Genomic DNA, 288,358 nt, shown 5'->3' with positions numbered 1-288,358 from the left:
CCATACCTGAGTCTTTGTTTTTCTCCTTCTCTCTAGCCGCCTCCTGCACTCATTAATGTAGTGACCAAGTTTCTTGCAATAGTTGCATTTTCTCTTTTTATTTGGCTTGTCGCCTTCCTTGTCTCACGATGACTCTGATTTTGGCTTGTAACTACCCTGAGAGAAAGGGATTTATCCTTGCCTCTTTATTGACTGGCAATAAAAGTCTGATCTCCTGCACGCATGACAGATCTGTTTTGCATGGATTGCTCTTCTTGCTGCAAGAGCACAGAAACCAACTCCTCAAACTTCAAGACATTTATATTGCCTTTCATCTCATGAGTCTAATGGTAGAAGCAAAACGAGTCCGGTAACGCATTCAAGACAGTAGCACCAATGAACTGCCAAGATATACTTCATCAACACTGGCCAACTTCTCCTTAAATTCCTTGAATTTTGTAAGGAAACTGTCCATGGAGTCTCCCCCATCCATATGCTCTAACTCTAATTGCTTGTGTAGATAAGTAGCATGTGCTTCATAACGTACCTGGTACAATGACGCAAGTGCATCCCAAGCATGTTTAGCAGTCCTACATGTCTGAATGTGAGGACTAGTACTCCTCTTGATTGACAAAACAAGCAACGCATGTGCCTGCACGTCTCTTCCATCCCACTTTGTTTGTTCCTACGTTGGAGGTATGCTATGTTGTGGTAATACACCATGTGAAACTAAGTCGGTGTCTGCAGATTTGCCTTCTGCATCATGTTCATCATATAGGACCATGAAGGATAGTTGGTCTTGTCAAGCTTATCCTCTGTGAAATAATATCCGAAATACATCACTGTCTGCCATTTTTAATAATACACAAGAAAGTAATCACGCAACCTACAAAGTGTTGAGTGCTCCTTTAATGCAACCAAGGTGGGTAAGTAAGTAATTACACAACCTACAAAGTGTTGAGTGCTCCTTTTGACACAACCAAGGTGGCTGCTAAAATAAGGTGCTGACAATGGAGACCTGCAAGGTGTATGAAAGAAATGTATAGTATAGTGAGGAGAAATTTTGCTTGTAAGATGTAAAGATTGATGTTACTAAAGTGTAGCCCATAGACAAGATCCAGTGTGGTGAGTGTCTGTTGGCTTGCTCGTGTATCTACACAACCGTCTATAGTAGCTCTAACAAAACTACTCCAGAATCTGATGAAGTACAGTGTAAATCCAATCCTCAAAGATGTCTGCAGAAAACCAAAAACCGTGTGAACGGCCCCCAAAACACAAAGTACTACACACCTTACAATCCTCTTTCTTCTCCCAGAAGAAGGGCTCCTCAATCCGATTCAAGAAGATAGGCAACTCAGGGTGAAGGAAAAGCAGCAGCACAGGGGCGAGGAGCGTATGCTTTGATACCAAATGTTGGCAATAGGATTGTAGGAATGCACACACACAGTGGAGAAGCTTAAGGGAGCACACAATGAGCTGATATAGGAGTGTATGCTTTGATACCAAATGTTGGCAATAGGGTTGTAGAAATGCACACACACAGTGGAGAAGCTCAAGGGAGCACACAATGAGATGATATATAGATAATGAATGTGTGCTATATAAAGATAATAAGTATACCCCAAGATGGGTGTATACTAGCACGAGGAAAATACCTCCTATAGAGATAAAAAGTGCCCCAACTGGTCCTAGTGTGTTCACACACATCACTACCAAATATGGCTACACCAAGCATCCACATGCACCAAGCCTCGTCATCAATAGGCCATCCACATATGTATCTTAATGATGGGGGGGGACATGGTGCTAGTCCACATGTCCCAACTGGTCCTAGTATGTTCACACACATCACTACCAAATATGGCTACACCAAGCATCCACATGCACCAAGCCTCGTCATCGATAGGCCATCCACGTATATCTCTTAATGATGGGTGGGACATGGTGCTAGTCCACATGTTACGACCCATTTCCTGGATCCCCTTCAAATGTGTAGGAACCTCCTTGATCTTCGAAGAAGACAAGATCGTTCTAGTTTTCACTTGCCTCTTCGTCAGCTATCTTCACCATCACACAAAATTAACTCACCACCACTAAAGACAACGCCAGTAATAACACAGTCTATTCTCTCACACCACCTTAAGATTGGGAATCTTACCTTGCCGTGCCAAACAATTCTCCACCATTGGTCATTTCCTATAAAAGGAAGGTGGCCTTGGCACATGATTCCACAAAGTAAACCATGGGCCCTCTTTCTTTACATGGGTCCAAACACCTCACAACCCTCAAGATAAGGCCTCGCATGAAGCGGCCTTACCCTGAGCTTAATGCCAAATAGGGAAATCATAAACTGCATGTAAATACTTGCTTAAGACTAAAACTACTAGCCATGGACCTTTTTAAAGCTTTATTCGACCTAGTGTGAAAGCTAGTCATTTGTATATAAGTCATTTTTGACATTAAGCAGTACACATTCATTCCCTTGCAATAGAACTAGTGGGGCCATGGACCTTTCCTAAATTTTGTCTAAACTAGAATGAAATCTAGTCATTTGTATATAAGTCATTTTTGGCATTAAGTAATACATCTAAGCTCTCGCTCTTCTCTACTCTCTTGCTTACTTGTGTTTTATCAGATTCTTGCATAGCTTGGTGGTTACTTGCACGAATATGATTGAGTATAGGCTTCTCCCTCTCATGAGTTTCTTCTCTCCCACCTAACGAGCGACAAGCAAATGATATTCTCTTCTTGCCTCTATCTAGGCAAAGAGAGCCCTACCTTCACTTCCATAGGCATGGAGTCTCTTCTATGTGATAACAAGGAGAGGATAAAAACAATAGGCTAGCACACCTGTAAGGGAAGTTGCATTTATAGCTCTATGTCAAAGTACCAACAAACGACACTTGTTTTGGCAAAGGCTAAGGTAAGCTCTTGTCTTGAACACACACACGTATACAAGCTTGTGATAATCCCCAGTCAAGCAAACATGCAGGACATCAAAGCATCTCCATACCATCTCCAAAAGGAGCTCACAACATAGAGATGTCGGTCACAAATCCTTGTGCACTAAAGCCAACAAACACATGATACGTAATACATGACACATGGTTTACTATACATTCAGTGTGGTACACTGAATTAAAATTTACCATCAAATGGATTACAAACAGACATATGTAACTATTATTAAGGTTACTAATAACTAGGTTTTAAAAGAAAGAAATAAAGCATGCTTTACACACACACACACACACATGCACACAAAAATAGAGAGAGAGAGAGAGAGAGAGAGAGAGAGAGAGAGAGAGAGAGAGAGAGAGAGAGAGAGATCATGACTACTAGCAAGAAAGCATATTTATTAACTCAAGAAGTATCAACACTTGTGAATGCGGCCATTTTACTCATTCACCCTCATTGGGCAATAAATAATATTGACACGAAGCTTACTTCAAAGGCCAATTTTACAAGGTTGTTATTGTGTTCATGATTAGTAACTATTCAAAATTATATGCCAAAAAAACATAACACATACCATTGGATGTACACATACATTTGATATTCACATACATGGCATATTACATATAAATCAAATGACATTTGACAGAACAATTAGGTAGAAGGTTTATAAAAGAAAGCATGGTTTCATTCTCTTTATTGTTTGTGTGTGTGTGTGTGTGTGTGTGTGTGTGTGAGAGAGAGAGAGAGAGAGAGTGCTATTAGCAAGAAAGCATAGCTTCTAACTCAAGAAGTGTAAACATTTGTGATTGATACCATTGGAGATGGACTTATCATAGCCTACTAGTGCAAACTTTCTTCTTTAAGTTTAAGCCTGCTAACAAAAAACTTGTAACTCTCTCTCCCTCTCTCTTGCATACGTGTATGCACGCGATCATGCACACGAGCGCTTGTGCACACACGCACACACCCGCCTTCTTCACCTTGTCACCATCATCTTTTTCTTCTTATGGATCTTCTTCTTGTGCTTTCTCATTCTCTTATTCTCTGTCTTATTATTATTATCATTATTGTTTCTTGAATATGGAACCTTACCTCATCAAAATCTCTTCTTACTTATTTCAAAAATCCAAATCCATGAGAATTTTCTATGGATGTTTCAAAAACAAGGCTATTGATCATATCAACTTTGGCCTTAACGCTAGCATTTTTGGGAGAAAAAGGAGCCGTTAAGGAGCCCTTACTTGCCATTGGGGCCTAACAACACATTAATAATTCAAATAACCCAACCCTAACTGCATGTAATAAAAGCCATGGTGCCACTTATCTTTCTTACAACACATTAATAATTCAAATAACTCTAACTACATGTAAGAAAAGCCATGGTGCCACTTATCTTTCTTAGGATCATCCAAAATTGGCATATTTATGTGCACATTTGTGACAGCAATTGTGACAATCTTAAGGGCATAAACTCACCACATGATGGTGGATTAAAATTGCCATGTGACAATATTAAGAGCATAAACTCGCCAACATGATGGTGGATTGAAGTCCTAACTAGCTCTGAGTTCTCAGTATTTTAGCCTGTATACAGTACTCAGGCGACAGCTTCAAAATTTCCATGTGAGGAGATGGTGGATTATAATTGAGATGGTGGATTAATGTTGCCATGTGGTAGGTTGTGCTCTTATCGAGGCCAATGATGTTGAACACAACGGCTCTAAGCCATAGGAGAATGAGTTAATTATGGATAGGAAAGATTGCCAAGGGAATTAAAAGAAAGCGAAAACAAAAAAAAGGATGGGACAAAGCAAAACCTTAGTTTAATCAAAGTATGTGTTCTGGGAGGTTACTTATTAGGAGCAAGGCGGGCAAAATGACAAAGTTGAACCCTAGTGGGGGGCCACACGCAACAAAAATGTGATCAACGGCTCCATTGCAAAGTACGACGCCATTTCCCAAGTGGCAACCTGCAACGTCTAACACGTGGCAACCGCATTGTGAAATTCTCGGAAGCTCGGGAAAATAGAGGAGTAAATAAATTGGGGACATTAGGGAGCCGTTGGAAAGGAAGATCTGGGCCGCATCTGTTGGCAATCGGACGGCTTAGATCGCCTTACTGTTAAGGATGGTGTTATGTATCCGTTGACAGGGCCAACAGTTCAATAAGGGGGCCTTTTTCTTCTCTACATCTTAGAGCTCCGTAGTATGTCCGCAGCAGCGCAAGAGCCAGCACGCAAGCAGGCACGAACAGGGCGGCCATAGAACCTCGCTTAGCTTGCGACTTCTATATCTCTGCGCAATTGGGTGCCCGGAAATCCAATCCGTTTCATCGCCCACATCGATTTTGTATCATGGAGCCATGCGAGGCGCAACTTAGGTTTCCTGCAGGCCTTCCTCTTTCTTCTTCATCTCGAAGGTCGGCTGCTTCTGCGAAGTCGCCTGCGCAAGAAGCCTGATCTTACCCAATTTTCAACCTCCCTCTTAATGCTCTTGCAGCGCAATTCGGCCAGGTCCGGCAGCAATTACAGCAGTACTAGAAGCTGCACACACAAGACGGATCCATATAAGAATATTGTCGCCCACCACCAACGATCCTTCAACATGTATGAGACCAGGGTAAGCTGCTTTGTAATCCACGCCAGTTCTTCTTCCAGCCTTTGAAAGAAAACAGCTTAAATTCAATTCTAACATCCTCACATAATTTTCGCCCCATTCGTGTTGCTGTGTGCAGCGTCAAACTGCTGCTGCCCAAGACGAGAACATGCGATCGGACGCGAAGATGCTTCTCCCCAAAGGTGTAGATTTCTCTTGGCTGCAAAACGCACAACTCAGATCACCCTATTTGTGCGATATCTCTCAGAGCTCAGAGTGTGGGCTCTGCAAGACCCACAACCCAGAATATATATATATATATATATCTCTCTCTCTCTCTCTCTCTCAGGGTGTTTTTGATCCATTCTTCATGTTTGTTTTCAAATTTCATCTCTCTTTCGGTGCGCTAATTTGCCAATTTACCTTCATTCTGCGTTGCCGCTGCAGGGGGCACCGCCTTGGCCCACAACAACCACCACAACGTGAAGGGCCATCTCATTCAAATGAGTAACCGCAGGGCTCTCGGAGAGATCGGAAACCTGGTCGGGGCCCTCTCAGCTCGATGCATTGTCAGCAAGGATGGCTTGCAATTGCAAGAGTAATATGCCCTCTGCCTGAACTTGCTTGATCGGCAGTTGTTGTTTGAATTCAATTTGAATTCTCCTGTCCGAATTACATCGACATGGCAAAGCCGTCTCCCTCACATGTTTTTCTGTGTCTTCGTTTTCCTTTCTTTGCAGCAGAAACCCAGCCATGGTTGTTGCTGCTGAACACATCTCGAGGGCGGACCGGCCGATCACAAGGTCTGTATTCTCTCGCAATTTGCCTCTTCTTGCATGCATCGCCCACACAACGCTGTAGTTGATCTGACGATCGAGTTAACCACACTGCTAAATGTCGTTCCGCAGGAAATTTGGGGCTGATTTGGGCAACAATCTGCAGCTACCGGCACCGCATGTAGCGGTGAGTAGAACTCTGGAACTCAATTGAAGCTTTGATTCAGGTTTGTTACCGCCCAAATTCTGGAGCCAATTGATATTTTGATTTTCTGCTCGTCTTGTGTGCTTGTCATCAGCCCTTGCTTTGCCCTGCGCAAGAGCTTGGATCGGAGTCCCTGGTACCGATGTCATGGCGCACAAAGCAGCGGCGGACGATGGGACACCCATCTGCAGCAGGCCGCAAGCTCTCTGCTGCAACGGCCGCCCATCCAATGGAGGAAAGCAAAGCCTTGCCACCCATTTATGCCCATCAGCGCTTGACAAGGGTTCCAGCAAACCGTGGGTTACTCGCCGTGAAGAAGAAGCAAACCCTCACCGCAACTCTTACGGCACGAAGCGAGGTCCGTTTCAGCTCAAATAGAAAAGATTTTTAGTAAGGTGTCGATTGACGTGGGGTTTAACAAAGTGAGGAGTGCAGCAGAGTCGAGAGAGAGTACAGCAGATTGACGTGGGGCTTAACAAAGTGAGGAGTGCAGCAGATTGTGGATCTATTAGGATACGGACATTTCAAGTATGGGCTGGACTTGATGGAAAATAGAGGATAGCCGGGATGTCCAGTTTAATCCCGGGTCCTGAGTTTTAGCAGGGTTGACATTTAAGAGATCGGCATTTAGTGCTGTAGGAAGTCTAAGAAAAATATTGGGCTTGAAGAGGATTTATGAGATTCATGCTGCAGGAAATTGAGTGTCCAGTTTTATTGGAATTTTTTCAATAATTCAGATTAATTTGGGTTTAGATGTACGCAATAATCCAGATTAATGTTGGGTTTAGAGGAAAGGCAGGGTTATCGGGGTTATCTACTCTTGATATGCACCTGAGCATTGCTTGATTTTGGGTCAATCTGACAGGCAGCATGCGGAGGATTCGAAGTGGAGATGGAGGAGGCCGAGGAGCCCTTGCCCAACATAGATGAGGATGACGTTGGCAACCAGTTAGCTGTGGTGGACTATGTGGAAGACATATACTCCTTCTACAGAAAGACAGAGGTGAGGCGTGTCCCCATGATGTCCCAAGTAGTGGATTTGACTGTTAACAAGTACGTTGCAGGTTTCAGTATGAATGGGAATGTATATAGCATGTACTCACTCTGTGCCTTTCTTCCGCTTTCTGCAGATACAGAGTTGTGTGTCCCCAGATTACATGGGCCGCCAGTCCGACATCAATGAGAAGATGCGGGCAATTTTGATTGATTGGTTGATTGAAGTATGTGTTTTCCTAGCACCTCATTGCTGACAATCAATGTACTGTAATTAGGTCAGGATAAGAAGACCATTAAGGATGTGGGAATTTAAGGAACTGAAATGAGGTGAGAACATGGGTGATGTTTGCTTGCAGGTGCATCTGAAGTTCAAGCTGATGCCAGAAACCCTCTTCTTGACCATCAATCTGATCGACAGATACCTGGCCTGCCAGGGTGTAATGAGGAAGAACCTGCAGCTGGTGGGTGTGACTGCCATGCTTTTGGCATCCAAGTATGAAGAAATTTGGGCTCCGGAGGTGCAAGACTTTGTATTCATTTCTGACAAGGCTTACACGAGGGAGCAGGTTCTTGACATGGTAGGCAAAACCCATTTTGAATACCCATGGCATGTTTTGGGGTTCTGGGGTGTAGCTGGTTCCGACATGTTTTGGGGCTTTCTTGGTGCAGGAGAAACAGATGCTCAACAAGCTCAAGTTCAACCTCACAGTACCCACCCCCTATGTCTTCTTGGTGCGCTTCCTCAAGGCAGCAAGCTCAGATACTCAAGTGAGTATAGCAGCCACACACAAGCCACACACAGAGACATGCAATTTGATGTAAATTTTTTTGTGTTAGTGACAATATCTTCATATAACAATGGGCTGACCTACACACACAGGCATGCACAATTCAATGTTAATTGTATGTCACACACAGGCATGTACAATTCGATGTTAGAAGTATGTGCCTGTGTGTATGGCATGTCGATACCATAATGGGGCGTCCACACATACAATTTGATGTTACTTGGCAATGTGGCTGTGTTTTGATTAGTCGTTGTGGGGGGGGGATGCATTGCAGCTGGAGATGCTGGCATTCTTCTTGACAGAGCTCTGCCTGACAGAATATAGCATGATGAAATACTGCCCTTCTCTTCTGGCTGCTGCTGCTGTCTACACTGCCCAGCAGACGCTCAAGCGGACCCCTTGCTGGAGCACCACTCTGCAGCGCCACTCCGGCTACACAGAAATGCATCTCAGGCAAAACATACACACATCATGAGAGATCACTTTGATTAGGTTAGTGCAAATTTGTGGGTATCATTTCTAATCAAATTTGTAACCCTGCAGGGATTGTGCTACTAAAATGGTGAGCTTCCACCAAACAGCAAGTGATGGGGGCCTCACTGTGGTGCACAAGAAGTATGCCAGCCCTAAGTTCAACTCGGTGGCCATTCTGGAGCCAGCCGTAATGCCTATGTAGTTGGAGAGAACCCCTACCCCTCTCTCTTTGGGAGGATATGGGGATGAAAAGCACCCCTACTACCCTAACTAACCCTTCCCTTCTCTCTCTTTGGGAGGGGGAGTAGAGTGAGTGATCAATCACATTCTTTTTTTTAACATGGATTTTTTGTTTTCATCATCACACGACTTGGAGGTTAAACCTCAAGTTTAAATTTATGAAGCCAATGATGCTCTACAGTTCCTGTATAAATTGGCATTTCAGGCGAAGTAATAAAGTTCAATCATTTACAGTACAGCTCCTTGTTTTGATAATATTTATAATAATGTTGTATGTAGATGGTGTATTTTATGGTCTTTACCAATCTGTCGCTCAATTGTATGTACATCCGCGGGCCTCTTTATCTTATTAACTCAATTAGTGGAAGTTAGGGTAAAGCATTTGTAATGCATTTTGTAGTAATACACATGGCATCTTGGGGCATCTTGGAAAGTAGCCTAGGTATGGGTACACTTAATAAAAGATGGTACATTGAAGCATTTTGTAGTAATACACATGGCATCTTGGAAAGTAGCCTAGGTATGAGAGGTACATTGAAGTACATTGAAGTAATACACATGGCATCTTGGAAAGTAGCCTAGGTATGAGAGGTGCATTGAAGTACATTGAAGTAATACACATGGCATCTTGGAAAGTAGCCTAGGTATGAGAAGTACATTGAAGTACATTGAAGCATTTTGGCACCAACAATCATTTTATCATTAAAGTGGATGCATTATTCTAAGTGCTAGTCAAAAATACTATTAAAAATTATTTACTAAATAACTGTTTCTTACAGTTACTCCCGGAGGGTTGGTCGCACATGAATAATAGCGTTCGGACTCAAGTGCCTCCCGGAACATTCCACAAACTGGGGGGAGTTACCTAGTTCATGACAAGGGTCAAAGGTGGCAATTTAGGGTAATAAATGAAAATGTGCTCTTAATTTAATGCCAAGGAGAAAAATGTTCATTATAGCAGTATGGAATGTACTAGTACTTTTTCATTAGTCCATTTAAAAAAAAAAGAGTATGGGAGTAAGTGGGGAGTGAATTCAGCATGGGAATGGAAGGGAAGCAAATGAAGCTAGGAAATGCATTTTATAGTAGTAAGGATGTGAGTACTAAAATGCAAAAAGATTGCATGAAAGGGGACTCATTTTAGTACTAGTAGCATGTTGGATGAGGGAGTAGATGCACAATGATATTGATAAGAAATGAGTGGAGTAGATGCACAAGATACTTGAATTCAGCATAGAGTGCCAAAGCAAAAGACCAAACGCTGAAAGCTGTCTGCTAAATTCAAAAAGCTAAACGCTAAAAACCAACTAGCTAAATGTGGAAAGCTGACTGTTGAATGCGAAAAGCTGAAGGCTGAAAGGGGACTCAAGAATGCAAAAAGATGAAGGCTAAAAGGGGACTGGTGAATACGAAAAGATGAAGGTTGAAAGGGGACAGGCGAATGCAAAAAGATGAAGGCTGAAAGTTGAATGTTTGAATGATGAAGTTGAATGCTAAATGTTTGAATGTTGAAGCTGAATGCTAAATGCTGAATGCAGAAAGCCAAATGCTGAATGGCTAACTGGGCAAAGGCGACGGACACAAAAGTCCTATGAAAAAAGCTGAAAGCCAAAGGCCAAACGACTGACTGGGCAAAATCAATGGACACAGCTGAATGGCTGACGAGAAAAAACTAACGTACGCAAAAGTCCAATGCCAAAAGTTAAAAGCTGATACGCAAACAACAATAACAACAGCAAAACTAACAGAGATCGAGGGGCATGGAAGTCTAATGCTGAAAGCTTCTTACTTGAGCTGAGTGTAGTGTGAGGGCATGCCCATAATGTATGGTACCATAAATGAATGACAACAATGTACAGAAGGAGGCAGAAACCCTAAAACTGTGTAAATTGTGAGAGCATGCCTAGGATGTATGGCAGCGAAAATTTATAATAATCTATGAGAAAGTGCAAGAGCGTACCCAGGATGTATGACAACGAAAATTAATAATACCAGCAATGTACACCTTGCTTCACCTCTTCAGAGAATAATGGCGTGGAGCTATTGGCTCTGAAACCAAGCTCTAAAACTAGGCTCTGATATACGAATATTGGTGGATAAGGGAGTAAATGCTTTGCACACAAATACAGACACATGTGCACAATCACGCACGAGCTTAGAGACTAAGAGAGACTAAGTACTCAATTGTAATGATAAGAAATGAGTGGAGTACAAGTTACCTGTAGTCCTAGGGCTAACATGCCCAACACACTCTAATGCCCAACACACTAGAGTGTGTTCAAACAGGGGAAAAACCCCTACCAACACAAGGTAAAAAGTGCCCGTGTATAAGACTGTTCACACTAGGACTTCCCGAAGACTAGAGGCTAACATAGCATGGTTGGTGAGATTATGGTTGATATGCTACCACATGGTTGGTGAGATTATGGTTGATATGCTACCAATGGTTTACAAGAAACTACAAGCTGTGTGATAGTCTATGTGAAAGACACATTAGTTTACTATATACTCATAGCGCCAGAGAGTTATAGTGCCAGCTTATATAGTCAGACTCACACTATGGATGGTAGGAGAGTACTTTCCCACATAGTATATACTCTTATTTTTATGTTATGGTTGTAGAGAAGTAAGAAGATAGAAGAAAATTCACCCATCCATATTTCTATTGTGGTGTCTCTCTAAGGACTCCAGCAAATTGTATATAGGTAACTGCTAGAGTCAAGGACAACATCAACAGTCATAGCAAGAGGAGGCATTATCAATCTTGGGGAGCCCTCTTTGGTGAAGAGAGAGCTACACTCTATTTGGATCATTTTGGGCCCCGTTTTGGGCCTACAAGGTTTTCACTGACACTCTATGGAAGTGTCGATAGAGTGATTGTTTTGACCATGGTAGTGTTTCTATGCTTGTTATGTACACAAACAATTGGGCATTCTAGTTAATATGAAGTGCCTACAAATATTTTGAGATCTACATAAGTATGGCACATGTATGGGACTGCATGATAGTATAACAAGTTTATAGTAGTGCAAGTGCTTGTGTATGTATTTATCGAACAGATTACTAGAGATTGCAAGACTGTTGTGAGTGCAAAATTTATTGCTAGTGTCATTTAGGTAGCGGAATATTGTTTTTGTTTTATTACAAGTGAAAGTTAATGTGGGTAACTATTGCTAACAATCTATCCAACGTTGTGAGTGAGAAGTTGGACAAGAACAACTTTCAAGCATGGAAGTTCAGGATGAAAATTTCCCTCAAGGAAAAAGGATATTGGGAGTTCATTACAATTGATAGGGAAGGGCTGGAGCTTTCGAAAGAAAATCTCACTACACAATAGGTACATGCTTTTAAAAGCATGATACTAAAGAGGGCCACCAAAGTCATGTATTGGCTCTCTATTAGTGTGTCAAACTCTATGATTGATAACATATAGGATGTAGCGACACCTAAAGATGTATGGGATACCTTGGTTAAGCTTTATAACACAAGCATCAAGGCTAGAACGATGCAATTAAATCAAGAGCTACATAATGTGGTGACAAAGGGAAAGTTATGTATCAATGATTATTCATTAAAGATTAAAGGGCTTGCTAATGCCCTGGGCCCTATTAGAGCACTAGTTGATGATGATGACTGTGTCTATCGAATGGAATAGACTTGGAAAAGATTATGTCCAATTTTGGACTTCCAAACTTATGGAAATTTCCCTAGAATCAAAAAGGGATAGTATTGATTAAAAAGATTCATGCATCCATTCATAGCTCATAAGGTTACCAAGGATAAAGAAATACACAATTGAAAAGTTAAAATCTAAGCACAAATTTGAGCTCATAAGCCAAGGCAACTTAAGGGTAATTAAATACATAACTCATAAGAAGAAATTTCTTCCATGATGGCACAACTCTCATGCTTTATGATCAAAGACACCTATGGAAGTTTACATTATATAGATTCACTTAATATATAGAATGTTCATGATAAAGTGAATCTACTCTTGCCCATCTCTATTTTGTTCCTATTGATAAGTTCAATAATATCTAGATGTCTTAGAAAAGGAGTTCTACCACACCTCAGATGTTGGTTGAAGCCAATATTCTCAAATAATTTGACAATGTGTCAAACCATACTCGAGTTACTTGCTTTAATCCATATAAAGCTTTCTTTAACTTGCACACATGTGTTGGATGATGTAGATCTTCATACCCTTAAGGTTGTTCCATGTAAACCCCTTCCTTCAAGTAGCCATTGAGAAAGGCATTTTTCACATCCATTTGATGAAATATCCATCCTTGATTTGCTCCTAAAGCAATGATGGTTCTCACCGTTGCCATCTTTGAAACGGGTGAGAAAGTTTATTCATAGCCTACTCCATAAGTTTGTGCATATACTTTGTAAGAAGTCTTGCCTTGAAACTATTTACTCTTCCATACAAGTTTTATTTGATCATAGCCACTTTCCACTTATGGCATTGTATAGCACCTCAAACCTTTTTGGTTCTTCTAACTCTGTCATCTTTGTCATATAATCATAATATTGAGTATGTGGGATTTTTTACGCTTTCCATGCATATGTAGGAGAACAAATTTACAAAGGAAGAACTCATAGAGATCTTGTAGACCACGGCATATTTTTCTATGATATGCAGTACTTTGAACCAAACACGTCTTTTGGATGGGGTCGTTTGACTCCATTACCCCTCCCATTATTTGGAAGCAAAGATTGGCCATTGCAAACTTCACAAACTAGTGAAAGTTATAGGATCAGGTTGTATCACGACATACAAAAGTCTCTTAAGGCATATGTTACAACAAAGAATGTCAAGCTTACTATTTTTATGCCTATCGAAGTGTTTGTTGACTTTTTCTTTGATGAAGAAATAAGAAATACTTCAACAATGTTTATTTGCAAGTCAAGTAAGGCACTGGAATTTTTGGACAATGGTTGGGACAGGAGAAAGACAGAAGGCATTATTTCTATTTTGGAGAAAAAGTCAATAGTTTGCAAGTACATTATTGGCTCTCAAAACTTCATTTGTAACTTTTCAGTACGCTAGATATCATTATGTTAATGGCAACCTTGTCCCATTAGATCAAGATTTGGAGTCAGATCCCGAGAATACGCCTCTAGTAATGGAGATATATTTGGAAGGGAAATTGCGTACAATGCTGAACACACTATCTAAAACATCTCTTTCTCAAATTAGAGAAGACCTTACATACAAGGAGACTGAACAATTTCCAAAAGATTATACATTTACAATGGATACTAAAAAGGTAAACCATTTATATTTACATTCACCATTTAGTATGCTGTGTAGAACATTATGTAAGATAACACTAACAAAACCCTTTTTTTACAAGTGCCAAGCCAAAAAGAGAAAATGACTTTCTACAAAGAATCTGTCTCTCATACTATTCACTTGATTAGTTGCTGAATGATGACAATCAAAACATTGTAACTCCAAAAGCAATTTAATATATGAAAGATTTTTTCTTACAAAACAATGTCAGGTCTCTTACAAAATTAATGTTAATGTTACAAATGTAAATAAAATTCTAGTGATGCTGATGTCGATCAGAAGACTCTAGGGCACAGAAGCAATGCCGTGATTGATCACTCGACTGTGCTTGGGACTGAGGCCGCCTTCGATTTTGGTCCTCTTGCAGTCTTTCCATTTCTTCCCACAATCTTTCTTCTCTTCCCCTCTCCGCCTGCATCTCGACCTGCCTCCTGGATTCCACCCATTCATCCACCTCAACTTGCAGCCTGTCTCATAATCATTGAGGGCAGCCATATGTGCTTCGAATTGTCTTTGCCACTCCTCGTCGCGCTGATGTACTCTCTCTGTAGCTTCCCTTGCAAATCCGTCTGCCCTCCTAATCTCTTCTTTTGCACGATCATCAACAGCCAAAATAATTCTTTGTATAGCTTTGGTCCTGAACTGTTTTACATGCAAGGGAGCATATTTGTTCTAAATTATTTCCTATACACAGAGAAAAGCTTTGTTAGGGGCATTATAGCTACGTTAGATTATGCAAGTCTACGTTACAAACATCACTTACATCAGGAATATCAAAAAATTTCTTTATTAAAAGGTAGGCGTTTAGGGTCGTCCTCCATCCACAGCTGACATCTCTGGGCTGGATTGGCACCCTTATCCTACGATATGTCATGTTTTGTACAAGGTTCAGCTCCATTAAGAGATGTTCCAATGCATCTACAAATTTTTGAGCACATCTAAGAGGTCGAAAAAACAAGCATTAGCTTATCCTGCTTAAATAATTCTACATGCTTGTGGAAGAGGAAAATGTCAATAGGGACTTACTCTCTAACGCAACCATGATATTGTTGAACGGAGTTTACAAAATAACACTTGTTTTTCTCAATGTCATACAAAAGCAAACTCCAGTGTCGGCTGAAAAACAACAAAGAGGACATAGGTGTTATTAAAGAAAGCACATATAGATTAACAAATATTTGATGTAAATTTAAAACTTAACATGAGACACTCTTCATGGTAAGCCGTGAAAATAAGTCATGCCAAATCGAGGTTCACTGGTTCAAACCAGGACATGAGACTCAAAAATGATGAGCTATCATTTGGTAATGCCGAGAAATGAGAGGATCCACAGTATATGTACAGTTTTGGACCTCTTCTGGTAGTAGTAATATACAATACCTAAAGGCAACAATGAAAAGAACAAAGAATTAGTCCTCTGGTACTTACAACTCAGTCATGCATCATACTATATACATCATGCATTATATATATTATACATACCATAGTAAAATATTGACAATGTTATCTATGATTTCCATTGCGTCATTCATCAAAACATGTAAATCGTATCCATCCAGATGCCTTACAATTCTTTGGCCCCAAAGTGAAAATGCCGCTCTAACCGACGCAGCAGCCTCCAAAACTCTCAATTCTCTGATATTCTCTACTTCAATTAGACTTAATTCCCTCTCTATCCTGTTTGCATCTTCTTCTTCTACAACAAATTCAACTTTAGCGGAGGGTTGTGGCTGTGCTACAGTAGCCTCCGGTTGGGTTGTGCCTCCGGTTCTAGTTGTGTGTGAGATTCTGCTTAAGGGGCATCATCACTGTCTGGTGTGTTCTAGTCTTAACCTACTCTATGAACGGGTGTCCCTGTCATGAGGAGCACGGGAGCTCTCAGATGGCCTTGTACGAGGATGGAGGGGGGGAACTGTAAGGATATGCCGCATTTCGCGAGGATCGCTTATAGAAACAGGAACAAGTATCTGGTCGTATTTGTACTGCAATCGACAAAGGGTATGAAAATCCCTCAGCATTATTGTCAGCCTTGGGCATAAGTGGCGAGAAAGTAAGCATCTTCAAAAAACTCGATGATCCAGACCTCAGTGATTTCTTGAAGACATAATAATGCATATGTTTAGTACCGCATGCCAATACTCCATTGCTCACAAATTTTATGCCCTGTGAGCTTGATACCTCCTTGTTCTACCTTATGCCTGTAGTGACTTGGTAGGTCTTTCAAGCCTCCGAGCAGTTGCCTTGGTACAAGCCATCTAAACAAATAAACAAAGCGTGATGAGAAACGCATTTAAAAAAGTCAGTACCAAGCGATATAACACAAATAGGATTCCAAAGTACATTGGATCGCTTGGTACTGACCCCATGACCAACATTATCACAGTGGGGTTGGTACCAAGCGATATAAAGCAGACAGGATTCCGGAGGCCTTTGAATCACTTGGTATTGACCCCACGAAAAACATTATGACAATGGGGTCGCCACACCAAGCGATATAAAACAAACAGGAGTCCAGAGGGCTTCGAATCGCTACTCCAGAGGGCTTCCAATCGCTTGGTACTGAGGGCTTCCAATCGCTTGGTACTGACCCCACGAAAAACATTATGACAACGGGGTCAGAACCAAGCGATATGAAACAAACAAGAGTCCCGAGGGCTTAGAATCGCTTGTTTTACTGACCCCATGACCAACGTTCTTCACAGTGGGGTCAGTACCAACAAGCGATATAAAGTAGAGAGGATTTCGGAGGCCTTTTAATCTCTTGGTACTGACCCCATGAAAAACATTGACAATGGGGTCGCCACCAAGCGATATAAAACAAACAGGACTCCAAAGGGCTTCAAATCGCTTGTTGGTACTACTGACCCCACAAAAAACATTATGATAGTTGGTGGGTTGGAACAAGAGTCCAGAGGGCTTGGAATCGCTTGTTACTGACCCCATGACCAACGTTATTCACAGTGGGGTCGGTACCAAGCGATATAAAGCAGACAGAATTTTGTAGGCCTTTGGATCGCTTGGTATTGACCCCATGATGAAAAACATTATGACAATGGGGTTGCTACCAAGAAATATGAAACAAACAGGAGTCCAGAGGGCTTAGAATCGCTTGGACTGACCCCATGAATGCAAAGATATCACAGTGGGTTCCGTACCAACCGATATGCAGAGACAAAAACCCACAAATCAAAACCAAGCGATATGCACAGTGATATGCGATATCCATCGACACTATTATCAACATTCACAAAACAGACAGCAAAATGTTAATAGAGGGTCTGAAAGAAATCTGAAATACCTACAATGGATGTAGATGCTGATGGCATTTGGGGGGCGTTGAGGAGGCTGATGTAGTTGGAGAATTGGAGGATGATGGATGTAGCAGCGATGGCATTTGGCTCTTGCTATTTTGTTAGAGACTCAGAGGTGAAAAAAATAAACACATGCAAGAAAGGAGAGGAGTGAGCACATAGTACATACCATATTGATGTGTCATTAATACGTCCGACCTTTTAAATGTCTGCGCATGAGTGGTATGAGTCGATAATGTCCCAAATCTCCTCGTGTGGTATGAGTCGATGACGTCCCAAATCTCCCTTGGGAGTAGTGTTCGGGGAAAATATTTTTGACAAACATACCCAAATTCCCATTGGACTCTTCTCAAACGAGCAAATCAAGCAATTTGGGACATACATTTTTAGAACTTTACACTATTTCATAAAAAAATTTTGCAAGCTAAAATCCTTCTAGGTTTAAGTCTAATAGGAAATCCTCAAAGCTAACCGGCTCTGTGATAAGCTAGGACACCCATTTGCGTTGAGTTACCTACGTTGCCATCCCTCTGCATCACCAACGCCATCACCCCTTCATCTTGGAAACTGTTTTCTGTAGGTATGCCCATATCTCTCCCTCCGTCCCTCCCTCCCTCTCTCTCTCTCTCTCTCTCTCTCTCTCTCTCTCTCTCTCTCAATAACACTCAAAAGGAATAAACACACACACACACACGATGAGGTGGGGGGACAACTGGTTTGAGCCCCCCTCCACTAAAGCAAAACGTTCATATTTTTTCTGTAAATATGAAGGCCAAGTAAGTTTATAGGCTTTCATGTTTAGGTTAGGGCAGGCCATCAATTTTTAGGCCTGGAAGATAGACTATTTCAGCTTACAAAATACAACTAAAATACAAAATATATCGCTTGTATGTTTTTTATTCAATATATAAAGGCTTCATCTCAAAAAAAAACTTATTAACTCCTTTAAGTCTCTTTAAGTTTAGGGGTCAGTACCAAGTGATGATGGGCTCGTGAATTTCGCATGAGCGCTTGGTACTGACCCCTCTTTTTTTGGTGCTAGTACCAAGCGATAGGGGGCTTGCATATGTATATCCAAATCTCCTTATCGCCAGGTACTAACCCCATGTATAATAAGCGTGCATGTTCTAATTGATTGAAATGTTTTTTTTAGGCATGTCTAAAAAGAGTTGGACATTGTCTACGAATCGGATGACGAGGCTAGGGAGTCTTGTACAGAAAAGTTGTTTATGTTCTTGTACAATGCACAAGCCCACGAGCGTTTACATGAGTTGTCTTCAATGTTCAACAAGGAACTTTCTCTTGAGAACGTCATTAATTCTTGTAGGATTGTTCTCTTGGTGATTGTGAGCAGGAGTATGAAGACACTGTTTCTACCAATATCGTTATGTCCGATGGTGAACGATATGTTCATCCATCTGATTTTCCAACAAACAAAGTTATGAAGAGGAGGCTTAGCCATTGTCTTGAAAAGATTCCTAGCTACAGCAATAGAGTAGAGGAGAAATGCGCAATACACTCAAAGAAGTGTCACCTGCTCCAATTTAGTTATGGTTTTCTTTGTTTTCTGCATCTTCTTACTGAGGATAATGGGGTTGAGGAAGAGGTGGCTATAGACCCAGCAGAGGAGAGAGCAAAGGCGAAAAGGAAACCTTTGAGGCCAATGCATCCCTTATCCCCTTCGATGCAGCACCTATTTCATTGGAAGATAGTCAATCTAATGAGAATGAACAGGGGGAGTTGTCACTACCTTCCTTGCCCAGCTTTACTATGGCAGCCCAAGCTGATTATGTATTATTATCAGATATTATGCAACATTTCAATATTTGTGAAGACTATTGCTTGGCTGCCTTAGCAAATTTTAGTGAAGCAAACATGAGCTGGATAGAGGAAGGAGTTGACAATTATCTACTAGAGCTGATTCTGCAGTCCAGGACTCCGAGTACCTGTCTGGCAAGGAGATATTAAAGAAGATGTTTGATGAAGCTAGGACATATGAAACCCAATTATCTTCCGAGGAGGAGGTTTGCCGACCGTCTTGGTTTGGCAGATATGGGTAAATTTTTGGCACCTATGCATGAAGACAATAAGTCCACTATCCCTTTGTGGACAAGATCCATGCTTGAGGGTGATGAAAATCAACAGGTTATAGAGTCGAAGATTTTTCAAACTATAAGAATTTGATTTACATGGACTTTGTCGATTGTGTCAATTAAACATATAACATTGGTACCAGGTTTTTGTATATGATGATGATTTCCTGGAGAGAGCACGAGGCTCAAGATCATCCGGAGCTTCCACTTCAAAGTCAATAGTCATCGAAAGGATGTTTTAATTGCTCAATATGTAAGACATTTGAATCATCAAAAGGTACGTGCAATTTACGACACTTGCTTAAAATTGACAACAACAGCAGCAAGCAATGACATGAGTCATGACGATGATTATAATTTTAATATGCGGATCATTATATTTCACAGGGAGTTCTCAAAAGACAATGCAAAATTTTCTTTATTTGCATTCAAAGTACTATCCAGGTTTTGTGGTGGACATGAAGTGCCTTTAAATGCTCAGAAGGTGGTGCTTGTCGAGAAACAATTTGCACTGTGGGTGTTTGGTTAGGAGTATGGTTGCTAAGCACTAAGATGCCCCTACTACCTGTCATATACAACGCATGCTATTGTAGGGGGAATTACAGACCCCCATACACATTGCATCCATATGGAAAAAGATATCTAATAAGGACAAGAAAAAGCCGATCGCAGCTGTTGCCTCCAACGGTGCGAATGCCAAAAATAGATCTCCCTGCAGATGAAAAGGAAGACGAAGAAGGAAGACCACTGAAGAAGATCAAGCCCACCTCATCTAGACCACCTTCTCCCAACTCTGACTCTTGAGCAACGCCACAACTGGTGGCGCTCTCTCGCAGTTGACTGATTCCAAGCGCATTGTCACTTTTCTTTATTAATCAATTGTATTGCACGTGTCAATGATGAGGACTTGAATGTGTCTTTTTGTTTTGCTTTGTGAATCAATTTCATGTAAGTCTATTGATGTAACTCTAAAAGACTATTAGCTCGATTCTTGCCTCCACCATGTCTAGTGTGTTTAACGTAACCTGTTCTTGCCATGTAATGTGACTTCTCCATGCCTTGAGTTCACCATATTGACCATATGTCTTTGTGAAATATGGTGTATGATTATATAGTATATGCTGCAATCAATGACAAAACAAAAAAAAAGTCAGATGTATGTATTATAGTTGGTCTCACAATATTGAGATTGCAGCAATTTTCAAAGTTCTTACCAACAAGTAATGAGTTACATGTTGATCACTCCATCCTGCCAATGAATGCCTTCCTCCAAGTCTCTAATATGTTTTCATATAATTTTATCTCACTATTGCTCCAGCTCTTTTTCTCCATGAATGCAAAGATATTGTCAAGTGAAATCCACACATCTGCCTTCCGATTTTGGATTGAACCTTCATTTCCAATGTCCTTCCGATTTTGGATTGAACCTTCATTTCCAATGTCCTTGACTGCATTACGTAGATATTTCCATTGATTAAACATCTTTTGCTTGTTTTTATCTCGACAGTCTTTGAGGCAGTATGACAAAAATCTTTTAGCTTTCACACCACCTATTGATGGTTTTTTGGGTACTTTGTTGCCCCCTTGTGACCACTTGTCGTCCTCCTCAATTTTGACATGTCTCCCATGCAAGCCAATGTCTGATAGCACTTTTTCTATTGTTCTGATTGATTTTAAAGATTCTTTTTTAGGCTTTAACATCCATGCAAAGCATATGTACAAATACACCATCTTCTCTACAATTCTACTTAGTGCATGCAATGTGCATATGTGCACTCTGGATAGAGGAATATCAAGCACTGCTTTGAAATCTTTATCTTTTAAATACCTATCAGAGCTTTGTTCCATAGTACACGATCTAAAGTCTTGACACTTGACATGCAATATAGGCATGGACTCTTTGCATTTGCACCTTTGCTTATGTTATACATGCATTTTAGAGTCTTCAAATCACCTGCCATGTGCCATTCCACTTTATAGTCACCGACCCAGGCACATGAAGGGCCCTTCCATTTCTTTGCTCACTAATCAGTGATGGAATTGTAGTTTGATGTAATGCCCAATGCAAAATTTCAAAGTCTTCTTTATCCACCTGTGTCATTAGGAAGAAGCTCATGTTTAATACAAGTTTTGTGTTTAAATTATTTCAACGTAATACACAGTCATATTCAATGATAAAGAAGATACCTCAAAAGATCCAAGTGGCAATATGTTATTCTCCGATTGAACACTGAAATATCTTGCATCATCTTTTGTAATTGATGTGTCTAAGGCCTTGTTCATTAGAGTGATAGTAATCCTCTCCATTTTTCTGTTCTTTAAAATCTCACATTCATCCAGTTTCAAAACAAATTTTAGAACTCCTTCACATTCTTCTTGACTAATCTCAAAGAACTGAACTCCATACCTTTGCAAAGCTTCAAGATCAAAGAAAATATTATTGTGCTGGTTAAAGAGTACTTCTCTGCCTTTAGAAAATGAATGTTGCTTCAATATGTACTGGTGAACCAAGCTTCTTAAACACCTCTGAGTTCACATGTTGGCGTGCAGACTTTATTTACATTGATTTTGGAAGTAACGAACCTTTATGCTTCTTACTTTGACATTTCTCTGCTAGTGCCTTAAATAGTATACTATATGCTTTCTGAGAGATGCCAGTCTCATCCAGCATTGCTTGCACCTGAGTTGCATCGAGTTGGTTATTGTTCATAAAAGAAGACACATGCTTCTCATTGATTTTTTGAAACTTCTTTTGATACAGCATCTCTTCCACTATTCTTTTTGGTACCAAATGACTGTAATGCACTCCAGCTTCGGAATGTACCTTGGACTCTGGATAAAGTAAAGATCTAAAAATAGAATAACGTCAAATCTAATTACTTATGTCTAGTTTCCAACAAAGAACCTAATCTAAATAGAGAAATATATATGAAACAAGTGTTAACATTACCTTACAGCATGTACTCGCTTCTTCATCCCTCCACTTCCAACTTTCGTTTTCTCTATGTTGCAAAGTTGCCTTATTCTTTTACGTTGCCCTAGTGCTATGTCCTTTATCCTTAAAGCATCAATCTTTTTCTCCAAGTATTGAATTGTTTCTTTGTTTACCATAAGCTTCTCTGCATACAACCCATTTAGTTTTTTTATTTTAGTTCTCTATCTGTAGAAAATCCCTCTGCTATTCTGCAACCATCGCTTTTGTTTCCAAGTGTTGGGCATAACCTAGCAAACCTTGTCTATCATCACCTGTGAAATGTAGTAGGTTTGTAATATTATAAAATGGAGGTGGTGCATTTGTAAATGGATCCTTGGGATACATTGACCCATCGGTCCACAAGTCCAAATGATGCTCTCCATTATTCCTCCTTTGCTCTTTTTGCTCATAACATAAAAAAATCTCTTATTTCGTTTCTTCAAAGGCTGGCACTCAGATTGTATGTCCACATGAAGATGATGGTAAGTATCATATGTTCTTTTACATGTACCATTTCTACTACTGTTACTGAGAATTTGAGTGTCTCCATGTGTTGTTGAAGGTGGATTAATTGGAATCCCCAAATTTGGATTAATGTTCTCATTTGCAAAGCTAGTATTTTCTATCATCATAAAACATACTAAAGAATTGAAACAAGAATTAACTCGATTAGTAAGGACGTTTTTTTTTTGTTTCAGTAAGAAAACCCCCACGCTCGAGATGATGATTAAAGCTTTTCTCGAATCTATTAAATGCATAACTACCTCAAATCTGTGAAATCGAGGCTCTTACAAGTTTTATGTGCATCCAACAAAGAATGCCGCCCTCATGAGATGAAACCTCATTGAAAGAATATGTATATTTTAATATATTTAAACTTACTATTATAATAGTAAAAAAAATGAGCCGAATTGCAAATTTGGATATGTTTTAAACCTTTTTTATTTTCTCTCTCTAAGCTGAGTTGGCACTTCTTATAGGGCCCAAAATTGAGTCCACATTTCTCCTAATGTTGTGCCCATATGCTTCGCACACTTCACAGCTTTGGCACCACTCAGAGTTCTTCGCTAAGTCGAGGCCAGTAATACCCAGTGCTGAGGATTTTGTAAGTTGTGCTAGCTAATACAAAGTGACCTGAACATTCATAACATAATTCCATGATATTATTTTAGATTCTTCTAGGTCCTCCACCCTCCTAAGAGCCGTACATTCCCTTGCCTATAGAGGATGTCACCTTGAATTATGTAGGGACAAGATTTCCTTACAAGCCTTTGCTTTTTTTGAGCCTCAACCCATGGGAAAAGCTTCCTTGATCCAAGTAATACTGAACGTCTCGGAGGACTGGCCATCATGTGTCCAATCCTCTAATCCACAAATCAATGCATTATACTCAACCACATTATTTGATCTAGCATTAGGAAATTCCTTTACCCTGGCCCATACCTCATTTCCATGTGCATCAAACAAAACCATCCCCTATCTCGACATTGCTTAGAGGGTCTAATGGCTCCATCAAAATGAAGGATGGAAGAAATTTATGGTGTCTTCAAATTTTCACATATTTCTTCCTTTATCTCTCTTTCCTCTTCCTCATTTCTTGTGAGAAGATTTAAGAGTAGCTCTAGTTGTTTTTCTATGACAAAAGTAAAAGAGAATTCTTAAATTTCAAAAATCCATTTTAATTAGGTTCACATAGTAAAAATTTCAAAGAAGGTTGGGAGAGGTGAGAAAGAAGAATAGGGGAGGCAACAAATATGACTTGAATTTTGTCATTGGAAACACAAGTGAAAAACCTCCTTTCTCTAAAAAATTCAAAGAAGCGTGGGAGGTGAGAAAGAAGAATAGGTGAGGTAGCAAGTATGACCTGAATTTCTTCATCGGAAACATAAGTGGCAAACCTTATTTCTCTATCTCGCTATACTTCTCCTTTGCATCATTGAGTTATCAGCTTGCATAGTAAGCTGGTTGCATTCATCCTTACTCTCCCTTTTCGTAGGAGTATTGTAGCCACTAAATGTTTTGACACACTTGGATTTACCATCCTCCCACGTTGGAGGCTTCATTATTGGACTTTGACTCATGCATTATTTAAGCAATATAAAAGAATGAAGTTGCTCTAAATCCCATTAAAAATACATATCCTTTCTTTTCAAAAGATTAAAAGGATATACCATTTCAAAAAACATTTCGATAAAGTGTTAATAATACTTTGTCTTTCCCAATACACCTCACATTGGTGGGTGGTGGGAGGATCAAAAAAGCTTTCACCTTCTCAAGGTCTATCTTAATTCCTTCTTTTGAGATAACGTGTCTTAAGAGAACTATTAATATACACTCAATGCCCGCCTCTCAACATGTATCTCACTTTGATGTATAATGCATATTTGTTAGGCCCCCCATTATGAGGAGTAGCCATGGTGCATATGTCTTTAGTGGGAATCCCGACGTAGATGCCGATGGGGTCATTATTGTGACCATTGATGATGGTTAGGAGATGGTCAGGGGCACGAGCGTTAGCTAGGGTCCGGGGCATTGCCTTGGTTGGCAGGGGTTCGGGCAGGAGCCCCTAAGGCGACGGCATGAGGAATATTCCCTAGAATATTCCCTCGGATACTAGGTCCATCATTAGTGGTCGGTGGTCTCGTTGGTGGTCGGTGGGCCACGTTCTTGATACACGGGCGGTGACCATGCCTATGTAGTGTAACCACCCTTGTTGTATACGCATCTACCACACCGGCTACGGTACTATATATGGGCATGGTTGCCATGAGCTAAGGTATCCAATGCTTGTGAGTATCCACCCCCTTCTACACCTCATGCATACTCCATCCAGAGTCTATCTAGATCACCATCTAAGCTCTACTTGAGAGCGCATGGGTGGACAGCACCATCACTTTTACCTCATTGGTATAATCAGAATTTTAAATTCTCTCCATTGTATATCTATTGCATTTTCTATTGTGCTTTTTCTTGCTTTCTCTTTCCGCTGTGCCATATTCTTATATGGTATCAGAGCTTAGGTGCTCTTAGCAGGAATAGTACATAAAGTTTAGTCTTTCTTTGCATAGAATCCTAAGAGTGATGGCTTCCACCTTTGTTGCTGCTGTTGCACCAATCTTGTGCATTCGTCCACCTGCCTTCACAGAAAGCAAGCTTGATGGGACGAGCTATACTCTTTAGAAATTCAAAATTAATGCCATTCTAGACTCTTATGAGCTCCTAGAAATTGTTCTGGGAATGGATGCAGAACCAGTAGTGGGAAGTCCCGACCCCAACAACCCTTCGGGATGCTCCACTATCCAAAATCCATGAATCATCAACTGGAGCCTGAGCAGATGAACATACCTCTTCAATGGCAACCCAAAGTTCAAGCTCATTCTCGACATTGTTGACTGACTCCTTTCCCTTGAAGACTTCAAGGTGCCGTTCTTCTCATCAGCTTGCTTCTTTCTACAGTCTTTGACAGCATGACCCTTCTTGTCACAGTAATAACAACTCTCTTGAAACTTCTTCTTCTTTGGCTTCTTCTTCTTCTCATCAGAAGATGTCATGCCTTTGCCTTTAGCATTGGCTGAAAATGCAGCATCACTACCATTGTGGGTCTTCAGCCACATCTCCTCCTCAACTAGCATAGCACTAACTTGAGTGTTTACTATTTAGTGATGTAGCCGAGCTGTCATACGTCTGTGGAAGAATTCGGATGCACCTCCGGGCCAACTCCTCACTAGTGTGTGTAATCCCTACTACAGCAGCCATTTGATCTCGTAGATTTTTGATCCGCGAGATAAATGCTTCAACAGCTTCTCCTTCAGCAAACTTTTCAACAGCAAGCTAATTCTTCAAGTTCAAAATCCTTGTCTGATTACGAGTCTCATACTGATTTCTCAGTATGATCCAAACCTTGGTAGTATACTGAATCAGAGTGAGAACAAATCACTTACATTGGTGACGATGGCACAAAGTGCATTAGCATTGCGCCTTTGCTCGAAGAAGTGTAGCATCTGGCGGAAGCATGTTTGTACGAGTAAGAAGGGCTAGTATAGTTCCTAGAAGCCTCTATAGGAACCCATCAGTGTTGTTGTTGGGAATAATGCTAAATGTCCAGCCGAAGGGTTTGGAACCATATCTTTTATGGCAGCTACTACAGGTGAAGAGAAGAAGCTATCAAATGTGCTCTATGTATCCCCCAGATAAAGAGAAACTGTGATGACAGATCGTGGGCTTGAAGTACACTTCAAGAAAACTGAAGCAATAATTCTAGATGCTGCAAGGTAATCGGTAGCAAAGGAGTAAGGCGCAACAATCTCTACGAGTTGAGTGCCCTTACAGTGTTTGCACAGATAAGAGCACAAGCAAGATTTGGCACGAGCGATTTGGTCACATTGGATTTGCCGTGCTAAAGGAGATGTAGAAAAAGGGTATGATAGCTAATTTTCCTACATTTTCAAAATTACAGGAACCATGTGAAGCTTGTATGATGGGCAAGCAACACCGCAAAGCATTTCCCCAGGAAAGCAATAATCGAGCAAAGACTCCTCTAAAGCTGGTACATGCTGATCTTTGTGGTAAAATATCTACTACTACATTAGGGGGATCTTCTTACTTTATGCTGTTAGTCGACGATTACAGTAGGAAGGTGTGGGTCTCTTTCCTTTGGGATAAGGTTAAAGCTTTTGGCAAGTTCAATCAGTGGCATAAGCTTGTGGAAAATGAGACAGGAAAGAAGGTGAAGAAGTTTCGTACAAATCGAGGAGAAGAATTCCTTTCAAAACTCTCTCAGTTTGGCCATCGATCTCTGGATGATAAGCTGTGCTAAAGCAAAGTTGAGTTCCCAGGGCTTGAAATAAGGACTCTGCCAGAACTCTGAAGTGAAGTCAGAATCCCGGACAGTTGCTTTCTTAACCAAGAGGACTGTTATGTGAGTAAAATTTCTTGAGAATTTAATTATATTTATTTAATAAAAATTATAGTTAGAGATGAGATATATGAATATCTCAAAACAATTAGAGAAATATAAAGAAAATAAATTTATGATAAAAATAGCATATTTATGATAAAGATCCCCAAAAAGTAGGTCGGTTTTTGCATACAATTGAATTTAGCAAAACGGCTCGCTAAGGTTTAGACCATGCCTATTCCCATAACTTTAAGTACCAACTCGACTATATTTTGGTGAAAAACCAGAGAGATACAGTGGTTGCAAGTTGCAGGCTTGTACTTGTATACAGGGAGCCAAAGCAAGCTGAGACATGCAAACGTCTATAGGGAGTATTAGTTCTCTTATTGTTTTCCTTATATGGTTTAATTATTTCATGAGAGAGAGAGAGAGAGAGAGAGAGAGAGAGAGAGAGAGAGAGATTAAACATGGTTTGTAAGAATTGTAGGTTCCTTGGATGAAGCTCTCTTTTCTTTCTATCTTCTCTTTTTTCCTCTAATGAGAAGATATATGATTGTATCAAATTACTTCATATCTTAATAAATCATTGAAATACTCATATGTGGGACCACCGGTCTTACATATGAGGGGGGCAGATTGGACCCAATGCTTTTGTCTTGTATTCATAAATATTTTTCCATTAAAGTTTTTTGTTTAATTCTTCTTCTAAGGTTGATGTATTAACTTGTAGTTAACTTATTTAAAGTAATTTATAAAATTTGTTGAAATCTTATACTTAGAGAAAAGGTCCTGTGATAGTGGTATCAAAGCTACAGGCCAAGTACAAGATCTTTTCACATGCTTAGGGAAAGAAAATCAAAGATGTGGGTTATGGACTAACCTATTAATAATTGGAATATAGAGGTTTTGCTATTTTGTAGAACATCATTACAATCGAATCTATGTAAGGTAAGTACATATATTTAGACTTGTTGATTTGAGCCATTTCAAACCTAAGGATTGCTTTCCTCAAATTTGAGAGATTCTTACTATGAATATCTTATAAAGGTAATTATACAAGCCTCATTGAAATTATGCCTTACATTTTGTACAAGTTTATTTTGTTCGGCTTAATTTGACCTATCTTTCTTTTATGTCTTGAACTTTGTTATTTTTCATTCATAAAAGTGAGTTATTATTGAATAGTTAAATTCAAGTTTTCATTTTATTAATCAAGATTGTTAGAATTGTTGCTAGTCATTCATATTTATATTTGTATTTAAACTTTCAATGTATTGAAAAGTCATTTCTATCTATTGTTTATTTATAATCTCACATCCTCTTAGATAACTTTTCAACACTCATTATCTTGTATCCATAATCAATTTATCTTTCATTGTTATGATATTAAGTTTCTCATGAATTATCTTCAAGAACTTTATATTCCCTATCCAAAGAAGGTATAACGATTCACATCTCTTGGAGTGTTAAATTGTTTTGACATATAATTTCAATCACACCACAACAATGGAGGTATGTGTTGACTTTATTTAACCAACCATTCACATCATTTATTTTTTTATTTTTTTAATAATAAAATAATCATTATCTTCTAAAACAGTTATACTCTATTTGTCAATTCTTAAATGGATACCTGAATGGTTTTGTCCCACCTATCCCAACCTCACCCAATCTTACTTTCAAACACGGGCCAGTTGATATGATGCAACTGAGTATGGTTGCTATCCCGGGCAGGAGGGATGTCACGATTTTTTCGTGCATCCTTTTGTGGTTAATTGGGAACGCCTAATTACCACTCTGTTCAAAGCATGGCACTTGGTTGATTCCAAATATTCCATGTGTAGGACATATGAAATTAGAGATGGCTGGAGCTAAGTGTTAGATTTAATGCTTATGTGCTGTCGTGTAACTTTAGCATGTGTTGCTAATGTGAATATGTTTGAATGGACAACCTTGTGTAGGTAGGTGAGATTGACGAGCTTTGTGCTTGTAAGGTAGAAATGGTGGGGACGTGATGGTGGTGATATAGTGTGAGTAATTACCGAGAAGGGTTTTCTGACAGTTGGTTTCTCGAGAAAGAGGCACTGATCTGATGTGTTTGATCAACCTTTGGGGTCATTGGGGATGCCCATGGCTTAGAGAAAACTGGACTTGAGTACGGGTTAGTACTCATAATTGCTGTCAGTGTTAGTAGTTATAAGTTGCTGACATTATGTGATGGTGGACAACTAGTATAGTTGGAGAGAGTGTGAGCATGTGTTGCTCATTAGCCAAGGTGAATATGGTATGAATATAAGACAATGGATCAAGATGGTTGATATCTTAACAACAATACGAGCTTTTGGTATCAACTATTATTATTTTTTGAAGAAAAAAAGAAATATATTTAACAACATGCATACTTTGTTGTTGATGGTTTTGGTAGGACTTGCCAAACACACTTTATTGGTAATGTATGATCTAATGTACCATGTGCACAACCATGCTGGTTTGTTGGACTTTTCTTTTGTCAAATTTCTAGACCAAGTTTTGCAAGCTACGCAACTGAGGACATTTGCTTTCTTAACCAGGAGGACTGTTATGTGAGTAAAATTTCTTGAGAATTTAATTATATTTATTTAATAAAAATTATAGTTAGAGATGAGAGTATATGAATATCTCTAAACAATTAGAGAAATATAAAGAAAATAAATTTATGATAAAAATAGCATATAAAGATTCCCAAAAAGTAGGTCGATTTTTACATACGATTGAATTTAGCGAAATGGCTTGCTAAGTTGTAGCGTAGACCTATTCCCATAATTTTAAGTACCAACTCGACTATATCCTAGCGAAAAACCAGAGAGATACAATGGCTCTATAAGGTGCAGGCATGTACTTGTATACAGGGAGCCAAGACAAGCTAAGACAGGTAAATGTCTACAGGGAGTATTAGTTCTCTTGTTTTTTTCCTTATATGGTTTAATTATTTCATGAGTGAGAGAGAAAGAGAGAGAGATTAAACATGGTTTGTAAGAATTACAGGTTCCTTGGATGAAGCTCTCTTTTCTTTCTATCTTCTCTTTTCTCCTCCAATGAGAAGATGTATGATTTTATCAAATTAGTTCTATCTTAATAAATCATTAAAATACTCATGTGTGAGACCACGAGTCTTACATATGGGGGGGCATATTGGACCCAATGCTTTTGTCTTGTGTTCATAAATATTTTTTCGTTTAAGTTTTTCATTTAATTCTTCTTCTAAGATTGATGTATTAACTTTTGTAGTTAACTTATTTAAAGTAATTTATAAAATTTATTAAAATCTTATACTTGGAGAAAAGGTCATGTGATAACCTAATAGTGATCCAAGTGTGCGCAGGTCTACTCAGGTTAGATAACCCATTGATAGGTTAATATATGATGGATATACAACCCATCACTATGTTTACATGGTTCATGGTCAGATAAGATCAAGGAGTGTCTTATATGGCTTAAAGAAGGCACACCCAGACCATGGTCAAACAAGATCAAGAAGCATTATATTTCAAATATTTAATGCAAATTTTTTAGTTTATGTGAAATAGACAGATAGAGGGGTCATGTTGTTAGTCATTTGTGTGGATAACTTGATTATCACCAACGATAGTGATGCTAACATGATGTCAGGATGCTTTTGAAGCAAAAGTTGAGATGAAAAATTTGGGTCCTATAGTATTATCTTGTTATAAAGATGGTGAGATCACTTGATGGCATTTTGCTATTATTATAGAGGTAGTATGGCATGGACATATTGTCCAAGTATGGTATGATAGGCTGTAAGCCATCATAGCAAAACAATAAGCTTTCCACAAATACACGTGAGCTTTTGGAGAACCTCACTATGTGCAAGTGTGCACAGTGGTTAGCTTAAATTACATGACTATTACTAGGCCAGATTTGAGCTATGATGTTAGACTTGTGAGTCAATTTATGTAGGCCCCTAGTGATGGTTATCTAGCCTTTCATTGAAATGCACCTCACAAGCTTATCAACAAGACAAACCTACGCTACTGAATGCAAGTACAGACATGGCTACATCTTAACAAGATTGAATACGAGCAAAAGAATAAGATGCAATCGTAAAATTTCATTAAAATCAAGGCTAGTTATATAGCCTATGGATACAGGTTGATGACATCATTGATTAGATGAAGAAGCTCTAAAAATCGACTCCCTAAACGGTGCTCCTAGAATATTTCCATGAATATCTTCTAAACCTGCCTTGAGGCTTCTAGCTTAGAATGCCTTGTGTGCTAAGGCAATATAGGTGGGGATTTTACAAATGATGGGTATAAGGGCATGGTTAAAGAAGCCTTAGTATGCCGAGTTGTCCACTATCACATGTTTGGGCATTATTTCCAATACCCTCCCATGAACCAAACATGGGTAAGACAAAAAAAAGGCTAAGATGACCTAGACTTAAATGCCCTCCCACAATCAAAGGTAGCTACAAAGTTTGAGATACAATGGTTATGATGACCAAGGTGAGGACCACAAACAAAAGTGGTTGTCTCACAAAGAAAGATGTTCATATGAAAGATGGGAACATCAAAGCAAAACTTTGGTTTACAATGCCATAGAAAAAGTACCTCAACTTAAACAAATAAAAAGATGTGAGAGTAGAATGGGCCAAGTCCATGACCATCAAAATGCATAATCATAATTATCAAAGCAAAGGTTGGCCTCATGGGTGGCCTTTGATGGAGAATCTCCTTCTTTCTTCTCTTCGGCAAGATAGGCTTTTTGAGCCTTCTTCTTTGCATAACAAAACTCCTCAAGATGTCCTAGTTTGCCACAAAAAGTGCACTTGAAGGTCTTCTTGGTTTTAGGAGTGGCTTTCAAGGATAAGGCTTGCCCTTTGACAAAATAAGCACCATCAACATGGTACTCACTCTTCTTTAGAATCCTCTTTTCTTCTTCCAAGAGAGAAGCTTTAATGTCAATCAGGGATGGAGTTAGAAGATTTAAAACAGTTTGTTACAAGGGTTAAATATTCATCAAGACATGACACACTCTTAAATCAACACAGCAATTTTATCATCATCTTCTATTTCCTTCTTGTTTCCTATGAGTTGTGTTAAGAGGTTTTTAAAATCGTTTATGTGGGCAGGCATAGTAGTTGTGGGATTCTTTTGAAGCGCAAAGAATTTCACTAGGAGACTAATCTTGAAGTGTTTACATAAAGCACCAAACAGTTTGTCTAGAGTTCCCATGCATCTTGAGCTGTATCACAAGTGTAAATGTGATGTACAAAAGTGTCATCCAAGTGTTCCCCTATAACTCCTAGTGCTTTATCATTCTTTAAATCCCATTGTGCACTACTCTCTCTAGTAGTTAGTCTTTCCTCTTTCCCTTGAACAATGTTCCACAAGCCCTTTTTTCATGAGATTAAACTTCACCTTGGTTTGCCAAGTGTGAAAGTTCTCTCCTCTAAACTTTTCTCTCACCTCACTATAGGAGCCATATCAAGGTCTTACCGCTTGCAAGAGCAAGGGCAGTGTCTAATGCTTCACAAGCTTGATTTAGTCGATGAAAGAAAAAGAAATTAATAACCCATGTCTTCTTCTATATTCCTTGTCCCATATAGATGAAGATTTGATGCAAGATAAGGACCTAGTCCTATTTTAATGGTTTCTCTATTGTACCAAGGTTTCTTTGGATTCATCAATTTTCTAGGAGCCTTATTAATGCTTCTTCTAACAGTGGGTAGCTTCTCTCTCCTAGAGGTTACTTCATGTGAAGGTCTGGAGGGTTGGTTGACCGAAGAGGATGATGAGCATTCACATTCGGAAGATGGAATATTGATGATTTCAACCACACTCTTACTAGTGGACATGGTGTTGATGTAAGAGGCTTTGTGAACAAGACATTCAATAAAGTAACACACAACTTTCAATGCCCCTAGTGTGAGCAAGCTCTTACAAAGGTACCATATTTTCCCTTTAGTGCATGTGAGTAGCCCTTTATGCAAGGTGTTGTGCTCTTTCAATAGTCCCTATAAGAACAAGGATCTATCAAGGAAAATAGTCCTTTTAAATTGCACCATGTGAACAAACACTAGATATGAGCTCTCTCCAAGCATGTGAATAGCCTTTTAAATATATATAAAACTATATATATATATATATATATGTATGTATGTATATATGTAAGGTTACTATAATAAAAAGGAAGGCCACATGCACTGTCTGTTAAAGGCAAATCGATGACGGTTTGAGGCGGTGGATTAGGATGTCGGTGTAGGTGGCAGGTGATGATGTTGATTGCGGCTGTTGCTGCTGGGCGACAGGTTCTGCCAGACGGGAGGCAGAGAGCGGCGGCGGTTCAACTTGCAACAGTTCTGACGGTGGCTGGGAGGCGATGGATGGTAGCTGATGGATTGTTTCTACTAGACGAACTGTGAATAGCAACGGAATTCCACACGTAGCTGCCCCTGCTCTGATACCATTGATGGTTATCTAGCCTTTCATTGAAATGCACCTCAAAAGCTTAGCAACAAGACAAACCTACGCTACTGAATGCGAGTAGCAGACATGTCTACATCTTAACAAGATTGAATATGCAAAAGAACAAGATGCAATCGTAAAATTTCATTAGAATCAAGGCTAGTTATATAGCCTTTGGATATAGGTTGATGACATCATTGATTAGATGAAGAAGCTCTAAACCGACTCCCCAAACGATGCTCCTAGAATATTTTCATGAATATCTCCTAAACGTGCCTTGAGGCTTACTAGCTTAGAATGCCTTGTGTGCTAAGGCAATATAGGTGGGGATTTTACAAATGATGGGTATAAGGGCATGGTTAAAGAAGCCTTAGTATGCCGAGTTATCCACTATCACATGTTTGGGCATTATTTCTAACACCTAGGAGGCCACACTTGGATGTGACTAGATGGCTTCTCAGATTTATAAAGTCCACTATTGATTATGAACTTTTATATGGGGCTGGAAAAGACATACAACTGCATGGGCATACAAATGTTGATTAGGCTAGTAGTGTCAGATAGGAAATCTACCAGTGGCTTTATATTTTCTTTTGAGAGTGCTGATGTGAGTTGGAGTAGCAAGAAATAGGTGACAATTATCGAGTACAGAGGCAAAGTATATGGGGATTGCTATGGCAACTTATGAGGTAGCTTGGTTTTAGAAGTTACTTGGTGATATGGGGGGTGAGTGAGCCCATGGATAGGACCATTATCATTTATTGTGCAACATGATTAGCATACCATTGGCTAGTAACCCAGTCTATCATCTTAGGAGAAAGCACATTCAGGTGCATTATCATTTTGTGAGGGATAAATTCCCAACAAGTGATGTGGAGTTTAAATATGTCAGCATAAAGGATCAAGTGGCTCATAAAGGCATTGTGGGTACATAGAAGCTCTACAAGTTTAGGAGCTTACTTGGAGTACAGTGTGTGGAGTAAAGCTTGAGGGGGAGTGTTGAGATATCGAGCTCAGCTAGTGTTACAAACATTGATGACCCACTTGGGTGATAGCTTTTACACTTATACCACTGGCATAGTTGGTGAGATTATGAGCGATATACTACCAATGGCTTACAAGCTATGTGATATATATTTTGGTGTACTAGAGTTATGGTATAGTTATAGTGCCAGCTCATATAGTTGGGTTCACACTATGGACCACCGACCTTGTATGATATAGTAGACGAGTTCTTTCCCTTATGGTATGTATTCTTATAGGAGAGTGGTTTCCCTTATAGTATGATATAGTAGGAGAGTACTTTCCCTTTTAGTATGCATTCTTATCTCTTTATTTTATGGTTGTAGAGAAGAGGATAGAATAGAACATTCATCATTTTTGTGTGTGGTTGTCTACTCTTGTATGCGTGTGTTTTCTTACAACTCACTCACCCTCTCGCCCACCTTCTTATCATCCCTAAGCAAGAGATGCGCTTGTTTTCCTCCTATCTTTTACACCTCTCATGTTGGCCTCCTACTAATATTCATTTTCACTTCACCCTTTGATCCCACCTATCCATCCAACCATGTGTGATGCATGGCCAACCCTTCCAAAAGCTACTAATGTCACCACCTTCATGTGGACTTCCATGTATAAATCTTCCTACAACCTAAGGTTACATTTACACCATCATCCCCCGTTTTCAAGGAAGTAGTACATATACCTCCTCAATAATAAGGCCAAAAAAAAAATCATCTTGAAGGCACATGATGCTAGTTGAACAGACACTCGCCACTATTATGCACAAATATGAACAATCCAAAACGATACCAAAAAAAAGTATCATAACTATCATGGTTTGATGTTTTGAGCATACACATATAAATCCTTCAAGGCATTACCAAAAACAATTGGCACATCCCTCCCACATATAAGCCCAAATGAGACCCCATCTAATCCACCATGAGTTACATTCCTTCATGTGCATCCTTGACTCTCTACACTTTTTAATAGACAAAGAGCTAATCACCGAAATCTATCTTTAAGAAACCACACATATGCCTTTAAATTCACACCATACTGCCCAATGAAGACTCTACCCTAGCACTAGGAGGATAACTAGCCCCAAGTTCATGTACACATATGTCCTTTACCATGATCCTTGAGCTATGTACATCATGATGTCCCTATGAAACCCCTAATTTGAAGCAAAAATGTGCTTGCATAAAAATGTGCTTGCATAAAATACTTTCATAGTACCTTTGGAAGGAGAAATAAAAGGCATACTCAAGATAATACCATAGTATATAATGATGTGGTGAGAGATGATATGGATGCATTATTTGATGTGAAAGATAGGTTACAAGCTTCCCTTTATATTGCTAAATTTGCAAGCAACCTAAGAATAGAGAGAATGGATTCTCTCTTTAGGTAAGGAATATTTCCTCATAGATTCTCTTTTTTATTGTCTTACCTCTCTTAGACGTGGTTTTACCAATTAGCTCTTTATACTTGTACATAGATTCTATCTTTTATTATCATACCCCTTAGACATGGTTTTGCCAATTAGCTCTTTATACTTGCACAACATGTTGCTTCAATATTTTCTCATTAACAAATAACTGTATGCTAGAATCTTAACAAGAGGATATTGGCCTATTTCTAAAGGTGTGGAGTAAACTTCTATCCATGCATGTCTAATTGGTTGCATGTTCTATTGAGGCACACACTTAAAAATTTTGTCTTGTTTACAATATGGTGCATTTGTCATAGGCAAAAGATAAAGTTCCTTTCAATATTTTGAGACATTATCCTCGAGCAAGTTAATTGTGGAGCTCATGATGTGGCATTCTGCCTATTGCTTCATAAATGGGACATTACATATGTTCATCAAGTCAATTGTGGAGCTCATGATGTCGCATACCACCTATTTCTTCATAGATGAGACCAGGGCTCGGGAAAACCTACAAAGTGAACCAGCAAAATATCCCCCTTGACCAAAGATGAACCGGCTTTGCCAAATTTGGACAAGCTTGATCCTTTTCAAACTGAATTGAACCGGAAATTTTCCTTTTCGACAAATTTATCGCTATTTCATTCAAAAATAGAATCTTGTTCTTTCTCATATTCAAACAAGCTAAGCTTTTAGCCTTTCACTCTTTCCTACTATTCGAATACATTCTTAATCTTTTGTATGAACTATGGAGATCTCAGCTTGTTTGATACTATTATCATGCTTTCAATTGATCAAATCCATGAATCAAGACTGGTTATTGAGCATTGAATCTGATCAAATTTTGCATAAATAAAAAGACGACATACATGGTAAATTGTTGCAAGCTTTGAGTAGGTTGACAAAGTTTGCATTTGTCATCGAGCACGATGTAGCTGCACATAAATGATATCATCATTACACATATTCAAAACATTATAGTCTCACTCAAAGCTCAAAACACCAAAACCTCAACCATACCTTCAATGTGCCATGAAATATGACAACACACATGGTCATTGTAGACAAAAAAGCATCATCCATGATCTGTAAAACATCCTTCTCACATCACGATCTATGCTCAAAATGATAAAAATATACATATTACTGAACACGTGAGGACATACAAGGAGAGAGTTGGGGAATTGAACCCCATCACCATTTTGAATGGCTACACCAAGCCCTCTTGGGGGAGTGGATAAAGTGAATGCACTTCATCCACTCCCATAACAAGTTAGTAGGTGAATATGAAAAAAAAAGCGATCAAAAGAAATGATTAAGCTTCAAAAAGCGTACCTTCATCATTGGATGATTAGGCTACAAATACCTTGCACCGTGTAAAGATGTCTATGAGCCTTTGCTCCCCATAAAACCATACTCTCCTCCAACTCTGAGTCACATAGCTTGGAGGGTCCTTCAATATTGATCTTCATAATAGCATCCAAGGTCCGTAACTCCATGCTATTACGCAACTTGGTCTTTATAAGTGTGCGTGTGCTAAAACCTCTTTCACAAATAGCATTACTTGAACATTGAACTAAAGCAATTTGACACATAGTTAAAACATTAGGATAAGAGTCTCGCCACATTGGATTACATGCTATTGCAGCTGTAACATCAGGAAGACTGTAGCGTGCCCAACTAATTGAAGCTTGCTGTTTAAAAGACCGAAACTCACTAATAAAATCATCTTCATCAATGATAGAAGAAAAATTCATTACCTCCAGAGACTTTTCCTTACCATAGAATGAGGCTATTTCTTGAGCCTCAAACTTACCATAGTCCTTGAGCATCTTCTCTAGAAGAGGATGTTGTGCAGGCACTAGTACTCGTAATCTGCTTAATATTGTATTGTCTGCAAAACGTGCTTCAAGGTTAGCAATAATTTCTTTCGCAAAAGATACCTGAAAGGCAAGGGCTGATGCTAGATCTTCTCCAAGTATGTCCCTATCTATCTTGATGTCAAAAAACATGCTGCCATGAAGAGCTCCTCGCAATGTAAACAAGTGACCCTTCTCAGGTCCATGATCCGGTAAAAATGCAAAACCATCAATGTCACAAGTAAGAGCATTACAATCAACATCAGGAGGATCAATATAATATTGCCGAATTAAATTGATCTCCTTTTGGATAACATCATGGATTGTAGTCACATCTACAAACTCTTTTTGAAATATCTTACTCACAATAGCCATACCTTTTAAAATATCCGCTAAAAAATGAAGACAATAGATAATTTCAAACCTGGAAATTTCTGCAAATATACTCGGAGCATTTTCCTTGGTTTCCACAAGAATAGCATCAAGAGAAGAACACACCTTGCTCATAGCCGACGATCGGCTCAACCACCTAACATCAAATGTGTGTTCCATCTTCAAGATAGGACAAGCAAGCTCCTCTTGTATGATCCTTAGCTCTTCCAATCTTTTGCCACTTGCATTGAAATAATGGGCAATGGAATTCACCAATTTTTCTATTTTCTTGGAAATCTCCAAATTCTTCGCTACAGAAGACACAGCCAAAGCTGTCCTATGAGCAACACAATGAATGGATGTCAAGTATGGATTAACATGTCTTTTAAAAAGTGTGGCGACACCATTCTCCTTTCCTGTCATTGTACTACAGCCATCAGACCCAAAAGCAATTAGCTTCGTTAGATCAAACTTACTTCTTTTTAGCTCTGAAAGAATGGTGTTAAAAATGGTCTTTGCACTCCCATCACTCACACGAATAATACCATAAAAAGAATAGGCAGGAATACAATCATCAATAAGATAAGACAAATAAATAATCAAGTGTCCATGCTTGGAAATATCAGTTGATTCATCTACAAGAACACCAAAAAACGGACTTCGAAACACTTTCTTCAATGTGGTGTTCATCAAACACTTACCAATACAAAATACCATCTCTGCGCAAGCCTTGTCATCATTGTACAAGGATGTTGAGAATGGCACACGACAATCCTGTAAAAGACTAATCATATCTGGAAAACCAACAAAAGCATATCTCTTTTTTGCCATATGATAGGCAACTTTAAAGAGAGTTGTCAATGCCTCATCTTTAAAATTTTCAACCTTTTTCATGCTAGTTTGGATAGTTTCCTTCCCTTCAAGTAGAACAGCTTCCATAGAATGTGCATGACAAAGTGTTCTACAATGTGCTTTTAAATTACTAAACTTAAAATTAATGGAACCATCCTTTGAATATGCACTATGGTGATGGGGATACTTTAAACAAAACTTACAGTACATCTTAGCTTTCTCCTCGTCGTAGACAAGCCAGTCAAATGTTTGAAGCCAACTCTCTTGGAAAGCTGCTCTTGCTTCTATTCTCCTTTGAAGCTCTAATCTCTCTGGCAAAGACAAACTAGACAACACCTCATCAGTAGTACTTGCTTTAGATGAATTAGTATTCTGACTTTGTACATCACCTTTCTTTCTTTTGCCATTAACCTTTGAAGCCATCCGACCAGCCCACTGGAGAAGCGTACCTTGCCTTTTTTTGTTATCTTTGATACCTTGTCTTTTACCGGTTTCAACATTGTTGGGCTCCATTGACACAAAGCCACTATAACAAACAAATCAGCTTATGTGTTTAAACTTCCCATGCTATAAACTCAATCGCAAAAAACTATCAATGAGGTGGCTGCGGGTGTGCCACAGTGCACACAGAAACTATGTAGCCCCAAGGGCCAAAAGTGCATGTGAGAGTAGGTAGGCTTGCAGCGGCCAGCCACCCTCCACTTCATGAATCATTGCTGCCAGCCTGCCAAAGCCGCCATCCTTTCTCAGTTCAGACTCGTGGGGCACATCACCAGGTGACCTATGCGTAAGTCTTAAGAGCTGAAGAGCTGCTGTGTGGACAAACCGACAAGCCTCAAGGCAAGGCGCTAGGAACACTGAACTTGCATGTGCCATGGAGGAGGAAGGGGTTTGGCTAACCCTTTAGCAGAAAGACTACAGCGTTGTTTCAACATCCAATCCATCGCTTGGACCAGGCTGGGAGCGCTTGAGTCTTAGAGCGCTCCAGCAAATTTAGCTCGGCTGGCAATCACAACTTAGATTGTATACATAATGTCCTACGTATCGTCGTATCCACCATCACAGCTGTTAAAGCAGGAAACTCGCTTCCATGGACCATAATACAGGATCAAGGAAAGTGATTTTACCTTGAAGGCTTGAAAGTTGAAACTTGATAGGCTCTGTTCAGTCACAGTGTCGAGTCTGTTCGCAGCCGCCACGCTTCTTCTGTGCAACGAGAAGAAAGTTAGAAGATCCCAGCTTTTCAGCAGCAAACAACAAGCAGAGCCTCCCGCTGCATTGAAACTTGAAGGTGGAAACCGTCGAGACTCGAAAGTTGAAACTTGAAAGGTCGCCTGCAGGCTGCAGGGCAACGAGTGCACATGCCACAGAGTCCAGACTCCAGACAGCGTATGTAGGGACTCGGGAGTCGGGAGAGGAGTACTCAGGACTCAGGAGCAGGTATTCAGGAATCAGTAAGGAGGCTGGCGTAAACAATGAACATGCAGGCCGCACTGCGCGCAGAGTTAACCGTTCGGGAGTCGGGAGCGCTCAAGCGGCAAGCCTCAGCTGGGAATCGGGATGGAGATAAGGCTGTGCATGGGTGCCTGCCATGTGGGATGGAGGCCAGGCTGGCGGCGATCTAGGTAAGATATGAGACTTGAGTGATTATAGTAGATACGCTTACTATAATCACTCTAGAGTCTATATACTATATAGTATAGTTACTAGTATATACTATATAGCATATAGCATATACTATAATATATATAGTATATAGCATATACTATATATATTATATAGTATATATTGTATTTTTAAAACCTACTCTAATTATATGAGTAGTGCTTTTTTCCTTCTCCCACGCGTGCGAACCGGCCTAAAGCCTTTCGAGGCAAAAAATCAACAATCGGCATAAGCCTCCTCGTCCGGAATTGAACCAGCCCATGTCGATGGCGAGCAGGTTTTGGATAAAGCGAACCTACCTTTTCCCGAGCCCTGGATGAGACATTAAGGATCTCAATAAGGAGGCACATTAAGAGATATGGCCATATTTAAAAAGGAATCTAATCACTTATTATTACAACTAGGCTTCCTGCTACCATACATGGAGTGATCCATGTATGATTATGCTCTATATTATGGTCCACATAAATTCTTGTACTAGTATACTACAACATCCCCATGATGGTTAAACAACAAAGAAGGGATGCCTTCTTTATTAGTTATAACAATAAGAAGGTACACCTTCTTGTTTTAGTTCATACCCTAGGCAAGAACAAGGGAAAGAACATGGATGCACACATGGCTCCTTTGATAGAAGAGCTTGAGTGGCATTTGCGCTTATGATATCATAAAGCCAATCACCTATAGTGCTTTGATTGTTAAAAAGAATCTTTATGTAGATAATGCATTATTATATTGGATACTAAAATTACTCTTGTACATATTGTTTAATCCATTTTAAGTGCAAGGATAATCCTCACAAAGGGGGAGTTTTTTCCCGAGTGAGTTTTTTTGAGCTAAGGGAAAAGTTGAGCAAAACATGCCAAATAACCTCCAAATAGAATAAAATAGCTACACTTTCCAAACATACACACACCAACACAAAATTACATTCTAGTTAAAATTAATAACATTTAATCCAACAAGTGACACCACCATCACTCAGGGATAAACAAGAAAACATCAAATAAAATAAGGGAACTTGAAAGATGGACCTAATTCAAGGCTCATAACAAAAAGGATGACCATTTGACAAGCCATCAAATAAGCGACATAAAAAACACCAGTGTATTATGTTGGCACATTGCATCATCTTCTACCACTTCCAAGATCTTTAGCTGACATTTTAAATACATGTGGTTGATGTTGCTCACTCAACTTCCTCGGGAAAAGCACACTATGGATAAATGGATATTTGCATCTCGATTCGAGATCTAGAACCACTTCAAGACCCTTTGATATAATGCTTATGGCTATTTTAACATACTCCAAACATCTTTCCATCCTCCTTTTATTTGACAATGGAGTGACATACTTAAGCAGCTCTGCAAATTCATCTTCACCAATCTCTAAACTACCAGGTTTCATATCCCCGATCAGCATATATCTAAAATGACAGCTTAAGCTAGAGATTTCTCCAATTGTTTTGCCATTGTAAAGGGATTTTCATTACAATAGGAGACAACACCTTCTTCTAAATTTTCTATTTAATACTCCTACATGGCCCCTTCTCATAAGTATGATTATGATTACCAAGATGTATAGCACATCTTGCATTATGGTCATGATGTATAGCACATTTGAGCACAGTGCTTACAAGAAATATTTCGAAATCTGGACCAATCATCCTATAGGACAACTCCGTTTCAATCTTCCTTTCCACTATGTTTCACTCTGCTAATGTAGCCACTATAGAATAGACGATGAAGACAACATCAAAACATGCAATAGAACACAAAAAAGAGCTAGTAAATTACTCTAATGATGACACGAAAGAGTATTTAATATGCCAAGTCAGAGTTTGGTAGTTGTTGGCAGCTTCCCTAATGCATTGTGGCAATTTGTAGCAAAGAAATTTGAAAAATCAAGAGCATGGAATCGACCAGCAAATCTTGCATAACCCTAACCCCAACCCTTACTTGCTCACCTATTCGATGTGGCCATGTGATAATAGATGCAAACATTATGGTATGATAGATCATAAGTGGTGGCATGATGCCTAATTACATAATGCATCATAGAAGCTTACATGAATCCTAAGTCACAAACAACAACAATTCATTCCTCATCAAAGAAACCATAGAAAGAAGTAGTGCTAGTTTGAACCATATCTCATTTGGAGGTAGAAGAAAGTAGCATATACTTGATCTCTTCATTGATGGTGGCCTCACATGTGGTAGAGAAGATCTAGTGAGCCATAGACTAAGAAGAACTCTAGGATTTGAAGACGATGTGAGTTAAGGTTCTAACACCAGAATGAAGATCGCATGCAAGGAGGGGAGAGAGATGTGTAGAAGGACTGGATATATTATATATTTACAAGAGTTTCTTGAGAGGGCAACTCCTCTTATCCCATCTTCACAAGTGATCTCTACCCTATCTTCACAAGTGATATCTAAAGGTTTAAGGACTACGATGAATGGTGCTTAGCCTATGAACACATGTACGACATCCAATGAGACCAAATGTTAGCAAGGCTCAAAACTCTGTGTGTGTGTGTGTGTGTGTGTGAGAGAGAGAGAGAGAGAGAGAGAGAGAGAGAGAGAGAGAGAGAGAGAGAGAGAGAGAGAGAGAGAGAGAGAGAGAGAGAGAGAGAGAGAGAGAGAGAGAGGGGGGGGGAGGGTAACTTCTTTGTTTGTAGAGAAGGGGATGGCCAAGGTTAAGGGGGCTAAGAATTTGATGATGTTGTGAACAACCGTGTAGTTAGACATGAAGAGGGTTAGGGACCAACAGGTGTTGGTCTTAAGAACATTTAGTCCACCATGCATTTTGGGTGAACAGACTCTTTCATATCTTAGAAGTCTCAACTCTTTTTTACGATTCTTTGTCTTTCACACTCCTTTCATAATACTTCCATTGTTTGTGACATAAAACCATCAATTTGTGTTTTTGACCATATGAAAAGTGGCAAGAAAAAATGAATGTATGCCATAAGACTGGATTGAACAATTTGAAGCCGCACATGAAGAGAGGCCAAGTAGATAATTGCCAATAATTTAGTTTTGCTGGCACTTTTTGAATGACCCATTTAGTGGCATACACATTCCATCCTAATGGATATCCCAAGTGTGAACAATGTTAGTGGGTGGAAGAATCTGTTTTGGTCATAATATGCTGTGCCAATCCGCTTCCTTCAAGGGCAACAGTTTTGATTTCCTGAAGGCTATGAATAGCCTTGCAGCCTCCTCACCAAAAAGCTTATGCGTTTGCATAAGTACACTGACATCATTTTGTGTATTTTTAGGGAAGAAGAATAAGTCATCAACATATGCCCGAGTTACCAAAACATGACCTTATAGCAGTGCAACCCATGTAATTATCCATTGTTAGTGAGTTTATCCATATAAATTAACAAAGGATGAGTTTGCAATTACATATAACAATGCACTCAAAGGGCAGGTTGCCTAATTGATTTTCCTAATAACCAGGGAGAGGACAAACCTTTGTGTAGTATACACTGCACCATGCTGTCTTAATATAGTCAATAAATGACATTACACATTTTTTCTCCAAACATAGTTTTGTCATCACTACAACAATGTAATCCCACAAAAAATTGTATCAAAAGGCTTTGCTACATCTATTTGCACTGTGATAAGACATCATGCTCTGTAGATTTGGCATATTCTATTCCCACATATGCATTACATATATTATTTGCAATTTGTCATCTAGGGACAAAGCCATCTATTTGCACTGTGATAAGACATCATGCTCTGTAGATTTGGCATATTCTATTCCCACATATGCATTACATATATTATCTGCAATTTGTCATCTAGGGACAAAGCCATACTGAGTTGGATGTAGGCTCCTATTCAAGATCATTTTGATCCTAGCAATGATCATTTTAGTGATTAATTTCTAGATCACAGGCATCAATGCAATAGGGTGCCAATCAAAGTATTTGGACACATTTGTTTTTTTTGGCACCTGTTTGACAAACCCCTCTTGGCCAAGAGGATCATCATAAGCAAGAGTGACCCACTAATTCAGGACAACAGTGGCCCACTTTTTCATGAGGTAGTGTCACTAGTGTGTACTATATATAACGGTGGGCTATGTCCATGTTATGGGCGGGCCAAAAACACTGAATGGGAACGTGGGCAGCAATTCTTCAGACTTTGCCATGACTAACCTATAAACAAGAAGCTTTTCCTTCGCGCAGTGGTAAATCGATCCTGCGGAATGGGAACGAGGCAACTGTTCCGCAAGCTGGTGCAAGCGGGAAGCCGTACCCGCAGGCCATACCCAAACGCCTTCTATGCCATCAATCGATCGCATATCCCTCGCTCCCTCGCACCCTGGACAAATGGCTCACGTGACGACCAGAAGCACAGCCGCTATGGCTATGGTGAACAAACTTCCTACATCCATAGCCGAGCCCTCATGGATGAAGACGAAGAGCGCATACATGGCTTGCCTTTGAATCTACACCAGGTCTCCACAGAATACACTCCTGCAAGTATGCCAAAATGGCTGTCTAGGTTAAGGAATTCACCAGACAACAGCTCGTATGTTTGGATCAGGAGAGATGGTGTGCAAAGGTTCTACTTCGGCCATAGCTATGCCCCTGTACACGGCGTTTCCATGGTCAGGTTTTCTAGCACTGCCACCGGGAAGCACTTGGAAGACGAGCTAGGGAACTTGAATGTTGGGAACACTCAAGTGGTGGCGGGCAGTGCTGAGGCTTTCAGTGTTGCAAATGCAGACACGGTAGGGAACTTGGTGACTCCACAAGCACAAGCCATCAGCGAGGTTAGCGCGGTGATAGGAGATTGTTCATATCCAACAGCCTTCTTGCAGCTGCTCATTGAAAGTGTGCATGTGCATGCTGGGCTTCCATGGTATGATAGATGTATATAAAAAAGATGATGTGATGATGCTGAGTCAGAATGTATGATGCAAAGCGAAATATGTGTTTTCAATGATATGTACTTTATGGTTCTAAGGTCACATGTATCTTTCCATGATGATGTATATGTGCTTTTTGATGCTGAAATAACTTGTTTGTGTATAATGGTTGTTGACATGGCATAGCATGCTGACTGAAACCTTAAAATGTTTGGCTGGGCAACATTGACCATGTCTTAGGTGGGCTGCGATTGCGGTCACGACAGTAGGTATTCGAATTATGTGCCTTCCTGTGATTGTTTACCAGTTAAGATCGGCAGCAAAGCTTTCGGTATGTATCTAAGCTGCTCTTGTTCTTTTCGGAAAATGTTGGTTTGAATTTCTTTTGACGGTTTCTAAAATCAAACTCTATAGTGTAGTTTAAAGCCTGTTCTCTTGATGTTGGTTTGGGTCTGTACTATACATGGTTATATTGCATTGCACAGCGTGTGTGTGTGTGTGTTGGGGGGGGTGCGCATGCATGTGTATGGGCTGTATTTTCTTCCAAATAGCTTTTCTGTAGGCTTTTATCGCATGCACATTACGAGCAGGTTTCTTTGTCACATTGACTTGTGCTGTGTGGGCTTTATGCAGCTGATGAGACCAGAAATGGAGAAGATCAATGCAGAAATTAAGGATAGTGTATGAGCCAGCCTAATCTCATGGTTTTTTAAACCCCGGCTGACTTGCATGCTTTGCGTCTAGGTTTTGTGTAAATGGGTGTTGTTGACCCGGGATTGTGGGCACATGTGCAGGGTTATGATCCGAGGGTTTCTGCTGACGCTCGCTCGCGAATTATGGCGCTTTTTGCAAAGTTGGTATACTTGCTCAAAGCAAAGACTTTTATCAACCTTCATGTCTTGACACAATTAATTAATGCTCATGCAAGGCCTCAATCCACAATATCGTGATTATATTTAATAACGGCAGTAATCAGACTACTCCTCCACATGATTCACAGCCAGTCTCCTCCTTGCTTGGCAAATGCTGAATTCAGCTGTGGCAGTGTTGCAGAACCAGCCAAAAACAGAGGGGGAGAGGTCAAAAAAACTCTCTTGAGCTTTGGTATACCAGCATGCTTTTGTATATTTACGGGGGGGGGGGGGGGGGGGGGCATGGATTCTAGTTTAGTCCTTTGACTCTTGGCTGCTTTTCTCTCCTTAGTAGAGCAGCAATGGCAGTGCACAAGGAGGTTGTGGCTAGCCTACAATCACGCAAACATGCAATTTATATGGGGAGGCCAGAACTGATCTACTCCCCTTCTGCCTCTATGTGTGCGATATCCCACTATAGGTTATTGGTCTCAAAGACAACTTGTCTTCAGTGTGGAGTGATTGCTTCTTGCATAGGATGCAACTAAGTAGGATCATTGTGCCCCCCCCCCCCCCCAAAAAAAAAAAAACCTGCCCTATGGGGTGGTCGGTTAGCTTGTGTCACACAAGCCTTTTTTGCAATGCTTTGATGAGGACTCCCAGGTAGACTTTGGATGCTGTGCCAATGCAAGCAGTAGCACACACACAAAAACAGTGCCAAATACTGAGGAATTGGTTGGCAAGGAAGAGTCATCACTTGCTTTAGCGAGAATCGACTGTGATTGGCTGTGGAGTGTGTGCACCAGCATGCTTCACAGTTGACAGTCTCTTAATTTAACTTGTCCACAATCTTGTCACTTTTGACATGTGTAAGAGGCCTCCCGAGCCAGTCCAACCAAGATCTCCTAAACACAATACAATACAAGATTAGAGAAAACCAAATAGAAAGAGTGCATGCAAGCTCACCACCCAACCGTAGGATCAGTGCTTTGATCCACCCCCGAGCTAGGGGCTAAGGTTCCACTCCACATGGCACAGATACATGCCAATTGGCACGGGCATGCACGTGATAGGAAATTCATTATTTGGGATACATCATTAGCTCATCCGGTATTAGCCTCGACCCTAAAACGGTATAGGCCATACTCAGTTGGGATATTCCCAAGACAGCTTGGGAAATCCACTCATTTGTGAGTCTTTGTTAGGCCTACGACACACATATGGACAAGTTTTCTAACCTTGCCACACCTCTCACCGACTTGCTCAAGGGTGTGAAGCATAGTCACCAGAAATGAGAAACGGGAACAAAAACGTTCGAGGAATGGAAACGGGGAAACGAGTTTTTAGGGGTGGAAACAACCGTTTCTTGTGACAATATCAACTGGGAAACGAGAAACGGCCATGGAAACAGATGGGATCCTGAAACGGAGAAACGTGTTTCTAGGGATTGAAACGGCTGTTTCCTGTGACTATGGCGCGAAGACTCGTCGCCCGAAAGTGTCCGTTATGGGAAAGGCTTTAGAGACATTGAAGAAAGTTGCCTCTGAGTCACCAGCCTTGAAGTTGGCATCATGGGATGATCCTTTTGAGGTGATGACCGATGCAAGTAACCTAGCCATTAGGCTGTTCTACAGCAAGATGGTAGGCCAGTGGCTTATTATAGTGGCAAGTTGAATGCAGCTGAAAAGAATTATTCGATATATGACAAAGTGCTTCTGGGGTTAATAACAATGCATAAACATTTGAAACATTTCCTTTATAGGAGAGATTTCACAACATGGTTATTCTTATCAAGGACGTATTCAATCATTTTCCCAAACTTTTGGAACAATTGACTCCATTTGGATTGCCTATCACTCCATTGGACAGTGGCATGGTTTGTAACCATTTAAGCGCCTGATGATCTGTCTTAACTGTGAAATCTCTCATGTAAAGAAAATGTTTCCTTGAATTTTTAGCCAGGCTTTGGGATAGTTTTCGGCCTAGAAAGATCACCCTCTTTCTTTGGTTGATGGCACACAGAAGCTTGGCGGTTGGCACTTGGTTGGCAGTAGGAGGTCAGCCAGCAGCTTGCTCGTGGTGTGGCCACCCTCAGGAGTCTTAGCGACATTGTCTTTGGGATTGCCCAAAGGCTCAGCAGATTTGGTAGCGGGTTCTCCACATCTTCACTATGGGCAGGGCCTCGACCCGGATCATTACATGGGGAACTGTCGCTTGGGCCATAGAGGCTAAGGTGGTCAGAGCTTACGAGGAAGATGGGTGAGGGCTAGCCCTTCAGGTCTCTCACCATCGTATTACGGCAATACCAGTCACAGCTCCACCTACAGACCACTGGCGACTGGGAGATTTGCAGTAACATTGCAGCCTAGCACATTTGGCGAGCTAGATGTAGTGAGGTGTCAAATCCCCATAGGATCACCTCATAGAACGCTCCTGATACAAGACTCGAAACCTGCAAACAAACCAAAGAAACGTGAAGGGGGTGCATGCCTGACTCACCTCCCAACCTTGATAGCCGTGGGCAAGCCCACAAGTCTTGGCTGTCCCCACTGAGCCACGAGCTGAGCTAACTAGATAGATGTACCGACCAATCTCTACCTCGTCACGTCCCATACCGCCACGAAGCTATCCTTGCGGGCCTCAAGACTGGTGCCACCCTTGGCTGCCTAAAGCGGTGCACGTCTGTACTAGATCCAGGCTCCTGACCATAGAGCTGTCACAAAGACACGCGAGACTATGGACTAATGACTAACCTTGGCCACCCTTTTATAGGCTCTTGGCCGGTCATCGGGCGTCCACACTTGGGTGCCCGTCCGTTAGTCTATCCCTAACTCAGCTCGCTAATCAGCTTGCCTAGCTCCAAGCTTTCCCAAACCTTGAAGCTAGTCTTGTGTGCGTGTAGCACATGGTAGATACACACTGTGCACATGACATACTTCCCTTTCTCTAAGAGCTCACTCTTGAGCTCACGAAAAAGCCAGGGTAATCCCTTTGAAGGGTAGTCAATGTCTCCCATGTAGCGTCCTCCTCAACACGATCCTTCCACTTGATCTTGTATTCCGTGATAAGTGTATTATGCAATCGTCTTTCACGAAATCCAAGAATCTTTTCAAGTTCGTGTGGAACAAATGTCATGTCCTCGACATCTATAATTTCTTGAGGAGTAATTAACTAGTCTGTTCCACCCAGTACTTCCTTAAGTCTACTGACATGAAATACAGGATGAACTTTCACTTGAGAAGGCGAATCCAATTCATATGCGACTGAACCAATCCGTCGTGTAATATGAAATGGTCCACAAAATCTAGGGGATAATTTCGGAGATCGACTTGTCCGTAAAGTCTCGGAAGTGGCAAATACACCATCGTTCCTTCAGAGAACTCTCTGGGTGAACGATGTCCATTAGAATATAATCTGTCTCTGTCTTGAGCACTTCTAATAGATTCTTTCGCAACTTGTAACATTTCTTGCATATCTTGCAAAAAAATTACGTGCTGCATCTCGCTGAAGTCCTGAAAATCCCACTGTAACAGGTGATCTAGGTTGAAAACCATACATAAGCATGAAAGGACTAAAACCTGTACTCGTATACTTAGTACTATTATATGCAAATTCTAACATAAGAAGATAATCCTCCCATGAACTCTGTCTTTTGGAGACATGCTCGAAGCATATCCTCCAAAATCCGATTAACTCTTTCAGTTTGGCCATCAGATTGAGGATGATCTGAGGAACTCAAATTCAAAGTTGTTTTCAACTTCTCAAAAACAAGCCTCTAAAAGTCACTTGTAAACGAGTCCCTATCATTGACTATGTCTTGCGGTAACCCGTATAGTGTAAACAATTGCTCGATAAACTGCCTTGCGAATTGCGTAGTTGTAATGGTCTTCTGGGTCGATAAAAATCTAGCCATTTTTGTCAAGCGATCCACCACAACCCAAATAGAATCGTGGCCTTGATGTGTTCTTGGCAGTCCAGTAATAAGACCCATGGAAATACTTTTTCATTTATTACTTGGGATTTGCAAAGGATGCAACAGCCTAGTCTGTCCAAAGCGTTCAGCTTTATTTGCTTAACAAAGTTGACACTTGAGCACATAATCTTCTATATACCCTTTCATCTTTGGCCAATAAAAAGTGTGTTTCACCAACGATAATGTGCTGTGTATCCCAGAGCAATCTTCTCGAACTCGTACCTTTTCTTTGACCTCTCTCTCTCTACCTACCAACTTGTTCGTTCTCGAGGTTTGCTTTGATACCACTGTCAAATCCCCATAGGATCACCTCGTAGAACGCTCCTGATACAAGACTTGAAACCTGCAAATAAACCAAACAAACGTGAAGGGGGTGCAGGCCTGACTCACCTCCCAACCTTGACAGCCGTGGGCAAGCCCACAAGTCTTGGCTGTCCCCACCGAGCCGGGAGCTGAGCTAACTAGATAGACGTACCGACCAATCTCTACCTCATGACGTCCCATATCGCCACGAAGCTACCTTTGCGGGCCGGCCTTGTCTGCACTAGATCCAGGCTCCTGATCATAGAACTCTCACAAAGACACGCGAGACTCTATGGAGTAATGACTAACCTTGGCCACCCTTTTATAGGCTCTTGGCCGGTCATAGGGCGTCCACACTTGGGCGCCCGCTCGTCCACACCTGGGTGCCCGCCCGTTAGTCTATCCCTAACTCAGCTCGCCAATCAGCCTGCCTAGCTCTAAGCTTTCCCAAACCTCGAAGCTAGTCTTGTGTGCGTGTAGCACACGGTAGATACACACTCTGCACATGACATGAGGCCATAGAGGGCACCCACACTCCGCCAGCTGAGTCCATTACGAGCATTTGGCTCGACATCGTTCATACCCTCTACGGTCAGTGGGGGAAGTTACAGAGAGGTTCTGACCGCATGTGGAAGCGGCGGGAAGTTGGTACTAGCCCGGTGAAAGATACTTGTGGGTCATCCCCGTGGTGTCCTCGACATCAGAGATCTCGTGCATCGACATCGACATCGACATCGACATCAATATCCTACATCGGCATATCTGTTTGTTTTGTATTCATTGATTGTATTGATCTTGGCCAACGTGCTCATGGATTGTTCTTGAATAAATTCTTGAAAGGGGGCAAGGCATGTTCTCCGCTCAGTGTGGTGTATTGTGCAAGTTTCCTATTTCTCTCTCTCTATATCTTTATCTCTTGGACACGTGGTTGAATCTGGCATTGCACGCCCCACTGGGCTTACACAGGGTTACTTCAGCCTTTGCCTTTTCTAGAGGGATCTTTTCACAACATCAATATGGACTTCGTAGGTCCTCTTCTCGCATCATCTGGATCTAGAAACACACAGTGCATGACTATTGTAGACACATTTAGTAAGTTCTGCATGTTCATTCCATGCAACAGCTGAGGACATAGCTCGCTTGTTCATTCGGTTTTGGTATCCCATTGGTGGTTTGCCACGGACAATCATATTCAACATAGATCCAAAGTACACGTTCAATTTTTGGAGAGCATTGTTTGACAACTTTGGGACTAAGTTGGAGCTGTCCAGTGCATTCCATTCACAGACAGATGACCAAGCAGGGATATATAATCAATTGGCCTTCGATATTTTGTCATGACTAGGAATCCAAATGGGAATACCATCTTCTATTGGTTTAGGCAATCTTGAATAAAACTCACTCATCTAGCATCGGCCGGACGTTGCATGAGGCAGCAATTGGTTGGTGGTTCTCATCTCTTTTGACGAGATAGGTATCACCATCCCTAGAGGCCAACAAGACCACGGAAACATTTTCGGAAATCATTGAGTCAGTGAAGGAGTGCCTTGCCAAAGCTCAGGAAGCTTATACCGGGCAAGCCAATAAATTCAGGAGATGTCAATTTTAAGGAAGGGGATTGGGTATATCTCCGGATCATGAAGCAACGGATGAAGCAAGTGGGCAAGCGTTGTCCCAAGCTTTCATTCCGTAGTTTTGGCCCTTCTCCAGTCATTTAGAAGTTAAGTGATGTCTCTTTGAAGTGAAAGTCGTTGGAAAGTTGGACTATGCACAATGTCTTTCATGTTTCTTGGTTGAAGCCCTATGTAGGTCCATCATTGCAGGATGTATCAGAAGAGCAGCAACCAGATATGATCGACAAGGAAGAAGTCATAGAGCAGATGGAAGCATGGTTCCGATCGAAGAATCAGATAGTTTTTGTAAGCCCAACGGAGTGTGCTGTGATAGACGCAACCACGTGTATGAGAGATAAAGATGGAGAGAGGAGGGGGGGAGAGAGATGGGAATAGGGGTTTCACACAATACACCACGCTGAGCGGGGAAAAAGCCCGCCCTCTCTTCAGGAATTTATTTTAAGAACAATCCACGGGCTTTTCCAAGCCAAGAGCTATACAACAAATGAATACAATATCAAACAAGAGTGCCGATGTAGAGGTCGAGCTGAAGTCGATGTCGAGACACAAGATAACTGATGTCGAGCTCACCACGAGGATGATCCACAAGAGTCTTACACCGGGCTAGTATTAATATCCAATATTTGAATCAAGTCTTTGTTACTTTACTCACAAAAATCTCACAAGAAACTTGAGGATGGGATATTGAGAGAGATGCATAGCTGTCCAAGGTTCTTTCACCAAAAAGAGAGGAGGCGTCGTTTCTTCAATGGGTGGCAATCCTCCAAAAGAAGGTGACTGACGTGTGGTTCAGGTGGTGCTGTTGGGGGCGGCAAGGGGCAACAAACAGGCGTTGGAGGAGGAGTACACACTGGTGAAAAATTGGCAAATAGTTGGCGGAAACGCCGGCGGCGCTTCTTCATAGGGCAGTGTAGAGGTGGCCGCTGAGCACTGCAGGGAGGCGCAGAGGTGGAGATGGGTGCTTAAAGAGGCAGCTGCCGGCGAAGATGAAGAATCTGGGCAGTACTAGAGATAATGATGATGATAATTCTTCACAAGCTCTTTTTCAAGATCGCCACGAGTACTTCTATGCTTCTCCATGAAGGTGCAAGTTTCTTATATACAAGATGGGAGGTCTTGCTTTTGTTTTACCTTGCTTTTGTTTTAACTTCTGGCTTTTGCTTTAACTCTTGGCTTTTGCTTTAAATATTATTAATATTAACCAAAGTTCTTGATTTGTGCTTCTACAACTTTAGGGCCTTGCTTTTTGGCCTTGGAGCTGCGTTTTGAAAAAGCGGTTTTTAGCTTTTTGATCCAGTTCGACGTCCTCTTTCCAATGGTGCCCTTAGCTTTTTGGTCAACAGAGTTTGACTTTTGCTTTTTTTTGCTTTTTGATCAAAGACTGGTGCTTTTTGCAATGCCAACATTAGGAATCCTGTTTCCATGTGTCCATCATCCTGTCCATGTGTCCGGGCATGAGTTCTATCATGTCACATGCACTCTGCACTGGAGTGCATGGTGACAAGATGGCTCGTCATTAGTACAACACTGTACCGCAGTAGAACCCTTTAGGATTTGATATTTGTCGTACACTGTACCGCAGTAGAACCCTTTAGGATTTGATATTTGTCGTACGCCGTGACCCCATTGTAATCCTGAGTCCAGGATATGTCAGGCACGAGCTACGTAGTCATTCCTCAGCCTCAGAGAGTCAGTCCGTCAGTCAAAGTCCCTTAACCCACTCTGAGAAAATCATTCACGCATATAGAAGTCAGTAGAAGACTTAGGGTTTGCATCAGAGCATGTTTGCATTTTGCACAGCATTCAACGGCAGCAGCATTGGACTGACCAGCAACTCCAAGCATATAGATAAGCATCAAGTCATCATTTGCATTCATCATTCAATCTTTATTTTGTGGAATGATCTTATTAGAGATGATTGCCGCCTGCCTTTGGGTGCTTTTGGTTATATGCAATGGCCAGGCTGGAAGAGATGTGCACCAACAGTCGGGCACTGGAAGTCTTCCCATGGATTAGAAAGATGCTTCCACCCAACACCTCATGCGGAATTAGAGACGGATTGAGCAGATTGATGCAACTATCCTCCATGAGTGGCCCACTGGCACATTCCATGATGAGTATTACCCCAGGTGGCTGGTGTTTTTTACAAGACAACTTGTATTAGCCATGTTGGACTAGGACCAGGAGGGAGATTGCATATTCCATACTGTTGTGGCTGGATGGAGATTGATGAGATGTCACATCGAGGACTTCATCCTTGGAGCTGTTCTCCACCCTATGAGAGTTGTGGGTCGCTCAAAAAGGCACTGTTCTATTGACTGAGTCTGTGACTCAAGGTTATGGCTTTATGGTGGATGTCCCATTAAACATCTCCCATGGGTTTCCAGTGAGTGGGAATGGATTGATGTAACCAATCCCTTGAAAAGTTTGCCTTTCTTTAGTTACAGTGTGAGGAATGCCATACTATTACTGTTCGGACATTGATTCAAAAGATTCTTACCCTTAGGCTACATTGGGAAAGCTTTGGGATTACTCCATTCAGAAGAGATTTTGGCACTCCCTGTTAACCAATGGAGAGCTATCTTTGGTGCCCTAGATGCTTGATAGCCTCTAAGAATGTACAACATTGTCTCTGGGGCTGCGGAGTTGCCAAGAGGATATGGAGCTTCATAAGCTCAGCTCTTAGGTATACCGAGGAGAGGTACTATATGCATCACTTGGGGCTCTATTACCTAGCTCACTCAGTCTGAACCATAGGTTCTCTTTGAGGTCGAGGACCATGACTCTGCCATTGTGGTGTACCTGAGGCTAATTGGGGTGTAGATTATCAACCTGGGGGTTAGGTTGGATAATCTGCAGGTTAAAGGACCGAAAAGATCAGTAAAAGCAGTGATTATAACTTATAAGGGCTAAGGCTTATAAGTTAATAAAATGACTTCTAAGTTAATAATCCCATATATATAACTTGTTTTGGAAAGTGAGGGTTATGTGATGAGTGGGTTGTGTATTGTTATAACCTTGTGCTATGATGGTTTGTGCCTAGACCATGGGGGCAATCCAATCCCGATTGTCCATCCTTGATGGAGATGGTCCAGGGCAGGTCCTATTTGGTATGCGATGCCGGGGCTAACTGGTGTGGTCTGTGCCCAAAGGATTTACTATTTAATCATTTTCAAGCATGGCTCATGCACAAACACCATAGTTGTGTGGGGGAATATTATTCATACCCTTATGGCCACTTGGGCTCGTATACAGGAAGTTAGGAACCATCTAGATCAACGCAAGTAAAGCACATCCTCTTTATTGAGTGGGATCATGGGATCTTCTCGTCTTCGACGACTCCCACTGGACTCTCTTGGCATCATTATTTGTTGGACCACTGGTTATTAACATGTGACCATTGACCAAAAGTGAAGGGCCCATTCGAGTGTTGACAAAAAACTATGTACAATGGACCTGAAAGGTTCTCATTTTTACTAGTAAAAAAGGTGTTCTCAATTTCAAAAAATATGTAAAATTTAAGACATTTTATTATTTTAATTATAATTTAGCTCAAAATTGTGTCAATTCCAATGAAATTTTGTATTCGTAAGTATTAAGTTTTGTGAGAATTTTTTCAAAAATAAACATTGGCCCTTTCTTGAATTTTTTGAAGTTTGGAGAGGACTCTCTGATGCAGATTTCTGGCTTCTAGCCGTGATTTTGTATTGATTCTTTCATACTTAATAGAAGTCTCTTTTCTTGCAAAAAAAAAGAGAGGGCAAACACACAATAGAGAAGACCGTAGACCTAAACTATTGTATACATTTTTTAATGCCCAAACGGTGTAAATGAGCAAAGACTTTTTCATATGAAAGAGTGTATATTGATGCAAATCATACATGTAGTACTCACAATCAAAGTATTCAAGACCCCTCAAAAATAAATCGCTGATTCAAAGGAACGCAATTGCAGGTAGGAAATCATTTCATTAAGCCATTGCAACAGGCCAGCCATTAAGTTTCTGCGGAATAATATAATTAAATAGCAATGTGTAGAAGAAGCAAACATGAGAGTTAGTCGAAGAAGTTTCTGCAAGTTTGTGTCGGCTGTGTACAAACACCGAAACTTCATCTAATTTGTGGGCTTTTCCTTAAATTTGAGCTAGGAGTTTTAAGGGGGTTCTGCTATATAAAGAATATTGATTATTTAGCATCTAATGATTTTGTTTTGACTTCTTAGCTTGTCTTGTTTTCTTTTTGGATAATTGAATTTTTGGGCAAAAAGTTTGTTGCTTTTTGATGCTTTAACTTCTCTGTCAGCTGTGTGTTGGTAATTAGTTGTGTTGTGTTGGGTATTTCCAGGCATAAGACAACTCCACTCTCTCCATTTGTTGGTGCAATTTTACAGGCCCCCGTCTTCATGTGTTTCTTTTTTGCGGTAAGGGCTCAACCTGCTCCAACGTTTTGTAGTCCTTGATACTTTATGGCTTTGTCTTACTTGCAATGTATATAATTATGGATGGCATTATACTTCATAACCTGTTTGTGAGCTTTACCTGAACAGATACAAGGAAAGAGACATTGTTAGAGCTAGGCTTTAGTCTATTTTGAGATATTACAGTTAGTCAAAAGTAGGCTGAGAAGGCCTCATGTTATCTTTGTTTTAAGCTGGCCTTGTAAAATTAAGAATAAAAAATGTCATCCTTTATAGGATTGTAAGGGTGGCTTCGCTACTTGGACAGATTGAAGCAATGTGAGCTTGTCAGAGAGAGAGGTAGCTGTTTGAGGCTGCTCGATCTGGTAGTGGGTTTGGAAGATGTTTTATTTATCGTAACTTGCCTTCACATTGGAGTCTACAATCTATATTTGCTCATTGTGATGACGTTGTTCTGATCTCAGACTCTGCAGAGACAGTTGGATGCACTGCATGGGTTTTGTGACGAGAGAGACCTCACGGTCAATCTCGGCAAAACTAAGGTCATGGTCTGCAACACATCATATTGGGTTATATCTACCTTATCTTTCTCCTATAGGGGAGCACAGGTGGAGATAGTTTCATCTTATGTATACCTTGGGGTTGCTTTTACAAGCCCGCTCTTTTCCACGAGACCAGCCGCCGACGCATGTTTAGTGAGATAATATGCATCTCTAGCCCGCATAGAGAGGTACTGTTTCCAGCCCCATTTCCAGGAACCCTGCACCAAATGTTGGCTATTTGATACCTTAGTGCGCCCAGCAGCGATGTATGGACCCTCCTTCTACGGACCGGATCTCAGTGAGGCAGGTGATGATGCTCTCATGTATGATCAGGAGTAAGCCATCTGTGCCACATGAGATCGTGCTGGTGAAGTTTGGAGCCACTCCTTTGGTCATAGATTTCCTCATTTAGACCATTACTAGTATTCATCATGTATACACACTTGACAATGAGCGCCTCCTGAGATTGGCCCTTGAGTCGTCGTTGCAGTTATGTCGGGATGTACATATGAGATGGTGGTACTCTCATGTGGTTGGTTTTTTGATGGTCACGGCCTCCAAATGGACCACCTTCCTCCCCTCCAGGACAGCCTAGACTCTCTGTTTTTTGATCTCTCATGGCAAGAGATCACCTGTCTTCTATGGCTGGACCTGCAAGGGATTGACACAAACCGAACATGGGTGTCCCCACTAGAGCCCACCAGGTATATTTGTCTTATATGGCTGGACCTGCGAGGGATCCACACGAACCGGACATGGGTGTTCCCACTAGAGCTCACCAGGAAACCTCAAAATTATAGAACATTTTTTGACTTTCTGAGAATGAGTTCATCAAGGGCCTAAGGTACAAATGCCGCATGCCATGCGGATAACGATTGCTCAGCTGGGTACAAGATCGAGCATGAGCTGTGAGCGCTCCCTGTGCCATTGCACCTCTCCCCCTCCTGCACCCAGCCCGCCATCGCCCTTTCCTCCCCCCTGCCTGCCATCACCGTCTCCACCCCCTTCCAGCTGTCACCCTGTGCCCCCCCCCCCCCCCCTTTTTTTTCCGCCGCCCGTCCACCTCTCCCTAGTTTTTCTGTTTTTTCATCCTTCCTGCTCCTCACTTCCCCTTCTCGCCTCTCCTCTTCAGTGTTTTCTCAAGGCAGTTTTCAGGTCTCAGGCAGTGTTTCCTTCTGGCAAGTTTCAGCCTCTTCTAGGCTTCAACCCCCAGGAGGACTTCATGGCAGCCGCTCCGTCATCCCCGACTGAGGCCGCTGTCCCTTGCCTCTCCTTTTCAGAAGCGGACCTCCAGCTCCTCGCTTCGACAATCGCATCCTTAGAGGCCTCCACTTTCGTATGCAAGATTGTTGGTAGCCGCCCGGCTCGTGGACACCTCAGGGATCTTTTACAGGCTAGCCTTCTTGATGTGCCTGGAAAGATTATTGATATTCATTCTTTGGGGCGTGGCTACTACCAAGTTGAGTTTGACTCGCGAGTGGCGTTGGATAGTCATGCAACTAAGCCCTGTTGCACTGTGTACGGTCCAAGCTTCTTTGTGAGGTGGCAGCACAACTTCGACCCAACATCTGATCCTCTGGCTGGCGTTTCAGGCTTGATAGGTGGTGCTATCGGGAGAGTGATGGAATCCCCCTCCACCACCGCATCGGTTTTTGCTCAGGCGGCCATGATTACATCCCTTCATATCTGCATACTAGGCTTTCCCTTGACAGTCTGCTTCCCAGGCCGTAGGAAGGAATACCTTCCTCTTCTCCCGGTGATAGGTGGTGCTATTGGGAGAGTGATGGAATTCCCCTCCACCACCGCTTCGGTTTTTGCTCGGGCGGCTAGGATTCCATTTGCATAGTATCTCTGGAGACAGTGTTGCACGCCATATCTCAGTAGGTTTGACAACGGATTCTCCACGTCTTCGCTATGGACAAGGTCGCTTCCCGCACTATCACATGGGGCACTGTCGCTTGGGCCACTGAGGCTATCACCCGCCTGTATTTGTGAGAAATTCCCAATCCAAAACCCTAATCAGCTTACAGGGAATGCTGTATCAAGAATTTTGAAGTTAATAAAACTTGGACATGTTGTCTGACCTAGCATGGCAGACTTCATGATTAGACATGTGTTCTTTTCCAAGGAACCATGAATGGACATGCTTCCATCCCGAAGTGGGGAAGTATGATTGGACATGCTTCATAAGCATGATGGACTATGCACTCTTACCATTATGGGAGAGCGTATAGATGGATACGAGTGTATGGAACGGATGGTACTTACCTTAGGCACATGCACAATAAGCTGTTTGAAGATCTTGCATTGGATGCTGATTTTGAGAATGCTTGAACATTTAGGCATTCATCTTAAAGCATCGAACTTGTCCATAATATTGGTTGTTGATCTAGCGACTTGTATTTTGCAAGAGGTTAAGTAAAAACAGAGGTTGGAATCTGAATCGGAGCGGTCGAAAATCCCTGGGTAATTTTTTTTTAAATTTTTTTTTTGAGGTGACATGGCAACTGGCCTAGGCCATCTTAGCAATTAGATGAACTTTCACATGAGAAGGCAAATCCAATTCATATGCAACTGAACCAATCCTTCGTGTAATACGAAATGGTACATAGTATCTAGGGGATAATTTCGGAGATCGACCTGTCCGTAAAGTCTCGGAATCTTTCGGAACTCGCAAATATACCATCGTTCCTTCAGAGAACTCTCTGGGTGAACGCTGTCTATTAGAATAAAATCTATCTCGGTCTTGAGCACTTCTAATAGATTCTTTTGCAACTTGTAACATTTCTTGCATATCTTGCAAAAAATTACGTGTTGCATCATGCTGAAGTCTTGAGAATCCTACTGTAACAGGTGATCTAGGTTGGAAACATACATAAGCATGAAAGGACTAAAACGTGTACTCGTATGCTTAGTACTGTTATATGCAAATTCTAACATAGGAAGATAATCCTCCCATGAACTCTGTCTTTTGCATACATATACTCGAATCATATCCTCCAAAATCTGATTCACTCTTTTAGTCTGGCCATCAGATTGAGGATGATTTGAGGAACTCAAATTCAAAGTTGTTTCCAACTTCTCAAAAACAAGTTTTCAAAAATCACTCGTAAATTTAGAGTCCCTATCACTGACTATGTCATGCGGTAACCCGTACAGTCTAAACAATTGCTCGATAAAATGCCGTGCTAATTGCGTAGCTGTAATAGTCTTCCGGGTCGGTAAAAATCTAGCCATTTTTGTCAAGCGATCTACCACAACCCAAATAGAATTGTGGCCTTGATGTGTTCTTGGCAATCCAGTAATAAAATCTGTGGAAATACTTTCCCATTTATTACCTGGGATTTGCAAAGGATGCAACAACCCAGCCTGTCTAAAGCACTCAGCTTTATTTGCCTGACAAATTTGACACTTGAGAACATAATCTTCTACATACCCTTTCATCTTTGGCCAATAAAAAGTGTGTTTCACTAACGATAGCGTCCTATGTACCCGAGGGTGTCCAGCAGAAGGGGCGTCGTGACACTCCTTAAGAATCTTGGACCTAATGTTCGGGATCTGTGGTACACAAATTTTGTCATTACGGAATAGTAAACCATTCCGAATCATCCATTGGCCTCCTGCAGCCTGAATGGTGGACTGCTCAGTCATGGAGTCTTGGTCAATCAATGAGCTCATGTCCTGGATCTTCTGCCAAAATGGACCAAAATAACTATCAGTCCTGCAAAGTCCTCTCAATGACTGAAACAAGTCAGTAGAAATCTTGGTGAACGACAAAGTATTCACCTTTCTAATTCGACTAAGCGCATCTGCAACACTATTCATGGACCCTTTTCTATAACGAATCTCAAAATCAAAATCTTGCATTAACTCAGCCCAACGAGTCATCTGATCTAGGGAGAGGATAACGGTTCTGAATTGTCAGCTTGTTCAATCTCTTATAATCTATACACATTCTCCAGGTATTGTCCTTCTTTCTTCTAAGTAACACAGGTGCATCCCAAGGTGATTTACTTGGACGGATCTGGTCCATCCTCAAATAATCTTCGAGTTGTTTAGCCAACTCATCTTCCTCAGCTTAGCTCATCCTGTAATGTGAGATTCCTCTGTCCCCTCCGTGCACCGGACTCCCGGTAGTTGACAGCGGAAGCAGCCCCCTCTTGCGCGGGGCAGGGTTTCTCACTCGGGGCCTCGTCCACGAATGTCCTGGGCACGAGACTGGTCACTCCGAAAACCGAAACCAGGAAAATTTTCCATGTCCGGAAAGCGGGGACGATTCCACCTTTTTGAATTTTCTTAACGAATTTTTTTCTAACGAGATCAATTCTAAACTATCCTTCACCTGAATAAACCAGATAGATGGAAACTATCACTGATATAATTTGAGCATCTGAGTAAATTCAACGCTTTTTTCCTAATCAAGATCAGGCACAGTCGTTGATCCACTCAATTAAGAAATTTATCAGGGAATTAACTAGCTACTTGAATCCTGGCGTAATCCTAAGATTTTTCAGTTTGATTATTAAAACTCCACTGATTCTAGTCTAACCCCATCCGGCCCATGGGTTAGCCACCACCCTGCCACTGGAATCGGTAGATCCAAACAAGTACTCACCCATCCATAATTGAAATGCCTTTCTTAACTTTAGCTTTAGAAAACAGGTACGCACACACTCCTCTTTAAAACTTTAATATAAAAATAATCCATTGACAAAACAGATATGATCATTGATTTTATAATTCAAAATTTCCATTCAATCTCTTATTTCACAAAAACAGTACCAATTTGGACTCTCCGTTGGGACCAGCTGGTCAGCAACGAGATCCAGTAACAGATCACAATAATCATTTCGTCAACATACATATATATATCTTCCTTGACATACGTATGGGTGTCCTAAGCACCGCGAGCCCGTGCATCGCCTGGTTAGAACCCTCCAGGATTCTCCTTAGGTATCCTGGCACTTCACTCAGGGACCGCTTCGTCGGTCCTCGTCCATTGTACCGGAAGTACACCATTTTTCACCATACCCAGGCTAGTCAAGACTTGGGCAAGGTTTTGTCGCGTGAGCTGTCTCCCAAACACTCCCTGCCAGCTGTTGCAACTGAACTTCCCTTAGTTAAACACATATGCCAAATGCTCCCTCCAGCATTCTGGCGTAAGACAGTCCTTTAAGAAAACAGGGTTTTTATGCAAGTTTTCAGTTTTGATTTTGTTTGAATACCATGAATAATCTTAAATCCGTATCCCAATACTTCTAGATCCAGGTCTGAATTCCAGATAGAATTCCTCAAATTCTGTTAACTTATTCTCAGATCAAAATCAAAAGTCTTAACTTAGTTTCTGTTTCGGTGGGTGTTTTGAGTACATTTTTCATGAACTGGGCACATCGTCATTGATTGAATTTGACGAAGGAATTAGGTCTTGGTCAATAGTTTGAATCAGAGTTTGGGTCTGGAACTCTCTCTCTCTCTCTTTCTCTCTATCTAACTCTAACCCTAACTCTTCTCTCTCTCTCTCTCTCTCTCTCTCTCTCTCTCTCTATCTATCTATCTATCTATCTATCTATATATCTACTTAAGTACATCTCTCTCTCACCCTCTCTCTAACTCAAACTCTAACTTCCTCTCTCTCTCTCTCTCTCTCTCTCTCTCTCTCTCTCTCTTTATCTGTAATGCAACCTCTCTATCTATTTTCTCTATAACTCTCTCTATCTCCAATTCACTATCACTAACTCTCTCTCTATCTCTAATCCTCTATCACTAACTCTCTCTCTCTCTAGAATGGCTGTCACACAGCCTGTCATCCCATTGGCCGCATATCACCCAAGATCTCACCAACCATGTCAGTGGTGTAAGTGTGGGGTCTATCTCCCAGGCGGGTCATCAGTGTCCACCGCCTCACTAGACGAGCTCGATATCTCAACACTCTCCCTCGAGCTCAACTCCATCTCATGTACACCAAGTGAAGCCCTGAATCTGCGGAGCTTCTCTGTACCCAATGCTTTGGTGAAGATGTCAGCTTCTTGATCCTCTGTGCTGATTTACTAAAACATGAATTTCGTATGAGGAATAAAATAATCATTTATCTCGATCTCCGACTTCGATAGTTTAATTGAATTTTCTTATTACCATCTTAGTGAATAGGAAACGGAAGAATTTCCTCACATATTATCTACTTTTTTTATTTTTTTAAATTTTTACGAAAATTAACAGAGGATTAAAGAGAACCCTTATTTAATTATAAAGATTCTATATGCATCTAATTATGCATAAAATCTAATTCTGATGAAAGTCACACTTTTATCATCATAAAAATCATTTATGATGAAAATCACTCTTTTAACATGAAAGAATTTCTTTTATGCATACAAAAAAATTATTTATGATAAAAATTACTCTTTTAATATAAAAGAATTTCTTTTTTTGCATATGTTTATGCATACAAATCATTTATGATGAAAATCACTCTTTTAATATAAAAGAATTTCTTTTTTGCATATGTTTATGCATACAAATCATTTATGATGAAAATCACTCTTTTAATATAAAAGAATTTCTTTTATGCATAAAAATCATTTATGATGAAAATCATACTTTTAATATAAAAAAATATCTTTTATGCATAAAATTTATTTATGATAAAAATCACACTTTTAATATAAAAAAATATCTTTTATGCATATGTTTATGCATAAAAATCATTTATAATGAAATCACACTTTTAATATAAAAAAATATCTTTTATGCATATGTTTATGCATAAAAATCATTTATGATGAAAATCACACTTTTAATATAAAAAGATTTCTTTTATATATATGTTTATGCATAAAAATCATTTATGATGAAAATCACACTTTTAATATAAAAAAATATCTTTTATGCATAAAAATCATTTATAATGAAAATCACACTTTTAATATAAAAAAATATCTTTTATGCATATGTTTATGCATAAAAATCATTTATGATGAAAATCACACTTTTAATAAAAAAAATATCTTTTATGTATATGTTTATGCATAAAAATAATTTATGATAAAAATCACACTTTTAATATAAAAAAATATCTTTTATGCATATGTTTATGCATAAAAATCATTTACGATGAAAATCACACTTTTAATATATAAAAAAAAATCTTTTATGCATAAAATCATTTATGATGAAAATCACACTTTTAATATAAAAAAATATCTTTTATGCATATGTTTATGCATAAAAATCATTTATGATAAAAGTAACACTTTTATAATTAAAAAATATTCTTTTATGCATAGAAATCAATAATGATAAAAGTAATACTTTTATAATAAAAAAAATATTCTTCTATGTATATTTTTATGCATAAAAATCAATATGATGAAAGTAACTCTTTTGTAATAAAAAATATATTTTTATGCATTATTTTATGCATAAAAATCCATAATGAAAAAAGCAACACTTTTATAATAAAAAAATTTATCAATAAGTATCTTTCATAGAATTTAATTCTATTGAAAATCATTCTTTTATAAAAATTAATCAATATGCATCTTTCGTCATAACCTTCTTTGTATGGCTGATCATTTTTTAATTTTTAACTCACTAAAATTAATTAGAAGTTCACTAAGAGTATTTAAATCATTCCAGTGTAACATTTTTTTACTTATTTAAGAGAACATTATGAAAAACTTGATTTTATGAAATAATCAATCATCTAGGATAAAGAATGGTTGGATTTACTAAAGAAGAGAGGGGAATGCCTTTTTTTCAATGAGGCATAACATCATTTCATTTTAGGAAAGACAAAAATCATAAAAAAAACCATAAAAGAAATAGAAAAAAGAAGAATTTATAACTTACATGGATAATTTGAGAGCTTTCTTTTGGCTTGATGGTTTGAGGGTTCTACTCTTGTTTGAAACAAGAGTGGCCACCGATCTTTTAGAAGAGGGAAGGACAAAAACTAATGAATTATGAGTAAAATTCACTGTTTTTGGCACTTGGAAGAGGCAGGGTAACAGTACAAAACACTATTAAGTTTCAACAAAGGGGAAGGCTTCTATTTATAAGAAAAAGTGAGCTTCTAACTAAGCCAACTGATTCTAGAATTTTTCAGATCAGTTTGGTCAATTTTTGACTATTTTTGGGTCAGTTTAGTCCACTTTTTGGATCTAGTTGAAATAGAAGAGAGAAGAGATAAAAATATCTCATTATTTGGGAGTTTAAAACTCTCACACATGTGAAATAGGCGTCTCCTTCATGAGGAAAATTCTCCCATACTGAGTACTGAGGTGTCAAAAATGTATCATTTCATCTAAATATCTCTCTTTTTTAACTATTAACCTTGTTCTTAGTCAACTCTTAATCTTATGTGAGTATTTACTTATTTTTGGGAGATTTTTCTTTTATTCTTCTATTTATCTCCTTCCTACATTTGGATGAATCTTATTGGTCCATATAGGGACCTTAATTTAAAATTTCAAAAAAATCTTGACTCCCAGGATAATGCCTCTTGAACAGATTATACTTAACTTCTAATGCACCTTTTGAAAATCTTTTTGAACTTCTGTTTTAGGAGAACTTATTTTAATAAGATGAGATATTTTTCTATTCAAAAATATTTAAAATCTGAATACTCTCTCTCTAGAATATTTTCTCTCTCTAGGCCAAAACTGGTAGAAACAGATTTTTTATATTTCTGAAGAGGGATTTGATCACAGAGAAAGATGCTGGACATCTTGAGAGGCTGGGGAGGAATCTTATATGTAAGGTGGAATACTGACAGGATGAGCACCAGGGATTAAGTCAATACGATGATCTACGGCCTGTTTAGGTGGTAAATCCGATGGCAGTTCCTTAGGAAATACATTTTGAAAGGAATAAAGTATCTTCTGTAATTCTTTGCTTTCAAACACACTTAATTCATTGATATCCATGGAAGGGATGAGAAAGGAAGAAAGTGGAATCAATACATAATGGAAAGCGGTATACAAAGAAGAATCCATTATATTTTCAAAATCAACTGTATTTACAAGAGGTCCCTGAGAGGGATGTATACAATCATCTAAAATACTATATTGGGTGTCCTTATGCTGAAAAGAAAAAATATGACTAGACCAATCTATCTGGACTTGAAGAGTCTTAACCACTCAATCTCTAATAACAAGTCTACATTTTTTAGGTGCATAACATAGCATTCCAGAGTATCTTTGTAGCCCTGAATCTGGATTGGAAGCATCTCCATCTTTCGATCCCATACTTGCCTTCCTGCAGGTAGGCGTACCTCATAGGTATGATTGCTGGGTGTCGTATCAAGACTCAATTTCTGCACAAGTTTGTAGTTAACAAAGTTGTGTGAGCTGCCAAGGTCTAGAAGAATGTGAATTTATGGCCATTCACTTCTCCATAAACTCGGAGAAGATAATGCAAGACAAATACTTTAGAGTTGAACAGACAATCAGAACTTCACTAGGACGAGAAAGTACAGTAACTGACGTACCTGTCAAATCCCCACCAGATCTCCTCGTGAACGCTCCTGATACGAGACTCGAAACCTGCAAACAAACAAACAACATGGGGGTGCAAGCTTGACTCACCTCCCAACCATGACAGCCGCTGCGGGCAAGCCCACAGTCTTGGTTGTTCCCACCGAGCCACGAGTTGAGCTAACTAGGTTGACGTACTGACCAATCTCCACCTCGCGACGTCCCATACCGCCACGAAGCTACCCTCGCGGGCCTCGATATTGTTGCCGGTACAAGATTACATACCCTGTGTAGTATTCTCTTGTCCTACGTGCTCTCTTGCAGATTGTTGCTACCATGTGTTGGTGGAACAATAGAGAGTAGATGGTAGGGAACATGGGTACTTGAGAGGGTAGTGTGGGTTGCAAGTCTACATCGACAACCACTTGTTTGCAATACTGTATTCATATGCATTGGTATAGAAATCTGGTCAGAAACACCCATGACACTATGTACTTGATTCTCCCAAGATTAATATACTTTATTTGAGGGAGGGGTCGGCCGTTCCGGCTCATTGTGTGTCTCTTGTCAATTCAGCAATTTACTTCTTGTATTTGAGCAAGTATCCATCAAATCTTAGTGTATTTAAGTGTATTGATTAGCATTGTGTTCAACCAAGTTTCAATCCCCACCCTCCTGACATTCTCGGTGGACCGATAGTTGGACGAGACCAATTATTTCATGTGGAGGTAATGATGGAGTCTATCTTAGAGTCTTATGATTTGGCTGACTTCATTGTGGTTGGAATTCCATGGCCAAAGTTGAAGGAGGAGGAGCTTTCGCTTTCGACTAGGAAAGAGTGGGAGACTCGGGCACAGTTGTGGTATCGTGTCAATGCCTGTGTGCGTTCTTTCATCTTCCTTAATTGCACACCCCAAGTGATCAATCACATTTAACACATGATGTTGGTCCAAGGGATTTGGCAACACTTGGCTCTTTGTACCACAGGTATCATCCATGAAGAGAATTTCCTTGGAAGTGCAGATGAATCCCACAAAGTCTTCGACGATGCGAGAGCACGTCAATAAACTCCAAGCTCTTCAACAGGAGATTCTTTAGGCTGGGAAGGAGATATCTTCAGAGGATGTTGCCATCACTTTGCTGTCTCATCTTACCTCTAAGTATTCAACTTTCTATTCTTCTTTGATCACTAGTGGGAGGCTCAACACCATCACATGGGAGGAGCATGTGCCGATGGTTTTGGATCAGGAAGAGCGGTTTATGAACCTTCCATAGGACAGAGGTTTTGAGGCCTTGACTGGCCAGCGGTCGAAAGGCTGCAACAACAAAAACAAGGGCAAAGGGAAGTCTTCACAAGCGAAGTCTTTTGAGCAGGAGCCCGACTCGGATCGTGATGTCTTTAAAGTGGAGCAGACCTGTAACCATTGTGGCTAGAAGGGTCACTACTTGAGGAAATGTCCTCAATAGAGCACCAAGAAAGGTGTTGATTCCTCAGTTGCAACCGTGCAGACTCCAGCTTTTGTGCACTTGGAGATTATGGACACCAGAGCTTCATCTTCTTCGAGCAGGGAGGTGGTTGGTCTCACCGCTAGGGATATACTCGGGAGTAGATTCTATTCATAGTGAGGGCAGGTTGGAGATCATTCCCGATGGCAGAGGGGGGAAGCATTCCTCCTAGGTTCTTTATGTCCCATCTCTTGGTTTTTCATCTTTTGTTAGTGCATGAGGTTTGCAAGACTGGCATACAGGTGGAGTTTGATGAGCATTTTGTTGCTCTCCTGGCCAAAGCAATAGGCCAGGTTGTCTAGGAAGGCGGAGTGGAGAATGGGATTTACAAACTCTCAGCACTCTCTTCTTTGACAGGTACTCAGCTAGGTGATTTGTGGTAGTTTCGTCATGGCCGCTTGAATGTGGATACACTGCGGTGGGCTTTTCGGAACCAGATGGTGGATGGCTTGCTAGATGTTGGTAGCAGACAGGGACATTCCAAGTTCTTGTGTTCGTTAGTCGGAGGAGCTTTTACAAGTAAATTATGCATTGATGTCTCAAATAATTTGGGACAAAGAGCCCACTTTAGTTAAGGAAGCTCTTTCCCAGGAGACTTGGAGAAAAGCCATGTAACTGGAACTTGAAGCCATAGAGAAGAATAAACTTGGGAGTTGGTTCAGAGGCCGTCAAAATGGTCAGTCATTGGTATCAAGTGGGTCTACAAGACTAAGTATACGTTTGATGGGTCGGTGGACAAGCACAAGGCCAGACTTGTGGCTAAGGGCTATGCTCAGCGACCTGGCATCGACTATGAGGACACTTTTGCATCGATAGCTAGGATGACCACGATTCAGACAGTTCTTGCCCTTGTCTCTTCTCAGCGGTGGCCGATGTATCAGATGGATGTAAAATTTGCGTTCCTGAATGGTGACTTGCAAGAGGAGGTGTATGTTGAGCAACCTCCAGGCTTTGAGGTTCCGGGATCAAAAGGTATGGTTTATAGGTTGCCAAAGGGTTTGTATGGTCTTAAACAGGCTCCCAGGGCTTGGAATCAGAAGATTGATTCTTTCTTTCTTAGAAAGGGTTTCCAAATAGTAGTTGCAAATCCGAACTTGTATCTCTTTCGAGAACGCAGTATGGTCACCTTGATTATCCTCTATGTGGATGATCTTATTCTATTTGGCGGTCATGTGGAGCACATAGCTGTGACAAAGGCTGCCTTGTCAAAGGAGTTTGAGATGACGGACTTAGGCTTATTCCATTTCTTTTTGGGTTGGAGATTTGGCAGACCCAGAGGGGGTTCTTTGTTTCTTTGCAGCTGTATGTTCATGAGTTGCTAGAGGCCTTTGGGATGGAGAACTGCAAGCCTATTTCATCTCTGATGGACCGGAATACCAAACTTATAGTACATGATCCTTGTGAGCAGGTTGATGCCTCCTTGTATCAGAAGCTTGTTAGTTAATTGATTTGGTTGCCGAACACCAGATTGGACTTGAGTTTTCTTGTGGAGCTTTTGAGCTCATTCATGCAGACACCTTTGAAGACTCATTGGGACGCAAGATTGCGGATCTTGCGGTGTTTGCAGGGTACAAAGGATCTTGGACTCTTCTATGACACTGGAGGGGGAATGAAGGATCGAGTCAGTCTCCGAGGTTGGAGTGACTTTGATTGGGGAGGAGAACTAGACACGAGGAGATCTACATCACACTACGGATTTACCCTTGGCTTAGGAGCTATTTCTTGGAGCAGCAAGAGGCAGCCAGCTTAAGTATGTGTTGTTTTTTCACCATGGGTTATTTAGCCGGTCACTTTGTATTCGACGTGTCGCTCCCGGCCTGTGTTGGGACTTGGATCCCCTAATCCCCTATTCTGCTGGATAAAATTAATCTGTGGTCTTGCATCACCAAAAAACTGGCAGAATGGACAATTGCATCGATAGGTTGGCAAGTCACATGACAACCCAAGAGACGAGCTCATTTACTTGGATATCTTAAGTAAAGTCTTGTTTTATTCTGATGTTTGTACTTCGTTTTCACAAGTGTCATTGCTGTCTGGGTGCGCTACAAATTTTGTGCCTGTGAAGAATTTTCGAATTGAATGTGGAGGGGTGGTCACCTTCTTAGACTCTATGAAATCTGACCAAGTCTATGTTGGTAGTCAAGATTTGATTCTGACCGAGTATAATGGCCCTTACAAAGTGGTCCCCAAATCCTACACGTGTACATATGCAATAGGCACACTTTGATTCAATATTTTACATGCTTAGAGTGTTCCTACTTATATTAGGTATGTTTTCTTTTGCAGGTACGAAATATGGCAGCAAGAGTTGAATCCTTCAAAGATGGAGGTTTTCTTTGGTTCACAGATCTCTCAACAGCGGATAGCACGTACATACTACCTGCAGTGACATGTTTGGGTGTTTTGCTTACCGTAGAGGTTTGTTTTTTCCCATCTTCTTCAAGAAAGATGCTGAGCACTGCACATTGAAGAACTGCAATAATTTTGAAATTTTATTCAAAGTTTTGATCTACCAAATTTAACAAGCAGAGCAATGGTATTGTGCAGTTAAATGCTGCAGAAGGCATGGAAGGGAACCCACTGGCTGATAAGATGAAGAAATTCATGAGAATCTTTGCTGCTGTGTTGTTCCCTCTCTCTATGAGTTTTGAAAAGGTAACATATTTTTTGAGCACATTTCAAGAAGTTGGTAATGCTTGCAGAGACTCATTATTGTTCATGCCTTCCAGGCGCTATTCTGTTATTGGATCACCTCGAATTTTTGGGCGCTTCTCCAGTCCACAAGTATGGTATCCATATATTTTTGCTCTCATTGTGTGGGGAAGGAAAAGAGGGGGGTTGGGGGGGGGGTGTGGAGTGGGAGGATGTGTGTGTGTGGTTAAATGCGAAGCGTTGTATTTTGAATCAAGCTTTTGTGGCCTTGCTGGTGCAGTCTTGAAGAGACGGGCTGTAAAAGAGTATCTACATATACCAGAGACAGCACACTTGTCGGCTAAACAAGAACCAGTTTTAGCAGTTACGCCTGCTGAACCAGTTTATAGACCCACAAGGTCTATCGGAAGAAAGAAAGTAAAAGGCTCTAGAAGGAAATGAGTTATCAAAGCATTTCAAATTTGCAGGCTCTATTTATTTTTAATTGCAGCTCAGAAGCGGGAAAGCCTTTATTGTCCTCTACATCCGTCTTCCTTGTGCATTTGGGTTCATAGGTGAATAAGGAAAGCTGAGGGTTCAGAGGCTTCTAGGATAAAGTTAAGCTAGTTGGTGGATGTTGAATACTTGCTTCAAGTTTTGTAGAAGTTCACAACGGCTGAGGGAATCATAGAAAAGCCAAGAAGGCCATAATTTATATGTAAGCCCAATGCTCTTTGCGTGCATCTTCATGGTATAGATTTTACTTATTCGAGGTGGTGATGTTTGTGATTTCCCCAAATTGAGTATGTTGAGCATGAATATCATTTTGGGGGTTGAATAAAAATGGGTCAGCACACCCACTTTTGTATGTCTATTGGATGCCCCGGTAATAACAAACACCCATTCTGCTCATACTAAGCCTTCATCACCAGTAAAATTTCATTATAGCACTGTTTTTGTGTTAATTCTCACCTTCTACTACTCTCTTGTTCAACCCATTCCCTCATAAGTGTGTGTCCAAGCACTCACCGTCTTTCAATTCCTAGACTGAACTCTCTCATGGTTGATCTAGAGACTACATAGCTAATGGCCTTCTCACTGTGGGATTGTTTTTACTTGAGTTGGAAACTGTTGTTGAGTTTTGAATCTTAGGTTGACGAAGCTTCGATATTGAGAATGGCTATGCATGGACATGATCTTTGATACGCCTACATAAGGAGTAGTTACTTTACTCTCTTGAATGAGGGAAAGAAATCTGCTTTGTTTAGCAATGCAACTTCTCCAAAAGGACACAAATCAAAGCGTAATAAAACAGGTTTGTTCTGTGTTAATTAATAATCTTTTATGTATTTGAGACACTTCAATGTTTTGAGCCTCTTGGATTTTTGAAAGTAACGAGGGCCTGGAAGCTTGCCATTCTTAATTTTAGTGTTGTATGAGCTTGAAAGTCATTAGCTTGCCATTCTTAATTTTAGTGTTGTATGTGCTTGAAAGTCATTATATTTTACGCCTATGCACACATAGATGTCACTTCTATTGGATAGTTCTTCTGTCTCAACTTCATAGTAAACATTGTGTCTAGCCATGAGAGTCCAAACTCTTTCAAAACCAATGAGCAACTTCCCTCTCTCCTTCTCTTTCCTCCTCTTTCTTCCTTGTGTTTACACACATACACAACTTTCCTTGATTGTTAAATCATAACTTGCTTTTTTTTTTTTTGGATATATAAGTTAGTAGCACACTAAGTTTTAACGAGTTTTCTCTTTGTCCTTTATTATTTAGGAAGCTTTTTTTCGTTGGTGGAGCACAACTCTTAAAGCTTGGATTTCAAAAGAAAAGGTTTTATTATAGAATGTTAGTATTCCAATGTTGACTTGGTCTTTTAGGGTTTTACAATTACTGTCATCGTCGATAACATAATCATAAGCTTTTGAAAATAAGGCAGCTTTTACAATCCTTTGTATGGTAACATGAAAAAGATAATACTTTAGTAATGAGTTGTGAGACACAAAAATGCTCATGTCTTGAATTCAAGCAATAAAAGTGTATTAAGCTACACAAATGGGATGAGGGTAAGTACTTTTGGTTCAATATGGTATCAAATTTTCATATGCTATAAACTATACAAATGCGTTGAGGGTGAGTGCTTTTGGTACAAAATGGATTGCATAGGAATTGACCCTAATGTAACTTAAGACAAAGATATGGATTGTGTAGGAATTGTTTCCAATGCAACTTAAGAAAAAAATGTAGAATCAACCAAGGTTTGAGCAGCTGGCAAAGAAAAAACGTCTATCGTGAAGCTACATAGAGCCCTCATTGAGGAGTTTCATAGAAGCAAACCAAAGTAAAAATCAAAACCCCAAATAAAAATAAGCACAGATTATTGGTGAATGTATTTGGTGCTTGGCATCATCTCTCTCCTAGTTGATCAGCACCCTTTTTCTCTTTGTTTGAAGGTTTGTTTTTCTTTGGTTGGACCACACATTTGACTCAAAGATTTCTATGGTCTTCATGTTATGTTTTTGTCTCATAGGTCATTTTGACCTTTCGTAGAAGTTAATATAACTCTCTCTCTCTCTCTCTCTCTCTCTCTCTCTCTCTCTCTCTCTCCAAGAAGAAGAATACATAATTAGCTAAGGTCCATAACATCTATAACATCTCGAGAAGAAGGCAAATAGGTAGTCTATCGTGAAGGTAGAGCGCTCATTGAGGATTCTCAAAAAGAAAAACTCAAGCCAAAACTCAAAAAAATTCCATTACCTTGTGATTAATTGCCTTTGATGTTTCAATTGTAGATTTACCAGTAGATTAGTAGGATGTTTTCATGTACATTTTTCTTTTTTGGACCATAGATTCAGTTCAAGATCGATATGGTTTGTTAGTTATGTATTTGTGTCATAGGTCATTTTGGCTTTCTATAGATGCTAATATGCACAGTCCAAAATTGCCATGGCATGGCTACTGGCTCGAGGCTATGGGCCTGGTTATGAGCGTTCAACTATTGTCTAGCTTGTAGCCAGGTTGAGCTAGGAAATAGCAAGGAGAGTATTTTGATACATAGTCAGTCTTGTAGTCGAGCCAGTAGTCAGGTTAGGCTTACAAAAAAAAAGGGGGGTTCCCCTTGCATGTACTGTAGAAAAACTGCGACTGGTAGTTTCTACGATGCATGTAAAGGAAGCCGCATGTTTTCTTCCTGCAAGTGACAGTAAAGACAATTAGTGTCCAATGACACTTATTTTGGTGATTAGATTCACCATTAGTGTTTAATAACACTCTTAGTGTTTAAAAACACCTTAGAATAACTCCCCTTTGTTGGATTAGAAACTTCATTAGTGTTAAATCAACACTATTAGTGCTCAGAAGCACACTTTGAAAAGCTTTGAAACCTTGAAGGTGATGTTGATGATGGAGCTTGATGAGAATGAGGCTTATGGATACCTCATGTGGTTGGCCACCACTTTAAACTCAAGAGAAGAATCAGCAACAATCATTCACAACATCACTTGGGTGATTAGAGCAAGGAGGGAAGGATTAGAGCAAGAAAAAATCAAACTTGAAGCTTTAATGGAAAGCTTCCATGGAGTTGATAAAGGGCCGCTTGGTTTTTCTGTTGTAGCCGGCACGTCAGACCTCCAATCAAGCTCAAATTTGAACTGTAGACTCTTGACTCAATGGGCTTCACAAGCCCTAAGGCTATGCAGCCTGTAATGGACTGTAGGTGGCGTATTGCTGTACGACCACACCTACAGCCAGAAACTGTCGGGCTGCACCAGTGGTGGTAATGCCGCCGCGAGGAGAGAAGGAATCAGTCGATTGACAGTACGAATGCATGCGCCCAGGTCTCCTCTTCATTTCCCATGTTGAGATCTCCCCAAGATATGGCCTCTACACCCCACAAGTAGACGATAAGGAAAAAATGAAAAAGAATGACCTAATCTACACCACAAGGGGCCTAATCAACCTAGGCTCTAGATACCATGTTGAGAAAACGTGGTGCTCATGCTAGATCAAGTGTGTGGAGGAGAAGAACTCACAAAATACAAGAATAATATCTTGCTTATTAAGTTGTTTCTGAATACAACTAGGCCTTGCTCTATACAAAATGCCTCCTAGCTCCACCTTTAAATAGATGAGCTAGTGGACCTTAAGTCCCTTCACACTCACACCCTTCTCTTCCCCTTCTACATAACCTTAGTCTCTTAATAACACATCTTTTTTAAAAGTTGGCATAAAACTTTGTTGGTTCTCTCGGCTTGTTCATTGGCTCGGGGGTAGTAGGCACATGATTTTCTATGGAAGATTTGGTAGTTGGCGAGAAGGGTGGAGATAAGTTCATCGACAAAGTGAGAACCTCTGTCGCTTGTGATTTCAAGTGGACATCTAAACTTGGTGAAGATATGCTCGTACAAAAATTGGTCCATTGTTTGGGTAGTGCAATATTTTGTGGCTTGAGCCTGCGCCCACTTTGTTGCATAATCTGTGGCCACACTAGAAGGTACTTGCACCTGCTTGGATGGGAAGTGGGTTTAATTGGCCCAACAAAATCAATTCCCCAGCTCTCAAAGGGGGACCATGTGAGAGAAATGTGTAGAGGACGACGGGATTGTTTGGTGGGCTTTGGGCCACACCTTTGGCACGTGTCACATCACATGACAAACTATTTGTAATCCTTGAACATGGTGGGCCACCACAAACCTGATTGAAAAAGATGGATGGCTGTGGTTACACTCGGGTAGTGTCTACCACTGACTAGACCAGCATGAGTATCTTCCACCAAATGTGGCACCTCATGAGAGGACTGACACACCGACGGAGAATCCTGTCATGTCTTGCTTTTGTATAGTTGATCGGCCACAAGTTGGAAGGGCATGCTTTTGACTAGCAGATGCTGCTTGTCTTTGGGGGAGAGGCCAATTGGGTAGGAACCTGTAGACAAAAGCAAGAGCAAATCGCCGTACTAGTCCGGGGGTAGCATCAACTTTGAAAAGGACATTATCGGGTAGGTCATCATCAATACCTGAGGGTGTGGATGGTTCTCCAGAGTCGATTCTAGAAAGATGACCTGCCATGACGTGATGTTTGTCCGACACCAAAGAAGAATTTTGAAGTCAAAATATTGAAAAAGGAGGAGCGACCGCCACACCCTCCCTGCCACTTGCGGTTTGCTTAGAAGGTATTTCAAGGCATGATGGTCGGTGATGACAATGAAATGAACACCCAAAAGATCATGCCTAAATTTTTGATAGGCATAGACAATTGCTAGACCTTCCTGCTCTGTGGTGTTGTAATTTCTTCTGCTTGGTTGAGTAAGCGACTAGAATAGTAGATTGGCATGTGCACTTGATGTTCCTAGCTCGACTGGGCCAATATTGCACAAATAGTAGTTTGGCTGGCATCTGTATTGGACATGGAAGATGATGGACCAATTAGGTGGAATGAGAATGGGAGCCTCAAAATGAGGCATTTTTTGAGATAAGCAAAAGCATTGGATTCTATGGTGGGAGCCTTAGTGATGCGTTTTTTGAGGTAAGCAAAAGCATTGGATTCTATAGTGGACCATTAGAAGTGGAGGGCTTAACTAGATGGGTTAATGGTAGGGCTATGTCAGCATACATTCTTATGAATCTTTTGTGATAACCAGTGTGGCCAACAAATACTTCAGTGGTTTTGGGATTGATGGGAGGGGGAAATATGAGAATGGCTACAATTTTGTCGAGGTCAGGTCCAAGGCCTTGCAGAGATTATGTGACCAAGGAGGGTACCTTGCACTACTAGAAAATGACACTTAAAAGGGTTAAGGTGCAGCTTGGAGGACCTACATTTGGTGAACATTAATGATAGTTGAGATAAGTGTTCAACAAAGGCTTCTATATACAAGTAGATAAGTGAGTACTAGTGAAATTGAAAAAATCATCAATGAAAGCACGAAGGAAAGTGAGGAGAAATTCCCTAAAGATGTTAGTGACAAGGCGTTGAAATGTGGCCGACGCGTTGTACAGGCTAAAGGGCATCTTATTGTAGAAGTATGTGCCCCATTGTGTTACAAAGGCTATTTCTGCCTGGTCATCCGGGTGGATTGCCACTTGGTTGTAGCCACTAAACCATCCATAAAGCTGTAGAGATTGTGCCCAGCCACATCCTCAAGAACCCGGTCCATGAAAGGGAAAGGAAACACATCTTTGATTGTGGCTTTATTCAGAGAACAAAAATCAACACATACATGAATCTTATTTGTTTTCTTTTTGGGTGTGATGACCATTGGGGAGAGCCACTTTGAGTGTTCCATTGGTGATATTATTTTGGCAGATTTCATCTTTTCCAACTCCACTTTGAGCACCTCTGCATATTTTGGATTGAGCTTGTAAGCGCGCCCCCTAACTGGCTTGGTACCTTCTTGGAGGGGAATAGTGTGAACCCTAATGTATCCTTGCACGCCTTGATCTAGTCCCTCCTCCAATTTAAATTCCGTGGAGCCCTACTATTGAGGAAGGTATAACTTATCTCTCCCCCAATCATGCATCACACCTACACCTCTTAAACCAAGGTCTGCCACAATGAGTAAGGAGTAAGCACATTTAACAGTTGGAAGCCTGATAACCACAAAATCAAGTAAGAAGATAGTATCCTGAATTCGTACTATTACTCCTTCCACCAATCCAAGGGGTGTCACTTCACGCTGGTCCGCCATGCGGACCCAGAAGTTGGCCGGATGAGTGATCTGAAGTCCCACTACATGGAGTGTAGATTTAGGCTTCTTTTTCCATTTTGTGGAGAAGTTATCCTAATTGCTCTCTAGCAATATAGCTGATGCCCCTAGTAATTGGTACATGGACACCCTAGCTTGGGTTTCTTGAAGGAGGGTCCACATGGAGAATATTGATGTAGTGGTGCTAGGAAAAAATGGGACTCTTGGCGCAGGTGTATCTACTATTGGGGAAGCCTCTTTGTAACTCTTTGAAGGATTCCAAAAATGTGTGATCCACCAAGTTATGATGAAGAGGAGAAGAGTTTCCCCTTGCTCTTCAAATAATGGTTCTATGCCCCCCCATGGCCTTGGATTGAGCATGGGTGACAACTGCAGTGGTGGTGAGGTGCTGAGGTTGTGTTGAGGAGCGTGGTGAAGGGGTTATACCCAAGGACGAAGATGGGATGTAAAGGGTGTGTGGTGATTCATTTTCTACTGAGATTAGATGGGCAATAGGTGGGGTTGGAAACATGAAGTCAGTGGAGGTTGATGCTCGTTGTTTGGGCGAGGGTATAGTGATTCTTGTTCTCTGGACAGGGTCAGCAAAAGTAGGTGTACGGTCTCGAGCGAGGGAACAACGATTTTGGTAATGTCCATACTCGCCACGCCTATAATAGAGGATTGGAAGATTAACGGGGAGCTCGTGGGACAAGGTGGCCATGGAGGAGTAGCTGGTGTAGGGGCGGCGAAAGCAGTGGGATAGGGATGAGAGGTGGAAGGTATGATGGTGGTGGGGTGGGCTTGTGTGGATAGGAAGGAGTGGCAAGTGCATAGGTTTGTGTGGAAGGAGTAGGATATTGGTGGTACATTGGTGGGGAGGAAGGGGCATAAGTTGTAGTGTGGTGAATAGTGGCTTGGGCAGGTGCAAGTTGTTGTTGTTGTGGTGAAGTTGGCGGACACCTTTGAGATAGTAGCAATCCTTGTCTTCATGGCTGCTTTTGACACAGAAGGTGCAATATCTTCTTTTGGAACATTCTTGTGGAGTATGGCTTGGCATTTGGCAAATGGCACACCATACTCCTTGCTTTGCTTCTTGTTGGCCTTTTAGTGCTTTAATCTCCCTCTTCAGCTGAGCCAAGGTGCCATCCTCTCCCTGTATCTTTTGAAGCTTCAAAACTTCCAGCTCTCTTTTGAGGATAGCCACTGGATCTTCTAGTGAGGTTGTAGCACATGAGGTTGAGCCTTGAAACATTTGCCTTGCATTTTCTAGCCGCCGCGAATCTAGGTCTTAAAACTCCAACAAGGTGGTGACCGGCTTACTCTCTCGGATCTTTTGTTGGGTGGTTCGAGGCAAGGCTTGCAAAACACCCATTGTCGCACCATGAAATAACTAGGGTAGGCTGGCAGGCGGGGCCACACCAACACTGTGGTTCTTGTCATGAGTTTAGATACTGTTTCTCCATGATGTAATTGTAGAGTTCCTAGTTCTTGGAGAATGGGGTCCTCATAGTTGCCCAACCTAAATATTTGGACAAAGGTGTCCCTCAAAGTGGCCCAATCTGTAAAATGATCAGCTAGGAATTGGCTGAACCACTTATTTGCGGAACTTTCAAGTGTGGACGGAAAGAGAGCCACATAGGCATCTTCCCTGTCCAAGCCTCTGCTCTTGCACATAGAGAGGAAATGCCGCACATGGTCATCCACATCTTTTGAAGCAGAGCCTTTGAAGATTGGGAAGTTGACATTGACTCGGCCCAACACTATGGAGAGAGGTTCCGGTTGGGGGTTCCCTTGGTTGTTGCCGAGGCTATTAGTAGCCATGGTTAGAGGTGGAGGAGTTCTAAATGATACAAAATTGACTTTCCTACGACTGTAGCAACGTATAGACAGAGGACTCTTGATTCCACTAGCCGTACTAGCATGAGAATGTGTATTGGGCATGTAGACACTATACTATCATGAACTCAACAAAAACTCAAACACTAGAGTTCCCCAACAGGATCACCAAATTTTTTGCATACCTGTAGCACACCTCTTTGCCTGACACGCCTAGGATAGTGTACACCATAGTGCATACAGGGTCCCCTCCAGGACACTGTGCCCTTAGGAGTTATCATAAGCTAGGAGGGACGTGAGCTATGGGGCGCACGCATAGCTCACTAGAACAGAGAACACACTCACATGAGCAAGAACACAAATGAACAAGAACACAAATGAGAAAGAGCATGTAAATGAGCAAGAACAGTGAGATTTGCGAGAACAACAGAACATGAAAATAGATGAGACTAGTATTGCTAGAATGATCCCCATCACACAATCCTATATCCCTTTGTACAATGCCACTTGGCCTTTGGACTTGTCCAAGGGTGACCATCAAGTGGCCCTGCTATCATTGCCGAGGAGCGTGGTGTTCATTAAGCAAGCATAAGAGACAAGTGGTGCATTTTTGTAGTGTCGGTGTGCAAGTGGTGCAATGGCCCATGTGTCAAGTGGCCCTGCTATCATTGCCGAGGAGCATGGTGTTCATTAAGTAAGCATAAGAGACAAGTGGTGCATTTTTGTAGTGTCGGTGTGCAAGTGGTGCAATGGCCCATGTGTCAATGTAATGGGCTAGACTGGTCCAAGGTAGCTGGCACTTTTGTCCGGTCCAAAAGTGAAGGACCAAGGTGAGCACAGGAGTGGGCAGCTAGGGTGGCTACAGTGAGAAAGAAGTACATTAACAAAAATAATAACGTGAAGCTGTGCTAATGATTGAATGAGATGTATATGCCTGTGTGTCACAACAAGGTAACCATGCGATAATCACTCACCTCAAAAATATGAGGAAATTGGGGCTCTTAAACAATCAAACAAGCTTAAAGACACGTAGATATGGATTACATAGAAATTGACCCCAATGCAACTCAAGAAGAAGAACGTGGAATCAACCAAGGTTTGAGTAGCTCGTAAAGAAAAAACATCTATCGTGAAGGTAGAGCCCTCATTGAGGAGTAAAAACCAAAACCCCAGATAAAACTAAGCACAAATTATTGGTGAATATATTTGGTCCTTGGCATCATATCTCTCCTAGCTGACTAACACACTTTTTCTCTTTGTTTGAAGGTTTGTTTTTCTTTGGCTGTGGACCACACATTTGACTCAAATATTTCTATGGTCTACATGTTATTTTTTTGTCTCATAGGTCATTTTGACCTTTCGTAGAAGTTAATATAACTCTCTCTCTCTCTCTCTCTCTCTCTAAGAAGGAGAATACATAATTAGCCAAGGTCCAGAGCATCTTGAGAAGAAGGTAAATAGGTAGTCTATTGTGAAGGTATAGTGCTCATTGAGGATTTTTAAAAAGAAAAACCCAAGCCAAAACTTAAAAAATCCATTACCATGTGATTTTTAATGGAGGTAATTTCCTTTGATGCTTCAATTGTAGATTTACAAGTAAATTAGTAGGATGTTTTCATGTACGTCTTTTTTAGACCATAGATTTAGATAAAGATCGATATGGTTTGTTAGTTATGTATTTGTCACATAGGTCATTTTGGCCTTCTCTAGACTTTAATATGCATAGGCAAAAAATTGCCATTGCACAGCTATTGGCTCAGGGCTATGGATCCAGTATGAGCGTTCGACTATTATCTAGCTTGTAGCTAGGTTGGTAGAGCTGGGAAATAGCCAGTACAGTAGTCAGTCTTGTAATCGATCCAGTAGTCGGGCTAGGCTTACAACAAAAAAAACAAGGGGTTCCCTTGCATGTAATGTAGAAAAACTGCTACTTGCAGTTTCTATAGTGTATGTAAGGGAAGCCCCATGTTTTCTTGCTTGTGTATGTGCAAGTAAAAGTAAAGACAATCATATTCACATATAAACATTGAGAGATGAAAGAAAATAACTTTTGCACAAGATTGAGACTTAATCATTGAAAAAGTACATCTTGGATTGGGGCAAAAAAGAGTAATATCTTATCATAGGCAAAACAACAAGATAACAAAATGAAATGCTTGGAAATTGGGGCAGCATTGAGGTCCTCATCACGATGGACAGGATGTTCCTTGTTGTTATCATCTTCACCTTCCTTGTTGTTGGCACCAGGAAGTACCTTGTCCTCTCCAGAATCATTCGATAGCTTGATTGAACTACTCTTTGGTGATAAATTAGCCCGCACACAACCCTTGCTAAGCCCATTGTTTGGATGGTAGTGTCAGCATTCCACTTCTACCCTTGCAAGAATTTCTTGTAAAAAAAGAGAAGCCATAAATTGATCATTCATTTAGAATAAACACAAACATGAGAAGAAACAACTAATATCGTGTGAAGGATTCGAGAACTTACAAAATATTCCTTCCCACCTAAACCCCAACGCGTCGAGCCAAACTTCTTCATTTGTGAGTGGCATGCTGATTATTCTTGTTTCCACACCTTTTTCTCTCTTACAATGCACTTTCTCCACTCCTTGCTTGTGCACCCAGAAGGTGGTGGGGGAATAGTCTTGTTTTGTGCCACGATGTCCCTCACCCATTGTCGAATCCGTGATCTCTTATTTTGGAAGAGATTTATTATCTCTGTGTGCCGAGCCATTCCTTAGAGAACCGCTCATTCTGAGCGTTTTGGGGAATCCCTCATTTAGGCACTTGAGGACATAGTTAAAGTCTTGACCTGATTCCTGTTTCCACCTCTTAAAGCAAGACTTATAGGTGGAGTTCATGACATGTTTGAAGTGCTTCATGACTACCATGCTGGACTCATCCATGAAAACTTGATCATCTAAACTCATCACATAGTACAAGTGGCCCTTTGGATCGAGGTGTGTGAAGGGAGGAGAAATGGCCCTCTCACTCCCACTCCCAAAACATCCACCTAGCCCCCACTCCTACCTAAGGAACCTCCACAAGAAATGCCGCTATCCCTAGATTGATATGAAGCAGTCTATGTAGGGGTTTGAGAAGGAGTAGAGCAGGGAGGGGTTAGTAAAGGAGTAGTGCGGGCATGGTTTTGTGAAGGAGTACTATGAGTGTTAGGGATAGCAAAGGAAAGAGTGCTTTGGAGGATTAGTTATGTTAGCGGGTGTTTGGGGTAGTAATGGAGTCACTGGCCCGAAATGAGTAGCAACACTCGGGCCATATTGGTTAGATAATATAGTGGTAGCTTCTTCAAATGCAGCCCTCGCATTGAGAGAAGTGATAAGGGATGGGTTGTCTCGAGAGATGCCACAACTTGAGAGCTTGAGAACTTTCGCCATCCTTACTTACACAACATAGAGCTCGTTATAATTGCAATAGCAACAAATGGAAGACACTCAAAGAGTAGGGTAATAAGCCAAATAGTGAATTTATCTCACCTGTTTTGATTGAAACCATGCAAAGCCATGCAAAGCCATGCAAAAACACATAAGTTGGAAGGAGTACAAGACACACATGCTGGACAACACAAGTTAAAACCATGTGCAAAGCCACACAAAAGCACATCTACATTAACTAATAAGGCAATAAGCTTATGCATGAAGCTTTATGCGTAACCATAAACTTATGCATAATCTTTACACATAAGCATAAGCTTAGTAAACCTTATGCTTATGTGTAAAGCTTATGCATAACCATAACGACTATACATAAGCTTATGGTTATGCATCTAGCTTATGTTGCATAAGCATAAGCGTATGGTTATGCATAGAGACTTTATGGATGCATATATGAAGCTTATGCAAGAAAAATCATAAAAATAAAATTAGAAAAAGCATACCTCTCTTGTTTGAGTGGCATGGTTTTACTTGCTGAAGTGGTGAACTCTTGGTTGGTAGGTTGCTCTACATTAGAAAAAAAGAAACAAAGAACATAAAGTTGAGAAATCCTTATGCTTAAAGTTTAATGCATAAAACTTATGCATAAGTTTAATGCATAAAACTTATGCATAAGTTTAATGCATAATAAGCTTAATGTATTAAGTTTTAACTTTATGCATTATTCTTATGCATAAGTTTATTGCATAATAGTCTTAATGTATGAGTTGAAGCTTATACTTGTGCATAGATCTTATGCATAAGCTTATACATTAAACTTATTATGCATTAAACTTATGCATAAGCTTACAGCATATAGTTGAAGCTTAATGCATAAAGATTATGCATACCTATAAGCTTTATGTGTAAAGCTTATGCATTATGCATAACCATAAGCTTATGGTTATGCGTAAAGCTTCATGCATTAAAGCATAACCATAAGCTTATGTCTAAGGTTTTTACATAAAGCGTATACATAAGGTTATGGTTATGCGTAAATCTTCATGCATAAGATTTACACAATGATAAGCTTATGGTTATGTATATGCATAAAGCATAAGATTTACACATAAATCTTATGAAGCTTATGGCTATGCATAGGCTTTATGCATGAAGCTTATGCATAAAGCTTCATGCATAAGCTTTACACATAAGCTTATGTTTATGCATAAAGCTTCATGCATAAAGACTTTATGCATGCATATATGAACTTTACACATAAGCTTATGTTTATGCATAAAGCTTCATGCATAAAGACTTTATGCATGCATATATGAAGCTTATGCATGAAAATAAAAAGAAAAAACATAAATAAGCATGTTTCTGACCTCTCTTACTTGAATGGTGTGGGTTTTCTTTTGCTAGAGTGGTGAACTCTTGGTTGGTAGGTTGTGCTACATTCAAAAAATAAGAAACAAAAAATATAGTTTAGAAAATCCTAATCTCCATACCAAAGAAAAATCCTGACATAGTATAGAGAACCCTAATCTCCATACAAAAGCAAAATCTTAATTAAGCTAAGAACAACTTCATGTGTTGCCCGCTTGTGGGAGAGAAGAGAGAGGGAAATAGCATCACCTTTTGATTAGAGGATGGAGATAAAGTTGGGGGAGACCAAGGAGGGATATGAGATGAGGGATAAAGAGATGAGGTGAGGGTTAAGATAGAGTTGAAGGGATGGAGGTTAAGGAGGGAGAGAAAACGACCTCTGTTTTGTTTTTCCTAGAATACTACTATCCTAGTACTACTGAGACCACTAGCCGCCATGATAGTAGCTTGGCTAGTAGCACACTATGTCTTTGTTTTGCCATATTAAAAGGCTTGTTTGTTGCCACAGGGTGCTACCACCTTATCATTGTCAGATGATAATGATGGTGATATTTTGTAAGATTGGACTTTTGTCCAAGTCCCATAGAGTGCCTTATTTCCTAGGAAAAATAGTCTTTGAAATATTAAACTTATTTCCAAATCTTTGGTGAATGAAACCATAAAGATTTTAGCCTATGATCAAATATTAACCTAAACACACATGTACGACTTAACTTCTCAAGTTTTGGATATGGGTTTAACTCTTTGAAGATTTTAAGTTATGTCTAGATATCCATTGATACCCCTCCTACAAGGAAATGTGGTGAGTGATTGAGGCAAAAGATACAATGTCCTTGCAAAGAGATGCAAACACATATAATTGTGCACCTTGCAAGAGATACAATGTCCTTTCAAGAGAGGAAAACACATATAATTGTGCACCTTGCAAGAGATGCAAACACACAATTGTGCACCTTGCAAGAGATACAATGTCCTTTCAAGAGAGGAAAACACATATAATTGTGCACCATTAGGGGAAGGTTGAGGTCTATAGGGGCCCTTTAAGAGGCCATGTGATTAAAAGGTTATTAAGGAAAAGAGCCAATCATGTGATGCCATGCATACAAAAATGTTGGGTGATTAAAGGTGGTCAAAAGATTCTCTAGAAGATGCCTTTTTGTACTTTTCATTTCCAAAAAGTTGGGGGGGGGGGAGTTTTTGAAATTTTGGACGTCCATAACTTCTACATATGAGCTCAAAATTTGTCGGAGATTATAGATCCGGAATCTGCTCGTGGAGCTCTTTCCATAGATATATCACATGATATAGTTTTGCTTGCTCGATCTCAAATTCAATTTTGGCGGGAAACTTTGAAATTCAAACTTCTAGCCGTTTGAAGAACAAGAAGGTATCTAAAGTCAAAGAAACTTAACATTTTAAAAAAAAAGTCATTAAAATCATAATATGGCAGCTTAAAGGGCCCCTATAGACCTCGACCTTCCCCTAATGCTTGCAAGAGATGCAAACACACAATTGTGTACCTTCATTAATCACAATTGAACATGTGGATGAATTTAGTGAAGAAAGTCCACCTAGTAAAGGTAACTCTTCGTTTGGCAGTGAGTTTTGAGCAAGTGATCACAAACACAAGGCATACATTTTTTCATGTATGGCTAATCTTATATATTTGACTCATTGTGTATCATTGAAGGATAAAGATAAGAAACAAGTGGCTTGGAGGATGATCAAGTCAATGTCTCATAACTTGATGATAAGTGGTCGATTACGGAGGTAACATAGACTCCACCAAGAGCGGATCTCAATTAATCATCCATTGACACATTCCATGCATACCATGACCAAAGAAATCCCGCATGAGTTTGATGATGACATGACACTGGATGCGTTGTATGGCAATGTAAGAAATGCTCGACAACTGGCTCATGAAGACAATGCAAAAGGGTCAGAAGAAGGTCTACAAAGGGCCCATGAAGGTCTTGGGGGTTGAGATATAAGGCTAGCTCACAATGGAGGACATTATGGAGGCCTGGAGGACAATTTTATGACTGGGGGACTAGAGAAGGCTTTTGGAGGTAGAATCTGTGAGTTTTGAGTGAACTGAGTGTTGTTTTGGTTAGTTGAATGTCAGCTATGGTCATGAGAGGTTAGAAGGTGGAAGGTCAACGGTGTTGGAGGTGAGTGCTGACCTGGGAGGAAATCCAAAGGAGGCAATTGCATCAAATAGGGAGGTTGGGAGGGTGTTGAAGTGTTTGACTGCACAGCAGCAGCAGCAGGTAAGAGGACATGTGTAGGTAAGAGGATAGGTGCAGGTCTGATTGGTTCCCTTGGAGCTGGGATTTCGATGTCTCCCAATTTTGATCCCATTACCGAATACAACATATAACACTTTGATTGGTAGAAGTGAATGCTCAATGAGATGTGACTCAAGCTTATGTTTAACCTTTCTCTCCTTGAAATTGATCTTCACTTATTAACTCAAAACCTAGTTAATATGATGCCCATGAGTGGATATTTTAAGAGAGTGTACTCACACAACACCCCATCCAGCACACCCACACACACTAGGATAGAGTAAAGTTTTACAAGATTTTGAATTGAATAGGCACAACCCCAATGACACAAACTCATCAACACCACACAACCATGATAAAGAGAATCATTCCAAAACATAATCTCACATCACACATGCATAACAAGATAGCCTTTCCTGGGATCAAACAAAGATGATCTCCAATGCCTTTGATTGTACAGCCGAGATGTGTAAGTAGCCTCCCAAACGTGTGAATAGCCCCAAACATCATAAATCACCCAGAAATAATGCCTTCAATGTGAATAGTGCCCATCGACAGCCATTTCCAAGATGGATATGATGGGAAACAAACAATTGGTGCTGAACTTCTACTGCAAGAAATGCTCAGCTATCAAGCAAAGCCCTTGGCAGTCTTCTTTAGTGGATGAAAAACCTTAGCATGAGTATCCAGATTCAAGTTATATAAGGTCTCTTCTTCTCGGCGATCTAGAGGCTCCCCTGGCGACCAACTACTTTAACGACTTCTTCGCTCCTTCGTCACCTTGCCCATTAAATACTGGCCACTAAGGTGATAAACACCTTGGTAAAGGATTAATTTCTCTTTTGTTTTAATACTTTATATATACAAGGTCTAAAAAATCCTATTAGCCCTGAACCACTCCATCCTGCCGTCCTAGGCAACCACTTTCAAAGTTTTCTAATCCCAAATATCATTACCCATGTGCTACTGTGGGGCTCGAAACATATCAAACATGAAGATCTCCTGGCAAGATACATCATCATGACTTGAGCTATGATGTTCCCCCACACACCATGCATAATGCCATATATACAAAATGTAGAGATACATCTCAAAGCACAATCCCCTCTACTCAGATGAAAAACCTTACTGTAGCACCTACCCTAAATCACCTACCCTAAATGTAAACCAACCATCATTGCTTGACATACAAACACCAGAGTTCTAATACATATGTACATGCTTTTTTGTCTTATTTTTCTAGCCTCACAACGTACTTTGTGTGCTTAGTATCTCAGGGCCGACATTGCCATGATCTTTGTGAAAGACCGAACTCTCCGTGAGATTTTTTATTTCCTCATGCATCTTCTCCTTGCATGTGATTGGGACTCCTTTATCACAAATGGGCTCTTCACTACGGCAGTTTTGGTCAAGGAGGGTTACATACTAAACTGGGTGGGTTACCTTTGTGCCAAGATGGTGGACCATTTTGAGGGGATCACTAGCGATGGTCTACGACCACATACTACTGCTCATACTTGACTTTTATTCTTTGATCCGTATTGACCACATCTTCCCCTTATCCAAGCCTTTAACTTGAGCCTACCCTTTTGGTTTAGGGGGGAGAATTCCAACAAGCTAGGTTGTGTCTATGGGGCCCCTCCCATGTTGTGCCTGAGTGAAAGTTGGTATCTCAAGCTAGTTTGAAGAACAAACATGCTTCTTGTGGGGTTGATGTGAGCGAGCCTCCTCCTTCGAATAAGAGTGCATCTTCCTCTTTTGTTGTTCTTGTTGTTGGAGATAGTTCTAGCACCCTTTCCTCTTTCCTAGCTGAGGCCAATCTATGTGATCGGTATCCTACCATACAAGATGGTCTCTTGAATAGTTATCCCCAAGTGCAAGATTTTATACGCCAATGCTATATCACACATGACTAATGCTTATTCAGATACTGCCACCACCACGTGTTTGACATGGAGCTAGGGCATGCCTACTTTGGTCATGTGAATTTTGGTAATTTGTTACACCTTAAAAGGTAAGAGATAGTGTCAAAGTTGCCAAATCTTGAGACCCATGCCAAACATGTATGTGAGGGGTGCATTTTGGGCAAGATACAATGGACATCATTCCTAAAACATGGATAAGTAAGGGTTTCCGAGAAATTATAGCTTATAGATAGTAATGTATAGAGTCCTTCCTATGAGGACACCATTGATTAAGGGATATATCTACTGTGTGACTTCCATTGATGACTACTCCATTCACATCTCACATGTAGATGAATTCATTGAAAGCAAAGTCAGAGGTTTTTACATGATTTACACACTTTGTTTCTAAAGCATGTGAAGTTGGAACCCTTTGTATAGATCAAGGGGACACCATTGATTGGGGGATATCTCTACGATGTGGCTTTCTTGATGATTACTCCAGGCACAACTAACATGTAGATGCATCTGTTGAAAGCAAAGCCAGAGGTTTTTACATGCTTTAGACACTTTGTTTCTATGGTGGCTGAAAATGTATCTACATGTAAAGTTGACACCCTTTATACAGATCAAGGGGGGAGTATATATCAAAGGATTTTCATGTATATATGGCTAAAAGAGGCATAAAACATCATTACACAGTGTCTTACACACCTTAGCAAATTGGTGTGGCTGAGAGGAAGAACAATTCTCTCATGGAGATGGCATGTTATGATTAAATGCCAAGATTTACCTCATGTTTTTTTTTGGTTAGAGAGACAATTATATGTGCCACTTATGAGCTAAATAGATGCCCACTAAGGCCTTATAGACAATTACCCTTTATGAAGCTTAGAATGGTAGAAGGCCCTTTGTGGTTCATTTGCATATTTTTGGTGGTTATCTTTCTTATAATCTTGTGGTTGAGCAATAATGCAATAAGCTAGATAACAAGGTGGTAAAATGCATTTTCATGGGATATAACTCAGAAAGAAAAGGGTGTAGACTCTATAATCTAGCCATAATGCAAATTTTGGTGAGTGGAGATGTTTCTTTGTTGAGAACTTAGTTCATCCTATCTCCTGTTAGGAAAAGGAGTAGCTAATTTTTTTGTCCCTCAATATCTACATGTCATTTTGGCATACTCTTGGATGCCTGTATAGCGTCCCCTTTCTCATCCACTGCATCATCCATAATTGCCTCATCAATAGGCTGATCTTTGGGTTGAAATTTGAGATGTTTTCTTTTAAAGTCGGTATGGGCTAATTCACAGCCCCTTGTTTAGCATCATTTGCTCCACATATGGCTACCCGGCATCGTCCAAAGGTAGGGGTGTATCAAAGATGTCTTGTGGGCATACATTTTGCTGTTTTTTGTTAAAAACAATAGGGTAAATTGAGTTCTCAATAAAGACAACATCTAGGCACCAAATTTTGCTTCGTGGCTAGATGGTATATACCCTTTACTTTCTGAGCTATATCCCATAAAACTACACTTTGCAACCTCATCCAGCTTATTATGTAGTTGCTCCGGCACAAGAGCAAAATGAGGACACCAAAAAACATGTAAATGAACCACATAGGGCTTCTTACCACTCCAAACATCATAAGGGATTGTTATCTACAAGGCGTTGTGGGGTATCTGTTTAGCACAAAAGTGACACACATAACTGCCTCTAACCAAAAAACATAAGGTAAATCCAAGCCTTTAACCATGTAACATGACATTTCCATGAGAGATTTGTTATTCCTCTTAGGCACACCATTTTGTTGAGGCGTGTCAGGCATTGTGTGTTGATTTTTTGTGTCTTTTTTAACCCTATATATATATGAAACACCTTTAACATATATTACCCCCTCCTTGATTTGTACAAAGGGTGCCAACTTTACATGTAGACACATTTGCAGCCATAGAAACAAAGTTTCTAAAGCATGTTAAGACCTCTAACTTTACTTTCAATGGTGGATACACCTAGGTGTGCCTGTAGTAGTCTCATCAATAAAAGACAAAGTAGAGATATCCCCTGATCGATATGTATCACTATGTATAAGCTATAATTTTTGCATAACCGTTACCAATCCATCTTTTAGGAATGATGCTCATTGCATCTTGTCCAAAATGTACCCTTTCATTGGGCCCTTAAGTGTTGGCAACCCTAACACCATCTCTTACCTTTTAAGCCACAATAAATTGCCAAAATTCAAGTGACCAAAGCAGGCATGCCTTAGCTTCACATCACTCACATGTGGTAGTAACTGTGAACAAGCATTATGTGCCAATGTCTCATACATGTCCAACCTATAAATCCCATGGCTTAGAGTACCAGATACCATATTAATGTCTCCAGCATTGGGCTAGTCATGAACTATAGACTTGTTTGTAAAGTTGACCACCACTAGGCCTGCCCCCTCCTCCTATTTGTAACCCCCCTCTTCGCTGTTGACTATCCCCTCCCCGCCCGCTACCTCCCACATCGCTGCACTTTGTTTCCCCCCTTGTGCGCTCCTCCCACATGACCTCTCCCCTTCCACCTTCTCCTCTCAACCACGTGTCTGCTTCCCTGCCTTGCCTTTCGCCCTTTTCCTTTGCTCAACCTGCCTTTTATGTGATGCCCTTTTCCTTTGCTCAACCTGCCTTTTATGTGATGCCCCCATATGGTAAAGACTGACCAATAAGTTCTTTTTAATGCCTAGCACATACAAGACTTCTTAGAGAGAGTGATTATCCTACCATTTAATGCAATTATTATATCCCACCATTTGCATCAGTGATTGTTCTACCATTTGCAGTAGTGAGAATAACCTTACCAACTCCTTTCACTAGATACGAGGAGTTGTTTGCACATTTGACTACTATGCATTCTTGAGGAGAAGACTCAAGGGAGGAAAACAAATCCAGCTAAGAAGTAATGTGCTTTTAACAGCACCATTATTAAAATACCAGACATGTTGATCTACCACTCTCACATATGAATACAACATGGGCAAAAGGTTCATAATTATAATGCATAATGAATGCTCGACTCGTTCTTTTCAGCACTTGGTGCTGATGCATAGCCATGCTTGACTCCTTCTTTTCAGCACTTGGTGCTGATGCATAGCCATGCTTGACTCTTTCTTCTTCTCCTTCTCTAGCCATTTTCTACATTCATTGATATAATGGCCTAGCTTTCAATAGTAGTTGCATTTGTCTTTCTTCTGAGGATTATCACTCCCCCTCTCGATATCAATTTCAGAAGAATGGGTGGATTGCGCCTTTGGCTCATAGCCATCCTAAAAAAAGGCTTTTCCTTTACCTTTTTGACTGGCAACGAATGCTTGATCTCCCACACACATACTAGTTTGGGTTTATTGGGGTTTCTCTTCTTGCAAGAGCACTTCAACTAACTCATCAAACATAAGGGCATTAGGGTTACCCTTTGTCATAAGCCAAAGTGTGGATACAAAACCTTGGTACGAATTTTGTAAACCCTATGAGAACAATAGACACCAATGAACTTTTTGGATAGGCCTCATCAATACATGCAAGCTACTCTCTAGAGATCTTTAATCTTGCGAGAGTAACTCATACATTAAATCTCCCTCATTCATTTGCTCAAAGTCTAACTTCTTACATAAGTAGGCTACTCATGCCTAGTTTACACACCTGGTAAAGCATAGTTAACTTTACACTCTAGGGTATACCTTGTCCACCTAAGATGATAGCTCAATTTGAGATAAAAAAAGGAGAAGCTTCAGGAGAAGATGACAAAGGGGTGAGAGCTAAGAGAACTTGATTTGATACTAATTATTGGAGTAAAGATCAAGATAGCAACACACACATAGAAGCAAGGAAAGATAGATAGAAGCATAAAATTGAAAGTAGATTAATGAGAATGAGTGAAGTAAAAGTGTAGTGACATGATAAGGTCACTTACACACACTCAATCATGAGAGTGTGTATATATGCTTGGTGGAAAAAAGATCTAGAAGTTTTCATCTACTGACTTTGAGGAAGAGACAAAGAGTAGCAATAATTTGCATCAGTTGTGGAGAGTTCTTGTGTGTTGTCCTAATACCATAGTAGCCACCTTGAGAAAAAAGCTTTTCCTTTACCTTTTTGAATGGCAAGGAATGCCTAATCTCCCACATGTATACTAGTTTGGTCATTCCAAGATTGCTATTCTTTTACTACAAGAGCACTATAGCCAACTCATCAAACATAAGGGCATTGGGGTTACCCTCCTTTATCATGAGCCAAATTGTAGGTAAAAAACCCTAGTATGAATCTGGTAAAGCTATGAGAACAGTAGACACCTATGAACTATTTGGATAGGCCTCATCAATACTTATAAGCTACTCCGTGAGATTTTTAATCCTTGTGAGGAACTCATCCATTAAATTTTTGTCATTCATATGCTTGGATTCTAACTACTTGCATAAGTAAGCCACTCGTGTCCCCATTACGCACCTGGTAAAGTGCTCGCGTGCCTCAATGCCAAATACTTATCCTCAGTGGAAAGCATCCCAAATACTTCACTGTCTGTCATTTTAGCATGTAAATAACAAATCTTTGACACAAAATGCAATTATCCCAACTACATATAGGTACTGTCAAAATGCAACTGAGATGGCTCTACCAATAGATCACTGATGAGACAAAGGAAACCCACCAACTACATATAGGTACTGTCAAAATGCAATTGAGATGGCTCTACCAATAGATCACTGATGAGATAAAGGAAACCCACCAAGTGATTGAAAAATGGCAGAGTGTAGAGTGTAAGTGCTATTAGTAGAAATCAATGATAATGTTAAAGATGAGCATTATTGAAGCTTGATGATGAGCTCGAAGATGCGATGTCGATGATGATGATGATCCTATTTGCATACCAAATGTTGCTGCTTTATAGAAAAGTTAAAATCAAACAAAATAGTTCAAATTGACACTCCCCTTGGATGTCTACCAAAACATATGAACGAGCCCTGAGATGTAGCTAAAACGTCCCAAAACGAGAAAAAAATAATATTAACTTAGTTAATGACACACTATAGGGTATACCTTCTCCACCTAAGAAGATAGCTCAATCTGAGACAACCAAAAGAGCAACTCGAGGAGAAGATGACAACGTAGCGAGGGCCAAGAGAACCTACTTTGATACTAATTATTGGAGTGGAGATTAAGATAGCAACACATATATAGATGGAGCAAGTAAGGAGAGATAGAAAAAAGTACAACTCTCAAAGTAGATTTATGAGAATGAGTGAAGTTACATGATAAGGTCACTTACACACACTCATATATGCTCGGAGGAAAAAACCCCCTAAAAGGGGAAAAAAGCCCCAGTCCATTATTAGCTTATGTCCACACATCACTGCCATATAAATGGCTACACATTACATGCCTAACAATGTTTGTGCCATAATTTATGCAGTCTCTACTGATGTATCCTACTGATGTAGGTTCAATATCTAGGTAGAATGTGCCACCTCCACAAGACTATGACTGCCAAGAAAGAAAAGGAGTTGTGGTTTTCGTAGAGGAACGATGCTCTTGGCCACCACCCCTCCTCCTCCAAGAAAAGGAGTTGTGGTTTTCATAGAGGAACGATGCTCTTGGCTACCACCCCTCCTCCTCCAAGAAAAGGACTCACTATCCTTTCCATACTCCATTATGGTGTGAGGGAGTGGGTTGCATGAATATACAGATGGGGTTGACTCACTATCCTTTCCATGCCCCATGATGGTGTGAAAGGGTGGGTTGCATGAATGCACACATGGGGTTTTTTCTCTAGGTTTTCATGGAGGAAACATCTTTTTATGTTGGGAATCTTCTCTTAGTTGAGGTTGAGGATTGTATTGAGCTATGGTCATTTTGTTTATTTTGTGGTTTCTATTTTTCTATTTTTTAAAAGGCGATGGCAAGGCTTACAAGTTGGTTTTGTAATTTTTCTAGTTTTGCGTGGAATATTGATAAAGAGCTCATTAGAGTGGAAGCTATGGAATTCTTCATGTTCTTATTGTTGTTGATGTTAGTGATGAAGTCTGTGAGTTGAAGATGGTGTTGTTGTATCTTTCTTAGTGAGATGATGCGTTGTTTTTTTGACGTATTATCATTTTTATGTATTATTCTAATTGTTGGCGTGTACTCATATTGTTAACGTGTACTCATATTGTTAACAAGCTTATTCTTTAAGAAACATTACACTGTCACTTTTTTATTGTTTATTTTGTATGAGCTTTTTGTGTGCTACTGTATCGAGCTGATGTGTCAAGATCTACTACTATGAGAGGGTATATTCCTTAAAATTATGCTAGTCTTTTAAATAGCTAGAATGGAGTTCTTAGGAACCTCCACTACTAAAAGTATGCCTAGGAACCTCTAAGGATACCTAGCAAGTATCTTGCATAATTTGTCAACTATGCGGGATTTGGGTTTTGCCAATTTTATTTAAGCACACTTGTATTATGGATGCATTAGTTTATGAATACCAAAAGCAAGGAACCTAAACTAATGCAATAATTTCTAATTGGAGATGGAGATAAAAAAGCAATAAGTTTAATAAGGGCTTGAGATTTTACACTTTGAGCTCCCACTGTAGATACTGAGAGCACGAGATATAGTGAACACCTATTACTAGAGCAATTTGATTGAGTAGATGACGTAGAGTTTTGCCTTAAATTTTTGTAAGTTGTGATAGAAGCAGTTTACTTCTATGAGAGACCTTGGCTATGAAATTTAAAGTATTGATGGGCATTAGAGTCAATGATGAGATACAAGGTCATGAAAGGTTGGTTATCAGACTAAAAAATTAAAATATTGATAGATAGTAGAGGTAACTAGATATAAGGTCATTGAGATATTATTGAAGACAAATATAGCTTTCTTCTTGGAGCTAGAGATAAGGTGTAAGCATGCATAAGGTCAATGCATACGTGAGAATGTAGAGTATGAATCCTTATGAAAAATTTAGACTAAAAAAAGAGCCCTCTAACAAGAGCCATATCATCACTTTTCTAGAAAAAAGGAGGCCATGGTGAACTTTATATATCAAGTCACATCAAAACTCCCACATGTGACATACTACTGGAAAGCCCTTAAAAGTAGATTCTAAATCTGCCCTCTTCATTACATGGATGCCACAACAGTTGAAATTTACCTTTTATTGGGAAAGGTATAACTTGAGCACACCAACTCCAAAGTTGTCAAAGGCTTCAGATTTAGAATCTAGTTTTGAAAAGGACTTTCCAGCAATGGTCACATGTGGGGACTTTTCATAAGACACATAGGTGGGGCTTTTGACATAAATACATAAGGTTCACCATAACGGTCACATGTGGAGACTTTCCACAATAGTCACATATGGAAGTTTTGAGGTACGATACATAAAGTTCACCATATAGCCCTCTTTTTTCTAGAAAAGTGATGCCCATGGCTCTTTTTAGAGGACCCTTCTTGAGTCCAAAATTTTCCTAACGTCTAAGGAAGCTTGGGATTCCAAGGTGTTTACATACACAGGCTTGTTGGCATTATCATCTTCAGATTGGGCATATATGTGCATATTTCATGTTGTATTTGGCCAGATTTGTGAGGCCATGATTTCATTTTATTTTAGATATTTTTTTGCTATTTTTGTCTATTTTTTAGACATTATTTTAGTATTTTTGCATAGTCGGCCAGCCCACTGTTGTTTTTATACTGGCCAACCAGATCTTATCCAACCTATAAATAGGTGGCTTGGGTTTGCATCATTAGCACTTCATTATTCAGCCATTGTTGTTGGTTGTATGCACCTACGGGTAGCCCTCGTGCTCTACTTCAGCAGATAACAAGTTTTCTACTTCAGTTCTTTTGCACATGTGCTTCTTTGCTGCAAGATCTATTTGCTATTTTTTCTATTTTACAGCCATTCTTTCATGGTGTCAGAGCCCAGTGTTGCAAAGGGACGTGCGTTTTCTACATCTACTGTTGTAGGCAAAGATCCACCGCATCTACATCTACAAAGGAGCTACGTTTTCTGATGTGGATCTGCGTTTTCTGTTGTGGACTTGCAATTTCCATTGAGGAGTTGCGTTTTCCACTGAGGAGCTGTGTTTTCCTTTGAGGACCTGCATTTTCCACAGAGGTGCTGCGTTTTCAGCCTGAGATCTGCATTTTCAGATCTCAGCCCTGTATTTTGGTGCTACAATAGGGTTTTAACCCAGGGGAGTCATTTCTTACCTCTCCTTTTGGTTTCCCACCCTCCCATCCCTTCTTCTCCTTCCTTTCTCTTGGCTGCACTCAGCTTTTGAGGAGAGTTTGTTGATTTTCTAATTAGCTTTGTTGAAGAGGAGGATTTTGCTATGTTATTAGAGATATGGCTTCTAGTCATAGTCATTCTTCTCACTCGGGGATTCTATTTTCTTCTCCCTACTCCCAAGCCCCAAATTCATAGGCTTCTTCTTCCCAGCTTCCTGTTTCTCTGCCTTATTCCCAGATTCTTGCTTCTTTTCCTTCCATATTCCCCACCACCACCACTTCTCTTGTTTCTCCCCTCCCACAAACCCTCATCCCAACCCCTTCCCATGTGCCATCCTATTCACCCTCTCAAGTGAGTGATTCCATGAAGCTGACTGCTACCAACTACCATACTTTGTCGTTTTATACACAATTGCTTCTTGAAGGAGTAGGTGTGTGGCCCTCTGTCACCACTCCTCACTTGGTGGATCCTGCATTTCGTGGAGTTCTGGATGCACGGCCCCGTCTCATCATCATCCATTGTATGACACCATCTATCCAGGCACAATTTATATCTTCCGTGAGTGATGCCAGTCAGCTGTGGAATGAGATTCAGAGGAGGTTCGGGAGAGTATCTTCCATGAAGATTGCTAAGTTGGAGGTGGATCTTGAGAAGATTACCATCAGTGACTCACATAATATAATTGTTGAGAAGATTGGGGAATTCACAAGGATCAAGAGGTATCTTGAGGAGTATGGGAGCTCAATCAACAACCTGATCCATAAACTGCTTGGTAAGTTGCCATCATCCTTTGACTCTTTCAAAGATCACATCTACTTCCGTGAGCCTCTCCCCCCTTTTGAGGAAGTCGTGAGAGTTATCTCCACGACAAGTGCATGCTTCGTGGAAAAGGCAAGTCAGAGTCTGCTTTTGTTGCCTCTAACAAGGGCAAGGACAAAGGGAAAGGCGGAAAAGGGAACTCCAACAACAACAAGCAGAAAGTCACCCACAAAGTCATCTTCCGATGACGACGATTTTGACAGCAACAAGGGTTCTAGGATGAAGGAATCTTGTGAGTTTTTCGGTCGACTTGGTCATTCTGAGGCCAAATGTTTTGCCAGACAAGCTGCTTCCCGCAAAGCTAAAGCAAAACGTCCTCCTCCGATGGCTCAGACACTTCACCCACGACAGATAGTTCAGATACTTTGCCAACGACAGAGGAGGGTACGAAGTCTCATGCTAAGATGGGTTTTTGTGCTGTGTATGATCCCCCTGTTCTTTCATCTTCACAGGAGCAGGATGAGTCCATCCTGGTGGTCACAGAGGAGACTTCTGATTCAGAAGTCAATGCCCTATCCGCAACAGAGGATTATTTATAGGAGTTTCTGATAGAGACCTTATTAGTTCCTCTAATCCCTTTGGATGAGTATCTCCCTTCCCTTGTGTTGTTTCATGCTGATGCTATTATTGCGGATTTTCTCTCGTCTCTTTTTAGAGGAGGATAGTGGTTCTTCTACTAGGCAGGTGGATGATTTTGCCGAGATATCCTCACATATTCTCGAGCTTCCTACTTTGGCAGTTACTTTTCCTTCCTATGTTTCAGAGGAGGCATCTTCCACTATCTTGGAGCATGTCCCTACTTTGAACCTGGCAACTTCTACTATCACTGATGATCCACTGATGATTAGTTTGTTCCAGTGGTTGTTTCATTTCCTTCTTCTTTTCACAGGAGGAGTCTACTTCGGTCCCGATACTTGTTGCATGTGCAGAGGAGGTACCATCTATGGTTCCATCTCCTGAGGGCTTCTCTCTTCAGATTGATCCTATTGTTTCATCTTCGATATCTTCTCGATCTTCTCGTGGCTTCTACCGAAGACCTTCTTGGTATTCAGATGTACCATATTTTGGCGAGCTTTGTGCCTTTTATGAGGAGGTAGACTCTTTGGAGGTCTTTCTTCAGCGTGCTAGAGTCGGTCCGCCCATCTGGTAGCACTGAAGGGGAGGTGTTGGCATTATCATCTCCAAATTGGGCATATATTTGCATATTTCATGCTGTATCTGGCCAGATTTATGAGGTCATGCATTCATCTTATTTTAGATATTTTTTTTTTGCAATTTTTGTCTATTTTTAAGACATTATTTTAGTATTTTTTGCATAGTCGGCTAGCCCACTGTTTTTATACTGGCCGGCCAGCTCTTGTCCAACCTATAAATAGGTGGCTTGGGTTTGCATCATTAGCACTTCATTATTCAGCCATTGCTGTTGGTTGTATGCACCTATGGGCAGCCTTCGTGCTCTACTTCAGCAGATAACAAGTTTTCTACTTCGGTTCTTTTGCACATGTGCTTCTTTGCAAGATCTATTTGCTGTTTTTTCTATTTTACAGCCATTCTCTCAAGGCTACCTTGCTTACGAGAGGTGCTTGTGATGCCTTCAAGATTTGTACCACATGGGTGGTCATGCTCATTTTTAAACATTTTGATGGTCATCAAAAGCTTGCAAAAAAATTAAATGTAAATGCTCCGAGGAATACAAGAAAAAAACTTTAGCATAAGATTAAACTTTAGCATAAGATTGAAATTTGATATTCAGTTCTTCCTCTTTTTCTTCTTAGGCTTCTGCTTTTGCTTCTGAGGCTTATGTTGGCCTTGTTGACGAGCATGAGATTCAGCTAAGGGGGGACCGGATTCTACCTTTTGGACGTGAACAGAGTCAGAACAGACATTATCATCCTGACTTGATTGATCTGCTGCATCTGAGTACAGCAGAGGAGTGGTGCTTGCGCATGCTTCAGCTAATTCATTCTGCAGCGACGCGAAGCTACATTCGTTTCTGAATCCCTTGCTCAACTGACTAGCGTCACCAACTCGCAGAGATTCTTCCTCGAATAGTTTCCCCTTCAATTTCTGATCGGAATTGGGCGACGGAGCATGGCAGATCTGGCGCTGCGGCTGCCGCTGGCCGCAGGGCGACATCACCGCCGAATTCTCGCCATGGGAGCGCCATCCCCACTCTTGAAACCGCTCTTGAAACGTGAAGCCAGAGAAAAGCAAGTGGTAGTAGAACTTCTCATGGGAAAGGCTTCCCGGCCGGGCGTTAAAGAACGCCGGCGTGGCGTTGTCGGAGGCGCTAACTGGAACGCAGCAGCGACGGGGCACGATGCGGTGTGTGCTCTTCCTCTCCAACCCGATGTCCTCCGCTATCCTGCACACTCCCAAGCTCGCCAAATAAGTCGAGAAGTAATCATCCGTAGAGTCGGCAAAGTAGTACACCATAGTCATGGTCTCCACGTAATGCAGAAGCAGCTTCGTGATATGTTCGCCCGGAGGATTCTCAGAGTACGCCAACATCTCCGCCCTGTTCAAAACTATGTCCCTCGAGCTTCTGCCTGATTTCATCTGCCACTCCATTTTCCACAGATGATCCATCAATTCTGGACACTCGCTCGCCCAATCTAGCGATGCAGTCAGCAGAAGGCTCGGCCATGTCGGCGACGCATCCTCTTCCAGCAAACTCCCAAGCATCTCCACAGTTTCCGCCAGCGTCGGATGGTCGCTGCGATTCGTGTCGTTATGCGCCCAAGCGCAAGCGTCGATACGGTGGAATTTCGTTTCTGCCTGCCGGAGGATTCCAGCAAGCTTCATTGGCTGCAGCTGCGTGAGGCGAACCTCGATGCAGCATCTCTTCGTCTTCCGCAAGAACGTTTGCATCATCTCGCGTACGTGGAAGAAAAGACAGCCGTAGAGGTCCATGTCGGAAGCCGCGTGCCTCTGCGTTCCTGTGGCGATGAGCTGAAGGATGTCCCAGCCGCAGAGGACATCGTTACTGTACCTGGCGATGAACTCTAGGCTCGTGCTGTACCGCAGCCTGTTGGGCGTCGTGAAATGAACGTCGTAAGCTCCGAAGGGCACCGACAGGCCACGGCTCTGGTATTCACTCCAGCAAGCGAGATGTGCAGGCAAGCTGCACATAATCTTCGCCTCGTGGTTCTCTTCTTCCCGTCTCCAGTACTGTTTCCTGGGTTCAAAATCCTTCAGAATGCTAAAATCGTTTGAGGTTGCCGTCAAGAGGCAGGAGGCGTCCGTTCCAAAATCAGCTCGCAGGGATGAGCCCGTTTTCGATGACGGAAATTTCTGCCGGTAGCATGTGTAAATATGCTCGTCTAGTACCTCTCTGCTGCTCAGGATTCGACGAATGGCGAACAGAAGCATGGTGTCTTGCGGGGCTGTGAGAGCGGCGGAGTACCAGAGGGCGATAGCAGCGTCGATTCCTGCAGTGCCATAGTAGCGGAGAAGCTCCAGAATCAAGACATCTCTCGCAGCCAAGATGCTTTTAGCGCTGTTGATGAAAAGGGTAACGCGGCCTCTATAGTCGTCGGGGATCTGGCAAACTGTTTGGAAGACGTTGCGGAGATCGTAAAGCGCAGGGAAGAAGAAGCGCAGATGGTCGGGAAGTGCTGCAGAAGATGAAGGCGAAGAAGAAGAAGAAGAAGCGGGGGTGATGAGATCTTCAAGCAGGCCGTAGACGGGCAAAGCGGGGTTGCTGAGTGCCGGAATGTCCAAGCCTTGGACGTCCGGTTCCGGCAGCAAGCTCAGATCGTCCTGACGGAGCAGTGGCATGGATCTCTTGTTGAGGACGTGCGAGGAGCAGATTTTCCTATGGTAATCCCGATGGGAGTGCAAGCACTGGGGGCTGCAGTATCGCACGATCCCGCATCCGGGGCAGGCTAGGGCAGCCTGGGCGGAGCAGGCGTGCGGCCAGGCCGACGTCCAGGAGGCGCAGAGGGCGTTTTCCAAGGGCAATCCCAGGGGGGCGGAGCCCCTTCTGGACAAAAAGTCCGCCATGACCTCAATCTGGGTTTCCGCATCGGCGGAATGTACGGCGTCCTTAGCGATTTTCTTGAGCTCCTGGTAGAAGCCGTCGATCAAGAGCTCGCCACGGAGCTGCTTGCGCCGGGGCGCCTCCCTGGAAGTGCAGTGCGCCTCGTAGCCCGCCATGTGAGTGCGCCTACCAAGTGTTTGCGTTTGTGAACGCCTCTGCGTGAGCGAAAGAGAACAACGACAACAACAAATGGTGGTGCGGGAGAGAGATTGGGGGGAGAGGAAGAGGCAGAGCTGGTCGATGCAAAAGGGATGAAATCTTGTGGATTAATCATGTTATGATTTGAGAATTACAAAACCCCACACTAGCCTCACCTTTCATCAATCATGTAATCACCCCCCCACAACCCTTCCTTTTATTTCTCATCTCTTATTTCACAAAAATATTGATATCAAGGCAAGATCCTATAGCCTTTCATTCTAACAAGTGAACATCCCACACTCTCTTACGCTTTATTTCTCCTCATTCACTCTAACTATTACTTTTATATTGGTCTAGCTTCTTAAATGCTAAGTCTTTAGAGTCGGTTCTTTATCATACAATTGCTAGATGGACTCATAGATTACGCACAAACATGTGTAATATCCCTAGCAATGATACAACACAAGGGCCTTGCACTCCATTTAGGCTTTGTGGTTAATCCTAGCTCCAATCAAAACTGATGATCCTTGGTTCTTTCCTATGGTTAAACCCTAGCTCTAATCAAAGCTTATGATCATTTGTTCTTTCCTTTGGTTAAACCATGAGCCTTTGGTCTTATATAGACTAAACCTCAACTACAATTACAAACCTCAACCTCTTCAACTACAATTACAAATGTTCTATGCTTAAGGGTATTGAGAAAAGTGGTGCCAAGGGTAGCACTAGGAGATTTCCACAAAATGGATAGTAGACTAGAGGTCCTCCATCACCTTAAGGTTTTGGGGTCTAGATGGCTAAATCAATTTGTAAAAACCTCCACTTAAGTGCTAAGTTACCGTGAGAACACTACTGAGATGGGTAACCTAGACTTGCTCCCTCTCCCCTCCCCCCGCAATTTCCAACATGGTATCATAGCCATGGGTTGAAGTGTAACCTCTGAGCCACGAGAGAAGCCAAGTTGAGCCTCTTAGCTAAGAAAACATGAACAAATTCAACCTCTGAGGCTAAGAAACAGTGGACAAGTTGGCGCCACGAGGGGGTGCTGTGAAAAGTGGTGCCAAGCATAGCAACTATAGGAGATTTCTATAAAATGGATAGACCAAAGGTGTAAGATTCCTCCCCCAACCCCCTTTTTGATGTCTAGTATCTTCCCCCGTAATCAATCCCTCTTCAGAAATATAAAGACCTTGTTTCTAACTGTTTTAACCTAGAGAGAGAAAATATTCTAGAGAGAGAATATTCAGATTATGAATATTTTTGGATAGAAAAATAACTCATCTTATTAAAATAAGTTCCCCTGAAACAGAAATTCAAAAAGAAATTTCCAAGTGCAATTGGAATTAATTGGAAATAGGTATAAAGAACCTTAGTCTAAGGGCCTAGATTTTCAGAAATCTTTAGACTATGGTCCAATTAAGGTTTCTATGGGCCAATAGCATCAATCCATGTGTAGGGAGGAGATAAATCCAAATTGTAAAAGAAGATACCCAAAAATGAGTAAATGCTCACATAAGATGAAGAGTTGAAAATGTACAAGGTTTATTAGTAAATAAACTCATATGTAAGGAAGAGGAGTTCTTTAAAGGAGGTGCATATTTCACATAAGATGAAGAGTTGAAAATGTACAAGGTTTATTAGTAAATAAACACATATGTAAGGAAGGGGAGTTCTTTAAAGGAGGTGCATATTTCACATAAGATGAAGAGTTGAAAATGTACAAGGCTTATTAGTAAAAAAACTATGACACATATGTAAGGAAGAGGAGTTCTTTAAAGGAGGTGCATATTTCACATAAGATGAAGAGTTGAAAATGTACAAGGTTTATTAGTAAAAAACTATGAGCAATACAATTTTGACACATATGTAAGGAAGGGGAATTCTTTAAAGGAGGTGCATATTTCACATGCTTGAATGAGTTTTAAACTCATAAAAATTGAGATATTTCATCTCTCCTCTCTCCTCATTCAAGTCTAGTTCCAAAAAGTTAGCTTAATTGACCTAAAAATGGTCAAAAAGTGACCAAACTGACTTGGAAAATTCTAGAATCAGTTTGTTTGGTTAGGAGCTCAAATTTTCCTATAAATAGAAGCCTCCCCTTGTTGAAAAAAAACATAGTCTCTTATGCCTTGTTACTCTACTCCACCTAAGCCAAAATATATAGTCTCTTATGCCTTGTTACTCTACTCCACCTAAGCCAAAATATATAGTCTCTTATGCCTTGTTACTCTACTCCACCTAAGCCAAAATATATAGTCTCTTATGCCTTGTTACTCTACTCCACCTAAGCCAAAATATATAGTCTCTTATGCCTTGTTACTCTACTCCACCTAAGCCAAAATATATAGTCTCTTATGCTTTGTTACTCTACTCCACCTAAGCCAAATTAGATAGAGTCTTATGCTTTGTTACTCTACTCCACCTAAGCCAAATTAGATAGAGTCTTATGTTTGTTACTCTACTCCACCTAAGCTAAAATATATAGTGTCTTATACATTGTTACTCTACTCTACCTAAGCCAAGAGTTGTGAATTCTTTAATAATTCACTAGTTTTTGATACTTCTCTCTTTCTTCAATCCCCATTGGTGGCTCCATCAACATACTAAACCAATTGATTGGTTGGGGGCCTCTACCGTGAATAAAGAATCAAGCAAATCATAAGGTAAGTATATTGAATTTCGATCTTTTCTATGATTTCTCAATGATTCTCTCTTCTCAACCCCTCTCAAGCTTGAGAAGTTTAATTGGTATGGTTTTTTTTAAATGCTAATGAAGTTAATTGGTGAATAGTAGTGAAGAGTTACATAATTTAATAAATGCTATAGAAGTTAATTTCCACTTATATTTAAATTCTAATGGTTTTTATAATTTCTCTCTCTCACTCAAGAAATGGTCATACTCATGACCCATTCTCAATCCAAATGAAGCTTTCATAAAGCTTTTCCTTAATCCAAGATTAAGCTATGCTTGAGGCCAAATTAATGGCTTTTTGCTATACTTTTAGTTTATGCACATTGATGATTCAATCCATTATGGATTGATGATTCAATCCATTATGGATTGATGACCCAATTAGAGACCATTCTAATTGTTTTCTTAATGATCCAATTAGAGACCATTATGGATTGATGATCCAATTAGAGACCATTATGGATTGATGATCCAATTAGAGACCATTCTAATTATTTCTTTAATAATGAGCTTTATCCCTTAGAAAAAAATTGAGATTTATCAGTCATAGTAGCGGAGCTATGGCAAAATTTTTATAGAAATTACGCATAAAATAAATTCATTCAAAACATAAAAAGAGGACTTCCTACCATATTCTAGGAACTATCATCCTAGATTAATTAAAAGAATTTTATCATGCATGGAGATGTGGATGTTTGCATGTAGATGTAGATGTATAGATGTAGATGTGGATATGGAGGTGGATGGATGCATGTAGATGTAGATGTATAGATGTAGATGTGAATGGATATGTGGATGTATGCATGTAGATGTAGATGTATAGATGTGGATGTGGATGTATACATGTAGATGTAGATGTATAGATACGGATGTGGATGTGGAGGTGGATGTATACATGTAGATGTAGATGTATAGATGTAGATGTGGATGTGGAGGTAGATGGATGCATGTAGATGTAGATGTATAGATGTAGATGGGAATGGAGATATGGATGTATGCATGTAGATGTAGATGTATAGATGTAGATGTGGATGTGGAGGTGGATGGATGCATGTAGATGTAGATGTATAGATGTAGATGTGAATGGAGATGTGGATGTATACATGTAGATGTAGATGTATGGAGGTGAATGTGAATGTGGATGTGGATGTATGCATAGAGATGTAGATGTATGCATGTAGATGTGAATGTACGCATATAGATGTGGATGTATGGATGTGAATATACGATATGCGATGTGAGGGAATCTGAAGTGATGAGATAGAAATGATGTGATGGGATGAGTATACATATAAATGGAATATGGAATAAGTAATGTAGATTGATAAAGGATAATGTGGAAAAATGAAAGTTAAAATAGAAATTGTGTTGTAAACTGTTGTAAAATACTGTTTGTAAATACTGTTTGTAAATGCTGTTTGTAAATGATTGTTTTATGTCAAGAATGCTGGGGGGAGCATTTTGACCGTCTTGTGATTAAAGTCGTGATGGTAAAGTTGCAACTGCTGACGGGGAGTCAATGAAGGACGTCTCGCGTAGCAAGGTCGGCCGAGGTCTTGACCAGCCTCGGTGCGATTAAAATGGTGAGCTTCCGGTACGGTGGATGAGGGGCCAAGGAAGCGGCCTATGCGTGAAGCGCTAGGTTACCTGCGAAGGATCCTAGAGGGTGCTGACCATACGGTGCTCGGGCTCTGGGTTGCCTAGGATACCCACGCGTGCGTCGAGGAAGATATTGGAACAGAGTTGGAGTTGTTTTCTGAATCGGGCATGGATCTGGTTGATTGACCTTGCTGGTCTTCAATGGATGAGTCCATGGCCCCTTATATGGATCTGTTGGTTGATCTTGCTGATCTTCAACGAGAGTCCATCTTGATAAGTGATTATATTGCCAAGTATTAAAGGCTAGGAACTATTGAAACGGCCCCTGAGCGTTCTAGTTGCCAATGATGCCATATATACTCTGATGAAGGAATGATGGAAAATTATTAAAGGCTAGGAACTATCGAAACGGCCCCTGAGCGTTCTAGTTGCCAATGATGCCATATATACTCTGATGAAGGAATGATGGAAAATTAAGAATCAATGGGATAAATTGGAAGATTGTGATCAGTGATACTATGGTTTTATTAAAGGATTGTTTTAAACTGGTTGAATCTGATTGAAAAAGGCAATTTCATATTGGGTGTGTGAGTGGTGTGACTAGTTTTATTTTGCATGAACCTCCGGCTAGGGGGCCTTGGAACTCTTTTCCTTGGTACCCGGGACAAAACCTAACCAAATTTTTAATTGGATCCCATCACTACAGTGGTTGGGCGGTTGGCTAACCCATGGGATTGGATGGGGTTAGGCTGGACTGATGGATCCGTAAACCGAGACTCAAACTTTTGTTTTTACGATAGAAAAAAAAATAAATAAATCCCGGACAGTAACTGTTCTATGGATAGGAATCAACGGCTGTGCCTCTTGAATGGGGAAAAAAGCGTTGATCCCAATGATCCAAGTGCAAGTTTCTTCCTTGAACTGACTAAGTATCTTATAGATGTAATCGGATCATCTCGATCAAAAATGATCTTGACTACGTTAGAGTAAAAAGTTATCCTGGTGGAATCGCCCGTGCTTTCCGGTAAAGGAAGTTTTTCCGGGTTCGATTTTGGAACAACCGACGGATTAGTCTCTTATCCGGATATCCGTGGGCGAGGCCCCGAGTGTGGGACCCCTGTCCCGCGCGAGAAGCGCTACTTCCGCTGCCAGTACCCCGAATCCGTTGCTCGGTGGGAACAGGGATCTTACAGTTGGTATCAGAGCCTTTGGTTAATAAAGATCACCTGAGAAGACAAATATGTCAAAAATTTATCAAGAAACACAAAAAGGTTATAATTGTGTGATATAATTCATACAATTTGATATTCAAACTGAAACTCGTAATTTGGTAATTGGGTCTTCAGATGGAAGTACCGCAATTATATAGAATCCCCGACTTGCTTGAGGCCTAGACATGATAGTATTTACCTTATAATTCCAAGGGCCGTGACTACCCGTATATACCGAGAGTATACTGCAGCTCTTTACTGACAGTATATACGAGTAAATCTAAGACTTGAAATTATAAGCGTTAATGCTATCCAGATGATGATTTTGCATGTGATTGATATGATTTTTAATTCTGTTTGAGAATGGATGAATTGATTTGGATTCTGATTGAAAATGCTGATTGGAAAATGTTGATTTTTAAAAAATTAGTTGAAATATAATGAAACCACAATGAGGGGGAATGGGATGAGTCCCTGTGATGATATTCATAACTAGAATGATGATAATGAATTCAGCAAATCACTATGAGGTTAATGGGTGTGCTGTTAGATTGCTACTGTTAATACTTGACCGGTAGATCAAGTTAAGGGATGTCAAATTGAGAACTTGCTTGACTGAAATTTCCGTGGAGGAATGTTTCGAAGGAAACTTTTCGGTCTAATGGACCATTATCATGTTAAAGATATGAATGATATGATCTGAATGAATTGTTATTTAATAATGAGTTCTATATAAGGGATATTTATCCCAGTGTTCTGTTGGGTTGATCAGAATATAAGGAACCCCAGAATAAATTGGATCTTAAGAAAAAGGGTTGTCCTCTACTTGGCGAGATGAGGACATCTCGCATTTTTTTAAGTGGGGTAGAATGTAAGATTCCTCCCCAGCCTTCGAGGTATACAGGAGTAAGAATCTCCCTTTCTGATCTTATAATTATTCCCTCTCTAAAATAAAAGAAAGTTTCTGTTTAAAAAAGGAAGACCCTTTCCCTAGAATACTTCTCAGGAGTCCCACCTGTTTTAAGGATTTAGAACAATGAGTTTAGAAATGAGAATCGGTGTTTTGGATACCAAGGTTTGGTTTTCATTCGAGTACGGCCCAAAAGAAGTTCTTTATCTCTTGGGAAGTATAAGAAGTTATCCCCCAGATATTGTGACCCTTATATCTGAATTCAATGAAAGTAGGTGACTTAACCTACAAGCTTCTTTTATCTCCTCATCTCAAAATTCTTAATGCCTTCTATAGAAAAATGTGTCAAACTCAAATCATGGAAAGACGGTAAAACTTCAGTGGCAAGTTACCGTTGGCTTCTAGGTTACGCTAGCTCCTTCCTTTATATAAGTCGTAACTTTTACTTGTCGCTCACAGTAATCTTACTCCCATCAATCTCCTTTCTTTCTTAATCTCCTTCATGGCTTGGCAACAGGAATTAGTTTTATCCCTGATGATTTCTCACCTTCAAGACGCAAGAGAGTCTGTGAAGAGAGACTTTATAGAACAGTATGAGCGCTCACTTTTTCCTCACCTAGGAACTTCTGTAGCACAGACCAAATGGCGGACCTATCAAAACATAACTAGGGTAACACCCTGGGGTCAGCAGCACTTTCGTAACAATGTCCGCTTGGCCATGGTTATTGAAGCTTTGGGTTTGGGTCCCCGATACTACTGCGTCATGAGATCAAGGCATCTTGGGTTTTCTGAGCGGGTCTTCTTATTGGCGTGTTTTCTTCCTCATGAGAAGATATGCCTTTATCCCGTTTTTGGCTTGCCTCTCAGAGGTCCTTTTGTTAGATCACCTCATACCACTGAGATAGGTGCGGCAATAACCAGCAGAATCATTCCCATAGATGAGTTACCCTATACTTGTGCAGCTTGTGAGGACTGCTTTTGTGACCATATGATGGACGGGCTTATGGAAGTGTAAAGAGTTCTTCTATCTTTACTGTATAAGTTCCGAGAATGAATAAAGTTTAAATCTTGTTCTTATTTTGAATCTTGCTCTCTTTAAGACTTTTCTTGGTGGTTAATCTTGATTAAAATTTTCCTCTAAGTCTCATATTCGTTCACCTTGCGAAATTATCCCAAGTTGCGAGATGAGGACATCTCGCGTTTTTTAAGTGGGGTAGAATGTAAGATTCCTCCCCCAACCCCCTTTTTGATGTCTAGTATCTTCCCCCGTAATCAATCCCTCTTCAGAAATATAAAGACCTTGTTTCTAACTGTTTTAACCTAGAGAGAGAAAATATTCTAGAGAGAGAATATTCAGATTATGAATATTTTTGGATAGAAAAATAACTCATCTTATTAAAATAAGTTCCCCTGAAACAGAAATTCAAAAAGAAATTTCCAATGTGCAATTGGAATTAATTGGAAATAGGTATAAAGAACCTTAGTCTAAGGGCCTAGATTTTCAGAAATCTTTAGACTATGGTCCAATTAAGGTTTCTATGGGCCAATAGCATCAATCCATGTGTAGGGAGGAGATAAATCCAAATTGTAAAAGAAGATACCCAAAAATGAGTAAATGCTCACATAAGATGAAGAGTTGAAAATGTACAAGGTTTATTAGTAAATAAACTCATATGTAAGGAAGAGGAGTTCTTTAAAGGAGGTGCATATTTCACATAAGATGAAGAGTTGAAAATGTACAAGGTTTATTAGTAAATAAACACATATGTAAGGAAGGGGAGTTCTTTAAAGGAGGTGCATATTTCACATAAGATGAAGAGTTGAAAATGTACAAGGCTTATTAGTAAAAAAACTATGACACATATGTAAGGAAGAGGAGTTCTTTAAAGGAGGTGCATATTTCACATAAGATGAAGAGTTGAAAATGTACAAGGTTTATTAGTAAAAAACTATGAGCAATACAATTTTGACACATATGTAAGGAAGGGGAATTCTTTAAAGGAGGTGCATATTTCACATGCTTGAATGAGTTTTAAACTCATAAAAATTGAGATATTTCATCTCTCCTCTCTCCTCATTCAAGTCTAGTTCCAAAAAGTTAGCTTAATTGACCTAAAAATGGTCAAAAAGTGACCAAACTGACTTGGAAAATTCTAGAATCAGTTTGTTTGGTTAGGAGCTCAAATTTTCCTATAAATAGAAGCCTCCCCTTGTTGAAAAAAAACATAGTCTCTTATGCCTTGTTACTCTACTCCACCTAAGCCAAAATATATAGTCTCTTATGCCTTGTTACTCTACTCCACCTAAGCCAAAATATATAGTCTCTTATGCCTTGTTACTCTACTCCACCTAAGCCAAAATATATAGTCTCTTATGCCTTGTTACTCTACTCCACCTAAGCCAAAATATATAGTCTCTTATGCCTTGTTACTCTACTCCACCTAAGCCAAAATATATAGTCTCTTATGCTTTGTTACTCTACTCCACCTAAGCCAAATTAGATAGAGTCTTATGCTTTGTTACTCTACTCCACCTAAGCCAAATTAGATAGAGTCTTATGTTTGTTACTCTACTCCACCTAAGCTAAAATATATAGTGTCTTATACATTGTTACTCTACTCTACCTAAGCCAAGAGTTGTGAATTCTTTAATAATTCACTAGTTTTTGATACTTCTCTCTTTCTTCAATCCCCATTGGTGGCTCCATCAACATACTAAACCAATTGATTGGTTGGGGGCCTCTACCGTGAATAAAGAATCAAGCAAATCATAAGGTAAGTATATTGAATTTCGATCTTTTCTATGATTTCTCAATGATTCTCTCTTCTCAACCCCTCTCAAGCTTGAGAAGTTTAATTGGTATGGTTTTTTTTAAATGCTAATGAAGTTAATTGGTGAATAGTAGTGAAGAGTTACATAATTTAATAAATGCTATAGAAGTTAATTTCCACTTATATTTAAATTCTAATGGTTTTTATAATTTCTCTCTCTCACTCAAGAAATGGTCATACTCATGACCCATTCTCAATCCAAATGAAGCTTTCATAAAGCTTTTCCTTAATCCAAGATTAAGCTATGCTTGAGGCCAAATTAATGGCTTTTTGCTATACTTTTAGTTTATGCACATTGATGATTCAATCCATTATGGATTGATGATTCAATCCATTATGGATTGATGACCCAATTAGAGACCATTCTAATTGTTTTCTTAATGATCCAATTAGAGACCATTATGGATTGATGATCCAATTAGAGACCATTATGGATTGATGATCCAATTAGAGACCATTCTAATTATTTCTTTAATAATGAGCTTTATCCCTTAGAAAAAAATTGAGATTTATCAGTCATAGTAGCGGAGCTATGGCAAAATTTTTATAGAAATTACGCATAAAATAAATTCATTCAAAACATAAAAAGAGGACTTCCTACCATATTCTAGGAACTATCATCCTAGATTAATTAAAAGAATTTTATCATGCATGGAGATGTGGATGTTTGCATGTAGATGTAGATGTATAGATGTAGATGTGGATATGGAGGTGGATGGATGCATGTAGATGTAGATGTATAGATGTAGATGTGAATGGATATGTGGATGTATGCATGTAGATGTAGATGTATAGATGTGGATGTGGATGTATACATGTAGATGTAGATGTATAGATACGGATGTGGATGTGGAGGTGGATGTATACATGTAGATGTAGATGTATAGATGTAGATGTGGATGTGGAGGTAGATGGATGCATGTAGATGTAGATGTATAGATGTAGATGGGAATGGAGATATGGATGTATGCATGTAGATGTAGATGTATAGATGTAGATGTGGATGTGGAGGTGGATGGATGCATGTAGATGTAGATGTATAGATGTAGATGTGAATGGAGATGTGGATGTATACATGTAGATGTAGATGTATGGAGGTGAATGTGAATGTGGATGTGGATGTATGCATAGAGATGTAGATGTATGCATGTAGATGTGAATGTACGCATATAGATGTGGATGTATGGATGTGAATATACGATATGCGATGTGAGGGAATCTGAAGTGATGAGATAGAAATGATGTGATGGGATGAGTATACATATAAATGGAATATGGAATAAGTAATGTAGATTGATAAAGGATAATGTGGAAAAATGAAAGTTAAAATAGAAATTGTGTTGTAAACTGTTGTAAAATACTGTTTGTAAATACTGTTTGTAAATGCTGTTTGTAAATGATTGTTTTATGTCAAGAATGCTGGGGGGAGCATTTTGACCGTCTTGTGATTAAAGTCGTGATGGTAAAGTTGCAACTGCTGACGGGGAGTCAATGAAGGACGTCTCGCGTAGCAAGGTCGGCCGAGGTCTTGACCAGCCTCGGTGCGATTAAAATGGTGAGCTTCCGGTACGGTGGATGAGGGGCCAAGGAAGCGGCCTATGCGTGAAGCGCTAGGTTACCTGCGAAGGATCCTAGAGGGTGCTGACCATACGGTGCTCGGGCTCTGGGTTGCCTAGGATACCCACGCGTGCGTCGAGGAAGATATTGGAACAGAGTTGGAGTTGTTTTCTGAATCGGGCATGGATCTGGTTGATTGACCTTGCTGGTCTTCAATGGATGAGTCCATGGCCCCTTATATGGATCTGTTGGTTGATCTTGCTGATCTTCAACGAGAGTCCATCTTGATAAGTGATTATATTGCCAAGTATTAAAGGCTAGGAACTATTGAAACGGCCCCTGAGCGTTCTAGTTGCCAATGATGCCATATATACTCTGATGAAGGAATGATGGAAAATTATTAAAGGCTAGGAACTATCGAAACGGCCCCTGAGCGTTCTAGTTGCCAATGATGCCATATATACTCTGATGAAGGAATGATGGAAAATTAAGAATCAATGGGATAAATTGGAAGATTGTGATCAGTGATACTATGGTTTTATTAAAGGATTGTTTTAAACTGGTTGAATCTGATTGAAAAAGGCAATTTCATATTGGGTGTGTGAGTGGTGTGACTAGTTTTATTTTGCATGAACCTCCGGCTAGGGGGCCTTGGAACTCTTTTCCTTGGTACCCGGGACAAAACCTAACCAAATTTTTAATTGGATCCCATCACTACAGTGGTTGGGCGGTTGGCTAACCCATGGGATTGGATGGGGTTAGGCTGGACTGATGGATCCGTAAACCGAGACTCAAACTTTTGTTTTTACGATAGAAAAAAAAATAAATAAATCCCGGACAGTAACTGTTCTATGGATAGGAATCAACGGCTGTGCCTCTTGAATGGGGAAAAAAGCGTTGATCCCAATGATCCAAGTGCAAGTTTCTTCCTTGAACTGACTAAGTATCTTATAGATGTAATCGGATCATCTCGATCAAAAATGATCTTGACTACGTTAGAGTAAAAAGTTATCCTGGTGGAATCGCCCGTGCTTTCCGGTAAAGGAAGTTTTTCCGGGTTCGATTTTGGAACAACCGACGGATTAGTCTCTTATCCGGATATCCGTGGGCGAGGCCCCGAGTGTGGGACCCCTGTCCCGCGCGAGAAGCGCTACTTCCGCTGCCAGTACCCCGAATCCGTTGCTCGGTGGGAACAGGGATCTTACAAAAGGTCCTCCATCACCTTAAGTGTTGGATCGAAAAACCGCCAGATCGGACAACCGCAGCCCCAGACAACCGCTAAGCTGGAAAGTTAGGTGCAATTAACACTATGGTCTAGTCAGTTAATTAAGCCATTATCGATGTAAATCAATCGTGCTCAAAGCACGAGGATATCTTTGTACTACTCTGTTAACTGCGCATTAAGCAGTATAAAGATGTAATCAAAACCTTGTACGCTCCAAGCCTGAGTACATGGTCTGGCACTTTGGTGACCGTATTAGTGGAGAGCACAAGCTGGGAAATGACAAGAACCCCACCACCATCCCCTCTACAGGATGTTCCTGGAAACCCTATGGCTATAGAACAAAACATAGCACATCTCGGAAGCAACCATGGGATGGATCCGCAAGGTGGAGAAAGGCAAGGATATTAGATGGACCACCCTCTTCTTCACCAAATTGCAAAAGAAATCCACCCACCTGCAGAAGAGTAACACCCATACTCAGCCCATCGAAGTGCAAAACCCTCCAGAACCACAGCTAGAGGTACAAAGTGTGCAAAACCTCATCGAGGTGGCCAGTTCGAAGAGAACCATCAGCCTCAACACTAAAATGGGAAATGGAATGCACCCGATCCACGACCATGGTGTCCTAGTTTAAGCGCAAGTTGGTGTTGACCTCCCAAGTCTCCAAAGAAAAGAAGCAGGTTATCCTGATGTAGCTGCCGTTTGTGAAGCCAGCTGATAGACCCCCAACAACCCCAATTTCCTTGGCCCAGTGTGGTGGTCTCCAACCTAGTGGGTCCCTCCATCAAACACCCGCCCATCGACATCCCCACGGCTAGCAGACGGTACACCGAGTACCTGGCCCAGTGCTTCTAGGGAGAAGATCCATTTGGCACTCACCATATTCTGAGACCTAGATGCTCCACCTACAAGACATCGTCAATCGACTCCAACAGGAGAATAACACCCTAAGAGCAGGTGGTGGATGTGTAAAGGGAGGTGACCATCGCCCCAAGGAAGCTAAAAGTCGAGCCGCCCCCCACTTCACTAGCTCCTTGGACTCGCTCAAAGACCAATTCCTCAAGGAAAAAACACAAATCACCTCCTCTAGTACCATTCAGATTGACACCGAAGTCCTGGCCAAGCTCTTTGACACTTTGTAAGATGACCTGAGTTGACTCTAGGACCACCTCATGGATGACCTGAGTTGACTCTAGGACCACCTCATGGATGAGCTCTGCTTGATCCTCACCGACCAATGCAAGCAGCCGGCAATCCAACTAAGGGAGGATGCTGAGTTGGATGACAAAGGGGATGCTCAATTTGGAGCACCGAGCCATACACCCGCCCCATAGTAGGTGGTTATACTAAGAGCCCTGACAGCTCCGACCCAGTCCCCGCCCCACCAAAAGCATCAACCTCCATCATAGCCCATGATTACCTCCTCCTAAAGATGGACCAGATCGAGCAAGAACTCATCCGATATATAAAGAGTAGAATGCCACACTGAAGCCTATCTAGGAACCAAACGAGCCAAACCCGGAGGAGTCGATTGACATGTGAAACCTACAACTGGCAATGGTGCCATACTCCGGGTGAACCACATCAAGGGAAGACTTGGCCATGGCCCTCTTGAAAGACCATGCAGTGGCCCTCTAGAAGAACTACAACGAGCTACAGGAGGACAAGATGGCAACCATGAAGATGGCCTACAAAGACTAGCATCAGCGGGCCACAGACGACAGGGGGAAGATGCAAGCTCACATCGATGAGCTCAAGTCCAAGGTTGTAGGGAAGATGCCCGTAACTCGGTGGAAGAAGCCTAATGAGATGCACAAAGATATCCAGTTGGCATCACCAGCATCGAAGAAACCAAGAATGCGACCCTCCGCGCGTGAACTCGTCTCTGCTTGTGAACGGAGATCATAGAGCTGCAACAAGCAGCAATTTGGAAATAGGGCAACCTCGTGCAAACAATCTGCTAGGGTTGTTACTACATGTAGATCCTAACTGCTAACAATTGTGGTGGCTAACCTACCCGAACCCCAACCCACTAGGCGTGCTAGGTTTTGGACACTAGACCGAACAATCACCAAGCTGGAAAGTCAAAGTTGCAGCCCATTTCAGTGTGCAATTAACACTATGGACCAACCGGTTAATTAGGCCATTATGGATGTAAATCAACCGTGCTCAGAGCACAAGGATATCTTTGTACCACTCTGTGTAGTAGCTGCACATTAAGCAATAATCAAAACTCTGCACACAGACTGCTTTTTATTCATAATCAAACGGGGATCATTCTGTATCATATTTGTATATTCGTCTTGTCTATCATTTCTGTATATCCATCTTTTCTACCATTTTATAATTTCGTCTTTTAATTCTTCTTTATTCATGTTTGCACAATTGAATATACGCACGAGTCAATCGGTCTTGTAAAGCCGTTTCTGTTGCGCAATCTCTTGTAAATCATTACACTATTTTCTGTGTCTTCGTGTGTATGTTTCTGTATCAAACTAGTGTATTGTTGCGCGCATAACCAGAGACACTTAGTAGGTTGATCGGGTAGTAGGTCAATCGACAACATTAAGGCTTTGGGATCTAAATGGCTGGATTAATTTGTAGAAACCTTGAGTTAAGCATGCATTGGTGGGAATACAACTGGGATGGGTGACTGCCTGGGACTTGGTCCTCCACCCAATTTCCAACAAAAGGTACCATTTGTGAGCGTCCATATCCTTAGCTTGCAATAATTATCTAGTTATAGTTTTTAGCATCAATACAATAAAGTTATTTTTAATATATCAGTAATTACAATTAAGTTACGTAAGCAAGTTAACCCCTTACCACTTTGATGTGACTTGACTTTGCTATAATCATATTTAGGTCATATGTAAATAGACCCCTTACCACTTTGATGTGACTTGACTTTGCTATAATCATATTTAGGTCATATGTAAATAGACCCCTTACCACTTTCATTATTACTTCATTTATGACGACAATAAAAGTCTTAGAAAAGATTTACAAGTGTTTTAATCATGCCTAATTTGAATCTTCCTCTAAGGTAAGAGTTTCATGGAAACTTTATCTAGATTTTCTATTCTAACCTTCACATGTGAAATCCAAATACCTTATACTGAACATGAGATAAATCTTTAATCAATAACTCTTCATGATTTATGAGAAAGTATACTTTAAAGATCGTATCATTTAGTTAAATTAGATGGTAAAGTTAACTCATAAGCTAAGCATGATTCTCATTAGTTTTCCAACAAATGGATAACTTGAGGATCCTTGTGCAGAATGAATATTTATTAGTTTTCTTACAATGGTTAACTTGACAATTCATATTTATTAGTTTACCAACAATGGACAACATGAGGATCCTTGCATATATGTTTGCCTTCTTGCATTATTAGCATTGTAATACCTAAATATATAATTATTGGGATGTGTCTCTCTTGATCACTATGTCGTTTAGACATATACTTTGAATTTTAATAGAGATTAAGCAAAGAGTTAGGTATGTCTTTTCGACATATAATTTGAATTTTAATAAAGATTAAGCAAAGAGTTATGTATATGTCTTTTAGACATATACTGTGAATTTTCATAGAGATTAAGCAAAGAGTTATGGTACTTTATTATGTTAAGCTAGCCACCCATGTACCTTAAGATTTAATAGCCTAGTGGTTTGAACTTAGGACTTTCAAAAACACTACAAGGGGGTTTAGCTGCTGGCGAAACTTTAAGATACCTTGATTTTGGATGTCTTGGTGGAGTTTTCTTTTGGGTTGATGTGGAAGGTTTGGGGCCCTCCTTGACTTTGGTTGGTGCTGAGACTGCAGGTTTGAGACTCATGGGCATTGTTGACATGATGATGAGGCTGGAGTCTCTTATGGAGTGGCTATGGATGATGAGGCTTTCAAGCATGTAGTTATCTCATTTGGTGGAGTTTGTCGATGAAGAGGCACTGGGGATTTTATTTTGAGTTCCTTGTTAGAGATAGATGGTTGCGTTGTGGCAACTTTATCAAGAATGTCTGTTGTTGCGAGGTATTGGCATCTAACTTCATTGGTGAGGATGGGGTTGAAGAAGTAGATGCTTTATCAGAGTTGGTCGTTGATGCAGATGGTAGGTCATTTGTGTAGAGAGGCTTCTATGGAAGAGGCTTGTAACCTTTTGCGTTCAGCATCATAGAAATCCATTAAAGTTAGATCCTCTTCCTTGCAATATGGTATCGTTAACTTTTTGTCGTTGATCATCATGATGACTCTATCGCTAGCAAAGCACAGTGGTAGCTGGGTAGCAATAGTCCATTTATGCTCCAAGATCAAATCTACTTCCAACACATACTCAACCACCAAAAACTTGCAAGTAAGGGGGCTAGTTTCAATATACATTGCATGTTCAAAGTACCCCAAACATGGCATGTTCAAGTCTTGTGTAAAGGGAATTCTTTCAGGATGTGCCGCGAGTATTAGTTGACCTAACAAATCCCATAACTTGAGGGTCATGAGATTGTGTTCTTGTGTTGGATAAAGTTGTGCTTGAGCTGTGGTGATTTTATTTGAAATTTCCAATCCAACTATAATTCTAGGGATATTTTCAATAAGATATATTGGAAGTTCCAACTCTTCCAAGGTCTCTTCCTCTCGTAATAGCAATTGTACATTGCCTGTAGGAGTGTTTAAGGTGACTGTTTGCATGGATTCATCAATTGAATACAACGAGTCATGTATCCAAGCTCCACAAGGATGACATCATACTCAAGGGAATCTAGGATAACATGGAATGTAAATTCCACATCTCCACCGATTGTTTGAGTAGCATAGCTAAAAGAACCAGGAACTTTAATGTTTTGTCCATTGGCTCTTTTGGCAAGATCATTGTCTGTAGGGATGGTTTTAGGTTGTCCTAATGACACCCAAGTGTCTATTGTCATGATGTTATGCCTAGCTCGAGGGCTAATCATTGCGCATTTACGCTTAACATCATTGCCTGTAGGAAATCCAACCATATCATAATAGAATCTTCAAGAGGAAACATGGATGTTTCAATTTTTATTTTAGCGTCAGATCTCGTTTTTTGGTTTCATATTCCCATTCAATTTCATCCTCTTTTTGGCTCTCAGCTTTTTCACTTGGTCCTCTGATAATTCTAAATGAGGTATGTTTGGAAACTTGCGAATCGTATGGAGCTCTTTATGTCTTGGTATAACTCATGTTGAGCTCTTAAAAGGTGTAAGTGCTGATGTTATGCTGGTGTCACCATGAGAGAAGAGCATTCCTCCAAATGAGGTTTTGAGAGACTGCTTTAATTTTGTAAGGAAATTATCGAATTTCTCACGTGCTTTCTCAAGCGCATAATTTATGCAATCTGTCTCAAATGTCTCTTCTTAGAGAGTATGTCTTCCTCTTGAAAGGGGAAGCAGTACTCCTCTAGGCTTTGTATTTTGATTGCTTTTTTAGGATTGGCATTATGAGGCTCAATCACAACCGGTGATCCTGTAAGACAGTCAACCAAGCTAAGCATGCTCTCTTGAGTTTCCTTTTTGCATTCCGTGTATGTCATATAATCATAATTTTCCATTTGGGGTGGTTGGGTGGGTTCTAGTTTCTTCATTGGTTTGTGAAGTGCACTGAGTGACGAATCAGAACTTGTTTCATCCTCACTTAGTGACGTACTAGAACTTGTTTCATTTTTTGACTTTCTTTGGATTGTCAGTTTTTCATTATGTTGCGACGAGATCGAATTTTCTTTTGGGTTTTTGTATCCTGTGTTGCACATATGGGTTTTGTGGTTTGTGTGGTGGCTTTTGATGTGGATGGTTCTGCATCATGTGTATCTTTTGTATCCTGTGTTGCACATATGGGTTTTGTGGTTTGTGTGGTGGCTTTTGATGTGGATGCTTCTGCATCATGTGTATCTTTTGGCTCTTTTGTGTTTATGTCCTCCATAGGCTCCTTTTCTCTATTCTTTAATTCAACCTTGGTTTCGATCGTTTGTTTCTCCTTGTTTTTCTTGGGTTTAGAAGGTTTTGTTTTCTGTTTTGGGTTCTTCTTTAAAGAATGTTCTTCTATCCATGTTGAGGTATTATCTTTTGCATTCTTTTGACCGTTTCTCATGCCTTAGCTTGTAAGCGTGTAAACACATTCAAGGGTACCGTGGACAATTGCCCGTTTTGTACACTTTAGATGTTAAGAGTTGTATTTTGTGAGACAAGTTGCATATTGAAGCAACTTGTCTTGGGCAATCTTGGAACATGTGATTAATGCCACATCGTTCACACATGGGTCACAAAGTGTCAGTGACTATGGGTATGGAAGTATTCCAAACTGTGCAGTTTGCCACCTTGTGAGGTCCACGATAATAGAAACACTAAAGTGTTTGATTAATTGCTTCATGAGCAGTTTCTACCCTTTGGACTGTTTCTTTTTGGTGGATGGGCGATGGAGGTTTTGAGTCAATTGTGGATGAAGTGGGACACTTTTTAGTATCATGGTCAAAGGTTTTACAATATATGTAGTATAGAAAAACAGGTGCCTTGTATGCACAATGGGGATTAGGATGTTCATAGTGATTGCACTCAACATAAGGCATTTCGTTCCTCACTTGTAGAGGCATTAAGGATGTTTGGTTTTGAAGGATCTTATCCTCTTTTAGAGATGTCGATTGAAAGCTTTTAAGCAAGGCTACATAGAATTTAGGGAATGACAATTCCGAGATTGGTCTTTCTTTTGCCATTGCTTTACTTGGTTCAAATAAGGAACACCTCGGAGCATGATCATCTTCCAGCATGTTGTCATCTAAACGTATTGCTTCATTAGATGAATGTTTTCGGTAGGACAGTTGGGATTTCCAAAGGCTTCACATCTCTATTTAAAAATTTGAATGAATTGAACAAGGTCTGTTGTTCCGTCGTATTTGCCATAATTTTAAAAATTTGTACGGTCGTATTTTTGTATGAGTCAGTGAGGCCGTATGTGAGTGCTCTTGTTGGGAGAGACTCACTTAGTCCTTGGGCTCCCCCCTTCCTAGACTAGTCAGTATGTCCAAGGTGTGGGTATCTAGAAACGGGTTGGTATCTATAGGATTTGTGGGAATGTTAGGTAAGGGACCAAATCCCGATGGGATCGAAGTGACAGGTAGTGTAAAACCCGATAACACGCTTGTTATAGGCATGGCTAATGGTATTGGGAGGTGCATTTGCGGCATAGATCTCAATGGCTTGAAGATGTCAACCATTGGGTTTAGTCCTTGTGTCATCCCTGGCAATCCCTCTATCATTGCTATGTCTGATTGTGTAATTGCTCCTCAAGCACACGCGTGTTTTTTTTCTTTTTATATTTTCTAACAGCTCGTTAACAGCCTCAAGAGGCCTGGCGTTCTCTTCGTTGGGTCAAACGGGTGTCCGTTTACCCTAATTACCTTATACACGTGAACGACCTCTTAGAGATATTTTTTCAGAAAAAGTGCATGCTAGTAACTTTCTAGATGGAAGAGGAGGTCCTAAAACCTATTTTCTGTCAGTCTCAAGATGAAAAAAATTACACGAATTTTTTTCCTCAATATGTTTTTGAGGGTGTTCCTCCAAAAGGAATTTTGAAAAACTCTATATGAGAGAGTTGTAGTATTTTTGGATTACTACAATTTTATTTCCATGAGTTATCCGTGATTTTATTGTTTAAACTCTCAAAAAGTAGCCCGAATATGGTTTATCGTCGTTTTTGCACTATTTTTAAAAGTTTTTTCGTGGTTTTTGGGTAGTTTTTTGCCTCGATTTTTGGATTGAATTTTGAGGCTGCTAGTCGGAGGCCAAAATGATCGATTTTGACTCGGATGGCTATCCGAAGTTGAAGAGCTCGATGTCAGCTTTTCGATGAGCCTTAGAGTGTCTTCATCGGATATATGGTTTAGGAGATATGGGCCTCCAAATAGGGGTATTTTTTAGAGTCTTTTTTTTTGTGTGCCGACGGACCCCCTTTCACGTCGTGAATTAGCAGGGTGTAGTTTACGACGTGAAGCGGACTTCACGATTTTTTGATTTTTTTTAAAGAGTCTAGTGGGAAATACGAATTTCCTTTTTTGGGGGGGATATTTTTTGAATTTAAAGTTAAGGAGATGGACATTTTCCCAAAAAGGTAAGTGGGAATAAAAAAAGTCAACCTTTTTTATGACACCCCTTACACCCTTCATAAATGACCCCCGTAAAATGGACAATTTGACAACTCATGAGTATCTACTCATTGAATTCTCATTATTCTTATGAGTTATATAAAAAAGTGATTAAGATTTAATCTAAGATTAATCTTTTCACTAATCTTTCTATCTTTTATACTAATTAAGAACTCTAATTAACCACTAATCTTTAATTAATTCACACAATTGAGCACATCATTGGATAGAGCAAGGCAATGCTAATCTATGTGCATAAATAAATATGTAAATTAATCTAAATAAGAGATTAATTAGACTCTTAATTTTGGTCTTCTCTATTAAGGTAAAACTAAGCAAAGAGAGTTAAATTCCTCCAATTAACGAAGAAATTGATGTAACTAGGTATTTTGATGCATCTAGATGCTCTCAAAACATTCAAAAACACTAATTTCAACTACTCAAATGATCAATTTAGACTCCAATCAACACATTTTCTAGATTTTTTTATCTCTTAAATAAGATTAATCACCCTTAATGATAAAAACCAGTTCATTAAGAGAAATTAGTCAAATTCAAGGGTTTTTTGATGGTTTTAAGAAATTTTTTGAAAGATTAAGCTACTCCCAATGCTTGCTAACACTCTAATGCAAACAATTTCAACAAAAAACACACAGTTAAACTAAAATTAATGATCTTAGTTCTATGTTTAACAGTAAAGAGAGCTAACATTCACTAAAACTTACATTCTATTGCATTGTTTGATGTAATGGATGTAAACTAAGCCTAATAAAAACTCTATCCAAGCCCTAAGAACATGAAAAACCATAATAACAATAATAAAAATAATAAATTAAGCAAAAAATATTTTTTTTCCAAAACAAAAAAGAGAGCTATTCTACACCAAATTACACACAAATCACCATCAAATCCACATCTTTTTCATGGGAAACAATTTAAGATAATGGCCAATGGGTAATTCATAGATTAGAGGGAAAATGATGGAAAAAGCTAAGGGATGGCTCCTCGACAGCGACGCCAAAAATGTTATGGCTCACCCTAACCCTCCTTGAAACACATCTAACAAGAGATTACCTGGTGAACTACAACTGTCATGAGGATCTTTCCAATGGCCGAGCTCATAACCCTTGAGGTCTCCAAGCTCTACAAGAAGCAATTCCACAGCGCCTCCGCAAGCGTTGTTACACCGTCGCATTACACTATGGGTACTCGTTCCTCCTGTCACCTCACTTCACTCACACACACTCACTAGCATGCATTAGGGAGAGAGATTAGCAAGACTCAATTGCACAATGGGAGAGTATGTTGTATTATGAGAGATATTCACTTATATACATGGCCATAAGTGTTCACACTCACTTAAATTGTGGCCGACCGGGCACTTTAGGCTCATAAGAGGCCTAATGCTATTATAATGACTACTCTCACAATATATCCATGAAGTACATCACTTAGGACTTCATCCTAACTTGCTACCACACGCTCTTAAATCGGGAATCGCCATAAATACTCCGTCACACCATTATGGGTGCCCGTCTAAGTTGTAGCTTTGGACACTGTTGCTTCATATCTTGAATGTATGACCCTTTGGCGTATCTATCGTGACTCCTTGATGTAAGATAATGGCGGTAGATTTTGTTAATCTTAGAATTGGGTTAACAATCATATATGTATACCATTTGTGAAGAGAACCACCTATATTCAGATTATAGCAAACTACCTATCAAGTTGTAAGCTCATATTTTCTAGTACTGTAAACTACTTCAGAACCACCGCTAAAGTTTTTTACTTCCAACTCTCAAGTATTGTAGAATACTCTTCAAGGAATTAAAATTACTTGTAGATTAAATCCAAACTGAGTCTAGATATACTCCACTTATGAAGACAAAATACCCTCATTGCAAATTACCTATAAAGTAGTAAGAACATATTTTCAAGTAATAAAAACTACTTGAGAACCACCTGTAAAATATTTGTTACCATAGACTACTTTTGAAGTACAAAAAACTACTTTTATATTAAATCTAGAGAAATACTCCACTTATGAATCAAAAATACCCTCATTTCATATTATTGCAAACTACCTGTAAATTAATAAGCACAAATTTGCAATAACTTAAAACTACCTGAGAAGTACTTAAAACTACCTGTAAAGTAGTAAGCTCATATTTTCAAGCACTTAAAACTACTTGAAAAGTACTATAGACTACATTTCAAGTACTGTAAACTACTTGTATATTCAATCCAAAATGAGTTTACAATTATGGCAGAGTGTTTATAGATGTCAAATTAAAAATGAATTTACAATTATGGCAGAGTGTTTATAGATGTCAAATAAAAAATGAGTTTACAAAAACTCAAGATCCAAAAAGTGTTTACAAATATCCAGGGTTTCAATAAGATTGTCATAATACGAGTACATACAAAAATTGGTTCTATTATATAAGTTTTTACACCACATAAGACAAGATGACCCCACCTTTTCTTAATTTGTTGTTAACAACCTATCTGAATCATCTTGCACGAGACCCTCCCAACATTCTGTAAATGGTATGCGATCACAACAGCCTAAAGCCATTTGAGAAGCCATTTTCCAAGCTCATTTACTATGTAATTTTGCTTCCGCTCTTGTAGCAAAATCAAGTATGTGCCTAGCCTACTCACCTTACACTTATAGTAGTTGTCGTCATCAATCAAGAGTGTGTTCCTCTCGTATCTTGGGAACCTTTTCCAAAATTATAAAGGTTCTTGAAGGAAACCGGTTTGCCCGAGTCGAAATTGAAATCTACAGCTTCACATAACTCTTGACCAATCAAGGCACACAGCCACTTCGAAGCATGAGGGAAACAAAGCTCCATCCTTTTTTGAACGTTTTGGAGGAGGGTAGAACTCCAAATATAAACCTTCACAAAGCTTCATGCCATCAACAAAAGAAGGACTCCCCATCCTTGCGCACAAAGGGAATAACCTCCTCTCTAGATTCCTTTACCTGTATGTAATCATTAGTATCCAGATTTGGAGGTTCCTCTTTCTTTAAATGGAATGTCTACAAAAGAACCCCTTGCAAGTTAAGAACCAACGCCACTCGATCTATAGATCCTATGTATCCTATGAACTTTGACAGAGTCTGATACTGTGGCGGCACTCTGTCAATCTCAATCTCCTCAACCCTATGTATTGCCACATGAGCCTTTCGGACCTCTAATAAACAAAATGATTATTAACACATTAACCTAAATTCATCAAAATTTTACACAAGGAGACTCAAAGCATTAAAAAGAGGCATAGATGACAAGGAGTTTCAAAAAAGGATGCATTTCATTAAAATAGGAGAAACCAATACAAACAATGGCAGCAATGCTTATAGATGCACATTAAATACAAGAGGCCAAAAATTGGTAGGTGCTAGTGATATGAACATGTGCATACAACAAGTACTTTACAACTTCTTGCATGCACAGGGCTTATGTAAGTGCGAAGGGGGGTCAATGGGATTGGGTCCAGTACTTTTATTGCTTGGTTGTGGTTGCTTTGACACCATAGGGGATGATTTAATCTCTTCATCACACCATCGACTAGTGCTAGCTTTGTCTTCACTAGAGGGTTGGCTCCTACAAACACGATAGCCAATAACAATAATAATGATATTACAATATGGTTAAAAATTAAAAACAAGGTATCTTCATTTGTATTTTTCTTTCTTGCATTCGTTGCTAGATGCTTATTTTTATGTTTATCTTTGAATTGGCTTAGCATCACATCTGGAGAGGCTTCAATATCAGCATCCTCCTGCTCCCCTTCTTTACCCTCATTGTCAGAATTTTCCACAACCTTCATTGCTGTATACACACCCTTCTAGGCCTTGCTCCATGACTTCAGCTAGTGACTTTTTATGCAGGTCATCAACCATAGGTTTAGATGACACATCTACCATGCCATCCAAATCTAGCCCATCTTGTAGAATTGCATAACTTGTCACTTTCCCCAAGCCCTCATCTACATCTGACCTCTCCAAACTCTCCCCTTTCCCCAACCCCGCACATGTCGACCCCCTTCTAAAATCTCCTCCATCCACAATCCAAGTACATGTGTAAGATTCATACCAAAGGGTAGAATAACATATAAAACATCATCAAAGATAACATACTCAAACATCATGAAAGATTACATACTCGACGACTATCGGAGGCCCCCCAAGAAGCAACGATCGTGCATTTTTGGGGATGGTCTCATTGCAGCCACCAAGACCCACACAAAACATACTCGAGGCAATCACACTTGCAAAGCATAAAGGGTGGTATATGTGTTTGTAGGCTAGTATATATATACCAATTACATTTGCAGCAGCCAATGGATCTCCACACCCAGCACAGTTTCTTGCCACCTTGATTGTGGCCTCTTCATCTTTTGGTGCTTCTTCGTAGGGTGCGGGTACCAAACATAGCTTCTCACCTTGCTTAAACTGCAACACCGTATTCTTTATAAATGCTAAATGCTGCATAGCATCTTCAACTTTTGTCTACAATTGTTCTAGCTCAGCTTGTACAGTCTCACAAAAAGACAGCATAATAAGCTAGAAAGATATAAGGATAATCTAAAAAGATATAAGGACATTCCTAAAAATGATCTTTTTGTGTGCTAAACTACTTTTAGATATTGTTAACAATCTAAAAAGGACTTTTAAAGAAATAAAAACTAGCTACAAGTATTATGTTGGTACTAAACTACTTCTAGGTTTTGTTCACAATCTGAAATCTACTTTTAAAACAATAAAACTACCTAAAAAGTAATTTTTGGGTACTAAAATAATTCTAGGTTTTGTTCACAATTTGAAATCTACTTTTAAAGGAATAAAAACTACTTGAAAAGTATTTTTTTGGGCACTAAACTAATTCCAGGTTCTGTTCACAATTTGAAATCTACTTTTAAAAGAATAAAATCTACATGAAAAGTATTTTTTGGGCAATAAACAATTCTAGGTTTTGTTCACAATCTGAAATCTACTTTTAAAGGAATAAAAACTACCTAAAAAGTATTTTTTGGGTACTAAACTAGTTCTAGGTTCTATTCACAATTTGAAAACTACTTTTAAAGGAATAAAAACTACCTGAAAAGTATTTTTGGGCACTAAAATAATTCTAGGTTCTGTTCACAATCTAAAATCTACTTTTAAAGGAATAAAAACTACCTGAAAAATATTTTTTGGGTACTAAACTACTTCTAGGTTCTGTTCACAATTGGAAATCTACTTTAAAAGAAATTTAAAATACTTTGGAGCTTTGAACATTCTAAAAATATTTTGCGGGTACTAAACTACTTCTGAATATAAAAAGTAGTTTTAAAGGAATATAAACTACCTTAAAGAGCAGAACATTATAGGAGGTTTACTTTTGTGGATACTAAACTATATCTAGGTGCTAGTCAATATCTGAAAACTACTTAGAAGAAATAAAAACTATTTGGAGGAGCTAAACAATCTATAAAGCAAGTACTTCTTATTCAACTAGGGACTTATTCAAGCAAGTACTTCTTATTCAACTAGGGACTTATTTCTTCTACTTAGAAGAAATAAAAACTATTTGGAGGAGCTAAACAATCTATAAAGCAAGTACTTCTTATTCAACTAGGGACTTATTTAACTAGGGAAAAGAACACATACCTCTAACAATGCGATGTCCCACTTCATGTTCAACATTGCCTCATTCACTCTCCTAGCAACTGGAGCTTCCTAGCGCAAGCTTCAATTTGAAGCTCAAGTTTACGCATTTGCTCCATGTTGGTGTGTGGGTCTACCTTCAACTCTTCCAGCCGCTTGTGACCTTCCATGTCTGCTATCAAGACAGTTGCAGCAGATGATGTGTCGTTTTTCTTATTGAAATCTACTATTCTGAAGGCGAGCTCACGTGTCTTTTCGAACAACCTCTCATTGGCCTCGGCAGCCATGGAATCCACCTTCGGAATGTGCACACAACAAGGATTGTGATCAAGTATCCACGAACTAGGTTGAGCTATCTTGTTGTCGCCATGCTCCCATGTTGAATGCTTGGCCTTCTAGTTACTGCCACCTACATCACATTTCATGTCAGCCACACTGCTTGCAGATTCTAAATTTGTGGGCCCATAAGCTTTCCTCCAGTTTTACTGATCTTTTTATGTAGGCCTCCTGGCTGAGCTTTACAAGTTTCCAAGACACTCTCCCCAAATGTTGCCCATGCAATTTGGTGACCTTCGGAATCACTTTTCACTGATTTACACTTTTCGTATGTGAAACACATGGCAAACTTGTGACCAATGTCATTCAAGGGCATAGCTTGGTACACCTTTTAATAAATCAAAGCGACACTCGTCCACAAACTCCGACCGCAACATATGCGAGATAGGGCGTGCACTATTCGCATTGGACTCCTATGTGATCTGTGGTGGTGGCTGGGTAGTCTCTAGGATCAACAATGTTAGATTCATTTGGTGTGTCGAAGGGTGTATCAAGGTGAGTATGGAAGTTTCCTTGGAATGTAAGATCCTATACATTGGGTGGGTATGTGAGTTGTTGTTCAAGGACACCCTTGCTGCCCAGGCTCTTGATGATGAGATTATGGAAAGATAAGACCACCACTCAGGTGATGGAAAAGCTGTAGTGGTTTACTAAAAAATGGTTGTGTACAAAGTCTTGTAGAGGTTTTAGTAAAACTCTAAAAAGCTATAGAGGTTTACTAAATAATGGTTGTCTACAAAGCTGTAGAGGTTTACTAAAAAATGGTTGTCTACAAAGGACTCAAAATTTAGAGCACTCTTGATGTGCGGGTAGATCTAGCAAATAGACCACCATATCAGCTACTTTGAGTCAGTGGTTACGTGCATTACTCCAAATAGTGTGATCACATCAATTAACCTTGATACCTTAACATTCAAGCAAGTTGTGGGAAGTAGTAGTCTCACAAGTAGAAAGGGTCCTATATGAATAAAAACAAAAGCAAGAGCCAAAGAAGAAGAAAAAGAGGACTGAGAAAGGGAAGGAGAAGGAAGAGAAATCTGAAGAATTGGATTTTAGTGAGGACATTTTTAACAATGACTCCGCCCTCCCATGTAGCAGTGTGCTATTTGCAAGAAGTCCAATCCCACAACTGAGAAGTTCTACTACACTAAAAATAGTAGAAAGATAGCAAAGGTAGTAATCGGATAGCACCAACACCGTCAAGTACGGAAGAGGAGGAGGTGGTAGATTTGGTCAAATAGTAGAACAGGGTACTAACCTTTGCTAGTGCTATAATACGCTTGGTCATAGAAGAATTGACTATCTAGCATTGGACGAAATATGGACTCTCGTTTTTTCCCCTTAAGGATTCCCACACCTCCTCTCTCTAGAAAAATGGACTCATGGTGATTTTTTTTTGCAAATCAAATCAAAAGCTGGCGGAGATTGCACGTTTAGAATCTACTCATCGAGACCTTTCTAATGATATATAGCATGATGGAAAATTCTGATCAAGAAGTCCCAAAATTGGTGATGATGTGGCAAAAGTTGGCGGAGATTGCACATTTGGAATCTACTCATTTGAGACCTTTCCAACGATATATAGCATGATGGAAAATTTTGATTATTTAAGGAGTCCCCTATCTTTACCATGTTCACAAGTTCTTGTTGATGCCTTTGCCAAACATTAGGTGAAATATGGACTCTCATTTTTGTTCCGTAAGGATTTCCACACCTCCTCTCTCTAGAAAAATGAGCTCATGGTAAAATTTTTGCAAATTAAATCAAAAGTTGACAGAGATTGCATTATTTTTGAGTTTAAAACTCATTCAAGCATGTGAAGTAGGCGCCTCCTTGAAGAGACTCCCCTTCCTTACACATGTGTCAAAATGGAATCATTATACCCAAAATATCTCATTTTTTTAGTAATACTCATAGTTTTTTTACTAATAAGCCTTGTACATAGTCAACTCTTCATCTTATGTGAGCATTTACTCATTTTTGGATATTTTTCTTTTACAAATTGGATTTATCTCCTCCCCACACATGGATTGATCTTATTGGCCCATAGGAGCGTTAATTGGACCATAATCCAAAAATTTCTGAAAACCTAGACCCTTAGGCCTTGAAGGTCCTTTATACCCTTAGACTAAGGTCTTTTATACCCATTTCCAATTAATTCTAATTGCACATTGGAAAGTTCTTTTTGAATCTCTGTTTCAGGGGAATTCATTTTAGACACTAGGAGGATTTTTATATCCAAAAATATCTCAATTATGGACTACCTCTCTCTAGATATTTTCTCTCTCTAGGTTAAAACAGGATAAAACAAAATCTTTCTTTTATTTCAGAGAGGGGAATAATTATAAGTCAGAAGGGAAGATTCTTACACCTGCACACCTCAAAAAGACTGTGTGAGATACAACATCACTTGAAGTCTTGCCCATAGTTGAAGTGCCAAAATTAGCCCTAAACCCATGCCTTGCTTCTCTTCCATGTGTATACTTTGCCTCATAGATCTCCGCAAAGCATGGACTCTTTGATGGTTTCGGGTCTTTGAGCATCCACATCAACCTTAATGTTATTTTGTAGCTCTTTGATGAACTTCCTCAATTTGTACTTCTCACTCAAGCCTTCCAAATGAAGTGAGAACTTTATGAACTTATGCACATAATTCTTGAAGTTCATGAACTTCAAGAATTTATGCGCATAATTCTTGACATTGTTCGTTTGAGTGAGATCATCCCATTTCTCTGCTAGCCTTGATCTATTAAGGGCTGAAACAAAGATTCTCCTCATCTCATTCTTGAAGTCCACACAAGTAGTGATCAAATAGCCATGAGCACACCACACATGGGCATAGCCTTCTAGATGTAAAGTAACAAACAACACCTTGACCCTCTTATTTAAAAATATGTGAATGTGTTAATATCATTGCTCCTTTTCTCCAACTTTTCATAAAATTTTCATCCATGGGCATATGCTCCTAGCCCTTTTAACCTTGAGTAAATTTTTGGTTGTTACAAGGGTTGTTTGAAGCTTATCTAACATAATATAGTTGCCAATAATCAATGTAAAAGTTGTTTTTGATTTATCTTATTAAATACAATATAGTTTATAATCCCATGTTTAGTTCTCCAATTTGGAACTGATGGCAATTTTAAAATATATATTCACACTTAAGAAAAAGGGGATTAGTGTGAATATATATTTTAAAAAGTGATTGAGACAAGTGATTGATGTTGATCAATGGCTTAATGGGTTCCTTGTTATTTTCTCTTTCTCTTCTCTCCAATCAATAGGATTGGCTTTTCCTTCTCTAATTTTTTGTTTGACTCCTTCCAAGTCCTCAAACTGATTGCTATTCTCTTTGATTTGTGTTCTTAAAAAAAAAAAGAGATGTCACAGTCTTCAAAATTTACCCTTGGTTTTGTAAGAATCTACGTAGCACACCAAACCTCAACCCTATGCATGCTACAAAGATTGATTGATCATAAGTAATAATTGATCCTCAGGTAGGTCCCAAAATTTCAAGAAGAATTCTAATGTCAACCCATCCCACCTAGGAGATTTCTATTTGCCTAAAGCCTTGATTGCATTGTGTATCTCCATCGATGTAAATAGGATTTCTAATTCAAAGGCTTCCTGAACACATCCATTATTTCTTTGACATTCTAAAGTAATTCTCTATACAAGCACATGTCATAGAAGGGATTTCATCAAGAGGTGATGCAAAAACTTGTTGGAAGTGAGTCACACATTCCTACTCTAATTGCACTACATTTTGCATCCACTCTCCATTACCCTTTTTCACTCGTGAGATGCATTGTTTTTGTTTGGTTACATGTAAGCTTTTAAATAAAGCTTTTGAAGAGCAGCCCTTATCCAAAATAGGCTTCTGTCGTCTCTAGACCTGACTTACCATTTTTGTAGCTTTCTATAATTATTCAATTTAAGATGATGCTTGGCATAATAGATCTAATCCTATTCCTAAGGAGATAAGGAACAAACATGGCTAATTTCTTCAAGAGCCTACAGTTGATTTTTCATCTGTAGTAGCTGCTAAATTCTCTCTCTATTCTCACCCATATACCATAATTTGTAATCACCTACAGGATATACCAATCAATATCCATATCTTCATAAATTGTAGCTATCAAAGCAAGGACCACATCTGTAACCATGTCTCTAAAATACGGATGAGTTAAATAATTGTTGTTAAATCATCAGTTATCTCTTGGCTAATAATTGTAAATCATTTAGTGACATGTCAAAGTATAGCTCTTTGTGTAGATATTGTGGAAGCGTTAATAAAAGCAAACTCATAAGTCTCACCATTGAGCATGAATTGTACAATGAGTAACCTGCCTTCCGAATCATTGTAAGCATCGAAAGGTTGCAATTCTTGTTTGACAAGAAAACACACACCAAAGAAAGCAGAACAACTAGCATAATATATACAATATCCATCTCAAAGAAACCAATCCAGCTAGCCATAGCATGTTGATTAGGTTTTTGAAGACATACTATGTCTGGCTTCATTCTATGTACATAGTCCCAAATCAGCCTCCATTTATTCAAATTGCTTGAACTGTGTACATTATATGCCATACATTTAAGAGGTGCCTTCATGATCATTTTATTGAGAGGTGCAAGCCATATCAACATCTGCTTGCATATTTTGCTACATATTTTGTAGAGTTTGCATTCCACCTTGAACTACTACAGCCCAAACCTTTCTTGTATCAAGTTCTCCAGACGAGCAAGCTTTACTCTAAGAGGAAGATGATTTAGTCCACATTCTGGACTGTAATGGTCGGCGTTCGATAGAAATAACCTTTCTCAGGTTGGGGTGTGCCAACCCTCTGAATCTATGACATTCTTATCCTTGTTTGCAACATTTTTAACAATCTGTTCAGTTCTAGTAGACATATGCATTGGTTGCCCTGGTCTTGTTCTTATTTGCATGCCTATGTTAGAAATTGGAAATGTATTTGTTATTTTGGCTGGAGAAGGCTTTGCTTGTCCTAAAGATGTTTCCACAATTAGAGTCAGGGGAAGAGAATTAGATCGAGGTCTCAACGTAAGAGTAGGACAATTAGAAGCCAAGTGTCCAAACTTCTGATAAGTGTAGCATGCTTCTGTAAAAACTCCCCATTTCAGTTCATAATATTTTTTACTCATATAGACATCATTAATCTCCACTATGATGGATGGTGGGGTGGGCTTATGTGTATCCCTCAGAATAAAAAATCTATTTCTGTTGCCTTTTAGATGTGGGGGACAAATGACAACATTCGGGCCAATCTTGGCAATGCATTAGAGAAGTCTATCGGAAGTTAACCACCTCAACCCATAGTGGGCATTGATGTTTTAAGAGGGCTTGATAGTCCTTCATGGGTGTCCATGGGAATACATGTACCATCTGATGGCCATAAAATAGAGGTGATTTTTCTAATAGTTGCTAGTATATTGTTTTTGAGAGGACCACTTTAAAAAGCCATGAGCAGCATAATAACACACAAGTGAAATCATTGTCTTATTAGAAAAAACAATGTACATTCATGGCTCTCCTAGAGTGGGGCAGCTACTATTTAGTTCAGAAGAAATAGTGGGAAAACAATTCTAGTTGTTGGAAGAAGGAAAGCCCTCCGATTTCATAAGAATCTTAGAGAGATTGTAAAAGGGATGTTTAGAAGTAAGCAAAGAGCTAAACATTATTACTAGAGAAAAGCAGCTGATTTCGAGCATGGTAGATGGTCCACAAAGGATGGGAGCACCACCTACAAGTTACAGTGGCAATATGACTTCTCGTGCCAAAAGAGTTCTCACTAGAAATACCCCAACTAGACATCGCCACACAAATAGTCGTTCCTTTAGGGGCAATCTGCTCTTCCAAATTCTTTTCAATGTAGCTATCCACCAAGCAAGAGATTTTGACATATGCTAGAGGCGATTTGCATGATCCTTAATCCATGGAAGTTGTAAGAGCAACCTGTAGTAAGCCTTGGCCGCAGACATGGCCGTAGACAATTGGTAAAAGGGACAAGATCGTAGAAGTTGCCTATCAAAACACCAATCTGGAAATCTCTTTGTCTCCTCAAGCATTGGGACTGGTTGAAACCGTTGTGTATCATTTTTATAATGATTCTCCAGATTGGTTTGTGATGCATTCCCAAATTACATTGCTTGACGGCTTGTGGAAAGGTGAAAACATAACCATGTTCATCCATAATGTCATGCGCATCACAAATCCCTAATGTAGATAGATTGTAAGCCTTTCTTGGATAAGACAAAGCAAGTGATCAACCAAATACCTTGCTCCAATGAATACTCTATAGCAACATTGAGCTGCCCCGATTTGGAGGCCTATCGGACCATTGTAGATGACGTAGTATAGCTTGCCATAAGAGCCGTTGATTATGAAGAGCCTGTAATACAACAAGAGAAATTCCCAAAGGCTAGTTCATCGTAATTGATAATCCAATGCCCATATGCATCTGTACGCATGTTAGTGTGTATAGATGCATGTTAGTGCACATAGCTCCCAACATGCGTGCCCATAGCTTGAGTTGCTCTATAAAATCAAGTAGAAGAGTGGCCTTCCTTGTTAGTATATGATAATGAACAGTAAGGACATTGAGCCCACCATGCATTTTGGGTGAACATATGATCTCTTGCTTAAAAAATGTATCCCTTTTCTATCCGTTTTGGTTTTCCACAGGCATTCCATTGCTTTAGACATGAAATTATCAATTTGTTTGTGCGACCAAGGTAGTAGTGGAAGATAAAACTGCACATATGCCATTATTATAGATTGTACAATCGCACCATGTAGAGACCACATAGATAATTTCCAATATTGAAATTTATAGTATAATTTGGCCATCACCCATTGAGACTCGTCCTTCAAAGACAACTCCTAGCCAATGGGATAACCTAGATGCTTGACTATCTCATTAGGTGGGAGGATTTGACCCAACCACGATATCTGACGCCAATCTTAATTTTTCAAAATAAGCAACTTGAAATTTTCAAAATTCACATGCAATCATGTAGCCAAACCATAGAGGGATAGTGCTTTCATGAGAGACCTTACATTAGCCTTTGTATTCTTAGGAAAAAAGAAAGCGTCATCAGCATATGCTTGAGCCACAAATTCTGTATCATCTACCATGGAAAGACAATGTAGCTGCACATCTCATGTTAGTTTTTCCATGTAAAGAAGCATTGGGTGAGTCACGATGGCATATAGTAGCACACTAAGCAGACAACCTTGCTGTTGATGACTAGATTTCCCAAGACGCGAAGAGGCTAAAAGTTCACCACCCAAAATGCATTTAGTTGTTCCCTCTTGGTAAAGCCAAAAAATGACATTTTTCATTCTTGGCCTAAAACCCATTCTGTCCCATTTTACCTAAGCTATAAAGTCCCAATGCACTATGTCAAAGGCCTTAGCTGTGTGCACGATGAGAGTATCCTACTACATATACTTGGCATATTCAATGCCTATGTATGCATTTGCTATATTATCAATGATTTGTCTTTATAGTATAATTTGGCCATCACCCATTGAGTCTCATCCTTCAAAGACAACTCCTAGCCAATGGGGTAACCTACATGCCTAACTATCTCATTAGGTGTGGGAGGATCTGACCCAACCACGATATCTGATGCCAATCTTAATTTTTCAAAATAAGAAACTTTAATTTTTTAAAATTCACATGCAATCATGTAGCCAAACCATAGAGGGATAGTGCTTTCATGAGAGACCTTATGTTAGCCTCCGTATTCTTAGGAAAAAAGAAAGAGTCATCAACATATGCTTGAGCCACAAATTCTATATCATCTACCATAATGTAGCTGCACATCTCGTGTTAGTTTTTCCATGCAAAGAAGCATTGGGTGAGTCACGATGGCATATAGTAGCACACTAAGCGGACAACCCTGCAGTTGATGACCAGATTTCCCAAGACGCCAAGAGGCTAAAAGTTCACCACCCAAAATGCATTTAGTTGTTCCCTCTTGGTAAAGCAAAAAAATGTCATTTTTCATTCTTGGCCTAAAACCCATTCTGCTCCATTTTACCTAAGCTATAAAGTCCCAATGCACTATGTCAAAGGCCTTAGCTATGTGCACGATGAGAGGATCCTACTGCATATACTTCGCATATTCAATGCCTATGTATGCATTTGCTATATTATCAACGATTTGTCTTCTAGGGACAAATCCATATCGTCCTGGATGTAAATGTGCATGTAGGACACCCTTTATTATATCAACAAGCATCTTGGTGACCAATTTATAAATGATAGACACCAAGCCGATATAGTTTCACTAAGTTATTTTTTGGTTCGTAATTTCAACAAACCTTCTTTCCACGAGGATGGCAATTTTCCAACATTACAACAGTGATTTACCAAAAGTAAAATTGACGATTTCAAAATATTCCAAAACATTTGAAAGAATTCCATAGTCAAGCCATACCAGCCTAGAGACTTCAATTTGCCTAGACCTTTTATAGCATCATCCAATTCTGTGCCTGTGAAGGGCTCATCCATGTTGTTAGCCTCTTGTTGTGTGATGAGACAGGCATAACCTATTGTAAGCAAAGTTCTCACGCATTAAGAGCCTCCTTATAGAGGCAACAAACATGTGGGAAAAGTATTCATGGCAAGCATTTGCAAGCTGAGTTTTTGTACATGTCCAAGTACCATCCGTTCTTTTGACTCTTACAATGAATTGTTTTTGTTTGGAGGTATACAAGCCTTTGAAAAAAGATTTTGATGAGCAGCCTTTATTAAGTAATGGCTTTTGTCTTGTCCTAATTTGCCATTTATTAAGCTTACGTTCATCGTTATGGGAAAGGGAATTTTTAGCTTGTGTTAAGAGTTGTTATTTACCATTATTCAGCTCTCTAAGCTTAGTGTACTCTTGCACTACAAATTTGGGTTGTTCTACTTGTCTTCCATATAACATCTGCCATCATCATGTATCACAACCTACATTCGTTGTACAAAAGTGAACCACGCAGTATCTATATTCTCTTGCATATGCATGACAAGGGGATGTGCAGCTGTGCATACCAAAGCAACAAAATGAGCATGCGACAAATAACTGTTGTTAATCATAAGTAACCTTCTATGAGGTAATAGACAGTCATTGTCAACCATGCCAAAGTACAAGCCAAGCCATACTAGCAAATGATTAGAGAGGCGTAATGTGTGATCAATCCACATTTTAAATGTGTATGCATCATCCTTAGCAGCATTGAGAAGATACCACCTATTTAAGCATGCCCAATAATGAAAAACATGAAAAGTATAACCCTTTGACTGTGGCATGAGTTGTGTCCACAAACCGCAAGCATCTAATGAAGTCATTATCTGAGATTCATATAGCTCTCTTGCAATCATACATTGCACCACAAGCCAATGACCATTTGGATCATTGTAAGCTAGTGTAGGTTGCAACTCATGCTTAACTATTATAAGAGTGCCAGAAAATCCGTAGGTTCCCGCATAGAAATAATGATATCCAGAGAAGACCCTTTGTCTTCTAGCAAAACCATTCTGACTATGTTCTTGTAAACAAACCACATGGGGATGCATAGTATTTACATATGACCAAAAAAGGCATTTATTTACATCATAGAGGCCTTGTATATTGTAAGTAAAACAACTAATTGATATAAACATATTTACAATACTAGTGAAAAGAGAGATTACACCTCAACTTGCATGGTAGTCTGGCTGTCTATGTCACCATGTAAGGAGCGTTTTGCAGCTTGAACATCAACCGTACTTGTATGCAATGAGGCTTCTACATGATGAGTAAACAAAGAATTACCTCACCACCACAACCCACATCTTGCCTACTACTATAATATTGCTTGAAGTGTCGTCAAGGACCATAGTAGTCGATCCAGATATATGAGCTCCCTCTATCCAATTGAGAGAGACTAGTGGCCTCTGTTTAGGAGTTATTGTTTTTTGGGAGTCAGCCATACATTTGAATTAGGTCTGTCCTTATCTTTCACATTTACTGCATGAGGGCTTGTTGCGGCAACTTTTGCTTTCCCTTTATCCAAGCATGCATGATATAAGTGAATTACATTCTTCCCCGTTTGAGTTTAGACTGAAGGGATAGAAGCATCTTGAGGAGGAGCCATGGCCGTAATAGGTGGCCACAATAAAAGCGACGAACATTTTGATTGCATGTGCCCAAACTTTTTACAAATAAAATAGGAACCCACAAAATTTTCCCATTTGAGCTTAAAGAAAACTTCTTGTGTCGGGATTTCTTGCATTTCAACATCCGTTGCTATCTTATCAGGGGTTTGTTTATATGTATCCCATAGGGTATGAAACCTGTTTACACTACTAAAAGATTTGGGAGGGCATATAACCTTACCCAATAATGATTCAACCAAAAAAAGGCAATGTAGGTCTTATATAGATGGGGAGATCCACCACTTCGATACACATAGGGCATTTGTGCTCAATAATCTTTGGTGGGAGACCAAGGATAAACATGCACCATATGCTGCCCAAAGAACAAAGGTGACTTTTCCAACAACATTTGTTTGTACTTTGATTCATTTGAAAATTACCTCATAAAACCTCAGTAAACCCCTTCCATGAAGCATTCCCCAAGCATGGCCTTATTGACCAACATTTGCTACTGCAGTAGAGGCATTTTACGACGGAAGAAAAGAATTATTGTTTCTGTGTTTGTTACAAGATCAAAAAGAACATGCCCCCCAGATTTTCAAAGGAAAATCCGTCCGGCACAGGCTGAATGTCGCGCAAATCCGTCGTCAAGAATGTCAGAGAACTGCTACAGTTTTGGATTGTCACAACGAAAAGGCTGCAAGTCAGATTATAATTGCCGGCGTTTGGGCTCAACAGAATAATCCCTTCTATGATAAGGAGCTGTAGACTGCGCCATGAAGGAAGGAAAAGAAAAAACACAGACACAAATAAGACACACACACACACACACACACACATGGGCGTTGAAGCTCGAATCGAAGACTGAAGGAATAAGGGAAGAGCAGGGGGAACGGAAGGAAAGAAGATCAACCGAGCGAGAGAGCAAAAACGACACTTTGAACGTTGATTACATAGAAGAAAAAAACGGCAGGAGAGAAGGCGGAAGGCAGCAGAAGAGTAAACTAAACGGCAGCAGAAACAGGAGACCGCAGGCAGCGCGCACACAAACACACAGATACGCATGCGAGTGCAAAGGCTTGCAGGGCTGGCGCCCACAGAGGACTGGCGAGGACAGGCACTGCAAAGGAAGCAGCAGGCAGAAGGCGGCGCAATTGGGGCACTAGAGGACGGAGGATGCTGGCGCGCTGCAAAGGAAGAGGAAGCAGGCAGAAGGCGGCGCTGCAGACATCCACCACACGTATACAAACATTATCATGTGTGTACATGCATAGTTACATACATACATAAATGTATAAAGCCTCATTCTCTGCATGCAACTTTTCATGGTCTAAAGATTTGTTTCTAACCTCCTTCCAACCCTCTAAGACCATGCAAGATAGCACAAGAAGGGGGTTTTATTATTTTAGTGAATATATTGGGGTCTTTTAAGTTCAATTTGAGAGAAATTCCATATGTAAGGGGTTTTCTTATGACCTCAATATATTACAAAAATGTATTCTGCAATTTTCATGAGTCATAGAAAAGGTTCTTTCTAATTATGCAATGAAGAGGTGCTTTAGAGGGTTTACATAGTGAACCCCACCATGGGCATCCTTAATGTTGCCTTCCTCTCCCTTCCGCTTCCACTTCCACCTCCACTCTACATTCCAGATGAGGCTAACAAAGTGTCTTGAGACCCTCCTTTTTTATTCGTGTTGCACATGTAATGAATTCCATCTTCTCATGAAAACATTTTTGCTATGTCCAATATGTAATGAATCTTCTCATGAGTAGACATGGGGTGCATTCACAACTATAAATAGTTTGCTAAACACATTTTATGAAGCTTTATTGCTAAAAACATCTGTTCATCTACTCTTTTGCCAAGATAGAGAAGCAACAAACGTGGTGGCCATGGGGTTCATCAACTTACAATTGAATAAATTTTATCAAGAACCAATACTGTCGATTTAGATTCAATTCTTGTTGGTACTATAGCATGCAAGTGAACACATATTGGACATTAGATTCAATTAGAATTACATGTATTATCTCAGTTGTCGTAATTTGAATTGTACATGCATTTTGGTTGTTGTCTTGACCAACAAATTGATGTTTGTATGAATAAATTGTTAACATATTTATAATGCATGCCTGTGTAGACACTTCATAATATATTACTGTGAGAAGTAACCTAGGCCATCAGGATGACCATGCAATGCACCACTTGGAGGCGACCACCACGACCATGACCTCCCTCCCCCTCCCCCTCCCATTTCGCATGAGCCAATTATGCCAGAGACCCAACCATTGAAAGAAAACAAAGAAGACCTCATGTTGTTGATTGTTCCCCCCGGGCTGATCATGTCCAAATACCCACTGCCTAGGTGACAGAGTGTGTCCATTCACCATTTGCCACCTTGAAGAGATGAACCCCCATATCTCGCGAGCCACCGGGCAAGAAATAAACCTGTGCCGACTAGATTCTGGATAAGTTTGGCAAAAGAAACAGTTGCCATTCGAAAGTCTCCGACGCCGAAGGGCAGTGGCCAAAGGCAGGCCCCCAACCATGACTCGCCAAATAAACACTTTGCCCTAAAAAGGAAGTTGGGAATGCCAACCACAGATCCCCCCAGGCTGATCAGGTCCAAATACCCACTACCTGGGTGACACAGCGTGTCGAGTCACCATTTTCCACACTGAAGAGATTAACTCCCATATCTGGTGAGCCACCGGGCAAGAAATAAACTTGTGCTGACTAGATTCTAGACAAGTCTGGCAGAAGAAACAGTTGCCATTCGAAGTCTCCGACGCCGAAGGGCAATGGCGAAAGGCAGGCCCCCAACCATGACTCGCCAAATAAACACTTTGCCCTAAAAAGGAAGCTCAGAATGCGAACCACAGAGAAGGATGTGCTTCTACCAGGAGGCCGTTTTCTTAACACTCCATACTTTATTAGCTTTTTCTGCAAGCCATCTCTTCTGTTGGACCAAAAGATGATATACAACATTAGCGGAACCTTCAACAGCCTGTTCTTGCGACCCAACAGCCAATCATCCCATGCATGAGAAGAATCCATCCTAGGAAGGCGCCCCAGAGACTGCATTTGTAGCTGCAACTGCAACCAAATACACGTGTAACCTTGGGGCACACGAAATCTATGATGAGCACGGCATAATGATAACATTCGCAGAGCTGCTCGGGTAACAAAGTATCAGACATCCTCGCAACACCCAGTCTCAGCATACAATTGAATTGCCGTCTACAATTATTCTTCTCTGGCCAATTAACCACGTGAGAGGTGGCCAAAACCTCTACAAGCAAGCAAGCAAGCAGTTGTCAACTCCATGAGAATCTGAAGGTCTCCAAGAAGTGAAGTGTAACACCTCGTGCGTTTTTCTCTCTCTCTCTCTCTCTCTCTTGTAATGGTTGGTTGATTAGATTATGAAAATGTAATACAAAAAAAAGGTCACATGACCAGCTATACAAACATGTACATAGAGGCCGTTAGATTGCACACACTAAAAGGCCACATGAGGCAGGCCCACCGTACAAAGAGCATGTAGCCATGTGGTGATAACATGTGCATCGATCAAGGATGAAACTTGCCAAAGCAATAGACCACGAACACGCTGGACATGACCTTTCACCCCTGATTGTGAATCAAAGATGAAAGCATTTTGCATGAGCCAATTATGCCAGAGACCCAACCATCGAAAGAAAACAAAGAAGACCTCATGTTGCTGATTTCACCACTGATAGAGCAATTATCTTATGTCGTGCTCGTCGGCCACGCCCACCAGGATCCCGACCACGGCATCCTCACCATCGCCAGATTATCAGAGCCATTATTGCTCGGCATCGGAGGCACCTACCTTGCTTCTACGACCTCTCCATTCTAGACAACCCCATGGCGGAGATACTTGATCTAAGGAGAGGGCAACACTTCAACTGATCAGCATACATGGATCTACGTCTGAGCCAATCTATCAGTGATGATGTTACAAGCCCACTATTTGTAATTTATCGAATTCTGATACCGATGTTCCAGTTTCTCCATCATTAGTTCAGCCTATTCGTGTGGAGACAACCGCTCCCTTGAGAAGAAAAGACAAGTTTTTGCATCGCAATGCATTGAGAGAGGCATGTAGGGTGTATTGTTGTAAAAAAAACTGCTTGAGGACACTTGGATTCAGAAAAATTAAGCAGGAACGTGAAAACTTCTTTGCTTTAAAACGTGCTCAATAGAATACAGCATTACATGGTTTTTTATTAAGGTCTGGAGAGAAGATAAAATATACAGTTTCCGGCACGATTGTGTGTCGAAAGTGTTTTGTTTAAGCAATCAGCGGATGCAAAAGATCTTAAAGCAGTTGCAATGGGTGGAAGAAGATTCACGGTACTCATTTAGTACACGCGACACTCCTCAGCTGTGTTTTCTCAAGAGCTGGATGGAACGATTTGTCACTTACAATGGTGAGCGCATGCCAAATTCAAAATTCACCCATTTGCCTGATAATTTTACAAAGAGAGAAGTTTACAATCTCTACGTGGAAACGTTGAAAGGAAGGAACATGTCATTTCTTTCATTAACTTCATTTCTTAGAGTTTGGAGACAATATTTTCCTGATGTGAAAATTCCCAAGAAAACTAGAATGGGGGTTTGTCAAATTTGTGCAGAGCTCAAAGCCAAAAGAGATGTTGCAAAGACATTTGAAGAAAAAGGTATGTTTGATTTGTGTTTTTTGTACGTTTTAATTTATGAATGAGAATTCCAAGTGGTATAATTTAAACTAGCTTTGAGTTTTCAGGTCCTATTCTACAAGCACTTAAAGCTCATCGAGAACAACAAAGTACAGAGCGTCAAAAGCTAGCAAAGCATCGAAAGAAGTGCCTTGAGCGAAGACGTTGATACCCCATTTTATGCGTGCTCCAAAGAATTTGAAGGAAGAGAATTTCATACAACTACACGTTGTTGGAGCCCTCATCTTTAATGGCATCATGACGTCGAAAGTTTTTATAAACTTTCCAAATTTACACAACGACCCTAACTTGACCATCACCATAATTCAGAAAATGTTGATTAGATTACAAAAATGTAATACAAAACAAAGGTCGCATGACCAGCTATACAAACATGTACATAGACCGCACACACGAACCGTAACACCTCCTGCCTCTCTTATTCCTCTCTCTCTCTCTCTCTCTCTCTCTCTCTCTCTCTCTTTTTCTGTAATGGTTGGTTGATTAGATTACGAAAATGTAACACAAAACCAAGGTCGCTTGACCAGCTATACAAACATGTACATAGACCCCACACACTAAAAGGCCACATGAGGCATGCCCACCATACAAAGAGCATGTAACTAGGGGTCAGCTTGCGCCCTGGTGATAACATGTGCATCGATCAAAGAAGAAACTTGTGACATGTGAGAGCTTAAGACCGTAGTAATCACAACCTTAGTCTGACTTAACTGCACTTAATGATGTTTAAGAGACAAACAGATATGTGTCAATGCAATGCAGCTATATTAGATGAATGAATGCGGTTACAATGAGATCCAAATGGATCTGTACTGCTGAATATGCTGCCTATATGCTGAATATGCGGGATGAACTGCTGTCCACTCTTTCCCTTGTCTCCTGGGAGGAAACGCTGAAGGGAAGCTTTGGGAACAGATGCTGAGTGCTGATGGAATGATGAAACGCAGACCTGTTGGGCTGAACTGACTGCGTTTGCTGATGTTGATGGCTGATGATGATGATATGCTGAAACGCAGGATGATCCAGAGGAGGCTGTGTTTGCTGAAGATGTTGATGCGGTGGCTGTAAATGCTGATGCGTTAGCTGGACTGCTGCTGAATGCTTCTATCTGATATGCGCTGACCTCTATGCTGAGATAAGAGGCTGAAAACGCATGAAGAACCAGATGAGGATGCGTTTCCCTTTATAGGCGGGTACTGATGCTGGTCGGCCAGTATTGCTACAGTCGGCCAGGTGCTGAATGTCCACGACTACATATTTCATACCATAAAATAGTGTAAATACTAGTCGGCTGATGTAAAATGCCCATAAAATGCCTGATAAATGCTGGTAAAATGCCTGAGGATATCTGTGATGCTAATATGATGCCATAATGATGCCATGTCACTGTACACCTGACTGGTGTGCACGTGACATTCCCCGCTGCTAAACTGTTGCTGGGTGGATACTCTTCTGCGATCCTTCTCCTCCAGACCACTGCCCCCTTCTGTCTTCTGCTGGGACTGAGGCCGTCTGCAGGAGTGCAATCCTTTGAGCCAAGACTCTATGTACTGCGGGAACTGAATGGTAGATACCTGAGTCACCCCTGACCTGCCTCTGGAAACCTTTCACCTACCATCTCCGTCGTACCTGAAGCTCTGAACCTCCTGAGGCGATGTTGGAGCAAACTTCCGTCTTCTGTGGAAGAGAAACCCCCTGCTGCTGCCAGTTGAAGTCCAAAACTTATGTCCTTCTTTGATGATGGATGTCATTCTTCCCTGAGAGTTCATGGGCAACATGTATGCAAGACTGCTAAGATGACTGCTAAGATGTCTGCTATGCAAGCCATGTGCAACCCTATATGCTATGCAAGAATGCAGATGGATGGGTTACTGATGCAGACCTAAGGGAAAATCCCTAAGGGTGACTTGCAAAATTTTGAGAACTGGGTTTAACTGTGCGGAAGCGATAAAAATGATGACTAACTGAATGACTGATGAACTGAACATGCTCTAAGGCTGGCTACCCTGTAACGCTCTGATACCAATGTGACATGTGAGAGCTTAAGACCGTAGTAATCACAACCTTAGTTTGACTTAACTGCACTTAATGATGTTTAAGAGACAAACAGATATGTGTCAATGCAATGCAGCTATATTAGATGAATGAATGTGGTTACAATGAGATCCAAATGGATCTGTACTGCTGAATATGCTGCCTATATGCTGAATATGCGGGATGAACTGCTGTCCACTCTTTCCCTTGTCTCCTGGGAGGAAACGCTGAAGGGAAGCTTTGGGAACAGATGCTGAGTGCTGATGGAATGATGAAACGCAGACCTGTTGGGCTGAACTGACTGCGTTTGCTGATGTTGATGGCTGATGATGATGATAATATGCTGAAACGCAGGATGATCCAGAGGAGGCTGCGTGAAGATGTTGATGCGGTGGCTGTAAATGCTGATGCGTTAGCTGGACTGCTGCTGAATGCTTCTATCTGATATGCGCTGACCTCTATGCTGAGATAAGAGGCTGAAAACGCATGAAGAACCAGATGAGGATGCGTTTCCCTTTATAGGCGGGTACTGATGCTGGTCGGCCAGTATTGCTACAGTCGGCCAGATGCTGAATGTCCACGACTACATATTTCATACCATAAAATAGTGTAAATACTAGTCGGCTGATGTAAAATGCTGGTAAAATGCTGGTAAAATGCCTGAGGATATCTATGATGCTAATATGATGCCATAATGATGACATGTCATTGTACACCTGACTGGTGTGCACGTGACAAAACTTGCCAAAGAAAAAGACCACGAACACACTGGACATGACCTTTCACCCCTGATTGTGAATGAAAGATGAAAGCATTTCGCATGAGCCAATTATTCCAGCGACCCAACCATCGAAAGAAAACAAAGAAGACCTCATGTTGCTGATTGTGCTCTGCCAATGTGCCATCTATCTTAGGCATCTGGATCCTGTGGCCTAGCCACGCTGTATATGCAAAGAAGGGGGCATCCAGAGTCTCCTCCTGATCCGTAGGATCATGCCAAGTCCACTCTCCCGAGTCCCACTGCAGCCGTGTGAGAGGTCGGCACTCTCAAATCCACAGTTGCCATAGTCTTTCCCTGGCCACCTTGGCCGGTGCTAGATCTATGTGCGATTCCCGTGCCCGAAAACCAATCACCCTCACCCTCTGCAAGGTGTAGCCTCTGAAATCCTCCAAGGGAAGTTTTGAACTCTCTAGTCTACCCTTGGAACTGATAGAAAAAGTGAGCAGACCACTGTCCTCATTTGCTTCGTGGACCGCCACGAGGATATCGTGTCTGCTGGTACACACTCCTATTCACACTTGGGGGGGGGGGGTGTGTCTGGAATAGGCATCAGCCACTCCTGAGGGATAGCTGAGCCTATCTCGACCCCGGATCCCTCTCTCAAGCCTCTCTCCTGCTCCTCCAAGGGTAACTGCCTGTGTGCAATCCAATCTCCAAGAGACCTGGCTGGTCCCGTGCTCAAGGCTCCCCAAGATACATGCGGTTGGGCCCCTAACATGTGGCCACTAGGTAAACGGATTAGGGGGTTCTAGACCAAAGGCTGCCGAAGCCACTGCTTTGAGGCAACTGGTACTATCGGTTTGAGGGCTGGCCTGAGATGATCCTAAGCCCGAAGTAAACTGGCTGCAAATCTGTCCTCAAAAGCTGGGCTAAAACCACAGGCTTGCATCTCTGTGAAGATCCATCGGGTACTCTACGGCCACGGGCCCCCAAGGCTTCGAGTGTGGGCTGAGATCCGGGCCAATAAGAAATCCTTCCAGGACTCACCACTGGGAAGGAGTCCTCTGACAATCAACTTGCCTAGCAGGGCATGACTCTGAATAGCAGGATCGATGAGGCCAAGTCCCTCTCTGCTACATGGCTGAATGTCACTTGCCATGCCACCTTGGCCCTGGCTGGCCTCCCATCACTTCCAGCCCATAAGAAGTTCCAAATCAATCTCTGTACTTGGCCAATGTATGCCCAGCACGAAGTGATGTACCACATGGTGGCTAGAAGTACCTGGTTCACCACAACCACTCTGCCTGCTAGGGAGAGCCTTGTCGAGCTCCAATATAAAGCTTCTTCGAATACTCAGAAGAAGCAGAGCTAGCTGCTGCTCGGGAGAGATATCAATGCCAACGTGGCAAACCGAGATAGCGAACTGGAGTGCCCCTCGAGATCCACTGAAACGCCTCAACTGGTCTCCAAGTCGGGGCGGATGCTGAACCTACCCAAAAACCACACGACTTATGCTAGTTGATCTGCGCTCGTGATGTGCGGCAGAAAATCTCAATCGCCTCCGCGAATCTTTGGAGATTCTCAACATCTTTTGAAAGGAAGGCTACTGTGTCATCTGCAAACTCTGAATCCAATAACTCCTCCTGCGTACGGAGGGGAAGACGCAATCCTTGGAGCCCGGTATCTTGGGCAGAGAGAAAACTACTCATGGCCTCGGTGACGAAAAGAAAGAGGTAAGGTGCCAATGGACAGCCCTCACGCTGCGGAGCCTGAAAGAAAATCCAATCTCACCCATATGTGCTCTATCTGCTGCATATCTCGGGGTCTTGAATGAGGCTGTCGAGAATCCTCGAGCTCACATGCCTGTCATGCCCCCAGGGGTCCTCTAATGACAAAATAACCGGGGCATGATTAGGAAAGGAAGTACTTGCCAAAATATCAATCATACCCCCTCGGCTGCAAGCCCACTCATCAACATAAAACTTGTCAAGTCTAGAGAGGTTGGGGCCAGTGCTCCTCCTATCCGATCTTGAGAAGCAGAGGCTCCCAAGGCTATGCCCAAACTCTGGAAGATGCCAAGGGTCCCGTCCCCTGACTGCAAGAATCATCTCCTCCCACGCTGAGTCCTCTGCTCCTGAAACTGTGGCTGTGCCACCTCCAAGCCTGTCCTCTCCTGCCTCTATCATGTTAAAGTCACCGCCCAAGCACCAAAAGTAAGCCTGAGGGAGGGCCTGCCGTACTGAGCTCTAGCAGAGGGCTCTACCTGTAGTAGCATTCGGAGCATAGATGTTGAGGAAGCCAATGCTATCCTCCCCAATAGTAATGGTAATCCACTAGTCACGGCCGGCAACAGCTGCTCACTGACAGAAATGCACACCCCTCCTTGCGTCCCTGAGCGGTCGAAGGATGGGGACCAAAAAGTATGACTCCTGCCTAGAAGAATCTTCCCACATCTGCGAGTGCACCCTCTGAGAGATGATGCTCCTGGAGGAAAAGAATGTCTATGGGTCCCCCCACTATGGCCCTCTGAAGCTCGCCTCGTAGGACGCCTTGTCTTTGAACACACTCAGGCCCCCATAAACCCTGAATGTTCCATGAAATGATCTGCATATCAATCTCGGTGTGATGCGGCACTAGTGGAATTGCCCTCCACTCGAAGAGTCTTGTGGGCAAGGGTTTAGATGGGGAATAATCACAATCCATGTGAGGGCGAAGGCGTGCCAGGTGGGCACTAATCGTGTCCTCCATGTGACGCCACTCTGTACAAGCACGTGCATATGCATGCTCCGGACTCCATCGATCACAATATAGGTATCTGCAAGAGGGGGGAAGAAGTACTGCAACAGAGGTATGCATGAACACAAAGAGTAGCACCTCCAGACTGGATACTACCATCTCTTCGTCTTGGCCTCCATGGGCTGAACCTCCAAGCTCCATTCTAGCCAGAGGCCAAAAATGGGTGAAAATGTCGGTGATGCAGAGATCGTGGAGATGGTGGGAGAGCTCGACTGCCTGACCCTGAATGGCAACTGCCACTAACTCAGGATCCCACTCTATCCCTGGGGCTGCATTGAAAGGGAAAAGAGAAGATCATCACGCCATTATTTGGCGTAGAGGGCTTGGAGTGGTGAAAAACCACACATACCCGAACAGGGGCTACTGTCTCCTCAAATATGTCAGTCCCTTCCGTCCATAGACACCGGAAGAAACTGTAGTCCACATACTGTCCCAGGGTCCTGGGGGCCCCACCTAGGGACTCTAGCGAGAGAGCCCTCATCGGGGAGGCAGTGATGATCATCTCTACTGGATCAAAGAATTGGTGAATCAAGCGACGGACTGATCCCGCTGGCTACCTCTGCACCGGGTTAGGGGTTGTTGGGGGTCGACGAGAGTGCTTTGGAGAGGTAGAAAGGGGGGGGGTTGGGGTGGGGGGGGAGAGAGGGCTCAGATGATAAAGGAGGGGCGGAGTGCGCTATAGCGGGTAAAGTCGGTGACGAGACTTGGGGCGGAGGAGGGGGAGGCAGTGGCGAGAGAGAGCGGAGGGGCGGAGAGGCTGGCCGAGGGGATCCATCGGAGAGGAAAGCTGGGGGGAGGGGCCCGACGGAGGCTCGGAGAGGCCGACCGACCTCTCAGAACATGGAGGGTTGAGGAGGGGGGGGGTCTCGATGAGGGATCTGTAGAAAATATGAAAGCTAGAGCAGACTAGAAATGAAACAAGAACAAAAAATGAAAGACAAAGAGTTACCTTGAGATGAGTGTAGACAAGACACAAGATTGATTTGTTATTGATGTGACACCTACAATATATAGGTGAGAAGTACAAGATAGAGTAGACTCACTTATGGGATAAATGTAGAGGTGCCACGTGGCAGACACTGAGATGACCAAGACTAAAAGTACTCCTAGTGAGCACTTATTTCCAACACCCTCCTTAAGTGGACACTAGGAGAAAGACAGAAAGACAAGACTAGAAGATAGACATAAAGACCTATAGACTGAGAGACAAGACATGACAGACAAACATCCTGAGACACCCCTCCTCAAGTGATATCCTCATATGGGTCCACAAGGATAGGGACAAGATGGATCTAAAACAAGACACAGTCAGATTGATAGACAGATAGATAGACAACAGATAGACAGACAGACAAGACTAGATAGACAGAAGACTGACTGTAGACAAACAGATGGACCTTGAAGACATCCCCTCCTCAAGGGCAATCTTTGCCTCTTGGGTAGGGACAAGAGAGAGGTCAAAAAAAAAGCATAATGAGTAAGACATAGAACCCCTTGACCTACATCATCGGTGGTCAAAGTGGTAGACAAAAAAAATGAAGTAATCAGAAAGCCCACTCCTCATCATAGGAATGAACACCAAGATCTGCTGATATAGATGCTGCAGCAACATGGGCTGAGGTAGATGCAGGGGCTGATGTAGAGGTTTTAGAGTAGCAGTCCTTCTCCCGGTGATTATCACGGCCACAAATGGTGCATGGATGAGCCTTGAAGCAGTCCTTCTCCATATGATTAGTTTTTCCACAATGGGTGCAAGGCTTTCTTACCTTAGAACCTCCTTTCTTTGCTAAAAATGCAGTGTCAGTTACCTTTTGTTGTTTTGTTCTTTCCTCTTCTTGGAGAGCATTGATGATACCTTCAAGAGTAGGATTATTGTGATACTTGAAGGTAGTGACAAGAGTAGCATAGGTGTCAGGTAAGCTTTTGAGAAGCACAGCAATAGCATTCGGAGATGGGGGACTTTACTGATGCAAGCTGAACCATAAGACTGCGAAAATAATTGACATGAGAGGCTATAGTAGCTCCCTCCTGCATATATAGATCAAAGAATGAGATCATAAGTGCAATCTTAGAGTTTTTAGAGCGGGGTCCAAAAAGGGTATCCAAAGTGATCCATGCTCGAGAAGCAGACTGTATGTCGGAGATGTGATGAATGTAATCATCTCCAAGACCGAGCAAGATGATAGCATAGGCTTTGTCATTCTTGGCAGTGGGAGCATAAGTGATAACTTGCTCAATGTCGGAATCTTCGGGAGCAGCATGGTGAACAACGTCCCAAAGACTTTCTTTCATAAGATGGCACTTGATTTTGATTTGCCAAGTATGAAAGTTGGACCCATTGAATTTGTCGATAGACATGAGAGAATGAGTAGAAGAGGCCATGTGGGAAGGTCTTACCTCTTGCTAAAATGCAAGGGCAGTGTCTATTCCCTTACAAGATTGCAGAAATGAATGAAAGAAGAGATCCAAACTGTTTTTAGAAGCCGGCTCTCACCCCACTTGTCAAGGCCATAGCATATGACAGCCCATCGAAGTATGAGGAACTAGCAGTTTGCAGATATGAGGATAAAAAAAGGACTGACCAGCAAACTGAAGGAGACAATGCACAGTACCTTGTAGACTCTTCAAGAGGAAGCCATGGCAGAACTGAATGCAGCAAATAGCTCGTTAGGAGGAAAGTCGATCTGCAGCTGCCTTTAGATGATGCGCACCCTTGAGTCGATGAAGAAGGCAGCCAAAGGAGAGCTGCAACAGTCCAGCGGGCAGCAGCAGCTCCAAGAGAGAGAATAGTAGCAGCTCCACGAAGACGAGCTGTATGAGCATGAACGCATACAGGAGTATGTAGCAGCTGCTGAAAACAGGCCGGCGCAGGGTGGTTCAGAATGTGAATAGGCTGGGCAGCACGTGCAGCTATAAGAGGCGACGTTGGACAATCAACGCTACACAACAAGTGTAGCTCAACGCTGGATAACATGTAGAAAATATGAAAGCTAGAGCAGACTAGAAATGAAACAAGAACAAAAAATGAAAGACAAAGAGTTACCTTGAGATGTGTAGACAAGACACAAGATTGATTTGTTATTGATGTGACACCTACAATATATAGGTGAGAAGTACAAGATAGAGTAGACTCACTTATGGGATAAATGTAGAGGTGCCACGTGGCAGACACTGAGATGACCAAGACTAAAAGTACTCCTAGTGAGCACTTATTTCCAACAGGATCGGCCGCTATACTAGTGGGGCCAGAGGGGCCCACTCTGGGACTGGAGAGGGCGCGTCACCAACGGGAAAGTGTTGGGATAAATGCTCTTAATGATTCTTTGACAGAACCGAATCCTCCTCAGATTTGTTAGCCTCACGTGCTTGGCGGCGACGCTCGGCTCTGGTGGTTGTCTGGCGGCCCGGGCGTGGTCCAACTGTCTGCTCTACAAGTTGTCTGTTGGGTCACCCGAAGTCGGGGTGCTTTGCTGCTTGAGGGCCTGGCCTGCCCCTCTCTCTACCCCCTGGTGAGGGTGAACACGAGAACCGAGGGGAGGAACCACCGGAGGCGGTCTCCTGGATTGCCGCTGAAGGCAAGCTCTAGCTATGTGACTCATCTGTCTGCAAATGAAGCATTGGCCTGGGAGGCCACAATACTCCACGCACTGCTGTATGGGGTCCCCTCGGAGGCCAGGAATATAAATACAATGCGGTACTGACTCCGGCGAGGCCCCACAGATATGGAGAGATGGAATCCCAGCTGCCCTCGTGAGGGTTGAGGCAACGGTGGGGGGGGGGGGGGAAGGGACTCCATCACACTCCCGATGGCTCCACCTATCAGCGGGAGAAGAGGAAGGTACTCCTTCCTAAGGCCAGGGAAGCAAATTGTCATTGGGAAGCCTGAAACGCCAGCCAATGGGTCAGATGCAGGATCGAAGCCTTGATGCCACCGAGCAAAGAAGGCCTGCGCCATACGCAGTGCAAGGGGACTCAGCTGCATGACTCGGTCTAATGCTGATGGTGAGTCGAACTCCACTTGGTAGTATCCACACTCCAGAGGGTGAATATCGGTGATCTTTGCAGGTTCGCCAATGAGGCTAGCCTAAAAAAGATCCCTGAGCTGTTATAAAGCCACCACCCACTTGACTATGTTGTTTGTGCTCAACCATACAAAGAACATGCCATTGATTAGACAACAATGTATGCCACAAGACATACTGCTTCTTACGGGAGGAAATCCAGCACACATTCCAATGAAGCAACTTCATAAGGACAAGAAACTAAGTCAATGAGAGCGAGGCTGTGGCCTGCCCTCCCTTTCATTAGCAGCCAACGCTGCACATACATCACCCGTATAGTCACCCAAAACTGCAAAAGCATTATGCAAAACCCCAAAAGATGGTGGACCGGATGAAGAGGGCTGATTCCATTGTTTACCTCTTTCACTCGTATACCTTCTATCCCAAGGGGTGACAACATGGCCTTGTCTATCAAAAGCCAGGGGAGAAGAAGGCTCATTAGCCCTGGTAGATCGAGGGCGCAAATTATATTGCATAGGAAGAGATCCACGTCCCTGGATAGAAGGTTGACGATCCCAAGAATGAGCACCACCTTGACGTGAAGTAGCCTGATGACCATAAGTAATAGGAGGATTATGCAAATTCCGGATTTCCCCTTGGCCGGATGACTAATCCATCTTTTTGCCTTTACGACTAACCACATCTTTCCAAGGAGCCTTCTCCTGAACTATTTGTTTTCCTCTATCCTCAACCTGGTGTACATCAACATGTTGTACATCAGAAGGATTGCCTATGTCCTCCACAACCATGTAAGAAGCCTCCTTGCCCACCTGAGACTCCACCTCGACATGCACCCCTTGATCTTTGTCATTGAGCTTGCACTCTGCCATGAAATGCCCCAATTGACAACATTGAAAATAGTGTCTAACAAAAGCTCCCCAACGGAGCTTGAAATGCATACACCTCATTCTTGGTGACTTAAGGCACAACCATGGAGGACGGGGACCGGCGGTATGCCATAACATACATAATCTATTCCGATTGTTGGACCTAGAACGGGGCGGAACCAAGACTTTTCCCAAAGATTGCATTGCCTCATGCAACATAGGCCAATACATAGTAGGACAATTCTCCACCTCCACCCAAATGGGACATTCTTGCTTAAGAATTTCTTGAAACTCAGCCAAGGGTCTCCGTGGGACAGCATGCACCAATTGGCCCTAAAAAAACAAAGGCACTTTATGAAGCACCAAATGCCAGGCTTCAGGCGTTTTAAACATAATTTCAAAAAACACCCTGGGTCTATCAAAAATTTCATCTACCACATCTGATTACAGAAGGGAAGTCAACCACTGATGGATCATATGCATAGAAAATTGCAGCCCTCTCATGGAAGGCTGCCAGAACCTGCAAAACACGGGGCGTGTCCATTGACACTTCCAAAACATCCTCTTCAGGGATATCCACTGCCTTTGATTCATTATGTTCCACATATTCCTGAAGAAGAGAATTCAAGAAATCCAACAAGAGATCCCAATCCACATGTGTATCATTACAATCATTGTTCGACCCATCACCCAACAAGGGCATTTTTTTTTTCAAGAAAGAGACTATTAAGTATGAAAAAGGCATACAACAATCACAGCTGTAAGCCGGAAAAGAATAGAATCACCCCAATATGTAAGGTGATTTCAACCACTGAGGAGCATCATGATGCCATGGAAGACCTGTGGGATTCGAGGAAAAGAAAATGCCATGGTCCCACTCTTGCATAAATATAACGCGCTTTGCTTGTGTAGAACGAGAGGACCCCTGAATACGAGCCCAAGTAGCCATAAGAGTATGGATGATATCACCCCATATAGTACTAATGCACTGAGAACCAAAAATCTAGACACGCTCAATAGCCTCCGTGCATCTAGCTCTCCAGATCTGCCATGTTGTAATACTGGCAACAATCTCCCAACTGGTGTCAATTCTCTGTCTAGGGGTGTATAATTAGAGTGAGGGACATCCTGCAATAAACCATGCTGGGCAATATCTCTACGAATGAAAATAGCAGAGTCTGTAGCAGTGCCCTCATAAAAGAGCTACGGACCGGACTGGGAGAGCCAAGCAACTGCCCCATGCATGGTGCGGCCACTCAATTTGCCTGTAAGTTGGGCTACAGAACCCCAAATCTGCTATGCAGTGCTGCATCCCCATAAACAATGTTGTATAGTCTTAGAATCGTCCGCACACCTAGGGTAGGTAGGTGCTACATCAACAACCGATCTCCACTGATTGGTGGGGAGACCACCATGTAGAATAACCAAAGGAAATGAGAGATCTGGCTCCTTCTATATGAATGCCAAAGCCTATGCCAATACCTGTGCTGTATCACTGGAGAAATATCATAGCTCTCCCAATGAGGCCTGAGAGTAGGGATCCTATGCATGCCTATGCCAATACCTGTGCTGTATCATTGGAGAAATATCATAGCTCTCCCAATGAGGCCTGAGAGTAGGGATCCTATGCATCTGTCGAGTGAGGAGAAGCTTGGCATTCTGGACGGTGAAACTGAAAAAGTGAAGGCTTTTCATAGGATTGAAGGCATCAATCCACTCCCACTCTCCTGGATCCCACTGAAGATATGTGATAAGACTGCCACCATATAGCCACAAACACCAAGAGCCATGAGTCACTATCTGAGGAGAAGGGTCAATGAACCAATGCTTTCCCGAACGACCAACAATCCTCACTAGACTAAGCCTAGTATCTGGGATGATCTCCTCCATGCTACATCTCCTCAATCTCTCTCTAGGTATGATAGAGTAAATGATGCAATCTGTAGCCTCCTGGCCCGGGAGAGCAATGACCTGTAGAGGTATGCCTATCCTCGAAAAGACTCCCAGCCAACTCGGATGATAGTCTCTATGAAAGGTCCCAAAGAGCCACTCATGCGGAATAGCTGCATCAATCTGATCAATAGGAATGCGAGAGCCCCTAAGATGCTGAATGGATGAAGCTCTCCGATCCTCCGGAAGACTCTTAAAGGTCTTCCAAAAAACAAGAACTGTGTATGCACATCTCTCCCATCCTAAACACTGCATGTAACGAGCTGCACCAAGTGGCCAACCAGCCTCATCCCTAATGAGCTCATTCCACATAATAGGTTGTTGGTCAGCCTCATCCAAAGGCCTAGGAAGCCTTTGTTGCAAAAAAGGTCTCATGCTTCTCCATGCTCTCACAATGGCTGCAATAAGAGGGGAAGATGGTGCCCTGATATCAGCCTCTGTGAACAAAAACCATGTGTTGGGCAGCCAGTCTCTCCTGACCCAGGGTGTACATCCGGAAATCTCAGACAAGAAAAAATCCTTTCAAGGCTTAGTCCCTGGTAGGAAACCTTTGACCAGATGTTTGCAGAGCAATGCCCTGCACTCAGCATCCGGATCGATAATATTCAAGCCCCCCTCTCATCTGGGCTGAATAAGTATGAGCCAAGCTACCCTGGCACAAGTGTCTGAGGTGCCATCCACACCCGACCAAAGAAAATTGCGGATCAATCTCCGCAATTGACCAATGCATGCACGAGAGAAGCACCAACAAGAGGCAATAAACCAAGCCGAGGCAAGCAATACCTGATTAGCCACCAAAGCTCTGGAAGCTAAATCTAATCTCCTAGAGCTCCAATGAAGAAGCTTCTTCCGGATACTCATAAGTACCATAGAAAATTGTTGTGCAGGAGAAATATCAATCCCAACTTGGCATCCCAAATATCTAGTAGTGCATCCTCTATTGATCCAAGTAATTGGCACCCCAAGCAAATCCAAAAACCAACAGATTTGTGCCAATGAGTGCCCCTGGTGCCAAACAAAACTCCTCTAGTGCTACCTGGAGGGAACATAAGTATATATGTAAGGCCTCCAAGAATATGGCTGTGCCATCACCTAACTCAGAGTCAACCAGCTCCTCTTGACTACGAAGAGGCAACCTCAATCCAGAAATACCAGCAGTGGAGCAGAGAAAGATGCTCATGGCCTCTGCAACTATGATATATAATAATGGGGCTAAAGGGAAACCCTGTCGTACTGAGCGAGAAATCTGAAACCGCTCTCCTCTATCACCACAAGCGAGCACACTACTGTGGGCATCACAATACATGCATGAAACTCCCTTGATCCATCTCTGAGAGAAGCCCATATGGCTAAGAGTACCCTCAAGGAAGTCCCAATCCACGCTATCATAGGCCTTCTCAAAATCCAAGAGCATTCCATGGCCTCCCAAAATGAAAAAATGTTATCAAAGATGCTCCTTTCCTGTAAGAATCCATTTTGAGTATCATGAGTGACATCCTGCAAAATCGGCTGCAATCTGATGCTCACTGCCTTAGCAAGAATCTTATATGCAGTCCCAAGTAAGGTGATAGGTCTCCACTGGCCAATCAATGTCTTATCCCCACTCTTAGGGATAAGATAAATAAGCCCCTGAGTGAAAGAAGAAGGCATAGAACCTATGTCCTGCATCTCCTGGAGAGCCGATGTGATCTCAGCCCCAATCTCATCCCAAAAAGTAATGCAAAAAATAGGGGAGAGGCCATCCTCCCCTGGACACTTACCATGAGGTAAGGCATGAAGAGTATGACTGAACTCTTGCATAGAAAAAGGGGCATCCAGAGCGGCACACATCTCCTTAGTGATCAAATGTGGCAATGCTTTCCAAACCTTCCTCTGTGCCCTGTGTCTCAAATCAGAGTGCGGCTCAACACTAAGAAGCTGGTGATAGAAATCAATGGCAATCTGTCTAACCATAAGAGGATCTGAGTGAAGAGTACCATGTGAATCCTGCAACTGCCTGACACTATCTCTAGCATGAGATGGGCCGTGAGTAGCAAAGAAATGTTTGTTGCATCTGCCACCCATCTGTGTCCAAAAGGATTCCTGGGCATGGTAACAGTACTCCGCATGCTGCTCAAGAGAGTGATGAAGTTCTGCCCTAACAATACATAAAGAATTTGCAACCCATTGAGCATGAGGATGTTTCTTGTGCTGTAAGGTAGCCAATCTACGTCTAATAGCCTTTTCTAAATCCAAGGCCTCTTGCCTCTTAGACAGGACACGTGTGATAAAAGTCACTAATATCACAGAGAGCAGAGACTAGGCTTTGAGAGGCCTGTGAGAAATCATGAGATCTCCAAATATCAAGCATACAACGTGATAGCTCTGCATCTGAAAATAAATGATCAGGGATGCGTACATGGGGTGCTGATCCATGACAATTCGGATTTCTAATACATAAAACCACTGGGCAATGATCCGATTTAGAGGTGCCTGTAGCAATAAAAGTATGCCCCCCTCTGTCAAGCACCCAGTCATCCACATAAAATCTATCTAACCGTGCATAAATACATCCTGCATCCCTTCTCCTGTTAGACCATGAATAAAGAAGAGTGGATGGTCTCCTTGAAATGTCATCCTCATGCCAACAATCTGTGCCATGAATGGAGAGTATAAACCTCTCCCAAGACGTTCTTTCAACAAGAAGGCGGGAGCAGCAAAGGGGTAGGCGAGAGTAGCAAAGGCAGAGCGGGAGAAGCTGGGGCAGAGGCGGAAGGGGTAGGCGGGAGCAAGCGACTGGGGCAGAGGTGAAAGCAACTGGGGCACAGAGGCGGAAGGGGCAGGCGGGAGAAGAAGGGACAGAGGCGGGGGCAGGAATAAGCAACGCGAGCTCACTTCCATATTCAAAGATTTGTATTCAACAAGGGCATATTTGTTTCCGAGGTTGCTGCCACAACCATAGCCTCATCTTTATTGTCACCACCAGAACATTTAGGCCTCTTAGAAAGGCTAGCTCACAAAGTTCATCCTCTGTCTCGCCTTTGTCAATGTTAGGACCCAAAGTAGCCACTATCTTGGTAATGAAATCTTCCTTGAGAGTCGACATCTCTCCCACTTTCTCCCATCTCTCGCTCTCTCTCTCTCTCTTTGTGCTGCAAGCCTTAAACAGTAGAATACAGCTGTACAAAACCCTAAAACAGCCGCCCAAAACCCTAAAACAGCAGTTCGAAAACCTAAACCAGCAGCCCAAAACCCCATTCGAAACCAAAAAACAGCAAACCAAAACCCTAAAAAAGCAGTTCAAAACCCTAAAACAGCAGCCCAAAAACCTTAGACAGCAGTTTGAAACCCTAAAACAGCAAAAAACAGCAGTTCAAAACCCTAAAACAGCAGTAAGAGAGCAATTCGAAACCCTAAAACAGCAAAAAACAGCAATTAGAAACCCTAAAACAGCAGCAGACAACCATTTGAAAACCTAAAACAGCAGTAAGAGAGCAATTCAAAACCCTAAAACAGCAGAAAACAACAATTCGAAACCCTAAAACAACAGTAGAAAGCAATTCGAAACCCTAAAACAGCTCTCTCGCTATCACCCCTAGTCCTCTCGGCTACTCTCTCTTCTCTCTCTCTCAACTGTCTCTCTCTCTCTCGTTCTTCTCTCTCTCTCTCTCTCTCTCTCTCTCTCTCTCTCTCTCTCTCTCAGAGACGTTAATATATCATATCATTTCATTTCATTTCTCTCTCTCTCTCTCCCGTGCTCCGGCTCCATGCCCCAAAGAAGTTCTTAGTGAGAGCTCGATCCATTCTATGAGCCATATGCCCCCGACTCTAAGCATCAGGACCGTCCACCACACAGAGACATGTATGGGAGGTTCTTCGCTGATCGACATGACATGCTCTCATCACACAAGCCTGACCCTCTTTCTGCCCTGAGATTGGTAATGGCTGAGGAGGGCTCATAGGACAATCATCTGCAATCTTGATGTATACGCACATTGGTGTTTTTTCCATTTTTTTCATTTCCTTTTTAGTTCTTTCCATGGTACCATTCTATTACTTGTGGTCTCATAGACCCTTGAGGTCTTCCATAGATGTTAATATAACTCTCTCTCTCTCTCTCTCTCTCTCTCTCTCTCTCTCGCTCATAGAGCAGTCATCTTATGTCGTGCTCGTCGGCCATGTCCACCAGGATCCCGACCACGGTATCCTCACCTTCGCCAGATCAGAGCCATTATTGCTCGGCATCGGAGGCGCCTACCTCGCTTCTACGACCTCTCCATTCTAGATAGCCCCATGGCAGAGATACTTGATCTAAGGAGAGGGCAACACTTCAACTGATCAGCATACATGGATCTACCTGATATACATTTTCCAGTATTTTCTACTCAGTATCATCTCGGAGTCTTACAATTCTGTTTTTATAATTGTAAGACAATCAAATCATTGTACTTTTTAGTCTCATTTAGTTGTTCTCTTTGATGAGACACCAACTTCAGATGTACTCTCAGTTTTGGTCTCATAGGCCATTATGGCCTCTTAGAGACGTTAATATATCATTTCATTTCATTTCTCTCTCTTTCTTTCTTTCTCTCTACTTGAGATCAGAGATGCCTGGGATTATTTCTACTTGAGCTCAGGAGACACAGAGAGACCCTCTTGGTAGACAGGAGGCCGAGCCATGATGTACCTAGACAGAGGACCTTGACAGATTTCTTCGGCACCAGCACCGGCAACCCAGCCCACACACCTCCTGATATCTCCTCCATTGGGCCATCAGGGCACCGACCATGCTCCCAGGGAGTCACCACTGATAGAGCAGTTATCTTATGTCGTGCTCGTCAGCCACGCCCACCAGGATCCCGACCACGGCATCCTCACCATCGCCAGATCAGAGCCATTATTGCTTGGCATCGGATGCGCCTACCTCGCTTCTACGACCTCTCCATTCTAGACAGTGTGTGTCACATCCATATAATATAGAAGTACAAAATATTATATGTAGAGTGTCCTTTCACACTTGATATCCAAGGGGCCCCATGGCGGAGATACTTGATCTAAGGAGAGGGCAACACTTCAACTGATCAGCATACATGGATCTACCTGATATACATTTTTCAGTATTTTCTAGTATTTTCTACTCAGTATCATCTCGGAGTCTTGCAGTTCTGTTCTTATAATTGTAGGACAATCAGTTTATTGTACTTTTTCTCTTTGATGAGACACCAACTTCAGATGTACTCTCAGTTTTGGTCTCATAGGCCACTATGGCCTCTTAGAGACGTTAATATATCATTTCATTTCATTTCTCTCTCTCTCTCTCTCTCTCTCTCTCTCTCTCTCTCTCTCATTCGGTCTTTTGGAAGACGTTAATAAAATCTTTCTTTCTTTCTTTCTTTCTCTCATGTTGGCAACTATGCACAGGCCACTAAGAAGAGAATGGCCACAACCAGCCAGGCCCCCCCCCACTCCCTTGAAATCCCGTGTCCACCATAAAGGTGGGGGATATGAGGGGGCCAATCGTATTTTACCCTTATATACTATGATGGACAAATCGAAACACCATATGGGATATCTAGAAGCCATCGCATGCCATGTGGAATCTAAGCCTCCTTTCGACATAATGGTGCAGATGACCGCGACACCACGGGGAGCCCATACTGAGACAGGCGCTCATCACACCCACCATCAGACAGGTGGTGCCCCCCATTCGTTACAGAGAAGACTTAAACCCAGCCACCTTCTCCCAAACAGCTCCCAAGCCCTCATACAGACACAGATGCTGGTACCATCTCAGCACGCCACAAGCGAGCTCCACAACAAGCATACACAGCAGCAGACAACGACCAAACTCTGATACCATGTTGGCAATTACACAGGTGACCAAGAAGAGAATGGCCACAACCGCCGCCCCCCCACTCCCTTGAAATCCCATGTGTCCACCATAAAGGAGGGGGATATGAGGGGGCCAAGGGTATTTTACCCCTATATACTATGATGGACAAATCGAATCGACGCCATATGGGATATCTAGAAGCCATTGCATGCCATGTGGAGAGAGAAGGGAGATTAACTTCAACATCTCACACACACACATACGCGCGCGCACACAGAGACACACACATGGGGATCCTAATTGAAAGATCCCGCATTTAAGTTCCATTTTCAGCTGTTGCTCTCATCCTCAATTCTAAATGCCATCCCTGGACTTCAGTGCCATGCATGAGGAGGAAATCAAGAGGAAGCGAGGAGGCAGAGAGACTGTATCTAGCTTAAAATTCAAGGATAGCTGAACCAGATGTAGTTTCATGATGATTCAATAGCAACACCATGGATACTTAACACTATTTACAACAACTAATGAGCCTGTTTGCTCACGTAGACCATGTGAAACATAACTTTAGATGCTTTTACGATGAACTCATATTGGTTGAGAATTTGTTGGACCCTACAAACAAAGAATCCATTGAGATCATCAAATTTATTAACAGTCAAGATCAAACTCTTTTGTCTAAATCAGATAATTTTCCAGTGTTTTTGGAACTTGCAGATGCACCATCATGGTGTTCATCTTTTGCACTCCTCCTGAACCAAATAATAAAATGTTATAAGCAGATCATGAACCAGATTAAGAACCAGATTAAACACCATCCACTCAAAAGAAACAGATGCTAAACTAACTTTTATTATGAAGGCAGTGTTCTGTTACCTTGGGCTGCTGTGTGCAAAGCTGCTGCCTCCTTCACCATCACTCTCCCAATCTCCTAAACCAATGTTTTCTTCCAACTGCTCAAAGTGATGATCTGGGACAATTGCTGTTGGGCTTGACACTGCAGAGAGCATTAAGTTACACTGTTGTGGTTGCTCATCTGATAAGGATGGCACCCTCTGTGTTGTCAACTGCCCCACCACCTGGAAAGTACGCGTCTCAAGATCATCAAGGCTGTTCCGTGACACAGGATTTTTAGAGATAGCGAGCATATCGGACAGCTGTGAAAGCTCCCTTGATCTTGCAAAAACTTCAGACTGTTCACTGCCTTGCCGTGACACTGATCTTCGACCACTCAAATCACCTTCAAAATCCAAGTCATGACCCCTTCTCTGGGACTGATCTGGACTTGGACTCTGCAAACTCAACAGCATCCGATGTCTCTGAGAAATGACACTTTTAGTGTATGCATGAGCCTAAGTAAATGGTGTTGTGAAGATGAGCCTAAGTAAATGGTGCATACTTGTAAGATCTCCTCGTCCTCAGAGACGGGATCCTCCACATTTGCATCATTGCCCGAGGCGGACTCTGTCTCTTCATCAAAAATAGATTCAAGGATGCTCATGTCACGAGAATGGACAGCTCTCTGCAAAACAATGAGCAACAAATTGAACCTGTCCTCTCATATGGCCACATGAGGAAACATCTCAAAAATAGTTAAGCAATGTAGGGTTGGTCATTAAAAGCTGAAATCTGGCTATAATCCTAAAGATAAATCAGACTTACAGGCTCCATAACAAGACCAGGTCTTCTAGGACAACCATAACTTCATGTGGTTTTTTGGAGAGTAAAGGGCTGTGCTTCTTTGAGGCTAAACCTATTTTAAGTGCAAAGAGGTGTGACAATAAACTAAGAGAATGATAAAGTTGTGATGAGAGAAGCTCTAGGAAATACCTGCTATCAAACTGATTGCCATTACAGGATTTGTAAGGATTTAAAATGCATTGAGGATGCTAATGGGGCTTATGATACAAAGTAAACATAACTGAGATAGCTACCATCACAATGGTGCCGCTGATGCCATATTCAAGTTCCTACGACATTATTATTTTGCAGTCTCAGGTGATGCCATTTAAGTTGCCTACAAGATTGTTTTGCACTATGCTTGCAGTCAAGTCTGTTTAAAGTGTCCTCAGAGTGTTGAGGACTCCCAGACATACTACATTGTGTCATGCATAAAGCTACTTTGTAAAAGAATGCAAGCAAAAAATCTAAGATTTATGTTAAAAACCCAAATTGTAGATCTTGCAGTTATGTACCATTCAACTTGAGACTACAATGCACAAGAATATTCTATTACTTCCAAGAAGCTGTTACATGCCCCTCACTGCACACAATCATTGATCACACTGAGATGGAGAACACACAGGGCGGAATGATGCAATGACTACAAGACTCAATAAACAAGGCGAGATGACAATGACAGAGCGGACTGAGCTGAAAAGATGTAGGATGTCCCAACGGTTCCATTAATGTGTCTTTTAACTCTCTGAAGAGTCACTAACATATCCAAGGATGCGGTCAGTATCTTCTATCTTTGGTAGATGCCAATCCGCATGACAATGTGGTGCCTGCTAATGTGTGCAACTCTGATGTATCTGTTGGTGCGGCATCTGGATCCTACGGCCAAGCCACGCTGTATATGCAAAGAAGGGGGCATCTAGAGTTTCCTCCTGATCTGCAGGATCATGCCATGTCCACTCTCCCGGGTCCCACTACAACCGCGTGAGAGGTCGGCATTCCCAAATCCATAGCCGCCATAGTCTCTCCCTGGCCACCTTGGCCAGTGCTGGATCGATGTGCCATTCCCGTGCCCAAAAACCAATCACCCTCACCCTCTGCAAGGTGCAGACTCTGAGATCCTCCAAGGGGTGCTTTGATCTCTCTAGTCTGCCATGGGATCCGATAGAGAAAGTAAGCAGACCACTAATCTCATCTGCTCCATGGACCGCCTTAAGAATATCGTGTCTGGTAAACACACCTAACCACACTGGAGGGGTCGGGTCTGGAATAGGAGTCAGCCACTCCTGGGGAATAGCCGAGTCTATGTCGATGCTGAGCCTCTCTCTACCCCGGATCCCTGTCATGCCTCTCTCTTGCTCCTCTTGAGGTAACATCCTGTGTGCAATCCAATCTCTGAGAGACCTGGCTGGTCCCATGCTCAAGGCACCCCAGGATATATGCTGTCGGGCCCCTAGGATGTGGCCACTGGGTAAACGGATCAGGGGGTTCCAAACCAAGGGCTACTGAAGCTGCTCCTCTGAGGCAACTAGAACACATTGCCCAAGCATGAAGTCGACTAGCTGTGAATCTGTCCTCAAAGGCTGGGCTAAAACCACGGGCTCACATCTCTGTGAAAATCCATCTAGTACTCTGTGGCCACGGGCCCCCAAGGCGCGGAGTGCGGGCTGAAATCCGAGACAAGAGGAAGTCCTTCCAGGGCTCGCCAATAGCGGGATCGATGAGGCGAAGCCCCCCTCTACTACGTGGCTAAATGATCATTCTCCATGCCACCTTGGTCCTGGCTGGCCGCCCATCACTTCCGGCCCGCAAAAGTTCCGGATCAAATGTTGTACCTGGCCAATACATGCCCAAGAAAAGGCCCAACACGAAGTGATGTACCACATGGTGGCAAGAAGTACCTAGTTTGCCACCACCACTCTGCTTGCTAAGGATAGCCTCGTCGAGCTCCAGTATAAAAGTTTCTTACGAATACTCAGAAGAAGCAGAGCGAGCTGCTGCTCGGGAGAGATGTCAATGCTAACCTGGCAACAGAGGTAGCGAACTGGAGTGCCCCTCCTAGAAAGCCTCAACTGGTTGCCAAGTCGGGGTGGGTGCTAACCCTACCCAAAAACCACACGACTTGTGCCAGTTGATCTGCGCTCCTGATGACGACAAAAAATCTCAATCGCCTCCAGGAATCTTTGGAGATGCCCAACATCTCTTGCAAGGTAGGCTGCTGTGTCATCTGCAAACTCTGAGTCCAACAGCTCCTCCTGTGTGAGAAGGAGAGGGCACAATCCCTAAAGTCCGGTCTCCTAGGCAGAGAGAAAACTACTCATGTCCTCGGTGACAAATAGAAAGAGGTACGGTGCTAGAGGACAACCTTGTCAAACTGAGCGGGAAAGCGAGAATCTGTCGCCTCGGGCTCCCTGAATGAGAACTTGGCTGTGTGATGCTGAATAAAGTCTCGAGACTCCATGAATCCACTCCATGAGGAATCTCGTCCGGCTCATAGTTCCCTCTAGAAAGCTCCAATCCACCCTGTCATAAGCTTTCTCAAAGTCTAGGAGAAGCACAATGAGGTCCTGCTGCCGCATCGTGGCCAAAGCTATCGCCTCCTAAAAGGTAAAGATGTTGTCCAGAATGCTCCGATCCTGAACAAAACTAGTTTGAGTGTCATGGATCAAGTGTGGGAGAGAAGGCTGAAGTCGCCGGCTAATGGCCTTGGCCAAAATCTTATAGGCCGTCCCTAGAAGGGTGATGGGTCTCCACCGTCGGATCTCCAATCTGTCACCACCCTCGGGAATCAGATGAATCAGGCCCTCTATGAGCCGCTCTCGCATGGCACCTGTGAGCATAATCTCATTGAAGGCAGCGTGAAGGCCACCTTCCATGAGGTCCCAATGGTGAAGAAAGAAAGAGACAGGAGGTCCATCCACCCTTAGGCATTTGCCCTGGGTAATGCCCTCACTGCCTCCGCCACCTCCTCTGAAGTGAAAGGGGTCAATAAGAGGAGGGAGGGAACCACCTCTGTTGTGTGCCTCCAGACTCTCTCGCGTGCGTCCATCACTTGGGCGGATAAAGGGGCACCAACAAGAAGAGATCGGAAGAAATCCGTGGCGATGACTCTCACATGTGGGGCGTCAGAAACAATAGCTCCATCCTGGCCACGCAACCTATGACTACCGTCTCTCCTCCTATGGGGGCCTGCTATCTCAAAGAAATCTCTAGTAACTCTGTCCCACTGGCCCAAGGCTAGCCCTAGCATGATATCTATACTCCACCCTCCTCTCCTCAATGGACCGAATCTCTGTGCGGGCGGCAAAAATCTGATTCTCAATCCACGGGCTGTTTGGGAAACTCTCTTGTAGACGTTGTAAAGAGGCTAGGCCCCTCCTTAGGCTCCTCTCCTACTCCCAAAATCCCTCCAATCTACGCCGGGTTGCATCCTGTAAGAAAACACTGATCTCCCCCAAGCCATCATCCAAAGTGCACGCTGTAGAGCCTTAGGAAAAGCCCAGTCCTACCCATATCTGCTCTATCCGGCTTTAGATCTCGGGGTCCTCAATGAGGCTGTTTGGAATCTTGGAGCTCACATGCCTGTCATGCCTCCATGGGTCCTCTAGGGACAAAATAACTGGGGCATGATCTGAGAAAGTAGTGCCTGCCAGAATACCAACCATACCTCTGCGACTGCAAGCCCACTCATCGATGTAAAACCTGTCTAGCCGAGAGAGGTTGGGGCCAGTGCTCTGCCTATCAAATCGAGAGAAACTAAGACTCCCAGGGTTACGCCCGAACTCTGGGAGATGCCAAGGGTCCTATCCCCTAAGAATCAATATCATCTCCTCCCAGGTAGAGTACTCCGCTCCTGAGACTGTGGCCGTACCACCTCCAAGTATGTCCTCTGTTGCCTCTATCATATTGAAGTCACCACCCATGCACCAACAATCAGCCTGAGGAAGGGCCTATCGGACAGTGCTCCAAAATATAGCTCTACCTACAGCAGTATTCGGGGCATAAATGTTGAGGAAGCCAACGCTATCCTCACCCATCATAATGGTAAGCCACTGAGCATGTCCTGGAAGTATGACTCCTGATCCTGTCACCGATGGCAGAAGTTGCTCACTAATAGAGAGACACACTCCTCCCTGCGTCCCTGGGCTGAAGGGCCGAAGGATGGGGACCAAAAAGTATGGCTCCTACCTTGTGAAATCTTCTCGCAGCGGCAGGTGCGCCCCTCAATAAGGTGATGTTCTTGGAGGAAAACAATGTCGATAGGTCCCCCCATGATAGCTCGCTGAAGGGCCAAAGGGCCGAAGGATGGGGACCAAAAAAGTATGGCTCCTACCTTGTGAAATCTTCTCGCAGCGGCAGGTGCGCCCCTCAATAAGGTGATGTTCTTGGAGGAAAACAATGTCGATAGGTCCCCCCATGATAGCTCGCTGAAGCCCTCCTCTAAGGATGCCTCGTCTATGAAAACACTAAGGGCCCCCTAAACCCTGAATGTTCCCTGAGACAATCCTCAAAATATCAAACTCTGTGTGAGGCGGAACTATCGGAACTGCTCTCCCCTTGAAGAGTCTTGGGCACGGGTTTAGACGGGGAATAGTCACAACCTGACCTGGTGCGAAGTTGTGCCAAGTGGGCATGTATCCTGCCCTCCATGTACTGCCACTTTGTCCAAGCGAGAGTATGCATACTCCGTGCTCTATCGATCACACTGAAGATACCTGTATAAGAAGGGGGGAGAGGAACTGCGATAGAGGTATGCATGAACACAAAGAGTAGCACCTCCAGGTTGGAGGTCACCATCTCCCCTTCCTGGTCTTTGTGGGCTGATCCATCATGCTCCATCCTGGCCAGAGGCCATAGATGAGTAAGAACGTCAATGATGTGGAGATCCCGAAGATGATGTGATAGCAGTGGCCACCGACTCTGAATCCCACTCTGTCCCTGGGTTGCACTCAAGGGGTAAGAGAAAATACGCGTGCCATTCTCTAGCGTAGAGGGTTTGGAGTGGTGGAAGACCACGCATATCTGAATAGGGGCCACGACTCCTCAAAACTGTCTGTCCCTTCCGTCGGAAGACACCGAAAGAAACTATAATCCATAGGCTGCCCCAAGCTCCTAGGGGGCCCGCTTGGAGACTCAGGTGGGAGAATCCTCACTGGTGAGGCTGTAATGGTCATCTCCACCGCTTCAAAGAAGCGATGAATCAGGCGACGAACGGAGCTCGTTGGCTGTCTCCTCTCTGGATTAGGGGCTGCGGGGGGGTCAACGGGAATACTTTGGAGAGGCGGGGGGGGGGGGGGGGGGGATGATGGAGGGCACGGAAGAAGAGGAAGGGGCAGATGGAGCGACTACCGGATAGAGTCAGAGGTGAGGGTGGGGACAAGTTGGAGGAGGAGGCGAGGGGGAGCGGGAAGTCAGACAGGCTGGAGAGGGATGCTGCAAAGAGGCATCCATCGGAGAGGAAGGCTGCTGCGGAAGGCTCGACGGAGAGAGGATGGGGTCAACCGGCCCCACTGGGCACTAAGGGCTAGAAGAGGAGTTGTGAGGAATCGGTCGCCACATCCGCGCCCGCGAGGGGGGGGGGGGGGTGCTCTCTGTGTGACTGGGGGGACCCGCCGTTTGTGGGTGGGTGCTGGGATAAGTGCTTGTAACGGTTCTCTGACAGAACCGAATCCTCCTGCATGCTGCTAGCCTGGTGCGCACTGCGACGACGCTCAGCTCTGGTGCTCGGCCGGCGACTAGGGTGGGGGCTGATCGCCCGGCACTCTCCAGCTGATGGGTCATCCATGGTCGGTACTTGATGCTCCACGGTCTGGGAACCTGCTCCTCCCTCGGCCATCTGGTGCGGATCTGAGCGGGAAGGAGGAGGGGGGACCACCAGGGGGGGTCTCCTAGACTGACGCCAAGGGCAAGCTTTGGTCTGATGACCAATCTGCCTGCAAGGCCGGAGTATTCACTCTCTGCATAATGGGGTCACCCCGAAGGCTGGGAATAGCTATCATGTGTGGCACAGAATCCAGTGAGGCAACACAGATGCGTAGAGATGGAATCCCGGCTGCTCGTGCAAGGGCCGAGGCAGCGGTGGGGGGGGATTCCATCTCTCCCGATGGCACCACCAATCACCGGGAGAAGAGGAAGGTATTCCTTCCCGAGGCCTGGAAAGCATATTGCCACAGGAAAGCCTGAAACTCCAGCTAGAGTGTCCGATGCTGGGTTGAAGCCGTGCTGCCATTGTGCAAAGAAGCCCTGAGCCGTACGCAATGCAACGGGGCTCAGCTGCATGACAACATCAGACGCCGCTGGTGAATCGAACTCAACCTGATAGTAGCCATGCCCCAATGGATGAATATCTGCGATCTTTGTAGGCGCAGCTAGTAGGATAGCTTGAAGAAGATCCCTGAGTTGGCCACGCGCGGGGCAGCTACCGACGATTTTGCATACTAGGGTGGAGGCCTCTAGGGATGCGTCAGTCGTATAGCGGGATTCTGCAGGTCCGCTTCTGAAAATGATAGGTAGGTAACGGCGGCCTCGTTCGGGGGAGACAAAGCGGCTGCAATGGAGTCCTCTTGGGGGCGAAGACCAGAAGAGGCCGCAACTTGCCGAAAGTAAAGAACTGCCCACAAGCTGAGGGCTCTGCCAAAAACGACGACGGAGAAAAAAGGGGGAAGGCAACAAGGCAAGAGGCATGAGCGAAGGGGGGGGAGGGGGGGTGGAGGAAAGTGAACGAGAGTAGCAAGAAAAAGAAAAAGGGGAGAGAGGAGGGCGGGGGCTGGCGGGGAGGCGCAAACGGAAAGGCCGCCGGGGGGTGGGGGAGAGCGAAGGTGGAGACAAGGGGAGGAAAAGGCAGGCGAAGAGGGGGAAGGGGGTGAAAATGAGAAGAGGCCCCAAATGGTGCTGGCGGGTAGGGTGGCGAAGGCGGAAACAAGGGGGGCACAGGCGGAGGCAGGGGGCAAGAGGGGGGGAGGGGGCACGGAGGTGGGGGCAGATGGAAGGCGACGAGCAGGGGGAGGAGGCGAAGACAAAACGGGCAGGGGTGCGAGGATTGGGCACGAGTAGGGGGAAGGGGCGAAGGCGACGGCAAGTAGGCAGGTGCGTGGGGAGCTCGCAGCTCACACGACGATCATTTCCACAATTTCTCCAGAATACTTTTTCTCAATCTGCGGATGGCATCTGCTCAAGGGAAAATGCAATTCGTCATTGTTGTTCTGACATTGGGGGTAATGATATTCATGCTCCATGTGTGTGGGAAGCCCTTTACAAGTGCCCTATTGAAGAGATGTATAAGGAAGGGAGCTATGGTGGTAGAGGCATAAGAGAAGTGCTCACCTTGTATCCCTATATAATCTGCGGATCTCCCATGATGTAGCCTCTTGAGAGCTTTCTCTATCATACTTTAAGTGAAAAAAGTAGAGGTGGTGGGTCGAGGATCCTCCATGGTGATGGCCATGTCGTTCTTGAGGGTCTCCACTTGGGCTTGAAGTTGTTGGATCATGGCGTCCTTTCCCTCCATCTCCTTTTCCATTGAGGTGAGCTTTTGGGTCATCTCTTCAATATGTTGAGCTTCGGCTTTGTATTACTTGGCATGGCTTTCTTCTTGTATCACCAATATGTCACGTATGCACCGGAGGCCGGCCTTTGCATGAGCTCCTAGTGCATTGGTCTCCTTCCTAGGTACTAGAAGTAGCTACATTCCTTTTATTGCGTTGTTGAGACCTGCCAAAAGTAACCTAACAGCTTTGGTGTTTGTCAATTTTGCTACTCTGTGGTGATTACTGTATTTCCCCCTTTCTGTGTAAACAAGTCAGCCCATTGGACTGCTCTAGATGGGCCACAATTCGCGATCATTAGAGCGGACGCGGGTAGAGGGCGAACGCAGAAGTGGACTGAGTGGATGACGCGGACAGGCATAATCGGACAGGTAGATGCGAGAGCAGTCAGACGGACGCGGGCAGGAGCGGATAGGTGGGCGCGGACAGGAGTGCTCAGTGGACAGGTGGACGCGGATAGGTGAACGTGGATACGCGGATGCGGAAGCGGACAGGAGCGGACAGGTAGATGTAGAATCGGATAGGCGAACGTGGAATCGAAAGCTCAGTTTGCGACTCTTTTTGCCGAAATTGAAAAAGACACAGACGACCCTCATTGGCAAAGTATTTGGGTCTCATTCCTCCCGTCTCTAGGCCCGTGACTGCGTCCTCGTGGCGTTGCCCTCCGACCTTACTCTACACTTCAAGGATGTCAGATTACTTGGGAGAGGATTCTTCCAAGTCGACTTTGATGATGAGGATTCAGCCTCTTTTGTACTGGAGGGCAGCCGGTTCCGAGAACGATGTTCTTCCAACATTATTCTAGCTACTTCGATACCGTGGGCAGAAGACCGAAACAATGTCCCCATCACTCTCAGATTCCCAAGTCTTCGTCGTGCATATTGGCCTATGCTGGAGGCCATCAGGTCATCGTTTGGACAGGTCCTTCAGGTGCCGCCCTACCCTACCTTACCGACCTACTGAAGAGGCTTAGGTATATAATAGAGGGCTCCCAGAGCAGACACCCCCTCATAGACCAATACAAGCAGCAGCACCCACTGACTTCATCAACCCAGGTGGTCACTGCCTCGGCGAATGTTGTCCCAAGGGTTATGGTGCTCGCTGGTTGTGATGAGACTCTTGATGATTTTGTGTTGCTTCCGGGACCTAACGGTCTTTTGAAGCAACGTATGGAGGTTGCTGCTAAACCTTGCTAGTGCCCAGTTTTTCACCAACAGGGGCACTTTGCCCGGGATTGCCCTAGAGCTAGGGGCCGTAAGAGGCAGCGTAAACACGCCTCCCCCTCGACATAGCCTATGGCCCCAGCCCATCCAGTGGTCCGTCAGGTGTGGTGGGTCATGTCACGCGCCCATCCTCTGCGTGGGGACGCTGGGACCCCTCCCTCAGGTCATGCACAACAGGATGGTGATACTTTGAATCATAGTGGTGAGACCGTTGGATCATCCATGCAAAAGGATGGTGCCTCAGGCCAGGATGACATTGTTGAGTGCTCCCTGCTTGGGCAGGGTAGTTTGCAGGATGTACAGGGCTTGAAAGATTATGCAGATAAACAACAGAATGCACAAAAAGATGTATTAGGTCACGGTGCCTTGCATGGGAATCATGTATCTTGCACTTATGTGGACACTGTGCAGTGTCCCGGACATGGGAATGATAGTGGAATTTGTCCCAAAGATTACCCCCTCCTTCAGCATTATGAGAGGAGGGCTTCAACCCCGGCCCAGCGTTTGCTTCGGTCATAGGTCAAAACACCGTCTTGTCCATGAGGATTGTCTCATGGAATGTGCAAGACGACTTCCCACCCACCGCCAAAATGCCCTCTGAATGTCAATCGAAATGCCGTAAGACTCCCAATGGGGTGGGACACTCTGAATGTGTCCCAAGATAAGATGTCTGGCATTCCACACCGTATAACTGAAAAAAGGCATGCTTGTCAAAGGATTTAAAGCATCCTTCCACTCCCCACTCACCAGGGTCCCAAGGCAAATGTGTGATAGGGCAGCCACCATACAACCAAAGGCTAACACTCTTTGTGATCATCCCTGGGGGAGGGTCAACAAAGACGTGCTTCCCTAACCTGCCAACAACTCTGACTGGACGAATCTGGGGGCCCTCAATAAGGTCCTGCACATCACATCTCTCTAGCTGCCATCCATCCTGTACAGAAAAAAAGACCGATACATCATCCTCCCTAGGCAAGGAGTTACCCATAACCTGAAGAGGAACACCTATCCCAGAGAAAACCCCAAACCAAGAATGATGACGACCTTCCAAAAAAGATCCAGTAATCCAGTGGTTGGGAATGGCTGCATCAATTTGTGCAATCCTTTGGCTAGAACCTCTCAAATGCTGCGTGATATTATCCAATCTTTGCACCTCGGTAAGGCTCTGAAACCTCTTCCAAGCCAGCACTGTGGGGCATAGGGTCTCCCAGCCAGCCTAGAGAATATGCATAGCTGCCCCAAGAGGCCTACCATGCACATCTAAGATCAAATCATTCCACAGAATGGGCTGCTGGTTAGCTTCCTCCGCTGAACGTGGGGGGATGTGTACCAAAAAACTCCTCAGGCAGTCCCAGGCCCATAGGAGGGACCTAACCAGGGGGGACGAAGCGGAGCGGTGAATTGCATTTGAAGAAATAAAGCATGAGCTGGGAGTCCAGTCACCTCCACGAACAGGGACACACTTCGTGATCTGCTGCATGAGAAAGTCCTTCCACGGCTCAGTGCCTAGAAGAAAGCCCCTAACAACAAGCTTACAGAGCAAAGCCTTACATTGCACCTCGGGGTCAATGATATTCAATCCCCCTTCCTGCTTAGGCCTGATAATGGTTTCCCAAGCAACTCTGGCCTTGGTGTATGCATTTCCATCAAGCCCTGACCAAAGAAAGTTCCGAATAAGGCGACGAAGCTGGCCAATGCAGCCCTTATGAAAAATCCAACATGAAGAAATAAACCAAGACGTGGCTAGCAAAACTTGGTTAACCACCAAAGCTCTAGAGGCCAAGTTGAGCTTCCTCCTACTCCAGTGATGAAGTTTTCTTTTAATGCTTAAGAGCACCGGAGCAAACTGTTGTGCAGGAGGGGAGATGTCAACGCCCACCTGACAACCAAGGTATCTGGCATAGCATCCTCTCTCAACCCAAGTAAAACCAACATCTGTACCCCAATCTGCAAGAGGAGAATCACTGATGCAAAAACCAATTGATTTATGCCAATTGATAGTAGCTCTTGTTGCCAAACAAAACGCCTCCAAAGGCTGTGCGGAAAGCACATAAACAAGCATGTGAAGCCTCAAGGAACAATGCCGTATCATCTCCTAACTCAAAGTCCAAAAACTTTTCCTCCGTGCATAAAGGCAGCCTCAGACCCACAACACCAGGGGCAGCCCGAAGAAACCTGCTCATAGTCTCAGCTACAATGAGGTAGAGTAAAGGGGCGAGGGGATATCCCTGCCTCACCGAACGGGAAATCTGAAAACGCTCGCCGTGCCCTCCACAAGCTAAAACAGTGCTATGAGCCTCCTTGTATAGGCAGGACACCCCTCTGATTCAGTTTTGGGAAAACCCCATATGTGCCATAGTGCCCTCCAAAAAATCCCAATCTGTCTCATAAGCTTTTTCAAAATCAAGCAAAAGAATGGTAAGAGGCTGCTGACTAGACTTTGCCCACTCGACAGCTTCCTAGAAAGAAAAGCTGTTATCAAATATACTCCTTTCTTGGAGGAACCCATTCTGTGTATCATGGATAGTCCTTTGGAGAATCGGCTGCAACCTTATACTCAAGGCTTTAGCTAAGATCTTATATGCAGATCCAATGAGAGTGATGGGCCTCCATTGTTTAATGTCAATCATCCCCTAGGCATGAACCACTGGACAGAGCATGTAGTGCGTGAAGGAATTCATCCTTCGAGAAAGGGGCATCCAGGGAAGAACACATAACATCTGTAATGAGCTTGGGCATGCACTCCCAGACTTTCTGCCATGCCACATTACTCGGAGGAGAGGGCACCACTGCAGTCAACAAAGACCGATAAAAATATGAAGCAATACCCCTTACCTTGTCAGGCTCAAGCTGAACCTCACCCCGTGAATCCTGCAAATACCTCACAGAATCCTTGCTATGGGAAGGCCTGTGTGCTGAAAAAAACTCTTTGTTGCGTCTACCACCCATTTGAGTCCAAAAAGCCTCGTTCGCATGAAACGCGAACTCAGCCCTCTTGTCCATGGCCAACTGCAGCTCTGCTCTAACTGTGGTCAAGAGGTCTGTAATCCAAGACGCATGTGGATGCTTTTCATGTTCCCTCTGAAGAGCAGCAATCCTACGCCTAATAGCTCTCTCCTTGTCCAGAGCCTCCTTCTTCTTGGACAAGGCAGTGCTATGATAATGATGGCTGGTCCTCTCAAAAGCCAGCACAATAATATGACGAGGATCAGGACCATTACAAGATCTCCATCTCTCTCTGATCTCAAGGGAGATGTCAGTATCTAGATAAAGAGAGTCAGGGATACGGACACGGGGAGAGGCCGAGCGAGCCCCAAGCTCCCTGAGACACAAAACGACGGGGCAATGATCGGATTTGGTGGTGCTAGGCATAATAGCAATGGTGCCTCCTCTGTCCAGGGACCAATCATCCACATAAAATCTGTCCAGACGTGCAAAGATGATCTCAACCCCGCTCCTGCGGTTATGCCAAGAGAAAGATAAGGAATTTGGCCTTCTCTGGAAGTCATCCTTAGTCCAGCAATCCCTGCCAAAGAAAGAGAGCGTGAACCTCTCCCATGAGGCTCGCTCCAAAGGGTGTAAACCCCCTTCACGTCCACCCTTCTTGTCAGAAGGTTGCTCAACCATATTGAAGTCTCCTCCCACTATCCAATGATCAACCTGGGGAATGACATTTGTAATGGTGTCCCAAAAGGCCACCCTTTCACCTCTCACGTTAGGTGCATAAATATTCAAGATTCCCAATTTCTGACCCTCATGCATGATCAAGATCCACTGCGCTCTAGTAGGGATGATAACACCGTGCCCAATAACATGAGGCATAACAGATGCTGCCACTAAAATGCAAATACCCCCTCTAGTCCCAACAGCCGAGGACCAAAAGGTGTGGCCAGAAAGTATCTTACCAGTTTAGCCACACTAAGATCTATCCAATTTGTGTTCCTCCAACAAAAGTATATCCATAGATCCTCCTGTAATAGCAGGGTGAAGCTGGTCCTTCACAAGGCGTTTCCTACCACGGGTGGGAAGCCCTCCAAGGCCCTAAACATTCCATGAGACGATTCTCATGGAAGAGAAGAGGGTTTGATCCCCCGATCTAAGAAGACGATGGGCAGCCTGAGGATGCCTCTCATAATGTTGGAGGACGGGATAATCCACGGGGCAAAGTCCACTCACATGCCCTTGTCCGGGGCCCTGCATAGTACCTGCATATGTACGAGAAACCTGTGCGCCCTGCGGGGCATCAAGGGCAATGGCATCATGCTGAAAATCTTGCAATACATGATCCCCACTGCGCTGAGCATCCTGCATATCGCCGCCTCCAAGTATAGAGGACTCAATAAAATCATCCTGATCTGATATATCATCTCCCTGCAAAAAAGCATGAGCTGATACATCCCTCTTCCCAGAAACATCATCTATCTGAGGTGCAAGATCCGAGGAGGTCTTCCCATCAATCGCACTCGGGGGTGTGGGGGGGGGGTGAGAGACAGCTCGCCACACCTGGCTGACTATAGGACGGGAAGGATCCAAGGGAGATGAGCCTGAGAAGCACGCTTGCAAGGCCTCCTGCGACCCCGAGCCCGAGGGCAATCTCGAGCAAAGTGACCTTGTTGGTGACAAACCCGTCACTGATCGGGTTTACCTGCAATCTCCATACGTTGCTTCAAAAGACCACTAGGGCCCATGACCCTTGGGAGAGCATCCGCTGAGGTAGTAACCACTTAGGCAGAAGATGTCGGCAAAGTGTGGAGGGGGGGCACTTGAAGAACCAGCCTAAAGGCAGACCCGATGGCCTCTAGCATAGGCCAATATGCACAAGGAAGACTTGGGAATCTGAGAGTAATCGGGAAACGGTTATGGTCTTCCTCAACAAGGTCAAAATAGCTGGAGTAGGGAAGAAAAAAAACCTTCCTTGGGCCCAATGGCAAAGGGGCAGCCCTTCAAAACCTTTGAGGCTGCGTCCTCGGAATCAAAATCCACCTGAAAGAAACCTCTTCCAAGCAACCTGACATCTCGAAAGTGTGGAGCGAGGTCGGAAGGTAGAGCCGCCAGGACCCAATCCCGAGCCTGGAGACGGGAAGGGTGAGATCCAAAGATTCTGCTCCAAGAAATGGCTCTAGACCCAAGTGAAAAAACACAACCAGTGGTGGTCGAACGCCGTGTATAAATGAATCCAAAGATGAGGAGCCAAGGAAGCCTGAGAAACCGGCTTGGTGATCAAATCTGCAACATTCTCTGCGGAAGGACAATACTCCAAACGCAAATCTCCAGCAAGAACCCGTTCACGAACATAGTGATACTGAATCTCAATGTGTTTCGTACGAGCATGAAACATAGGGTTCTTGGCGATGGCGATGGCGATGGCGATGCAACTCTGATTGTCACACCAAAGAAGAGTAGATCCGGTAGGAGGAAAGCCGAGGTCCTCCAATAATCTTCGCAACCATATCGCCTCACATGCAGCATAACAAACTGCACAGTACTCCGCCTCGGTAGAGGAAAGCGCCACAGTAGGCTGCTTTTTACTGCTCCAAGAAATGGCTCCAGACCCAAGTGAAAAAACACAACCAGTGGTCGAACGCCGTGTATAAATGGATGGATGACACCAATCTGATGATAAGTTTGCCTTTCTATAGCTACATTGTGAGGAATGCCAAGGAGCTTGTCTTGGGACAGATTCAGAGAGTCCCTGAAAGAGTGCACAGAGCGGAAACAGAGTGGCACTCGAGTGTGTTGAACAGCGAGTGCAAGAGAGAGAGAGAGAGATATGGAGCAAACTATGCTGAATATACTGAACCAAAACAGTCCCAAGCAAGAGACACTGTTAGTCTCATAAGTGAGGGAGAAAAATATGTACAAGACTGAATGAGAAATGAGAGGCCAGCACCCGCTATTTATAGTGGGGGAGTGCTGGCCGACTGGAGCTCATAAACAGGCCGACTGGAGCTGTTGGACATGGCCGACTTGAAAAATGCCAGAGTGGCTGGGAAAGATCCCAGAAAAATAGTAAAAAAGGGGTGGCCAGCCCACAAGCAAGGACCATACAAAAGGGGACCAAATGGGCACCATAAAAGAGCAGAAACTGGGGATGAAAGTGCTAACACCCCCTCTCAACACCAGATGCTGAACAAACTCCGAAAATCCGAAGATGAGGAGCCAAGGAAGCCTGAGAAACCGGCTTGGTGATCAAATCTGCAGCATTCTCTGTGGAAGGACAATACTCCAAACGCAAATCTCCAGCAAGAACCCGTTCACGAACATAGTGATACTGAATCTCAATGTGTTTCGTACGAGCATGAAACATAGGGTTCTTGGCAATGGCGATGGCGATGCAACTCTGATTGTCACACCAAAGAAGAGTAGATCCGGTAGGAGGAAAGCCGAGGTCCTCCAATAATCTCCGCAACCATATCGCCTCACATGCAGCATAACAAACTGCACAGTACTCCGCCTTAGTAGAGGAAAGCGCCACAGCAGGCTGCTTTTTACTGCTCCAAGAAATGGCTCCAGACCCAAGTGAAAAAACACAACCAATGGTCGAACGCCGTGTATAAATGGATGGATGACACCAATCTGATGATAAGTTTGCCTTTCTATAGCTACATTGTGAGGAATGCCAAGGAGCTTGTCTTGGGACAGATTCAGAGAGTCCCTGAAAGAGTGCACAGAGCGGAAACAGAGTGGCACTAGAGTGTGCTGAACAACGAGTGCAAGAGAGAGAGAGATATGGAGCAAACTATGCTGAATATACTGAACCAAAACAGTCCCAAGCAAGAGACACTGTTAGTCTCATAAGTGAGGGAGAAAAATATGTACAAGACTGAATGAGAAATGAGAGGCCAGCACCCGCTATTTATAGTGGGGGAGTGCTGGCCGACTGGAGCTCATAAACAGGTTGACTGGAGCTGTTGGACATGGCAGACTTGAAAAATGCCAGAATGGCTCGGAAAAATCCCAGAAAAATAGTAAAAAAGGGGTGGCCAGCCCACAAGCAAGGACCATACAAAAGGGGACCAAATGGGCACCATAAAAGAGCAGAAACTGGGGATGAAAGTGCTAACATCCCCTGTCAACACCAGATGCTGAACAAACTCCGAGAATCCGAAGATGAGGAGCCAAGGAAGCCTGAGAAACCGGCTTGGTGATCAAATCTGCAGCATTCTCTGCGGAAGGACAATACTCCAAACGCAAATCTCAAGCAAGAACCCGTTCACGAACATAGTGATACTGAATCTCAATGTGTTTCGTACGAGCATGAAACATAGGGTTCTTGGCGATGGCGATGGTGATGCAACTCTGATTGTCACACCAAAGAAGAGTAGATCCGGTAGGAGGAAAGCCGAGGTCCTCCAATAATCTCCGCAACCATATCGCCTCACATGCAGCATAACAAACTGCATAGTACTCCGCCTCGGTAGAGGAAAGCGCCACAGTAGGCTGCTTTTTACTGCTCCAAGAAATGGCTCCAGACCCAAGTGAAAAAACACAACCAGTGGTCAAACGCCGTGTATCTGGATCTCCAGCCCCTAGACCATCCAACAAGAGTGCGTCCTTGGCCATAAAAGATGCGAAAATCCAGAGTGCCACGCAAGTACTGAAGAACTCTGAGAGCACACCGCCAATGCTGCTGACGGGGTTTGGATGAGAAGGAACTCAATAAACTGACTGCGAAGCATATGTCCAATCAGGAGTAGGTCAACCATACCAAACAACCGACGAGAACCCGATACTGTCCCTGATCAGTCCCACGAGAAGCATCAAGTGAAGAAAGCTTCTCACCAATATCCATAGGAGAAGATACTAGTTTGCACCCAGTCATCTGAAATCTGTCGAGAATCTCTCGAGTGTACTTCTGTTGAGAGAAGAAAATGCCCTTTGAGGTCTGCCAAATCTCAAAGCCAAGAAAATAATGCAAGAGGCCAAGAACCGTCATCTCAAACTCTGTCTCCAAAGCATCCATAACAGAACGGATCCGCACAGAATAAGAACCTGTAGAGATGAGGTCATCAACATAGACCACAATGATAACAATCAACCCCCTCTCAAGGAGGATATAAAGGTTCGAATCTCCATGAGAACGGCGCAGGCCGAGCTTGTGAAAGAACTCATCAATCCGCTGGTACCAAGCTCGCGGAGCCAGCTTTAGACCATATAAAGCCTTCTTCAGCCGGTACACATGATCTTGTTTGCCCGGAACAACAAATCCTAGCGGCTGATCAATATAAACCTCCTGTGTAAGCTCTCCATTCAGGAAAGCCGACTTGACGTCCATTTGGAAAACGGGCCATCTATGATGTCCTGCAAGTGCAAGAACGGTGCGAATGGTAGTCGTCCGGGCTGTCGGAGCGAAGGTCTCATCGAAGTCGACACCAGGGCGCTGAGCATAACCCTTGGCAACCAACCTCGCCTTGTGCTTGTCCAAGCTGCCATCAGCTCGAAACTTTGATTTGAAAATCCAACGCACACCAATCACCAGATGCTGCAGAGGCCGAGGCACCAAAATCCAAGTGCCATTCCGTTCGATAGTATCCAGCTCTGTCTGCATAGCATGACGCCAAGACTCATGTGAAAGAGCCTTGTCTACAGACGTGGGATCAGAAGGACCATTAATAATTGTAGACATAAGAGCATAATTAACAAACATGTTGCCCTCATGAATTTGTTTCCGTGTAACTTTGGAAGAACGCCGAAGAGAACCAGGCGGAGGAGCAGAAGGAAGCTCACGTAACCCAGAGTCACGAACTGTCTGATAATACCAACCACGTACAGATCTGCTCGAACTCGCCGGAGGAGGAGCATGGTCATCATCATCTGATTGAGTATCCTCAACTGGAGGTGTAACAGTAACAGCGGGAGGAGGAGGAGGTGCAGGAAGAAGAAGCTCACCACCCCCCTCTGAAGATGTAGAAGTCTCGTCGAACACCACATCATGGCTCACAACAACTTTACCGGCCTGAGGATCATAAAGACGATATGCCTTGGACACAGTGCTATATCCGAGAAAAGTCATGCGTTGAGACTTTGAGTCCAACTTGGAGCGGTGCTCCTTACGCACATGAACATACGCCATACATCCAAACATAGTTGTTTCTCGTACGCGTACGAACCTATTCGTACGTACGAGTCGTACGGTACGATACCGTGCGAATTCGTACGATATCGTACGGTACGAGTTAGGTTCCCCCCCCCCCCCCCCCCCCCAAATTTTTTTTTCCCTTGAAAAAAAAATTCCAAATGCTAAAAAAAAATAGAAACCCTACTTTACGAAGATCCCAAATGCTCGCAATACTTCGCAACTTTCGTGTCCACTCAGTATTCCATATGGGGTTGTGGAGAGACCTAAAAAATCTGGCGAGGTAGACTGGTAGGATGAGAGAATCTTGCTACATCACTTGGGGATCCCTGGTATAGGTAGGCTAGACAATTAGATTCTCAAGTTATGCACGAGGGAGAACATTTGGACATGGCCATTTTGATCTAGAGAGGAGTCCCTAAACTTATCACCCTAGATGCACTCCTCGTATTTGTGCAAGGACGGTCTCTTAGTCATAAACGCTACACTGGGAGACCTTTGGTATTGCATTACCCATCCAGGTTCTTTTTTGGAGACAATCGGGAGATCCAACCGAGAGAGACACATATCCATGTACTGGTTTCTCAAGCACTGTAGACTCCTCCCCTCCCAACCTTCCCTCACATTCAAGCTTGAAGCTCCATAGCTTGTAAGTGTAAAAAATAAAAACCGTATTTTATCGTACCGTATCCCAAAATTTCATATCGTACCGAATATTCCCGTACGGTATCGTATTTTTGTACCGTGACAACTATGCATCCAAATATCCGGGAATGAACAACGGAGGGCTTCTCACCATGGAAAGCCTCATATGGAGTTTTGTCGGGAAGAGCAACAGTAGGAGACCTATTCTGAATGTAGACAGCAGTGGAAGCCGCCTCAGCCCAGAAACGTCGAGGTGATGAAGAATGCTCAAGCATAGCATGGGCCATCTCCATAATGGTCCTATTCTTCCTCTCGGCAACTCCATTCTGTGATGGAGTATATGCTGTAGAAAGCTGTCTCCGAATGCCATGTGTCTTGCAATATTGTTGAAACTCCTGGGATGTGAACTCACCCCCTCCATCGGTCCTGAGAGCCTTGACTGAGTGACCGGTCTCTTTTTTCACCTTGGCTTTCCAATCACAGAAGTGATGAAAAGTCTCATCCTTGGTCTTCAGAAAGAAAACCCAAGTATATCTGGTAAAATCATCCACCATCACGAGCATGTACAATGCCTTACTCAAAGACGCAGTACTCATAGGATCACATAAGTCTGCATGAATGAGAGCAAGTGATGTCGAAGATCTGTGTGTCGCCTCCTTCGGAAAGGCGGCTCGGTGTTGCTTCCCCTGTAAACAAGAGGAACAAGTAGAAGACGGAGCCTTGATGGTCAGTAATCCATCAACCAACCCATCCTTCGAAGCTCGCTGCAGAAGCTAATAGCTCAAATGGCCAAACAGAGCATGCCAAAGAGCAGAAGAAGCACCAGAAGAAAGCAGAGCGGTCAATTTGTAGAGACCACTATCTTGGACTCCCTGAGCCAAGATGCTACCAGTCGCCTTATCACGAATGGTAAAACGAGAAAAGATCACCTCCGCACCCTCAGTTGTAAGAGCACTCACTGACAAAAGGTTAAAAGCCAAATCTGGAATATACAGAACGTCACAGAAGTACCTCTTGTCCTCGTCAGAACAAAAGATGGGGATAGTGCCATGACCATGTACTGGCACAGAAGAAGAATCACCCAGAGTGATCTCGCCTGATCTGGCAGTGAAGTCCTAGAACCAATCTCGATGGGGTGTCATATGAGCAGTAGCACCGCTATCAACAATCCAAGACCGTGACTGAGAAGTCACAAGAGCAAGTATACGCCGAGTACCTGCTAAGAGAAGAATTCCATCATCCTTCTTGGGTTGAGACACCGTTGTGAGGAAGAGTTCTTTGCTGCTTCATCACGCTTCTTCTTGTGACATTGGGGTGACTTGTGACCCTTCTTGCCACAATAATGACATTCAATGTCCTTATTCTTTGAAGATTTGTTGTCTTTATCCTTATCGGAATCCTTGGAGTTCTTGTCAGAACCCCCTTTTCCTTTCTTTTGTTGAGTCTTCCCTTTATCTCGTGCTGCCAAAGCTCCATCAGGGCCACTGGAGGTGCCAGTCCGCTCCTCAAAGTGAGACTCAATCTGCATAACGGAGGGGAGAACTTCCTCCCAAGTAACTGGAACAGGACGAGGAGAAGAAACCAGAGACTGACAGTATGCATCAAAACTCTCTGGAAGTTTGGAGGGCAGTCGAATAGCCATATCCTCTATAGAGATATCTTTGCCACAAACAGCAAGCTCGTCCCGGAGATCTTTCATCTTCGAGATGAAAGCAGATAAAGATGGAAACGTAGAAACTGATAAGTTCATAAGTTGCTTTTCCAATGCCAAAATCCGACCCGCAGACTTAATCTCATAGAGATCTGCAAAAGCCTTCCAAACTTCATGTGCGGCATCTGCTGTATGCACATGAGAGAGAACAGCATCCTGACAGTTCAACATCAGGAAGGAGAAAACACGTCGATCATTCGACTGCCAAATATCAATCTGTGCCTGAGTCACACCACCGGAAGCAAGGGTGGGAGGGGTGGCATTGGCCGGTGTAACAAGCCAATCCCAGAGATCCACGCCACGCAAGGCCGATTTCACCTTCACCTTCCATAGGGCGTAGTTGGAACCATCCAACTTGGCAGACTCAGCAAACATATGAAGAGAAGTCGGTGCAGCCATCACAAAAGCTTGGGCTCAATTTCAAAAAATGCACAAAACTCTGAAGAAGAAGTGTCCTCCATAGGTACCAAGAGTGCCACCAAAGCCTACAACACCACAAGCCCCCTCTCCTAAGGGAAAGGGCCACTGGAGAGGAAAATGCAGCAAAGAAAGGCTGCTGTCCTGTAGAAAACAGGCCGCTTGCAGTCCAATCTCCAAATGGGCAGTGAAACGCTGATCAATAAGAGCCAGATGGCTGAATTGGATCTGAAGGAAAAGCGACCAGCAGGGTGCTGTCCAGAAAACGCAGCAGCAAAAGCTATGGATCTGGAAGAAAACGCAGAGGAGTAGGTGCTGAAAACAGGGCTGAATCTGGGGCAGCAGAAAGGTTGCTAAACTGGGAGCGATGATACAATGAAAGAGTGCACAGAGTGGAAGCAGAGTGGCACTAGAGTGTGCTGAACAGAGAGTGCAAGAGAGAGAGAGATATGGAGCAAACTATGCTGAATATACTGAACCAAAACAGTCCCAAGCAAGAGACACTGTTAATCTCATAAGTGAGGGAGCAAAATATGTACAAGACTGAATGAGAAATGAGAGGCCAGCACCCACTATTTATAGTGGGGGAGTGCTGGCCGACTGGAGCTCATAAACAGGCCGACTGGAGCTGTTGGACATGGCCGACTGGAAAAATGCCAGAATGGCTGGGAAAAATCCCAGAAAAATAGTAAAAAAGGGGTGGCCAGCCCACAAGCAAGGACCATACAAAAGGGGACCAAATGGGCACCATAAAAGAGTAGAAACTGGGGATGAAAGTGCTAACAGTCCCCACCCTTAGACCTCAAAGGAGTTTCTGGCGGAGGCTGTGGCACTCTTACAGGAAGGCACAAATCTCCTCATTCTTTTGGATTTCACTACATGGTGGACTCGCACCAACCAGTGGAGATCGGTTGTTGGTGTTAACCCAACTTGTTCGAGATGTGCAGGAGCTTCAGAGACAGTTTATCACTGCCTATGGGAATGCAGGGAAGCATAGAGGATTTGGACCGTGATAGCACACCTATTTATTTGGCAGGATTAGTAAGGATACCTACATATCTTTTGGTGCTATCATTTGGTTGACTCGGTCGGGCCCCCAACTTAGGTATGAGGGGGACGACAGGAGTCACGTCATTTTGATCAGGCAAGGAGTTGCTCAGCAGGGTTGCCTTCAGGATTTGCCAGATTCAGGATACGCCCCGGTGGCACAGAGATTGGACAGTGCATGATTGCTAGTATTACAGCCTGGCACATCTGGAAGGCTAGATGCACTGAGGCCATAGAGGGCACTATTGTCTTGGACACACAATGCCTTTGTAGGATTTGGAGTGATATTATCCATACCCTTATGGCAACCTGGGCCAGAATCCAGGGATCTTCAAGGGCCACAGAGAGAAAGCGCGACCAGTTTATGAGAGTGGGATCATGGTCTATTTTTCATTTCCATTCATATGGGACCTTGTTGGCAACAGAAGGCACCTGATTGGTTGATATCTCCTCCTAGTTCGGTTTGAAATCTCCCTTTTGTATATTTTTTCATACTTAATAGAAGTCTCTTCTCCGAAAAAAAGGGGACCGATTGAGTGAGTATATCTTGATGTGAAACAGCCGCCCTTGCAACGGCTAGTAGGTGTAAATGGGTGTGCAGAGTGAAGACTGGTTAGATGGCACCCAGTGGAATGGCCAATGAGGACAAGAGAAGGTGCCGGTGATGACCAGTACTGGCGGTGGCTTCAGCACATGGTGGGGGGGGAGCACATGGAAAAGGGACAAAGGGTAGGGGGAGGCGAGTATCAAGCGCATGAAGAAAGGGCAACAAAGTGGCGATTTCTGGTGGGAGGTGAGTAGGCGGGTGGAGGGTGTGTGCAGCTTTGGGGGGAAGCAAGCTGGAATGGCTTGAGGAAGTGAGTATTTGTTAGAAGGGGGAAGTGGGGGCAAGAAGCATGGGAGAGTGAGGCGAGGGGAGGAGACACAAATAGAGGAGGTGAGGTCACCACTAGCAACCGTGTAAACCATGCAAGCCACAACAACCAAACAACACGCACAGACTACCACCAAGACGGAGCAGCCACCAAGAAGGTAGCCCAGCTGTGAGGGCACTCGACAGTACCCCATGAGAAGGTGAGCATGATGACTAAACCTTAGATGAGCAGCATTAGCAAACTCCATTACTTGGCAAAAAACCCTAGAAACAAAGGAAACACAATAGAAACCCTAACCTAGATTAGGAGATGGGGAAGGGGGAGATGGAATCCCCCCTTCCTCAGCAGGATCGCCAGAAATCAGCACTGCCTGTAGCTGATTTGAATGCCCAAAACAAGAGAAAATGAACAAACGAATGGATTTTATTGATTGCCTTCAAGAGTAGGGAAAACCCCTTCTATACAAAAATCCCGTAGGCATTACAATCCCCTCATGTGGGATAACTCACACACACCTCGTGCTTTCATATGTGCCCACTGCCTACCGCGGGCAACCTACCCATGTACAGCTGGTCTAGACACAGCTTACACCTACAAAAAACTTATACAAGTGACTCAATGAGTCCAAAAATTTATAAGTTCTCTACTCCACCTGGGAGCCCACCTATTTGTGTCTACCAGATTGCAAATATATTATATGACTCTATCCATCTGACCCTTGTGGAGTGCTTAACACCACTACATTGAACAAGGGAAAGATTAGGCAAATATGAGCAGGTTTCTCCTACTGTCCACACTGTCATGTATGGAACCCCCCACAGTAGCTGAGCACTCTTAAAGACAACCCCAATTGTCACTCTACATTGTAGAACCCAACTAGAATCATTAAAAAGAAAAATCGTCTTCATCAGAATCTTGCCAAAGGATTTTTTGCCATTGCAAGGTGCTTACGTAAAGTCCTCCATGAATCTCACACCCCCAGGTAGCCATAGCCAAAAGCATCGCACCTTTCCTCATCACTTGATACATCATAGCTTATCTCGCAGCACTCCTCACTCTGTCTAGAACCTTGAGGAAAAACAATTATACACTCACCGACTTCTCATTCTCACAATGCAGGTCCTAACCCTAATTGGTCTAGCTGCTCATCTCACTGCAAGTCTTGAAGTTGCAAAAAGGCCCGGAGGTTTTCCCCCCCCTCCCCCCAAAACGAGACTTCTATTAAGTATGAGAAAAACATACAACAATCACAGCTATAGCCCGGAAGAGAATAGAATCACCCCAATATGTAAGGTGATTTCAACCACTGAGGAGCATCATGATGCCATGTAAGACCTGTGGTACTAGAGGAGAAGAAGATGCCATGGTCCCATTCCCACATAAATATCACACGCTTCGCCTGCGCAGAACGAGAGGGCCCCTGAATGCGAGCCCAAGTAGCCATAAGAGTGTGGATGATATCACCCCATATAGTACTAATGCACTGAGACCCAAAAATTTGGACACCCTCAATAGCCTCCGTGCATCTAGCTCTCGAGATCTGCCATGCTGTAATACTAGCAATAATCTCCCAACTGGTGTCAATCCTCTATCTAGGGGGTGTATAATCAGAGTGAGGAACATCCTGTAATAAACCATGCTGGGCAATACCTGTACGAATAAAAAAAACAAAATCTGTACCACTGCCCTCATAAAAAAGTTGCGGACCGAACTGGGAGAGCCAAGCAACTGGCCCCCAAGTCACATGCATGGCTCGGCCACTCAATTTGCCCATAAGTTGGGCTAAAGGACCCCAAATCTACTGTGCAATGCTGCATCTCCATAGACAATGTTGTACGGACTCAGAATCTGCCGCACATCTAGGACAGGAAGGTGCTACACCGAAAACTGATCTCCACTGATTGGTGGGGAGACTACCATGTAAGAATAACCAAAAGAAATGAGAGATCTGGCTCCTTCTGTATGAGTGCCAAAGTCTATGCCAATATCTGCGCTGTATCACTGGAGAAATATCATAGCTCTCCCAATGAGGCCTGAGAGTAGGGATCCTATGCATCTGTCGAGTGAGGAGAAGCCTGGCATTCCGAACAGTGAAACTGAAAAAAGGAAGGCTTTTCAAAGGATCGAAGGCATCAATCCACTCCCACTCTCCTGGATCCCACTGAAGATATTTGATAGGACTGCCACCATATAGCCACAAACACCAAGAGCCATGAGTCACTATCTGAGGAGAAGGGTCAATGAACCAGTGCTTCCCCGAGCGACCAAAAATCCTCACTGGACTAAGCCTAGTATTTGGTTTCATCTCCTCCATACTATATCTCCTCAATCTGCCACCAAGCATGATAGAATAAATGAGAAAATTTGTATCCTCCTGGCCTGGCAGAGCAATGACCTGCAAAGGTATGCCTATCCTCGAAAAAACTCCCAGCCAACTCGGATGATAGTCTCCGTGAAAGGTCCCAAAAAGCCACTCATGCGGAATAGTTGCATCAATTTGATCAATATGAATGCGAGAGCCCCTAAGATGCTGAGTGGATGTAACTCTTCGATCCTCCAGAAGACTCTTCAAGGTCTTCCAAGCAAGAACTGTGTATGCGCATCTCTCCCATCCTGACCATTGCATATAACGAGATGCACCAAGTGGCCGACCAGAAGTCTAAACTTTATGTACTATTCCTGCTAAGAGTACCTAAGCTCTGATACCATATAAGAATATGGCACAGCGGAAAGATTTCTCATGCTTCTCCATGCTCTGACAATGGCAGCAATAAGAGGGGAAGATCGTGCCCTAATATCAGCCTCTGTGAACAAAAAACGTGTGTTGGGCATCCAGTCTCTCCCGACCCTGGGTGTACATCTGGCAATCTGAGACAAGAAAAAATCCTTCTAAGGCTCAGTGCCTGGTAGGAAACCTCTGACCACAAGTTTTCAAAGCAACGCCCTGCATTGAACATCCGGATCGATAATATTCAAGCCCCCCTCCCCTCTCTTTTAACTGTGAGCCAAGCTACGCTGGCATGAGTGTCTGAGGTGCCATCCAAGCCCGACCAGAGAAAATTGCGCATAATCTCCGCAATTGGCTATTGCACGCACGAGAGAAGCACCAACAAGAGGCAATAAACCAAGCTGAGGCAAGCAAAACCTGATTAGCCACCAAAGCTCTAGAGGCTAAATCTAATCTCCTGGAGCTCCAATGGAGGAGCTTCTTCCGGATACTCATAAGTACCGCAGCAAACTGCTGTGCAGGAGAAATATCAATCCCAACTTGGCATCCCAAATATCTAGCAGTGCATCCTCTGCTGATCCAAGTAAAACCAAGCTCTGCACCCCAATCAACTCTCGGTGAATCACTAACCCAAAAACCAACAGATTTGTGCCAATTAATGAGCGCCCCTGCTGAAACAGCCTCTAGTGCTACCCGGAAGGAACATAAGCATATATGTGAAGCCTCCAAAAACAGGGCTTTGTCATTAGCTAACTCAGAGTCAACCAACTCATGACTACAAAGAGGCAACCTCAATCTTGAAATACCAGCAGTGGAGCGGAGAAAGATGCTCATGGTCTCTGCAACTATGATATATAATAAAGGGGCTAATGGGCAACCCTGTCGTACTGAGCGAGAACTCTGAAACCGCTCTCCTCTATCACCGCAAGCAAGAACTCTAATGTGGGCATCACGATACATGCATGAAACTCCCTTTATCCATCTCTGAGAGAAGCCCATATGACTAAGAGTACCCTCAAGGAAGTCCCAATCCACTGTATCATAGGCCTTCTCAAAATCCAAGAGTAGAATGGCTAAGGGCTGATTGCTCACTTTAGCCCATTCGACGGCCTCCCAAAACGAGAAAATGTTATCAAAGATGCTCCTGCCGTGTAAGAATCCATTCTCGGTATCATGAATAACATCCTGCAAAATTGGCTGCAACCTGATGCTCACTGCCTTAGCAAGAATCTTATAGGCAGTCCCAAGTAAGGTGATAGGTCTCCACTGGCCAATCAATGTCTTATCCCCGCTCTTAGGAATAAGATAAATAAGCCCCTCAGTAAAAGAAGAAGGCATAGAACCTGTGTCCCACATCTCCTGCAAAGCCGATGTTATCTCAGCCCCAATCTCATCCCAAAAAGAAGTGAAAAAAACAAGGGAGAGGCCATCCTCCCCTGGTCACTTACCATGAGGCAAGGCATGAAGAGCATGACTGAACTCCTGCATAGAAAAAGGGGCATCCAGAGCGGCACACATCTCCTCGGTGATCAAATGTGGCAATGCATTCCAAACCTTCCTCTGTGTCCTATGTCTCAGATCAAAATGCGGCTCAGCACTAAGAAGCTGGCAATAGAAATCGGTGGCAATCTGTCTAACCAGAAGAGGATCTGAGTGAAGAGTGCCATGTAAATCCTGCAACTGCCTGACACTATCTCTAGCATGAGATGGGCCGTGAGAAGCAAAGAAATGTTTGTTACATCTGCCACCCATCTGTGTCCACCAAAAGGATTCCTGGCATGGAGACGGTACTCCGCACGCTGCTCAAGAGAGTGATGAAGTTCTGCTCTAACAGTACATAAAGAATCTGCAACCCATTGAGCATGAGGATGTTTCTCGTGCTCTTTCTGCAAGGCAGCCAATCTACATCTAATAGCCCTTTCTAAGTCCAAGGCCTCTTGTCTGCCCATGCCATCAAGGGGGCCTTTTGAGGTTCTATATGAAGCAACTCATAGCAGTTCTTGCATTTCATATTTTTCCTAAGTTGTTAAGCCTACCTAGGCTCATTGAAAATGAACATTTGTAAGCTGACCGAGAGGATATCCAAATGCATTAAGCAAAGCTGAACTTTTTCAATACTAGATGGTTTAAAAAGTGCATGTGGAGGTTTACCTCTATCTGCCATAGAATTGTGCTTCTTTCATACTCCATGACCTTTTTCTCACTAGAGGGAGCCGAAGAGAGTCGGAATGCCCGCTGCTTTTCAAGTGCTGCTGCAACAACAGCATATTTGGCATCACTGAAACAAAACCCCACCATAATTGAAATCAAAACATCATTAGCCTTTCTAAATAATCTACTTAGGGAAGATCATTTTCCCAAATCTTGGTGAGCGATTGGGCAGGAGAGTAAACCGGTACAGGATTCACCTGATGCCTTCAGCATTTGGAGGAATTCCAAACTTTTTGAGCTCCTCTCTTAAAATCTTGTCAAGGCGCTGCATGACATCAAAAGGCTTTGCGTGAAGGGATGGGATAATGTTAGCAATGACTTTTCTTGATTGCTATGATGCCTAGAGTTCTTAAAGCATCTCTTATCCTCTCTTTTTCTTATGCTAACAAATAAATGTGCCACAGGCAAGATGATGCCAAGCTTCAGCAATAGAGTGCTTTCAAGTTTAGTAATTTACTCTAGAAACTTCATTGCGCTTGCTCACAAATAGAGTCGGGGAATGCGGATATCTTGCCAGAGCATATGGCCTGGGGTTTGGAAGAAAGGAGTCAAGAGTTTGAGCATTTACAACAAAGTGTAGTTCTACAAGCGAACACCTTTCTTGGACAAAGAAAAATGAAACATCTTAGTAGTACTTTATACTTAGCCACATTTGTCTTATTCAAGATAAATACAGCTTCCTTACAAGTTTGGCACAGGTGCATAAGGGTGCAATATTAGCCACTTTTCTTTATCTGGAGGAATGTCTTCTTCTGCATCTGTTAAGGCATCAATTGTCACTGCAGTAGTCCTCCTTGAAATCTACAAGTTTGAAAAATGTGTGAAATATTGACCTTACTGGTAAAAATGTAACTTAATTGATGCACAAAGAACCACCGCAGAAAAGCCACTGAATTTGTAGTTTTGAAGTGTATATAGGTCTTCCAGTGTTAAAATTAAATAACTCACATTCTGCATACATGCCCTGGCCTCACCTCCTAACCTTTATCCTGAATCATCTGCCTTCCAAGTGTATCCAAGTGTCACTCACCCTGTGGGAATCTCTATGGTGTTACAACAACTATGCATAGGCCTAGCAAACCACCTGAGGCAAGCATCAGCCATATGGCTCTCCAGCCCTGATGCATGCAGCCTGCCAGCTACTCAAGTCCATCCTAAAACCAAATCATAGGGTTCTCTAATAACTGCTAAATGGAATGTAAATATACCCAATAGCTAGGAGTGAAAACAGCTTTAAAGAAGTCTACCCTCTATGATTTCACTGAAAAAGGCATAGTATGGCTTGTGGTAGATTTCCAATCTAGTGATACCTTGACATTTCCATTGTCATCTTGGGACAAGCACGAGAAACCCTGCCTTTTTTACTGTCTATATCGCTTCCCAGAGCAATGTGATGCAACCCCTGGCTTCACCACAAGCCCTAGGCCAGTACATTCCAGTAGTACATCATCTAATCGTTGTTCATTGCTCTTCTTCAGTATTTTCCATTGCTCTTATTCAATATTTTCCATTGATTAAGAAATGGGCATCAATTGGATGAAAGGTTATTCAGCTACTCGAAGTGCACTAGAGTGTTATATAGAAGTACCAATTACCCAAGAATATACTATTTTTATGACAACATCTCTTCAACTTGTAGACTTTTTGCAACATGAAGACACCAAAGAACAGGAATGGGTTTATGAGTATAATATTAAGTTTGGCATCTCATACAAAAATTCAATCCCATTATCTAAGCAGGACTTCATCCTATTCTCAAGCCTTAGCTGTTGAAACATACAGGATCCTCAAGGGTTTCCAAAGGTGGGACATCTTGTTTCTTCAGAACTTGAGATCTCAATGTGCTTAGTGCCATCTGGAAAAAATCAAAGGATTTCCAAGTGTTAACCTACCACGTTTAAAGGCTTCTATTAGGCACAACAGGTGGTACAAATGAATAAAAGATCCAACCTAGAATTATGTATATCTGATGAGGGAATTCAGACCCTTGAAGCATCTGGAACGTACTTCACAATAGCATATTGTTTTCGATTAAAGAGAGTGCTAACCTGTGAGTCTCCACGTCTGAGTCTCTTTGAGATTGCTAACCTCGAAGAAAAATCACAGCTCCTAAAGACATGTAAGAAGAATATCATTCTCTTACATAGACATTTGTTTGCTGATGCTTAGTAGTGCCTTCAGGTGTAGAGGATAAAAAGTTACTGTTTGTCTTCGAGGTCTTCTGCTTCATGTAGCCACTCCTACATAAAATAATCTGTGAGATAAAGCTTACAAGGGATTAGAAAGAAACTAGTGCTGAGTTAGTGAGCTTAACCTTGATTGCTTTGGGCCTCTTTTCCATGGACGTTTGTACATAGTCCTGCACTACAAAATAGAATTACTTGGAAAGACAAGTATTTAATAACCATTTCATTCTTCTTCATCACTATTTAGACAAGGGTCCGTGTCTTGAACCTTTTTCAGACTTCTTCTTAATTCTTCAATTTCTTGTTGTAGCTCTTCCACCTGTTAAAAAGGAGAACAATGGAGTTAAGTCAAGCGTGGCAACCAAACAAAGGTGGAAACTTGGAAGAATAAGGATTACAATTGAATTCATCTCACTTTACTTCATACACTGACATCACACAACTGCTCTGTGCACGTAAAATTTTCCACCGACTATTTCTTGCACTTCCTCATAGGTCAAAATAGATTTATTAGATTTGCTCCTCACCCACTCGCATTGCACCCTCACCTTATAATCTCCCACTTCAGATTCTCTCAAATTTGCCATGGGAATTCCAAGCTCCAGTATGTGCGTTCACATTGGTCAAATTCAATTTAAATGCACCAATGCCCTGCCCATTCAGCCAACACCAAATGTGAATCACCCCTCATCCATCTGAAGGATCTCTTGAATCAAAGGATCCTTCTGTCTGAAGGTCCATTGGGTATTCTTTCCACACTCACTTCAGCAGTAATCTTTTAACTGTGTTACCATCCACCCAAGCACCTTCTAACTCTCCTTTAATGGCTCGTTCGATACCATGCATGAAAACTGATGAAGAGATTCCAGGCAGCAACTGGATTCCAAGATGCCTCTTTAAGCACATACATTTTGCCCCCCACAGTCCATGGAGAGATTTCAGGCAGCAACTGGATTCCAAGATGCCTCTTTGAGCACATACACTTTACTACCCATTCATTTATGCACTTTGCCTGGCACACAGGATACATCAGCTGTTTACCAGACATAACTTGCACTAGGGTCCCACCTCATGCTCACTAGTTTGACACTGCATCTACAGGTCCCTTAGGCTACATACATACTGCCGGCACATCAGCATGTTCTTCAAGCATGCTTCCCACCTACTCTACAGAAGTCTGAGAAGTGGCATTGTCTTTCATTCCTTACCTTTCACTTCCTTCTCCTGACATGACTATTAATACTAGGTGCAATCTTTCACTCAAGGGTGTATAGACACGAGGAAATTGCATCGTGTTTGATTCGTTCTGCTCTCACCTTTCTGCACACTAATTACTTGGCATTATAAGCTTCATGATTGGCTTTACAGCAGTGCTTGTATACTCAAGAGAAGCCCATTTTACAGAATTATCAATTAGATAATCTTGGATTCTCTACCTTTTAATCTTCTTACTAGAGGTATCCTTTTTCAAGACGGAAGTTTTTTTTTGTGAAAGGGCTTGTTGCTCAGGTGGGGCTGGACGAGCTATGTGCTATCTGATAAACCGTTAAATCCCACAAGGGCAATCGGCACATTGTAGAGAGGAAAGCCATAAGCAACAGAGTGTTCAGCACAATGTAGCTTTGAAATTTTTAAATAATCACACTTCAAATTTATTCTATTTCACTCGTCTTAATGACAAGAACAATACAATACTCACTATAAAAACCCACCTGCTCATCATGCCGGTCCATTGACAAAATAAAGCGTCTTTTTTCAGATTTCAAGCCAGAGACCTGGAGGATTGGAGATTTTAGAACAATTCCAAGAACCTCTCTGCAACTATATCATCGAGTGTTTTCAAACCTAAATTTGAACCTCTTCAAAAGATCAAAATATGGTGATAATTACTTATGTCAGATTCTGTTAATCCATATTATGAAGTTAACAAATGAATATATAACTTTGAGTGCTAAATAAAATAAAGAACTACACACGAAGATTTATCAAGCATAATTCAAGTTTTTAAGTTCTTGACACTCACAAAGGATCTAATGATCAAGGCAAGGCTTGTGAACAAGAGGTTCAAGGAACCATTAGCCAGTGGAGACTTGATAGGTCATCATTTGAAACCGCGGCTGACCAAGCTAGACTGGAGAGTTAGGGAGGTTGTATATGTGGCAAGGACGACGCAGTGAGACTATAGAGGGTGTGGTCCCCCTCCCCCTCTCCCTCCGCTACCCCGCCCCACCCCCACCCCCAAGGAGACCATCTACTTCATTTGGATAGACATAAACCACACCCTCTGGGGCGCGTGGGAGCATCTGTAGGGTGATCCAAAGACAATGCAGCAGCATCGAGCAGCCTTACTTTGCACTTGCAGCCAGGGAAGTTTCTTCCCTTGCACTTGCAGCAAGGGAAGCTCTCTCCTGGGACACGATGGCTGTGCTGTCTGGCATTATAGGTCCTCAGTGTGATGGCACTTTCCCCCACCTTCACGGATGCAGCCTCCCTCTGAAGGTGGCCAGCCACTCTTCCCATCTTTGCACATTCTACCTGTTTGGAATGCCACAACACCATCCACGGAATGCCACAACACCACCTAGCAAAGCTTTTATTAAATACAGATATAAATTCCTCATAAAACGATGTAAACACATAGTTAATGCTTGTCATACACTTAAATAAATTCTTCTACTAGGAGGTACAAAACATAGATGGCGAAAGATACCTCAGAATATGCTGCATTGAGTTCTCTCAAAAGCTTTGCATTTTCCTGTGTAACACTTACAAGTTAAGTGTCATGGTGCAACTACCAGTGTCCACTCAAACTTCAAATTATCAGAAATGAACAGCGTCTTAGAGAGTGTGCTACCTGGCCTAGCTGCTTAATCTGATGTTCAAAATCTCCAAACTTTACCTCAAGCTCTCTCAATTTCTGCAGTGTTTTCGGAAAATGTTCGATAATGTACAATTCAAATATGCCCAGAAAATTTTTCATGATTATTTACCTTGATAATTTCATGATATGAGTAGGATGAACTGTTGTTAAATTTCTCATCTAATTCCACCTATTTACACTTTGCATACGGATCAGAACATATGCTGTGTCTCCCTTGTGTACTGCATTAACTATCAGTGTAAGTGCGTCTAAAACTCACTCTCCCCATTATTATTGAAATAGCTTCATTGTCTAGTGTAGTGGAAAATCCACTCTATCCTGTATTATTCATTCCCCATTGACCATAAAGAGACCCTGGTACTGGCCTGCATTAGGCAATACCAAGGTTAAACCCTATAAAAATCTTAGTTACGACCTTGTGTATTCGCTAACGGACGTGTAACCCAATGGGGAGGGCTTGTGACTCGGAGAGCGGAGATCCCAATTTCAAATCCCTGAGGACCCCATTGATATTGTGGCCACTTTGTGACCACGCGTTGTAATGCCTTCGGGCAAAAAGACCAAGCCGCCTCCGGGCAGGTACCAGACCTCGCAACTACAAAAGGATCTACTCATGGACAAAAAAATGAGCTTATAGACAAATACAACACTTGCTCAAACCTAGGACTGTAGAGGGGTCAATGTAGCCACCTAGGGTGCCAACACTGGACTGTTACGGTTGGACCATCCCATGGACTGCCACACTGCCACAGTGGATCACCCCAAACTGTCCCACTGGACCATCCCTGAGCATTCAGTGGACTACCCAGAACCGGAAGCGCACCACCAACGGGTACATGAGAGGTGCATGCAGGGGTATTGAAGGCACCGCACTGTCACTACGGCATACATGTCGATGAAATGACGACGGTAGCCGGTGTGTCTGACGAAAACCTGGGTGCCTTTGGGGCTGATCGGAGGAGGAAGGTCAAGGAGTGCAACTATTTTGTCAGGGTCGGGAGCCAAGCCGTCGGAAGAAATGATGTAACCTAGGAGGGTGCCCTGGACCACTAAGAAATGACATTTAAAGCGGTGAAGGCGGAGCCAGGAGGAGCGACATTTGGCAAAGACCAGAGCTAACTGAGAGAGATGTTCTGAAAAGGCCTCTAGCTTAGAGACAAGTTGCGTGCCTGTGTAATTAGAAAAATCATCAATGAAAGTACGGAGAAAACTGAGGAGGTACTCCCTGAAGTTATTGGTGTGACGAGCCGTTGGAGAGTGGCCAGAGTGTTACAGATCCCGAAGGGCATTTGGTTGTAGACGTACATACCCCATTGGGTGATGAAAGCAGTCTTGGCACGGTCATCGGGGTGGATGGCGACTTGGTTATATCCACTAAACCCATCCATAAAGCTAAAGAGGGCATGCCCTGCCACATCCTCTAAGACCCGATCCACAAATGGAAGGGGAAATCCATCCTTGATAGTGGCTTTGTTGAGAGACTGGAAGTCCACACAGACACGGATCTTGTTGGTCTTCGTCTTGGGCGAAATAACCATACTAGCGGAAAGCCATTCAGAGTGTTCTGCTGGGGAAATGATTTGAGTGTTCTCAATCTTTTCCAGCTCCACCTTGACAGCCACTACGTAGTTTGGGTTGAGCTTGTAGGCACGCCCACGAACGGGTCGAGTGCCCTCCTAGAGAGGAATGGTGTGGACAACAATGGTAGCTAGAACACCTTCCAAGTCTTCGTATGTCCATGCAAAGACATCCTTTTAGGAATGGAAGAAGGCAACAGCTTGGTCGAGGAGGGTAGGATTGTTCCACAGCCAAGAATCTAAGAGGATGGGACGGGGTTCCTCGGAAGTGCCGAGATTGAATTCCTGGACAGGGTCCTAGCAAGATGGAAGGTTGAGTGGTTCCCCTGTCTCAACTACTTTGGAAAGGAGGTCGGGGTTGTGGGCAGGTTGGTGGTAAATTGGGAAGGTGCCATAGTGGTCTTCCGTCCAAGACTCGGGAGACTCCCCCGCGGGAAAGTTGGTGTGTCCTCAGACACCTGTGGTGGGGCTTTTTGCTAAGTCTGTGGGATAGTGGTCGGACGTGTTGTTGGAGGCTTTTCTGTTATACTAGGGAGAGGTTTGGCCATCTCCTTTTTTTTTCCCCCCAGGGAAAAAGATCCTTCAATAAGTTAAAGAAAAAACAGTAGCCACAAAGGGCTAGATACAACCACGAAGGGCTAAATATAAACTCACCTCATTCAAGGGTAGGAACCAAATGATCACAAGGAAGAGACACTTCTCCTCCGGCTGGCAGCTCTGTGAGGAGAAGGCTATCTCATACAGGGGGAGGGGGAGGGAACAACCACACAGGTGGTCTATAATGCCAAATGGGGTCACCGCCTCTATCTATGAGGAAGGGGCCATCCAAAGTCTCAAGAAGGCTTCCCGCCGCTTCCACATGCGGTTAGAACCTCCTTGTAACTTCCCCCACTGACCACGGAGGGTGTGAATGACATCAAGCCATATGCTCCTGATGGTCTTAGCCGGCAAAGTGTGGGTACCCTCGATGGCCTTGCTACATCTAGCATGCCAAATGTGCCAGGCTGCTATGCTATTGCAAATCTCCCATCTCTGGCATGACCCTAGCCACCAGTCACCTGTAGGTGGGGTTGTGACTGGTACTGCTACTACAATACGATGGTGAGAGACCTGAACGGCTAGTCCTCCCCCATTCTCCACATAAGCCTTGATCACTCCAGCCTTTTTAGTGGCCCAAGGGATAGTGCCCCAAGTGATGATCCGGGGGGGGGATGCCCTATCCATAGCGAAGATGCGGAGAATGCGCTGGCAAATCTGTTGAGCCTTCGAGAAATCCCAAAGGCAATGCCGCTAAGACTCCTAAGGGTGGCCGCACCGCAGGCAAGCTACTGACTGACCTGTAACTTCCAGCCAAGTACCGACCACCAAACTCCTATCTGCCATCAGCCAAAGAAACAGAGTGATCTTCCTAGGCCGAAAGTTGTCCCAAAGGCTCTTCCAAAAATCTCGCTGTGATAGGCCCTGAGACTGCCAGTGTGTTGCTGCTGCTGCCGGTGTGCCATCTATCTCAGGCATCTGGATCCTGCGGCGGCCAAGTGGCGCTGTATATGCAAAGAAGGGAGCATCCAGAGTCTCCTCCCTATTTATGGGATCATGCCAAGTCCACTCTCTCGGGTCCCACCGAGCTACGTGAGAGGTCGACACTCCCAAATCCATAGCCGCCATAGTCTCTCCCTGGCCACCTTTGCTAATGCTGGATCTATGTGCCACTCCCGTGCCTGAAAACCTATCACCCTCCCCCTTTGCATGGTGCAACCTCTGAAATCCTCCAAGGGAAGCTCTGATCTCTCTAGTCTGCCATGGGATCCAATAGAAAAAGTGAGCATACAACTATCCTCATCTGCTCCCTGGACCGCCATGATGATATATAGTCTGCTTAACATGCCTAGCCACACCAAGGGGTTGGGTTCGAAATAGGACTCAGTCACTCCTGAGGAATAGCTAAGTCAATGTCGATGCTAAGCCTATCTCTACCCCAGATCCCTGTTAGGCCTCTCTCCTGCTGCTCCTGAGGTAACTGCCTGTGTGCAATCCAATTTCCAAGAGACCTGGCTAGTCCCATGCTCAAGGCGCCCCAAGATACATGCGGTCGGGCACCTAGCATGTGGCCACTGGGTAAATGGATCAGGAGGTTCTAGACGAAAGGCTACCGAAGCTACTCCTCTGAGGCAACTGGAACAATATGTTTGAGGGCTGGCCTGAGATGATCCCAAGCACGAAGTAAATTGGCTGCGAATCTGTCCTCAAAAGCTGGGTTAAAACCACTGGCTCACATCTCTGTGAAGATCCATCTAGTACTCTGCGGCCACGGATCCCGAAGGCTCGGAGTGCGGGCTGAAATCCGGGTCAAGAGGAAGTCCTTCCAAGGCTCACCACCAAGAAGGAGTCCTCTGACAATCAGCTTGCCCAATAGGGCATGGCTCTGGATAGCAGAATCGATGAGGCCAAGCCTCCCTCGCCCCCACTGCTAAGTGGCTGAATGATCACTCTCCATGCCACCTTCTAACCTCCCATCACTTCCGGCCCACAAGAAGTTCCGGCTCACCACCAAGAAGGAGTCCTCTGACAATCAGCTTGCCCAACAGGGCATGGCTCTGGATAGCAGAATCGATGAGGCCAAGCCTCCCTCGCCCCCCACTGCTAAGTGGCTGAATGATGACTCTCCATGCCACCTTCTGGCCTCCCATCACTTCCGGCCCACAAGAAGTTCCGGATCAAACGCTGTACCTGGCTAATACATGCCCGAGAAAAGGCCCAGCACGAAGTGATGTACCACATGGTGGCTAGCAGTACTTGGTTCGCCACCACCACTCTGCCTGCCAGGGAGAGCCTGACTGAGCTCCAATATAAAAGCTTCTTCCGAATACTAAGAAGAAGTGGAGCGAGCTGCTGCTCGGGAGAGATATAAATGCCACCCTAGCAACCGAGATAGCGGACTGGAGTGCCCCTCGGGATGCACTGGAAAGCCTCAACTGGTCGCTAAGTCGGGGCGGGTGTTGACCCCACCCAAGAACCACATGACTTGTGCCAGTTGATCTGCGATCTTGATGCGTGGCAGAAAATCTCGATTGCCTCCGCGAATCTCTGGAGATTCCCAGCATCTCCTACAAGAAAAGCTGTTGTGTCGTGTGCAAACTCTGAGTCCAGTAGCTTCTCCTTCGTGTGGAGGGGAAGGTGAAATCCTTGAAGCCCAGTCTCCTGGGCAGAGAGAAAACTACTCATCGCCTCGGCGATGAATAGGAAGAGGTATGGTGCCAAAGGATAGCCCTATCTAACCGAGCGGGAAAGGGGGAATTTGTCACCTCAGGCTCCCTGAATGAGAACCTGGCTGTGTGATGCTGAGTAAAGTCTTGAGACTCCACGAATCCACTCCATGGGGAATCCCATCCAGCTCATTGTGCCTGTCGCCTCCCAAAAGGTAAAGATGTTGTCTAGAATGCTCTGATCCTGAACAAAGCCAGTCTGAGTGTCGTGGATCAAGTCTGGGAGAAAAGGCTGAAGTCTCGCTGATGGCCTTGGCCAAGATCTTATAGGCTGTCCCTAGGAGAGTGATGGGTCTCCTATGCCGGATCTCCAATCTATCACCACCCTCCTTGGGAATCAATGTATCAAGCGCTCTGAGAGCCTCTCTGGCATGGCACCTGTGAGCATAATCTCATTGAAGGCAGCGCGAAGGCCACCTTCCATGAGGTCCCAATGGCGAAGAAAGAAAGAGACAGGAGGCCCGTGCCCCCTTGGGCATTTACCCTTTGGTAGTGCTGTCACCGCCTCCGCCAACTCCTGTGAAGTGAAAGGGGTCAATAAGAAAGATTGAAGGTAGGGGGGAACCACCTCTCTCGTGTGTCGTGAGACCCTCTCGCATGTGTCCATCACCTGGGGGGGGGGGATAATGGGGCACCAGTGAGAAGATAGCTCCATCCTGGCCACACAGCTTGCGACGAATACCATCTCTCCTCCTGTGGGGGCCAGCTATCTCAAAAAAAATCTCTTGTAACTCTGTCACCGGCATGAGTCCAGAATGAAGCCTTGGCATGGTATCTGTACTCCACCCTCCTCTCCTCAATGGACCGAATCTCCGTGCAAGCAGTAGCAAGCTGACTCTCTATCCATGGGTTGTCTGGGGAACTCTCTTTAGGATGCTGTAAGGAGGCTAGGCCCCTCCTCAGACTCCTCTCCTGCTCCCGAAATCCCTCCAATCTACTCTGGGCTGTCTCCTATAAGAAATCACTAATCTCCCCTAGGCCACCATCCAAAGTGCATGCTGCAGAGCCTAAGGAAAAGTCTAGTCCCATCCATATCTTCTCAATCCGATTGCAGATCTCGGGGTCCTGAATGAGGCTGTCTGGAATCCTAGAGCTCGCATGCCTGTCTTGCTTCCAGGGTCCTCTGGGAACAAAATTAAGTGGGGCATGATTTGAAAAAGTAGTGCTTGCCAAGATACCAACCATGCCCCCCGGCTACAAGCGATCATAACCCCACAACCGCAAGCCCACTCATCCACATAGAATCTATCAAGTCTGGGAAGATTGCGTCGGGTGCTCCTCCTATTAGAACTCGAGAAGTAGACTCCTGGGGTTGCATCCAAACGCTCGTAAATGCCAAGGGTCCTGCCCCCTAAGAGCCAGGATCAGCTCCTCCCAAGGAAAGTACTCTATCCATGCCTCCTCTAAGTCTATCCTCTGCTGCCTCTATCATGTTAAAGTCCCCACCCGTACACCAAAAGTTGGCCTGGGGAAGGGACTGGCGGACTGTACTCGAGAAGGTGGCTCTGCCTGCAACGGCGTTTGGTGCATCAACTGTACTCCCGAAGGTGGCTGTACTTATCTTGGTGCTCTACTGCTTAGGGCCCAGCTTCCCTCCCACCCGTTGAAGAGGATCTAAGCTGGCGGTCTCCTAGACTGATGGCGAGGACAAGCTCTAGCGAGATGTCCCATCTACTTGCATATGAGGCATTGGCTTGGGAGGCCAAAGTACTCCACTCTCTGCAGCATAGGGGCTCCCCGAAGGCAAGGAAGAGATATAGCGTGCGACATTGTGTCCGGAGGGGCTATGCAGATACGAAGGGATCGAATCCCGACCGCGTAAGCAAGAACCGAAGCAGTGGTGGAGGGGGATTCCATCACTCTCCCGATAGCACCACCTATCACCAAGAGGAGAGGAAGGTATTCCTTCCTTGGGCCTGGGAAGTAGACCGTCCCGGGAAAGCCTACAACGCCAGCCAGAGGGTCGGATGTTGGGTTGAAACCATGTTGCCACCTCGCAAAGAAGGCTTGGGCTATACACAATACGATGGGGCTCAACTGCATGACTCCGTTCGATGCCATTGGCGAGTTGAACTCAACTTGGTAGTAGCCACGCCCCAAAGGGTGAATATCGGTAATCTTTCTTGGTGTGCCAAGGAGGCTAGCCTATAACAAATCCCTGAGCTATCCACGCACAGGGCGGCTACCCACAATCTTGCATACGAAGCCTCTAAGGCTGTGACTGTCGAAGCGAGGAGCTGGAGGTCTGCTTCTAAAAAGGAGAGGCAAGGGATGACGAAGTGGCTGCCATGGAGTCCTCCTGGGGGTTCAAGACCAGAACAGGCCAAAACTTGCTGAAAGGAAGAGCTGCCCGAGAACTGAAAACCTGCCTTGATAAAACACTGAAGGGGGGGAGGCGAGTGAGGGTACAGGAAGCAAGAAGGGAAAGAAGGACAAGGCAGGGAGGCGGAGCGGCCAGCAGGCGAGGGAGAAGAGGAGCAGGGGCGGAAAGCAAAACAGAGAAAGGCGCTGGACGGGGGAGGAGAGAAGGTGGGCAGGAGCCAGAAAAAGAAGGGGGGGGGGGGGGGGGGGGGGGGGGTTGGGATGGGACGGACAGAGGGCAGGAGGCGGGGGGATGTGAGCGGGGGCAGGGTGTTGGTAAATCAAACTCAAGAGGACTAAAATGTATAGGGGTGATAGCATTAGTTCACATGGTGAACATAGGAATAGAGGTGTGCTTAAGAGTGTGCTAGTGTGAGTGATCTAATCTATGATGTAAGGCAGTATGCCCATGTGTGTGTAGGCTAGAATCTAGGAGAGTACAAGTGTGGTCTGGAGAGAATCCTGGAGTAATCAGGGGAGAGATTATAGGATCTGGATTCCATCGTTGTAAAAATCTCTTGCCTATATATTCACACTCTCTCATGAATAAAGTATGCGTTTTTGCGTGCCTAATACTGCTTACGTTGCCTCCATTGTAACATGGTATCTTAGAGCATTAGTGTAGGTATGTTTCCTCAGGCCTTCCGCATCGTTTCCACTCCAAATGGCTTGTAGTTCATCAGGTCGTTAGCCTTTAATCGCTGCCGTTAGGTGCACTAATCGTACTTCAGCGGCAGCAGTAGCCCGACATCGTGCTTGACACAGCTGGGTGACTTCACAGCAGCTGGGCGACTTCAAAACGCAGCTGGGCGACCTCACAACAGCTGGGCGACGTCAAAACGAGCTGGGCGACTTCAAAACGCAGCTGGGCGACTTCACAGCAGCTGGGCAACTTCAAAACGCAGCTGGGCGACCTCACAACAGCTGGGCGACGTCAAAACGAGCTGGGCGACTTCAAAACGCAGCTGGGCGACGTCTAGGAGCAGCTGGGCAACTTCAAAACGAAGGCATTCAGCACGTATGAACTTCAGAAGCTGAGTATTCAGCCTGCAAATGAAAAAAAACCAGTCGTAATGCTGTTCCTGCTTCTTCCCTCCAGCAGGGCGACCTCATTTGCTGCCCATCCATGCCCTTGAAGTCAAACAGTGGACTGATCTTCAAAAGAGAGAAGTAATGCTGTTTTTGAGTATGTCATTGCATTTGGAAAATATTTAATTACTGCTGTATCAAGTTCTTTTCAAATGACAAGCTCCTGCTGTTCATCTAATGAGGCATATGTAAAGAAGACCAAGTCAAAAAGGCGAGCCAAGTATCAAGTCAAGAAGACACCAGCCAAAAGACTCTAGGAGTATCAGACAAAGGAAACAAAACCATTCGGATATCACTATGCCAAAAGTCTTGGTTTCTCAGAGTTCCTTGCTATGAACATGCATTTGTATGAGGATGGTGATTTCTTCTGCCCCCAAGAAGACTAGTTCTTTCCGTTAATTCTTGGGTGTTTGTTAGGAGCTTTAGATATTGTTTTCTTGTTTTCTTTCTGGTCAAGATGCCTTCAAAGGATAATGATTTAAGCTTCAAGTTCTCTGGAACTTCATTTCATACATGGCAAACTAGGATCAAGTTGGTCCTCATGAACAAAAGTTTATGGAATATTGCAAATGGAAAGGAGAAGAAACCTCGGGATCCTGCTCAAGCCAATGTGTGGGAAGTTCGCGATGACAAAGCACAAGCCATAATCAAGCTAGAATTGGATGACACTTACATCCATCATGTGGATGAATGCAATAATGCCAAGGACACCTGGGATGTTCTGAATACACTCTTTGGATCCAAGTCAAAGAGTTCTAAGTTTGGACTTCTGGTTGAATTTTTCTGTCTTGAAATGAAGCCTCAAACCTCACTTGCTTCTCATTTAAATTACATGAAAAGTCTCCTGACTCAACTTGCGGGTATTGATTTACGCATTGATTAGGATGTCTCCATTGGTGTATTGCTCAAATCTCTTCCTAGTCCTGAATATGACAATGTTGTAACAACCCTCACCAATATGCCAGATCTGAAACTAGTAGAAATTGAAGCTTCTTTGCTTGAGGAGGAGAAGAAGAATAAGTTCAAGCAAGAATCTCCAAAATCATCTGTAAGAGAAGATGTACTGTACCACAACAAGGGATTCTCTGGCAAAGGGAAATACAAATATAATGACACTATCATTTGTGACTTCTGCCACAAGCCAGGCCACAAAGAGAAGGATTGTTTCTCAAGCTCAAAGGGCCTATCTCATGTGCATCACCGACAATGAAGAACATGCTGAAGAAGAACAAGAGCATCAAGAGGAAGTACACCAGCATCTCAGCATGGAAGTGAAGAAGAAGGGGGTCTCCAACACTCCTTCAACTTCTTTTGATGACCGTCTGTTTTGAATAAAGATGTAACCCCTGCACATTAACCTCATCTTGATATTGTATACCAATCCCAAAGGTAAACTCTTTGTATGTCATGGCTAAACCTCTGACCCAAGTCTCCTACACCTTCCACACCTCTGAAAAACCACGTCCCTGCGTTGGTCATGGATGACCAAGTCATGTCATGACTAAACTATTGTACATTCTGAGTTTGAGAGGGGGTGTTGGTAAATCAAACTCAAGAGGACTAAAATGTATAGGGGTGATAGCATTAGTTCACATGGTGAACATAGGAATAGAGGTGTGCTTAAGAGTGTGCTAGTGTGAGTGATCTAATCTATGATGTAAGGCAGTATGCCCATGTGTGTGTAGGCTAGAATCTAGGAGAGTACAAGTGTGGTGTGGAGAGAATCGTGGAGTAATCAGGGGAGAGATTATAGGATCTGGATTCCATCGTTGTAAAAATCTCTTGCCTATATATTCAGGCTCTCTCATGAATAAAGTATGTGTTTTTGCGTGCCTAATACTGCTTACGTTGCCTCCATTGTAACACATGGAGCAGATGCGTAGGTGAGATTATAGGGTCTGGATTCCATCGTTGTAAAAATCTCTTGCCTATATATTCAGGCTCTCTCATGAATAAAGTATGTGTTTTTGCGTGCCTAATACTGCTTACGTTGCCTCCATTGTAACACATGGAGCAGATGCGTAGGTGAGACGGATGGAAGCGGGGGCAGCATGCAAGCAAGAGGGAAGGAGAGGGCGGGCAGGGGGTGGAAGGGCAGGTGAAGGGGGGTGAAGGGGGAGATGGCGGGCAGGAGGGGGGAGAGACGCAACGTGCTGAGGGTAGGGCGCAGGTCAGGGGGGCTCCGCTCCAACGCATGAATTTTAGCTTTTCAATCAACCAAACCAATTATGTGGTATCCTCATCAAAAGCCGACTAGATGGCATCACCGTCAACCTCCCGTTGTGGAGCTCCTCTATGGTGCTATGTCCCTTATCTGGAGCTGGCAAGAAGAGGGTCCAGATCTTGAGGCTCGGGGCCATCTAGCTCTCTAAAGATTCTGCTCTCTCTATGATGACACCACGTCTGCTGGTGGTTAATACACGTCACACATGGGATGTACTCTCCTGATGTGGTCGGTGAGAGCTCCCAAGAGCTGGCTGTGCCCTTGGAATGCTAGCTCACACCGGATGAGGGCCAAAGAAATCAATGATAGTGGCTAGGTGGTGTCATGCAGAGTTTGCATCCTAGCATGTGGCCCTGTCTGAGTCTCCCGGTGGTGACATCTCCAGCAAGAAAAGACCCATGTATCTCTTGAATCTATTACGTCTGCAAAAAGTCAAAATGGCCTATGAAGTAAGTGTATGCAACCAATAATGGAAGATGCCCAAAGCATCCCCTAAATGCTATTGCAACAAAGAAACGATATATTGAATGACTTCCGAACTAGAAGATACCAAAGATACAATATGATATTACTACTTGGATCTAAATGTGTGCTCTTATGCTCAGGATACAGATATGGTTGGAATTATTTATATGTCCACCTTAAAGTTTTCTTGAAATTAGTACATGTTCGCTATATGAATCTTGATATAGTCTTTGCATTTTAGACTACATCTCCACTCACGAGAAATTTCACTAAAGAACTTGAAAATTTTGAAGTGCCTAGAGTTGAGCACAGTGTATGTGCAGATGCTTTACTTCTGCATTGGCCACTCATTGGTGCTCAAGGCCATTATGTGGCAAAGGCACACATCCAAGATGTTCTTCAACAAGAAAAGTTCTTAGAAGTTGACTTTTGTATTGTAGGGGGATGCATGGACAGCATGACTCCCTTTGGTTTGAAGTAGTCCCAGACATTATCTCTTTACCCTTCCCTGTGTTCCGTGTTCCTAGTCCAAATGAAGAAGAACTGGTTCCGTGGTGAAGACACTTCTATAATGAGCTCCTGTGGAAAGTGGGACTCTTGCTTGCTTTGTGTGTACTCATTGCTGTGTGTTTTGAGGAACACTTGTCCCTAATGGTACAACAAATCAGACATGTCTCGATTGCCGTAAACTGCAGTTTATGGTTTGAGCACTTCCTAAGGGAGGGAACCTTGAGTTTTTTGGTCCACAAGATGGATCATTTGAACCAGAGATAAGAATGCTTCACAGTCCTTTTGAACTTGATTTGGTGGAAATCTTTTAAACTTATTTTCCAGTTTTGGAGCTGGGCAAGGAAAAGAGGGTGTAAAAAGACTCACAAATGCCTTGGGATGTCAGCCAGACCTGAATACTGTGGCAAGTAGCAGGCAGACTTTACTCATAAGAGGGGAAGTCACTCTAAAGAAAAATAGGGTACAGAAGAGCATTCAGAGCCATATTTTCTGGCACGAACTGTTATGACTGATTTCACTTTCTGGAGAACGTCTTATTGTTGAGCACACAGTTTTGTTTTGAAAAATCCCTAGTTTGTAATGCATATAAGAAGGGTCAGCAATGATGCAATCCAAAATACCTCTTGAGCTGCCGCAGCTTTTCTCTCTTCAATTCTGTCTCCAAAATCCTTCCTTGATGGCTTCTATTCATGTCTTTACAAGACAACTATTAGTAGCTATTCAAATATGACACTTGCCCAAAATTATCAGTGCAAACCTCTCTTTCAGAATGAAACAAATACAAGAAAAAAGAATTTTGGAAAAGAAACCAAGGCTTCTACAACTAAGTCACAGGCGAGTCAGTATGTTATGTGGTACTGCACACCAAGCATAAGCAGCATTGCACTCTACTGTCCTTATTTCTGAGACCTCTTTAGCACTATGCTTTGTGGGAATTCATAATATTACTACATAAGTCATCTATTAAGCTTGCGGAGAAATATTGAGATAAAAGTAGGAGAAACATTGAGATAAAAGTAGGACCCTAACCTACACAATGCAAAAAGAACCAGCAGAAAGGATGCAGCAAAAGAATGAAAAAGTGATCGCCTCTTTATTGGCCCGGGTAGGCATTGTTGGGGGTGTTTCATAGGTGAGAGAACTTCCCTTTGTATAGGTTTTAAGCAGAGCCAAACCTGATTTTCAGTGGCCAAAATGGCAGAGAAGTTTTTTTTTTTTCCCAAGAAAGAGACTTCTATTAAGTATGAAAAAGGCATACAACAATCACGGCTATAAGCCGGAATAGAATAGAATCACCCCAATATGTAAGGTGATTTCAACTACTAAGGAGCATCATGATGCCACGAGAGACCTATGGGACTACTCCTCCATAAATATAACGTGCTTTGCCTGCGCAGAACTAGAGGACCCCTTGATACAAGCCCAAGCAGCCATGAGAGTATGGATGATATCACCCCATATAGTACTAATGTACTGAGACCCAAAGATCTAGACACCCTCAATAGCCTCCGTGCATCTAGCTCTCTAGATCTGCCATGTTGTACTACTGGCAACAATCTCCCAACTGGCGTGTAAACTCGCATGGGAAGTGCAGGAGTGGGTGTGCATCGCTTTGACCATGAGCACAATTAAACATTTCGACATTTAATCACAGCCATTGAACAATCCACAAAGCTTTAAATAAAAGTTGCACAACTAACACTCATAGAGGCTGGAATGGGCCGACCCCCCGCCCCTCCCTTGGAGTATTTCATTATCCAAGGAGAAATATAACATGAACAAGCTTTGAGGGCCTTACTCTCCCCATGGGAGATGCCGGATTATCCATATACAATAATAAACCTGTCCTTTATCCAATATGGCTATCCAACATGTCCTTCCAAAGGCGCACAAACATGTATAACAGCCCACATGGCTCCTCCATATGTGCATAAACTTGTATCACAGCCCATATGGCTCTTCCACGAGCACATAAACCTGTAAACCAGCCCATGTGGCTCATCCATGAACTCATAAACCTGTAAACTAGCCCATGTGGCTCATCCATGAACTCATAAACCTGTAAACTAGCCCATGTGGCTCATTCATGAGCTCATAAACCTGTATGTCGCATCCGTGAGCGCCAAAACCTGTAAACCAACCCATGTGGCTCATCCATGAGTGCACAAACTAGTATAACAGCATGTATGTCGCATCCATGAGTGCCAAAACCTGAAAAACAACCTGTACATTGCATAAAATCAAAAATTTCAACAAGCTTTAGGAAATGCCCGAAGCTGGCTTAAGGATTTTGAAGCACAGGATGCTGCATATGAGCTACATGGTGTTTTGACGTTAGACAGGTTGAGAGAAGGCCTTTTGGAGCATTTTCAGCAAGCGGAGGATTCTAGTGTGCTTTGGCAGGAGTTGAGCATCTTGAAGCAGGTCCATGGGCAATCACTGGACAATTTTGTGCAGGTATTTACATGTTTATGGGATAAGTGGTGTATGACATTGAAGCAGGAAATTCCTCCTATGTTTTTGAAGAAGAGCTTGTTTATTGATGGTTTGCTACCCCATTTGAAGGTCAAGGTTGAGTTGAAGAATCCCAAGTCATTTGATGATGCAGTTAGGGTTGCTAGGGAAAAGGAAGGCAAGATTTTGAAGCAGATGGAGATGGGTATTTACCCGTATGAAGGTGTTGTGTCTGCAAGGGATATGCATGTAAATTTGGTTGAGGTAGATAAGAGTTCTATGCAAAGTTTGATTAGACAGGAGCCTCAAAGGCCGATACAGGTGCAAAGGGGGATGTTCTATGTGCCTTCTGATTTTTTTCCAAAGTCTTTAAAGCTAAGGTGGATGAAAAGCAGGATGAGGAATCTAGGTCAAGGTTTGAGACTTTTGCAGATGAGGAGTTGCTAGTGGATTCTTCTTTGGATTTGGATGTCGTGGCTGTACATGACAGTGATTTGGAAGGTCCTATTGGAGATCATTTGCATTCGGATCTGGATGACATGCCTGCACATGGAAGCAAAGAGGATGATGCCTTGGGATTGGCTGATGATAAGAAGGAAGAGGAGTTGGATACAGAATGCTTTGAGAATGATTCTTTGCCAGATTCTACAAGGGAGGAGGATGGGGTAGAGACTTGTGATGAAGTGAAGATGGTTTGTGATGCAGATGAGGAGAGCATGGAGGAAGATCCTATTATTATGGATTTTCTTGGACAGCTTGATGGTGATATGGTACCTGCGATGAATGATGTGGATGTTTTTCCATTTGATGCATTATGTGCTGGGGAGTCTTTGGACGATGATACTAGGGGGGTTGGCAACACTCAAGAAGGTATGTATGTAGATTTGGCTGATGAAGAGCATTGTGAGGTGAGTATTGTGCTTGAGGATGATATATGGGAAGTTGCTAGCCTTGATGAACAGGAGCCAGAGGTGGACATGGATGCTGATATGGTTGAGAGTGTAACTAAGGCTTCTTTGCGTGTTGCTGAAATGTTAAAGACAAAGTCCATGGATGACAAAGATTTTGAACCAGTTGAGCTGTATGGTTGTGAAGAGATGCCTGAATTTCAAGAGCTGGAAGTGCTTGTGGACACTGTTGTTGAAAAGGATGTGGATTTTTCTGTGCATAAAGGTCAAAATGCTGGAACCTGGCCTTCACTGGTATTGATGAATGGGATGCTAGATGTTGCAATGCCACAGGTTTTGAAGACAAGGAAGTTTGTTGTGGATGAACTGGACGAAAATGGTTTTGTGGCTCATATGGTTGATGTTTGGTATGTAGTGATGCAGCCATTGTGTTTCATAGATATTGGGAAATGGGATGGTGAATTACAGATGTTTCCTTTTGATCCTCGTGGATAGCTATTGGACTTTATCTTTTGCTGCTGAGCATGAATGCTCTAGCAGATGGGGGGGTTGGCAAAGTATGTTAGGCGTTTTCTGAAAGGTGTTTTGGGCTTGTGTACATATGGAATGCATGGCGTGTGGAGAGTTTTGCTTTGGAATGCCTTGGCAGATGTACAAACTGGACGGTTTGGCTGTAGGCTTGTACAGGTTTGTCCGGAGTGTGGTCCACTAGAGGTGGTATCAACCACTTGGCCGCTTTGGTTGTGTACGCGTCCCAAATAACTGGGCACTCGTGGATTGCATTTGAAGGTGTGTGAGGCATGAGGGGCAATTAATATTGAAGGGGCCAAGGTAGCCTTGAGCATTGGTGTGAAAAGGAATATGATGTGGCCATCTTTTAGGCTTTTTAAATAAAAAATAATGATCAACGTGGCCAAAAAGGAGACCACGTGGAGCTTTACGTAGCTGCCAGCGAAGGAAGCTCAGGAAGGTTGGCGAAGAAGTAAGGTCGGCGGGCCGGGTGGAGAAGTGGTCGCGGTGTGAAGTCGGGAGCTTCCACAATGAGAGCAGCGGCTGTAGAGGAAAGGAGCCGCCACAGAGGATCGCCACGAAGAGAACGTGTGAGGGGCGGCCTCTGTGTGCGGTAGATGGTTGACAGCGCAAAAGGAGAGCCTTGGAGACAGGCAGCTTTCGACAAGTAAGAGAGACTGGCTGGCGTTACAGGTGACGGGCTGGCCACAGCAGAGGGAGCCGCTTCAAAGGTTGAGGCCGCCTTTGGGCCGGGGTTAGTTTTTGGCAGCCACAGGAGATGCTAGCGACTGCTGCTGAACACAAGTGGGCAGAGAGGACGGGCTAGGGAGCCACTTGAGTGGAGGTCGCTACTGGTAGCTGGTAGCACTGCAGAGAAAAAGAAGAAAGGAGGGGTTGCCTTGGAGAAAGGTGGACAGCCGCAGGCGCTGAAGAGAGTGAGGAGCTTGACGTGGAAGCTGTGCAGAGGAAGTGGCTGACAGAGGATCAGCACACAGAGAGAGAGAGAGAGAGAGAGAGAGAGAGAGAGAGAGAGAGATGTTTGGGTAGCCGCTGCTGGCGACACACACAGAAGTGATGAGCTGCAGTGATGGGCTGCAGAGAGAGTTGAGGGTTAGCTGGTGGGGCGCCTTCTGAAGAGAGAGTGGCCGGGTTCTTTCTGGTGTGATTGACTGAGCTGCAGGCGACAGGTTCGCGGTGATTGAGGATGTGGTGTATCCTCGGCAGTGTGACAGGTCAGAGTGTTGATGTGTTTGTGGTTGTTGCAAAGGCTTGGTCGTCAGACGCAAGGTTGTAATTCCAGAGGCGGTGTGGCCGTGGTCGAATTCCCTTGGCAGTAAATCTAGGCCTGAGTGTTTGTATGGTTGTGTGAGTAAGGCTTCTGTGTCGGTAGAAGCTTGTATGAAGTGTTGATTTGGAATTTAGTTGCTGGGTGTTTACCTTGTCTATGGTGCCCCTGTTTTGTGCTGTCTTTATGGTGTGGGTGGTGTGGTGAACAGTGAACAGTGTTCCAGCCTGTGGGTGGCTGGTGGTGCCCCCGTTGGTGTTAGTGTTTCCAAAGTTGGGAGGTGAAGGGCTATAGAGGCATGGTTTTTTTTCTTGTTTTCACCTCACAGTGGCTCTGCCTTCCGACCTCGCTCCACACTTCGAGATGTCAGGTTGCTTGGAAGAGGTTTCTTCCAGGTGGATTTTGATTCCGAGGACGCAGCCTCAGAGGTTTTGAAGGGCATCCCTTTGCCATTGGGCCCGAGGAAGGTTTTGTTTCTTCCCTACTCCAGCTATTTTGACCCTGTTGAGGAAGACCGGAACCGTTTCCCGATTACTCTCAGATTCCCAGGTCTTCCTCGCGCATATTGGCCTATGCTAGAGGCCATCGGGTCCGCCGCCTTTGGGCTGGTTCTTCAACTGCCCCCCCTCCACGCTTTGCCGACATCTTCTGCCCAGGTGGTTACTGCCTCGGCGGATGCTGTCCCCAGGGTCATGGTTCTTTTTTCTTTTTTTTTTCAGAAAGGAGACTTCTATTAAGTATGAAAAAATTTTACAAAATGGAGATTTCACACCAAAAAAGGTGGAGATCTCAACCAATCAGGAGCCTTGTGCTGCCAATAGGGTCATGGTTCTTGCCCGTGACTGTGAGCTTTTTGAGGACTATGTTTTGCTTCCGGGCCCTAGTGGTCTTTTGAAGCAACGTATGGAGATTGCAGGTAAACCCGATCAGTGCCGGGTTTGTCACCAACAGGGTCACTTTGCTTGAGATTTCCCTCGGCCTCGGGGTCGCAGGAGGCCTTGCAAGCGTGCTTCTCAGGCACCACTCCCTTGGATCCTTCCCGTCCTACAGTCCGCCAGGTGTGGCGAGCTGTCTCTCACGCCCGCCCCCTTGGTGTGATTGATGGGAAGACCTCGAATCTTGCACCTCAGATAGATGATGTTTCTGGGCAGAGGGATGTATTAGCTCATGCATCTTTGCAGGGAGATGATATATCAGATCATGATGATTTTGTTGAGTCCTCTCTACTTGGAGGGGGCGATATGCAGGATGCTCAGCGTAGTGGGGATCATGTATTGCAGGATTTTCAGCATGATGCCATTGCCCTTGATGCCCCGCAAGGCGCACAAGTTTCTCATACATATGCAGGTACTGTGCAGGGCCCCGGACAAGGGCATGTCAATGGACTTTGCCCCGTGGATTATCCCGTCCTCCAGCATTATGAGAGGCGTCCTCAGGCTGCCCATCGTCTTCTTAGATCGGGGGTCAAACCCTCTTCTCTTAAATGAGAATCGTCTCATGGAATGTTCAAGGCCTTGGAGGGCTTCCCACCCGTGGTAGGAAAAACCTTCTGAAGGACCAGCTTCACCCTGCTGTTACAAGAGGGTCTATGGATAATACTTTTGTTGCAGGAACACAAATTGAATAGATCTCAGTGTGGCAAAACTAGTAAGATGCTTTCTGGCCACACCTTCTGGTCCTCGGCTGTTGGGGCTAGAGGGGGTGTTTGCATTTTAGTGGGGGCAGCATCTGTTATGCCTCATGTTATTGGACAACGTCTTATCATCCCTGCTAGAGTGCAGTGGATCTTGATCATGCATGAGGGTCAGAAATTGGGAATCTTGAATATTTATGCACCTAACGTGAGAGGTGAAAGGGTGGCCTTTTGGGACACCATTACAAATGTCATTCCCCAGGTTGATCATTGGATAGTGGGAGGAGACTTCAATATGGTTGAGCAACCTTCTGACAAGAAGGTTGGACACGAAGGGGGTTTACAACCTTTGGAGCGAGCCTCATGGGAGAGGTTCACGCTCTCTTTCTTTGGCAGGGATTGCTAGACTGAGGATGACTTTCAAAGAAGACCAAATTCCTTATCTTTCTCTTGGCATAATCACAGGAGCAGGGTTGAGAGCATCTTTGCATGTCTGGACCGATTTTATGTGGATGATTGGTCCCTGGACAGAGGAGGCACCATTGCTATTATGCCTCGCACCACCAAATCCGATCATTGCCTCGTCGTTTTGTGTCTCAGGGAGCCTGTGGCTCACTCGGCCTCTCCCCATGTCCGTATCCCTGACTCTCTTTATCTAGATGCTGACATCTCCCTTGAGATTACAGAGATATGGAGATCTTGTGATGGTCCTGATCCTCGTCATAATATTGCGTTGGCACTTGAGAGGACCAGCCATCATCATCATAGCGCTACCTTGTCCAAGGAGGCTGCTCTGGACAAAGAGAGAGCTATTAGGCGTAGGATTGCTGCTCTTCAGAGGGAACATGAAAAGCATCCACATGCGTCTTGGATTACAGACCTCTTGACCACAGTTAGAGCAGAGCTACAGTTGGCCATGGACAGGAGGGCTGAGTTCGTGTTTCACGCGAAAGAGACTGCTGGGACTTGTGCGCAAGCAGCCAGGCTCTGTACGCAGGCAGGCAGGCAGCCAGGCTCTGTACGCAGGCAGCCAGCCACGTAGTCAAGCGGCCAGCAGGCTGGCGGGTGCCTAGGCCTACGTAGTACGCAGGCAGCCAGCCACGTAGTCAAGCGGCCAGCAGGCTAGCGGGCGCCTAGGCCTACGTAGCCAGGCCTACGCAGCCTAGTGCAGGCGCCCAGGCCAGGTAGGCGCCCAAGCCAAGTGGGGCAGGCGCCCAGGCCCACGCCGCTTGTGGCGCAGAAGTTGGAAAGCAAACCGGCAGCAAGTTGACGTCAGCAGACAGCACGCCGGCGGCATTAATCCAGGAGGGAAAAAAAAAACAAGGAAAGCACTCGTTTTTTTTTTTAGTTTAATTTTTTTTTTTAACGTTTAAAACCCCCTCCTCCAAGGTTTCAAGGTGTTTTATTTTTTTTAAGAAAATAGAATATATATATATCCACATATATATATATATATATAAAACACAAAAGCAAAAGCTCAAGAAGCTTTTGGGACTAGCTGTATAAACCCCTTAAGTGGGCTTCTTGCCACACATCTCTCAAGCTTTCAAGCTCTCAAGTTCCCTTGCACTTTCATTGTGCAAAGATCGAATTTTCTCTCCCCTTACCCTCTTCACGATGTTGACCCAAGAATCAGAGTTGGAGCCCCTTGTTGAACGCGAAGGCTTGCCGGCTATGGAAGATACCGATGCCGATCTTTTTGACGATTATGTGTCAAAATCAGATTTCCAAGAGTTCAAAGTAGCTCTCGAAGCTTCTTCGTCGGAACGTCAGGCACAAATCGCAGCCCAGATGCAAGCTTTGCAAAACTCCATCGCTCTATTGACCACTACCCTCTCTACTTTATCAGGTATGGATACCTTGGCTTCTACTTTGGGCCCCAACATTACTCCGGAACCGTTCGGGGGCGAGAATAAGCAGCGCACCAAGGAGATCGTGGACACTTGGCTACATAAGTGGCAAGTACACTTTCCGTTTCATCCATATGATGATGGGAAAAAGATCCACTTAGCAGCAGGTTTCCTGTCCGGCAAAGCTTTGCTTTGGTGGAAGGAACTCAACCCTAAGCCAATGACTTGGGTACAATTCGAAGACGTCTTCAAGAAGGAATTCCTCAAGAAAGAGGATGATTATGATGATGTTGCCCGGTTTTCAGCTTTGACCATGACCTCGCAGCACCTCACTTATGAGGTCTACCTCCAGAAGTTTAGGGACTTGCAGATGAAAGCTACAAAGATGGATCCCACTACTCTTTTGGGGTTCTTCGTAGCTGGTTTACCAGACTCATACCGTTTACAGGTTAAAAATTACAAATGCAAAACATTGGATGAGGCCATTCATTCAGCTCGTATCTATGATGATACAATCGTCTCTTCCAAGTCGAAACCCGTTACCGAGCAGGGGAACAAGCATAAAAGAAAATTCTCCGCACCTATGGCTAACACGACAGAAGGAAAGTCTTCGGACCAACCTTCGAAGAATTCAAGTTCGACACCAGCGAAGAAGAAACGACTCCTTAGGGCTTTAAAGCTCAAGAAGGAAGGACGTTGTTTTATCTACGAAGAAAAAGGACACATGCGTAACGAGTGCCCAAAGCAAAAGGGTGCCAAGACAAACGCAGGACCCAAGCCAAAGACAGCTAACCAGTTGTCTTTGACAGGTACGTTAAGTACTGTACTTTCTCGCCCTAGTACTTGTTCTGATTGTCTGTTCAATTCTAAAGTATTTGGCTTGCATGATCTTCTCCGAGTTTATGGAGAAGTGAATGGCCATAAGATTCACATTCTTTTAGACCCTGGCAGCTCACACAACTTTGTTAACTACAAACTTGTGCACAAATTGAGTCTTGATACGACACCCAGCGATCATACCTATGAGGTACGTCTACTTGCGGGAAGGCAAGTATGGGATCGAAAGGTGGAGATGCTTCCAATCCAGATTCAGGACTACAAAGATATTTTGGAATGCTATGTAATGAATCTAGAAAATGTAGACTTGTTATTAGGGATTGAGTGGTTTAAGACTCTTCAAGTCCAGATAGATTGGTCTAGTCATATTTTTTCTTTTCAGCATAGGGACACCAAGTATAGTATTTTAGGTGATTGTATTCATCCCTCTCAGGGACCTCTTGCAAATACAAATAATTTTGGAAATATAATGGATTCTTCTTTGTATACCGCTTTCCATTGTGTATTGATTCCACTTTCTTCCTTTCTCATCTCTTCCATGGATGTAAATGAATTAAGTGTGTTTGAAAGAAAAGCATTACAGAAGATACTTGATTCGTTTCAAGACGTATTTCCTAAGAAACTGCCATCGGGTTTACCACTTGAACGGGCAGTAGATCATCGTATTGACTTGATCCCTGGTGCTCATCCTGTCAGTATTCCACCTTACAGGATGAGCCAAGCTGAGGAAGATGAGTTGACTAAACAACTCGAAGATTATTTGAGGATGGGCCAGATCCGTCCAAGTAAATCACCTTGAAGTGCACCTGTGTTGCTTAGGAGAAAGAAGGACAATACCTGGAGAATGTGTATAGATTACAAGAGATTGAACAAGCTGACCATTAAGAACCGTTATCCTCTCCCTAGATCAAATGACCTGATTGACCGGTTAGCAGGAGCGAAATATTTCACAAAGATAGATTTACGTACTAGCTATCACTAGATACGTATTCATGAAAGGCATGTCGAAAGAACCGCCTTTCGGACTAGGTATGGCCATTACAAGTTTCTCGTATTACCTTTTGGGTTAACCAATGCTCCAGCCACTTTCCAGCAAATGATGAACGATCTTTTTCGTGAACATTTCGGGAAATATGTGGTGGTGTTCCTGGATGATATTTTGATATATAGTCGTACTCTTGAGGATCATGTCAGACCTCACGATTGTCTTATCTATTTTAAGACAGAATCGACTATATGCTAAGTTAAGTAAATGTGAGTTCTTTATGATCGACATCATTTACTTGGGACACAAGATCACTCGAGATGGATTGAGCATTGACTATGACCGAGTTCAGAAGGTTTTGGACTGGCCTATACCGCGAACAGTGAAACAACTTCGTTCTTTTCTCGGTTTTGTAGTTTTTCTTCGGAAATCTGTGCGGGAGTACTCTCAGCTCACACTACCGATGACCGACTTATTGAAAGGTCGTGGACGTAAGTCAAATCAGCCTATCACTTGGAATGATGATTTGGATATGGCCTTCAGACTTTTGAAAGATAAAGTCAAGGAAGCACCTATCTTAGCATTACCTGATCCTAGTCGGCCTTATGTTCTTGAAACTGATGCCAGTGACTATGCTATCGGGGCTGCTCTATTTCAAGATGATAGACCGGTTGCTTTTGAAGTAAAAAGCTAGACGACACTCAATCTCGTTGGCCAACCCTTGAGAAGGAGCTTTATGCTGTGATTCATGCTCTCAAGGTTTGGAGACATTATTTATATGGCTCCAAGTTTGTGGTATTGACTGATCATCAGTCAATCAAGTATGTGTGTGATGCGGATGATTTGAGAGGAAGGAAAGCTCGTTGGGCGGAGTTAATGCAAGATTTTGATTTTGAGATCCGTTATCGGAAAGGGTCCATGAATAGTGTTGCAGATGCGCTTAGTCGAATTAGAGAGGTGAATTCTTTGTCGTTCACCGAGATTTCTACTGACTTATTTAAGTCATTGAGAGGGCTTTGCAGGACTGATAGTTATTTTGGTCCATTTTGGCAGAAGATCCAAGACGGGAGCTCATTGATTGACCAAGACTCAATGACTCAGTAGTCTACCATTCAGGCTGCAGGAGGCCAGTGGATGATTCGGAATGGTTTGCTATTCCGTAATGACAAAATTTGTGTACCACAGATCTCGGACATTAGGTCCAAGATTCTTAAGGAGTGTCACGACGCCCCTTCTGCTGGACACCCTGGGGTACACAGGACACTATTGTTAGTGAAACACACTTTTTATTGGCCAAAGATGAAAGGGTATGTAGAAGATTATGTTCTCAAGTGTCAAATTTGTCAGGCAAATAAAGCTGAACGCTTTAGACACGGGTTGTTGCATCCTTTGCAAATCCCAAGTAATATATGGGAAAGTATTTCCATGGATTTTATTACCGGATTGCCAAGAACACATCAAGGCCACGATTCTTTTTGGGTTGTGGTAGATCGCTTGACAAAAATGGCTAGATTTTTACCGACCCGGAAGACTATTACAGCTACGCAATTAGCACGGCAGTTTATCGAGCAATTGTTTAGACTGTACGGGTTACCGCAGGACATAGTCAGTGATAGGGACTCTAAGTTTACGAGTGATTTTTGGAAACTTGTTTTTGAGAAGTTGGAAACAACTTTGAATTTGAGTTCCTCAGGTCATCCTCAATCTGATGGCCAGACTGAAAGAGTGAATCAGATTTTGGAGGATATGCTTCGAGCATATGTATCCAAAAGACAGAGTTCATGGGAGGATTATCTTCCTATGTTAGAATTTGCATATAACAGTACTAAGCATACGAGTACAGGTTTTAGTCCTTTCATGCTTATGTATGGTTTTCAACCTAGATCACCTGTTACAGTAGGATTCTCAGGACTTCAGCATAATGCAGCATGTAATTTTTTGCAAGATATGCAAGAAATGTTACAAGTTGCGAAGGAATCTATTAGAAGTGCTCAAGACCGAGACAGATTTTATTCTAATAGACATCGTTCACCCAGAGAGTTCTCTGAAGGAACGATGGTGTATTTGCGAGTTCCGAAAGATTCCGAGACTTTACGGACAGGTCGATCTCCGAAATTATCCCCTAGATACTGTGTACCATTTCGTATTACACGAAGGATTGGTTCAGTTGCATATGAATTGGATTTGCCTTCTCATGTGAAAGTTCATCCTGTATTTCATGTCAGTAGACTTAAGGAAGTACTGGGTGGAACAGATCAGTTAGTTACTCCTCAAGAAATTATAGATGTCGAGGACATGACATTTGTTCCGCACGAACCTGAAAAGATTCTTGGATTTCGTGAAAGAAGATTGCGTAATACGCTTATCATGGAATACAAGATCAAGTGGAAGGATTGGGTTGAGGAGGACGCTACATGGGAGACATTGACTACTCTTCAGAGAGATTACCCTGGCTTTTTAGTGAGCTCAGGAGTGAGCTCTTAGAGGAAGGGGAGTATGTCATGTGCACGGTGTCTATCTACCGTGTGCTACACGCACGCAAGACTAGTTTCGAGGCTTGGGGAAGCTTGGAGCTATGTGGCTGTCGGGTATGATGCCGCCTTACCTCACGGAGGGGCTGATTCACCTTATCCCCAAGAGAGGGGACAAGACTGACACTAAACAATGGAGGCCCATCACTCTCCTTGGATCTACATATAAGATCTTAGCTAAAGCCTTGAGTATAAGGTTGCAGCCGATTCTCCAAAGGACTATCCATGATACACAGAATGGCTTCGTCCAAGGAAGGAGTATATTTGATAACATCTTTTCTTTTTGGGAAGTTGTCGAGTGGGCAAAGTCTAGTAAGCAGCCTCTTGCTATTCTTTTGCTTGATTTTGAAAAAGCTTATGACAGAGTGGATTGGGATTTTTTCGAGGGCACTATGGCACATATGGGGTTTTCCCAAAACTGGATCAGAGGGGTGTCCTGCCTATACAGGGAGGCTCATAGCACTGTCTTAGCTTGTGGGGGGCGTGGCGAGCATTTTAAGATTTCCCGTTCGGTGAGGCAGGGCTATCCCCTCGCCCCTTTACTGTACCTCATTGTAGCTGAGGCTATGAGCAGGTTTCTTCGGGCTGTCCCTGGTGTTGTGGGTCTCAGGCTGCCTTTATGCACGGAGGAAGAGTTTTTGGACTCTGAGTTAGCAGATGATACGGCATTGTTCCTTGAGGCTTCACATGCTTGTTTATGTGCTTTCCGGACAGCCTTGGAGGCATTTTGTTTCGCAGCAGGAGCTGCTATCAATTGGCATAAATTAGTTGGTTTTTGAATCAATGATTCTCCTCTTGCAGATTGGGGTAGAGATGTTGGTTTTACTTGGGTTGAGAGAGGATGCTCTGCCAGATACCTTGGTTGTCAGGTGGGCATTGACACAACAGTTTGCTCCAGTGCTCTTAAGCATTAAAAGCAAACTTCATCACTGGAGTAGGAGGAAGCTCGACTTGGCCTCTAGAGCTTTGGTGGTTAACCAAGTTTTGCTAGCCACGTCTTGGTTTATTGCTTCATGTTGGATTTTTCATAAGGGCTGCATTGGCCAGCTTCATCGCCTTATTCCAAACTTTCTTTGGTCAGGGCTTGATGGAAATGCACACACCAGGGCCAGAGTTGCTTGGGAAACCATTATCGGGCCTAAGCAGGAAGGGGGATTGAATATCATTGACCCCGAGGTGCAATGTAAGGCTTTGTTCTGTAAGCTTGTTGTTAGGGGCTTTCTTCTCCAGGTACTGAGCCGTGGAAGGACTTTCTCATGCAGCAGATTACGAAGTGTGTCCCTGTTCGCGGAGGTGATTGGACTCTCAGCTCACGCTTTATTTTTTCAGATGTAGTTCACTGCTCCCCTTTGTCCCCCCAAGTTAGGTCCCTCCTACGGGCCTGGGATTGCCTGAGGAGTTTTTTGATACACATCCCCCCACGTTCAACAGAGGGAGCTAACCGGCAGCCCATTCTATGGAATGATTTGATCTTAGATGGGCATGTGTGATCTTAGATGGGCATGTGTGGCCGCTTGGGGCAGCTATGCGTATTCTCTAGGCTGGCTGGGAGACCCTTTGCCCCACAGTGCTGGCTTGGAAGAGAATTCAGAGCCTTACCGAGGTGCAGAGATTGGATATCACGCAGCACTTGAAAGGTTCTAGCCGGAGGATTGCACAGATTGATGCAACCATTCCCAACCACGGGATTACTGGATCTTTTTTGGAAGGTCGTCATCATTCTTGGTTCCTCTTCAGGTTATGGGTATCTCCTTGCCTAGGGAGGATGATGTATCGGTTTTTTTTTCTGTACAGGATGGATGGCAGCTAGAGAGATGTGATGTGCAGGGCCTTATTCAGGGCCCCCAGATTCGTCCAATCAGAGTTGTTGGGGCAGGTTAGGGAAGCACGTCTATGATGACACCCCCCCGAGGGATGATCACAGAGAGTGTTAGGCTTTGGTTGTATGGTGGCTAACCTATCAGACATTTGCCTTGGGACCCCGGTGATAGGGAGTGGAAGGATGCTTGTAATCCTTTGAAAAGCATGCATTTTTTTAGTTATACGGTGCGGAATGCCAGACATCTTATCTTGGGACACATTCAGAGTGTCCCTACTCTTAGACCCCATTGGGAGTCTTACGGCATTTCGATTGACATTCAAAGGGCATTTTGTCGGAGATTGTGGCACTCTTACAGGAAGCCACAGATTTCCTCCTTTATCTAGGTTTCCCTTCATGGTGGTCTGGCCACCAATCAGTGGAGGTCTGTTACTCGTGCTTGCCCAGCATGCCCTAGATGTGCAGGAGTTTCGGAGTCAGTTTACCATTGTTTATGGGAATGCACGGAAGCACAGAGGGTTTGGTCTGCGATTGCACACCTCTTTGGTAGGATTAAGAGGGATGCTATCATTTCTTTTGGTTCTATCATTTGGTTGACATAGTGTGGGCCTTAGTTGAGGTTCGAGGGGACTGACAGGAGCTTGGCCATTATGGTTAGGCAAGGAGTTGCTCGGCAGTGTTGTCTTAAGGATTTGCCACTTTCACACTTTGTCCCTCCGGCACAGAGGTTACACAGTTCTTGGGAGATTATTGCTACCATCTCAGCCTGGAATATCTCGAAGGCTAGATGCACTGAGGCCATTGAGGGTACTCCCGTTCTTGTTTCTCAGTGTCTTTGCAGGATTTGGAGTGATATTATTCACACCATTATGGCTACCTCGGCCAGAATCCAGGGATCTTCGAGGGCTGCGGAGAGGAAGCGTGCCCAATTTATGAGAGAGTGGGACATTGGTATCTTTTTCACATCCTCTCATTCGGGACCCTATTGGCAGCACAGGGTTCCTCATTGGTTGAGATCTCCACCTTGCTTGGTGTGAAATCTCCATTTTGTAAAATTTTTCATACTTAATAGAAGTCTCCTTTTTGGGAAAAAAAAAAGTACTTTGTAGTAAGTAGCAAGAGCACCAACTTTGCAAATCTCCAAAAGGATGGCCTTTAAGGGGGAAAAGATTTATTTGGATGAGGACCTTACACCGGCACACAGATAGCACACTGGAAGGAACACATGCCGCTTGTGCTTAAGGCAAGGAAAGAGGGGAAATGGGCTGTATACAGAGACGCCCGAGTCATCATTACGGAGAGGAGGCCCGCTTGACGGTGCACAGCCTATGAGACCTTGCGATTCACGGTGTGGAATTGCAACGGAGCCCTTAGAACAGATGCAAAATACTTTGAGGATACTTTCAGACTCAGTGATACTGCTATGTATGCACAGTGGGAGGTACCACAGGATCTGGAGGAGTGGCAATACTTTAGAGTGAGGAGCTTCGTGACAAAATACATGTGCTACATAGAGATGCAAATGCGAGATACATGTGAGCGAATATGCAGAGAGGGGCTCCGCGAGCTATATGTGACGGTATGCTACTTTCCCCCAGCCCACTCTGGGTTTGCACCATCACGAGAGTTGCCCTATATACCACTATATGATGATATCATGAGGTTTGCCAGCATGGGAGACATATTACTATTGGGAGACTTTAATGGGAGACATATTACTATTGGGAGACTTTAATGCACGTACAGGCACAGAGCAGACAGAGTTGTATGATACTCAAGAGGCTATGTACTGGGAGATCACGACAGATGAAGTAGGGTTGCAGAGATCAGCACAGGATAAGGGGGAGATTACAGATTATGGCAGCCATTTTCTCACACTCGGGAGTGCACATGGGTTGGTCATATACAATGGGTTATCGAGATGGCAAGGATCAGATGCTCTCACACACTCGAGCTCTAAAGGGGGAGCGAGCACAGTGGACTACTTGATGGGATCTCCTTCATTGATACCTGATGTCCGGGGTTTCACGATTTCCAGTAGGCCCATTGGCATAGCAGCCGATCATGCATACCTGAGTTTCACACTAGTAGGTAGATCCCCGAGAGATGGGCCAGCCACTCATCTACCTAGGTACCCGAGATATCAGTTTACATGTGAGACAGTTGGGGTTTATCGAGATGCAGTATCTGATGGCTTGTTCGCTTTAGACCCGTATAGCCCTCTAGACGAGATCACGAGACGATTGGCAGGTGTACTACATGCATCCGCCTCATATGCGTTTCCCTGCACTATGATCCCTTTCACCCACCTCCGCAGCACTGCCCCACAGAACAGTTAGACACGAGCACAGCTACAGCGTGAGATTGCCATTGGGTCTCACACGATAGATAGGCCAGGATGATCTTTCCGCGCCTTGTGCGGAGGAAGAAACGAGCCTATCTGGCTAAGCTAGAGGAGGAGATCTACTAACTCTTCTTGGGGAAGGACAGCAAGAGGGCATGGAAGATGTTTCAGGAGAGATAGCCTGGTACTCCGATTACTGCACTTGAGGCATGGCATACTTATGCTAGAGAGCTATATGATGCACCAAGACAGCCCCCCACCCACCCTCCTGAGGCATGGTCATCGAGCACATGGACAGGTTGGCTTCAGGAGAGGATTTACTACCGTGGATCACATACTAACACTTCGGGCACTTATTGAAGAGGGCAGGGCACAGACGAGAAGGATATATTGCTGCTTTGTGGATTTCCGCAAAGCCTTCGATACCGTACCACGTGCCAGGCTTATGCACAGATTGCATGACATTGAGGTACCCAAGGATATGCAATGGGGGATATATGGTTTGTATGAGTCTGTGAGACAGGCAAAGTCCGAGCTCCAGGCGGACTATCTGATAGGGTGACCAGCACGATAGGGGTGAAGCACGGATGCCCGCGCTAGGTCCTCAGAGTATCCAGTCTCACAATGTCCTTCCTAATGACCCTGTTCAGTTTTGTGCGGCTGCGGCTGAGAGCAAAGGAGGGAGCCTCTATGTTGTACTGAAACGGGGGGAGTACCCCCATTTGCATGCCATGTGTACTGAACCAAGTGCTCTCAACTATGCATACGAGCACTGCGTGTCTCCGTCTAGTGCGAGCTGTTTGGAGGACTCTAGGGCAAGCCTGGGGCATCTATCTGGTGGGAGCTCCCATAATCTGTGCCAATACGTCACTGTCTGGAATAAAGCCCCTATCACAATCGATGCAACCCCCATCTCCGCTTGCACGATCTCATGTGGCACTGATGGCTTACTCCTAATCATGTGCGAGATCACCATCACTACGGGTCTGTCCATCGGCTTCCACACTTCGTCCGTATCTGTCTTAGTTGCCTCCCCCCTCTGTCTCCTCCTCTGGTACAAACTGGACCCTAGATGGGAGCCTCACACAATAGTGCAGGTGTGACTAGTGCTTCAAACAACAAGAGCCTCGTCCTTGGCTCATGAAACTGTATCTATGAGCACTGCCTCTCGAGTGAGCCCAGGGTTGCATTGCCACGCATCAATCTGGTTTCGGTCGCCTTCCGCATAGAGAACTGCGGTCCAACAAAAGTGATCCCAAGATATACATAAGAGGTCACATGCTCCACTGGCTCCCCATTATATGTAAACTGTGGTGCGGATCTACCTATCCACTGCGGGAAGGTATTAAATATCATAACCTTGGTCTTGCCAAGGTTCACAGTGAGGCCCCGGTCCTCACAAAAGGCCCGTAATGCATCCAAATGCCTCTGTATCCCCTCTGGTGAGTCAAAGATAAAGACGATGTCGTCTGCATACAATAGGATAGGTATCAAGACTCCTGCCAATCGTGCTCCTAGTCCTCGTTGTTTGTCTATGTAGTCAGATATCTCATCAATGTATAGCCCGAATAGAGTAAGAGATAGGGGGCAGCCTTGTTTCACCCTGATGGTGTTGTATAGTTACCAGCGGGGTCCATGGGGTAACCTGCCTTTAGAATAGGCACAATGGTATCAGAAGACTAATTGATGGGGAAACCTTCACATAAGGCCCTGTTAAACATATGAACCAAAAGTGGAGCCAACACATCCCTTGCATGGGAGAAGTGCTCGGCAAGCATCCCATCATGATCTTGTGCTCTCCCATTCTTCATCCTATCAATAGCATCTCTTACCATGCTCAAGTGGAAGGAGGAATGGGGGGGACGAGGCTCAGGTGGGTGAGGGAGGGGTGGCTGTCAGGATGTGGTAAAGGGAAGTGGCATAGACGGGGGCCGAGTTTTGAGCTGATCAGATCAGTCCGACAGGGGTGTCCTCTCGCCCCGTTTCTATTTCTCTTCTTTGCTGAGGCTATGAGCATGTATTTGACGGCAGAGGAGGTTGGTTTGAGAGGACTCCAGCTCCCACTCCGGGGGGAGGACCTGCTCGATGCTGAGTTTGCTGACGACACGGGCTTATTTTTGCATGGCCAGGAGGCCAATCTTCTTCGGGCAAAGCAGTCGCTCCAGGTTTTTAGTGCAGCTTCGAGAGCATTGATCAATTGGCGCAAGATAGTGGCCTTTTGGATCAGTAGCGCTCCCACTCCAGCATGGAGCCCAAACCCCGGTTTTAGATGGATTCCTCCTGGCACAGCAGTGCGATATTTGGGATGCCAAATTGGACTAGATTTGTCACCTGAGCAGCAGATTGCCCCGCTTCTTCTGAGCATTCGGAAGAAGCTTTTGTATTGGAGTACAGCTCGGCTATCCTTGGCTGGGAGGGTGGTGGTGGCAAATCAGGTGCTTTTAGCGACCATGTGGTACATTACGTCTTGCTGGATCTTCTCGAGCTCTTGCATCAGCCAGGTACAGAGGCTGATCAGGAACTTTCTTTGGTCCGGGCGGGACGGTCAGTTAGCTCGGGCAAAGGTTGCTTGGGTAGTTATTACACTTCTGCTGGCCCAGGGAGGCTTGGGCATTATAGATCCACTCGATCAGAGTAGAGCCTTATTGGGGAAGCTTATTGTTCGGGGGCTGCTTCCAGGCGCTGAGCCATGGAAAGAGCTTCTTTTGCAGCGGCTGCAGGCTCGGGCTCCCCCAACAGGGGGCACTTGGGCACCAGAGACGATGGATCTTCATAGAGATGAGGAGGACAGGCCTCAGTAGAGGATGGGAGGACAGATTTGCTTTGAGCATCCTGAGAGCTTGGGAGCTGCTGAGACCGGGGCTCTCTCAGAGACCTCCTTCTTGTGTTGAGGAGCGAGCCAGATAGCCGCTCATCTGGAGCCCAGCGGTTCGCACAGAGCAGGGTCATATGCTGGGTTCTCGGCCTCCTCTAGCCTCGGGACCTTTGGCGGCAGGCCCAGCACGTAGCTTTGGAGACTGGCAGGCCTTTTGCAGTCTTCCAGAGGAGATCCAGGTGGAGAGGCTGAGTCACTTCAGAGGGGGGTTGATTATGAGGGATGACATTCAAGAGGCACTCACAGAGAAGTGGTTCACGCCTCTCGAGATAGTGGCCCCACAGTGGATGGGAGCCTTTACACAGTTGGAGATCCTGATTGCTGTCAGAGCTTGCACTGAGGATGGCAGATGCCTCTACTATGAGATTCAGGATGAGGGCAGACTTCAGAGACTGGAGGTGGAGTCGCCTTTGGTTGCAGAGTGCACCTTTCAGAGGATACGGGTAGTGGCCACCGCTTCTCGGAAGTGGCATATTGACCCAGACCCTGCAGATATGCTCCCGGATTGGCGCATATGGGCATATGCAGCGCGCCCCTTGGCCCGGCTACAGTGGGACCCTGGGGAGTACGAGTGGCATGATCCTTATGCATCCCTTGAGGCCACAGAGATCACCTTTTTCCAGTATACTGTTCGGCTGGGGCGGCATATTTTGACGGCGAGGAGGATGGTCTCTCCAGCTGCAGCGGGGCACTGGCGGCTACAAGGGCTCTCACAGGAGTTCCTGGAGGATTTTTGGGCCCGGCTCTGGGCTAGTCGACAGGCCCGCAGGATCTCGACTTTCCAGTGGCTGGTCGCCCACAGGGGCTCAGCAGTTGGCACCTCGCTTGTCTACAGCGTCTTCCGGCGGCCTGCGTCCGATGCGGCCACCCTATGGAGACACAGAGACATTGCCTATGGGATTGCCCTCAGGCGCAGCAGATTTGGCTGCGGATGCCGCGTATTCTGGCCCCCCTCTCTCCAGAGGGTATGTTTACGTGGGGTGCCGCTGCTTGGTCGACTTCGTCAGGGCCTGCTATGGGCTATGAGACGGAGCAGGACAGTCAGGCCATCAGATTCATTAGGGGCCAGCCTCGCCTTGTTCCTTCACCGGATTTCTCGTCTGCCAGCTGGACACAGGAGAGGGATCTACGTTGGGAGCTGCTCAGCAGCCTCACCATCTGGTTTACCTGGAGGGCCCGGTGTTTCAAGGCCTTTGAGGGGAGACTAGAGCCACCAGGAGAGACTGTACGGGGTTTTGGCAGGAGTTGATCCACACCCTGCGAGGACAGTATGACCGCATCCGGGGCGACTCGGATGAGGCGATCTTGCGGCGCCAGGCCTTTCACACCACCTGGCGCAACGGCCCCTTCTATACTCTACACGCGGGGTCACTCCGATGGCATTACAGGCCACCTGTTTGGCTTTTCCCCCCTCCTATTGTATGATTTAGCCCCTCAGTTCTTTGTACTGATGCTTGTACTTTTCAGCACCTAGGGAGAGTCTCCCGGGTTGCCTTGCTTTGTTCACTGCTCGGGTTTTTCTTGTGAGCAGGAGAGGATCTTTTGTAGCCCTACGGGCGTTTTTATATAACTAATGAAAGGATCTTTTCTCGGAAAAAAAAGTATATATCATCTCTGCAGAGGATCTTTTGTAGCCCTACGGGCGTTTTTATATAACTAATGAAAGGATCTTTTCTCGGAAAAAAAAGTATAGATCATCTCTGCAGAGGATTGATACTAGTTGTGGGAGATGGCCACATGGGCTCGTATAAAAGGACCATCCAGATCTACACAAGAAAAGCACGCTATTTTCATGAGGGAGTGGGATCAAGGGATCTTTCTCTCATCGACCCCCAATGGGACTCTCTTGGCACCTTTTGTGGCCCAGATTGGTTGAGATCACCCTACATTCTGAGATGAGGATTTTTTGTTCCGGCTTCTAGCTGTGATTTTCTATGGTCTATTCATACTTGATAGAAGTCTTCTTTCTGGAAAAACAATAACTTTTACTCAAATACAAAGACCACCTATTATGACATTCATGTTTTCCAAATGGTTTTTGCTGGTTATCTGTTTTGGAAGATATATACTGAAGGTAAACATTCGTGTTTTCTGAATGTTTTTTTCTGCTTATCTGTTTTGGAAGATATATACTGAAGGTAAACATATATACTGATACTGAAGGTAAACATAGCAGTACAAAAAAATCATATTTTCAAGGAAAAGATCACTTAAGATACAGGATTCTGGATAGTTTTTTGAAGATTGTCGAGCTGCTGTTGAACATCCTCGAGCTTAGTGTTACTTTCTTTAAGAGCCATCTGTAAGGAAGCAACCTGCACATAAGAGACCCCAATTAATTCAAGGACAATATATATTTTGCAACCGTAAGATGTAAAGCCTGTTGTTCTATAAGCTAAGTATCCTCTCAAAGATCACCAGTTAGTGTGGATAAGAAAAATGACCAGCCATTATGAGAGCTGGAGCTCCCCCTCCTCCTCGAGCCCCTTGTTACCCTCCCCGGAAGCCTCCCCCCTTCCAATTGCACAGCCTATGCCCAGTGCTTGATTGCCTGCCTCCTCTGTGCCTATCCCATCTCTCAAGGCCCCAACAGAGTTAACATGACTAACCTAAGGTTAGGTTAACTAGGGGATGAGATCAATCATCTTAATGGGGAGGTTGCGTTATAACAGGCTTGTTCTATTTATGGTACCTTGACTTATGGGTGGCCTATATAAGTGAGTTGTTGAGTTAGTTTGAGGGAGAGCTCCTCAAGGGCCTATTGCGACTACTTAATTCTTACATTGGAGAGGTGTGTCTTGGTGGTATGAGACATGAGGGCTTTGCACATGGAGCCAAAGCTCTAGAGGCATCTAGCCTCCAGCTTGGGAGTGAACTTAAAGGACTCTATGGTTGGGCCGTGACAGTCTCTTTATGTTCCTCGTAGCTAAAGGGTACACTTGGGGCCCTGCTGCCAACTGGCAGACCTAGGGCCTCTCCCCCGATTTTCCTACACACTACTGGCACTAGCGCTGGGACAGATTTAGGGCTTGGAAGATTATCCTCTTCTTTTTCTTCTTACACACCGCAATCTAGCAGCCTTATACATTGCAGCGCGCCTCCATAGACACAACTGCATTGCCTTTGGGACTGCTTGAAGGCACAGCCGGTTTGGTGGAGAATTTTATAGCTATTCACTTCCGAATCCATTACTCTCCATTTTGTGACATGTCACACGATTACATGGGTCACAAAGGTGGTCACGGCTCTTCTTTATGAGGAGAATGGTACAAGCCTCACCCTTCAAATCAAACTTTCAAATCTCCTAGAGGCCATCGGGTCCGCCTTTGGGCTGGTTCTTCAAGTCCCCCCCCTCCACGCTTTGCCGACATCTTCTGCCCAAGTGGTTACTGCCTCGGCGGATGCTGTCCCCACGGTCATGGTTCTTGCCCGTGACTATGAGCTTTTTGAGGACTATGTTTTGCTTCCGGGCCCTAGTGGTCTTTTGAAGCAACGTATGGAGATTGCAAGTAAACGCGATCAGTGCCGTGCGGAATGCCAGACATCTTATCTTGGGACACATTCAGAGTGTCCCTACTCTTAGACCCCATTGGGAGTCTTACGGCATTTTGATTGACATTCAAAGGGCATTTTGGCGGAGATTGTGGCACTCTTATAGGAAGCCACAGATTTCCTCCTTTATCTGGGTTTCCCTTCATGGTGGTCTGGCCACCAATCAGTGGAGGTCTGTTACTCGTGCTTGCCCACCATGCCCTAGATGTGCAGGAGTTTCGGAGTCAATTTACCATTGTTTATGGGAATGCACGGAAGCACAGAGGGTTTGGTCTGCGATTGCACACCTCTTTGGTAGGATTAAGAGGGATGCTATCATTTCTTTTGGTTCTATCATTTGGTTGACATAGTGTGGGCCTTAGTTGAGGTTCGAGGGGACTGACAGGAGCTTGGCCATTATGGTTAGGCAAGGAGTTGCTCGGCAGTGTTGTCTTAAGGATTTGCCACTTTCACACTTTGTCCCTCCGGCACAGAGGTTACACAGTTCTTGGGAGATTATTGCTACCATCTCAGCCTGGAATATCTCGAAGGCTAGATGCACTGAGGCCATTGAGGGTACTCCCGTTCTTGTTTCTCAGTGTCTTTGCAGGATTTGGAGTGATATTATTCACACCATTATGGCTACCTGGGCCAGAATCCAGGGATCTTCGAGGGCTGCGGAGAGGAAGCGTGCCCAGTTTATGAGAGAGTGGGACATTGGTATCTTTTTCACATCCTCTCATTCGGGACCCTATTGGCAGCACAAGGCTCTTGATTGGTTGAGATCTCCACCTTGCTTGGTGTGAAATCTCCATTTTGTAAAATTTTTCATACTTAATAGAAGTCTCCTTTCTGAAAAAAAGGAAAACTTTCAAATCTCTGCTCTTATTGCTTCCTCCATTTTGACCCACCCACCCCACGAGAGCTTATCAGCAGTATGGCCGCTTGGCACACCTTGCAGGCTAAATGCAACGAGGCCATAGATCGAACCATCACCTCGCCTCCTGGGGAGAGAATTTTTTTCATTTGGACGGACATCATACAGACCCTTCAGGGGAGATGGGAGTGCCTCGTAGGTGACTCGGATCAGATGCAGCAGCGATAGCATCGCACAGCCTTCTTGCGCATCTGGAGTCCACGTCTCTTCCTTTGTGTTGTGGGGTCGGAGGGGGGGGGGGGGGGGGGGCGGGTGGAGGGGGTGAGATCTCTACCATTGTAGCCTCTCCTTGAGAACAGCCAGCTCAAGTGGGAGCTCATCCTTATGTTTTTGGGTTTTCATAGACCTCACATGAGGATTCTTTGTACTTGTTCAGCGTCTTTGGAGAGTTGTAGTCTGCATTACGCAAATGTTTTCTTTCGACTAATGAAGGACAATTTCTTGGGGAAAAACTAAGTATCCTCTCAAAGACCTCCACAAGAATTTGTCATTCGCTTGAGCTTAGATATGGAGCGTGATGGCGGGGAATTCCATCTACAGAGCGCCCAACCAGATAGTATAATTGACCGTACAGTGGTTGTGACGGGTGTCATGCTGATGTGGCACATGATGACGTCATGCTGACATCATGTTGATTAGCACATGCTGATGTGGCATTCACCGGTCAAGGGTGGCCACCTCCACAGAGAGTCAACCATCTCCTCAGAAGGGCAGCCACCTCCTCAGCCTTAGCCTCCCTATGTACATGTATATAAAGGCTGGGTCAAAGTTGTGCATTCAGTTTTCAGCTTACAGTGATTCTTAGCTTATCTAATCACAATTCTCTCCTTCTCGCTGAGAGTGATTCCCAGCTCTCGTATACATTCAGCTTTTGTTCATTACTACAAAAAATGTTGTGTGTGATTGTGTTGTCCTGAACTGAAGGAACTTCATGACGAGCTTGCAACAGTCACCTCAAAGGAAGTCAACTCAAATGGCAGCCTGGCTCCTATCTCAGCTCAAGGCTAAGAGCTACAAAGGTTTTGTTACTTTTTTCTGAGAGACCTGCGCCTAGCTTTTGCCTGACCTGCACCTCGAGTTGGAGCTCCCACCCGACCTGCGCCTAGCCCCCACCTGAGTGCCCACCGCCTCTCTCCTCCCATTCGCGCTGTCGTGCCGTGGCACGTCTATGGTGTGAAACCATGCATATGAGGCCATTAAATGCAAATCCAGATGCATGGGATTAAGTGCCATGACTTGAGTCATTATATGATGCCTAAGTACATATGTTCATTGAGGTTCAATAAGACGAGCTGAGGCTGAGTCAGGTCTCGAAGCTTCTGTACATGAGTGTGGTGTGAATTATGGAGCTTTATGCTTATGGTAGACCTTGTAGTAGAGAAAAGCCTTCTCGACATGTATGGAAATGTGAGAGCATGTATGATATAAGGTTTGGTTTTGAAGAATGCCCTTTTGAGATATCGTGTCTTGGAATGCCATGATTTTAGTTCTTACTTGGAATGAGCAAAACAAGGAGAACTTCAATAAGATGCTGCACACATTCAAAGTCTTTGTGTATCCTCATAGGCAGAATGATCCCTTCAATAATATCTTCATGCCCATGGATGGTGAACCTAGTGGCAACTATGCTAGTGAGAGCTATTTCAAGATGGCTCTTGTGAGTAGGGAGGTGGTGGTGGTGGTGGTTCTGCTGTTACTCAGACCTCATGGGTAAGTAGGAAACACTCAATTATGTACATGGTCTGCGTGGCTATGTGCATGATGGTATGGGTGGCTCGTCAAAAGGGTTATGTAAATGATGTAAATGGCTACCCATGTGCATGATGTGTAGTAGCTTCTCTATGGTATCGATGGGTCGAGACAGTGATTACCTCTTATGGGAGTGCAAGCATGATGCATGCTTTAGTAGATTTATGATATGTACATGATGTTTGATGCTACCTTGGTCCATGCATATGCATACGAGGAGTAGATATATCACATGTATAGAAGGTATATGAAGGCGGCAGCTTGCGTGGCAATAACAAAAAAGGAGATATCCGAATTTAATGCAAAAAAAAGATGGCGCAAGTGTTTTTGGAATTTTGGAAATACGAAATATCAGCTGCAAAAGGGAAGCGCGCCCGAATTCCTTGCGGGAAGGAGAGAAAAACCAGAAAGATGGCGCATATCAATGGTGTGTGTGCAGAAAATGAGAACCAGAGCGTCTTCTAACCAGTAATTTTAAAATCAAAACGGCGCCTACTGTATAGAGCTTCTTGGGGTTAGAATTAAAGGGTGAATGATGCGCTATCAAAGGTGATGATCTACAAAAAAAAAAAAAAAAACACACATTATACGACGTGTTCTGATCCTGGCGCAAACAGCAGTGCATGGGAAAATTCGCTTTTTTCTTTACTCAGATAAGTGGAATTTTTGTTTAATGCTACTTACGATTTGAAAAATCATATAGAAGTTTTTTTAAAAAAAATCAAGAAGGCTTTGAAAGTGTATATGGTTTGAAGAACCATGGAAAAGAAAGACACCTGATTTTGGACTGTTAGACATGGTGAATTTTTTTTAAAAAAGACAGATGATTATGTTGTACATGCGCCATGTGCCATCTTTTGCCTTGTGAGTTGTTGGTATCTGAAAGCAGGTTTTCAGGTGATCAAGAGACATTTTAAAATGATGGAATTGGCATTATATGGTATATGTGATGTGAATGGTCACATGTATATGGAAATCATTTGTAGAATGTGTTATGCCTACATGTGATTGGTTTGAGGCATTTGGAAAAAGAAGTCAGGAAATCTATGCTTGGATCTGGACATGCTCTTGATACACAATTTATGTGCAATCATTAGGCTAAATTTGGGGATGTATTGAGGTGAATTGGCACATGTATATGTCATCAAAAATGGAGATGTCTTATGCTCCTTGAAGAGTTATGTGTGTGTGTTTCCTTGCTGGGAATTAGAAGCTACTCTCACAGCTAGAAGTCTTGCACTTTCCCAGTGACACGGCCCACGTCACGACAGCTCTTTGGTGAACCCGACGTGAAGCTGCTGGGGTGAGAGTGTGGTGAAATACACAGGGAAGCTATGGCTGAGAATCCTGAGGGTCAGGGGGTTCATTTTGACCCCGGAGTTATGCAAATGTTTCAGATGTTTACTATGTATATACAACAGCAGCAAGCTGCTGAGAGGGGACAAATTTCCACGACCAAAGCACTGCAATCAATTGTGAAAAAGGTGGATCAATTTGATGGTAAGGACATCACAAAGTACCTGCGCAATTACACAAAGGAAATGGAGCTAAACAGGGTGACTGAGGAGGATATGGTTCGAAGCTTTGAGCTGGTATGTGTTCCTGAAATAAGAGAGCGCATAAGAGGATTACAGGCAGCACATGGTGGCAGGAATTGGGAGGAGTTCAAGCTTGCTTTGAAGGATGACTGTTTCATGGAGGATTCTGAGCGGGTGACTAAACGAACTTTCTTGGAATGGGTCACAAAACCCAAAATGGGAATTTCTGCCACCACAGAGTTGCTAAGAGAGTTTGAGAAGCGCTATGCCCAGCTGTCAAGGATTGAGCGCACAACCTTGGACAGGAAAAAAACAGAGCTCTTCTTACAAGCAGCTGGGAAAGATCTCCAAGAAAAACTGGAAATTCTCCTTGAGGATAAGGATACAGAGCAGGGGCTAAAGAATGATTGGAATGATGTCGAGAATGCGGTCACCATGCTAGCAAAGCGGCAACGAAGGAGGGATAAAATGGTGATGAGCTCGGCAACCCCTATAACTGCTGTTATCCCTGAGAATCTACCAAAACCAGTTGCTGCAATCCCAAAGGTAGAAGGGCCGATGGATGAGCTTATTAAGGGTATGCGAGACCTAAAACTGAAGATGTCCAGGATTGAAGAAAAAGGGCTACCATTAGGGCAGGCTTCTATGCAAAGGCCTCAAAGCAAAGAAGGGTTTACATTCAGATGTATATGGTGTGATGACCCAGAACATGCAAAGAAAGACTATGCTAGCTATAAAGAAGCCCTCAGAAATCAACTTGTGTTTTTCAAAGATGGGAAAATCCACCTTACAGAGACTGGTCTTCCATTAAGCACAAACTTTGGGAAAGGAGGGATGAAAAAGCTGGTTGAGGATATGGCTGCTAGCCATGCTATCTCTATGGTTGAGGCAGCAACCTATGGGTTAAAGGCTGGTCAATCAAAGCAGGGATCTGAGAATGATGAAGATTATGAGAATGAAGATTTTTGGCCATCAACAATGGAATTAATTGCGTCAAAGAAGGTGTCTAAGCAAGCTTTGCATGAGGCAAGTGACTGTATACGTCTTGAGACTGGCTAGGAGGAGCCTGTGGATTCTTTATCTGTTCATGCCTACATTGCTAAATGCCAGAATAATGAGGCACAGGTAGAGGAGAAGCGTAAAAGGGAAAATGAGGAAGGAGGGTCATCAAAAAGAGTTACCCGTGGAAGTGAAAAGAAGGATCCTAGGCCATCACATATGCCTCCAACGCATAGCAGACCTCCACAGGAAGTATCAATGGAAGAAGTGCCAGCAAAAATGAAGCATGAGAAGGAGAAGGGTAAAGGGAAAAGTCCACTCTACAAACTTCAATCTGATATTGAAGCCGCAACAGATCTCAAAAAGGTGCTTGAAGAGAGGATTCTAAACAGCAGGGTGGAATTTACACTAGGAGAAGTCTTGGGGATTGCAAAGAAAGAATTCCATGATGAGATAATTGATATTATATGAAGGAAAAGGCAGTCCATAATTGAATCTATTCCATCACAAGGGGAGGCAAGCACTTCCAAGACTCATGGAGTACAGGTACAGTAAAAGGAAGAGAGAGAAAATGTGGTGGAATGTAATCACTCTGTTGAAGGGGCACGACAAGTGCGCTTTGTGGATGAAGATGATGAAAAAGAAGTTCTTACAAAGAGTCATTATTCCAGGAGCCATTGGGCAAGAGCAACCACTGAAACCCTCGTCAAGATAGGTGACTTGGAAGAGCCGTATGTCGCTCTAATCGACCATGGGTCTGAGATAAATCTTATGGCTAAAAATCTCTACAACAAATGTAAGTGGCCAATGGATGTAGATCATGGGTGGATGATTAAAGCAGCTAATAACTCATCTGGAGAGCTCTATGCAGCCTGTCCAAATGTAAGGGTAACTATAGGGGATGTGAAAGATGATCAGAACTTCTTTGTTCAGGAGATGTCATCGTATCCCCTTATCCTTGGGCAACCTTACATTACAGCTGTGAGGATGGAAACAAAGGTTTTGGATGATGGCTCGGCATATGCAAGAATAAGGAGTAAAGATGGTAAGAAAGTTGTTCAGTTCTTGACAGTTTGCATTAACCATGAAAGGAACCATGAGTCTCTTCGAGCACAGTCACTCCCAAAGATAAACAGAGAATTCATGAACTACAGAGAGATGAGGGATTTTGGCCAGGTGCCATTGTAAAGCGGGATTCCAATGGTACAAGGGAAAATGGGTTCTCGCAGGACTCAATCAATGTAAATAACTTTTCAGCAAATTTTCAGGGATTTTCTAGCTATGGGTCACTGGTCTTTGTAAAAAGCAAGGATTTGAAGCGTGGTATGCGTCGACATGTACAAAATGAACAAAAAAGTTTTGAGCAATGTGGTTTTTTGGAGAAGAATGAGTTTATTTCAGGGGTACTTGATGAGGTGTCATTTGTGGATACTATGGATGTGCTTTTTGCTATGGGAAGAGCATGCTTACAGGGTGGAAATGAGATGATAGAGGTGTCATCTGTGGGGATGTATGATATAATCCAGGAATTTGAGGGGATGGAATGTAAAAACATGAATTGTGAGATGGATGCTCATGTTGATACAAAGTATAAAACGGTTGCAAAGAAGGTGAAACCAGTTGCCTTGCCCTTACCACCAGGAAGCAAGGAGAAATTAGATGAAGCCTCTATGCAACCGAATCTCAGAGATCCGAAGAAAATTGGGCATAAGTTTACACAGGAAACCCTAAAAGGGCTGAAGATTGGTGAAAAGGATTTTCTGTTGCCAGTTAAAAGGGAATGCTTTGAGGAGATGCTTGTAAAACATGGGAAGGCCTTTGCTTTTCAGCCGCATGAGATAGGCTGTGTTGATCCAAGCATAATAGTACCAATGGTGATCTTCACTGTTCCACATGTGCCCTGGAACCTGCGGCCAATTCTAGTACCAAAGGCTCTCTTGCCAAAGCTGATGGAATTATTAAAAGAAAAGATCAGGATAGGAATTTTGGAGCCATCATGCGCTCCATACTCCAACAGATGGTTTACCGTGCCAAAGAAAAATGGAACATTGCGCTTCATTCAAGACATGCAAGCTGTAAACAAGGTCACAATCAGGAATGTGGGAGCAGGTCCGATTGTGGACGAGTTTGCAGAAGCATTTGCAGGGAAAGCTATATACTCTATGGGTGATCTGTATTCGGGATATGATCAGTTCCAGCTGGATATACAAAGCAGGGACTTGACCACAATGAAAACTCCTTTGGGATTGGTAAGAATGTGTACCTTACCACAGGGAGCCACCAACTCAGTGGCGCATATGATAAATGGAATGAATAAAGTCTTGCGAGACTTCATACCACAAATAACTATGCCTTTTCTGGATGATGTGCCAATAAAGGGCTGTGATGAGAAAAATAAAGATGAGGATTTGGATTCAAAAGGGTGCCGCAAGTTTGTGGCAAATCATATAAAAGATTGTGACATGATTCTATCCAGGCTTGAAGAGGTGAATCTTACTTTGTCTGGATCGAAATCAGTATTTGGGGTTGGTGAAGTGCTAATAGTGGGGCATCTTTGTAGTACTAATGGACGCCGTCCTTGTCCAGCCAAGATAGATGCAATACAAAGAATGAAAGAGATATGCATTAATGTTACAGAGCTGAGGAGATTTCTTGGTGCATGTGTCTTTTATGTTATTTGGATCCCACATTATGCACATGTAGCAGATCCTCTTTATCAACTTTTGAGGAAAAATCAAAAAATTTTGTGGAGTGCAGTACATATTAAAGCTATGCGGAAGCTGAAATGTTTGCTCCAATCATCACCTACTCTAAGGAAGGCAGATTATGAGTGTGGCAGGCCTGTGATTGTTACAGTTGATACTAGTCCTACTGGGATAGGATGGGCAGTAGGGCAAGATGATGAGAATGATCACAGGTATGTAATCAGATTTGGAGCAAAGGTATTAAGCATTCGTCAACGAAAATATCCGCAGATCAAGAGAGAGTTATGGGGAATAGTCACTGCTTTAAAATGTGAAAAAGAATATCTTATTGGGGCATCTGTACTTGTGGAAACTGATTGCTTGCCACTCCTTGGGATGATAGCAAGCTGTACCACTCCAGATATCGCTATGCTTAGGTGGATTGCCTATATCAAGTCACTAAATCCTGAGTTTGAGCATATTGCAGGAAAAGATAACCCAGTTGCAGATATGCTATCAAGAGCCAGGTATGAAGATGAAGAAGAGATGATTAGTGACATTGATGATGTAGGTACAAAGTTCTACACTACTGCATATGCAAAGGGGGACCATACTTGCCTATCAAATGCACTTGAGTCTTTTACTGAGGAAATGTATGAAGGAGATTGGTTGATTATTGGTCAATATATGATTACTCTGACAAGACAGGAAAATTGGTCTGACTCAGAATTTAAGAGGATCCGCAGAAAAGCATATGGTTATTTTCTAAAGGATGGGTACCTCTGGAAGCATCCTAAGCAGAGGAATGCTATGCCACAGAGAGTCATATGTGATAAAGAGACTCAAGGGAAGCTCATGAAAGAATTCCATGAGAGTCTCTGGGCTGGACATCGAAGTGTGTGGGCCACCTTTACCAAAATAAAGGAAAGATATTGGTGGAAAGGAATGTACAAGGATATTTCCCAATATGTGGAAACATGCATGGTATGTCAAATGTACTCAAATGTGCGACATCGTGATGGCTTGCAACCAACCTACCCACCTGCCATGCACTACAAATGGGTAGTGGATCTAGTTACAATGCCTTTGGGAATTTGGCAGATGCGGTACATAGCACTTGCAAGAGAAGATTTGACAAATCAGGTAGAGGGGCGTGCTCTTAGAACAAAGAGTACGGAAACAGTATGCAAATTTCTCTTGGAAGATGTGATTTGCCGGTATGGTTGTGTTGGGAAAATAACAGCTGATAGGGGTGAGCTAGATGTTGAAGAAGCAAGGGAATTCTTCTCTAGAATTGGCATCAAACTGTCCCTAACATGTGCTTACAATCCTGAGGGCAATGGTAAAAGTGAGCGAGGACATCCTCCAATCATTAAAGCTTTGGCTAAGGCATGCAGAGAAAGAATGCGAGAATGGCCAAGGCTGCTACCATATGCTTTGTGGGCTGACCGTACAACTCATAGCTCAGTGACAGGATACATGCCTGCAGAATTAATGTATGGTCAGAAGCCAGTAATGCCAATTGAAGAAGTAGTTCCAACTTGGAATGTATTGCCCTGGGTGGAAGGATTGAACAGGGAAGACCTCCTTACATTGCGAATAAGGCAGCTGGAGAGGAGGCCTGAAGATGTAGAGCTTGCTAAAGCTCGTTTGAAAGATGCAAGGTTGAAAAATAAAGAAAGATTTGATAGAAGACAGACTCCGGCCAAAACCTATTGAAGAAGGTGATTGGATCCTAATGTATGATAGTAGCCTTGACAACCAGTTCACTGTTCAAAGAAAATTTGCAAAAAGATAGTTTGGCCCTTACATTGTCAAGCATGTGCATGGAAATGCCACGTATACCCTGTGTGAGCTTGATGGAACAGAGATAAAGAATCTTGTGGCAGGTAAAAGAATCAAGATGTTTAAAAGAAGGCATGACAGTGATCCTTTTGATTCACAGGAGACTCACGATGAGAGGCTTGACAGTGATAGTATGGATATGGTTGAAGAGGAAGAGGATGATCTTCCTGGTAATGTAGAAGATGAAGATGACATCCAGTTATATGTGGATCTTGATGATGATTTGGCACATACCAGAGGATGTGCAGGTTTAGAGGGGGTGGATGTCGTGCCGTGGCACGTCTATGGTGTGAAACCATGCATATGAGGCCATTAAATGCAAATCCAGATGCATGAGAATTAAGTGCCATGACTTGAGTCATTATATGATGCCTAAGTACATATGTTCATACTGTAAATGAGGTTCAATAAGACGAGCTGAGGCTAAGTCAGGTCTCGAAGCTTCTGTAGATGAGTGTGGTGTGAATTATGGAGCTTTATGCTTATGGTAGACCTTGTAGTAGGGAACACCCTTCTCGACATGTATGGAAATGTGAGAGCATGTATGATATAAGGTTTGGTTTTGAAGAATGCCCTTTTGAGATATCGTGTCTTGGAATGCCATGATTTCAGCTCTTACTCGGAATGAGCAAAACAAGGAGAACTTCAATAAGATGCTGCACACATTCAAAGTCTTTGTGTATCCTCATAGGCAGAATGATCCCTTCAATAATATCTTCATGCCCATGGATGGTGAACCTAGTGGCAACTATGCTAGTGAGAGCTATTTCAAGATGGCTCTTGTGAGTAGGGAGGTGGTGGTGGTGGTTCTGCTGTTACTCAGACCTCATGGGTAAGTAGGAAACACTCAATTATGTACATGGTCTGCGTGGCTATGTGCATGATGGTATGGGTGGCTCGTCAAAAGGGTTATGTAAATGATGTAAATGGCTACCCATGTGCATGATGTGTAGTAGCTTCTCTATGGTATCGATGGGTCGAGACAGTGATTACCTCTTATGGGAGTGCAAGCATGATGCATGCTTTAGTAGATTTATGATATGTACATGATGTTTGATGCTACCTTGGTCCATGCATATGCATACGAGGAGTAGATATATCACATGTATAGAAGGTATATGAAGGCGGCAGCTTGCGTGGCAATAACAAAAAAGGAGATATCCGAATTTAATGCAAAAAAAAGGTGGCGCAAGTGTTTTTGGAATTTTGGAAATACGAAATATCAACTGCAAAAGGGAAGCGCGCCCGAATTCCTTACGGGAAGGAGAGAAAAACCAGAAAGATGGCGCATATCAATGGTGTGTGTGCAGAAAATGAGAACCAGAGCGTCTTCTAACCAGTAATTTTAAAATCAAAACGGCGCCTACTGTATAGAGCTTCTTGGGGTTAGAATTAAAGGGTGAATGATGCGCTATCAAAGGTGATGATCTACAAAAAAAAAATAAAAAAATCACACATTATACGACGTGTTCTGATCCTGGCGCAAACGGCAGTGCATGGGAAAATTCGCTTTTTTCTTTACTCAGATAAGTGGAATTTTTGTTTAATGCTACTTACGATTTGAAAAATCATATAGAAGTTTTTTTTAAAAAAAATAAGAAGGCTTTGAAAGTGTATATGGTTTGAAGAACCATGGAAAAGAAAGACACCTGATTTTGGACTGTTAGACATGGTGAATTTTTTTTAAAAAAGACAGATGATTATGTTGTACATGCGCCATGTGCCATCTTTTGCCTTGTGAGTTGTTGGTATCTGAAAGCAGGTTTTCACGTGATCAAGAGACATTTTAAAATGATGGAATTGGCATTATATGGTATATGTGATGTGAATGGTCACATGTATATGGAAATCATTTGTAGAATGTGTTATGCCTACATGTGATTGGTTTGAGGCATTTGGAAAAAGAAGTCAGGAAATCTATGTTTGGATCTGGACATGCTCTTGATACACAATTTATGTGCAATCATCAGGCTGAATTTGGGGATGTATTGAGGTGAATTGGCACATGTATATGTCATCAAAAATGGAGATGTCTTATGCTCCTTGAAGAGTTATGTGTGTGTGTTTCCTTGCTGGGAATTAGAAGCTACTCTCACAGCTAGAAGTCTCGCACTTTCCCAGCGACACGGCCCACGTCACGACAGCGCGCACCCCACCCCCCTGCGCCTCCTCTTCTGGTGGCCCACCACCCTTCTCTTTCGCACCTAGCCCCCAGTTGAGTGCCCCCTGCGTTGCCAGCTCCTTCTACCCACTGCCCCTGCCTTTCTCCTCCCGTTCGGTGCAGCCCACCCCCCTGCGCTTCCTCTTCCAGTGGCCTACCGGCCTTCTCTTTTGTGCCTTGCCTCTGCATCCTCTGTTGTGCCTAGCCCCCCGACTCAGCCAGCCCTTTCCTCGTTGCTCCACTGTTATGTACCTAATACTAATCCTTAAGATTAATGGCCTAATCCTAGGGCTCCCCTACCCCTTCCGGATTAGTCCACTAGTCCCATGAGGATTAGCTTTATGTTAGCCGCATGTATCATCCTGCTTTCCCTAACCCTAGGGCTCCCCTAACCCTGCCCGATTAGACCACTAATCCCGAGGATCAGCATTACGTACGCAACATCCACTCTCCTCTGCCTTCTCCCCACCTTCTATCCAACTCTACCTCCTTCCGCCTCCGGCTCCTCTGCCCTCCTCCCACTCCTCATGTCATTTCCCGTCCACCCTCCCTCCTTAGGGGCTCTTTGTCTTTTCCGCCTCTTCGCCTGGCCCGCTTTGTTGTCTTTCTCCGCTCTCCCTTCCACCCCTCCCGCCCCCCTCTCCCCCCTTCTTTCTTAGCTCTTCCCCCCCTTTCCCGTGCCCTTCCTCTCCCTCCCCTTTCTACCAGGTTTCAGTTATTTGCAATTCCCAATGACCCTCTGGTCTTCACCCCTCCAAGAGGACTCCATGGCAGCCACTCCATCATCCTTGGCTGAGGCCACCGCCACTTGCTTATTTTCCAAAGCGGACCTCCAGCTCTTGGCATCAACAATCTCCTCCCTCGTGGCCTCTTCATTGGTTTGCAAGCTCATGGGGAGCCACGAAGCCACCCAGCGCATGGTTAGATTCAGGATTTCTCCAGGCATCCCTACTTAGTGATGCCTGGAAAAATCGTTGATATTCATTTTCTTGAACATGGCTACTCCCAAGTGGAGTTTGACTCTCCCATAGAAGATGGTAGGGTAATACGGCGAAGTCCCAACGCGATACACACAGCTCAGGTGTTCTTCACTCAATGACACCACGGCTTCAACCCCACATCGAACCCCCTTGCAATACTGTCTAGCTTCCTCATCATAGACTGCTTCCTAGGGCTCCAAAAGGAGAATATCCCCCTCCTTCAATTGATTGGTCAATCGACTGGACAGGTCTTGAAATCATGTCAGATTGCCGCCATCATCTCTCTCTCTCTCTCTCTCTCTCTCTCTGTCTCTGTGCTGATCCTCTGTCAGCTTCACAACAAACCCAGGCAGCTTATCTGCCCTGCTACCGGCCCACCACCAAGCAGCAACACTTTATCTCTCTGCCTTCACTCGGCACCCACTCTGTCCTCTGTCCTGTCTCCTAGGCGGCCCACACCAGCCTGCCTTTCACCAGCAGCTTATCTGCTCTTCACCATTCACCTGCCCTCTAGGTTTCTCTTACCATGCCCCACCACCTCTGCACGACGGCCACCTACCAGCTGCGCACCTCTCCAACAAGGCTGCACATACGGCTACCACCAGTTGTCACAAAACCCTCTGTGCTTCCACTTCCCTTGCAGCTGCTGCTGCGCCACACACAAAAAAAACCGCCTTTCTTTCACAGCCGGCGACTCATCAGTAACACCAGCCCACGTCATCCATCGCCAGCCCTCTAGCTAAGGCTTCCACGTCCAGTCTTTAACGCCAGCTCCCGTCACCGTAGCCACCTCTGTACTCGCCTTGTTCTCTCTCCGCTGCGGTTCTTCACCAGGGAGGCTCCCCGTGTGTACCTTCTGTCACCTGGGCGGCGTCTCAGTCCTCGCCAGCAACTCCTAGGCGGCTCCCATACAGCTACGCCTTCTCCCAACCTGCTACTGCGCCCGAGACCCCACTGTTGCGCCCAAGAGAGCCCCCATTTCAAAACAAGGCGACCCTTTGCTTATATCTTCTGCACGCTGCGCCGACCCGCCACCTTCGACACCCTTCCAGACATGTGCGCTGGCAGCCATTCCACGCTCCACGCCAACTTTGCATTTTTGGCCATTTAATATTAAATATTTATTTTTTTTATTTTGCCTAAGATGGCCACTCCCTTAGCTTTCACACCAAATGCCCAATACTACCTTGGCCTATCAATCATTAAAAAACCTCCAAAACCCAAAACAAAAACCTCTTTCTCAAGGCAACACCGGCCCCTTCAGTTTTTAATGCCCATGCCTCCATACACATTCCAAATGCAACCCATGATCCTTGGAGACGCGTACACACGGAGAGCTGCCAAATGGTTGATATCACCTCCATCTGGCCTTTCACCAGACAAGCCTGCAACAAGCTCAACACCAAACTGTTCACCCTGAACACTTGAAGACGCTTTTCAAAGCCAACCCTTCACAACTGCCATGCACACCATATATACACTAGCCAAAAAGACGTCTCAGAAAAACGCCTGACACATGGCATGCGGGGAGGGGCACGGAGGGAGCAGAAGATGTGCACTCACAGGAGAAGGGGAGGAGGGAAAAATGCCATAGGCTTTGGGGGGGGGGGGGGGGGGGGAGGGGGTGATGCACTTAGGGTGCTAGGCAGGGAGGCTCAGCGCATCAGAAGTTTATGGGGTTTTGAACGTGTTTAGAAAGTTTCTTCTTGGCTTCCTTTTACCTAAGCCCCTTGCCCACTTGCCTGCCCACCTATTTTTCTCTCGTCCCTTTTCCCCGTTCGGCTCTGCCCAACAGTTGGTGCAGCATGTCCCCTTTTACACAACACTCTATGGAAGCCACTCCATCTTCCCAAACTGAGACCACGCTCAACCTCCCCCTTTCAGATGTGGGCCTCCAGCTCCTCTTTTGTAGCCTCCCTTGAGGAACTCACCCTCAATTGCAGATTGGTCAACAGCAGACATGCCAGAGGATGGATCGAGATCTCTTGCGAGTCACCCTAGGTTGCATCTTGGATATCCAGTTCCTCAGATTGTGCCTTCATGTGGCCCGGCGGGCTGCTGGAGTCTTATCCGGTAGGGTCATTAGAACACCTCCAGAAAAGCTCCACAACACCTTTTGATCCCTCAGCAGAATAGGACATGTTTCCTCAGGGGCACCATTATGATGGCCTGCATTGGATTGTAGGGATGCGCTATTATTATGATTGTTGTGTGTTTTGTCTGTTGGCACGTTGCTAGGTGTATACTCCCATGGGTCACTGCTCTAGATTTTAAGACTCCACCAAGCCGGCCTAAAAGGTGGAGACTTCAACATGATTTGAGTCAGCAGAGGACAGACTTAGAGGAGGCCCGGCTACAGTCTCAGGCGCAGAGTACTCCGCTTGGGAGGAGTTGATCCTGGCACTCAGGAGACAGGACCCTTGGCATTTGCCAGCCTTTGGGCGCAGCCCTGGGAGCCTGTGCTTCTCGTGTTTTGATAGGAGGAGCACCGGCCCCAACCTCTCTCGGCTTGATAGATTCTATGTGGATGAGTGGGCTTGCGGTCGTGGAGGTATGGTTGGTATCTTAGTGGGCACCGCCTTCTCTGATCATGCTCTAGTAATTTTATCCTTGGAGGACCCCTAGAGACAAGACAAGCATGTGAGCACTAGGATCCTGGGCAGCCTCATTCAGGACCTAGAGATTTGCAGCAGCAGAATAGAGGAGATATGGGAGGGACTGGATTTTATCTCAGGCTGTGCCGCGCGTACCTTGGATGCCGGCCTTGGGGAGATCAGCAGTTTGTTGTAGGAGGCAGCACAGAGCATATTGGCGGGATTTTGCAAGCAGGAGAGCATCATTCAGAGGGGTCTTGCTTCTCTTGAGCGTCTTCAGGAGAGTTCCTCCGATAGCCCATGGATTGAGAGTCAGCTTGCTACCGCCCGCGCACAGCTCAGATCCATCGAGGAAAGGAGGGTGGAGTACAGATATCATGCCAGAGCTTCCTTCTAGACCCAAGCTGGAGATAGAGTCACTAGGGACTTCTTTGAGATTGCAAGCCCTCACAGGCGGAGCGATGGTATTCACAGATTGCGTGGCCAGGATGGAGCTATCGTCTCTGACCCCCCACCCCCCCCCCCATGTGAGAGCCATTGCCACGGACTTCTTCAGATCCCTCCTTACAGGTGCCCCATTATCCCCACAGGTGGTGCTATGACTCCTGAGCCTGTCATCACTGCTAGTAAAAGCTGCTCACTGACAGAAATACAAACTCCTCCCTGCATCCCTGAGGAGCCAAAGGATGGAGACCAGAAAGTGTGACTCCTGCCACGTGAAATCTTCACGCCCCTCGGAAAGGTGGTGCTCCTGGAGGAAAAGAATGTCGATAGGTCCCCCAACTAAAGCTCTGTGAAGCTCTCCTCTGAGGACGCCTCATCTCTAAAAGCACTGAGACCCCCCTAAACCCTGAATGTTCCATGAGACTATCTGCATATCAATCTCTGTGGGAGGCAGAACTATCGGGACTACCCTCCCCTCGAAGAGTCTTGGGCGTGGGTTTAGATGGGGAATAATCACAATCGGAGGCGCACCAAGTGGGCGTGGATCCTTTCCTCCATGTGACGCCACTCTGTCCGAGCGCGAGAGTAGGCATACTCCGAACTCCATCGATCATAGTGTAGGTATCTGTAGGAAGGGGGGAGGGGTGCTGCGAACTGAGAGCAGCACCTCTAGGCTGGAGGCCACCAGCTCCCCATCGTGGTCTCTATGACCTGAGCCTCCAAGCTCCATCCTAGCCAAGGGGCAGAGGTGGGCATCTTATTATATGACACTTGATGGTATTTCTAGGGCTGCTCCTGAAGCGGTTTGAGCCCAAAAAAGATTCAGATGGATAGAAAGCCCCAAATTAAAAAACCCCCGTCTTCCCATTTCACAGTCAAAAACAGAGCTTGACAAAGAATTGCACACATCTGATAGATGCAACTCCATCAACAGTACAGCAGCCCCATTCATTTCACTTCAAATCAGATTTGAGACAATTTAAGCACAAAGCTTTCATTGCACACCTTTATGTCTAAAAATTGAAATAAAACTCATCTAGGCAATAGGAAGCTAGAGGAACACAAGCTCATTAAGATTAACCTTCTATAAATGCTATGAACTTGGTAATTTATATTTCACAAATCCAATCATTTATGTCATTAAACCATATCTCCTCTCATTATTTTGATCTAGATACATAGAACTGTTGTTTATGGATGTCAATCAATTTATGTGTATGCCATAAAACTGTTGTTTATGGATATCACTCAATTTATGTTTATGCCTATCATCAAAATGTACAGTAGTTGAATGACCCTAAAATAGTATCTCTCTATTTGTTGTTGAGAAAACTATGTTGTCTCCAGTGAGATTGATAATTAATTTTCAAAGAGAAGCTTAGTTTAACAAAAAATTTAGCTAACTCATTCTAAAAGAGCAGCTTAGTTTAACCAAAGTTTTGAGAGCTGTTTACCTGAGAGGCTGATGCATTTCGAGACTTTGATAATCCAATCATGTTTCTTGTTTCCAAAGTCTGTTCTTTTGATGTGGAATGTCTTCTTGAAATATGCATGTCCTGATTATATTAACGTATGAACTTTGACTAATTGGATATTCTTAAATTTTGAGATTAGAGAGCTTAATGATGTGACTTCTTCAAAATATTTTTAAAGAAAAAATAACACTATGGTCAAGCTTCTATATTTGGATTGGAATATGTTTAAAGAAAAGTCTGGACTAATGATCAGGTATAGGAAGTTCAAACTTAATAAGTGACATGCTAAAGTACTTCATAAGACTATATGTACCAAATTCTGATTAGAATCAAATGCAAGACCACACTTTAAAAGAACCCCCCTCTATTCAGGCCAGCTCCAAATTTGATTAATTAGAGCCCTTACGGGTGCTAATTAATCAAATTGAGCTAAGCTTTTAACCTTACGGCGTATAGACCCAGCTTAGCAGAAAAAAATTTTAAAAAATTCTCTCGTTCAGCGCTCACTGCCTTTCAAAGCCTTCAGCGAAGACTCCAGATACCAGACATAGTCCTTTTTTTTTAAAAAAAATTATTAACCCTAAGGTCTAACATCTAAGCCTTTTATTGTCCCATGTCTAAGGTTCCCTCTCTCCAAGTAATTAATTAATGCAAAACAGAATTATGGTGCCATATTTATTTGCATATAACTTACAAGGTAGGAAGAAGATTCAAACACTTAATAATTCCATACAACTTACAAGGTAGGAAATAGATTCAAACACTTTGTCGCAAAACGTGCAGTAGTGTGCCTGCAACAAATATAAACAGCCTTATGTAAAGTATCACAAATTTCAGAACTATTCAGATTTGTACAAAGTAGTTGTCTAGTCTACATCCTAGACAAAAGGTGTCATCAACAAACTATAGATTTTATCGCTTGTTAGAAACCTTGCACGTGCCCTTGCAAACCCACTTGAAATTTGAAGGCCTTGGCTACAAATGTAAAGAGTCGTTTAACAGTCTCATTGGCAAACCTAGAACAATGAAACCTAGATTTGATCGCTCTCTGGTAGAATCTGGTTGTAAACCTGGGAGCATAAGGAAACAACACCCACTGTCCATCTCACACAAAACACCCTCTCCCCCAATCAGTGTCCTGTCATCCAGAAAATGAAGTTCCTGGCTGCTCTCTTATGCTTGTTTGCACTCAAAAAAAAACAAGTTTTAAGATTTCAAAGATTTTTAAGGGGACTTCAGAAACTGCACTTTTTATGCTTAGCATGGTACTTTTGAAGTTTTAACATTTCAAAGAAGTATCGTATTATTAATCTGGTAGATTGCCTGTTTGGGTTGTAGTGTCCCACTGGCCACACTTGCCATCGGTAAACCTTGTCCTTGAGCATGAAGTAACGATTCATAAGTACGCATGGTCTGCCAACACAAACATTTAAGGAGGGCTTTCTGAGCTTATCTTAGATACAGAAATCATGAAAAAATCACTCAGTTAGTAACATAAAGGTTAGAAACAAAACATTTGGTAACTCCTAGTGTGGTTTCATTTATTTCTCAGGAGAAACAGCCCATAGGAAGTGCTCCTATGCTTCTCAATCTCTCTTTGCAGCTGTACAGCCTGAGTCCCCCACTCTTCAACAAACAAATGCACATCAAGAATCCCCCTCTTCAACAAATAATGCTGGCTTGCGTCTCTCCCCACCATTATTTCTGGCCATTTGACCAATTTCTTTTGGCTCACTTTCATTTCAGCTAATTGCCAAGTAGCCACTTCTGCACAATATTACTTCCAACTTCTATTAGCACTCCTACTCATGTTGTCCATGTGGCCAAGAGTAGAAGTAGCTTACTTGTGCATATATCACGTTAGCCCTAATATATTCACACCTTTTGAACACAAACAATTCTCTTCATCTCTATCTCTTGGTAGAAGTAGGTATTGTATGCAAGCCCCATACAACATCATGTGAGCCCTATATATTCACATATTTTGTACACAAACTAGTACCCTGAAACTCGAAGGTGAGGAGCACATTCAGGCCTAAAACACGAGCACTAAAGGGACATCTATAGACAGCACTAAAAGAAAATGTAATGAAGAGACCACAAGATGCTATAAAAAGTTATTTGCATATTTTGCAATTCAGCCATTGGTCATAGCTTAACTGTTTCACGGAGAATCAACCTCTCTGCTCCTAACCATAGAGGTGAGAGGATTCCCTTTTGGATATCTCTCACTACACTAATGCCTCTTGCCGACCATTGGATTATTGGTGGGGATTTTAACATGGTTGAGATGCCAACAGATAAAAGAGGTGGAAATGAGGGTTTGGTGCATCCTCTTGAAAGAGCATCTTGGGAGAGGTTTATACTCTCCATTCATGACAGAGATTGTTGGCATGAGGATGACATTTCAAGGAGACCATCCACTCTTCTTTATTCATGGTCTAACAGGAAAAGAGATGTAGGATGTATTTATCCACGGTTAGATTCTATGTGGATGATTGGGTGCTTGACAGAGATGGGCATACTTTTATTGCTACAGGCACCTCTAAATCATATCATTGCCCAGCGGTTTTATGTATTAGAGACCCGAATTGCCATGGATCAGCACCCCATGTACGCATCCCTGCTCATTTGTTTTCAGATGCAGAGCTATCACGTCGTATGCTTGATATTTGGAGATCTCATGATTTCTCACAGGCCTCTCAAAGCCTGGCCTCTGCTCTCTGTGATATTAGTGACTTTTATCACACATGTGCCCTATCTAAGAGGCAAGAGGCCTTGGATTTAGAAAGGGCTATTAGACGTAGATTGGCTGCCTTACAGAAAGGGCACGAGAAACATACTCATGCTCAATGGGTTGCAGATTCTTTATGTATTGTTACGGAAGAACTTCATCACTCTCTTGAGCAGTGCGTGGAGTACCGTTTCCATGCCCAGGAATCCTATTGGACACAGATGGGTGGCAGATGTAACAAACATTTCTTTGCTACTCACGGCCCAACTCATGCCAGAGATAGTGTCAGGCAGTTCCAGGATTCACATGGCACTATTCACTCAGATTCTCTTATGGTTAGACAGATTGCCACTGATTTCTATCGCCAGCTTCTTAGTGCTGAGCCACACTCTGATTTGACACACACGGCACAGAGGAAGGTTTGGAATGCATTGCCACATTTGATCACCGAGGAGATGTGTGCCGCTTTGGATGCCCCTTTTTCTCTGCAAGAGTTCAGTCATGCTCTTCGTGCCTTACCTCATGGTAAGTGTCCAGGCGAGGATGGCCTCTCCCCTGTTTTTTTTCATTACTTTTTGGGATGAGATTGGGGCTGAGATCACATCGGCTCTGCAGGAGATGTGGGACACGGGTTCTATGCCTTCTTCTCTCACTGAGGGGCTAATTTAACTTATTCCTAGGAGTGGGGATCAGACATTGATTGGCCAGCGGAGACCTATCACCTTACTTGGGACTGCATATAAGATTCTTGCTAAGGCAGTAAGCATCAGATTGCAGCCAATTTTGCAGGATGTCATTCATGATACTCAGAATGGATTCTTACATGGCAGGAGCATTTTTTATAACATTTTCTTGTTTTGGGAGGCCGTCGAATGGGCTAAAGCGAGCAATCAGCCCTTAGCCATTCAGCTCTTGGATTTTGAGAAGGCCTATGATAGAGTGGATTGGGACTTCCTTGAGGGTACTCTTAGCCATATGGGATTCTCTCAGATATGGATCAAGGGAGTTTCATGCATGTATCGTGATGCCCACAGTAGAGTTCTTGCTTGTTGTGGTGACAAAGGAGAGCGGTTTCAGATTTCTCGCTTAGTACGGCAGGGTTGCCCTTTAGGCCCATTATTATATATCATAGTTGCAGAGGCCATGCGCATCTTTCTCCCCTCCACTGCTATTATTTTTGGATTGAGGTTGCCTCTTCGTAGTCAAGAGGAATTGGTTGACTCTGAGTTAGCTGATGACACAGCCATGTTCTTGGAGGCTTCACATATATGGTTATGTTCCTTCCAAGTACCACTAGAGGAGTTCTGTTTGGCAGCAGGGGCACTCATTAATTGGCACAAATCTATTGGTTTTTGGGTTAGTGATTCACTGAGAGTTGCTTGGGGTGCAACACAATTTTTGTTCACAGAGGCTGATATCAGGGCACCATCTTCCCCTCTTATTGCAGCCATTGTCAGAGCATGGAGAAGCATGAGATCTTTTTTGAGACAAAGGCTTCCTAGGTCTTTGGATGAGGCTGACTGACAACCTATTATGTGGAATGAGCTCATCAGGGATGAGGCTAGTCGGCCACTTGGTGCATCTCGTTATATGCAGTGGTCAGGATGGGAGAGATGTGCATACACAGTTCTTGCTTGGAAGAACTTTAAGAGTCTTCCGAAGGATCGGAGAGCTGCATCCATTCAGCATCTTAGGGCCTCTCACATTCGTATTGATCAGATTGATGCAGCTATTCCACATGAGTGGCTTTCTAGAACCTTTCATGGAGACTATCGTCCGAGTTGGCTGGGAGTTTTTTCGAGGATAGGCATACCTCTACAAGTCATTGCTCTCTCGGGCCAGGAGGTTACAGATTGCATCATTTACTCTATCATGCCTGGAGGGAGATTGAGGAGATGTAGTATGGAGGAGATCATCCCAAATACTAGGCTTAGTCCAGTGAGGATTGTTGGTCGTTCGGGGAAGCATTGGTTCATTGACCCTTCTCCTCCATGGCTCTTGGTGTTTGTGGTTATATGGTGGCAGTCCTATCAGATATCTTCAGTGGGATCCAGGAGAGTGGGAGTGGATTGATGCCTTCGATCCTTTGAAAAGCCTTCCTTTTTTCAGTTTCACCGTCCAGAATGCTAGGCTTCTCCTCACTCGACAGATGCATAGGATCCCTTCTCTCAGGCCTCATTGGGAGAGCTATGATATTCCTCCAGTGATACAGCGCAGATATTGGCATACTTTGGCACTCATACAGAAGGAGCCAAATCTCTCATTTTTTTTGGTTTTTCTTACATAGTGGTCTCCCCACCAATAAGTGGAGATCGGTTTTCGGTGTAGCACCTTCCTGTCCTAGGTGTGCGGAAGATTCTGAGACTGTACAACATTGTTTATGGGGATGCAGCACTACATAACAGATTTGGAGTTCTGTAGCCCAACTTATGGGCAAATTGAGTGGTTAAACCATGCATGTGACTTGGGGGGGAGTTGCTTGGCTCTCCTAGTCCGGTCCGCAGCTTTTTATGAGGGCAGTGGTACAGATTCTACTATTTTCATTCGTAGAGGTATTGCCCAGCATGGTTTATTGCAGGATGTTCCTCACTCTAATTATTCACCCCCCAGACAGAGGATTGACACCAATTGGGAGATTGTTGCCAGTATTACAGCATGGCAGATCTTGGAGAGCTAGATGCACGGAGGCTATTGAGGGTGTCTAGATTTTTGGGTCTCAGTGCATTAGTACTATATGGGGTGATATCATCCATACTCTCATGGCTACTTGGGCTCGCATTCAGGAGCCCTCTCGTTCTGATAGGCAAAGCACGTGATATTTATGCGGGAGTGGAGCCATGGCATCTTCTTTTCCTCTAGTACCACAAGTCTTACATGGCATCATGATGCTCCTCAGTGGTTGAAATCACCTTACATATTGGGATGATTCTATTCTTTTCCGGCTTATAGCTGTGATTGTTATATGTTTTTTTCATACTTAATAGAAGTCTCTTTCGAAAAAAAGAAAAAAAGTCCTCAAAAAAGAGGCAAACTTCTTAAAAATCAATCACAGAAGCTAAAGGATTGAAAAAATAATGTCAATTGGCCATCATCTATCTGATCCAGGTGGATGGAATCAAACAAAGACTGACGCAAGGATTGACGAAACTAAGGATAGTGTTATCCAGGTGGATGGAATCAAACAAAGACTGACGCAAGGATTAACGAAACTAAGGATAGTGTTCAATCCTTTTAGAATGGAAAACCAACTGACTTCTTGCATGCCAAATTGTCCACAAAGCCCAATATTTGGTCCAAATTAGAAAGTACTAAACATGATCCAATGTAGAGGGCCACCTACCAAAGAGCCAAAAAAATCTGGAGAAGGAACACCCTGGAAATCTCAGCTGTAAAAAATGAGAAATTTGGCAAAGGAAACTTTTAGTTTGCGGACAAGGCCAAAGAAGATGCATCATTTTTTCCTTTATGCAAGGGCAAGAAGGACATTTCCGTGCAGCTATGTGTCTTTTCTCAAGAAGTTCTCCAACTGAACAAGCATCGCCATAAAAACAATCTACATTTGAGCAGCAATTTACTAAGCCAAATTTTCTTCAGGTTTTGTTTCCACCAATGAGTTGTCTCAGTGAGAAGCCAAATCTTATTAACTCGATCGACGAACCAAGGCGCAGGAATAAGATCAAAGCAGCCGAAACCCAAGGGAAAGAGAATCTAGGATAAGATCCAGGATCACAGAGACCCTTACACACACACTCAGAAAGGGCTGTACAAAGAAGAGAATCGAAGGATAGAAGCTTGGGAGAGGAAAAACAGCACTGAAAAAGTGAAAGTGCTGGAGGAGTCGACAAGTGATAGGTTGCAAGCAAGCAGAGTGCAGCAGTAAGAGGCCAGCACTACAAAGGCAGCGAAGGGTGACCAATAGCTCGCACTGCAGAGGCAGCAAAGAGCAGAGGGCAGCTTGCGTTGTAGAAGCAGTGAATGGGGCACGACGGCTGGCACTGCAAAAGCAGCAGACGGCAGGCGGCGCTACGCACGCTCCTCTCACAAAACCCTATTGGGGTTATACACACGTAACACATGGATCACACCGGCCCATTGACCAAGATGCAGTATTACAAAGATCATGTCCTGAGATTCATAGCAGATGGTTTCATACAGAGACCAAGTTATCTGGATGCCTTCATGTTCCATGCTATGAGCATAGCCATTGGCCAGCTTAGGGTATCATCCCACAGATTGAGGATAGGGACCGGTAGAGCTTAGCAGATACCTAGAAAGGACAAGACATGTACACTCTATCAGACAGGGGTTGAGTCGGAGGAGCACTGCATTTGCCAATGCCCAGTCTACTATGAGATCAGATGGAGATTTCACTATCTATTATGAGACGGCTTTGGACCCTTATCCCGGATTAGGGAGTACCCAGATCACAAGTGCCTTGGACTCTTCCTACTAGGGCTCAGCCGACACAGAGAGTCACTACTGAGAGATCCTCGGCCCCAAGAGCCCTCCTCTCAGCTTACCATCACCAGTTTTTGGGGTGGATAAGGAGGCACTAGTGTCCATCATAGTGGATACGGGAGACTATGCCATAGCGCCCCCTTGTAACAGTTTTGAGTTGTTGCCTCTGCAACCTTTGCTTCTGCTTCATCTGCTCTTCCCTTGAGCATCTGTACCTGCTCCTCCAAGTTGTGGACACAAGCTATCCAAAATTGTGGTTGTGACATTTTATAGTGCCTGCATCACAACTTGGGATGCCTCTCTGGGGTTCTTGAAGAGTTGCTACGCCCGTTGTTGGAAGCTGCTCATGTTGCATTTGCATACATCTGTGGGTCTGCTGAACTTCACACAGGTGGGGAGCTGATTCACCGCTTGCTCCTCTCTTTTCTGTTGTTTTTCAAGGCAGAGGACCTGTTCTAGGACATGCTTGCCAATGTCTGCCATCTAAGCCTTTTCATTGTTCTTTCTCCTCTTGCAGCTTTGTCCTCTTTGTTTTGTGTGTTACAACATTTTGTGTCTGATCAAATAACCTTTTGCCAGCAGAGGGGTGGGATTTGGAGAGGGATGTTGCATCTTCTGACAGATTTTGATGCTTTTGTTTTTTAGATGACTCTCTCTCTCTCCTCCAAGGAGCGTTGTGTGCTGTTTCCTCTTCATTGGACTGCTCTGGGCTTCTGATCTGTGAAACCGCCTTCAGATGTCCACCCATCTTAGAGTGTCCTCCCAAGGAAGCTATCTTTTGGACTTGAGTCACCATGTTCCTTGAGACTATTCCTGCCCAATTAACCTTCTGTCTCATTTCTGCTGTCTTTGTAATTTGATTTGTTCATGTTAGCGGCGTTTTTTGCTAACAGACCATATTGAGGTAGAATCTCATCTGTTTTTGGCGGACTTGGCTTTCTGCTATGGAGACAAGGTATTCCCTGCCTACCTTCTTCAGCTCTGAGGCAATATCTGCTTCTGATGCATCTGCATTGGTTATGCCCTCAGATGGGAGATGGAGGGCCTTTGCAACTGTCCCCTCAGTTACAGGCAGCGCCTCTTTTCCAGCTGTCGCTGGACAGCAGTTTGCACCACAACCTATGAACACAAGGAAGAAAATTCTTCATTGGAGTTCTAGGAGGTTGGATGTAGCCTTCAGAGCCTTGATAAACCAAGCTTGCTTCAGCTTGGTTCATTGCCTCATGTTGGTGCTTCTCTCGTGGATGCATTGGCAAGCTGCGAAAATTGGTCTGCAACTTTCTCTAGTCAGGTTTGGATGGAAGCAAGCTTGGTTCATTGCCTCATGTTGGTGCTTCTCTCGTGGATGCATTGGCAAGCTGCGAAAATTGGTCTGCAACTTTCTCTGGTCAGGTTTGGATGGTACACTTGACACTTGGGCCAGAGTTGCTTGGGAGTCTGTTACTTTATCTATTCAGGTTTAGCTGGTACACTTGACACTCACTGTAACTCGCGGCGGGTGCCTGCCGCGAGTTACATTGGTATCAGAGCATAGGCTTTCTTAGAAGCGGAGGCTTCCTTTTATCAATAAGGAAGAGAAAAGATCTCAAATGGGGACCACACTTACCATCATTGCCGTTAAGCATGGCCAGCCGCTTCATAGCTTATGAAGCAAGAGCATGAGCAGTAGACAGCTTGTTGGTCTAATGATTTATGAATTCACATAATTTATCTTGGAAGTATGGAGTTGACTTTATGTGCACACATTTAGCACTCTTTCCATATGGATATTGTGGATTATATTATCAAGCTTACAGGCAAGCTATATGGAGATATATCTCAAGATATCTTAAGGATATGGTGACGAGATATTTCTTCTGGCTTCATGACCAACCTGGCAAACAAAAGCTAAGTATACTTTGAGTTTGCTAAGTTAGTGCTTTTGCTATGAAGTGTTTTTGATGTTCACTAACCCTTGAAAGGTGGTGTTGTTTGCCTTGAGATGGTTTCAGGGAAACATTGTTTATGGCTCCCTTTATTGGGATGGATTATATCTATGGAGATTTCTTTCTTGGACGAGATTTATATAGATATTGGGCTTCACCGTGCTCTCTTGAAGATTGTTTTTACCATGTGTGGGTGGAACAATAGAGAGCAGATGGAATGGAACATGGGCACTTGAGAGGGTAGTGTGAGTTGGTGGCCGAAATGCCTATAAACTATGTGTAGCAGAAATGCTTATGGAACACCAGGTTATCTATGCCTCCGACTGATTGTTTTATCTTGTTACTTGAGCCCACCTCTCATCCAAGGTGTGTGGTCAGATTACCAACACAGAGTGCAAGTGGTAAAGTGGACATGACGCCTGGTTGGCACGGGACTTATGTCTATGCCAAGGGTCATGTGGACTGATGTCTTGTTGGCAGGAGACTTATTTTGTCTCGCCCATTTACTTGGGACATGATTATGATATCTGGACTTATGGGACTGTTTTGTCTTGCCCATTTATTTGGGACATGGATTTATTTATCTTTATGCCATATTAGAATCATTATCTCCCCATACAGAGGCCAAGAGGTTCATTGTTCATCTCACCATGCATGTGGATTCATGTTGGGATTGTGAGAGGGTAATTCAATGAACACTCCGCCATACACGTGGATTCGTGTTGCGATTGTGGAGTGAGTGTTTCATTGTTTCCACACCATGCCTATTGATCAGAGTTGGGATTGTATGGAAGAACATGGGAACTGTTGGGATTGGGAGAAAGGATTGCCAGAACTATGGAGAACCAGCTTTTCTGTCACCATGGTTTGTGCTCTTGAATGGCACAAGTTTGTGTGCATAGCACATGTTTCTATGCGAGGCACTAGTTTCTTGTGCATGGCACTTATTTAAGTGTCTTAGCACCTCGTTCGTGATTTTCATTAGCACATGATTATCTCATTGATATTGGTGATTGAGACACAATTGGCTCTTGTGCTTGTGTCTAGTATATCTTCCATGGAATTCTCGCCCATTTATTTTGGGACATGATTTTGATATTGGTATTATGGAGACTTATTTAGTCTCACCCATTTCTTTGGGACATGGATTCTTCAGATATATTGGATTTTTGAGACTGTCTCGTCTCGCCCACTTGATGGGACATGATTATATCTTGAATATATGGCTTGAAGCTTAAAGTTACGGACAACTTTTAAGAAGCTGGGGAGGATGTCACCAGCTTGGACATTTCCCAGTATGAAAGGGGTCTGGTGGACTCCAGGATGTCTAAATATTTGGAAAGTATAAGCTTTGGAAATGGGGGATTATCCTAGAATACAAAGGACCACACTCCTAAAATTTAGGAGAGTTGCTATTTTTGGCCCGACTCCGATGGAAATTCTGTTCGCGTCATTACATCTGGAATTGAGCAGATACCAAGAGTTGGCAAAGTGCCTATGACAGAATGTCTACCAGTTGGGATATTTTTAGAGATAAAGTTTATGGAAGGACCCATCTCTTAGATTGGGACATGTGGCAAGAAAGTGGACCAAAGTGAGACAAGTGACCTGACACTTGTTAGAAAGTGGATCAAAGTGAGACAAGTGGCCTCACACTTGTCACTTCAGCTATTGTGTGGGTCTCCACTTGTCATTGTAGCCTTCCTCTTGCCATTTTAGCTCATGGGAGGCCCAAATCTATCAATTGGAGCCCTCTCTCTTCATTAATGGAGGCTCTCTTGCTGCACACTAGCCTCTACCACCGTTGAAGGCTTCTCTAATGATGGCTACTCTCTTTCTCTCTCTCTTGAAGACTGCCCATGAAGAATACCGACTGTTGGGAACTGTTTTGGAGGCTTCCATCGCGAAGAAATACTAAAGCCACTGTACCTGCTGTACTAGTCAGTGTACATGCTGTACCAACATTTGTACTTGCTCTACCTGCTGTACCAGCCACCGTACCGGCTATACCAACCACTGTACCTACTGTACCAATCACTGTACCGGCTGTACCAGCCATTGTACCTGCTATACCGGCTGAATGAAGAGTTGTACTTGTTGTACCAGCTCTATTGCGTGAAGATCCGTGGTTTTTGGGGAAGAATCAGTACCCACACGGAGGTATATGGATTATGTTGTTGGCTCGGCATTTCTACAGCCTATGTTCTGGCTTGGTTGCCTCGTGTTGGGCTGTGTTATGGCATTTGTATATGGATAATCCAGCATCTCCCGTGGGGAGAGTAAGGCCCTCAAAGCTTGTACATGATATTATTCTCCTTGGGTAATAAAATACTCCAAGAGAGGGGAGGGGTGTCGGCCAATTCTGGCCTCTATGCGGTGTCACACGTGCAAGCTCCATTTTCAGCATTTGTGGATGTTTTGTCTAGCTTTCATGTTTCATGCAAAGTGATGATGGATATATGTTAAGGTTGTGGCCATGTTTAAATGTTTTAATATGCATTGATGGTATCAACAAGTGTGTCAAAGGCCCTAGTCCCCCGGGCACCCGCCGCGAGTTACACTCACGCCACAGTTGCTTGGGAGACTCTTATACGCCCCATACAAAAAGGGGCTGAATATTGTAGATCCGAATATACAGTGCAGAGCATTGTTTTGCAAGTCAGTGGTCACAAGTTGATGCAGCCACTCAAATGATTAAGTTAGAGCTTAGAATTAGAAGGTCGCTTATTGAACCCTTTAAAGAATTCAAGGCTTCTATATGGGGTGACATCATCCATACTCTCATGGCTACTTGGGCTCGTATTTAGGAGTCCTCTCGTTTTGCGCAGGCAAAGTGTGTTATATTTATGAGGGAGTGGGACCATGGCATTTTCTTTTCCTCTAGTCCCACAAGTCTCTCATGGCATCATGATGCTCCTCAATGGTTGAAATCACCTTACATATTGGGGTGATTCTATTCTTTTCCAGCTTACAGTTGTGACTTTTGTATGTCTTTTTCATACTTAATAGAAGTCTCTTTCTTGAAAAAAAAAACAAATCAAAAGGTAGGTGGTCATATAATACTAAAGTGTTTGCTTTCCACAAGGCTTTATTAACGTATCCAAAAACTGATCCCAGATGGTGATCTCAGAAAAGCGATATTAAGGTTGTGTATATGATGTCAACTATCTGAAACATACACAAAGGGATTAGCATTACCTGACCATTACCAACTACGCATTAAGAGGATCTCTTCAATCAGCTTCAGCTCAACACACAATTAAGACCACTCAAGGAGGAAAGTGACCATCTCACCATCCGGTCATAGCTCCACATGACCCAGAGCTCGAAGTTAGACCAACACACCACCATGTTCTCACGTCCCGTACAACTACGACCCACCTCTTATATGTCAATGTCAACCTCGCCTCTGACCTAGGATGATAGGCCTGTCCAGATCGTTCTCCCCCCTAATGGAGTGCCCATTAATGAGCCCAATACGCGATTGTAGATCTTATTAAGTGAGGTGTTTTACTGTCATAAACTCGTCAAATTAGCCTAGCCTCATAATTAAACCCAAACTAGTTGCGTCTTTTGGGGATATAACATAATCTCCACCGTAACTTTCACTTCCATTAGCAATTGCAGTCCTGCAACCTTCTTGCTGTTTTTCTTTCCCTTTTTGTACTGTGCTTTCTAAGAGAGCTACTTAATTTCCAATGAAATAATAATAATAATGTTTACCTTTTTTGTTCGTTTCATATCACGACGACTTTGCCATAGTGCTTCATGCTGCCAAACGCAACGTAGCCGAAATTTCTCAGCTCGCTTAAAAAGGTTTGCCCCTGCTTCCAGCAAGCGTGTTTTGTGAGAGACAAGTAGCTCTTGCATGTGAAGCAAGTACTCTACCTGTCATCCTCTCAAGCCCATGACAAACAAGGAGTTTAGAACCAGTGATAACAATAACTTAATACTTTTATAGTGTGAAATAATCCATCAAGAAAACTAGTGTCGCTCCTCCCCCTCCCCCTCCCCCTCCTCCCACCCCACCCCACTCCCAAAAAAAAAACACACGTGCACGCGGAAGCACTGGTGCCTAAAGTTTCTGATCAAAACAGTTGTTTACTTTCTTACGGACTGATATACGAACAAGCTTTCTTGTAGCAGGGCTAATAGGCATATAGTGTCACCAGCCTCACCATGAGCTGAGAAAGGCGGAAAAGCTTGACAAAATTGGCCTCTGTAAAATTCCGAGTATCTTCTCCTTGAACATCTCCAAAGGCAACAGTGTCAAGAACACTCTCCAATTTATTGATATCTGTATCCAGTCCAGAATTATGATAGTTATTGTCCCCAAAAAAAAAAAAAAAAACAGCCTTGAGAGGAATATAAGGAAAGTACTTAAATATAAGCTGACACTCTCCAATTTATTGATATCTGTATCCATTCCAGAATTATGACGGTTTTTGTCCCCAAAAAAAAAAAGAACAGCCTTGAGATAAATAGAAGGAGGAAGCTTTTTTCCAGAGAGGCACCAAGCATTTTGAAAATATCTCAAATGAAAATTGAAACTGAGTTTGACATATCAGCCTGCTATTCTGTTACAAGCCCAATAGGTCATAACAAGCTAGCTTTGTTACTGAGGTTAGGTTTTCCCCAGACATGCCTTGGGCAGGCGCCCAGTGTGTAAAGGACATATTAAAACAATAGGGGTGCTTTTACTCGGCTCTAAGCCTATTTGAGTCAGTATGGAGTGCTCATATTCAGGTTTCTCTAGTTGGGAGGATTCCCAAGAGATCAAGACAGGATCAAGCTGAGTGGTTAATCATTGCCTGTAATGATCGAATCACCACATAAAGTACCTCCAAAACAATACTGTCCTCGTTTTGCACGACATACAAATTGGATCAGATTTGCCATTTTTTTTTCCAAGGAAGAGACTTCTATTAAGTATGAGAAAAGCATACACCAATCACGGCTATAGGCCGGACCAATATGTAAGGTGATCTCAACCACTAAGGAGCATCATGGTTTCATGAAAGACCTATGGGACTAGAGGAAAAGAAAATGCCATGGTCCCACTCCCGCAAAATACAACGTGCTTTGCCTGCGCACGGAACAAGATGACCCCTGAATACAAGCCCATGTAGCCATGAGAGTATGGATGATATCACCCCATATAGTACTAATGCACTAAGACTCGAAAATCTGGACACCCTCAATTGCCTCTGTGCATCTAGCTCTCTAGATCTGCCATGCTGTAATACTAGCAACAATCTCCCGACAAGTGTGAATCCTCTGTCTGGGGGGTGTATAATGTGAGTGAGGGACATCTTGCAACAAACCATACTGGGCAATACCTCTATGAATGAAAATAGAAATGTCTGTATCACTGCCCTCGTAGAAAAGCTACAGACCAGACTGGGAAAGCCAAGAAATTGCTGTAGCACACCTCTTTGCCCGGGCACGCCTAAGACAGTGTACACCATAGTGAACACAGGGTCCTCTCTAGGACAGTATGCCCTCAGGAGTCGTCACGAACTAGTAGAGACGTGATTTAAAGGTCGCACGCATGGCTCATGTGCAAGAACACAAATGAACAAGAACATAGAGGAGCAAGAGAACGCAGATGAGCAAGAGCAGTGAAAGTGGCGAGAACACCAGAACACGAAAATAGATGAGACTAGTATTGCTAGAATGATCCCCATCACACAATCCCATATCCTTTTGTACAATGCCGCTTGGCCTTTGGACTGGTCCAAGGGTGACCATCAAGTGGCCCTGCTGTCACTGCCGAAGAGTGTGGTGTTCATCAAGTGAGCACAAGAGGCAAGTGGTGCAAGTGGTGTGTTGGCCTAGGTGTCAATGCAATGAGCTAGACCGGTCCAAGGTAGCTGGCACGTTTGTCCGGTCCAAGGTGGCCGTAGGAGTGGGCAGCCACGGTGGCTACAGATCGCCCACAACTAATCGATGAGAGGGTGCCAAGACATGGGTGATATTTATGAGTTGAAAATAAAGATTACAATAGAGATAGTTGGATCAACATGTTCAGTGATATATACAATGAAATGAAATAAAATCCTACATACTATACTTTGAATGTAACAGTAACCAAAAGTGAACTAGAGGCGTGAGGTGTGAGGAGGAGCGGTAGAGCCATCTTCCCTTGTAGATGGGTGTCCACTAGTAGCTGCACTCTAACTCTGGCTGGGACTGGCAGCAAGTGTGGCCATGAGGCCCCCAAAAGCAAACTGCAGAGTCTGTCGCACGGCCTGAAACTGCACGGCCTACTCCCTAAGAGAGGGGAGCTGTGCAAGATCCATATCCACCGTAGCAGGTGTGACCTAGCAGACTGAAGCTCCACCTCCAGCGTGGCCGCATGATGCTGGGATGCAGTAAGAGAAGACCTGAGAGTAGAAACTTCTACACGAAGTTGCTTAATAGTAGCAGTAGCCTGTCATCTCCTCCTGAAGCCGCGTCTCTTCCTGAGAGCGTAGTTGCTGGATGGTATGGTTGGCGCGGCGCAGTTCTCCATGTAGCCGGGACCATTCCTCTAATAGTAGGGTGAAATAATCTGTGAGGTACTCAGAGTAGATGCATGCCTCGAGGGACACATTGTCGAAGTTGCGCACCAGATGTCAGGCACGGGCAGCACGCGGAAGATCCAAGGTGGGTGGAAGCCTGGTGAAGGGTAGCACATCCCAAAAGGGATCAGGAGTGGCATCTCTAAAAGGAGATTCTCGGGGATCCCGAGATGTGGAGGCGGCGGCTCCAAAATCCGAAGATGTGGATGGCAAGGATGGAAATGAAGATGGTGGGTGTGAAGCAAGGCTGAGAGAGGTATTCATCCCAATGGTGGCAGGAGAAGCATCAGTGACTTGTGGGCTCAACAGAGGGGTGTGTTCCAAGTCAAAAGGAAATAGAAGAGGAAAAGTGTCCTGTGTTGAAGTGATGCGTGCAGGACCAGTAGGTGGGGAGAGTGGTGAGGTAGTGAGACCGGCAGAAGTCAGTGTGGCGAGATTGGCCGATGGATGAGCCGCATTCCTCTCCTGAGGTGAAACCATGGGTGTGGTCACCCAAGATGCATAGATGGTGGATGAAGCGGTGGATGAATTGAATGGGGCAAAGGTTACCAAGAGGAAGAAGGTGCATATCGACGAGTTGGTGAGGACACTGGGGCTGGTCTCTGCAGACACATTCACAAACTCGCTAGCACCGAACAAGATCAGGATGAGTGCTCAATACTTGGTGCAGAATACAAGTGAGGAAGCGGACACTAGGCCAAGCAAAGTTGGATGTGGATGGAAGCTGGTGTTGGGCACAGAATCTACGGCATTTATTGCGAATTGTCTCGTAGATGAAGTGGCCAAAGGGGTATGGTCTGGCCATGCATAAGCAGTAGAAGGCCTCTGCAGCAAAGGAAGAAGTAAGTGGGCGAGGGTGGGTAAGTCACGGAATAGAAAGAAGTAATGAAAAAGGGCTAAGAGGGCCAAGTGGCGAGGAGAAGCTCTATCACCTGTAATCAGAGAGAGAGTAGAGGTGCTCAATTCAATGGCGAGAATGCCGGTGACGAGGATGTTGGACCAGCGCCAATGAACGGAAGGATTAGGGGGGCCAACCATGTCGAAAATGGCTATGGCAGAGAGAGGACAGATGAGGTTATTGGCAAGACCAAAGTGAGGGAAATTGCTGATGAGGGAAGCACACAAGGCGGGATCGGCAGTAGGAAGTCAAGCCTGTTAAGTCGAGTGTGGTTAGCTCGGAGGGGGTGAAGAGGGAATGGAGAGGGGGACTGGGGAATGGGTTAGGCTCATGGAAGTTAATAGTTAAGTCGAGTGTGGATAGCTCGGAGGGGGTGAAGAGGGAATGGAGAGGGGGACTGGGGAATGGGTTAGGCTCATGTAGTGTAGCCTGTGGCAAGTGGTTCAATGGTTCAGGTTCGGCATCCAATGGCACATAGGTTGGGTCGTTCATATCAGACCAAGGTGAGGGGGTGGAGTAGGGTTAGCCGTTAGGGGTGGTGGTGGAAGAAGAGGACAAATCAATGTTGTCCACCGGAACGTCATCATCCGTGGCAATGGCAATGAAGTTCTCTACCCACGGCTGTGTGGAGCAGAAGAGGTAGACGTGTTCCCGTTCTGGGTGAGGCTGCAGTGGACGACCCTGGGTTGACCCGGTCCAAAGTGAAGACGAGGAGGGTGAAGCTACTGAAGTGCAGATTTCGGGCCGGAGCTGTAAGGTGTCCACATTTGAAAGTGTTGGAGAGGCCGAGCCAATAAGGAGTGTGGTAGTGGTAAAAGTGTGACCGGCAGGTGAGCCTGGGCCTGCAAGAGGTGTGCCAAAGTGGGAGCTTGTACCTGCAACTGGCCCTCCAAATATGAAGCTTTGGTTGGAGGAAAAGCTGGAATTTGCAGGTGGCCCATAGAAGGGGGTTGGGCCGGCAAACAAGCAGGGACCGGGAGGGGTTCCAAAGATGTGGCTTGGGCATGGAAAGAATCCTATGTGTGGATCGAAGCTCGGTCCTGCAAATGAAAGTGTACCAACCTGTGGACCGGCAGGAGTTCCAAATTGCACGGCAGGAGCTGCTGTGCCAAATTTCCCGGAAGGTGGTGTGCCAAATTGGCCGGCAGGTGGTGTGCCAAATTGGCCAACAGGAGGCGGTGTACCAAATTTCCCAGGTGGTGTGCCAAATTGCCCGGCAGCTGGTGTGGGATCTCCAGTAGGGGCGCCAGCATGTGTGCCAAAAAAAAGTGGGTGAGGCAATGGGCTAAAGTGGAGGGTTAGAAGGTATGCATGTGTGCCAAATTCAAAAGAAGGCACCTGGAGGTAGGTGGGGAGGTGTGCCGAAAAAACATGTATAGGCGGTGTGCAAAAGTAAAATCGGGAGGGTGGCAAGCTGAGATGATGCGGTGTGCAAAAGTGAGGCGAGCAAAAGCACAAGGTGAGGTGGGCTCGGTGGGCAAAAGTGCAAAAGAATTAAGAGCATTATGGTGGCAAGGGGAGAAATAGACAGTAAAACAGGAAGTCAATCATGTGCAAAAGAAGCAGGTGGGTTTGGTAGGATGCCAAAAATAAAGGAGTAACGGTGTGCCAAAAAAATACACTGATCAAGGTGTGTCGGTGTGCCGAAAGCAAGGCGCTTGAAAAGGGCGCTAGATGAGCTGGCGCAATTGTGAGAAGCTTGGCGGCGAACAACAAGTTGCCTAGGCGGGTGGCAAAAAGCGCATGGCACTGGTTGATGTGGCTCGTCAAAAAAAAAAACGCAGGGCATGAGAAGTTTTCCACATCATCAGGGTGCCCATCAAAACTCGGCGATTACGTGTGTGGACGGGGTGCGGAAACCGTGCTGCAAGTGTGAAGTCGACCTGAGAAAGGTATCCACATATTTGAGGTCAACCTGGGCAAAGGTGTCCGCAATTTGAAGTTGGCCTGGCAGCGTGTGCGCGGACATCTTAGTAACGTGCGAAGGGAGGTGTGGGGATGGGTAGGGAAGCGAGGATAGACAGACAGGTGTGCAGCAGCGAGCACAGGGCGCACAAATCGATGCAAGGCGATGTACAAAAAAAAAACAAAGGTGCAAGGCGATGGCCTTGTTAAGATTGAAATAAACTAGCATTGCACCCGCGCATTGCTGCGGCCAACCAAGGTTCCAGAAAAGAACTATTAATGGTTGCCTCAATGACCATGATGCATGAAGTACATTTTCATCAATGAAGAGTGCCATGAGAGATGTGAGAGGTCTTACCGATTGCATGAAAGCAATGGCAGTGTCTAGCTCACTTGCATGAAGTATAGGCATGTAGTGATGTACGTGATGATGATGATATGAAATGGGTTGGTACATCATACTGAAGCATGAGCTTATTACTCCTTAAATCTCCCCTTAATGGGATCAAGCAAGTACAATGAAGTTCTAAACCCTAAAACACTCAAAAATGAGCATGTGAAAATGATGTAACTTTGTGCACCAAAATCTCAATGATGCCCAAGGATTTTTTCAATGTGGAGCTAGGGCAAGATTTAGCAATGGGTTAGCATTACCTTAAGCACCATAAATTCAAGATTAGAAATAATAATTAGTGCTTAATCTTAAGATTACCAAAACTGCTTTCTGTGAGTACCACAAAGCTGAAATCGGTTGCTGGCAACGAACGATTCTGACCACACAGGCGTGTTCGCAGCATTGGAAAACCCTCGGGAATGCTCTTTTGAGGTCTGATTTGGTCAGAGTAGCGTGTATTTGATGTTTGAAGGGATTCTGACTAGATTTGGGGAAAACTCAAAATGCGTCGACCTGCGTGCAATGCAGACTTCGTGAGCTGGCGATGGAGGTCGCCTTGACCTGATGATGAGCCCCCTCAAAGGATTTGATGAATGATGAAGGGGTTTAGGAGCATTGACTGCTTCTTCAAAGGGGTGTACAGGTAGCTATGGTAAAATGAAGGCAATAGTGATTAAATCATTAAATGATGGATTAAGACATTAATGATAGGCTAAAGCAAGGATGGGCATGGATCTTTGGCTCTGATACCAAGTTGAAAATGCAAGCAAGAGTGGGCAATGGTGGATCAAACACAAGAATCAGCATGATTAACACGTAATTAGATGATGATTAAGATGAGATTAGTGAGCAATTTATCTAATAGGGTAATGTAAGCATGGATACTTAAAAACCAGCAATTTCTCATTAGGCCAATGCCTCACATCATCGGTGGTCAAAGTGGTAGACAAGAAAGATGAAGTAATCAGAAAGCCCACGTTTCATCATATGAGGAATGAACAGCAAGATCTGCTGATGGAGATGGTGCAGCAACATGGGCTGAGGTAGATGTAGGGGCTGATGTAGAGGGTTTAGAGTAGCAGTCCTTCTCCCGGTGATTATCACGGCCACAAATGGTGCATGGATGAGCCTTGAAGCAGTCCTTCTCCATATGATTAGTTTTGCCACAATGGGTGCAAGGCTTTCTTACCTTAGAACTTCCTTTCTTTGCTAAAAATGCAGTGTCAGTTACCTTTTGTTGTTGAGTTCTTTCCTCTTCTTGGAGAGCATTGATGATACCTTCAAGAGTAGGATTATTGTGATACTTGAAGGTAGTGACAAGAGTAGGTAAGCTTTTGAGAAGCACAGCAATAGCAATATCTTCGGAGATGGGGGACTTCACTGATGCAAGCTGAACCATAAGACTGCGAAGATAATTGACATGAGAGGCTATAGTAGCTCCCTCCTGCATATATAGATCAAAGAATGAGATCATAAGTGCAATCTTAGAGTTTTTAGAGCGGGGTCCAAAAAGGGTATCCAAAGTGATCCATGCTCAAGAAGCAGACTGTATGTCGGAGATGTGATGAATGTAATCATCTCCAAGACCGAGCAAGATGATAGCATAGGCTTTGTCATTCTTGGCAGTGGGAACATAAGTGACAACTTGCTCAATGTCGAAGTCTTCGGGAGCAGCATGGTGAACAACATCCCAAAGACTTTCTTTCATAAGATGGCACTTGATTTTGATTTGCCAAGTATGAAAGTTGGACCCATTGAATTTGTCGATAGACATGAGAGAATGAGTTTGAAAAAGAGATCATTAAAAATCCAACCATTGGATTTGCAATTTTTACTAACCACCACATTCTACTAATGTCTCAGTATCTACCCACTCTTTTGATCTACAAGATTGAGGATTTTAAGTGGTAGCTATTGTGGGTACAAAAAGTGGCGTATATTATAACACTTTAAAGACCTTGAAATATTTAAAGAAAATAGACAAATATCTTAAAATTTTCTTGAAAAATCAAGTTAAGCTCCATATTATGTGAAGATCTAAGGTACAAAGTGGGAATCTCATATGAGTTAATATGTAAAAGATATTAGCATTTTATGGAATCAGTTCAAATTTGGGACAGGGTGTATACATTGACTTTGTACCTAAGAAAATGAGGACTTTTGACTATCTAATGCTTAATCAAATTATGCAACTATATTTCCAACTTTGAATACGATGTTCCAACAAAAGAACTTGAAACGAAATTCCTTCATTTACTAGGAGATATTAGCCACTAAAGGTAAACAAATACCTGTTTTTTTACTGTTTACAGGGTGCCTGAGTGGACAAAACTGGGCACCCTGATCTTGCAACCACCCAGAAGAGGCCATGTGGGAAGGTCTTACCTCTTGCTAAAATACAAGGGCAGTGTCTATTCCCTTAAAAGATTGCAGAAATGAATGAAAGAAGAGATTCAAATTGTTTTTAGAAGCCGGCTCTCTCACCACTTGTCAAGGCCATAGCATGTGACAGCCCATCGAAGCATGAGGAACCAGCAGTTTGCAGATATGAGGATAACAAAAGGACTGACCAGCAAACTGAAGGAGACAATGCACAGTACCTTGTAGACTCTTCAAGAGGAAGCGATGGCAGAACTGAATGCAGCAAATAGCTCGTTAACAGGAGGAAAGTCGATCTGCAGCTGCCTCTAGATGATGCGCAATAAATCCCAGGCAGAGACAGTCCCTTGAGTCGATGAAGGAGGCAGCCAAAGGAGAGCAGCAACAGTACAGCGGACTGTAGCAGTTCCAATATGACGGGCAGCAGCAGCTCCAAGAGAGATAACAGTAGCAGCTCCACGAAAACTTTGAATAAGGACAGCCCGATGGCTGAGATGAATAAGGACAGCCCGATGGCTGAGATGGAGAGGCTAGGAGGAACCTCGCTCTGATACCATGTTAAAATATGGAAACAAGAGCTAGAAACTAGAAGACTAGAAGTGAAATAAGAACAAGATTGAAGGACAAATAGTTACCTTGAGATGAGTGTAGACAAGACACAAGCTAGATACTTCTTATGATGTGACACCCACAATATATAGGTGTGTAATACAAGAGATAGTAGCCACGCTGATATGTGGGACAAATAAGATGCCACATGGCAGACACACAAGACTCAAGACAAAAGTTTATACTAGACTAGGAAAAGAGTACACCTAGTGTGCACTTATTTCCAACACTTTTCACTGCTACCCACTCAATTACAGAATTCCTTTTACAGCCTCGTGCTATAAGGGTTTGTTCCCGCACACACCCATTCACTTGTATATTTCAACAGATTGCCACTTCGTTGTAGCCGCTAAACCCATCCATGAAGCTATAGAGATTGTGACCGGCCACATCCTCAAGAACCTGGTCCATGAAAGGGAGAGGAAACCTATCTTTGATTCTAGTTTATTGAGAGAACGGAAATCAACACATACCTGAATCTTATTTGTTTTCTTTTTGGACGTGATGACCATTGGGGAGAGCCACTAGAGAGATTATTTTGGCAGATTCCATTTTTTCCAGCTCCACTTTGACCGCATCTACATATTTTTTATTGAGCTTGTAAGCACGCCCCCTAACTAGCTTGGTACCCTCTTGGAGAGAAATGGTGTGAACCCCAATGTCTATCGGCACACCATCTAGATCTTTGTAGGTCCAGGCAAACACATCTTTGAAAGAATTAAAAAAAGGTGTGGCTTGGTCCAAGAGGGTGGGGTGATCCCACAACCATGATGCTAGCAAGATAGGATGAGGATCTTCCGAAGTACCAAGATTATATTCCCTAACTGGATACTGGGATGAAAAGAGGTTCACCTGTATCGGGGCGGCTTTGTAGAGGGCAGTTGGGTCATGAGCAGGGTGGGGATCAAGTGGAAAATCTCAATACTGCTCCTTTTTCCAAGAAGTTGGGAGCTCCTCGGGATGGATGACCGGCTCTTTGAGGGAATCATCAGTTTGTTGCAGGCGCGACGGAAAGTAGCACTATTGGCCTTCTCGGGTTGGGTGGCAGGTGGTTGAGTAAACTTCTTGCCCCGACGTCGGTCTATAATGTGCTCTCCCAAGCCAACTACTTCAAATTGTTCTGATGGTTCTAGGGATGGAGGAAGTTCTGAGATTTCCACCATGTAGCATGTGAGCTCCTGGGCAGCTTCCAACCAGTTCAATAAATCGGACTCTTCACCATAAGGTACTATACCCTCTTCGCGCTCAATGAGGGTTGGGATGGATAATGTGGATGTGACTGTGGCCCCTTGCACATCTTGGTCCGGTCCCTTCTCCAATTTGAATTCCGTGGAGCCCTGCTGTTGAGGAAGGTATAATTTAGCTCTCCCCCAATCATGCAGCACACCTGCACCTCTTAACCAAGGTCTGCCAATGAAGCATGAGTAAGGAGTAAGCACCTTTCACAGTTGTAAGCCTGATAACCACAAAACCAAGTAAGGAGGTAGTATCCTGAATTTGTATTGTGACTCCTTCCACCAATCCAAGGGGTTGCACCTCACGTTGGTCCCCCATGTGGACACAGAAGTTGGCCGGACGAGTGATCTTAAGTCCCACTGCATGGAGTGTAGATTCAGGCATCAAGTTGACATCAGATCCACCATCTACTATTGCGCCAGGCAGAGGTGTGCCATTAATTTGCACAGTGAGCCGAGGACTTTGGTAATCTATGAGAGAGGTACTGGATAAACCAACTCCCATGCACCTTGTGATCTGCTTAACCTTTGTCTTGCCTTTTCCCACCACTATGAGATTCCTCTGAGGCTTCTTGTTCCATTTGGTGGAGAATTGATCCCAGTTGCTGTATAGCAATATGGCTGATGCCCAGCAATTGGTACATGGACACCCCAGCTTGTGTTTTTTGGAGGGTCCTCATGGAGAAAGCTGATGTAGTGGTCCCGGGCAGAGGTGGGATGCTTGGCACTGATGTATCTACCATTGGGGAAGCCTCTTATAACTCTTTGAACTTTGAAGTCTTCCAAAAATGCATGATCCACCAAGTTACGATGAATAGGTGAAGAGGTTTCTTCTTGTTCTTCGACTAATGGTTCTATGCTCCCCATGGCCTTGGATTGAGCACGGGTGACAGCTGCAGTGATGAGGTGCTGAGTTGGTGGTGAGGAGAGTGGGGAAGGGGTTATACCCAAGGATGAGGATGGGATGGGAAGGGTGTGTGGTGCTTCATTTTCAACTAAGATTAGATGGGCAGCAGGCGGGGTTGGAAACATGAAGTCAGTGGAGGTTGATGCCCGTTGTTTTGGACAGTCGGGTATAGTGATTCTTGTCCTCTGGACAGTGTCAGCAAGGAGGTGTACCTTCTGGAAGGGGACAATGGCTTTGGTAATGGCCATACTCCCCACACCTGTAACAGAGGATTGGACGATTATGGGGAGCTGGTGGACGAGGTGGCCGTGGAGGAGCATCTGGTGTCAGGGTGGCAGCAAAAGCAGTGGGAAGAGCAGGTGGATAGGGATGAGAGGTGGAAGGTATGATGGTGGTGGAGCAAGGTTGTGTGGATAGGAAGGAGTGGCAGGTGCATAGGCTTGTGTGGAAGGAGTAGGATATCAATGGTACATTGGTTGGGGAGAAGGGGCGTAAGTTGTTGTGTGGTGAACAGTGGCTCGGGCAGGTGCAAGTTGCTATTGTTGTTGGTGAAGTTTGCGGATACCTTTGAGATAGTAGCAGTCCTTGTCTTCATGACCACTTTTGGCACAGAAGATGCAATATCTTCTTTTGGAACATTCTAGTAGAGTATGGCCCGGCATTTGGCAAATGGCACACCATACCCCTTGCTTTTCTTCTTACTGGCCTTTTAGTGCTTCAATCTCCCTCTTTAGCTGAGCCAAGGTGCCATCCTCTCCTTGTGTCTTTTGAAGCTTCAAAGCTTCCAGCTCCCTTTCGAGGATAGCCACTAGATCTTCTAGTGAGGGTGCCGCACTTGAGGTTGAGCCTTCAAACATTTGCCTTGCATTTGCTAGCTGAGAAGCTAGCTCTTGAAACTCCAGCAAGGTGGTTGCCGGCTTACTCTCCCGGATCTTTTGTCGGGTGGTCCGAGGCAAGGCTTGCAACACCCATTGTCGCACCATGAAATCACCAGGGTAGGCCGGCAGACGGGCCACCAACACTGTGGTTCTTGTAATGAATTCAAATACTATCTCTCCATGACGTAATTGTAGAGTTCCCAGTTCTTGGAGAATGCGGTCCTCATAGTTGCCCGGCCTAAAGGTTTGGACAAAGGTGTCCCTCAAAGTGGCCCACTCTACAAAATGATCAACTGGAAATTGTCAAAATAATGGGAAGTATGTACAACGGAAGCAATAGTTGATGGCAAGATAGAGCAACATGTATGACAGACAGGACAGCAAGAACACAAGATGTATAGAAAGCTTCTATATTACCTTCTATTTCAGCCACTCCAAAGTTGGCTTAACCTTCACCTTCAAGTATTGTGTTACTTGAGTTGTGTTGTGTTACAAAAAGTGAAGCCTCCTGCCCTTTATATAGGGTTCACCTAGGGCTAGGGTTGGGCCAACCCTAAATCCCTTTTCCACCCACATGCCCTTTTTATTTGAGGTGTGTTCACACCTACATGACCTCTTTCTCTCACCCTTTATCACTTGTACATCATTTCAACAGAAATTGGTTGAACCAATTATCTGCAGAACTTTCAAGTGTGGACAGAAAGAGAGCCACATAGGCATCTTCCATGTCCAAGCCTCTGCTCCTACACATAGAGAGGAAGGCTCTTGAGAGCCCAAATCCAAGAGCCTCTCAATGTCACCACCATGGGACAATGCCAAACATGGAGCAAGGTGAGCATTGGACATACTAGAACAAAATGACCCCCTCTCAACCATAGGATAGATGACAAGGTAGGTAGCCTTTATAGATTAGGCTTTTACAAAAGTGATGAGTTAATAGAGAAATGTGGTTCACTCCCAATTCTAGTAAGCATGCTTCACTCCTCAATTAGAAGAGTTTCTTGTGTAGAACATTTGAGGAATTTACATAATTCCTCTCAACCTTAGTAACACCTTTGGTAACATCTCTTCCATAGTGATTTGGTGCACCACCCTTGTTGATCCTTCGCTTTGATAAAACCATCTTCTTGCAAAAGACAATCTTCAAGTGGGATTTGGATGTACCATTCTTCATTACATTGGCTTCATTGGTTGCATCTCCGTGCTTCTCCAATCCTTTCTCATGGTAAACACACTTCATGCGTACATGTCTCCTTCCAATCATGCTAGCTTCCTTAGTCCAGCTACCACATAGACTAACACAAGGCTGCCACCCATGTTTCAATAGCTTATGCACGTGCTTCTCAATATACTTCTTGCTTCCACCTTCCACTTCATCATGATGCATAAATACATATACCAATGTGAACATTGATTTAGGAGAGGTCTTACCACTTGTTTTATCAACACAAGGGCAGTATCTAACTCCATTACAATATAGTAGATGACTTCCATGTATATGAGTTCATTAAAAAAAAAAGGATCGGATTTCATGCTTGATGCATTGAATTTTTCTTGGTTTCAAAAATTGTGCATGCCTTGCACTTCCCAAGCGAGAAAAATAATTTCTTCCTCCGCTTGCCTCATGCTTGAAAGAAATGAGGGAAAACCTTTGTACAAAGGTTTAAAAAAGGAAAGGTTTTAAAGAACCTTTATAAGAAGGGTTTTTTTAAAATTTAAAAAAAAACTTGATGAAAAAAAACACAGGTTTTTAAACCTTTAGAATAACATTTTTTTCTCTATAGGAAAAATGCAAAGCGTTGCGTTTGTTTCTTGATGCATTGATGTACTGTGCCGCCGACTATCGCGTTGAAGCACTGCCTGCCGATTGCGTATGCCACTTCGTTGCTTAAACACAAGCCGACTTTCAATAGCTGAGGTAGAGGACTACCAGCCCCATCGCCGTCGACGAACGATGGCTGCCATGATGGACAAGATCACGGCGCAATAGTGAGACGGACATTGCAGGAAGGCGGCGGCTGTAGTTGATGCAGCTTTGCTGAGGCTGCCTTGCCACACGATTACTACACACCAAGGTGTTGCTTATGCAAGATATACCACCATTCACAAGGCGGCAAGCAATGGACGGATCGTTGACGCCAACGGAAAACGCTAGAGACTAACGGGGACGACGGAAAAACGCAAGGATAGACGGAACTCCAAGGCTGTGTTTTTTTTTTATGTTGCGTTTTTTTTTTAATCCTTGCCCTTTTGTCTTTAACCTCCTTGATTGTGAGTCTCAGATCCAAAGCTTAATGCTTCCTCTTCAAGACTCCAAAGAGAGAGATCGATGGACGGAACCAGATTGACGGAAAAAATGGACAGAAATCTTGACGGAAAAACCAAAAATTTTACCAATTTTGCTTGCTTTTTTTCATTCCTCTCTTTCCGCTTCTCGATTTGCTGGCTTCCTTCACTTTTCTCAAGATCTTGAATTTGATGATGAAAATCTCCTCTTTGATGAAGCTCTTTTGTTGCCTTCCTTCTTAACACCTTTTTGCTTCTCACCTTCTTCTGCCACCGTCCTTAATGAGGATGTGAATGGCTTATGATAGTGAGAGAGAAAGAAAAGGGGATTGAAGGGAAACTTAGCCTTTACAAGGCTCTGATACCATGTCAAAATAATGGGGAGTATGCACAACCGAAGCAATAGTTGATGGCAAGACAGAGCAACATGTATGAGAGAGAGCAAGAACACAAGATGTATAGAAAGCTTCTATATTACCTTCTATTTCAGCAAGTCCAAAGTTGGCTTAACCTTCACCTTCAAGTATTGTGTTACTTGAGTTGTGTTGTGTTACAAAAAGTGAAGCCTCTTGCTCTTTATATAGGGTTCACCAAGGGCTAGGGTTGGGCCAACCCTAAATCCCTTTTTCACCCACATGCCCACTTTATTTGGGATGTGTTCACACCTACATGACCTCTTTCTCTCACCCTTTATCTCTTGTACATCATATATTTCAACAGGAATTGGTTGAACCAATTATCTGCAGAACTTTCAAGTGTGGACGGAAAGAGAGCCACATAGGCATCTTCCATGTCCAAGCCTCTGCTCCTGCACATAGAGAGGAACACTACACATGGTCATCCACATCTTCTGAAGCAAAGCCTTTGAAGATGGGAAGTTTGACATTGACCCGGCCCAACACTGTGGAGAGAGGTTCCGGTTGGGGAATCCCTTGGTTGTTGTTGTTACCTTGGTTACCTTGGTTGTTTCCAAGATGAGGGTTACCAAGGTTTGCAGTAGCCATGGGTAGAGGTGAAGGAGTAGTTTTGGATGGTATGAAATTGACCTTCCTACGACTGTAGCAACGTATAGACAGAGGACTCTTGATTGGACTGGCCGTACTAGCACGAGAACGTGTATTGGGCATGCAGACACTATACTATCATGGTTATTGGGTCCCAAATGCCCTCTGTAGGGCCCCCACCACGAATGGTGTATTTGCTTTTATTAGAATGATGCAAAATCTGAAATAAAAGACTCTGAACCTTAACCTTCTTGGCTGAGATAGATCTCTGCCCTTGACCTTCAAACCTTCACCCTTACATTAGCTTCTCCCTTGGCTGTCCTGGTCCTTGCGTAGCTGCAGCACCTTGTGAATTGTGCAAGAGCCTGGACTGAATTTATGCCTTGGGTATTTATACCCCTTTCTAGACCTGGTCAGCTGGCTATACTGGGGTCGGTTTGCTGAAAAAAGACCCACGACCAGCAAATAATAATGCTCACGACCTGTAAAAAATAGCAATTAATGCTAATAAGCACCAGCGTTTTCACACTGCTAAAGCTGGCCACTTCTGGCCTCGTCTGGCCACCCTATGGGTTGCTATCCAGGCCTGTGCAAGCTGCTTGCTGGGCAGCCCCTGCCCTTGGGCACTGGCCGACTGGCTGCTGGGCAGCCCTTTGGCTTGGCCGCCTGGCAAGGCTAGCCCATAGACTCTGTCGACTGCCTGGCCAGGCCCCTTGGGCTGCCGCCAGCCTGCCCAGCCCACACTAGGGCTGGTGGGCAAGGCTTGGGGCCTTCTTGGCCCCCTTGGGGTGGCTCATAGCCTTCCCCATGCCCATACTTAAAGCAAACCTAAGTTCTACACAATTGTCTAACATCTGGTTGCAAACCAAACAGACAGAGCAACTGACATCAATCCAAAGGGAGACACACAGCACGGACTGGCATTGCTTCATGTGCAAGACAATGCACACTTGACCTTGGACGCATGTGCAGGACAATGCACACCTGACCTCGGACGCATGGAGTAGAACCCTGGCTGACCTGTCCTGGATTGGGCTCACATGGGACCAGTTTTCCACTCCAGGTCTGCACCTTCTTGTTCAGATATGTCCACGTGGCATCCAAGTGCCAGATGCACGTGACAGTATGATGGTGGTGGGGCACGGTGGTGTGGGCAGGAAGGAGTGGCAAGTGCATAGGCTTGTGTTGAAAGAGTAGTAGATTGGTGGTACACTGATGGTGTTGAAGGACCATAAGTGGTGTGGTGAACAGTGGCTTTGGTAGGTACAAGTTGCTGTTGTTGTTGGGTGGTGAAGTTGGTGGACACCTTTGAGATAGTAGCAGTCCTTGTCTTCATGGCCACTTTTGGCACAGAAGATGCAATATCTTCTTTTGGAACATTCTTGTGGAGTATGGCCTGGCGTTTGGCAAATGGCACACCATACTCCTTGCTTTGCTTTTTGCTGTCCTTTTAGTGCTTCAATCTCCGTCTTCAATTGAGCCAATGTGCCATTTTCACCTTGTGTCTTTTGAAGCTTCAAAGCTCCAACTCCCTTTTGAGGATAGCACCTAAGGTTGAGCCTTCAAACATTTGCCTTGCATTTTCTAGCTGGGAGGCTAGCTCTTGAAACTCAGCAAGGTGGTGGCCGGTTTACTCTCCCGGATCTTTTGTTGGGTGGTCCGAGGCAAGGCTTGCAACACCCATTGTCGCACCATGAAATCACCAAGGTAGGCCAGCAAACGGGCTACCAACACTGTGGTTCTTGTCATGAGTTCAAATACTATTTCTCCATGGCGTAATTGTAGAGTTCCCAGTTCTTGGAGAATGCATTCCTCATAGTTGCCGGGTGGAAAAGTTTGGACAAAGGTGTCCCTCAAAGTGGCCCACTCTGCAAAATGATCAGCTGGAAATTGGCTGAACCACTTATCTGCGGAACTTTCAAGTGTGGACGGAAAGAGAACCACATAGGCATCTTCCCTATCTAAGCCTCTGCTCCTTCACATAGAGAGGAAACGCCACACATGGTCATCCACATCTTCTGAAGCAGAGCCTTTGAAAATGGGAAGTTTGACATTGACCCGGCCCAACACTGTGGATAGAGGTTCTGGTTGGGGGTTCCCTTGATTGTTGCCCGGGTTCTTCCTTTGGTTACCTTGGTTGTTGCCTTACGAAGGTTTGCATTAGCCATGGGTAGAGGTGGAGGAGGGGTTCGGGATGGTACGAAATTGACCTTCCTATGATTGTAGCAACGTAAAGACAGAGGACTCTTGATTGGACTGGTTGTACTAGCACGAGAACGTGTATTGGGCATGTAGACACTATACTATCATGGACTCAACAAGAACTCCTCAGATACCAGAGTTCCCCAAACAGGATCACCAAATTTTTAGCATACCTGTAGCACACCTCTTTGCCTGGACGCCTAGACTAGGACGGTGTACACAATGAACACAGGGTTCCCTCTAGGACAATATGCCGTCAGGAGTTGTCACGAGCTAAGGGGACTAGCACACAGAACACGCAGATGAGCAAGAACAGTAACAATGGCGAGAAGACAAGAACGTGAAATAGATGAGACTCAAGTTGCAGTAGTATTGCCAGAATGATCCCAATCACACAATCCCATATCCCTTTGTACAATGCCGCTTGGCCTTTGGGCTGGTGCAAGGGTGGTGACCATCAAGTGGCCCTGCTGTCACTATTGAGGAGCGTGGTGCTCATAAGTGAGCACAAGAGGCAAGTGATGCACCTTTGTAGTGTCAATGCAAGTGGTGCAAGTGGTGCGCCTGGCCAGGTGTCAATGCAATGGGCTTGACCGGTTGGACCCGTCCAAGGTGGCGGGCACCTTTTTCCGGTCCAAAAGAACAGTGGCGGTTGATAGTGGTCAGCCAGGGTGGCTACACCGCACATGCTGCACCTTCTACAGATCCGCCCAGAAGTTCGTCGTCGAGCGCCACCCATCAGTATCGCTACTGTTTGCCTGCCGATGGTCAGTCAAACGCCACCTGTTGAGCCTTTACCACGTCACGCGTCATTAACATTTAATAAACCTTATTGAAAAAGGCCACGTCAGCTTAGCGCGTTGCCACCTGCAGTTCCCATCATCGGCTGCCCGCTGCTTCTCCACCATTGCTGCGCAGCCTTCTCCTCCTATTGTTCAACGCCGACTGCACCCAATGCTTCTTCATGTGCTCATACATCAGCTCCCGTGCAAGAAATTAGGGTTTGCAGCATTTTGGGGCTTTCCTAATTTTTCTCAAAAATTGTCTAATTAGATACTACAGCTGTTATAATGTTTGGGGGTTTTCAAAAAATTGTACATTAACCCCTAATTAAGGCCCTGCAAATACCTAATTTGGGGGTTTTCAAAATTGAAACCAAAATTGGTTAATTAAGGGTACTTGCATACTCTCACATTTAGGGCTTTTTGAGAAATTGAGGCGTTGGCACTCAATTGAAGCCATTACAGTTGACAAATTTTAGGGCTTTTTAATCTAACGCCTCTTTTATCAAATCGAAGCTTCCACTGACACATTGAGAGTCTCTCGGGTGCTCTGCTTTGGCCCTCGGGCCTAAAATGACGAGCCAAGCATCCACTATTCAGCGTCGCCGCCAGAAGAGGATCTATATCGGCAAACATCATGCATACGAAGTCCTTGCAACTTCCACATTTTTATGTTTTAGCTGTGTGTGTTTAAGTCAATAAGGATCCTTTGCCCGGGTCATCCCCCAAAATGTGTATTTTTCCCTTTATTTTGTATGTTCCAAACTCTGCCATAATTCTTGGGTGCTTTGCCTTGGCCCTCATACTTGGTCACTAGTTTTGATTTTTTAAAATTGATAAAAAAGACCTACTGCCAGTCCAAACATATGCAAAGTGTTCATCAGACATTGCAGAACTGATTGGAGGAAGAAAGAAAGAGTCGCAGCATATGCCTGAGCAACCAAATGCCGACCATCAGGGAGGCGAAGCCCATGTAATATGCCAGTCTTAGTAAGCTTATCCATATATGTCAAGAAGGGATGAGTAGCAATAGCATAGAGCAAGGCACTGAGAGCACAGCTTTGTTGAACACATCTACCCAAAACCCATGTAGAGGATAAGCCTTTTCCCAAAATGCATATGGCAGTGCTATCTCGATACATCTAGTAAATTATGTTCTGCATTTTTGGACCGAAACCCAATTGTGCCATAACTTCTACAATGTAATCCCATTGGACTGTATCAAAAGCCTTAGTAATATCAATCTGCAATAAGAGCACAGCTTGCTTGGTATATTTTGCATATTCTATGCCCCCATAGACATTTCAATGTTATTTGTTATTTGTTATTTGTCTACGAGCCACAAAACCATATTGCGCTGGATTAATACCCCTATTCAAAATGTTTTTGAGTCGATTAGCGATCATCTTAGTGATCAATTTATAGATCACTGGCATCAAGGTAATAGGGCACCAGTCAGAAAGTTTTTGACACAAAATCCTTTTTTGGCACCAATCTTACCAATCCCTCCTGCCAAGCAAAAGGCATGATGCCGGAATTTCAAGCCTCATTGATCATAGCAAAAGTGATTCTTCAACCATAGGCCAGAACTTCAAAAAGAACTCCACAATTAATCCATCCCATCCTAGAGTCTTCCATTTACCAAGCGCCTTTAGTGCTCTGTTTAGTTCCTCTAGTCCCACAGGTCTCTCATGGCATCATGATGCTCCTCGGTGGTTGAAATCACCTTACATATTGGGGTGATTCTATTCTATTCCAGCTTATAGCCGTGATTGTTGTATGCCTTTTTCATACTTAATAGAAGTCTCTTTCTTGAAAAAAAAAATGAGCGGCTTGACTACACCACACCATATTCAAGGCAATGCATGTAATTATTTAAAACTATTTGAGCTTGGAAATATGATGTCTTGGTTTGCAAAAAGTTGATTGATTACACTATGCTGTCAATGAAGTGAATCAGCAGAGCAATAAACTGTGCTTTGTGAGGCAGCATAGAGACTTTTGGCCAAATGGAGACATGAGAATGCATATTCGGGTGCTGTACCCAAACAGTGCATCGAGCTTTCCAAGAGGGAAAACTTAGCCTTAAGATGAAGCCTTCAACCTGCACCCAGAGAAATACCTGTGGGCAAAGGAGGAAAGGACCAAAGGAGGAAGGCCAAATCCGCAAAGAGCGGTTCACCTGTTTCAAATCCAGAAAAACAAGGCTGGAAAGCAACTGTTTATTCGCAAACTTGCTTGCTGGAATTGGATGTGACTAACAATAATGGACATAGCTGCACACAAGACCCCTCACAAGACCAAAAGCTAAGTCATGATAATTGCATTTGTATGTGCACGTGCGGACAAACTGATAAAAAATGCAAAGCACCATGAAGTTGGTTATACATCATCATGGAAACACTCTGACATTTTCCTCCTTGCATGTGAGAGAGATACACGATGAGTTACGGTGAAAAGGCACAAGGAAAACAAAGACGTCTAAACCATGTTGGCATCAAATGCCAGCATGTTGGATGTAGTCATGTGAAAAGCTCACAGATTACTGTGTCAATGGTGGAAACACCATACAGACCGGTTTTGCGATGATGAGAACGGTGATGACCATGGGGGAGATCATACTGACCAATTTCACCGATACCAGGAATTACAAGTTAGGTTATGTGACGGGAAAAATCAATGGTGAAGGCCATTGGAGAGATGATGCTGACCTGTTTCGCGGATGATCTGGTCGACATCGATGGTGTGAAGGGTGCGCCAGTCGATACGTGCCCTTCTGCGCTGGAAGGAGAAAGGGGAAGAGGCGCCCTTGAGGGAGTCGAGGATGGGGTTACTCTGGAAGGACTGGCGTTTGGGGTTGGTTTGCTGGAAGGCGTAGCGCCAAGAGGCGCGCCGGCTCCCGGGCGGCTTCTTCCACTCGGATGCGAAAGGCGGGAAGTCCTCAGCGTTGCTCTCCGTCGAGTTGGAGGAGGCCGTCATTCCTGCGATGCCCCGTTCTCTACCCTCGTCGCCCCCGCCGCTCTCCGCGTCACTGGGCATTGTGTCTCACACAGCAACGTCGTGCTCTCCAGCGTCGCTGTTCCTGGAGTCTGGAAGTCGTTATGTTGTTGGAACTAGGAGAGACTGGGCAGTGGGCACGATCAGGCCTATGAGTGGGCGGCTGGACGAACAATTGTGTACACCTAGCCCCGCCCAAGCACAGGAAATTTTCCCTCTCATCAATTTGAGAGGGCTTTTTTTCGGAGATTAGACCTATCTTTTGCCAAACTCTATTGAACACACCTCTCCTAGCAACTCCTAGGGGAAATGTGACAGACTTCAAGCCATTTATGGCCCTACACGCTACAAACGACCTTCACGCAACCTTGCTCTAGTTCCGCGGAAGGCGACTTTATAAGTATAACAACAACGAAGTTTCAATGAACAAGTATATGCAAACTTGCCTCGATGTTCCAAAAGCGTCCTCGTTATGTTTCTCCTTGTAAACCAATGTGTTAATATAATTACACTTTAAGCAAAATCTTGCCACAATTCAAAGCTTTTGTTATCTCCTCTCTTCCATAAATTGATATTCTCGAAGGGATTTCCTCATATCAAGGCAAGGTAATGAAGCAACCACATTTTTTGTATCATCAAGTACTATTGAAACATGAAAGATGTGCATAGTACACGTGCATGTGAGTGTGTATTATAGATAACCTTAAATAAAAGTTTGAATGGAAATAAAACTGTTGATGGAGACTTGAACTTGCAAAGGGGATAAAGGTATTTTATTATAAATTAGAATTATATTACAAGGTTGAAATCAACAAGACAATGTGGATTAAACAAACCTTTGCTGCATAGTGTGCTAAAATGTATGTTTGTTAGATGGTGCATTATTTGAACTTACAGTTCGAGAGACCATTAAGAAAATACCTCAAATGAGCTAATAAATTCCCATCCTACCACCCACATAGGACCAAGAGGCTCGCTAGTTTCTTTTCTTTTCTTTTTGGAACCAATATATATATATTTATATACCAAAAAGCATTTACATCTCTAACCCTAACTTAACATCCTTCAAACCCCATTCAACAAGTTACATATCAAAGTCCATCTCTCATCTTCAAATACAAAAGAGGAATTCTCCCAAGATATTTGATATCCCAGCTGGATACAAGCTTCAATCAAGACCTCTGATGTGCATCCTTTAGGTGACTATTATTCCAAGACATCCCCCTTTCTTGACCACACTTTGACCAACTGGTTTGGTACCAACCGGGTTCTCATCAATAAAGGCCACAAAAGTATGATCCATTTTTTGTACCATCTTTTAGTCCTTGGATCAAACTTTACAGGTCTCACCCTTAGCTTGAGCTCTGTTAGTACATGAATACACAACAAATTAATTAGGCTCATCGTAGTATGCCTAAGTGTATCCCCTGCCAAAGAGAGACACCCTAATATGTTAGAAGCCCGAGTAGTTGCCTAGACATTTTGTGAGGGTAATGATGTTTTTACTCAAGGGACAAATTGTATTGCAACTTTCAGATTTGCCACTCCATTTTGGCAATATTTATGAATTTTCTATTTTCTCAATCTCAAATTCAATACTTCTCTCTTTTGTTTTGTTCTCTCACGCTTTTTTTCTTGTGTCTCAACTTCTATTTCCTCTCTCTCTCTCTCTCTCTCTCTCTCTCTCTCTCTCTCTCTCTCTCTCTCTCTCTCTCTCTATCTATCTCTCTCATTGTATATGTTATTACCCTTTATATTTGTAAGAGATGGATTGTATATGTTATGCTCACTTATCAATTTGGTTAATATATGTTATGCTCACTTATCAATGTAGGAGATGGTTAATATATGTTATGCTCACTTATCAATGTAGGAGATGGTTAATATATGTTATACTCTTGTATGTAAGAATTACATTGTTTTTATTGAGTTGAGTCTATCTGGAGCAGGGTCACATGTGTGATAATGGTTGTTAAAGTAGAATATTATGTTGCTATTTGAAGTTAAGAATGTTAAAAAATGAAGTTAGTATTCATTATTTTGTGTTTTAAAGGAGATTGGAGATGGTTAGGAGCTGTATATACTTGAGTTTGAACCAAGTTCGTCGGCTTCGAGTTTTGGATGCAACAAGTGTGTCTCGCCGTAATTGTTCAAGGACAAGGGCTTGTATTCGAAAACAAAATGTTGCCAATTTAATGGATTACTTTAGTGAAAATAAAATTGAAACATTTGGAAGGGTTGAAAGTGAGGAGGACAGTAATCCATGGTGGAATCCACTTACTTAAACAAGAAACAGAGCAATTGCCAATGCTACGGTACTTCAAGAACCTATCCATGAACATCGAAATGCATAGGCACATAGAGATATGGATCGTGGCTCTTTTTCATTTGATTTAAATGAGCTTCCTGTGGATGATAATTTTCATTTCATTTAAATGAGCTTCATGTGGATGATAATTTTCATTCTATTTGTTGTGTTGTTGGCGATGTGAAAGATATTAAATCCGAATGTCACTCTATAAAGCGTGTGTTTTCATTTCCTTGGAATGTTAAGCACCCAGCTACTATGGTGGTGTACTCTGGAGATTGCACTCTTCACTCATTATTAGGAGCCCTTACTTATAAGTGCCATTTTTGTAATACACTAATTTGGAAATGTGAGGCATCAAGAAAGCTAAGACAATATGTGGGCAAACACTACTACGGAAGTGGGAATGTCTCTTTACTACCTTTGGAAAATCCACCTGCTGCATTGGATGAGTTCCTACTTAGTAATGATAATGCAAGCAAGGAATTCAAAAAGAATATACACTCTTACAATAATGCCTTGGCATTCGTTTCATTGGGTGCTCACTTAGATAATCAATTCACTAGGGGGGAGGAGTATTCAATTTTTGAATCCATGGTACTACCTATCATCGTGTTGGTTCTGTAATACCTAATGAAACACGAGATGCGGCTCCTGGTTGCCCAGCTATATGTGTATGATACCGAGCATGAATTAGAGAAAAGACTTCATGGGATGCCTTCTTTAAATCATAATTTACTTGAGAGGCTGCAAACAATGAAGTATGGATATAATCTGTATGCCTGTGCACTTCGTACAATGAGAGAAATGTTGCAGTCAAGTCCACATGTAGATTTGAGAATGGTCATCACTAAACGCGATCAACTTCAAGGCAATACTTGGTTCCTATAGGAAGTGAGGTAGCAGCTATCATGCTGGGTCAAGGAGATGATTTACATGTGGGGGGCATAGAGATATTCAAACAGTGTCACGCACAGGTGCTATAAAAAACATATCTAACATGCACCGTTCGTATATGCCTCTATTATATGTTCTATTTCCTCGAGGAGAGAATGGTTGGCATGTTGGAATTCCACTCCATGGTAGGAATAGACAAGGCTCAAATGAGGAGACAAAGACCATAACTCAACGGCAATATTATGCATATAGACTACAGATAAGGCAAGATGCAAATGCCTACCTTCTGCAGCGTGGTGGTCGACTTTTGCAACAGTACATTCTTGATGCATATAGTAGCATGGAAGAATGTAGATTAGTATGGATACACAATAATCAGACAGCATTGCATGCTGAAGTATACCAAGGTCTTGCAGATATGGTTAATTCAAGTGATGGGGTTAATAGAGTCTTTGGGGACATTGCTAGATGTAGGGTAGTTCTACAATCTTCCTATACTGGGGGGCCTAGATATATGCATGAATTGTGCCAGAATTCAATGGCAATTTTTAGGAAGATGGGTAAACCTAACCTGTTTACCTTCACTTGCAATCCTAAGTGGGATAAACTAACCAATGCTTTACTACCGGGTCAGGTTTCCCAAGATCAACTTGACTTACAACACGGGTCTTTTATGAGAAGCATAAGGATATGATGCACTTAATGGTAAAAAAAGTAATATTTGGAAAGGTGTTGTGATTTGTTTCTGTTATTGAATTTCAAAAAAGAGGCTTGCCACATGCACATATATTGTTGATATTGGAAAGTGGTTGTAAACCGGTTGAGATTGCTCACTATGATACGTTGGTGAACTTTCTGATAAGGTGATGTTTCCTGAGTTGCACAACATAATTAGTCATTGAAATGTCCATGGACCATGTGGGGAACTAAATATGCACTCTCCTTGCATGGTTAATGGGAGGTGCAAACATCGGTACCCTCGAAAGTTTTTTGAGACTACTAGCATTGATGACAATGGATATCCAACTTACATGCGGAGAGATGATGGTAGTTTCATACAGGTAAAGGATCATAGGGTGGATAGTCGATGGGTTGTTCCAACCCTTTTCTCTCTATGAGGTACAAAGTCCATATTAACATAAAAGTATGCTCTACCATTACAGCTGTAAAGTATTTGTATAAGTATGTATACAAAGGACATGATAGAGCATAGAATAGAGTTGCAAGACACACACGAGGTTATTAATGAGGTTAGACAATATTTGGATGTACGGTATAGGTCTACGTAAGAGTCATGTTGGCACGTATACCAATATGATTTACATGATGAAAAGCCTAATATACAAAGGTTGCATGTCCGTCTCGTGATGCACAATAATGTGATATTCAATGATCAGGATGATTTGCGCGATGTGTGATTAGCTGTGTGACAGAAACCAAAGAACATCTAATCAATTGTATATGGATGCAAGTAGTTTGCTATATGTTGATTTCCCTCGCAAAAGTCTCTGTGGAATTCAACTCTTTGATTATGGACTAAAAGGAAAAAGGAAAATATGATCGGGCGTATGTATAATGTTAGTCTGAGTGCAGGTGAGCAATATTACTTACACATGTTACTTATAGTGTGCAAAGGTTGTAAATCTTTTAAGGATTTACGAACAGTGAATGGACATTTGTATCCCTCTTTTAAGGCTGCATGTGAAGCCAAAGGAATGCTAGAGATCGATGAGTAGTGGTATACGTGTCTCCCAGAAGCTGCATTTCAGAAAATAGGATTCCAGCTGCGTTAATTATTTGTTATTATAATGGTTTTTTGTGAGCCTATATACCCTGGACACCTTTGGAACAAATTCTCCACTGAGCTTTTAGATGATTTTTTCCATTCCTTGCAGCAGAGAGGGTGTGCAAATGTTGGTGTTTGTCATTCTATAACAAGAATCAAGCTCTGTTGCAAATGCAAGACCTCTTACAACAGTACGGAAAGCGGCTGCATGATTTCGATGGGTTTCTTGTTCCTAAAATAGATCAAGTGGTTCTAGTGTCAACAATGGTTTGTTGATGGAATAGATGATGTTTGATTGTGTTCCAGGCTGATTTGTCCGTTTCCATGGAAAGGAGTCTAAGTAGTTGTCAATCAAGAGCATTTGATACTATCCTTGAGGATGTTTCTTTGAACCAGGGTGGTGGTTTTTTCCTTGATGGACCAAGTGGATCAGGCAAAACTGATCTTTATAATGCCTTACTGTCTCGATTACGTGGAGAGAATCAAGTTGCATTGGCATGTGCATCATCTGGAATATCTGTATTATTACTTTCAAATGGTCATACAGCGCACTCACGTTTGGGTAAGAGAATGAGTGAGGAAGAGGTTTGGGTAAACTGTCCAGAATTTTTGTAGTCCATTGGCTGTAACGGTTTCTATGTAGCTCGGATTGGGGAGCTTCCAAAACCAAAATTGAAGTTCGCCCGCGTGTTCTTGATTATTCTTTTTAACATTTGGATAAGCAAACATTTGCTTTTGACTTGCTTTTACATATAGTGGCATTATTTATTTTTCTTGCTTGGCACAAAATACTGAAAATATATATATATATATATATATATATATATGAGAGAGAGAGAGAGAGAGAGAGAGAGAGAGAGAGACCTTAAAGTGTTATGTAAATGATTAGTGTAGTGAGTGTTATATTTGATATCAGGGGTATATTGCTTAGGATGGAGGTGGCAAAGAGATTATTTTCATTTGTTTATTGGTGATGGGCAAGATATTAAAGGTAATATTTTTTTAGATTGCCATAATATAGGTATTATTGTTTTCCATAATCTATTTAATATTCATGACTCAATTATAGAC

At 43.3% G+C, this 288,358-nt stretch overlaps 4 protein-coding genes across 12 annotated transcripts; 2 read left to right on the top strand and 2 right to left on the bottom strand.

The window, feature by feature from the left end:
• The first annotated feature begins 5,124 nt into the window (after positions 1–5,124).
• Positions 5,125–9,244, top strand: LOC147620048 (G2/mitotic-specific cyclin-2-like). Of its 3 annotated transcripts, none has more exons than XM_086772194.1 (12): positions 5,125–5,556; positions 5,672–5,735; positions 5,980–6,130; positions 6,273–6,335; positions 6,441–6,495; positions 6,608–6,871; positions 7,379–7,516; positions 7,644–7,733; positions 7,866–8,087; positions 8,179–8,277; positions 8,572–8,750; positions 8,841–9,244. In XM_086772194.1, the coding sequence occupies exons 1-12, from the start codon at positions 5,425–5,427 to the stop codon at positions 8,971–8,973; spliced, it is 1,590 nt and encodes a 529-aa protein (XP_086628320.1). In that variant the 5' UTR covers positions 5,125–5,424; the 3' UTR covers positions 8,974–9,244. The 3 variants fall into 3 exon arrangements, with proteins under 3 accessions (XP_086628320.1, XP_086628321.1, XP_086628322.1); XM_086772195.1 differs by having other exon boundaries at positions 5,128–5,556; positions 6,276–6,335; XM_086772196.1 differs by lacking the exon at positions 8,572–8,750 and having other exon boundaries at positions 5,128–5,556; positions 8,841–9,007.
• A 24,553-nt stretch (positions 9,245–33,797) lies between these two features.
• LOC147620047 (uncharacterized) lies at positions 33,798–40,674 on the bottom strand. Its single transcript, XM_086772583.1, has 2 exons — positions 37,853–40,674; positions 33,798–34,003 (listed from the first exon to the last, which is right to left on the bottom strand). Exons 1-2 carry the CDS (start codon positions 40,080–40,082, stop codon positions 33,798–33,800), a joined length of 2,436 nt encoding a protein of 811 aa, XP_086628709.1. The 5' UTR covers positions 40,083–40,674.
• Positions 40,675–45,340: 4,666 nt separating this feature from the next.
• On the top strand, positions 45,341–72,369 carry LOC147620046 (mitochondrial inner membrane protein OXA1-like). The gene is made up of 9 exons (XM_086772193.1): positions 45,341–46,120; positions 46,368–46,458; positions 46,761–46,808; positions 46,922–46,980; positions 57,232–57,307; positions 71,112–71,243; positions 71,373–71,480; positions 71,555–71,609; positions 71,758–72,369. Exons 1-9 carry the CDS (start codon positions 45,462–45,464, stop codon positions 71,916–71,918), a joined length of 1,389 nt encoding a protein of 462 aa, XP_086628319.1. The 5' UTR covers positions 45,341–45,461; the 3' UTR covers positions 71,919–72,369.
• Positions 72,370–162,037: 89,668 nt separating this feature from the next.
• LOC147620045 (uncharacterized) lies at positions 162,038–282,516 on the bottom strand. Of its 7 annotated transcripts, XM_086772191.1 has the most exons (24): positions 275,790–275,885; positions 275,420–275,578; positions 261,436–261,554; positions 260,981–261,145; positions 249,464–249,553; positions 248,881–248,931; positions 248,120–248,221; positions 229,423–229,518; positions 207,793–207,855; positions 195,657–195,719; positions 195,513–195,557; positions 194,515–194,577; positions 193,071–193,121; positions 192,931–192,975; positions 192,819–192,856; positions 192,665–192,725; positions 192,397–192,471; positions 191,302–191,417; positions 191,074–191,143; positions 190,814–190,881; positions 190,557–190,683; positions 162,862–162,984; positions 162,339–162,754; positions 162,038–162,214 (listed from the first exon to the last, which is right to left on the bottom strand). In XM_086772191.1, exons 3-24 carry the CDS (start codon positions 261,436–261,438, stop codon positions 162,127–162,129), a joined length of 2,019 nt encoding a protein of 672 aa, XP_086628317.1. In that variant the 5' UTR covers positions 261,439–261,554; positions 275,420–275,578; positions 275,790–275,885; the 3' UTR covers positions 162,038–162,126. The 7 variants fall into 7 exon arrangements, with proteins under 7 accessions (XP_086628317.1, XP_086628311.1, XP_086628314.1 ...); XM_086772185.1 differs by lacking the exons at positions 275,420–275,578; positions 275,790–275,885 and adding an exon at positions 282,011–282,516; XM_086772188.1 differs by lacking the exons at positions 248,120–248,221; positions 275,420–275,578; positions 275,790–275,885 and adding an exon at positions 282,011–282,516.
• Between the last annotated feature and the right edge of the window lie 5,842 nt (positions 282,517–288,358).

Source organism: Cibotium barometz, chromosome 32 (assembly GCF_041138505.1).
Source record: "Cibotium barometz isolate CiBa-2024 chromosome 32, ASM4113850v1, whole genome shotgun sequence".
Lineage (NCBI taxonomy): Eukaryota > Viridiplantae > Streptophyta > Polypodiopsida > Cyatheales > Cibotiaceae > Cibotium > Cibotium barometz.
The sequence above is the reverse complement of the archived record's forward strand: the minus strand, read 5'-3'. Positions and strand labels throughout refer to the sequence as shown.

Excerpts from the sequence above, each read along its gene's own strand:
- LOC147620048 (XM_086772194.1), top strand. The coding sequence starts at position 5,425 with ATGCTCTTGCAGCGCAATTCGGCCAGGTCCGGCAGCAATTACAGCAGT. Across the intron at positions 5,736-5,979 it reads GAAGATGCTTCTCCCCAAAG|GGGGCACCGCCTTGGCCCAC; the intron begins GTGTAGATTTCT and ends TTGCCGCTGCAG. Across the intron at positions 8,278-8,571 it reads CAGCAAGCTCAGATACTCAA|CTGGAGATGCTGGCATTCTT; the intron begins GTGAGTATAGCA and ends GATGCATTGCAG.
- LOC147620047 (XM_086772583.1), bottom strand. The coding sequence starts at position 40,082 with ATGGAGCCCAACAATGTTGAAACCGGTAAAAGACAAGGTATCAAAGAT. Across the intron at positions 34,004-37,852 it reads ACATCTTTACACGGTGCAAG|TTCGTCTAGTAGAAACAATC; the intron begins GTATTTGTAGCC and ends TGCTATTCACAG.
- LOC147620046 (XM_086772193.1), top strand. The coding sequence starts at position 45,462 with ATGGGAACGAGGCAACTGTTCCGCAAGCTGGTGCAAGCGGGAAGCCGT. Across the intron at positions 71,481-71,554 it reads TCTCTATGAGTTTTGAAAAG|GCGCTATTCTGTTATTGGAT; the intron begins GTAACATATTTT and ends CATGCCTTCCAG. Across the intron at positions 71,610-71,757 it reads GGCGCTTCTCCAGTCCACAA|TCTTGAAGAGACGGGCTGTA; the intron begins GTATGGTATCCA and ends TTGCTGGTGCAG.
- LOC147620045 (XM_086772185.1), bottom strand. The coding sequence starts at position 282,338 with ATGCCCAGTGACGCGGAGAGCGGCGGGGGCGACGAGGGTAGAGAACGG. Across the intron at positions 193,122-194,514 it reads TGGACCGGCATGATGAGCAG|GTGGAAGAGCTACAACAAGA; the intron begins GTGGGTTTTTAT and ends CCTTTTTAACAG. Across the intron at positions 191,144-191,301 it reads TATGCACCTGTGCCAAACTT|GCCATATGCTCTGGCAAGAT; the intron begins GTAAGGAAGCTG and ends TCCAAACCCCAG.